A 267,216-nucleotide genomic window follows, 5' to 3' on the forward strand; every position below is an offset into this window, starting at 1 on the left:
TTTACACAATTTTACAGCATTTCCATGTTCATTTCATAGAACATCTGTCTATCATCTCAAAGTTCATCTTTCAGTTTGTCTTTTATTGCCTAAGATAATGAAATTCAAAATTACTTGGTCGTTTTTAGTCACAGAAGACATTTTTTTTTCTTTTCTTTTAGTTAAAATGATTAATGTGGCAAGAATAGTTTAAATTTCATAATTTTCTAAGCATTACATTTATTAAATTAAATAGCACAAAACACTTTTCATTATTTAAAATATTTTTCCAACTGAAATATCGTGTATATCTTTAATGGTTAAAAAATTAGCTATTTGGCTTCGGTAAAGCATGGACATTCTGCATATTAATTTACAAAAAACGTTTTGTCTGATATACAATTCGTTTATATTCTTAATAAATATATTATCCTAAAAGGATCCCATCAGCCATATTTGATAAAATATTATTGACACACCATCATTTCACTATTTCTATCTTCTGTCATTAAAATTGGCCCAGTTATGAAAGTTTTAGATAAATCAAAAATCTCCTAGAGCATCAGTTGATTTTCATATCTTTCCTGACATGGTCATTGAAAGATTGTAAAATTATCTAACATAAGGATATCCAAACGAAATTTTGTGTTTCAATGTTTAGTATTAAATTATTCTCATGAAAAATAAATCGTTTCTTATCTTTAAATATTATTGACTGTCATCGAACCTGATTGAAAATTGAGTTATTTTCTTAAATATAAAGAATAAAGAAAATTGTAGGAAAAAGATGCCAAAGATTAACTTTTATTTTGTGGTAACCTTTTTTCGTGTGTGTATTATTTTTTGAAATAAACAAACGTTTCTGTAAGAAAATCTACTGGATTTTTCCGCGACCTACATGACCTTAAATTTTGTGTTATTTCGCCATCGTTCAATTCCGAATTTGACATGCTTAATACAGAAAATTTCTCGTCTTAAAGAAATTATTAGACAAAATTTAAAAACATTTTTAAAAAATACAAATATTCGTAATCGAAAAGAAATATTTTTCGAAGTCCTTTTTGTATTCCCACCTGCTTTTGTTGGGACTGCCATAAATTTTTATATTATAGGGCAAGACAAGTATTGATTTAAACAATGATGCAAATTCTGTTTTTGGTGGAAAGCCTAAAAAAATGCATTTAAAATACACTTATTTCGTGTAAACCTGGCTTTTACGCTGAATTACAACTAATGCTACGATGTTCGTGTTGCTTACGAATAAAACTTTTATCGCCAAAATATGCGCCATCTATAATCACTATGTTTTGTCACAGCCTTGTAGTATAGATACATTGATAAAAGAAACGCATCACGATGATAAACCAGTACATCTAATAAGATTAGATAGGGATAAGAATAAATTATCTAATGTTATTTATGGTAATCAAAACTTTGTTTGGATTGATGATCTCGAGCGAGTTTTCCTTAAGCTCTTTGCTTAATAGGAATTTGCTACTTATGTGTTATTATCTAGTGCAAGTGCTATTCGTATGAACATGTAGTCTGCCTTTTGCAATTATGCATTCGTTCAGAATAAAGCTTTATTACCCGTTCTTGAGCATATTGGATTTATCTTTCTGTAAGTCAAACGGTTTTGGGATTTTCCCATTAGATAATCAAAGATTTGAGCATTATTATTATATTTTTAATGAGCTTATTTTGAAAATAATAGTAGCAAACATTACAGTATAACACTATTTCTTGCTCATTTTCAAAAAATAATAGTAGCATTTGAATGTTTGAGTTTGAAATTAATATAAATTTGCTGCATAAAAATCTGATATTATAACTCATTTCATTTTACGAAATTATAATTAAATAAAGGAATTTTTTCAATTCATTTCATGATTAATTAATTAAAATATTTAATTAGATAGTCTTCAGAATTTTAAATATAATTAATGAAATATTTATAGAACTGTAAAATAATTCTAATTTAGAAAATAAAATGTTTGTAAAAATATTTAACATTAATTTCACTTAATTTACATTCGCATTTAGATAACTACTTACTCAATATCTTGACATTTAAATTATGTATAGCTAAGCAGAAGACTGAAAGTAAGCAAAATATTCTCAGGAGATCTAATAAAAAGTGCCTTCGAGTGACTAGATTTTTAATGAAAATATAAAGCAGACAGTGTTTTTATTTTTTTTATATTTATAGACTGAGAAAAGAATTATATTCGGAACAATTTTTTCAAATAGGGAAATCAAACCATATCCTCTTAGGACAAAATTTAGGATACTATCCTAAGAGACGGAAAAGAACGCCGTCTCATATCCCAGTATCCGTAACCACTCTGGTCACTAAACGATTTGATGATAATGTTAAGGGAATTATATTAAATACCAAAATCTTTACAGTAGAAAAAACAAAAATAACTATGTACAGAATTTACAAATATATAAGAAATGACAATAAAATGAACTTTGAAAAATCAAAGAAAAACTATTTGGAATAATAATATGCCTAAAGATAAAATGTATGAAAAATCACATGAATTCTGTGTTCACTTCTTATAATGACATAAAAAATTAAGATACAGTTATAAAAATCAAATAGAAAATAATTTGTTTAATGGCAACAAAGAAAAACTCTATTTGATTGGTATTTATTAATGCAAATGTATATGTAGAAACCTGGGGTGCTTTTTTCCCCTTAGTCTTTATGAGTATGATTTTATATCAAACGTGCAATATATATTCAAATGGTTTTAACAAATCACATTCATTTTTCGAAATTTCAATATGATAATACTTTATAATTTACAGAGTTGGAAACCACATATAAATTTCACGAGTAGAAGAAAATATATTAATCCATTATCAACCTAAAATAAGTAGTAAAATTTTTTGCAACACATATTATTAAAGTACCAATAAATTTCATTTTATAAATAATTAATCAATGGAAAACACCACAATTGAAATTTACGTTGAAAAGCACGAATTTGTAACAGAAAAGGCGAATTTATTTAAATTCAGGTACGTGAATTTACATTTCACAGTACTATGTACTCACTCGTTGCATCACCATGTCTCATCCCTTCAATCAACTGTGTTCACAAAAGCATTACTTCAAACAAAGGTCTAGGAAGGTTACATTTGAATGGAATGTAATTATCACTTTACTTTACGGAATTAACGCAGTTCTCGCTTACGTAAATAGTCCACGTTATTAATCCACACAATTGCGACTCTGGAATAATAACATGCCGTTATAAAGTAATGTTTACATTATAGAATAATAATACAAAAGCGAACTTTGCACATCGGAATCTCAACTCCAGCAGTAAATATAATGAACTGTGAATCTTGTAATGTCACAGCGACAACGCAATCACAGATATTATACTGGAGGTTTCAAGAGATACAAAGGATACTAGAATGGAATCTTTCAATATGTGATAGAAAAATGTATGCAATGAAAAATGCTTTTCAGAAAAGCTCATTTTCTGCATTCTATTATCTCATTTTCTACAATAAAATTCCCTTGTGCTATTATTATCATCAAATGCTTACGCAATCAAATCAGTAGGTATCATTTGAAGGGAAATGTATATACACAAAACAGGATCGGATTCATCCGTATTTTGGGTTTTAACTGTAACAAATATAAAAGGGGGTTTATTTTAACAGGAATGATCTATCCTATTTTGACTCATTTGACTCAAAACGACGCTTCCTAAACTATGATATTTTCCCCCAAATAGGATTTTAAATAAATAAATGTTAGGTTCTTAAAAATGCTGCCAATGTATTCTTTTATCAGATTTTTAATTCAAGAAAACGAAAAGCGATAATTATATAAATGGCTAGCGTATAATGATTTAAAATATTTCATTGTAATTGTCTAAATCGCTGTATAAAATCAAAAATTCGTTCTCTTAACGTTCATTTCTCATTCCACATCAAACACAATGAAAAAATATTTAACCAATTAATATTTATCTTCATATATCAAATGAGCATTTCTCTTTCGAATTGCTATACATCCCATTTCTCACAGACAATTCAGAACACCTGCTCATGAGAGCAGACATTCTCTCAGCACATCGCTTCTTTTATTTCATCACTATGTTTATAATTTATGTACGATGCCATTTTTTCTTTTAGTTTTGGACTGAAACAAATACTATATCACTAATCATAAAAATTTATGTTATATATTGCTGAATATTTTTCTCTCCGTGATTATCTCAATCAATATGAATTGGCTTTATTCAGAACCAGTATAATTTCAAAGTCTGTCAAAAGGAACCATAAGTCTTATCCGAAAAAAGAGAAGAGATAATTTGCTACTCTGCTAGAATCACCACTTTAAAAGAGATTTTTGGGACATATGATAAATTTTCAGGCTATTAAGATCTAAAACCTTAATATATTATGACATTGATTCGAATAGAAACAAATACAAATTTTGAAAACTATAAAATTCTTAATTTACTTACACTTTCATTTCAACACTATATTATCGCCTTTATTTAAAAATTCAAGTGCTATGTAAATGGAAGTTACTTCATTCTTTCAAGCTTGTTAAATTGATATTCTGTGATACATGTATCTTCTAACAAAAAGGCAACCAAATACATTAGGAAGAAAGGAAACTTTATTAGCATAAACTACTTTACAATACTCTCACGTTGTTGCTCGATCTTATGAAAACAGTATAATATTGTAAAGATATCATAATTATATTGCAGAGTAGTTTGCCCTAATAGTGTGTATACGTACTTCCGTTTCAAACTAAGATACTTCTTTCCTCTTATGTACAGCCTACTACTACGCCGCATTGAACGAAGGAGTATCGACAGGATTTGTTGCGGCCGACTGCTATCTTTAGTATAATTAGTCTATATTTAGTCCATAAAACCGACCGATTCCCCACACTGACATCCTCTTCGAGTTAGTTAACCCTTAGCCACAAAGTAGTCAATCTCTGACTTTCCTCCTCTTCTTCCTGAACATCTATCATCTTGTTAAACGAGGAGCAGGCCGCTAATTTAAGAAAATCTCTTCAAAATTCACAATACTCCTCCAAATTCTCGTTCCACAATAAAATAAACCCAAGAACTTTAAAACTTCCAAATAGTTGGTAAAAAAAAAACTTGGATACTGGTGGAATTAAGAGAGAGTTTCCTCCGTTTTTCACATCATTAAAAAATTACTTCTGTGGTTCCCTTCAACATCCAAATTGGATTATTATTTGTCATTAAAAATAAATGTGGATTTCAGATATGAGATAATATTGTAGTGGGTTGTTACGAGTGAGGATAGAACCTGGGTCCTTGTGGTTCTCAGCCGAGTAACATGACCACAATACAAAAGCAATTGTCCTTGTAGCATAGCTGTTAACTGGCTTATAAGCTTTTCACCACAGACTCTCCCTCCAGTGAGTCAGTTGTGAGACAAGAGATATGGCTGTAGGATGGTGATGTATTTAGCTGTTGAATCTAATGCGCCTGTACCCATTTGAGTTGGCGAGCGTGTGTGTGAGTGGTTGCTGTTGCGCCAAATGAGTCTAATGACTTTGGTTTGCTGTGGGTAGATGGCGCCACAACAGTTGTACGAAGGTTGAAGATTCATCGTTTGAGGTCACCAATGTAGCGGATTGGGATGAGTGAGGATAGAATCTGGGACCTTGTGGTTCGCAGCTCAGTAAACATGACCACAATACAAAAGCAATTGCCCGTGTAGCGTAGCTGTTAACTGGCTTATAAGCTTTTCACCACAATATCAACGAAAGGCGAAAAGCTGTCTATTTGGACAAAGAATAGAAGATTATTTGTAAAAAGAGAAAAAAATGAAATTTTAATGATTTAATGACGTAAAACTCTTATCAGCTGGAATGCAAAGAAAAATCATAATGATAACCAGTGGGAATGGTCATCTCCAAACTTTCGCGCATACTCTTTAATAAAGGTGTTATATCAGAAAATGCCTTGCATATCGCTGGTGTACAATAATTACAAAATATGAACCTTTGGCGTTAATTTAACATTTTTATTCAATCTATCGTGCCAACGTTTTTTCTTATTAATCTCTGGCATGTGTTAATAGCTTCCTAAAATCAAGTTTGTGTTTTGGGTATGTTTTTCCCAACTGATTAAAACCAAAATTTGAGAAAGAACTAAACTTGTAGTTACAAAATTCCATACCAAATTTGATATATTTCATTGCATTTTCGAGTCATCACTTTTGTATATTTCTGAAAGCATAAACAAACCAATAGTCAACCCTTCATTGGATTTCGTTCAAACTCTGATGGCTATCTACACTATAGATGTTAAATCTGTGTACTGAATCTTATCTACCTATCTATCTTCGTTTTATAGTTATCTTGTTAAATTACACTCGAACAGAAGGACAGACAGATTTCCTCTGAACGAATTTCACACAAAATAGGATAGAAATCTACAAATTTGGTGCAAAGATTGTATATTGTTACAAAAATTTTCTGCTACAAATACCACCAATCAATCGTAATGACACAGCGCATTTAATTGCTAGCGCAGCAGCTTGCTTGCTGTCTAATCCTCTAATATGTTACTTGTCGGCGACTCCGACTACTCTCACACACGACTTCATTGCAGCTTCAGTCTGCCTGTCTTTTATAGTTCCAGGAGGTGGGGCTAGAATCTTCCAGACCAATCAGGGCGTACCTGTGTGTATTTCGGGTCTTAGAGGATGGATCGTGAAAGTTCTCGAACTTAAAACGAACAAATTACTCATCAGTGGCTCGGCAAACTGAACGAAAATAATTCTGTCTTTCAGGAAGAGCTGCTGGCCATTAAGGAAGCATGTAAATGGGCTAGCAAATACGATCACAACGCTAAAATATGGAGTGATAGCGAGTCCAGCTTAAAAGCGATCAGTTCATTCTCCACCTCAAGCCCAATTGTTCAGGAAATTCAAGCCATTCTGCTCCCCCAACCTTCTATTAAGTTAGGATGGGTTAAAGCACATGTGGGCCACAACGGAAACGAGGTTGCAGATTCCCTAGCCAAACAGGCCATTTCTGCAGGTACGCCCGTTCAATACCCAGCTCCTAGAAGCCATCTGAAAAGTATTGTAAATGAATTGAGCCTACAGCGATGGCAAAAAGAATGGGATAATGGCTCAACTGGCAGAAAAATCCATCAAATCATCTCGAAAATGTCCTTTAACCCATCATCTTGGAATAGGATTGACATTATCTTTGCAACTGGCCATGGCCCTTTACTTCATATTTCAAGAGATTCCATATTAAAGGATCTGATCAATGTGGCTGCGGCGAAGTAGGCGATACCCTTCATTATGCCACTAGTTGCCCTCTCACCACATCTTTTCATCTCAAAAAACCCATCCACGACCTAGAAAATATCTGGTGGACCAACGTTATGAGAAACAAGATGTCCAAGGTTAAAATTAGAAATCTTGTGCGGTTCCTACAAGAGAACGAGGAATTGATTTCTCCAGACCCAAGCCCAGTATAAATTTTCGTTTCATTTCTCAACCAAGCTCTTCTCCAGAATATATTACCTTCAATAGATTTCATCTACTCATACTCCCCACCGAACACCTCCCTCATCATTATAATATTGTATATAGTTACTTTTTATGTGTATTGATGATATTTTATGTCTTTTTATGTGTATATTGATATTTTATGTCTTTTTTTGTGTATTTTGATTTTTTTGTCTTTTTATGTGTATTTCTTTTATCTTAATAAAAACTCCCACGTATATCTTTTCAACCGACAGGGAATCTTAGAGATTCCAAGTTCAGGGATATTCTGTGGCGAAAGAAAGAAAGTATTTAGTGGCCAAATTCGTCTCCGAGTAGCCAAGCTCAGCACGCACAGGACAGATCTTACAAAGGTTTAAACGGATTTTCCAGGATGACACTATTTGCGCCGGGTAGCAAAATTACAGATTTGTAACAATATCAAATTTCATCCTTCTAGCTCAAAGAGTTTTTGAGTTAACATTGTCACAGACAGACAGACAGATATTTCCCAAACATGTGTTTTTCGAACTCAGGGAGGTCTAAACCATAACGATTAGTCCAAATCACAAGTTCGATTTTTTTTTTTTTTTTTTTTTTTTTTTTTTGACGATTACTTTACTTTTTCTATATTACGTATACGAGAAAGTAATAAAAATTTTAAAGCTAATTTTGTAGCTTCTAAGTTAAAAAGTTATGATAAAAAACTTTTATAATACAATTTAGTTCCGAAAAGTTATAAGTTATAATGAAATTTATGCAATAATAAGGAACTTTTTAAATCCTAGATATAAACCAGAAATAACATGCAGTGAACAATAAAAGTAATAAAACATTAAAAGAATTCCAGTCAAAAGTTATTCAACATAAATGTGATTGCTATAAAGCTTTCCAGCATGATTGGCACGAATGGATTAAGCTTGTAACAGCACAGAGAATTCTGAAATGTGATTATTCATCGGAGCGGATAGTTTAGACGTAACCCGTTTCACTCCATGCATAATGATCATCCCTGTACGGTGGATCCGATATTTAAAGGGAAAATAGGAAAATGTGAAAGAATTAGAAGAAGTCAAAAATCAATAAACATACGGATAATTATGAAAAAGAAGTAAGATCAACTCATTGTTTCCCAATTTAGTTTCTCAAAAATTTATACACGAATTCTTACTTATTAGAATTACATACTTAAAAAATATTTAGTTAGATCTATCCGCCTCTGCAATCAGTTTTTTCCTCCAGAATGTTGACTTTTCTGTCTCTGAAACCATTAAAAGGAATGATGCATTTATTACCATTTCACCTGTTATTTAACAAGATGCATACATGAATTAAATGAATTTACGGTACGACCGGAGTTTAACCCCTTATTTGGCGCAATTTTCAAAAGCCGCCAACTCGCCAACAACGGTCTTGTGCTGTGTTTTGCGAAATGTTCAAAGGCGAGGGAGCAGATGTTCAATCATAGCTCATAATAAAGGCGAAAAGAAATCGGTTTGCCAGTCTGGAGGTTGCCAGCTTTGGCGCTTTATCACAACTTGGCGAAGAAGGGGGGTTAAACTCCTGTTCACCCGAATTTACTTCTTGATTAAATTAAAATATGTATATGTTACCGTTAAAATGCATAATTCAGTTATGTCATAAACTAGCTTTGACTAGACTAATTAATGAACAGTCTCAAAAGGTTAATAACTTGGAACAGTTTCTGGCCAAATATAATCGTGACATTTTTTTTTTTTTATTGCAATGTTAAGAGCCATGTATTATGATTTCTGGTAACCATCGACGACGGTGAACTTTTGGAAAGTTTTTGACAGCATGATTTTGACATGCTTGGCAAGAAATCATATAATAATCTTAAGTCTTGCCATAACTTATCACATGGTGCGAAATAAAAGATTTCATACTTTAATGATGCGTATCATAGTGATTACTTGTCTGGCGATGGCTAAGCCTAATTTCATTTTGGGTTATACTTCCTGTTTGACGCCAAAATCTTGATTTATTTTACATTTATTTGATCTGACTGAATAAAGGTTTCGGTTATACCCGAACAATTCTATGAGCATTTCTAATAATATTTTGCAGCTCCATTAATTAAGTAAGCGAAGGGTTGAATTAAGTGCATTTGTAAAAGTGTTGTTAAGTAGTTTGAAAATTTCGCACGGTAGTTTGTTTATGATTGATTGTTGCCATTCGACAATTAGTTAAAATTCCTTTCTACTCAGCGCAAATTAGCGTATTATGCATATAGATTCTTTTAAATGATATTTTTAAACAAATGGGTGAGTAGATGGGAAAATACATTATATTATTGACTATATTTTGAAACATAATATATAGAAAATGTATAAGTAATTAAATAAATTTTTTGATATTCTAGTATCCAACATTATTACAGTGCTTTTCATTACAGTATAAATTTTAAAATTTGGTTTTAGTTTGGAATTTTTTTTAAACGTTAATGGCAAAATACAATTGTTTACATTTATTTTTTGATGTGTAAAAAAAATAAAGATTTGAATATTCATTTTAATGATGTTTAATGAAATAAGTTTTCTAATATAAATGAAAAAGAACATTCATGTGATTTTAAATAATTCTAACCATTAAAACTGGATAGTCCTTTAAAGAATTTTTCAAGTTTAATTCGTGTTGAAGTGCAAAATGTATAATTTTAAAGATTAAATCACTCTTATAATTTCTCTTATCGCTCTAAATTAAAATTAATATTCAAAAATGAAATTTAATAAACATAAATTGAAAATAAATTTGAATTATCAATAAAGAGACAAAGCTAATTTTTTAAAGCATATGCTTATTCTAACGATCAACTCTCTCTTATTTGAAAAAAAAATTAATCAAAATAAACAAAAAGAAATTTAATAATGATAACTATTTGGACTTTTCTGTCAATAAAGAAACAAATATCAAACTCTGTGTCTCCACTTTCAAATTTCTAAAAAAAGGGAAATGATTACTTCGATAAACAATATTTTAAACCAAAATAAATTCCCAAAGAAATTTAAAAACATTTCTAAATATGAAGATAGTTATTTGAAGCATATTAATGAAACATTTTTAAACAAAAAAGACAGATGATTTTTATTATTTAAAAAAATTATTTTAAATAAAAGGTAACCTTTTTTGGAAATCTAATTATGACATAAAGTTCTGACATTTGAGCAAAAACTGTAAGTTGAATTTAAATCATCGAGAAAAATGACTCTTAAAATTAATTTCTTCATTTGGGACAAATAAATTCTTCTTTTTCAAATTGTAAAAATCATTAAATGTCTTTTTAAAATATTAGATTTTTTTCTTTGCGAATTTTATTTTCTATGTATTTATAGTTAAAAAATATTTTTTAAAGAAATTGATTTAAAATCTTTATACCTTCAAGTTTTTTGGAACAAACCAACATACAAATAAATTTATAGATTTTGATTTCTTTAATTTTAATAAATCTGATGAGCTAAAAGCAAATAAAATTATATTAAAATGTTATAAATGTTCTAGAGAGTGGGAATATTGTATAAAAAATGTTTTTTATATATATTTCAAATATGGAAGAAAATAAAAGCAATGGCATTTTATCCGTATAAAAATAATGACATTTTATCTATATATATTGTTACGAAATTTCCGGGTTCGTTTGGATAGTGGGAGTTATATGGTGTGGAGAGTGCTCAATCAGCAGTAGAAAATAAAACAACGACGTTTATTTACTCGAAGACACACAGGACAGCACAAAAACGACAACTATATACAGCACAGAAGACGATTATCTTCAGCCGAGACGTGCAGCATACAACAGTCTCTACTGCAGACAGTAGCATACAGCTTAGTTCAGCACTAGCTTCACTCCGTCGCTGCTCCGCTTATCTCTGGAAGGCCAGTTCGTTAATGTCGGTTCCGACTACTCTCCGACTCCACTGGTTCGCAACTCAATTGACCACTGCCCGGCAGTTGCGGGTGCTTCCTTCTATAGGTCTCAGGAGGCGGGGCTAGAAGCCTCTCAACCAATCAGAAACGTTCGAGGCGTATCTCCGTTCCTACTGGATGGATCGGGAAAATTCTCGATGTTTCGGGTATAATCTATTTTGGCGCCAAAGTCGCCAAATGATTGCCAAGTTTGTCGCCAAGCTCCGGGACCTCCTATGGAACCAAATATGCTGGGAAGCAGCATCGCAGGTTCGTAACAATATTTATATTTGTTAACTCAACAATGTTGATTTGCTTGAATTTCCAATATTTATAATCATTGATTCGTTCGATAATGTTTTCATTGTATCTGTTGATAAACATAGAATCATAATTAGGAATGCATTTTTTGATAAATATATCAATGTATTTTATGGATAAATGTAGATCAGTTTAACATAATGATTTTTAATTTAACAATCTGGTATTTTGAATTTTAGTATACAATGCATTTATCGATTAAATAAAAGATTCGTGCCTTGTGACGTACAGTTACGTAAAAGAGGGAGTAAAAAAATGTCCCAATAATAATAATAAAAAATAGTTGTTTTTCAGACAAATGAATTAATTGATTTTTCTCTAATAAAAATTAATTAATTTTGTTATTTACATTCGAAAATTAATATACTTTTTTAACTGATGTGTCTTAGTGCCATTCAATTAGCCCTAAATAATACCTGCTAAACTTAAATGCCTTTTCTTTTTTATTTATTTTTGAGAGTTTATTTTTCTAAGGTTTCTTTATTTTGTTGATGATGATGTTGTTTATTGTTTTTGTAGTCTGAAATCTGTCAGTTATATAATGTCATATGAAAAATAAAAGTTTTGTCTCATAAACTCATAAGTTTAATAAAAATTTTAAATTCAACTTTTTAATTGTGCATGTTTCTAACAATCAAAATGAAAGTGAAAAATTTTGAAGTTTCAAAACATAATAATCAAATCAATCATCGTAAAAATTTTACTTTTTAAAAATTGAAAACGAATTCATTAGAAAAATGGTTGAATTCAAATATTTCAAATTCTTATTTTAGAAAAATTTTCCAGATTATTTATTCTATAAACACAATTTGCCGCCATTTTTAATTATTTTACATAACACTTATAAATGATGTACTTTATTCAAATACAAATAACTAAAGATTGATAAGATGGATGCCAAACAACTGCAAGACGTGCAAATTGCTCTTGTATCTAGAATCAAGAGAAGGACAAATAAATTCTCTTCTCCGTTCGTTCGATTACGAGCATTCTCTTACTGAGCATTTGTATATGTCAAGACATTATGGTCGGCAGCCAGAGTTCGTACTTATTCAGCTCTTCTGCTCAATGAATAGCTATTTCCATCACTGATCTGTCAGTGACAGCGGGGCTTTCTCACCCCTAAGGAAGTTATCTTGAGGTGGTAATAGAGAAATGCTCTGTATTAGCCGAAAACTGCAATCAATTCACAGGCTGGAATGGAAAGGACGATTCGAACATGTGAATAAAAATCTTTTTATGAATCCTAGCAGTATGATCCCTAAAACTGCACAATTTTTTTGTAATTTCGAATGTAATATAAGTATAAAAAAATCATAAGGCGTAAAAATGTACATTATAAGGAAATATGAATTTTTAAAATTTTATTTCATTATATTTTATTCGTCATTTTTTTTTTTCTAATCACAAAGTCAAGTAACGTGAATCTGAGCTTTTCAGTAAGATTTGTACATCCTTTTAAAAGAATGTATTCCATATATTTTTATTATAACACTGTAACGAAACTTGTTTTAACTTGATGTGTACTGAATCTCTCAGTGGTAGAATGCGATGAACTGAAAGCGACAATTCGCATCTCACTACAGGCAAGTTGCCTAAATATAGTTTTGCTATTGATTTATTTTCTGTTATTTCTCGTTTGTTGCAGAATGTTCTTATAATATCTGTATCTTTCTAAATCTAGAAGATTCGAGTTATTTCGTCTTGTGGATAAAAATAGATGTAAGATTTAGTTTCTTGAATAAAGTCTCGAGTTGACATTATCGAATGTTATCTTTGACTTTAGTTAGCACACGGTTTATCTACGCTACATTACTAACAGCGATCAAAATGGGGTTGTTAAAGTTCTCATAACTGAGACCTGAGGTTAATAATTTGAAAATCGCCCGCATTTAAGATCTGCAATGTATATGGTTCCAGAGCGTTCTAAATTTGATATCAAGGATCAAACGACCTTCCGTTATTGCAGTATGGAAGTTTGAATTGGAGGTACCGCCTCAGATGTTGATCTTTTCATCTGGCCAAAATTCAAAATTACAAGTTCCATCACAAAATAGTCCACAAGTTATTTCAAGGCAAAATGTTAATCAAATTAAAATATCATAATCCTTTGAGAAAGATGATTAAAAGCACGCCACTTTTTCAAATAATAAGTTTATGAGAACTGAGAGAAAAATTTGTGATTATATTTCTTTAAATGAAAATTCTGAAGCTTTCCATGGAGAAATTACGGTTTAATACTTTTTATGGAGTGAATTGAATTTTTTATAACAAATCTTTTTATGTTAATAATTTTCTAAGTTATCATTTGTAATTAAACTGATAATACTAAACATTTTTTTAAATTGTGAAATAATGCAAATAAGCGATTTTACCACAATTGGTGAAGAATCAAAGCACTAATACATGAAATAAAATGAAATCAGATTAAAGATATTTTTCATTAATCCAATTTATTGAAAGTATATGAAGGGATTTTTTTAAATACTTCTTAAATCTGAGGCTGAATATCTGACTGAGTGTGAATTTAATTAGATATATTGTTCGTAAAAGTTTTCATTTTTTTTTTGGAGTCATCGACTCCCTGCAATCTCTCTTTGGAATTAATGTACTGAAATACATATGAGAAAAATTGGTATCTCCAAAATTCTTATTATTTCAGTAAATTAATTAAGGTGAATTCATGAGATATTTCTTACAAGTTACAAGTTAATGTCACAACGAATTAACTTCCATATTTTCAAAAAAAAATGTAATGTTTCTTTAATTTTAGATGTTATTACAAAATTTGCTACAAAATTCGGAATTTTTCTAAGAAAGCAAATCTAAACGAAAATAGTTGTTTTGATTTAATTAAATACAGTGAAACCAAGAAAAAAATATTCTGAACTATTTGACAGATTTGTGCAATCAAATTACTATCGTATGTTTTGTTGTTGTAATTTTATCAAATTTAAATAGAAAGAAGGGTTTAAATTTTCAAATCAAAAATAATTGAAACAAAGTAATTTAGATTATTAGATTCATTTTCTTAATTTATAAGTAATAATCTTATCTATTTAAAATTAAATTGATAAAAATATAATAAAATACAAAACCAAAAAAAACTATTCTGAACTATTACACAATTTGGTGCAATCAAATTACTATCGTATGTTTTGTTGTTGTAATTTTATCAAATTAAAATACAAAGAATAGAAAGAAGGGTTGAAATTTTCAAATCAAAAATAATTGAAACAAAGTAATTTAGATTATTAGATTCATTTTCTTAATTTATAAGTAATAATCTTATCTATTTAAAATTAAATTGATAAAAATATAATAAAATACAAAACCAAGAAAAAATATTCTGAACTATTACACAATTTGGTGCAATCAAATTACTATCGTATGTTTTGTTGTTGTAATTTTATCAAATTAAAATACAAAGAATAGAAAGAAGGGTTGAAATTTTCAAATCAAAAATAATTGAAACAAAGTAATTTAGATTATTAGATTCATTTTATTAATTTATAAGTAATAATCTTATCTGTTTAAAATTAAATTGATAAGAATAGTATAAAATACAATTTCTAATAAAAAGCATGACCAAACGTACAATCTGCGAAATAAGGAGTAATGAAAATTCATTATTCTTCTAATTTTGTAAATTTATTTATTTAATGTCTATCAATAAGCTTAATGCCTTGAAATTGTTTCATTTTGTGCTTAAACATTTTCAACTGCAGTCAAACTTGAATATCTTAACTACATCATTATTTTAAAAGTAGTATAGTAGGATCATTAATAGTAATACTTTAATAACAGTGCAATATTTTTAGGTTTGTTCCCTTTAATGCTTGCTGCATTTTGTGATTACTGAATCTAAATTCTTACTAAAATGATTAAGAGATAGTAGAAATGTAATTTAAAACAAGTGCTAACACAAAAGTATCTGTCTCTGAGTGACGGCTGTATCTTTCTTTTTCTTTCAGAACATTTACCACATGTGGAGAAAAAGTAATCAAGATATACAGAAAATGTTCCGACCGAGATCGATTTTCACTATTTCCAATAAAACTGCCATAGTAAGAACAAATATATAGGACATGATCAGAGCATTTTCGCCAATACACGCTACTATTTTTTTTCCATAAAAAATATTATAGGAGATAAACAATAAAATAATTTTATTCTTTTTCTGATCATTCCCTATAAATATCCGAAAGACTGGTTACCATTGGTTAACATGAAATGTTTTCTTACGTATTTTTTCCCTTTTCGGGAACATAATATCATTTCAGACCGAAAATAATCATGAAAAATACTTTATAGGAAGAAGAACAAAATAAGTAATTTAAATTCTTTTATTACTTCATGTTAGCAATCACCTGAATATACATATTTCCATAATAAAAGGTTATATATATTCAGATTCGTGTTTATAAAACCGCAATGGATTAAACATTTAAAAATTCATGCAATTTTAAAAATAATTGAAAAAACTTATATTCCAAACTTCTCTCATCTCTTTGAAAAATGCTTTGAATTAAAATAATGAGCTATACAATTTCACTTCTTCATAGCCACTAATAGAAAAATTTATCATCTACAAAAATTGTCATTTTTTATGTGTGCATAAGACAAAGCGATCTTCCTAAATCACAACCATTCGACCAGAAGTTTTGAAACAAACAAAAACAGGTTTTTATTCCACAGATATAAAATACAAAGTTTCCCTTTTCGGATAATGATGTGAATTAATTACAGAAATTTTAATACTGAAATCTAAAATTAGAATTAGAATATAGAAGAATCTATAGAATTTTGAACCCCAAAATTCTATAGATTCCTATGCTATCTTGTCCTTAACCTTCATATTCGTAATGAAATAAAGATCAAGGTCTACAAAAAGATATGCTGTATAAGTAGGTAAATAAATTTATTTATCAGGGGGTAAAAACTGAAAAGTAAATTTGAAATGCTAATTAAAAATCTGAGTTCGCTAATTATCCGATATATTTCGCACTAAAACTGAAATTAATGAACGACTAAGTAATCTTTTAACGCGATATAATAATCAATTAACATACATGAGTCCCTAGAAAGACAGGTTTTCCTTATGAAGTTATTTTTCCCCCCGTGATTATTTAGATTTTACTTTTTGACCATTGAAAACAATTTCGTGAAGGACCGCTTATGCTGTTTTTTATTAACGCGAATACAAGAACATGCAGACAACAAATATACAATCGAGACGAACACAGACAACAAGCAATAGCCCACAAGTAGTAATCTGTAATAATAACAATCATAGCACACAAAACGGTCAGACAGAATTCAGCAGGAGGGGGGAATCAACATAGTCACTCTGTACGGATTCCCTAAACACCTGCAATTCTCCTCTATCTCCTCGCTTCGACTGTATCCAACTGCCGATTCACTTCTACATGATTGGCTACTCCTCACACGACTCGATGCTGCTTCTACAATAAACACCAGGATTCGGCATACAGAACAATTCAGCAAACGCTTGAGCTCCACACAACGCTTGCACTTCGCCGGATTGATCCAACTATTCCGCCGTCTCTTTCCATGATTCTGTATACGACTGAGTTCGACTTGGCACTGCCGACCTTATACAGTTTCCAGAGGCAGGCAGAGAAGGTTCTATAACAATGAGGCATGTCTCGCTTCCTATTGGCTCAATCGCTATTCGCTCAATATTATCTATTGGCTCAAACGCTCAGTATTATCTATTTTGTTGCCAAATTCATCACAAAGTCGTCAAATGGTCGCCAAGCCCGGCGGTCACTGATCCGGCATTCGATCAGCATCCAATAAAGCTGATAGTAAAATGGTCTTTCTTACGATGGAACTATTCGAGCAGAGAAGCAACATTACCGATTCGTAATAATATAAAGTAAGCAATGCGAAAACTGATTCCATTTAAGCAGACAAGAAAACGGACAAAATCAAGCTCACTGCTTTTAGTTCGGCTAGGTCCTTTCCATAGTTGAATCAATCCAACTGAAGGTCACTACTCTCATGATTCCATTATATCCCGTAGTTCTGCTTTACGTACTCTTACACAAAGGACCTGATCTTCATTTCATTTGTATGCTAGGAATATTTTACCGAATATTTTGAAATCGAAACAGAGGTCAGCCCCAATTAGTATGGATTCATGAGGTTCCACTAAATGGAGCTATTTCCGTAACTCACCTTTCCTCACTTTTTAAAAATGTAAAATTTAAAAAAAAACTATTAGACATTTTAGCAATTAATTTAAAAATGATGAGATATAAGAAATTTATCTTATAAAATGATGCAGTGAAAAATAAGTTTTTTCATATTTATCAACAAATAAAGGATTTGGATTCTCTAATATAAAAGTAAGTATATTAATAAAGGTATATTTATAAAATAAAATTTACAAATAAATGCATGATAACACATAAATGCATGATTAATTTTATTGCAAATTAATTTTGAAGCAATTGTTAAATAAACTTAAATTAATCATTTTGCATATGCGACTTAGTCACACTTTTATTACATTCACTCTTTAATAGCCGCGAATAAATAGATCGTAAATTCAAAGTGTGATTATTAATACGTGGGCGTCTTTCTGTCCATAGCTAAATCTTGGAAATCGATAACAACGAATTCCTCGCAATGTTTATTTGGGCGGAACAAAGGTGAGAAAATTTTATGAGAATGGAAGGTGATAAAGTTCGCTAAGTGCTGGTAAAATATGACTTAGCACATGAAATCAACAGCGTTGTAAAACATAAAATCTCTTAGTCTAAAGAACATATAAAACATTAAGATTTTATGTTAACCCTTTCTAAGGCCGTGGGAAGTATGTTTCCCACCTAATTTATCAATCTTTGTATGAAATTATGTAGGTTGGCATAAGTTCTGACAAATTTTTTTTTTTAGAAAGACAGAAACTTAGATGCTTCAGTTCTTTATCTCACATAAAATGATGTGTCTTGGTTTGCCACTTAATTATTAATTAACCAAATTAATTAATTAATCAAATTAAATTTATATAATAAACTAAATGAATCCCTTTTCTTATTCTAATTACAAGCCTAAAAATATTTAAACATAATATGACTAGAAAAAAATGGCCCTTGAAAGGGTTAATGTACGAAAAAAAATCCATGCGCAACAGATAAAATCTAGCTTGTCGTATTTAATTAAAATAAAATATTACTTTTTAAATTTTTCGGAAACTAATTAATATTTTCTTTCTACATATAAAATATCATCTCAAGAAAATAATATTTACTCCATTTTAACATTCAGTATTTATTCCATGATTATTCCATTTTAAAACTCGTAGATTTTATTCGGTGCGAATTTTTCCCTGATTTCTACGCAAAATTTTTTTAATTCATATTTAATTATCACTACGATAACACGTACAAAAATAAGTGTGCTTAATATATTCATTGGGTGAGTGCGTAAACATAACAATTGAAAGTTCATATAATATTTTCTTTAAACATCAATGGTAACGTTCAGGCAAATAAGAAAAATAGTTAAAAATTGCGTGCAGTTAAATATAAATCATGGATGTTAATCGAAAAGATATTTAAGCTTGAATTTATATTGGTATAAAGAAATAATGACAAATTATTAAAAACCTATTGATTTTTCTTTTAAATTTTACTCTTTAACATCCAAAATGATTTAACCTTACTTAGATGACAGATATTAGATGTCCTATTTTTTCCGTCTATAAAAGAACACTGGGTTATTTCAACCAGTCCAAATATTTTTGTGCTTTAAACTTATTGGAACTTTGATCTAAATTACAGATTTAAAAGGCAAAAATTCTGCAGTGCTATGAAAGTTACAGGCACATAATTGCATAGAGAAATATGAATACAACTTAAATATTCAATACATATTTTAATATTAATATGTATATTAAAGACTATAATAAGGGAAATAATTTTGTACAAACAATCTTTTAAACAATGTATTATTAGTGATGGAAAAAACGCAAATAATACTTCGTTGAAATTAGACAATTTTTTTAAAAAAAATTAAGACGCATTGAATACCATAAAAAAATCCTGGACTTTATTTAATGCTAAAATGTATTGTGAATGTGATTGACCTTCCAATTCACTTAATTCATTTTTAACAAAATCTTGTGCCTTTTGGTGGGTGTTTTTTTTCATACAAATTTTTGTGAAAACAAATAAAGGTTAAATTTTTTTACTATATTTTATGAAAAGAATCAACATATTTATTCTTAAAATAAGAAAAATACTAGTGCAAACAAGAATATTTAATATTCTAATTGAATAATAACTTACAGATTGTAAAGAAATTGCATGATTTATTCTTAGATATTAATAAAATTAATTAAAAGTAATTTCCTTCAAAATGAGATTTTATAAAACCATTTGTAAACTAAAGAATATGAATATAAACTTCATGGAAGACTAATTTTTGTTAGATATAACGCCATGTTGCAACCTCAGGATTGTCGAGCTGAGATCCTGTGCAGGGTTAGACCCTTTATAAGACAAAGCTTCCACCTTCAGCTCCAAGGTATTTTGAAAGAAAAGAAAACAGTTCAATATTTAGTAATTTCTATTTAGTAAACCTATTAATAGAAAAAAATTTAAAAATATAAATAATAAAAAAATTTTAAGAAAAAATTTTCATTAACGTATTAAAAAGAAAAAAAAAAGAGTTTTTTTGGTTCAAAAATACGAATATCAAAATAAAAATTGAAAAAGCATGTGGCGCTGAAAACGATAAGATAAGTTACAATAAATATCAACTCAAATCTAAGAAAAATTCTAAATGGCCAATATATCATTTATAATATGTAATGCGATTGTAATCCATTTAATTTAAAATATTTTTATCTACGCTTTTCTCCTTTGGTTTTTCTCACCGTCCGGAATTTTGATTTTTAAAAAAAAACAATTACTTTTCTTTTTTAGTATCCCGGTAAATAAAGCTTTAAAGTTTTTTTTCTCTTATTTATATCCATCGTCTAGAACGAAAGAAATAATGAAGAAAATAAATATATAATCTATAGAGTCCGGAATTAATTAGGCTTTAAGAATCCTTGTCAAAACACTTATAAACACCGAGAATTTAACTCCATACACTCATGGATATGTCATTATATATGAAGGGATTAATAAACCAAACAGATAAAATTATTTATGTATTAGAAATTTCTATTAAAACAGCATTTGGATTTATGGCTAAACCATTTAGCCCTATTAATCCATACCTTGCATCAAGACATCTGAAACTTTTTCCCATCAGCAACTCTATTTCAACAGATATATTCCGCTACTCTATCTAAGAATCCCAAATTAATTAATGACAGAATAATTAAAATGAATCAGTGTATTCATGTTGTTAGAGAATGTATTTTTGTTAAAGAAAAAAAACATCACCTGTGTTGTAATCATTAAAACCTAAATCATTTAGAACATAATCTCTACAGTTAAAGAAGATGGGCTGAATTTAGTTATTTACATTTGATAATAAGTAAAAAATGGCAGATTACATATCAAAAGCCATAAACTAAATTTAGTTACTTTCATTGCTAAATTACTATAGATAACTAAAGGATTAATATATTTTTTTTTATATCTTGATCAATTAGAAGTAGGAAAAAATGTATCAGTCATAGGATGAAAAAAATGAGATATTCATTCGATTTGAAAATTCTTACAAAAGGTTAATAGTAAAATGGCGTAGACTGATACAATGAAAATTGTAGTATTCTAAAATCGAATTTTATTTGTGTTTTAAATGCGTTTTTCAGATCCGATTGAAACAAAAATTTGGCACAAAACAGTCCTTGTAGTCACAAAATCCTGTACCAAATTTGATATATTTAAATCATTGCGTTTTTGAATTAATGCGTTTACATGTTTTTGAAAGTGAAAGACAGATAGTCCTTAGTTGAATTTGGTCCAAAATTTGACAGTTGCCTACATTATATATGTTAAATTTGTGTAAAATTTTGTCTATCTAGCTGTCTTCATTTTGTAGATATATTCGAACAGCAGGACAGACAGACTTCCTCTGAACAGATTTTAGTCATAATTTGATAGGAATCTGCAAATTTGGTATAAAGGCCGCACACTTAATTTCAACCGTCTAACTCAAAACATTTTTGAGTTATCTTTGTCGCAGATAGACGGACATTTTTCAAAAATTTGTTTTTTAAATTCATGTAGGTCTAAAATGTGAAAATTTATCAAAATCTCGAATTCGAATTTGTTGACGGTTACTATACTTTCTCTATTAATATAGAAAGTAAAAAAAAAAAAGGCTTATTTTAAGTCTTCCAGTTCTTTTCTTCCAAGAAAGTTTGCTCCACAATCTATACTTTAATGATCCTTTGATCAGAATTCGACTTCTTATTTAAGGCGGTGTCAAGATTCTTTCTAACCGCATTTCGTAAAGAATTTAGAAAACGTTTGCCCACAGAAAAAAAAATTATCAAATTCTAAGAGAAAAAGAAATGAAACTTACACAAAATCACACTATGGTCTTAGGTCAAAATTTCGCCTTGTCTACTTTGATTATAGTATTTTCTTTTTCTTTCTTAACTCAACGCTTCGATAAAGTAATTCTTTCTGTAGATTGAAACTTTAAATTGGTACCAATAAAAGATAAATCTATATACTTAAGGAAAGATTTATCACATTCATCTGATTCTGCGTTTTCAGTGAAACATTGAATTGAGGAAACCGTTCAAGAAGCTAAGTAGGTTTCACTTGAATTTGCCGAATAACATTGGATTTCACTTATCATGGTTTGAAATTTTATAATACAGAATTTCTTCGTCGCTGATTTTATGTTCTTGTTTTACTTCAAATGCGCCTTAAGGTTTATTTCCAAAGGATATATCCAGGAGTGGACTTAAGTATTTTTAAACTCTGAACTGTACACAATATTAAAGCCCTCTTTTAACAAATTAGTCGATTTAATTTCACTTTTCAACACATTTTTAGAATGTAAATTATCTGTTTTAATCAATTTTTTATTTTTTATTTTGCTAACATTTTTCAAATGTATTTGTTTGTATTTATCTATTAGACTCAGTATTCTCGTTTTCAAACAGTATTTATGCAGACATACAGTGTTTAGAAATATTCTTATAAGTGAGGGGAAATAATGAAACATAAAAGCACGACTAGTTATAGTTAATTAAGTATTAGTATTATACTGATATTTTATAAACCCTAGAATTTGCATTTTGTATATGCGATTTGGCAACTTGGGGAAAAAAAAAGTTTTTAAATCAATCTTCTTGCCATCGTAAACAGTTGCCAAGTCGAAAATCCACTGTTGAGTCGGTTTATGGTTATGCTTTTAATGCATTCAAGCAGATACTGGAAGCAATTCTTTACTTGCTAAAGGCAATTCTTTGGCATTTGTTTCCAAAAGTAGAACTAATCTTTAATTGTATGATTGATCTCTAAAAAGTAACGTTCATCTTGAACTTGTGTCATATTTATATTCCATTATATGTACAGGGTTAGCAAGAAATAAGTTACCCACTTCAGAGGGCTCTAAATTGCGTTCTATTGGTCCAAATAAGATAAAATTTGAACGACAGACTATTCAGATGATGCGCTTTATATTTATTAATCAAAAAATTAGTACAAAAATTCACCAATAGATGACGCTGTAATACAAATGGATTTATTTGCATATATTGAAAATGTGAAATGTAATTCGCGTTACAGCGCATATCTTTTTTTTTTTTTTGGAAAAAAAGAAAGCGGATTCTGCACGAACATTAGTTTCTTCTCTGTTCTTCATGCCTACGTTACAAGCGTTACTGGTGAAATTGTTCTACCAGAACCAACAAAACTCCGTTGCAGCTCTAAAGGAATTTCGTCGTATGAAGCATACGAAGAGGTCCAATGTTTCCAAGTGCCTTACGCAAGATGATGCAAAAATGTGAAAAAACTGGGCAACTTGGCATTTTTCCAGGTAGAGGAAGAAAAAAAAATTCCTTCTCCCAGCATCGAAAATGTTGCGATGACCGCACTGGTTGAAGCCAGTAGCCAGTAGTCGCATAATAGTGTGAGTTTGCCAGTTGTTTCCCTTGTTCTGAATATGCCATATTCAACTGTACGAAAAATCGTACGAGAGATTTTTCATTTTTAACCATACAAAATCAAGTCTGAGCATCTGTTGCAGGACGGAAACTTAGAAGTCCGTAAAACTTTTGCACTTCAGTTCCTTGCTCGTGTTTGACACAACTTGGCCATGGGACATTCTGTGAATTGATCAGGCCCCCTTTTGCCTCAATGGGCAAGTTAACACCCACAACTGTCGAATATGGGCAAAGGAAAAATTCTCATGTTATCCAGGAACAACCCTTGCATCCTGAAAAAGTGACAGTATGGTCTGGTTTTACAGCTACCTTTATTGGATCGTATTTCTTTGAAGAGATAACTTCAAATGGAATCCAAACCTGTTCCGTCACAGGACAGCGGTACCATGATATGCTGAAGGGTTTTGTAATGCCAACTCTTCTACAGCCTAGATGCCTTCAAGATATCATTTTCATGCAGGATGGTGCATCACCTCATATTGATCGTCGTGTAAAGCGATTATTAATACAGAATTTCATAGAAGCACTTGTTATCAGCCGTCATTTACCAATAGCATGGCATCCTCGCTCGCCGTACATTACTCATTGCGACCTTTGGTTTTCGGGTTATTTGAAGGACAATATATACCGTCAAACGCCATCATCTCTAGCAGATCTGAAGGACAACATTCGGCGCCATATTCTTAATATCCCGGCAGACTCACGCCGGTTATCTATAGAAAATATGGTTATCCTTTTAGAGCGTATTGTTGAAAATGAAGGATGACATATTGAGAAATTTTAATTTTACTTTATTTAACAGTTATAAAACCATATTAAATGGTTTTATGTGTATTACAACGCCATCTAACAGTGAGTTTTTGTATATATTTTTTATTTAATAAATGTTGAATGCATTATCTTAATAATCTGTAGTTCACATTTTATCTCATTTGGATCATTAGAACGCGTTTTAGAGCCGTCTAAAGCGGGTAACTTATTTCTTGCCAACCCTGTAATATATTATGCGACGTATTATCTATTTCTATTATAATCAGACAGTTAAAAAAGCAGTAATAAATATGATTGTTATTATTCTACAAAAAAAAAACTAATTATATAAAAAGTGAGTCATAATATTCATTAGAACTGTTTTTCTGTCAATACAGTCATTGAAGATTATTTTTAAACTAACTAAATGAAAATGTGGGGCAAGATTTTATATTAGGAAGTAAGTCATTAATTATTTTAAAATCAGTTAAATCCAACTCTTTAATAGGAAGAATATTTTGTTAGCCGATAAATAGATTTTATTTTCTGTAACGATCGAACAGTCATTACAGAGTTAATCAGGAAGTGGAATTATATTACCACAAAGGACAAAGTATAATGTGAAACAAATTGAGTAGACATTGAAATCTTTTATGGCACTATGATGTTAAGTGGCTCGATGAAACAGAATAGGTGTAAGGCTATAAAAATAGTGTTTTACAATTTGATGTTTAAAAATATTTTGTTGAAGAAATCATGAATATCAAAATATTCATAAGAGATTTAACTGAAATTAAGTACAATCAATGTTCCCTGCGACCGAGCTAATCTTCAAACATAGTCATTTTAAAAAAGTTTTAAAAATGCATTTATTGATATATAAAAAAATAAAAATTATAATTTTGTCAAAAAAATTAAAGCACAATCGTAAGGACTTAATCAGCTGAAAACCTAAATAGAAGGTTAGATAAGTTTTGAAAAAATATGCATAATGATTTGAAATCCCCATCTTTTGAAGATTTCCTTTTGATCTCCCCATTCTTGAGCGAAAAATTAATTATGTCTACTTATAAAAAAAATTTTCTTAAATTTACTATCTCTCCTATGAAATAAAAATGAAATTAAGATAAATTGATTAAGTGGTTATATTCTGTAATTATCAAAATATATTATTACAGAAAATTTCCAAAATCCGAATCATAGACCTTGAAAAGCATGATATTCATTGTTATTTGTTAATGAACCTGTAAAAAAAGTTCAACTGGTTCAATAACAAATAACGGCGTTTTATTCTGCACAATATACAGGTAACAAAGAGCATTCGAAGCTTTCATACGAACAGCACTTACAACAAATACACAAATCATTAATAAACACCCGATGCCGTTTAAAACGCTCAGTGAAAACTTGCAAGAGAATTAATAAGTCAAAGAGATACTTCGCCCAACTACTCGCTTGAGCTCATCCTAACTACTCTCTATAGACTTCACTGACCAATACTCATTCGAAATTTTATAATTTCCACGAAGGGCAAAGAATCTTCTAGAAGAATATCGCATCTTCGCTCTTAATCTAAATACCGCTAAAATTTCAACAGATTCAGGTATTTTTGTTTTTATATCGAAATTCGTCAAGTCTCCAAATGAATGTCAACGCCAGGAGATCAGTGACCCAACATCCATTCAGCATCTATTTGAGCTATTTGCTACCAGGATTTGCAAGTTTGAAGATCAATATTACAAATCAGCAATACTACGTAGCAATGTTTTCATTTAAACTCAGAGCTATAAAAAATTTTATGATTCTAACACATCAAGAAAGATTGAAAAACGTAACCAATACACAAAAAAATTCAATATTAAAAAATCAAAAAATAAAGTTTTATCAATGCATAAAAAAATGAGTTAAATTAAAGCCTGTAAATTAAGCATAGTACACCCTTTGATAAAAATCAATAATGTCAGAAACAATTCCTGAAAGGCTGAATCGAGCAGTTTTGATAATTTTTAATAGCGTCAGATAATTAAATTAATCAATAATGTTCTTGTTAAAAATTTGTTTTACAGAAAATTGTGAAAAGTATGGTATGTGGCTTTTTTGGGATGATATGAGGAATAATAATTTAATGGCTTAAGACATCCTTTCTGAAAGTATTAATGGGTTTGATTGGAAAGGAGAGACTTCCTTCACATGCTAAATAATAAGATTACAATAATCAGTTTACGAGAAATAGTTAATGCTTGCGAAGGTTTTACACAAAAAGTGAATTAAAGAACATAAATCATTCATTTTCCACTCCATTTAACAAAATACACTTGACTATTTAATTATTTTTAAATTATAGTTACTTTGAAAATAAAATTTAATGCAAGATTAATCTGTGATAAAAAAGTACGTTTTTTATTACTTTCTCGTATACGTAGTAGGCAATCAGAAACTACTGTAATCGTCAAAAAAATGTCTCCGTGTTTTAGACCTCCCCAAATCCGCAAAACACATTTTTAGAATTGCATTTGTCTGTCTATCTGAGATTACAAGAAACTCAAAAACTCTTTGAGCTAGACGTTTAAAATTTATCTATGGTCTTTAAAACAAATTTTTAAATTTCTATCAAATTTTAAACGAAATCCTTTTAGAGGAAGTTTGTTTGGCTATTCGAATTAAAGTAAACACGATACTTCAAAACGAAGAGAACACGATGGACAGAATTTGATATATAGATTCAATATCTACTTTTATTAAATTTTTAAACAAATCTGTTGGCAAATTGATTATCTACCTTCAGTTCTTTCGCATGCTGTAAATGTAAAAATTCAAAACCGCGTTGACTTAACCCTTTAAAGGGCCATTTTTTTCTAGTCATATTATGTTAAAATATTTTTAGGCTTGAAATTAGAATAAGAAAAGGGATTCATTTAGCTTATTAGATAAATTTAATTTGATCAATTAATTAAATTGGTTAATTAATAATTAAGTAACAAATCAAGACACATCATTTTGTGTAACATAAAGAACTAAAGCATCTAAGTTTCTGTCTTTCTAAAAAAATTTGTCAGAACTTATGCCAGCCTACATAAATTCATACAAAGATTGATAAATTTGGTGGGAAACATACTTCCCACGGCCCTAGAAAGGGTTAAATAGATGAAATTCGATATTGGACTTAGTGATTATAAATGTAGTAAAATGCCAAATTATGGTCCTGAAATTATTTATTCTTTTATTTTTATGCAAAATGTTAAGATTAAATTTATTACAGAACCTTAGTAATACAGAATGTAAATATATTGAAGTTCGCTAGCTTCAATAAAAAATATTGAGTTGCTGTTAAAAGTTGAATAGTTTCTTTGAATATAATTCCCAAAAGGATTTTGAGTTAGTCATCTTAGGATTCTTTCTTTTATTTAGATCATCTTCTTACCTTTTATTTTAATTCAAAAAATGATTTCTCACCAAGTACAAATCAATTGTTAATCCAGAAGATCTCGCGATATTTGGCATTTTTCTTTCTTTTACTCATTATTAAAAATTAATTTATTTCATTTTTGTAAAATTGCAGTTTTAAAATAAATTTATTTCAATCACTTCCTGTTATGCTAATGTTTTAAAAATTTTGTATTCTCGATAAAAAAAACGATTTTTTTTAATTTTTCATTCATTCACTGTCAATTCCTTAAATTAATTTAATTTTAATTTCCCTAGGAATGTCACCAACTGGTAATAAATTATAATTTTTAACTTCTATTTTAAGAACAGGTTTTAAATATAAAGCTTAAGAATAACGATCAAGTGTTAATCAATTATTTTCGAGATAATTAATGAAAATTATATTTTTGTGAATTTTACTGCAACATTTTTGACAAAAATTAATAGCAGTGAAGCCATTTTTATGAATATATCCTGGTAACTCAAAAACTGATTAATGTGCATTTTCAAAAGCTATTTTTATCTATTTATTACTCTTAACTTTGAAAATAATTTTTAACTTCTACTTTTGGAACAGGTGTTAAATATAATGTCTAAGAATAAGGATCAAATGTTAATCAATAATTTTCAAGATAATTAAATAAAAATTATATATTTATGAATTTTACTGTAACATTTCTGGCAATAATTAATAGCAATGAATAAATTCTGGTAACTCAAAAAAATATTTACAATATTTTCCTATTCTGGTAATTCGACCATTTTATGTGTCAGAATATATTTCTTAATTACTTCTTCGCAGCATAAGCTTCTTTTGTCAAAATTTCCAAAAACTCTTATAAATATCCATGTTTTAAGAGCAATCACAAAATTATAAAAAAAAAAATGTGTTTAGCCCAAAATGGTGGTATTAAAATGTTTTATTATCGATCAAATAAAACTCGAAAGAATGTTTTGATCTATATTTCACGTCAAAAATTGAAATCAAGAAGTCTTATCGAAAAGGATATTGAAATAAATATGAGAAAATATTAAAGGAAAGATAGAAATGCCGATAAACAATAAAATGCTGAGATAAATAGTTTTTTAATATTATCAGGTTTGAAAGAAGTGAAATAAACTACGAGCGCTTCAAATCACTGTTATTAACTGTCTTGATCTTACACTATCTCTAAATCTGTTTTAAAATCTTCGAAAGAAACATCGAAAACAAAAACTTAAAAATAAAATATTTTGATAATCGTCTGACAGATACTTTCTTGCATTGCAATGCTATTCTTATTATATGTTTTTTCCGTATATATTGCTTTTGCTTTTCAATTGTTTACCAATTTATGACATGTCATTCGAAGGATATGCATAAATTATATAATTGGAAAAAGATATGAAATCGGAACTACAAATCGCTAAGGGACATTTCAGGTTCAGCATATACAAGTTGATCCTAAATATGTTTATTCTTTTATGCAAGCAAAAACGTGCAGATTACCTCTGCATAACAGATATCATAGAAAGCATTATTTAATTTCGGGAAATTTAAAACTGAATTATTTAATGCGATTTAGATTCAAATATATCTCAAAATAAACGTTTTAGAGATGGTTTTCGTTTTTTCCATGACTGCGTCCATTTTTATATTTGTTATTTCATCCCGTAGAAATGTTGTGCTAAACAAATTGAATTGAGAAATGAGAATTTTGAAATAACAAAACGAAAAAATTAGTCTTCAACTTGACTTTATATTCTGGAGAAAAAGGGTTGCATATTTCTTATTTAAATATTATTTCTAGAATACTATATCAATCTCTTTTTCGTTTTATTTGCGTAGTTAGAAATAATAGTCATTAATATTTTTGCTTTCAAACAAAGTAATATAATTGTAACATTTAATCTTACAGCATTTAAAAAAAAAAAACTTATGATACAATTCTATCTATCTTAGGCATATATGTTATCATCTTTAATTATAGTTTAGTTTAGTTATATTAACATCCCACTTAGAAGTAATATTAGGATTAGTTGGGGACTGATCTTGTAATTTTGAACCACGATCAGATGCTGAGGACAACACATGAGATGGTATCGCTCTCTCCAAACTTCTATAACACTCCAGCGGTAGGAGGTTTGACCCTTGATGGATTTAACGTGCACCAAGCCTCTTTACACGACGGTTCGTCGGTGGAATCGGGTCTCGAACCTGAAACCATACCTGCTGGCCACTGCCGCCCATCTTTAATTATGAATAATCGTACTGATAAACGCAATTTATTACAATTACAAGCTAATTATTAATATTATTTTTCATTATTTTGAACGTCTTTTCTAGAATAAAGTAAATTTTGATAATTTTTTAGTAGGATACAGATAATTTTAACCTATTCTTTTCTATAATAATCTTTCATTTGATTCAGAAATAAGCCGATTTTTGTTATCTTTATAAAAAAACAATATGCAATAAGCATAAAATAATGAATTTATGTTCTCTTCTTCTGCTTACTAGACTGATTGCTTTTCTTAGACATTTTTTTCCAACATATATACTGGCTATCTAGTTTATATTACACAATGAAATATTTGAATTGTCCGATGCAGTACCTCTATACAAATTTGATAAAACCACTCACTCTTAAAAGGAATAAAGACAAATTTCTTTGAGAAATGAGCCGAAGGAAACGAATTTTCTTGCTTATAATCTAAGCATTAAAAAAATAATAAATTAGACGATACAATCGCAGCATTCAAAATGAAGATGCAGTTTCCGTTGATAAATGAGTCACAATTTTTTGACAGTTCCTTTTTAAATTTATCATCAAATATCAAAGAAATTATAATATATCCCAGAATTTATACGAAAAAACGATAAATTTTGTTGTGGTTAGAAATGATGCTATAATATTGAAATGTTCGCTACATTTTTTCATCTGCACTTTTCTTGAGTAGCAGGTAATTTTGTCAAAACAGCAATCAAATTCGCATCAACATTTAATGGAAATGCCCTTATTTTCTAACTTCCATAAAGACTGTATACAATGAGTAAAAAGCATTTATATACAGAAGCAGTAGCTCATACAAGAATCAACATAATTTTCTAATGAAGGCCGACAAGACAATAATTTAGTTAACTAGCAGTAATTTTTCTTCTTAATTAGGTGTTTCATAACTACAGTTATTTTGTAAAAGGAAACGCCCTAACTAGCAATTCAAAGCAATGCGGATAGAACTTTAGAAATATTCAAAGCAATAAATATTCACAACTTCATTCGAAAATAATTTTTAAGTTGAAATTAAGAATAAAATCTGCAAAATATAATAATGAATATAAAAATCATATATTACATATTTTTGATCATATATAATGGCTTTAACTATACGGCCTAATTGTTTCCATTTTATGGATCTCTTATTATTGACTCTGTATATTTCGAAAATATATTAAAGTCCAAAAATAATTTTAGCTGTTTTAAGTGTATTTTAAGTATATCTTCTTTTGAGTCAAAGTAGCAAGACAGAGAGGGAGAATTCTCTCCAAATCTCCAACCGAAAATATATCCTGAAATATGCAGAGACTCGCAAATCTAATCAAATTATTTCATATATTTCAATTAGTATTAAGGGAAAAGAAAAATTTAACCCATTTTCATTCTTTTATTGGCAATCTAACGGGAATATTCTTCAATCGACTCTCTCGTATAGATTTTGAGGCCAAGGATGCCTAATGTAGTGATAAGACTTCAGTTTCGGGGCTGATGGGTACCAGGTTGTAAACCCGATGCAATTAAAAAGTCCGTCATGCATGCGGACTGGATGCATGCAAAAACTGAATTCCTTGCTTCAGCTTACTCTATCCGGAATAGACAGAAGTGCCGTCCTGTTTATGTGACAAGACTTTAAGGTAGTAAGTTTCCTCCTCGAAACTCTTGCATTGATTTCAAAGCCATCCTTTCTATTGAACAAATCCAAATTCTGGTAACGAAATCACTAACTTTATTTTACTTTTCTTAGTAGCTGGTCTTGAGTCATTGCATTCACTTTCACCCAAACATACAGACGAACAAATGGTTACTCTTTGACAGATTCGGTCTGAAATCTGATACACATCTATAATTTTGATGATAAATTTGTATACCGTATTTCATCGACATGGTTCTCTCTGCATCGGAACCGAAGGGTTTCAGGTTTGTGACCCGATTCCACCGAAGAACCGTCGTGTAAATGGGTCTGTTGCACGTTAAATCAGTCAGACCAAACGTCCTCCCGCTGGTGTGGTGCGGTGTGGAGAGGTGGGTGCCAGCTCAGGTGTCGTCCTCGTCTTCTGACCGCGGTTCAAAATTACGAGATCCGTCCAAAAATAGCCCTAGTGTTGTTTTAATAAATATTAATATAACTAAATATAACTAACGTTAATATAACTAAACTGCATCTTTGATTACCTTTCTCTGCATATGGGCAGACAGACAGATTTCCCTTCGAAGGAATTCATTCAAATGTTTGCAGAGGTATACAGTTTTGGTTTAAAGCCACATACCAAATTTCATCTATTTCACAGACAGATAGAGTGATAGACAAATATAGTTCTAAAGATATGTTTTTCGGACTCAAGAAATCTGAAACGTTGAGATAGATTTATCAAAACCTTGAGGTCGAGCTTTTTGAGGATTTCAATAGTTTCATATAGCATACTTCGTATATGAGAAAGTGAAAATGTACATTTACGTTAAAAAAAAAAAAAGAATGGAAGAATGGAAGACATAATTTCGGTTACTCTGTACCAATAACTATTTTTTAATGTTCACTCCTGTAAACTGTACTTCATAGTGCATAGTTTGAAGCAACGTTATTTCAACTCCAAACTGTTCAATAAATATAAAAATAACATTATTTTTAGGAGGGGGCTATAGTATGTAAACCTTTTTTCTTTTCTGTAAAGTTTGACCATACGTGCATTTTGAAGATGGTTCCGATTTGAATGAATAATTCAAAGAATAGAACTCGGATATAAACAAAGAAAATTATAGGTAATGAAGAGGAATGTAAAACACTTATTATTATTAAAGTAAAATTATATTATGAAAGACACTATTAAACTATTATCTATTTCTTTTTTTAATGTTATGATAATGTTTATATATTTATTAACACTAAGACTGCAAAACTAAATATTTACTTAAGACTTACATTACCATCTACAGTAAATAACCAAATTAAGTAAATATTTATTAATAAATCCGTATATATTCAATTAATTAGATGTAGACATTTAAAAAATTCCTTAAATCTTTTTAATTTATATCTCCATTTATTTACCTTAACTAGTTATCATTTTTTCGGACATCAGAAATAAAATCTAGATTTAATAATATGCATTTGAAAAGTAGTTTATTAAGATATATATATTCAATATAATCAAGTAAACCAAATGTTTTAAAATTGTTAAACAAATTACGACAGCTGAAACGAAAAAATAACGACAGATGTTCTTAATTTACCTTACAAAAAAATCTAGTAAAACATTGATTACTCTTGTAATCTGATTTACTTAATCTAATAAATAAACACCTGATAATGTCTCTCCTCTCTACTCAAACCCATTAACATTTGAAAACCTACGTCTAAATCCATTAAGTTATAATTTCTCATATCAACTCAGAAAGACCGCACGCCGCATGTTCTTAAAGCTTTTTGTAAAAAAAAAAATAGTATTTTAAGATGAACATTATTGATTAATTTAATTATCTAACGCTATTAAAAATGTGTCGAAATGGTTTCATTTATCGGAATTAAGCAGTCATTTATAAACTCTGGCAGGAATTATAGATTTTTTTAATCAAAAGATGTGTTGCACATAATTTTACATCTGGTTCTCATTTTATTTTATGCTCTAGTAACGACATTTCTTTTTTTTAAATTCATACAGCTCGATATGCAGTTATCTGATTAATAAGTGACATTTAATGCAAAAATATTGGATGAAAACTATTTCTAGATTGTGTATACATTCAATAAACATTATTTAGTTGTTAATATTTATTCTGTTGGAAATCTGAATTTTTTTAACTTCTAAATTTTCTAATATACAAATTTATATAGTAATTTCTTTTCCAGTTTTTAGCCGGATCAATGTGAAGTGTTACAATGACAATAAAATGGTTTTAATCGATATTTTATTTCAATTTTTTAACCATGAAACTATGATTCTTCAGGTTTTATTTAAGGCCATGGTAACCTGGTGATAAAGTCTGTTTTGTGATAGGAAAATCAAATGTTTGAGTACTAATTACTAGCATACTATGTTTATTGTATTTAGATAAATATTTTTACATTAATTCGACGTGGAACTTTTTTTTCATTTTTCGTGGAGCGAATATTTTATGATGTATCACGAAATTGCTGTCGTACCTTTGTAAAAGAAATTTTTGAAGTTGGTGATCATAATGTATTCTTTTTTTCTTCTTTATACCTTTAATCAACTAGATTATAATGGAGTCTAAGTCAAATAAGTGCAACGAAGAAAGACTTAAGTGGTCAAATTTGATTTCAAGAAAATCACAGCTCTAATAAGCCAGCTATTAAAGGATACACTCAAGAGCCAAAACATTATGACCACCCCTATATTTTGCAATGAATTCGCCTGGATGACGTGGAAGTCACGTGATCAGGTGGAAGTGGTATTTAACAGCTGCTGGAGAGTCTGAAGAATCATTCTTTCACTTACTTCTGTGTGTGATGGGAAAGGCTGCGGATCTAAGCGACTTTGATAGAGGGCAGATTGTAATGACTCGAAGGCTCGGAACAAATATTTCCGAAACTGCACGACTCGTGGGCTGTGCGCGATATACAGTTGTTAGTACTTATGCAAAGTGGATGAATGACGGTGAAAGCAGCAGTAGGCGACATGGTGTTGTACGTCCACACGCTATCAAAGAAAAAGGTCGTTGGAGACTGTCTCGCATGGTGAAGCAAACCCGGAGCCAGACAGTAGCTCAGCTGACAGCCCAATACAATGCAGGGTCAAGTAGAATAGTATCGGAGCACACTGTTCAGCTTACACTGTTGGATATGGGGCTACGCAGCAAACGCCCCACTCCTGTGCCTTTGATGACCAAGCGTCATCGCCAACTGCGCCTGCGCTGGGCCCGGGAACATCGTGACTGGTCCATGAATCAGTGGGAGAGAGTTGCCTGGTTAGATGAATCACGGTTTGTCATGCATCACGCCGATGGCCGTGTCAAGATACGCCGTCTTCCAGGCGAACAGTTGCTCCCTCAATGTACAGTAGGTCATACACAGACCGGTGGTGGCGGTATTATGCTTTGGGGGACGTTCTCTTGGGAGTCTCTGGGACCCGTAGTTGTGGTAGAGCGTACCATGAATGCTACAGGGTATCTGAACATCATTGCGAACCCTTACATGGCCTCTGTTTTTCCAGCTGGAAATGGAATGTTCCAACAGGACAACTCCCCGTGTCACAAGGCTAAAATTGTGTTGGAGTGGTTCCAGGAACATGATGCTGAATTCCAGTTAATGTAATGGCCGCCTAACTGACCGGATATCAATCCGATAGAACACCTTTGGGATGACATGGGACAGCAGCTCAGAGTTCAAAGACCACCAATTCGCAATATCTCGGATTTGCGTGATCGTTGCTTAAATATTTGGTACAATCTGTCTCCGGCCATCTACCAAGGACTTGTGGCATCCATGCCAAGGCGGGTTGAAGCTGTGTTGCGCGCCAAAGGTGGGCCAACTCGTTATTGACAGGTGGTCATAATGTTTTGGCTCTTGAGTGTACATCCTCAGAATAGAGTACCGATACATATGATACCTGAAGTTAAGATGAAACGTTTAATATAAAGAGCTTTATCATAAAAAAAAAGTATAGAATATCGCCAAATATTTAATTTTATGCATTGATGCTATAAGAAATAATCAATATTTTAGTATAGAGAGTGTCTTAAAAAGTGAGTGAAACTAATGTAACTGTAACCCAACAAATAAATTAGTTTACTTTGCAAGATATACAGAGTTTAAAAAAGGGTAACCAATTTCAATCGTAATAACGTTGGTTCTACCCGATGCTGAGTCCAAAATAGTGTATAATTTACTTCCAATGTTGTAAGTTGCAGAATATATGAAGCAGTGAAAATTTTGTTGGTAATTCCTTTAAAACTACCCGTTTCTTTAAGAATTTCTGTAACAATTCGATAACAACTTATGACTTATTATTATTTTTTTTTTACTTTCTCATATATGATGTATGCAAAGAGAAAATCTTGTAATCGTCAAAAAATTTCAAACTTGAGATTTTGACTAATCTGCACATTTCTGATCTCTCTGAGTAAAAAAAAAAATTTGGAATTTCTTGTCTGTCTGTGAGCACAATAACTTCACTAAGTCATGGATGTTATACTCTGATAAGGCACCGGCTCACAGCACTTCCTGGCATTAAAATACCAGGTCAAAACATTCGTATTTTGGTATTTATACAACTATGTCAATTCTTCAATCTTACTTGAAGTGTTTGACGTTTTCGTCGGAGAGAAAATTTGCTTAAGGAACAACAATTCTCACATTCAAAAAAGGTATAGACCTTATTAGCATAAGGTATTGTATATCTCCACAATGTTAGGCGATATTCTGAATGCCGGCCAATATCGTAATAATGATGTATTGGAAACTTTGCACTAATAGAAAAAGCATCGAAAAAGGTGAGAAGAGAAGTCTCGAAATTCAGATTCGTTTTTGTATGAAGGATGCCTAAAATGCATAGGGAGCTTTTTTATATTTTAAGGCTCCCAGATTTAGTTGATAATGTTTAGATTATGCCAAGTTGCCAAGCTCCATTGTACGTAGGACAAGATGGTTGGAGACAGTTTGCATTGCTTGGCGATTTATCGTAGAAGCTCATAAAAGTACCATGCATATTTGCAGAATTCGATTAATTCGAAGAAAACGTCAAGCCAACAGATTTGTCTGCATTCATTTTTTAGTAATAAAATAAGTTTGAGGACTTTCTTAACACAGTAGTATGTCTCAAGTTTTTGTAATTACCGGGCATAAGTTTGTTTTGGGACTACGTGTTAAATAAGTCGATCGGGGTGTTTTGAAGAATTTATAGCTGAAAACTTTCAAATAATATTCTTAAAAAAATAGCATTAAAGTACCAAAGAAATAATTTTAAATATTTTACAGAGTTCTTTCACTATAATGTGATATTGACCTTGAGCGACCTTCGTAAAATTTGTCCATTTGCTATGCATCAAAAGCTCATTCACCGAAACTAATCGTGAAGAATTTATACCAGTGGAAATCGCTCTAAGTCTGAAGTGCCGATAATTACTTTTTACCCAGCAGATGCGTACGAAATGCAAATTAAACGAGCCTCCGCCCACCAGTAAAGAGGCTCGCGTGGTTCCTAGCGCCATGCTGATTTCCCTGAAGACGACAAACACACGGAAATGTTTGTCACGAACTTTCACTGAGAGGTGGGGTTCTCATTCTTCTGCTCCAGAATCCGGGAGACTTCGTATATTTTTCTTCAAGTTATTGCATAATAAACATGCAACCAAGTTTAACATGTACAAAAAAGAGTTACAATAATATCTTAGCCAACGTTTCTGAAATATCATTCATTTCTTGCACAGAGGAAATCCTCTTCTTCCTTTAAAGAACAAGTAAGAAAAATATAACAAAAATTAATCGCACTTTATCAATCCTCTTTATAAGAAAGAGGTTGACTAAGAATAATTGTTCTAATTTTAGCTACCTTGTTTAAGATAGGGGAACGCTTATTAATTATTAAGCTGAAGAGGCAGTGGCTATTTTAGAAGTAGGTAAGTGATTGTTCAAAAACTTGTACTTCTGATTATTCTTTCGGGAATAACTGTTATCTAAGGAGGTTAATCACCACCTTCTTGTTGAAACAAAGTTGTTCCTCATCATCTGTGAACAATGCAGAATAGAATAAAATAAGGAATTCTGGGATAAAAAATGCATGTTATGTTGAAGTTGGAATTTCATTCTTATTTACTGTATTTCTAATTTTGATTTTTAAAACAGATTATATTGGCTTATATTTGATTCCATTTGAAAGGCAGTTAAATTTTTAAAAAGTCTCTAATAATGGGTTGATCATATCGTTCCAAACAATGTAAATAATCAGTGGCTAGTAAAGGAAATGAAAGTACTCAAAATTATGAATATATTAAAAATTTGCTTTTGCAATGAGTGAGGAAAGATTCTGACAACTTTTTTGTATGATTGGAAAAATCTTTATAGTATCTGGGATCATTTTTATTTTGAAATAAAAAAATCATTTGCAAGCTGAATATAAAATGTTCTTTACAAGATTTGAAGAGTTGTCACATCTAATAATTATAGATAAAAGAAAAGGAAAGGATATTAAGAATATTTCGCCAATAAAAGGAAAATTTCCTTGATTGTTGCAATAATTGAATTGTGGTAGTTGAACTAATGGATAAATGTTAACGAAGGCATTGATTAAAGGCATTAGTTAAAGTATCGGTCAAATCGATACATGTAGAAGTGCATTTCAAAAGTCAAAGGAAAATATAAAGTTAGAATTCGGAACTTAAAGTTCGCAATGAATTTTAACCCAAGAATGAAAACTTTGAACTTCGAAAACGAAATTCAGTTACTTTAATGGATGCAAAGTTTCAGGATTCATGAAAACCCATATGTTCCATTATGAAAGTACTGATAATTTTCCACTATACAGCCATTCAGACATCAATTTTAAAATTTTACTGTCATAAGGCTTATTAAATAGTATAAGCTGGCACTGAGGCTACTCCTTCATTTGCTGGTAAACACTTTTCTTCTACAGCAATAACTGGAATACAGAAGAGAAAAAACAAAATAATATGTTCCTAGCTAACGTAAATCAGAAAAGTATCGAAGTTTCTATTTTCCGACAAGTGCAAATTTTGAAGGTAAATTAATTTGCGAAACTGTTATTAAGGGAAACCCATTAATTAATGGAAATCGACAATCCTTTGCACTAGGATTTCTTGTGAAGTATTGGAATTTTATTTGACATTCCAAAGAAATGTTGGCTTCTTAAATAATAATGCTCTGAAATATTACATCTCTTTTGAAGATAATTTTAATGAAAGGGAAAAGACATCAACGTCTCTAGGCAATTCGAATAGAATTAGTAAGCCAGAAAAATACTGCAGACAATGTAAATAAATAATTGTATTCAACTCAATAATTAAAGAAGGGTTTTTTTGACAAAAGAATACGATGTTAATGAAACTGAAATGAAATGCTGTTCTGACATAGATTTCTCAGATTTCAAAAATGCAACCACAGAAGAAGTTGAGGAAATCTGAAACATTCTTGAAGATCCGCTGGTGGTTATACCACAAGGCCATCGATCGTTAAAAAAGGAAAAAATTTTATCGAATAAAATGATTGGGAAATAAATATGATAAATATAAAAGATGTACTGATAGAAAAAGCACCAGAAGCCATTGGCTGGGCTTAAGTAATGGCACACCAGTCAGCAATCTTTAATAGAAATAAAAAAATTAAATTTATGACCACAGGAAAGGTTCTTATTTTAAACTAAATCAAATATATCCCATTACTTTTTTTTAAAAAAATGATAATCTTATTTCTTTAGATGTTTCGCACACCTCCACGCTGTCTCTCTCTTATGGTCCGGAATCATAACCAGTAATACCATTTTGTGGATCTGAAAGCCCCAGTAACTAACTCGTTCCTACCACCCATACCTGAGAATAGTATGAGATCTAAGACAATCCAGCCTTTTTCCCAGAAAGATCCCAGAAAGAATGTATGAAGGTGTTATTAAAATTCAAAAAATAGTTGCCCGTACTCAAGTGGAAGTTCAATAAACGTCTACAGCTTTGTTCCTACGTATACACGTCCACTCCAATGTCTATCCATAAGAATCATTTTCTAATTCCAAGACTGTCGTTCCCTAAAGTGAACTTCTCTAAAAACCCAAAGCCTTTTCTAAAACTAAAAAAAATATCCATCTTTAATGTAACCTACACTGTGAGGACGCCTTCAAGCACTTTCTTAAGAAGTATGTAATTACTATAGAGGATTTTTTATTACATTTAAAAAGTGAGAGACAAGTTCTTTTTTTAATGTCCAAATAATAATAAGATGGCGAATGTTTTAACAGTCCTAATGCAATTTTATCAAAATTTTAAACCTTGGCATTATAAAATCTAAATTCTATCTAAAAATATATTAAAATATTAATAAATATTGATTTCAGATATAAAATATAGTTATTGCTTCCTACGGAAATATGCCATCAACAAAAAAAAGTTATAAACGAAAGGGAAAACGTAAAAGATGCCAACATTAAAAAAAAAGATTTTTTTTAAAAAAACTCAAATTTCTTTTCTCGCTATTTCGCATGCTTTTAATAAATCTGATATTAAAATCAAATGATTCCATAACTGAAATACCATCAAGATAGTTTCAGATTCCCAAAATAATATTAAAATGAACAAAATTCTAAGAATTTCTCAGAGATTCTAATGATTATTAATTATTAGAAATGCTGGTAAACATTTCCGAGAACTCCCGCTGTGTTGTTTCAATTCATTTTGAATCCAAAATGAGTTGAAGCCAAACAAAGTGAAAGTGATGCATTTCCCTTTCAGTTATTGTGCAAAAGCTCTTTTGTGCGGCCTGCGGTGGAGTAAGACTCTGTAATAAGAGAAGGGTTGAAATGTCACCTATTAAGCGCACTCCTAATCAAAGCTGAGACACCCACGGTGGCTTCCTCCTAGCACTCTGTGAATGGTTCTCCGCTCTTTCATACATAATGGTAAGGTTCTAAATCAAAACGCTATGAATATGACATTCGTTTTGCATGTGCATTAAATCACTATGTACTTAGAAATAGAATTCTCCCCAAAACAAACCATGATAGGCTAGATTAATGCAATTGTTCACAATGGTAAAACGATACATTAGCAAAATCTAAACTAAAAATTCTTCTAACCTGAACCCTATATAGTTATATAATAAATATGACTGTAATAATATCATCTGACATCTAATAATATGCTGTGCTACGCTGAGTGGTGACGGTATTCTACCTCCCCCCCTTCTCTTCTAGATGTGCAGTAAATTAACTCTACTTTCTTAATCACATCAAAGATAGCTAACTGATTATTTGCTAATTTGAAAATTCGGCATACTAAAACTAAAATTTTAATTGTTATTAAATTTTTCTTATCTTGTTTATCGTATCCATCGTTTTGTTGAAATTTAGCTAGTTTTATTTCGTAATAATATTTTGTAATAATGTGTGTGTGTGTTCATATTAGATTCAAAGATTCATTTTTTTAAATGTATACCATTTCTTATATTAAAATTCCTTTAAACTCTCACAAATGTCATTTTCACTCTCATTCTTCGCAAATTATAAAATACTGTTGAGAAAACTTGCCAAACATAAAATGATTAAAACTGCTATTTGTTATTTGTCAAGATCTCTATAAAAAATATAATTCAAAATAATATTTTTTTTTTCATTAAAACTTCAAACATAAATTTTCGAATTATGCGAAACTCCAGAATGCACTTGGAGTAAATTATCTATTCAATAAATGTACGAATTAAAATTATACAAAAGTAAAAGATTATTTTATCAAATTTAGTTGCTTTATTCCTTTTCGCTTCAAAACAATCCTCATTTGGAGGAATATACTTTTCTCATCTCCGCTTCTAATATTCAAAATATTTTCAATAGTCAGTTTCTTCAAATGCCTCTTGGTATCTAATTTTATCACATTCACATTGTCCCAGTGGCATCCCCTCAGGCATTTTGTTTTACATTTCAGGAACAGAAAGTATCACCTGGTGCTACGTCTGGCGAATAAGGAGTTTAGTCTATAGTAATGATTTGATTGATATAAGAAACTTGTCGGTAGTCACTGCTGATTCCAAATTTCTTTGAAATGTTTTTTGCACGCACATTTTTTTTTTTTTTTAATCTTCTTTGCGATTTGTCGGTAGCGAATGCACAGAAGATGTTTATACCTTCTATTCATCATCAATATTCTGAAAAGTGAACTGATGTTCAGAGAGTGCCAAAAACTACTCACATTAAGCATTTAAAAATTAATTTTTTTTTCATCCGCATTTTTTTTTTTTTTTTTTTTTTTTTTTGTTGAATTATATGCGCATAAGGCTTTTCCCTATATCAATTCTTCATCAATTTATTGGAGAATCAGAAATAGATAAACAGAAAGTGCAAGAAACTCCTAAAATTGAAATTATCATTAACACATGAGATTGAATATCATTATGTCTTTACGTAGTCTTTGCTGCCTTAAAGGTCGTCAATGAAATGTATCATGCATTTGAGAAGTGCTCTCTTCTTCTATTAGTTACATTCATAAGAACATTTCATTCATATTCATTTTTCTCAACATTTCATACTTTTCCAGAGTGTTTCTCCTAAGTTTTGAAAAGAATCTTTGCTTATCAATCGCCATCTCGACATACTAAAAGATGTCACATACAGATTAAAAAAGATACCTAAAAGGGAAGGGAAGGAATATCATTTGAAAACAAATCTACCTGAAGAAAGAAGTCTGACCATCTTTGGTACTCTTGTGAGTTACAAGTAAACAATGCACAAGAATAACCATCATCCCAATCCACCCACCCTTTTCCCAATGACTTTTCGAATATTTGTTGGTCAGAGGATTTTTATACTCATTACAATAAAATATGCTCAATATCGAGAAGAAAACCCTTTATTCTAGTAATATATTTGATACAGACTCATCTTTAATACAATTATAACAACATAAGAGCCAGTGCAGATTATTATCTTTCACAAAAAAAGATACAAAATGGGGAAACTAATTTACAATATGCGCAATAAACCCTATATTTATGCATATAAAATATTGCGGTACATGTCATAGAAATCTCTCATATTACTTATTGCCGAATGGCAATAATCAAACTTAAACAAATCGAAAAAATAGGCTTAACGGTAGCCAAATAGGAAATCGCTATGACTTCCTGATAAAAATTTATATTTTCTTACTAAAGTATTAACTCATAAAAATGATTTTTGCATTATCTTAAAATTGAAAAAAAATACCTTTTTTAAGGATATCGATTTCATTACAATACGTTTTTTTTTTCTTTATTTTTGATAATTTTTTAAATTCAATTTGACACACAATCCACAACAATAAAATTCTAACTCTGAAACTCCAATCACGTACTTTTGCTGATATAAAAATTAAGATAAACAAAATTGCTCTCCTTAACATTAACTTCAATGCATATACATTTTTTTTTTTAATTTGTATGCTCCGTAACTTGTAGTAAACTGAATCAAATAAATTATTTTTTCAGTCATCATTTATTATCATTTATCAATAAATCATTTTATTTTTCATCTGTTGTTTTATAACAGATGAAAAATAAAATGATTTACAAAAAATACATTCCATATCAACAGTTCAACAACCTAAAAAAATTAATAATTTGGTTGAACAAGTTGGTCGCTAAATACAGCTAGAATATGCACATAGATATATACATAAAAACACGCGCGCGCACACACACACACACACACACACACATATATATATATGTAATGATATTTTAAACTCTTAATTTAATTCAAATTAATTTCCAAGATTTTATCTTAATTTAGCCCATCGTAACTTCATTCTAAAATACTTTCTTATTTCGTGATCCAATTCCACTTTCGGTTTAATTAATCCCTTTGCAAAAATAATGTGCCGTCAGTACTACGCATCAAATAAAAGTGATACTTTGTCCTTATCAGAGGTCAAAACATGTATTCCATCGGCGCGTGACCGGAAATCCTATGTTATATAAGACAAGTGATCATTTGTTTCGTCCCTTTTTGCTCTTCTTTACTTTTGTTTTTGTACCGCGCTGCGCCTGCTTGTAAATAAATTGCTTTCCCGAGATGGATATTAAAGAGAGAATAAGACGAAATTAAAAACACAACTTCTCGTCTATGTCTTCAAACCTGCACTCTGTTTCAAACAAAATAATGTTACATGTATATATATATATATATATATATATATATATATATATATATATATATATATATATATGAATTTTTTAAAAGTATTTAATCTGTTAAAATTTATTTCAATGCAAGATATAATTAACTCTTCAAAGCCTATTTCATAGTCAAAGCCATCTACATTTTTTTTTTCATCTTTATTTTTTAAAAACACCAAAAAAAAGTTAAATGTTACAAGTTTTCAATTTTACCTGTAATCGAAATTATGACTCCATAACATTGTTTATGATACCACGTTTCTCTTTAAAATAGAAATTTGGGTTTAGTACTTTTAGTGGGGTTTCGGAATTTCATTATATTTCTGAAGTAAACACGGATGTACAGAGGCATCATCTAGGATATTTACTATCCACCCAAAAAAAAAAATACACTGTTTTAAACATTTAAGCTTCAAGTCAAGAAAGGAGATTTTTTTTAATTATAAAATTCAATTTCAATTAATTGAAAGCCCAAAGTAAAGAACTGCATACTTTTTAACATGATTCATTACAATTCAGCCATTAGTCTACGCTTTAATTTCTTTGATGTTTATCTCTGTTTTTAGTTTTCCGTACAAATGCTTTTAAAATTGCTTTTCAGAATTATTGGTTTCAAAGGCTCTTAGAATATGTAATAAAAAAGTCAATTTTTTTCATTAGCATAGTAATCAGAAGAGTACGTAAAAAATAAATTTTAACTTTTATTAGCTACCTATTTCATTAATCTCTATTTCTATATTAAAGCGAAGAAATTAATTAAATTTTTAGGTCTAGATATCTCATCAAACATACATGCATGTATTAAAAAAAGCATGCGTGTTTGGTACAAACTCCATCAGCATAAAGTATAAGAAAGCAATTTCTCATGTTTTACTCAGATGTATAATATACATGAGATATTCAGAATTAAAATATTTTTATTCTGAATACTCTAATTAAAAACCAGTGACCAAAAGAATATCAAATATCTGTAGTAAGCATTTCAAAAAAGAAAAAGAAAAATGAAAAACGGAAAAAAAATATTAAAAACCTGTTTTATGAAACTCGCTCTTATCAATGCATTAAAAAATAAAAATTATCGTGGTTTATTGCGGTTTTCTAAAGAACTGCCCGGGTTTAAATACACTATTTTTAATTTCCACAAACACAACTACACTGCAAAATTTACAAATACACAGAGAAAATTAGGTTAAAGAAAACAATATGGTGGAACCAGCACCGTTTCCTGCCGAAAGCATTCGGCGTTAGCGCAAGGGTTGCGCATAGGGAAAAAGTCGACCTCAGGATGCAGGTCTGCCATGCAACTGCTTGTCTTCTGTAAAACGCCACAAGAGGGCGCTGTCTGCTCAAGGGGAAAACCAGGTGCTACAAAATAAATATTTATCAAAAATTTGAAAGAGGAAATATTTATAAAAGAAAAATTGTAAAAATATGAGATGTAAATAGAAAGATTTAAGTAAATTGAAATAGTAATCATATTTTATTTTAATTTAATGAAGACGTAGGATATATTGTGGCATTATGACCTTTTTAGAAGTATAGAAAGAGGAAATATTGTAATCTTAAAAAAAAAAAAAAAAATGCGATTTTTTTATTTTGAAATTTTGATGAATTACCTCGTTTCAGATCACTTTGAATTTAAAAAACGTATTTTCACGTAAATTTTGTGTATCGATATGAGACACAATAAATAAATAAAAAATCTTTAAACTAGACGGATGAAATTTGGTACATAATCCCTCCTAGAAATTTTTAGATTTCTATCAAATTTTGAACAGAATCTATTTAGAAGTGTCTGGCTGGCTATTCGAGTATAACTGAACAGGATAACTAGAAAACGAAGGAAACTAGATGGATGAAATCTGGTACACATATTTTATATCTAAAGAGTAGATATATAAGCAATACCCCGACTTAGCCAGAGGTCATGCGGGAAACTTGATGAGGCCGCCGAAGAGCAACTCCACCTAATATGAAGTAATAACGACACTTGATGATATCGGACACTTGCAAACAACAAAGGACCTCTAGAGATAGCGGATATTGGTCTTTTAACATTAGGTGAGAATTAAAGACAAGAGCTTTGACAATATGTCCTTAACAGAAGATTTAACCCTTAACTGGGGACGTGCGGTCTGTGAGACCGCTAGAGATGGATTTTATTTCACCCCCATTCCATTTTTAGCTCAATTGAATGGATTGACGCTGTAGCTTCCTGTTTCGTGACCTTCAATACACGTACACTTTTTCAACCGATTTCAGCAGATGCTTTTTAAAATAATTCAGTTATTTCTTCGAGCGCGGTCTCTAAGACCGCGCCTCCCTGTTAGTGTCCCAGTGATAAACAAGGCTTAGCAGATGACGCTAAAACTTGGGCCCCGAAATATCATCCAGTTTACTGATCCTATTATGAAGCAGTGCTCCAGACACTTTTAAATGAAGCAGAAAATGATTTTAGTGATAAGAATAATTGTACAGAAGAGTTTTTCGATGAAATTTCGCATTGAACTGATTTTGATATGTATGTTCAAACATAATCAATTTTTCTAGTGATAATGTATTTTGAAAAATTTATAAAATATATTAATATACCAAGAGATATATATACAGAATTTATAGGTTGATTTTTATACTAGTTCTTAACTTGTATGCTTAAAATGCCCTAGAAAACCGTGCTATGAAAGTCATACAAGCCGATAAAAAAAGGACCAATTTTACCCATTGTCATTTTTTTTTTCATATAATTGTTGAATTTTACGTTATATTGTCTTCTATATACCTTCATATACTGTAAAAATAAATATGATTTAAGAAGTACAAAGTAATATGCTTTTTCAAGAATATTACTTATTGTAACATGTCATTTGAGAAGAAAATGTATGTTCCAACGCATTTACTTTTTTCAATGACAATATATTTTGAAAAATTTCTAAAACATATCTATATATCAAGAAAAATATCTGCAAAATATATTGGCAATTTTTCATACTAATACATTCATTAGAGAATTTAATCTGAGTCTATATGAAATGCGGTCTCGTTGACCGCACCTCCCCAGTTAAGTCCTAAAATTTCATCTCCCCAGTTAAGGGTTAATGACTGGAATTTTTAAGAGTTCTTCCACATCAAGAGACATCCACTATCTTGGCCATCTCAATCTGTGTTCTCACCATAGTGCACAGGCTTTGGTCATTTGACTTATAGAGCCTTCTTCGGTGCCATATTGACAAGTCGATCTTCTGTCAAAGAAACAGCTTTGATGACAGAAAATACACCAAGTCCAGTATATACTTGGTTAAGACAAAAAGCATCTTGAAAACAAATCTATCATTGCAAACTAATTAGTTCTTTCGCATGCTCATCAACGCGATAATTTAAAAAAGTAACAACTTAGGAATATGAAATTTAGTTCATAGTTTTAGTGTCTACATTGCACAACTTTCTCATATTTTCAAACTACGTTTGGCATTGTATTCATCATCTCTCTGTCTATACTTCCACGAGAATATAAACGAGATCATTCAAAAGCGCAATGACTTAAATATAAGAAATTTGGTATGAGTTCTTGTTATTTCATTGTAGCTCTTTGTCATATTTTAATTTCTATCAGTTGGAAAAATTCCGTAAAAAATACACTTTTGATTTTCTGAAACTTGTATATTAATTACATGTTAGCAATGAATCGCCAAAATTACAATCTAATAATCTCTTTCGTAATTATTCTTCGCCAATAGTGTACGGGTAATAATACATTAGTACATTTATGAGAAAGTATACAAGGAAATTTCGGAGAGATTGCAATTTTGGCGATTAATTGCTAACATGTAATTAATATACAAGTTCAGAAATCAGTAGATTGTAATTTTGGCGATTATTTGCCAATATGTAATTAATATACAAGTTTCAGAAAATCAAAAGTGTATTTTTGACGGAATTTTTCCAACTGATAGAAATTAAAACTTGTATATTAATTACATGTTAGCAATTAATCGCCAAAATTACAATCTAATAATCTCTTCCGTAATTATTCTTCGCCAATAGTGTACGGGTAATAATACATTAGTACATTTATGAGAAAGTATACAAGGAAATTTCGGAGAGACTACTCCAGTTGGTTCTTAATATTTTCTACGCCCCATGCTTTTACCATCTTTGTTTTCACCTCCAAATTTCTAATTTCAAAATTTTATTTTTCCATTTAAATGAGGAGAAAAAAACTATTAATATTTTACATTGATTATTGCCGGCGTTCTGGCATAAGAGTAGCACGTCTTCTGCGTCATCTAGGCTTCCCAATTCGAGCATGGTTGTTCTTCCACCTCTGTGTTCCACCTGTGAGGTGTATGAATGTGCCCCCCCTTGTAAAAAGGGGATGTGCAAGCGAATGGGACGCATAAAGTAGCCATGTCGTATCTTGGCCCTAGATGGCGCTACTGAAAAAACAAGAGACGCTCACTCGGCTTAAATCGCTGACTGATAACTGTCAGCGGACTTGTAAAGTGCCGTAAGTCACAACACAATAACAACACTTATTATTTATTGTTTCTCCTTTTTATTTCTTGTGGCTTGAAATTATGCATAAAAAACATTTTCCCTCCATAGACCTGACTTTAAAAAACACATTTAAAGTATTACTTCTGTCTATCTGTTTATGAACACGATAACTCAAAATTGCTTTGAGCTAGACGGATAAAATTTGGTTCATGGATTTTAGACCAAATTTTCAGATTTCTATCAAATTTTAAGCGAAATCCATTCAGAAATCTGCCTGCCTGGCTTTCGAGTACAAGTGAACGCGACTATAATAAAACGAAAAGAGCTAGATAAACAAAATTTTGTACACAGGTTCAGCATTTAAAATATAGATTCTCATCAAATTTTGAAAAAAAAAAAAAAAAAAAAAAAAAACTGTCAACGAATTGATCATCTGTATATCTGTTCTTTCGTGAGCATGTTAGAACAATAACTCTTAAATGTAATGACTTAAATCAATGAAATTAGGTATGCAGTGTTGTAACTACAACTATAATTTCGGGTCAAATTTTGATTCCAGTTCTTCGGGAAAAAGACACCAAAAAATAGCAGAGATAGATTCCATAAAAATCCTAGATTCCCGCCATAAAAATATATTTCGTAACTATTATCCGCCAGTACTATGTAAGGTATTTGCGATATTGCCCAAGGTCCAGCCAAGGGATAAAGCCTTTATTGGAGAATATGCGAGGAAGTTTCAGAGAGCTTACTCCTGCTGGCTGTTTGGATAAAATTCAAATCACCATCAATTATTTTAGTCTTATTGAAGAAAAAATTGTTAAAACTCTTTTAAAAGACGCAAATACTAGTACTTGTACTTACTTGTCTTGAGTGTTCCATCTTATGTTCTTTACCATTTCACAAAAAATCCTAACATTTTGAATTTTAAAAAGAAATTTAATTTTTTTCCTACTTTAAAGTTTTAAATCCAAATTTCTTAACATTTTTTTAAATTCATTTTCAGATAATTGTTCAAAGAGAATAATTCTCTTTCGAAACAACTAATGTGTAATCTTCAGAAAAAAATGTCTTGCTACAAACTATTACACAGCAAAAGATCCTTCAAGTTATGCTGTAGACGACATTAAATTTTTTGCATTTATTTATGTATTTCAAATGCTTCTTGTTCCTACTTAGTTATTTTTTTAATTTAAAATTTAAATTTTTCCCGCAATCTCTGCTAGTAATGAGCAAGAATGCATGGCTGGTGTGTGTGTGTGTGTGTGTGTGTGTGTGTGTGTGTGTGTGTGTGTGTGTGTGTGTGTGTGTGTGTGTGTGTGTGTGTGTGTGTGTGCGTGTGTGTGTGTGTGTGTGTATGAGTGAGTGTGTGAGTGAGTGTGTGTGTGTGTGTGTGTGTGTGTGAGTGAGTGTGAGTATGTATGAGCGTATAGGGGGGCCTACTATATTTTGGAGTATATAAATGTGCACCTTGGAGCGGCTTTTTCAAAAATTTTAATTAGATTTTAAATTAATTAAGAATTAAACGAAATTTTAACATTTCTCGGCGATGACTTTCGAAAACACAACTGCACACAATTTTTGCACCATTATAAAACTTTAAAAAATTGTCTTTTAAACAATACTAATTTAATTATCACATTTTTTTTTCTGAATTTAGTATTTTGGAAAAATATTTTTAATACAGTTTTTAACAATATAATTCGTTAGGACAATGAAATCACCCACCACTTTCATTATTTCATCAAATATTTAATCGTGCCCTTTTCTTTCATTATTGAAAACTGAGGAATAAAGATTTTGCTTATTATTTGTACAATTAAAATGTAGAAACTGAAAATCAAATTACAGTATACAACAAGACAACGTGCGATTAGGAGATAGATTAATCAAAATGTTTTGTTTTTAATAATACTATGATCTCGTTGAGTTCAACTTCATTACGAATGTTCATTATATAATAAATAGAACACATATGAGAATATTAAAATTACATATCTTTAATATCTGTATCAATTTGATTCTTAAACAAACTTTGCTCGGAAAAATATGAGCAAGTTATGCATGAAATTTAATTGAAATGAAATGTAATCTATATAGTCACCAAAGGCTATATATTCATGAAAATCTTACGCAAAAATAAATTTATTTCTCTTCATAAGAAATGGTTGAAATCCATGATAGTTACTTACCCTATATTGGTATTTCTTAGCAAGATATTTCTATGTTTATATTCATTTCAAATGGTCTAAGTAATTATAGCTATTTATTTATCCAGTTAAAAAATTCTTATCACTTATTAAAATGAAAAATATTGTTTCCAGTTGAAAAATATTGAAATTTTCTATACTACATTTCACTTGGAAACTGAGCATTTCCTTTTTCTCTTTTATCCGAATCAAAAAGATTAGAAATTCTGCTTCTGAGACATTATCTCAAATCGTACTCTGAAGTTTGGATCGAATTTTCTACTTCAACTTATTTATCAGCTTAATGCTCTAAGTGACAAGTTACATGGTATAACCAGATCTTGAAAAGTCATTTTGGTTCAAAAAATGTCAAAACATTGATTTTTAGATCATTGACTTATTCGTTTCTCTTAACCATCTGTTCACAAATTTTTAAATCTGGATCTTTAATACTTCAGAAATTATTTAGACTTTTATTTGCTATGGAACTTTAAATAGAAATTTTAAATGGATATTGCTTCATGTTAAGCCATTTTTTTTTCTTTCACGTTTTAAGGTATGTAACTCAGGTATGTTGCTTAATAAATCACTATGTAAATAAAAATATATCATTTAAACACCAGATTTAAAATATATATATATAAAACATAGTGGGAAGCAGGGGTAGCTTATATATTGGGGCAGATATAAAGCAAAAATCTTCTAGTTCAGAAGTGTCCAAAATCTTGCAGTGTATAATCAAATATATTACCTAGTTCCAGAATTAAAAATCAAATTACGTTTCGATTCAATCGTTAAATATTGGGTTCAACTTAAAAATTGCATGAAAGTTTCTTCGCATGTAAAAGCTGGATCTTAAACTAGAGAACCATTCTAAATAAATAGAATGATTCTCTAGTTTAAGAAATGCAGAACATATCGAGAAAAATTCGAACAAAAAAATATGCATTACAAGTTTTTTTTTGTAAAAAAATTCTTCAGTGTTTCAAATTTTATTTTCTGTACCGTCGAATTTTCTATCAATATAAAAGTAAAATATCATTTGTACATCGAATTTATTTTGCTTAGTTTGAAGACAAAAATACAAATTTAAACAAGACATTTTTTTTAATTTCTAATTATTTCTTTTTATTAGGTAAATACTTTATGTTGGTGCTCTTCATGAATAAATAACTTTTTAAGCCGATAATACCCTCTACGCTTAATTGTGATTCAATGTATCCGATCAACAACACAATAACAATTTTCTGAATTTTCAATTTTTTTTAAAATATACTATGATTACTGTAATAAAATTATTAAAATTTCATCAACTAATATTATTTCCCTTTTTTAATATTTCATAACGTATTTATTCCTTTTATACTTTTCATTGAAATTGTAAATCACTATAACTTAAAAAACATCTTTTTTTTTTGTCGATATTTTATGATTTTTTTCTTATTTGAAATTTTTGAATAAATCTAGTTTCTGAGGCAGTTTTGAAATACTCAAGTTTACTCTTTTAATTATTTTGCATCCTTTGTTTGCAAAAAAAAATTATGTTTTAATAAATTTAAGATAGTTCTGTAAAATATACTTATAAAAATTGGCATTAGATATTCATGATAAATTAAATAAATGGGAAGGGGGAGGAAAAGGTTTTGTTTTGTTTTTTTCCCCAAAAAAAGTGTTCTCTTCTTTTTGTTTAAACATCATAGACATGATAATGAATGGAAATTCGGTTTGAATTAATAACGAAATACGTTTTTTTTATACATGAAAATAATTATTTTTTGATATTTTGTTATATGTCTGAAATAACACAATTTATTTATTTATACAGAATCATTAAAATAATAAAAAAATATAATTTAAATCTGAATTTTATTTTTTTATAAATTTTTTTAAATACAGATTACTTATTTATCATTCTAATATGCCAAAGAATCTTACAAAATGAGTATTTTAAAGGCAAAAGAGTTATTTGTTTACTGAAGAGATACTCATCGTAATAGAATAAATTATTAATATACCAATAAATGCAAAACAGATATTTTAAAATATATATTTTTTTCAACCACGGTTTTTAAAATTTTGCAACACTGATGATGTTTCAGCAAAAAGCGAGGCAGAAGTACTGCTTTCAAATGAGGAATTATAAATTTATTGTTTAACTTGTTTTCTGACATCGTTTACTCTTTCAAGCAAAAGGCCGGCCGCGGTGGCCTGGTGGTAAGGTCTCGACTTGCGAGTCGTAAGGTTTCAGGTTCAAGAATTATATCGAAGAACCGTCGTGTAAGGGGGTCTGTTGCACGTTAAATCCGTCATGCCAAATGTCCTCCCGCTGGTGGGGTGTGGCGTGGAGAAGGGGGTGCAAGCTCAGGTGTCGTCCTCGTCATCTGACCGCGGTTCAAAATTACAAGGTCCGTCCCAAAATAGCCCTAGTGTTCTTTACAACGGGACGTTAATATAACTAAACTCTTTCAAGTAAATTATGTAAGTGAAGAACTTTAGGGTGATGCCATAAATATTGCTGGGACTTTCATTCTTTTTGAAAACTTTATAGTTTGTTACGAAAATACAGAAAAACAATTTTAAAGACGCCCAATGAATTTACTAAAGATCTAGATGCTGAACCTTAATTCAAAACAAGGAATAAATGCATGTTTTTTTTTTTTTTTTTAAAGAATCTTTGACTGCGAAACTACAGATGAACTATTGCTATATTTGTAAAATCTAAAATCTTTCAGAGTGATATGTTCAATGCTGTTATAGATAAAGTACTGTTAACTCTTTAACTATGATTTGAACACATGAAGAGGTATTTATTTGGATTTCTGTACAGTTTTAAATTAATTAGTTATATCTACTTAACCAATTCCAATGCTAATCCAACCCAATTCAAAATTTCTGAAGTAATTGATAATCATTGAAAATATATTACCATTGCTTCTAACTACTTTCTACATAAACATTTTCTTTATTGCGAGCAGATTTCTCCTGAAGTTAGGGAAAGTGAATGGCTTGTCATTTTAGAATTTAATTACAACAGCACACTTTAACTAATGTTTTATATCTCATTTGCTGGAAACGAAATTCAAGAGTATCGATACTAACAAACAAAATTCCCAATTTATTTTTGGACAAAAAGAAAATTAAGTTTTGGTACTTCTAACACATTATTAGTCTTTAATCTGGCCAATTACCAATATTAAAAATGGAAATTTCATGAATGGTTGAAGCGAATGACGGAAAAATGCACAATAACTCAACCCACCAATAAATTAAATTCAGCTTTAAAAAAATAACAGCATTAGATTAATTTTTTGAATACGGACTTATAGGCCTCCATTAACGTGATAAACTGTTCAGGATAACTGCTCTTCCACATTATGAAGAGATATTTCTATTACCATCAAAATATGTCCGTTAGAGGTCGCCTCAAACGTGCAGCGTCAAGTGCGAGATAAGAACCCGGAACTTGAGGTAGAAACAATAACTCACGAACGCTAACATTTACTTTCTTTTTCTTCGTCAATGTTCTATGTGCAGTACTGTGTAGTGTTAATGTATGATTAAAATTCAATATAATGTTTTAACCCAGAACGTGGGCAGCATTATTTTAATTCATAAATGGATTTTTTTTTTTTTTTTTTTTTTCTTTTTCTTGCAGCTAACTAATAGTGAAACAAAAGCCCTACTCCCCGGTATCTTGATATTATATTTCTTGCACAATATGCCTCCTGATTCTGATAAAATAAGAATATAAATTCTTAACAGTAAACTATAATGTGAGAACTTTTGATTCAAAAAAGATTAGGTACATCCAATTTCTGCAAATTAAGACACACTAAGAACTTTATTCAAAAAAACTTTATTCATAATTGCAACTAAACATAAGAAAATGTAAATCCCAAAACTGTCAATGACAAAATATTTAGCTTCAAATAAATTAAATACAGTTTTCCAAATAATATTTTAACAGTCACCAAAAATGTCACTTCTAATCATAAAAAGCAAATACTTGTGGGGGAGAAAACAGAATTCTCAGACTTTCATTTACAATATCTACAAGAATTCACTATCAAATAAAATATCTTACATTCACAAAATACACCCTAAAGGAACAGTGATAAAAAAATATCACTTCATACAAATAAGGTAACAAACATTCAAAATTCACCGCATACTTAAAAAAAACAATAAACAAAAAAACAGCATTTTATTAATTTCATGGATATCTAATTCTTTTAAAATGCATAACGATAAAAGGAAATTTTAATTCGGCAATATCAGTTTAAATCTATGATGACATAATTTCAATATGTAAATCAAATAACATTAATAATTTATGAATAGGAATAAAAATAGAAAACAAATTGTAGAGAAGTAAAAATATTTTCTACTAAATTTCATAATAGTACCCAAATTAAGAAAAATATTAAAAAGTATTTCTTTCATATTAAAAAATTTAATAAAACTAATTAACTTTTTCTGTATTTAATATCTGAACAAAAAAAAGGAAATTTGGTCAATTTATCTGCAATTGTCTTCAATAATTATATCACTAAAAGTCTAAATGTTTTAGTAAAGAAATATTATATATAATTTCAAATATTAAAAAAGCATTACTTCACAATTATTATAGAATAGTCTACAAGATCTTTTATTGACAATACAAAAAGCAAAATATATTTATCACAAGACTCAGATTAACTGAAAGAACAATGAATTAATTGCACTGAATACAAAAAAAAAGTATAACCTATTAATATATTTTTAGGACAAATACTTACAAAAAAAAGTTATTATAAGGTAACTACTTTTAATTACAAATATTTCTCAATCTTTGTCTAAATTTTTCAGACTGCTTTTGAATACTCCTTTTATTAGGTACAATATTTGGTTCATACAATACTATTATTAAGTTTTACAATAAATCAACATTAATCAGAGCTTCTTAAATTATAGATGGCATACTCTTCAATAGGAAATTTGTCTTGTTCTTAAAGACATAGAGAATATTAGTGGCATGGAAAATTTTGTTATTGAAAAAAGCAATAATAGTTTCTTTATCAATCATTATAATTAAATATTACATTCAATTTTTCCAAGATATATTCTATGTGAAGTATTTTTTAAACTTTCATTGCTTTATTTAAAAAGTTAGGGGATAAAAAAATAGTCACCCCCCCATCCACTAAAGCAATTTTGCGTAAATAAAAAAACAATCAATAATCAATAACAATCAATTTAATTGCAATAAAATTCAACCCCCCCCCCAAAAAAAAGACAGCAAATGGAGAAAAAGAAAAACAGAAATAAAAAAACATGATCACTAAAAATATAAGGCACAAAATTACATGGCAAACATCCATTATGAAATTATGAGTATTACAGTTGAATAAATAAAGATTTAATTCGAATAAACAACAGAATATAAATAAATTACAATTTTTAAAAATATATTAAAAATTTCAAGATTTATAAACATTAAACCAGTTTTGTTGCAACTCAATCGAATGAGAAAGATATACAACAAATGATTCTGAAATTTAAAATCAGTGTTCTAAAATATATAAATCACAATTAAATGACATTGTTGTCTTATTTTACTCTTTTTTAGTTGTCTAAAAAAAAGTAAATGCTTTTTTGTTTTTTACTCACAATTTTTTTATAGTAAAATCTGTTGTTATGAACTCAATTTAGAATCATTCCCATTTGCGCTAAGTATTGTATGAAATCTTAACAAATTGTTGACACTCTGAATGCTGCATAATATAATAAGAATATCATATGAATATAGTACAGCATTGTTCTAAATTACTTCAGAAAAAATTTGGGGACATTAAAAAATGGCAACTTTTGAGTCGATAATAAGTTTACTCTGATTACGAATAGCTACAATATATTAACAAGAATCATATACAAATTAATATAAAACAGATATGTTTAGAATCCAAAAAAATTTAACAGATAATTCAAATTATACATAATAGGATGTATAATATAACAATTGGACTATTATATTACATAAATCGAATTCATTTGTCAGGTTAATAAATAAAAACAGATGTGTGAAAGTTCTGAGATAATTTATACCATGAATAATGAAGAAGTATAAAAATCATCTAAGTAACAATTCCTTACATAATATATTATTAACAGAATATTGAAGTATAAAAATCATCTAAGTAACAATTCCTTACATAATATATTATTAACAGAATATAACAGAATATTTTGAAGGAACTAATTCAGTACTGAAATTGAGAATGATTTTTTTAATGAAAACATTTAGCTAGAACTTTTTTTTACCTTCATTATCACTAATAACAAAATTATGTGTCTAAGGCTGATGTTAGACTTTTTTATGGCAAGTACAAGAACTGAAATGGCATAATAACACTCCTTTTTGTACAGAATAGAACAAAACTGAAAGCAAAGTAACTTTTATTTTAATAAATTTGATTTTAAAATTAAAATTTTTTTTTGAGTATTATAGTTAAAAAATGTTTTTATTTATTTTCTAATGCTGATAATCCCTGAAATTTGAATATAATCAGTTAATGCAAAAAAGAAATATCAATTACAACTGCAAATTCACATTTTGATAATTTTGTCTAATCCCTGGATTTCATAAATATTTTTATTATTATTTATTTATTTATTTTGAAATAATAGCACCAGTCAAAAATACTAATATCAAAGGAATCCATCTTCTGCCAAATTTTTAAAATACAAAAGTAAATCATGATAAAAATTAAAAATGTTTAAAACAGAAGTGGATTATTACCCTTTTTGTGAATAACTGCAAAGTAATATAATATATCTTGCTACAAAAGAATTACAATGATATATATTCAAAAGTATGTTGTAATACTTGTATATTTATAAATATATCGGTTTACACATTAAGTATCACAAAGAATACTGATACTCCAGTCACAGATTAGAAAGCCCAACTGGAAGACTATCACAAGAGTCTTATTCATTCAATATGAAGCAAGAACATAAAAGCAAAGATAAAGGGGGAGATATCCTTAAGCGTATGTTTTATTACAATTTCTTCTCTTCCAATTCATTTCTAGTTTTTGTTTGATTTTATTTTAATACATCATTATCAGTTCACAATTAAATAAATTTACCATACACAACATTTTTTTTAATTTTTAAATAAATTCATCACTTTTATAAAAGTGCAAGAAGTTGTAAACTTCCAGAAGAGTGCATACTTTACAGATTTTATTCTATTTCTGGAATAAATGAAGAAAATGATATAAATTGTATCTTTTGAATATCTGTTATGCATTTAAATATTATTTGTTACAAGTACTCAGATACGTTTTAAAGAGTGATATTCTTTTAAGAGTACTCCAGTCTATTCCATCATAATTTTTTACCATCTCCAATTATTTCATCATCATTTTCCAAGTGATTTCATCAGACAGATTTGGTATCTGATTCCAAATTTTGTAAATAGTTCATAAATTAGTATTCAAACAGACTGATTATTAATAATACTAACATAATAAGAAGCATATACACAAATAAGATAAATTCAAAATAATATCCATTCGAATGAAAGTATATAATGTTACAATTAGGCTGATGTCATGCAAACAAAGAAAAAAAAATGAACCAACCACATAAAATTTTTTTTATAATCGCACTCCTAAATTTAAGTGTAAAAAATAATATATAAATATTGCAAATAAGATTGCAAGTGAGAATAACCACTCCAACAAAGCAATATAAGTAAAAATTGAATTTTACCATAAAACTCCAACCAACTAGCTTCAAGAGCAAAGCAATTTTAAAATCAAAAGAAAAGGGACGGGGGGTATTTTAATGAATGCTGCAGCTTTTGTGAAAGAAAATAAAAAGTTTTTTTTAAAAATTGCTCTTTAGTTAACAATACAAACATTCCTTAAGCACTTTGAATAAACATCAAATTAAAGAATAATTATCCAACATAAAAAATGACAATTGCATTTAAAAAAATTAAATACAATAAAAGGGTAAAACTATCTTAGAAATGATAATTTTAGCTTATTACATCTACCAAATATTGATATTTTTAAAGGGTTCACATATTAACCATATATCTATATGTTGTGCAAAACTAAATTATATTAAAAAAATATGAAAAAAATCTATAGCAAGCCGTGTAAGAATAACTATTATTAATACATTACTTACGTGTTTTAGAAGATGTGCAAAGATGAAATATGAAAATAAAAATAAAAAAATATGTTTTTATACTGTTCCTTAGATATATGTAATATCTGAGTTGTTAATGAGCTGCTGATTTATAAACTAAGTTAAAAGATTTTAAAGAAACATTTTTGCCAGAATAAGGCAAATAAAATGTCTAATTCCATTTATATGAATGCCATCTGCATCAAGTACATGAAAAAATTTCAATAAAATATGTTCTGAAGCATTCAAAACAATGGTATTTTCTCACTCCATCCTCCCTCAATTCAAAAACAATTCACCAGTTCTATAATTGGGGACAAATCAATTAAGTCAGAAATAATTATGCATATCATAAAAAATCATAAAACTACAAACATCAATCACATGTCATATAATTAGCAATGAACCAATTAATTTCAAAAATATGAAATAATTATAAGAGAATAAGTACATTATTCATGTAAACATACAAAATTATTCCAACATTTTAATAATAACAGTTTCATAGATATATAAGAATGATGACTAATGACTAGAAATTATTTGTTAACTGCCAATTTTACAATGTAGAAATAAGCATTTTAAAATGCAATTTAACTGTATTTTTTTATTTAATTTAGTTATGTGTTAAAAAGTTAAAATATCACAAGAAAGCAACTTTCAAATACACAAGATTTAATAAATGAAAATATGCGAAAAAATTATTTAAACAGTTCCTCTCCCTCTCTTGTAAGCACTTGTTAGAATAATGAACCAAAATAATTTACTTATTTTCTAAGCTTTTTCAAAAGTTGAAAACTTTATATTTACTATATTTCTCAATACAATTCAATAAATGAAAAATTTAGCATGCAAACTTCAATAATTTTCTAAACATAAATCATTGAAAATTTTGTAAAAGATTTAATTGCTTTTGAATACATGTTCATATGTATCAGGTAGTATTTCATTAAAACTGAGTATGCAGATTAAAACATCACTTGCATAAAAATGCAATAATAAATTTACAAAAGCAGTTGAAGAAAAGTGTTTTTGAATTTGTGAAAAATATACATGATTTTTCATAGAATTCACACAAAAAGAAGTCAATATATATCTACATATAATTCAATTTCAAATAAAGAATTTAAAAGCTATCAATAAAATTTAAAGCCTTTTGAATATGCATTCTACAAACAAAACTTCTATAAACAATGGAATATACTTTTTCAAATAAGTAATGAAAAAGGAAATAAGCCAAAGAAATGGAATAGTGCATCCTCCTAAGCTAAATGAAAATATTTATATTGTACAAAAGTAAATGCTTCCTCCAAAATAAATCATTCTTTTATTAAAAAAAATGAAAATATAGTTATTACACATAGAAATGATATTTACAAGATTCAAATCAATGTTAATTACATGCAAAAACTGCTCATCCATGAGCAAGTATTTAAACAATTGTTCCACATTAATTGATATCAAGTAAACAACAGTTACAGATCAATTTATTTCAATGGAGTATACATATTAGTTCTTTTTTAATCTTTTTCTGCATCTGTCATTAATTCGACGCACTTGACGACGTTTCTTTATTGAAGGTTGCAAATTTGCTTTTACTTCGGTAACTGTGACGGTAGTAGTGTCATCTGAAGTTACTGTCGGAGGTAAAACATCCATAGTGGGAGATACGCCTGTCTTTATTTCAACCAAGTGGTGGACAACTCCTAATTTAAGATCTTGTTCTTTGAGCTTTTCAGTATGAGTAGCTAACAAATTTTGCAACTCAAATACTTTTTTCTCTAATTCAGAATGGCTTTTATTCATTTCCCCAATCTAAAATGTGAAATAGCAGCATTAAAATGTCATAATTATCAGCCTTATGTTTCATGATTCCATAATTTTAAATGTCAATTATGTCATTCCATTAATTCCTATGTTCATATATAATAAATGTAAAGAGACATAAGAAAAGGAATTCAAAAAATTAACTCACTGTTTTTCAAAAAGCAGCAAATTATTTATTAATCTAAATATTGATGAAATGATAACAATATTATATATATGTATGCATGTATATAAACCATGTATTTCTCCAAGCCTTATGAATTATGATGCATGTTTAAACAATTCTAAAAAACAGCTGATATTTAATTGACAAAAATCATTAAATTTTAAACAAGAATTTTTTTACTTTCTTTATATGATCAATTTCACATATAATTAAAGAATTTGTTTGTACTTTAAATCACAAAATTTATGCTACTGCTCTCATATATATTTTATAACAGCAATTAATTTAAAAGACAAAAATTACTTAGTATCAAATCTCAGTATATCAGATGCTTTTTGTGTTTTATAATTAAAACAAATATTCTAATCAAAATGTGTCATCTAACAAGACAATTAAATAAAATTTATATATCACAGAATAAATGTGAATTTCTAATGCATGTTTTGTACAAATTTTTAAACAGAATCCAATACAGACAAAGTAAGCCTCTTTTTAAAAAATATGAAGATATACTTTATTGATACAAAATGATTTCCACGGTAATTCTTTAAATAAAATAAATAATAAAAAAATTGTAAAAGTAAGCATGAGCAAGACTTGCAACTTTCCATTCTTGGAGGGGGGAAGTGGCACAAATAGGCGAAACAAGAATTAGGATTTTTTTTTTTTTTTTTTTTGAAATTATTGGTTTTTATAAATACATGTTTTTATTTACTAAGATTTTTATAAAGCTGTTCTACTAACTACCAATAAATTCATCTCTAGTATCTTTCCTCTAGATAATACCTATCAGGGTATATTATCTTTTCAATACAACAGAATTTTTAATTCTACTGCATTCAATATTTGACGATTTTTTGCTTCAACAAATACCCTGACATTTTTTATGCTTGGCTTCTACTTTGTTGAAACAAACAAAGAAAACAAAAAGTTGCTATTTCAGTATTTTAAAGAGGTTGATGAAGGGAAGGCAAATGAAATTACACCACTTTTACTTTAAAAGTCAATGATAAAATGGATTTCATATGGTAACACACATACAATTAAAAAAATTTAATATATACACAAAGAATAATGATTCCACAGTTAAAAAAGATTAATTCAAAATTACAAATTATCCTGAATGTACAACAAGACATTTCAATACAAAATTCTATATAATATTACATTCTTTAAAATAATTTTTACAACCTATTCATGATTATTGCATCAGATAAAATTGAAAGACATATTGTAAGAATACATGATAAGCAATGTAAAAGGACAGATTCCTAATTTGACTCGAATATGATATCCAACTCTTAACTACTAATTAAACAATATAAAGAAGCTTCTAAATGCAAATCAAATTAATGCTTTGAGAAATGCTTTTTATAAAAAAGGGAACTTGAAAGCATAAAATATAGTAGAAAGTATACATATGCTTCACCTTAAATTCTTATATTCAGCTCTCCCTCCTTAAAAGCTTTAGCAAAGCAATTAGCTTTAAATAAAATTAATTAATTATTACTCTAAAACTCTTGAATAAATGATATGCTTAGCTTCATTAGCATATCACATATCCAATACAATAAAACATACATATATGATTAGGTATATATATGCAAAAATTGCTTGGAGTTGGAAAATTCTAGAATTTTGAAGAATATCTATCTGATTAAGAAAAAAAATGTGAAGCTTTTAGATTGATACTGGCAGCTTTCAGAACTTAAATTTAATTTAAGGGATGAGAAATTTTAAGAAAAGACAACTTAAAAGTTTCTTGGGTCTCAGATACTTAATATTTCCTCCATTTAATACTTGATACAATGTACATTCATAAATTATATTTGTATTTCTGTGCATGTGAAACTATTTTTCATTTTTTTGCAGATTTTATAATCTAGATTCACAATCTTACAAGCAGTGATAATATGGCAGTAACAGCCAATAGAAATATATATATATATATATACTAGTTGACCCGGCAAACATTGTTCTGCCATTTAAATTATTTCTAGTGAATATTTTGGTGGTTAATTAAAAAATAATGAATGTATTGTGTGTGGGGATGGGATCTATGACAGAAAGAGTGGACGCTGTGGACAATGATCGCCGATAAAAACAAAAAAGCCAAACATTCATTTTCACAATACAATGTTTTTCATTAACTTAACGAACATATACATTGCTTGATTTCTTAAAAGTTAAACATAAAGTGAAAAAAGTAATACATTTTCTATTCTAAAGTATAAAAATGAAATAAAGAAAATCAATATTCATTTCAAAGAGCAATTGAGTGTACGATATATTTTGTCAACAACGTCCTTAGCCAATACAAATAAGCTCAATGGTTTGCCCACGCGAGAACATGCCACATATAATTGTCCATGTGAAAAACAAGGTGTGCCCAAATCTAAGCCGCAATCAGACATCATTTGGCCTTGCGACTTATTGATTGTCACTGCGAATGCCAATCTAATAAGAAATTGAAGGCATTTGAATTCAATTGGCACGTCTGTGAGAATCAGTGGAATTCGTGACAGCAAAACATTTTCTGCTTGGAATTTGCCATTCAAAATGGTGGCTTTGATAATGTCTTTCATCAATTTTTCAATGACCAATTGTGTGCTATTGCACAGCCATAGTGGCTTCAAATTCCGAAGTAAAATAACTGACTTTCCAGCTTTCAGTCATAGAAAGTGTGGTGACATGCTGGCAAATCCAGTGAGTTCAAAAACTCTGTTGGATAATTTACAGCTTCGTTAGCATAGCAAAATGTATCGCTCGATTTGTATGATGCCAAGTCGCCTGGTAACGACTGCTGTATCTTGAAATTTAAATCTTTGACATCCACATTTTTTGCTGCCAAAATGGCTCTTTCTGCCAGCCATGCATGATTTATGCATTGTGTGCTTACATCGGGAAATATGCGGTCAATGAGAGCAATTTGCGAAACAACGACAGTGCAGAAATTAATGGGCAATTTTATGCATCCAGTATTTTTATAGACAGCAACTTTTCCATCACCGATATCTAAAAATTGGTCCGAGAATGTGTCAGCAGATGGATCTTGTAGCATTTGGATGTGCATGTTTATTTTTAGCTGGACTTTTTCAACATTACGGCACAGTGGCAATGATTTCAAGCAAGCGTTGATCTCATCAACATACGTTGAACGTGGATAGGGACACCCTAATTACCTAGCATTATGAAATATACTTTACGACCTCTTCTAATACCTACCAAATACACATAAAAAATTTCATACAAATCGGTCGAATCATTTCGGAGGAGTACGAACACAAACACTGTGACACGAGATTTTTTATATATTAGATATTACAAAATTTAAAAAAAAAGTCAAAATTCCATACTTTGTCCCAAGTTAAAAGAAAGTATCCATTAATATATAGTTTTAAAAGTAAGTTTTAAAGCTGATGCAATAAAATATGCAATAATTCGATAAAAAAACTGGCAAACTAATAAATATAACTTAATGAGGTAAATTTAAAAACAATCATTAAAAAGATATAATGTATACCAATAATACATACTAACAACTGAAAAATGTAAAACAAAATTAAGCTGAACAACAAAAGAAATTGCAAAAATTTTAAGTGACTTTTTGAATACCTTTACTATACTTAAATATTAAAAAATACTGATACTACAAAATAAAAGTGAAGTTGCCCACAGAATAAAAACTCTTTAACATGGGCAAAAATACAAAGCATTCAATGTAAATATAAAATATCTTTAATATTTCAACAAAAAAGAAAGTCATCAAAGATTGTTTTTAAATTAATTTTGCAAAATTTAGTAAGATTAGAGAAATAGTTGGAAATAGAAATGAACATAGCCATAAAAAAAAAAAAAAAAAAAACACAAAAGTAACAAGTGATTCTGACAGGCATGTCAGGTATGCAAGAAAACTGTTCACTGCAGACATAGAAATTTTAAAATGATAACATTGATACTCTTTTAGATTTTACTAAGAACTGCAAATCTTTTCTTTGGGAAAAAAAAAAAAAAAAAAAAAAAAAAACTAGCAGATGCTGTTTGAAATCAACTGTTGGTATAAAATTTCAACAAAACAAACAAATATCATGAATTCCATATTCTTTTTATCTGGACAATTTCCCTCATTTCTGAATATTTTTTGAGCAAATAAATTGTCTTTCTCATCCAACAAGTATGATATAATCTCTCTAGAGCTTTAAAACTTATTCATCTTTTGAGAACTTTAATGATCTTTGAATAAGCTCTAAAAATTCTTTATAATCATTTCAGAGCTGGAGTTATTCATGATGAGTTTGGTCAAACTCAATCATATTTAATACACTGTTGACCACTTTTTTATGAATTAACACATCAAATAAGGTGGTATGAAAATTACTTTGTTCAAATGAGCTCCAAAAATTCTTAAATAATTTAAATGTCAGTAAATCAGGTCCTCTATAACAATAACCACATCAAAAATTATTTTATGGGCATGATAATGTCAAGCCATCTAGAGTATTTTTTTTTTTTTTTATCTATAAGGACACATGCTCCTTTTAGTAACGCTGTGTTAACTGAAAGAGTATAAAAACTTAAACATTTTATTTTATCAATAATTTCCCAGTTTGTGAACAATAGTAGCTATTACATTTCCTGTTCCTGATGGAAGTTTTGGTGTTGAAAGTAATTGAGTAATATCTTCTCCTGAAGTAATAATAGTAGATGATCAACGGACACACTACTTACAGTGTCTTAAAATTTTTCCATCCCATTGCACAGTCAAAGGAAAATTCATTGAAAACTTCTTTTTTTTTTAAAAAAAATTTTCAAATCTATTTTTTTTACTTTCTTCATAATCACTGAATACATGATTTATTCACACTGTACTCCAATAGATCACATCCTACTTTAATTTTTAAGTGTTACCAAAATAATAACTGGATTTCTATTACTTATCTTTCTACATCAAGACTTGTAGAGACATGATTGTTCAAAATATTCTTCTTACTTTTTTCCTTCAGTGGTTGATTACAAGATGAAGTTACTGTTCTTTATTTGAACAACTATCACTTTCAGAGAAACTAATTTTCTCTTCATATTCATACAAAGGAATTAATACCTGTTCAGATAGTAATTGTTTATTTCCTTCATGTTCTTATTTTTTTTAATGAATATATATATTTCAACAGACCTTGCTTCTTCAAAAAATTTTATCAACACTTCCCATTTTACAGGCTATCTTTTTGGTTTGAAAAAGTGAAATTTTATTATCATCTCATATTTTGATCACATTAAAAGCACAGGGGCAAGAATGAAGTGTGAAATATCAGAGATCGTGCTGAACCATTTCCCAAACTTTTTTCTTTTTCAAGCTAAATGCTTGACTTAATTTTCTTTGTTCTTTTTAAGATTTTGCCATAACAATATTTATTTATTTTAATCTAATGGAAGCATAAACTTTTGCTTACAAATAGCAGAATTTCAAATGTATAAATGCAACACATTTTTATAATGAGGAAAAAATACACTATTGAAGGACAGCATATTTTTTGCGATGAGAACTTCTCTTTTTGATGATAACTTTGCTATGAAAACATTTGACTGACAAACCAAAAAATTGGTGGTTTTCTTATTAAAACAGACTATTTACTATTTGATACCAATTATAAAAAAATTCAAATGCTAAAATATTAATATTACTTTTATAATACAATTTCAAAATATTGCAATATAATAATACTTAAGTGATTTTTGATTTAGCCTATTGTAATTTAAGAATCAAACATGGAGAAATAATATACAGAAAATATACTAGATACAGTATAATATTTAATTACAAAATTATCTGATCCAAACAGATTCAGATTGGAAATGTGATTGCCAGTAAGCCTGGGTATGAAGATCCTTGTCTCAACACGAAACTGTCAGTGAGTGGAACTCATAATAAAGAAGGAAGAGAAATGAGAACAACAGGAATTGTTCGGTACTTTTGTTGTTGTTGTTGTTGATTAATATTTATATTTTTATTAGTTTGATATGAAGATTAATCAATTTTCTTTCATTCTTTTGTTTTCAAAACTTCCAAGCTTGGTAATGACCTCCCCCCCCCAATACATATTTTTTAAGTCATAAAATTTTTATAGACATATCTTTTAGGTCATAATAAAAGGATAGCCCTATTAAAATTTCAGATACAGATTTTAAAGACTACCAGATATTCCCCTTCAAAAGAAAAGTATGTTTACCTGATACATTAAAATTGCTTTTAGAGTTAAAATATTTAAAACAAAGGGCCATTTAAATTTCATCAAGTCTAAAACAATATTATCTAAATCAATAAGTCAATTATACTGAACACAAAATAAAATAGTCATGGCAAAACAGAATTAAAACTTACTCTTTGTTTCAAAAACTGTATTTCTTTCCTACTTGCAAGTTGTTTCTGAGCCATACTTTTGACTTCTTCTTTCCACTTGTGACTACTTTTATGATCATTACTACTATGACGACTGGTTAATTTAGAATGATGGCTTAGAGAGGCTAAAAAGAATTATCAAAATTCAAAAATTTAAGTAAAACACATTTCAAAATGCAACAAAAAAAATAGATAGTTATAATTAGCAGTTATAAAACACAATTTAACCGATATGATATTCTTATAAAAGGTAAGGCACATTTTATGCAGTCTCAAAAGCTTGCAATTCAACCACACACGTTTCCAAACAGTGATTTTTTTCTCAAAATTCTTGGAGACAATTCCTATTTGTATTATATGTATACATACCTGATCAACAAGATTTAGGTTTTAATGGTTGTGACAAATACTACATAATTAAGCTTAAATGTATTTGACAAAAAATACAGAATTATATAGTTTTAGGAGGAAGAAAATAATTCAGCATTTCCATGTAAATCTAACATACAATTTAGTGACAACTCATTTATATCCACATATATCTGATGTTTTAAATTTCCGTCCCTAAAAAATAATAGAAAAATAAAATTGGCAATACGCACACATATATATATATATATAATAGCAATAAAAATCAAGTTAATAGGAAAAAAAGTACCAAAATTAAACTAAATGAAACAAGAATCCGGCCTGAAGACTTTCTCAAGGGTCACCCAGGGATTCAAGAAAAGGTGTTTTTTTTCTGCGTGGAAATCCAGACTAAAATGTCCAACAGTATTGACTCCTCGTGACCCGAAAATCCCCTGATATTAGGCCTAAGAGATACACCATTTTTACAGAAAAGAAACAAAACAAGTCTTCGGCCTAATTTCAGGGGATTTTCGGGTCACGAGGAGTCAATACTGTTGGACATTTTAGTCTGAGTTTCCTCATAGAAAAAAAAAAAAAACAAATTTTTCTTCTGCCTGAGGGTGACCCTTCAGAAAGACTTCAGGCTGGATTTTTATTTCATTTGGTTTAATTTTGATACTTTTTTTCTTATTAACATGGTTTTTATTACTATTGTCTAGATTCATCTGTGTTTTACTAGTAGCTGCATTTGCACTCTCTAAATACAATGGTACTTTTTCTGTTCTTTTTTTAATTTTTAGTTTGATTCAGAAATTAATTTGTAGTTGCGATTCCGAAATAATTTTAATTTTAGATTGTATATATATTATATATATATATATATTGTTACGATTCTGTAATGTTGCTTCCCAGCACGGTTAGTTTGATCATTAGAAAGACCGTTTTACAATCAGCTGTATTGGATGCTGCTCGGGTACCGAGTGAGTGATCTCAGTTTGGCGACGCTGAAATCATCTTCTGAGCTTGGCGACAAAATAGATATTGCTGGAAACTTCGGGAATTTTAATGATTCATCCAATAAGAACAGAGATACTCCTGATTGGTCCCGAACCTTCTCGGACCGCCTTCCGGGAACTATAAAAGGCCGGCACTCTCACGCTGCAATGAATGGTCGTTGTCAATCGGAGACGTGAATTGGGTCGTCGAGAGGATAAATAAGGAACGGCGGAGTAGTCCAGCGTTCTATGGAGCTCAAGCGAGTGCCGAACTTTGGCTGTATGCCGAGTTCTTGTGTTTATTGTGGAAGCAGCGTTGAGTCCTGTGCGGAGTAGCCAGTCGTGTGGTAGTGAGTTAGCAGTTGGATACAGTTAATATCAGCCGTTTGGAGAGACCGTAGAGTGAAGTTCCGAAGATTCCCTCTCCTGCTGAATTCTGTCTGGCCGGTTTGTGTGCTGTGGTCATTGTTACTACCGAATTACTAAGTGGGTAATGTTTGTTGTAGTGTGCTGCTGTGTGTTCGTCTCGGCTGTACATATTTGTCATCTTTATATTAATGCCTTAGTGTTAAATAAACATCGTCGTTGTTTTCTACTGACGTCTGCTGATTGTTTTCACACCATACATCCTCTACAAACAAAGTAGTGGCTTAGTAGTAGTGGAATCCGTAACAATATATATACAGTGGTGGCCAAATTTGTGGTCACTTTTGAAACTTTTTATATTTTCTAACTTTGTATTTTATAGAAAATGTTATGTTTCACAAAATGCAAACTGTTGCATATCATTTTAAAGAGAATTTAATGTTGATTTCAATAAAAAAAAAGCAAAATTCAAATATTTGCAATACAAAAAAGTTGAGTGACAATAATTATCATGATAGATTAGATACTGATGACTGTAGTGAGTTATAGTAGGATAGCCATTGTTTTTTATTACAGCTTCATGCCGATATTTCATTGAGCTGACGGGAGTTTTAAGCTCTTCCTTTGTTATTGCATGATGCCAGGAAACAATAACAGTCTCAATTAATTACCTTTTATTTGATGAACACTTCATTCAACAAGAGTTTTCACACACTACCATAAGTCAGGGGTGTTTGTGGGACCCCAAAAAATCCCCTGAAACTTTTACGGACTTACTACCGGCATTTTGGAGTTTCGAGAAGGGGGGGGGGGGAGAGAAATGAAAAATTACAATTATGAAGTATTGAATGACCTAATTATAAAAGTTCAATGAATTACTTTTTTTGCAAAATTAATAACCATAAATTTTCAAACATATAAACTACTACATTTTATGCAAATATTTTAAATTACCTGAATTAATTCTTTTAAAAAAATTATCTAATTTCTGCTGCTTTTTTTTTTATTTTCTGATGTTTGTGGGCTTGTCTTTCTTTTGTGGTGAACTTCATAATTGCAGGAAGGTTGACTTTTATTTTCCTCATTTACAGTTGAAGAAATTTCCTCGAGAACTGCACATGCAGAGGTAGAAGCAGTTTGCTTTTCTGCTAATGTAGAAGGTTTTTCAGAGACTTTTATAGGTGACTCATCTGAAATACATGTTTTTAAGTCCTCTTGATATGTTTTCCAACTTCTGTTCATATTCAGTAAGAGATCTTTGTGAATTGGATCAGTCATTGGATTTTTTGAGCCATATTTTTCACATGAGGTTTCTTTAGAAGCCATTAAATCATATTTAATAGTCTGCACTGCATCTAGGGAATCAATCTTAAGAGAGGTTCTATAGTCAGTGACAAGTGTATCCATTAAGTTGAATGCACTTTCCACTAATGGGCCATGGAAGCAGCTAAGGCAGGCTTTGACCAATTTAGCCAATGTAGGATACTTATAATCATTTGTGAAATCATCTTTTAAATTAAAAACTTTAGACCAATATTTATCAATTGTACACTTGACTTGATTTCCACTTTCATCAGATGTGTAGAGCATTTCTTTGGTGATATCAATATCACTCTGGTATAACCTTATTTCAGCTTCTACTTTTGACTTTTCATTATCACTAAAAATATGGGACATAAAAGATGATAATTTTTCAAAAGCTAATATTGTACTGGTTTTACCTCTTAGCTCTGGATCTAATGCTGTAAAACTAATTAGATATGAATTTTTAAGGGGTAATTTCTGTTTCATATGCTGAAATTTCTAAATGAAATTCTCTTGCGTACATAAATAAAAAAATATTTCAATAAGCGAAACGAAAAATTTACACGTGCATCAATAAATGAAACGAAAATTTTACACAGCGAAGAAAAAAAAGTTGCGAAGCGATCAATGACAAATAGCTAATACGGCGAAAAATCCCCCTTCTCTACTTATTGGCGCCACGCCAGTAGAGATAAGATCTTTGAACCCAGAGTCACATTATCGCACATCTGGTCGAACGAAGTCTCCCCCTTTTTTTTCTGCCGCGCCTACTTGCCGAAAAGAATCCAGAAGAGAATGTCCGAGAACCGGGGGAATGAGTCATAACTCGCAATAAGGAAAGAACAAAAAAGAAGTTTTTTCCCCCTTTTCACGCATTATCACTGCCTTTGGAGAAAGAAAGGAAAAGTTTTCACCACACACACTGACCTTGCGTTTTCTGCTTTAAAAGCAAACAAAATTACCCAGATCAAAATAAATAATTCATTATTATTCCTACTTCCTTTTGAACGACGATCCCCGGAAATTCCGGGGATCGAAGTTCAAAATCCCCGGAATTCCGGGGTTTCCCCGGAGCACAAACACCCCTGATAAGTCCTCAATAATTTTGAAGTCAGGACTGTGTTCCTGGCCATGATAACAATTCAATGCTCTATGTACTAAGACACTCTTTTGATATTTTTGCTGTGTGGCAAGGAGCAGAATCCTGCTGAAGAATACATAATGCATTGTTGGGAAAGTGATCATTGATGGAAGGTGTAAGGTTTGGCTCTAGAATAATGTCAATGTATTTTCTTGCATTTAACATCCCATCAATAACATGAAGGAGATCAATACCATCTTCTGATATGCATGACCAAATCATAATACCAAATGAGTTCTTCATAGTTGTCTGAATGCAATCAAGATGTAGCTTTTCATGTATTCTATATCTTACATATTTTTGTCATCATACCAAATAACAATATCTTTGTTTCATCACTCCATATAAGATGTGACCACTGATCATCTGTCCAATTAATGTGTTCCTTTGCCCACGGTAATCTTTTTATACACTGCTGTAAATTGAGATAAGGATTTTTTCATTGAATTCTACCTCTTAATCCAACATCTAATAATCTTCTCCTGATTGTTCTTACACTGACACAAATGCCAGCATCATTCAATTGACTTCTGATGGCCACTGATGACATTCTTCTATATTGGAAACAGTCTTTTCATTCTTCTGTCATCAACAAGTGTGGTACACCTTTTTCAGCCATTTCCTGCTCTTTTTTTTAGTGAATTTGTCACTTGATATAGTAAATAAAACGTTTGGACTCCAACTGTAGTCACTAAACCACCCACCTGCCTTGCAATTTCCACACAGGAAAAACCACATTCATATAAAGACCTTATCACGCGGACAAATACTGTCTACACTTTCGTGGACAGTTTTCCATTTATACCCACAGGCAACCGGTCAAGCAGGATTTTCGTCATCATGGACTGTTTTCAACCGGCTTGAAAGTGTAGACAATAGTGACGGAAAGATTGTTTGCAAACGAAATTCAACCAATCGTGCATGGCTTTGGTAGTGACGTAGTTACCAAAAATGGCGCGATTGACGCAAATAAGAAACTAATTTGTAAACACATTTTCGAATCACTCTTTAAAAGAACGGAAAAAATGTTGTATGGTCGTGTGATAAAAAATGGGTTTTGATCGATTCTATTCATGAAAAGCCGGCTATTTGGAATCCACTGAATATTCATTATTAAAGAAAAATGTTATACGAAGAAATTCATACAATAATTATCAGAATGTGAAGAGATATTGACACCCACAAATAGTCATCAAAACCAAGAAAATTTAGTTTCAGAATTAAAAAAAAAAATTATTAATGTTTATGTGAACTGTCTTCTTTTTGTGAACTGTATTTGAGCAGATTAAATCTTTAATTTTTTTTAATAATGGTGGAATTTTTTGAATTTCTAAAATATGTAATTAATATCTTCTATACAGTTAAAAAATTATTTAATTCCTATGCTGTTGTGAAAGTTAATAAGGATCAATTCATTTTCTTACCGTTGAAATATTGTGCAGCACATTATATAGTACAATTGAGGGATTTGCAAAATATGAATGATTCTGTTATTGTTTAATGTTTTAATTAATAAATAATAGTAAAGTTTTTATTTTTAAAATTAATTGCACATCCAACTCACAAAATCGCTTTTTTAGCATATTTCTGTGTTAAATTTGATTTTCACAATTTAATCTATAAAATACCAATACTGATACATTATGCAATTATTAGATTTTTTTTTTTTACGTAAACCTATCATTATTACTGAAAAATTAACAAAATTGTTATAACAGCAATATAACCAAGGAAATAATGTACGGAATGTATGAACAGGAATCCCATTAATGAAATGAGTAAACCACAGATATTCACCAAACAGAAAAAGTGAATAAAGAGAGATAAATTAGTCATAAAGTACACCTATATTTTAGGTTTACCATACAGCAAATCCCCACGTGACGTCACTACACACATTTTTCTGTGCGCATTTGTCCATGAAAGTATAGACGGTATTTGCCCATGTGATAAGGCCTTAACACAATAATCTTAGTTCTCTTTCTAAGTGTCCGATCTATTCTTTTATTTGAAGCCATTGCTTCTTGAATAAATATTAGAAATACTTACAAAAACTCCAACTAAATATAAAAAGTTTAACAAAATTTCTAACTTGTAATTTGATTACATAAAAAACAGTCTTCCTTCTACAGAAAAAAAGCACAATAATGACTAGTTCCAACTTTACATATGATGGCAGCTTCTGCTAGTAGTTATTAACCTCTGATTGGTTCCCAAAACAAGAATAGTGATTTGTCAGGAATGTTAAAAATTACAACCCACTTCATCACTGTGTTTGTTATTCAGATTAAAGTAAGAATAATTTCTTTTGTACTGCAAATATTTGAATTTTGCTTTTTGTATTGAGATCAGCATTAAATTCTCTTTAAAATAATATATAAGAGTTTGCATTTTGTGAAATGTAACATTTCTATAATCACACAAAGTTAGAAAACATAAAAATTTTCAAAAGTGTCCTCAATTTTGGCCATCACTATACATATATGACAGCAAATTCTGAAAGTTTTTCTATTGAAAAGAAACAGCATAACAAAGAAAAAAATTAATTATCGTAAGTTAATCTTTAATTGATTTAGAATTTTTAATAAATATAAATGTGGATTACAAGTGTAGATATGAATAAGATTGTATATTTCTTTAGAAAATGTATTTAAGAAGGTCTTCATTGCTTTTAATATTTTTTATCCAAAAGTTAGCAGGCATTTGAAATAATAACATAAGTTTTAAACCAAAATAACAAAAATTAATATGCTAGATTTAATGACACATTTTAAAATCTCAAATGAATGCTAATATAAATTCCAACCTTTTTGAAAACGGTGCATGTAAAAATATTTACAGGATGCTAGACTTGATTAAAAAGCTTAATTATATATATAAAAAATGGTACCTAACTAAGAATTAAATTTGTAATATTATACAAAAGAGACTAATATATTCAACTTTAATGACATTCATCTTTCAAATATAATATCACTAACTAATCAGATTAGTTCCAAATACAATATATTTTTTAAACAAAAAAAAAAAGCCCTGTTTGAATATATTTTAAAAAAATACTTTTTCTAAAATGATTTTTATAAAACGTCTAGTACTCAAAGATGACTTCCTTTATTCATATTACACTTATTATATTATTTAAGTAATGAAATTGAATTAAAATTACCATAAAATTTACATACATGTAAAATTTATAATTCCTTTATATTTAACTTGTGTCTACCAGAAAGTTAAAAATAAGAAAGTGCATGATTATTCCTTTTTAAATAACATATATTAACATTCTTTTTATAAATCTTTTTTCTCCTAATTAGGTCAACTGAACTTATAAAGGAAAAAACAGTCATAATGAAATAAATGAAGAATAAAAGCAAAAAATTTTAATATTAACTTACGAGCAAATATGCTTATTCCAGTGACAATTTTAGGACCAGGGTCTTTTCGTTTTCGGAAAGCTGGAGAAATTTTTTCATCAAAATGTTCCATTGCCATAGAAGATAAATCTCTCAATTCTTGTAAAACTTCATGAGCTCGAACTGGGCTTTGTTCATTAGTAACATATCTCAGAACTTTATAAATTTCATCTAGAACCTACGCATATAATAAGTTAAAAAAGTTTAATTACAAAAATAAAGAATACTGCTATTTAAAAATATATATCATTTAATTATTTATTAATGTTCCTCACTGTACTTGATTGATATAATACTGTCTGAAAATATATATATGTGATATTCTGCTCACTTTCTCTTTTAATAATGCATATATTTAATAAGTTCAAGATTATATAAAATTTAATCTAGGGGCAGCAATCCTTAATAATTTTGGTTTAATACATGTAGCTTTTCAATTTTATTATCAATTTTATCATACAAAAAAGGCAAATTTAACCAAATATATCTCAATTTAATTGATACTGACTAAAGAATCTACAACTTACCTTCAATACAATTCATTTTAACTATTATAAATGCTAACAAATGCCCAACACCTGAATGAATTAAAAAGAGTGAAAGATTTTTTTCTTTAAGAAATTTAATTTTAAGAATTTTTTAATCTACCAAACATAAAATTTAAGTAGCAATAAAATTTAACTCAATAAAAATTCCATTAAGTCATAAACTTGAAAAGATAAGAAAATATGTTTTACATCTTAACTCTCAGGGGGAGAAAAAAAATCAGAGCAATACTTCAAAATTGTAAAATTTCCAATCCTAAAAAATTCAAAGGTATATGGTACTTTAAAAGCAGATTAATTTTCTATTTCTGTATTTATTAACATTTTTTTATTATTAGAATGTGCTGGGAATTGCAACGTAAAATTTCAAGAAGGATTGCTAAAAGATTAAAATAAAATGTAGGCAAGTCACTTCAATGAAAAAAGGTTACGAAGCAATGATGAAGCCGATATGTAACTAGTTTATATCAATAAGAAAATAAAATTAAAGCATTTTCCTTAGTAGTGACCTTAACCAGTTAAGTGCATCCAACATGTATATACATCAATACAAATCTTCCTTTTGGTGTAAACAATGTGTAAAAATTTTGTCCCCCTAAAAAGAATTAAAACTTATTTGCTTCTTCTTCTTTTTCTTTTTTCTTTTTTTTTTTTTTTTTTTGCAAAATTTACTATGCAACTATTAGTATTATATTTGACATGAATATGTGTCATCATTTAACTTTAAAAAAAAAATTATGCAGTTAACTGGTTAAATTATCAAAAAGTAAATTACCTAGATGTTAAGTTGAATCTCTGAAACAAAACATATAATCTAAGAAGCAAACTATTAATCAGATACTAAAGGATGTATAGTAATAAGAAGTTGATCACTTATAATGGTTACAATAAAAACATATATAGAAACAAACTATCAATTTTTACATAGTTTTAAAAATTAACAGTATTCAACAATCTATACAGTACAAACTCTTTCATAATGAAATATGCATTGAAAATAAGTTTTTCTATGTATAGTAGAATATTTTACAATGAATATTAAGTTACTTTTACAGAACTAACTTTATAGGAAATCCAACAAGTAGGTTGAAAATATTATTTCATCTTTTAAATTTAGCAAATATATTTCTTGACTATCTCAAAAAATGTTTATTATTTCTAAGATTTTTTGAAATGAAAAATATTTAAATTATAGAAGCTATCATATGTAAGTAAATGATATTTAAAATTTATATAATTATTTTAGAAATGAAGAATTTATGAGCAGGATCAAAAGAAAGAAAACAAATAAAATGCTAATACCAAAAATAAGAAAAAAATATTGCTAATTTTATATTAGAATTTTCTTCGGTTTTAAGTTTCAAATATCTTGAATGTAAAAAGTCCTCATTCTAAAAAAAGATTTTTCAAAAGATATTTCAAAGATTTTTTTCCCCCGAATTTATCTCATATATAGATAAGATATAATTAAGGTGAAAAAAATTACAAAAGCATGTATTAATTTGAAATTACAAATATAACTTATTAATTTGAAGTTAAAATAAATTATACTTCTATTTGATATAAACTTAATTTTTTTATTAATGAAAAATATGTGATGCAAAAAATTCTAGCTAAAATAAAAAAACGAAAGAAATTCAATAATGGTACGTTAATAACAACCCAGGTGTTTATTACAGCAAAACATTATTATCAAGAAAGTCAGCCAAATGTTTCAATGTAAAACTAGAAGTTTCAAAATTAAGTTTAATTTCCCTATTTTCTACATTACAAAAACTAAATGCACTAGATAATATAAGATACACTAGATAATATAATCAAATGGAGTTGTTTTTTTATAATTTTTATAACAGATTTAGGATATCTTTATTAATTCACAGTTAAAATCTCTAAATTTGCTTTCTTGCTGCAACACTTATGATTTAAATATTCCAAAAGCATATCCATTGTTTTAAATTACCATTATTATTTTATTACATACAGGCACTTTTTTTTTTTAAGATTTAGCAGGATATTCTAGTAAAACAAATATGCTTCAAATTAAACCAAATAATATCACAATGCAACTGTAAATTAGATAAAACAAAAATTCTTATAATCAAATGAAAAATCTTTGTTGTCAGAGAAAAAAATAGTTTTTAAAAACTAATTCAAGTTAACCAATAAAAAGAACTTTTTACCTTCCCAGGAATGAAGCAACAAAGATTCATCTCAATGAATTTCATAAATGTCATCCCTAAAAGAGAGAGCCGAGTCTCTACAGCAGTTAAGATGTCACAGTGTCTAGCCAATGGATGTTTCCTGCGCTCTGATTCTCGACGAGGCAGTTGCGATTTAACTTGTCTGAGACACTGAGCATGATATCTTTCTACTTTATGGAATCCTCGATTTAAAACTCGTTTAGACACATAATTAATCCTACGACAAACCTAAAAATACATAATTTTTTATTCTAAAATCTAAACACTTAAAATCAAAAAAATATATATAAAGAGAAATTGCTACATTTTTTCAAAAAAAATGTGTTAATACATTAGATCTGCACATAAGACATAACAAAATATAAAAATATAACACCATCGATTAACCAAATATTTTTTTTAATTTGAAATAAAATATAATTAGTTATGCAGTTAATTTTTAAGAGAAGTTTCTTCATTGAAATTTTACTCTACTTTCAATTTTAATGATTGGTACGTTCATATAAATGTGATTAGAGAATATAATTAATTTCACATGGGATTTCTGGAAGATCTGAATATTTAAATGCAAAATCTCTGAGAATTTTCAATAAGTTACACTTAAAGAGACTTCCAAATTAGTTTCAAATAACAACTTAAATTTTCTGGAAAAAACTATCATAAAAATTATCACATTTAACAATTCTACCAAATGTCATAAGTCATACTTACCAATCTACAACGACTAACTTCATCATAACTTATATAAGATAAGATCTTCTCCAATACATCATCTGGTAAATGTAATAAACTCATTTTTTTTTTTTTTTTACTTATAAATACTTGCACTAATTTTTTGGCATGTCAAATAAATTTAAACAAAGAATTAATTAGTATTTAACCAGAAAGAAAAAAATAATTTAAAATAACATTAACTTTTTTCTAAGTTATTTAAAGGGCGAAAGATCATAATTTAGTAATCGGAATTACAGAGATCAGAGACACAGCAATGCTTCCTACTGAAATATACATCGCATACAATTACAGCTTTCGTTTAGCTTAACCTCAACTCGATGGAATGTTGCCATCAAATATAAGAATAAAACTATAAAGATTTAATAGCTCCTTGTCTCGACGGCTTGTCGAAAAAGCACTGTATAGAAATATCTTTAAAAAGTTAGTGAAATAAACGAAAAGAAAAAAAAACTTCCGCATTAAGATGAACTGAAGCCTATTTCAGTTAGTAACTGCAATTGGATTAACCTAAGAAATATTATGCTAGACATCTCTAGTCTTTAAATTTTGATGTTTCACGTACAAATAATTGCATGGTACATAAAAACGTTGACAACATTTGTTCTGATCTAAATACGTAAAATATAATCTTTTCATTGAGATTATTTTCCACAGAAGGCAGTAATAGATTGAACAGTGCACAGGAAAGGAGTTATCTCCTTCTCTCTGAGGTTAGTCTTCCTTGTTCTATTAAGATTGTATTAGTTATTGTCGTCAATATCATATGAAAACTATGTTTAGATTCATCGAGCATTATTTACAAAATTCTTCATAATATACTTAATTTAGCGATAAATTTCCCTTTTCAGTGATTTTTTTTTTTTTTTTGTCATGTCAAAATTCCTCCAATAAGAAACGCGAGTTCGCAAATTGTACAGACTAAGTCTATGGTAAAGGATACCGACGTGCTCTGATTGGTCGATTTCTTTCGCACAGACTTTCTATGCTGTAGCAACCCTGTTGCATTGTTGTTTAGTTGTACTTTTTTGCCTGCTAATTTACAAAATGGAGAAATTAAATCTTCCAGAGAAATACAATTATAAAATAATTGAGATTGATGAGAATAGAGCTATTTTTCGCATTTCTGATCTTGTAAATAAAGAATCAGCACAGGTAGCAATTTTTCTGTGACGTATTATTAAAATAAGACTTGAAAATCAAGCTTTTATTTTACTGGAAATGATCGGCCAATTTTTTAATTAAATTTTCATGTTAAAATCATTACCATAAAATATTTATATGCAAATAAACTATATTTATTAAGATATTTAGATGACATTAAACAGAATAGAAATCATTATAATTCTTATTGAATATTCATGTAAAATAAAATAACACAAGGAGATATTTATTTTTTAATTTCGTATTCAAATTATTACCATAAGATGTCTATCTGGAAATGTGCTATATTTGTTAAGATATTTAGATTCATATAGTTATTAACAATCTAATTATTAATCTTGATATTTGTTATTAACTTAATATTAAGATTTATAAATATATAAATAGTTTATACATTTCTTTTGAATACTTATTTCTTGCATTTCTGTAACACATATTTTAGGAATGGATTAAAGAATATGAACAAAGATTGGAAACAGTTTGGCGTGTTCAGAGAACACATAAATCAACTGGACGCCTTAATGTTTATAAAGGTGACTTTAGATGCCAGCACAATGTGCAACAGGTAATAACTAATATTTTATATTTTACTGCTTCAAATGCATTACGTGTGTTATTTTAGATACTTTATGTTTTATCATTTATATAATGACAAGGTTAGATTTAAAATTTATTTAGCATGTGGCAAGAGATATATTTATATCTGTTTAGCTACAAATATATTTAATTGTATCAAATTCCATTATAATAAGTATTTATATTATACATGTTTTGTTAAATTGTTTTACTAAGTTTTAGAGCTTCTATACTCTGTACCATGTATTGACATATATTTTTAACTAAGGTGTGATCTAAAAGTTCATTTTGCTTAAGGCAAGACTAATATTTTTGGCTGCCTTGTTACAAAGCACTTAGCAAATATTGCATAGTTTATATGTATTTTCCTAGTATGGAAATATCTGTTCTTTTTATTCTCTTTTCAATCTTCTGACCAGTTTGATAAACGTAGGAAAACTGTTTGTGTGTGTGTGTGATTTGATTTGTGATCTTTATAACACACATTCCATGAATAAGATCGTATTTTATGTTAAGAAAAAAATTTCAGTTCTGGCACTAATTTGACTTGAATTTAAAAGCTGTACTTGATAGGCCAGTTGCACGCAATAAAGAGTTAAGAATTGAAATAAAATATTGATTTCTTTTAATAATTTTAACAAATTTATGATCTTTAAACACATTTTAAATATTGTTCAAATAAAAAATAAAGACTAGATTGGAAAATTATTATTTAAAATTTTTAAAGCAGTACTTCATAGTTTTATAAATAATATTTATTCTCTTCTACTGAAATTCATCGGCACAGTGCTCTCATTATTGATAATTATATAAAAATTATTTTTACAAGTATCAAAACATGTGAAAGAAAGTAAAAATACTGGATGCCCTGCAGTTCTTAAAATTACTATTCAAAGGTAAGTTTTAATTATTTAAATTTGATTAATAATAATAACAAATAATATATATAATAATATATAATCAAATATTTTTATTTAGTGTGATTGTTGGATTTATTTGTCACTTACATACTTACAAAACTAATTTAAAAAATAGATTACATTTTTCTTTATATGTGTCAATACCTAATATCTTCATTTACTTATTTATTTTTCAGTATCAATAATTATTTCTTATATTTTCAATAATAATTTTTTATTTCTAATATTATTATGAATTATCATATTTTGGAAAGCTTAAATTTTCTTTGCTTTTATTTTAGATGTTTAATATATCCATGGTAAAATATTCAAATTATTTTGATTACAGGTATTTTTTACTGCCAAAACACAAAGATCCACTCCCAGAAGTTATAGAGTTTCCTGCATTATGTGAGCTTCTGTACTTGCATAATCATTTGCTTGACAGTGCTGCTGTTAAAAAGTTCAGGCCATTATCAAACCTAACGCAAAAGCGTCTGATAGAATTGTTTGAATTAGGACATACTGCAGCTACTGCAAGACAGATGTTGCAAATGGAATTAGAGCTTCAGAGTAATGAAGATTATGCAGAAGCATGCATGGACAGTTCTAAGCTACCTTCATTATCTGGCGTAAATCACTTGCTAAATAATGAATTTAGGAAAATCTATGGATCTCGAAGAGAAAGCGATATTGACAGGGAAGTTGAAAAATATATTTCCTCATGCAATCAACAGCCATTCTGTAAAGCAATATTTACAGGGAAGTTGAAAAATATATTTCCTCATACAATCAACAGCCATTCTGTAAAGCTGCTTTTTCAAAAGTAAAGAACAGTTTGGCGATTGCTGTAGTGATGCCGATAATGAAGCGAAGTATAGATTTACTTAGCAACGTTCAAGAAATGATAATGCTTGATGCATCTGGCCACATGGACAGATTAAATCGTGTTCATTTTTTTATTTCTCCAGGTGTAGCTGGTGGAATACCTATTGGCAGCATCATCACAAATGCAGAAGAAACTAATATTTTTCGTGAAGGAGTGAAACTTCTTTGTGAGTGTTTCCCTGAGAAATACTGTTTATTGCAGAATGGGCCACTGATTGTTATGACAGATGATGATCTGAAGGAAAGAGAAATTCTGAGTGAAATATGGCCAAATTCTACTTACTTACTCTGTCAGTTTCAGGTGCTAAAAGCAGTGTGGCGATGGCTTATGAACAGTGAAAATAAAATTCTAAAAGAGCACCATCAAGAATTATATTTTTCCTTTAAATCATTGATGTATGCGGAAACTGAAATGCAATTGAAAGAGTTGCTTCAAAATATGTTGGAGAATAGCACAGTCAGGAAATATGACAAGTTCATCATATATTTGAGCAAGTTGTTCTCCAAAAAGCATTTATGGTGCACTTGTCATAGAAAAATGCTTTTAACCACGGGAAACAATACAACAAACTATGTTGAAAGTTTGTTCAAAATTTTAAAAGAGACCATACTTGCACGAGTGAAAGCATTTAGCTTAGTTCAATTATTGGACTTCATTGTCACAAAATTTGAGAAGTATCTACATAGTAGATATTTAGATTTTAGTTTTGGTCGTTCTAACAAAAAACTAGTAAAAAGGTTTTTGCCTGATGATAAAGGAATAATTCAGAACATCAGATCACTAAATAAAGATAACACTTATTTTGAAATTGATCAACATTTTGTTGATTTGGAAAGTTCCATTTGTACTTGCTTTGTTGGCATGAATGGAACGCTTTGCAAGCATTTAAGTGCTGTGATTCTGAAACAAAATAAAAAATCAACATTTGTCTATTCTCTAGAAAGTAGAAAATTAATGTATGAAGTGGCTACTGTGAAAAAATTGGATTCAAATAGCACCCTCTTGCTACCTTTAAGTTTTAACCCATCACACAATTTTCCTTCTTCTCAATCTGATGATGCTCTACAACCACAATTTTCTTCTACGGTACTTCCACATTTATCTAACGATATACTTTCACAATTTAATAATAATACACTTAAACATTCTTCAAATGACATACTTTCACCTAGAGATATTGACACATTTTCACAGCCTTGCAATGATAACAACATGGTTCTACCAACTATAAACACTACTTCACAGCCCATTGCAGCTACATGTCAAAACTCGAACAGTGAAACAGATGATGATGATGGTGATTATTTACAAAAATTTGATGATATAATTAATCGGATTAAATCCGGTTACAAAAATAATCCTGATGTTTTTAAGCCAGCAATAAAAAAAATGGCGAAGAATGTTAACAAGTTTGGAAAAACAGAAACTGGATTGGTGTCTGCCTTGCATAACTTTGGAAGGTACTTTTTTAAACTTATTTTTGTAGGCTTGTTAAGTCTAAATTGGAAAATTCGCAAGATAGAAAATAAGATTTAATGTGTAACAATTTAATGTGTATATTATATTGTAGCAAACTAATTTTATTATTTTTAAAGACTAAACTTTTTAAATCCAGTTTTGAAGTGTGTTTAGCTTTAGATTTCTTAATTGTTTGATGTTTTTCTTTTAATTTTTATTTCTGTAAAAATTGAAACTGAAAGAGTGATCATTTACTAGAGTATACATTCAATACAAGAATCTAAAAATGTATTGTTAAAATTTTAGCTAAACAGTGTATGGGTTTTTATTAATTTTATTTTAATGTTCTCTAAAGTATAATTAATGTTTATGTTATGGGTTAATACTAACAACTTTTTTACACAACATTTAAAGAGTTTAGCAAAAGAAAGTGTCAAATAGCAATTTAAAAACTTATACATTCATCATTTATAATATGGTAGAATATTATTCTATAGAAAATTTAATAAGAGAGTTTCAATATGAAAAGGGGTTTTGTAAGTAGCTTTCTTGTATTTTTATACATTCTAAAGCTAAATTTCTTTAATTTATTAAAATGTCATGCAGGACTTTCTTCCACTAAACTCTTCGGTTGTATGATGAAGTTGGCAGAAATTTACTTAGATTTCTTCTTTTGTTTTCCCCTCCTTTTAGAAACCTTAACTACTCAAGCAGAGTTTTGAAGTGCAGCAGAAGGAGAGGCAATCAAATTCCTGTTCAACCTACAGCAATTGCAAGAAGAAAATCTATTTATTCTGGTAGGAAAACTCAAGTTGGTGGAAGGCCAGTTAAACGAGCATTACCACCTGCCCTAAAAGAACATACTTATGGAATGTTCTCTGAGTTACCGAAAAAACATCAAAAAACAAAATATAGTTTGACGCATTGTGTTGAAAAGAATGTATCTCTTCCAAATTAATTTATATTTATTTTATTACTATCATGCTTAAAAAAAATATGTTCCTTATTTTGTTTTTGTTTTTTTGTACATGCTTTAAAAATGAATTAGAAAATTTTAACACAATTTGTATGGTGTTAAAATAATTAGTATTAATATGATATAAAATTTTAATGCTATTATTGTATTAAATAGCACTTCCATGAAACTGTTGTATGTTAAATATTTTTCAGCTTATTATATATTAAAAATTAAAGAAGTTGAAAAAGTATTTACAAGTTGTTCTGTTGTATATTGAAACATTTTTAGAAAATGAATAAAACATACCTTTGAAACCAAAGAGTCCTGGATTTTTTTATTGATGTTATATGTATTCATATATATCAAACTTTTCATAAAATCAAACTTGAGCTGTTATTTGAAGTAATTGTTTACATGTGCATTCTAAAACTTACTCCTATGCATTGAACTCGTTCACAAACTTACGCATTCTTCTCCTGCACTTTCTTTTCCTTAGTTTTTATTATTTTCTGCAATACTTCAAACTTCTGGAATAAAATGTTTTCAAAGTACATGATTTTAAGCAGTGCATAGAAGAAACAAACAAAAGAAGAAAAAAAGAGACTAATTTTTATCATAAAAAATAGAAGTGGAAAAATTAGTTCCTAGGGATTAAGAAGCACATAGCTTCAAAGGATTGGCATCTTCCTTTCCGGCTGAAAATTGAAGTAGTTATTTACATAAAACATAGTTTGTACTTATTTAAAATATAAAACACTAGATATTTATGATTAAAAATCTATTTAATGTAATTGGTTAGAGTTTTTAAAAAAAATTTTTTATCCATATAATTATATTGACTAGTCATGCCAACGGATGAAAAGTGAAGTGAAGAAGGGATTTAACACAGTGCCTGAACTTAAAAATGATAAGAACATTTTATATTAGAATATTGAGGATATTAATTTTTTTAAAATTTCAAATATAAGAAAAAGAAATATATGATGTTTTTAGTATCTTCTGTAAACCTGTATTTCTATATCATTTATAAATCTATCAATTAAACAAAGAGAGAAAAAGCATTAGGAAAAATGTATTCCTAATCCACAAAATCTTTCATTCTAAGAATTGTAAAAATAATCAGTATTATGCTATTATTATGAGAATATTAAAAAGTAAGTCTACCATCAACATTTTATACATATGAATTATTTTTACTGAAAAATACAAAAAAAAAAAAAAATCATTTTTAAAAACATAAATGGGTACAAAAGTCTTCAAACTATAATGAATGTTTTAATTTATTTGTAAAAAGAGATCATGTCCTAAATAAGTTTTTCATTTTGAGGTTTTTAGATATACTCCATAAATATAGTTCACAAAGGAGGCAAAAATAGACTAAGTATTTAGAATATTCATGTTTAAAGTCAGCATATATTTTTTCAATAAAATAATTTATGTGAACAGTAAAATCTGTACTAAATCTATTTTGTTTTGATAGTTAGTATCTACTATTACTCCAACTGAAATTAATAAATTGCAAAATATAAGAAAATTTCCAATTGAAAAGAGTTTTTAAAAAAGTTCCTAAAAAATAAAAATTTTATTTTTCATTTTAAAGTACATAGCAATGATTTGACATGTAATGCCATTTTTTGTAACTTTATTAAACTTTTCATTGTTGAGGGAATGAAGATATATTATTGGCTATAGATAAAATTCAAACTGTATTCGCTTGTGGAGATAGAAAAAATATTGCAAGAACTTAACTAATATATTAACAAATACTAAAGTCACATGTTTATAAAATTTTAATTGTTTGAATGTTCAAAGAAATTTTTTTCAAATGGAGTTGGGGATATATGACTTTAGTTATTGAAAAATAAATATTAAAACAATTCTTTTTAACATCTCTTAATAAAAATTTTGGAATAATTAATAAAAGTTTTGAAAATTATATTACATTTCTTAATATTATTTATTACTCTGAAATATATTTTTATAAAAATAAATAAAATATGTAAAATTATCCCCCACCCCTATATTTTAAAGGTTTACATGTAATATTAATCTGGAACACACATACAGCTGAAAAGATCAAATCCTGAAACCTAAATTCAAGAAATATAAAAATTACAATTTAATAAATATATTTTCTTAGTATCATTTTGATATAACTAAAAAAATTAGCTATGAAATCACATATTCTGTTAAAGCTTACATATTTATACGTTTTGGGCATTAAGTAATCATCTCCCCATGTGTAGTTGATGGGAAAGTAACAAACGTTCAGCACCAAGTTTCAATGACTGCATAAATTATCTAATAAAGGCACGAAAATCATAGAAAAATAAGAATTATTCAATTGCTGCCTCATATGTTGAGTAATTACGTTCATATAGTTTTTATACTTCTTATAACATTAGTTACTTGTATTACTAGTTACATAAATTAGAAATAGAAACGTTTTTCACGATTGAAATAGTTTTCTATTTGGTTTGAAATAATGTTTCATTAAAAACAAATATTTAGAGAAAACAATTATATTAATAAAAATTAGATCGGGTGATATTCACAAGTATCTTCCATAAAACTAATGAAAGGTACAAGGTGTGAGCCAAATAAGCGATAACTACACTATTATGAGTGCAAAACACTGCCAAAAAAATGCCAAGGCTTAAACCAATCAGAGCACGTCGGTACCCTTTGCCATAGACTTAGTCTGTACAATTTGCGAACTCGCATAAGAAACGAGACCAAGGGCAAATGCTAAACAGCGCCACCTCTCCTTCAAAAAGATAATTATTCAGATTCCGTGAAATTTTATGAAAAAGAGACTAACCTTGAAATGGAATTAAACCTAAATAATATATAAAATCATCTTTAAGTAAAATGATTTAGATATTACAAACTAATTCGCTTTCAATAAATATTTGGTTCACCTATCAAGTTGCTGGAAATTTTTCGTAATATCTATCCCTTTTAATTCACCTACTGAACTTATTTCATCTTCTGCAGGTCAAAAGCATTAATTGCTAAGAAAAAAAAGGGGGGGGGAATATGAAATGCATTAGTATTTCGTTCACAAAATATGAAATTTAACTGTTGGGAATAAATAAGGATAGTTAAGAGAGCAAGTCTTAGTTTTGGTTTTTTTTTGCGAAAGCTTTCATAAAAATCCATTAAAATTCAGATTCGTAACCTGTAGCACTAGCAGTTATAATTACTATACGGGTAAATATTTCTTTAAATACTTAAAAATTATCCTGGACAAAATAAAAAATGAAGACAACTTTATTATTTCTAGTAACAAAGAAGTATTGGATTTTCTTAAAGATAATAACATTAATAAACTTAATACTTTTGATTTCGAAAATTTATACACTAATCTACCTCATGAAAAATTAATAAAGGTCTGCACTTTATATATGACGAATATTTAAATGAAAATATCATTCCTAAAAATAACTGGCTTCAGTTATGTAATTTTAATATTACTGAAAATTACGTATTTAATGGTATTAATTTTTATAAACACGTCAAGGGCATTCCAATGGGAACAGCTTTCTCAAGTGCTTTAGCTAATATTTTCCTGCATTACTATGAGAAAAAAAATAACTAAATATAATTTAATAAACGGGTGGAGATATATTGATGACCTACTTTTGATTAACTTCGAAAATACTAATATTATTACTAATTGCTATCCAAAAGATTTAATTCTAAAAGATACAAATAAAAATCAACTTGAGGCTACCTTTCTGGATTTAAAAATCAAAAATGCTAATGATAAAACAATAATTGGTAGATACAATAAAAGGGATGATTTCAACTTTAAAATAACAAAACTATGTAACTACCATTCCAATCTAAACTCTAAAATTTTCAAAAATCTAATTTTCTCACAAGTTAACAGGATCAAAAGGGTTTGCAATAATAAAAATTCTTATATTGAAGCATCAAACAACCTCCTTAAAAATTTAATTAAAAATGAATTTCCTAGAAATTACTGTAATGTCATTTTTTTAATTAAACAAGGTATGGTTTGGGATTAATCCTTTGGCTTAAATAAAAATAGAACTTTCCTTGCATATTGGATCACTCAATAGATGGCGCTGGGAGCCTACATCTGTTTACATAATTTACCGCTAGTTTTTTAAAAACAGGGAATCACAATCAATAGGTTAAAGTTTCTTTGACTGTTGATGGTATGTACTGGCCTTTTCGTTTTTAATTTTTAATTTTAGTGCTATCTTTTGTTTTTATTGTTATTTTTGTTATTGTATTTTTACTTTGTTGTGGTTAATTTCTTCTTATTTGTTGTTTTATATTTCCTTTCTGTTAAAATGGTATATCTCTTGAGCATAATTTCAGGGGATTTTCGGGTCACGAGGAATCATTATTAGACAATGTCTGTATTTCCTCACAGAAAAAATCCCTTTCTTTGAATCCCTGCCTGAGGGTGACCCTTGAAAAAGTCTTCAGGCCGGATTCTTTTTTTATATTTTTTATAATTTTTTTGGTTTGATTTTTATTTGATTTTTTGTTTTTCTTATTAACTTGATTCTAATACTTTTGTGTATATATATATATATATATATATATATATATATATATATATATATATATATATACAGGCTGTTCATTAATTATTGTCGGAATTTCCGTACCTCATAACTTTCGAATAAAAAATATTACGCAAAAACCCATTACGCATTCGTAAATTACAACTCAAAGAATTTTATTAATGATATTAAAGTGTAAAGCTTGCACAATTTGCGCTTTGTAGGCATTCAGCTGAAAGCGATTATGTATTCGTAAATTACAACTCAAAGAACTCTACTTGGCAACAATGCGATCTTAGCGCATTTGCTTTACACTTTTATATCATTAATAAAATTCTTTGAGTTGTAATTTACGAATACGTAATCGGTTTTTGCGTAATATTTTTTATTCGAAAGTTATGAGGTACGGAAACCCCGACAATAATTAATGAACACCCTGTATATATTAGAGTCAAACATGATTCTAATGTCTATTACAATAATTATATTTATTAAATGGTTGAAAAGTATACATATTTAATCTAATTGTATCATAAAGATTAATTATATGAAATAATAACTTCATGTAATTTAATTCTTTAAATAAGGATAACTGAAACTTCCTAATGAAATGTAGAATTAACAATATCTATAAATTTTGGAAAAATGAAAATCGCTTTAAATAATTCGTGCACATTTAATAAACATCACATGACTATTACAATGGCGGATTTTCAATTAGATAGCTCCTACGAACCTCCGGTCTGAGAAGAGCAGCAAGTAAGTCTTAAAAAATTATTTAGTTTGTTCTCAAATAAATAATTGTAAAAATATATATATATATATACAAATTTTCTGTTATAAAATATTAGGACTATTCACAATGAATTATTAAAAGTATTAAATGAAATATAATTAATAATTCATAATGATTTAGAATATTAATCTTTCATGAATTCTTTAAGTTACATTCCTGTTAGAGGGTTCTACAAATTAATTTTTAAGTTATATCATTTGGTTCCTTATTTTTTAAAAATTATCATAATAATTAAACGTTTTTACTTACAGGAAGAAAAAAATTCATTAACTGTGAAATATGGATTATTTTTCAAACATTTTATCCCGTTAATTCCTTTTGCATGTTATATATATATATATATATATATATATATATATATATATATCAAATAAATAAAAATGTAGCAGTTACATTAACTCTACTATTTCTCTTTTGATCCAAAAGATGGCGTTACTTTATTAATATCAAGGATTATTTCCCATGATCCTTCTTGGGGATCATTTTTAGATTGTACTCACAGAGATGGAGAAGAAGGAAAGAGAAGGAATCTCTTTCTCTGTGATTGTACTCTAGTGAGTGTTGTGTAATTTTTGTGTTCGTGTTTGTTTTGTCTTGTGAAATGTGAAACTTAGAAAATAATTAAATAACTGTTCCTGAAACTCGCCTTATTTTTATCTACCTCATAATGAAATTATAAAGATCCCTCTACAAAATCTATTAAATCGACCATCTACAAAAATCATTTTTCTTATAGTTAGAAAGCAAGAAATTAAACTAACTCATCAGCAAAAAGATTAAAAATATATTGAAATATTATTCTAAATTTACCAAAAATTAAGAAGTCTCATAAAGTGCAATATCTAGGCAGCAGCATGCTTAAATCCACTATTGGGCAAATCTAATTCAAGAAAACAGTTACCGTAAATTTAAAAATCAGAGGAAGAAAATATTATATTCGTCAGCTACAAAATCGCTTACTATGGTTTCATAGATAAAGATTTAAAAAGAAATTCTCAATTAAAGAGAATTGAACTCAATTATAGAGTATGTAATGTTGCTATAAAAAGCAGAAAAGCAATCGATTTAAAGATTTGATAAAATAATGAAATAAATTTGAATTTTGAAATAAAGTTGAATTTTGGAAATAAATAAATTTGAATCCGTTACAAATCATATTTTAAACCTTAACTGGGTACGTGCGGTCTACTTTCCAGAAAATGTCTACCTATTTCGTCCTCCGATTACGACATGATTGCGGCTGATGGATGGTGGACATTTCGAAAATATCGTACTGTGATTTTCATCTATTAAAATATTTCGAAAAGTTGTGATGGGATTTTCAATGATTTCTTTATTTACATATTTATTGTCTGCAGCACCATCTATCGACAACTTTTTGAGCTAAAACTGAAATCATGAAATAAAAAAATTTATGACCTGTCACATGAATTTGCTTGAGGAATGTTTTTTTCTTAAACCTTAATTATTTTCCTGTAAGGCATTTTTAAAAACCATCAGTTTATTTCAGGACACTCTGCAATTTAATCCTTATATAATTTCTTAACTCGGAAAACGTACATCGTATTTTCTGGTAAAAACTGATGGAAATAGTATATATAATGATAAAAAAAAGATTTCCATATTAAAAATATTTATTTACACTCAATAGGTTAAAAATAAGTAGGAAAAGGAAAGAACCAATTCCGCAACCCTATTACAGGTCCGATTTCGTCAGCTTTTATTTCATATAAAAACTCAAGACCCCTCTATAGGATTTTGCTGATTCTAGGTGACTTAATTCGACTTGAAAGGTTTCGAGAGATGTTCATCTGTATCCTAACCTCTGATTTTCATTCTCCATGCGGAAAACAACGACAATGCCCCTATCACAAGCATTGCACTGACTTCGCAAATTCGTATTTCAAATGGAAGCTCATAATTCGAAGTAAATCATCAATTGGTGTCAGTTCCTCTCACCTTCCAATTTCAAACAGTATCGCAAAATAAAACTTTAATAGAGTCCCCAGGTCTAAACAATTAAAGCGATTTTACATAATTTCAGCATTTTGTATCCATGGCTAACCAACCAGAATATTCTATGTTTATTGTACAAGTATACTCTAAATATTCACTTATAATAAAGAGGAAGTGCGTGTGTGTGGGCGGGGGGGGGGGGTTAGACGATCTGCAGTACAGACAGTCTGCCCTAGAATCAAAAGATCCAAACTTGGTACATATAAACTTAGGAAAATGCAAATGTAATCCTGGAGCAATTTTCAGAAATTTTAATTAATGTGATTAAAAACCAAACAAAATTGAAATATTTTACCGTGATAACTTCCAAAAATATAGCAATGCAAAAATGACTTATATCAGCTTAAAATTTTAAAAAATTCAATATCTATTATTTTTACGTTGTTTTTTAATTAATTTTTTAAAAAGACTAAGTATTATTTCTAACAATATATTTCATACAAAATAAAATTTTACTGAGCTGCCACATTATACTTACATGAAAAAAAAAAAAGCTTTAGCAGCGTGTTTCTATCACACTAACTAAAGCTCAAGTTAGAAGGTTAAGAAATCAACTCTCTCTGCAAATTAAAAAAAAAAACATTTTTAGCACGACTTTGTATGAAATAAATATGAAAAGATATTTTCTAGTTTCTGAAAATTAAAGAAATAGGAAATATGATAGAAAAATGGGGAAATGCATAGGATAATGAAAAGAATGGTCTAAGGTTACTAAATTCATCACTCAATTCATACTATTTTAGAAGTTACAAAATTTGATGCTTAAAAATATTTTGCTGAAGAAGCTAAGGATATCCAGTTGCATATAACATTCAATTGAAAATTTTAATCCCGTCAAACCAACTGGTTGCCAAAGGCAATTAGTTTAAAAATAATATCTTCTTTCTTTGTCATAAGATGTAGCTTATCAAAATTGATTGACATGATTAAGTTATTAATATCATAGGCAAAACAATTCGTTGAAGGCATCTAGTCCTATATTTGAAATAAAAAAGGAAATAGAAAAACGGGCCTTCCAGCCATTGATTGGGGCTTATTGCGCCATTTTCTTTTTTTCGTTTGAAGTCTTACAATATACAGATACTTTATTGATGCTCGCTTATTCTCGATTTTCCAAGAGAAATCTCAAAACATTATTCTATTGCATATTATCCATATGAGGAAAGATATCCCAACCCAAACCATTGCACCGATTTTGTCAATTTTTTTGTTTTGTTTAAAATCTCATGACGTCTATCGAGGTAATCAAGTATCATTAGTCTCTTTCCGGAGAAATTTTACGAAACAAATTTTGACATAACCACTCACTCAGTTTCTACAAATAGACCGATTTTGCCATTTTGTGAGCATATTAAATCAATCAGAATGTTCTTAGTTTATCTTAGTAGCAAACTTAAAATAATACTTATTTGGCATGATAAAATACAGTTCCTTAAATTAAATAGTTGGTCATCAAAAGCATGTTATTGATAAGTCAGTTATATATCTTTCCAACTGTGTCATATCTGTGTTTTCAGTTAACCCTTTTTAAGGCCGTGGGAAGTATGCTTCCCACCAAATTTATCAATCTTTGTATGAAATTATGTAAGTTGGCATAAGTTCTGACAAATTTTTTTAGTAAGTCAGAATCTTAGATGCTTCAGTTCTTTATCTCAGACAAAATGATGCATCTTGATTTGTTACTTAATTATAAATTAACCAAATTAATAAAAAAAATTAAATTTATCTAATAAGCTAAATGAATCCCTTTTATTATTCTAATTTCAAGCCTAAAAATATTTAAAATAATATGACTAGAAAAAATGGCCCTTTAAAGGCTTAAGTGCGCATTTATTTTTCAAATAATTTATAGGATTTAATTAACAAGCGGAAATATTAAGATTTTCCTCACTTTAACGTTATAAAAATGTTTTCATTTTTCATTGACTAACTATTTCCTCTGTCCCTTTATCGACACTATATAAACAAATAAAGAATAAACAAATATTGCAAGAATATTTTTTTTTTATTAAAAAGTACAAATATACACACTGCCCAGCAGTCATTTGCTTTACATAGACAATGGAGCTTTGTCAAACACAAACACACATAAAATGCTCTTATAAAGCTACAAATATACAATTACGTAACATACACATCTACATAGATCAATATATATATATATATATTTTACCATTTTAAAATTATAAACTTGTTTTTAACATGTAATAAAAAAATGGATTCGGAAATAATTATGACTAAGTGTACACTTATCAACAGTTATTTGATATGTTTACTTCGACAGAAAAAATGAAGTTTAAAATGAAAATTTGTCTATTATTTCAAATTTAAAGTTTTTTTTTTTATTCTGATGGGTACATTTGAATAAAATAAACAAAGATTAATAACATTTGGAATGGAAGGGGGGGGGGGGAAATCAAAATATTTCACTGGTGTTAAAAACGTATTTTGTAAGTTTCAGTAAATTCGTTTTTTTCATAGTAATGTATTGATTACAAAGATTTAAAAATGTTCTAAATAATTTTTATCATAAAAACAAAATCGATATCAACGCCTAAAATAACCAAACAATAATGCAATAGATTTCCTCATTTTTGTTTCAATAGTCTAAATAAACAAAAAAAAAAAATATATTTTACAAATACCAATAGGAAACAGATTTATCTATGTTAGTAAAGAATCTTTTGTATAAAATGTACGAGTATTTACTTTTAAAAATCAGTTTAAAACAAATTTTCTAATTTTTTAATGTGAGATTTAGTTTAATTGCACTATAAAATTACGAAATATTTCTAAATTTGTATCTACAGCTCAAGCACAGAAAAAAATACACCTCAGAGCGATACGAAAACACGATAAAAATTCATTGCGGATAATACTCATCCACGACAGTTCTAGACGAATATCACTCACGAATATATATATAAAAAATGCATTGAACAGTTGTACATTCAGAAGACTATTAAAAAAAACGAAGTAATTCATATAAAATGCTACGGCGTAAAATACTGCAAGAGCGTTGCTAGCACATCACAATAGTGGTCCCATGCAGTTCTCTGCACGAAATGGTCGTCAGTCGAAAACTAAATAATACTGAAAACAGTTCCCTATCTTCAATCCCTTGGCACAGTATAATTCTGAAGCAAAAGCTTGTATGTTCTGTCGAATCGCAACCCGGATGCAAACCATGTGCAACGATTCAACAACAAACGTCTATGATCCAATAGGAGAGCTGTATCTTCATTGCCACCTAAAGTGGATCAATAAGTTTTAGAAGGATCCTCGCACACCGGAGGACAATGTATTATTTAGATTTAAGACTCATCAGCCTGCGAAGGATTCGCTAACAACGGTATAAGACCTAGAAGATGTGTTGTACGTAGACCAACAGTCCGAACCATGAGACATCGTTAATTCGTTACAACTGAGTTCAGATTTGATGAATCTTTTTTGATTTGAAAATTTAGCCTGAATGTCTTCAAGTCTACGTTCAACCTCTCCCGGTAAAGGCCGTTTTGACGGATCACCGTGCCAGCATTCGCTCATCAGTTCCCAACAGTCTTCGTCGAAATAAGGTAGTCTTTCAGGACGCATACCTGGAAGAAAAAAGAAAAAGGATTTTAAAACACGAAGATGAACTATTTTAGATAAAAGTACAACAGAATTGTTTGTATAAATGGAAATGGTAAAAACGCTTGGGAGAAACTGCATGGAATGCATTTATTCTGCTATGAGATTTTTGCGCTTATCTTTTGTTTCATTGAATACAACTTTATTTGATACATGGAAGAACACTCTGAATTTTAGAAACAGATTACAATCCATCACCCCCTCCATAATCTGCATTTCAAATTCATAAAGAATAAAAATCTTTTATTCAAATAACATAAAAATTGTGTTTTGAGATGATCCTGACCGATTTTGGATGCAGTGGATGCAAGTGAAACAATTCTGAATCAATTCGCACATTTTATATTGGGTCCCTATTATATGCCAAATTTGATTGCCCGCTTAGGGATTTTTTTTTTGAAATGTTAATTAGAATTTTATTTAATTAAAAAATATTCTACATTTTGATATTTTTTTCGTTGCGACTTCCGAAAATGTTCCTGCACAAAGATTTTTCACGCTATTTTAAAATCCAAAAAGTTATTTTCAAACTATGCCAATTTAGTTGATGTTAAAATTCTTTAGATTTAAATAATTTTTAAACATTTAAATGTATTTCACTGTAGTGGATGAAACCGAAATCTTTTGTTTCTTCATCAAATATTTTACTGCGTGATTTTCTACCAATGTTGATGATTAAAGAAGGGTTCTGTTTATTATCTATTTATCTTAAGAAAAAAATGTAATTACAATACCACTAAATTTAGGAAATAGATGAATGGGTCATAATGGATCTATAAACCAGTCTTCCTTAGAAAAGTTTATATGCACAATGTTCAGAACATATACACCATTATTAATATAATACGGCTTTAATGTCCTGCAATGTGACGTACTAGTAATATGAAGTTTTATCTAAATGATTTAATTGAAATTAAATATAACTTATATCTCTGGCGACCCAGCTGGTCGTCATAGTCGACCAATCAATAATAAATACTTCCTTGAAGCATAAGAAATAAAATTGAAATTACAAGTATCCAAGAACAAAAGAGTAATTAGTCGTCAAAAGGCAGATAGTGAAATAAATATCTTGGTTGTAAGAGTTCGAATTTTTCACCTACCTCTTTTAATGAGGGCGAACAGATCCTCTTTGTGTGAGCACTGTTCATAGACGTAGGGCAAACGTGGTTGACCAGAACACAGATACCAGAAGAGAACACCGAAAGCATAGATGTCAACGCTATTGTCGTAATGTCCAGAAAGCAGCTCCGGAGCCATGTGGATAGGTGTGCCCACCACGCTGCCAGACATCATCACTTCAACTTTGCAGAAACCCAGATCTGAAAGTTTCGCCCTTGTATCTTTATCCAACTGCAAAAGAAGCGAAAATTGTGATATTTGGAAGGAAAATCCAAAGACTTAAGTTACAAAAATTGACGTACGTGTATTATTCATTCACGTTCGTCTTGAATTTGATTTAATGTATACATTTTTGCGGATATCGCAGAAATCGAATCGTGTTATAGTGTGCATTCAAGTCAATGATTCTAAAGAAGAGTAAATACAATTCAATATATCAGATGAAATATATCGGAAATCGGTGTGAGGTATTGAGATTGATATGAAGGTAAATAGGTTTGATTCAATCGTTGCCTGTCAAATTAACTACCATTTTCATTTAATACACGAATTCTTGGATAAAAATAGGTTTTAAAATTTGCTTTTCATTATAATCTTTTTTAAAAAAACTTAAATGAATCTATCATACCAATTCCCCGATTTTTGATCAGCACAGATTAGAAATAATTTTCATTTGAGAGTAATTTCTTTAGGGTAAGAAAATTCAAGTTTTAGCTTGTGGGTGGGGGAGGAGAAATAAATGATTTTCCTCAGCTCAATAAAATGAAGGGAAAATATAAATTTTTTTATAGTTTTATAATTTCATTGAAGTTCTCTGAAGAATGCAAAATAGTTTTAGCTAAATAAGAATTCAATTAAGATAGAGTACATTCATAACATTTGATCTTTAGTGAAAAATTATACTTTAAATAAAATTGGAAATTTTTTCAGAAAAATTTGAATTATTCTTCAAGGCAAAACAAAAAACAAATAATTTTTAAATAGTTTATTGTGACATTTAATAAAATTTAATTATTGATAAGTAATCTTGATAGAGTAAACTCTCAGAAACAATTTTAAAAATAATTAAGCATCTCAAAACATGGAAAGTGAAATGAAAAATTCGATGATAAATTTCTTGGAATGTGCGGTACAATTTTCAGGAAATTCTCAAAGAGGCAAAAAGTTTAAGTACATTACTACATTTATAAATTGAAAAAAAGTCAAAAAATTTAAAATAAATAATTGTGTTATTAAAGCTTGAAAAATAAAAGTGTTAAACGGTATCAGTTGATGTGTAAAAATCTATCAACAATGATGGGAAATTTTAAAATCAAAGCACTAGATATTTTAAATTGCCATATAGGAATTGATAAGGAAATCCTGAGATGATGAACACTAGCAATATTTCAATGGTATAGGATATTTATTGGCTGTGAGAGAAGGCCGATGAATTCATGATCTAAATGACCTTTCTTCAGAAACTGATAAAAATCACGTCAACTCCATCGAGGTTGCATTACACCAAGATGAAAATTTAAGATATAGATGCAAAATAAATATTTGAGATACTTTGAAGGTTAAGGTTACAATGGAATTTAGATATATTCAGACGATAGCAGCAAAAGTCATCGCATCGTGATTCAACTCGTTGAAAACTTATTAACAATTAATTTCCCGTAAAGATTTTAGTCATGTGTGAAATTTCTCCCAGATCTGTGCCTCGAATTTAGATGCATGTTTCGAAATCTTTTCCAAACATTCCCTTAAATCATTCAAGGGGAAGTTGAATAAGCTATTAACGAAATTTAAAATTCAACCATTAATCAGGAATGTATATTAATGGCGGGTTTACACTAGGCCAGCGATAAGACTGGTCAGTAGGCAGCGCATGCGTAGAAAGGGATTGATTTACATTTGCCACAATTTCACAAGATAGATTCAGGCATTGCATATGCTTGGCTATAAATTGCCGTTTTAGCGATCTCGAATTCCTTTTTCACCGCGTATCTTATTAAAATGATAGACATTTACACAAAGAAACATGATAAATAAAATAAAGGTCAACATAATTAAGTTTGGAAAAGTATAGGGAAAAAATGGCAAATAAAAAGAAAAAAAAAAAGACACTCACAACTTCGTATCAGAAAGAACAAAGAGCAAAAAATGTCAGAATTAATCTATAATAAATGATAATTTTTTTCAAGCCAAAAAAATGCCGAATTCTACAAACGCATGCACTGTAAGAAAAAAATACAATATAGCGCCATGTCGTTGTATTGTCGGGACAATTACTTTCCATCGACTAAACAGCATTTTTCAGCCTTTCTACGCATGCGCTGCCTACTGGCCGGCTTATAACTGGCCGAGTGTAAACCCAGCATCAGAGAAAATTGAAATGCCCTCATTTTGAATGATTCTTGCATATCATAACTAACTACTTCAATTAAAATTTGAATCCTTTGCAATATATGAAGAAAAAAACGTGATAGACCAATCCGATAATTACTTTGTTTATCACGATTATTTGTACAAGAACCATGGTTTGGTTAAGCTGTACCAGTTATACATCAGATGTTACAGCAATAGAACAGATGCTTCTCCATCTGATATAAATTACTGCAATCGACAATCTCTATAAAAATTATACTGTTCAGATTCAATAATGCGTGCTAAATAATGTGCTCAATATAGGAATACAAAAATTAACAGACGGTTCAATAATAATCTGAAGAAAAACTTACCAGAACATTATGCAATTTAATATCTCGATGAACCAAGCCTTGACTATGCAGATATCTAATTCCTTGTATAACATCGATGGCAATCTGAAAAGAATTTTTTTTTTTATATTTTTATATTTTTTTTTTAATATTTAAGAAGATTATAAAATGTCTCGATATATAATATTCATTTAGAAAAAACTGACCAGATTCAAAAACTGAATAGTATATATTATTATTAGCATTATTATATTAAAGACATAACTTACTTGAAAAATTCTTTGGTCATACGATGAAATATTCCTTTTGATCTAATTGCATCATTACATCTTAAAATTCCTTCAAAATCCTGGTTATTCTAGTTTATTTTTATTATTAAAATTTGGCGAAGTATACACAATCGAACACTAGCCATATTTTTATTGTCATTTGTACCAATAATTGGTATAAATGACAATAAAATGGTCTTAAGCTTACTATACAATATTATTATAAATCCGATTCAATATGTTGGGCAAATCTATTGTGATAAAGAAATGAATAGTTTTGGGTAATTACAGCATTAGATATTTTCAATACAGTTAATCATAAGTAATTAAATCTTAGTCGTAATTAAGGACCAGATGAACAATTCTTTCAGTTATTTAATGCAATTAATTGTTCATGACAATTAATAGATAATAAGGATATATGAATAAAACATTACCTGCAATCTTTGCATCCAAGGAATGCCATTCCAAAGCGCTGAGTATAGATCTCTACTTAATCTTTCCATGATTAACAGAACGGTGGGACGGCGATCATGTTTGTAGTCGACCACAGTGCCACATAAACGAACAATCCTGGGATGCTCTGGAATATTCCTGAGGAGGAAAGAAAATGACTTTGAGAACAAATCATTACGATGGCCACTTGTGTCCCAAAGTCGATCACTGATGTGGTTGAGCTAGCCCTGTTTAATTTAGATGAGATACGCGAAAAAAATATACATATTTTGAATTACTCCCACGAAAAGTGAAATGGTTACTCACGTATAGACTTACACATTGAGGATTGAGCTTCTCGGCCGCATTCAGTGAAGACATTTGAGACACCCTACAGTCAAAAAAGCCAAATTTAGTGAAAAGCCGTAGCGGTGATCTAACTGGATGAAAATTTATTAAACCTCCCCTGATGGTATACTTACTAATTGATTTCAAGTTATAAAGAGGGTGTCTTAGCCGAAATAAAAATAGTAAACACAAAAGTGTGCCACATTTTTACTAAGATTTAAATTAAACATTATAGTAAATTAAAAAAAAAAGATTGAAACATTAAAATATTTTAGAAATATGATATTAAATAGATGGTATTGAAAAAATATACATACAAATTAATGTAGATAACATATTAGGGTGTCCCATAAGTTTCTTCCCTGTTTCTAATGTGAAATTAATACACAATATTTACTGTGCAAGAAATTATTTTGTTATGTAAGAACCCTTTTGCTGTATTACTTTCTTCCATCTCTCAAAAAGCCCCATTATGCCTTCTTTCCAGAATTGTTGTGTTTTGAACAAGAAATAATCTTCGAGGTGCGCTTTTATTTCGCTGGTGGATTTAAAGCGCTTATCGCGAAGAGAGTTTTTTAAGGACAGAAAGAAGTAAAAATCAGATGGAGCGAGATTTGGAAAGTATGCGAGATGCGGTAAAACATCCCAACCAAACTGTAAGAGCTTCTCTCTTACGACAAATGCAATATGTGGGATCGTTATCATGATGATCAACAACGCTTTGTCGGTTCATTAATTCTGGCCGTTTTTTTTTTTTTTGCTGCGACAGCTTTCAATTGATCCAATTGATGACAGTATTTAGTGGAATTTATTGCTTCACCTTAAGGAAGGAGCTCGTAGAAAATTTCGCTTTTCCAATCTCACCCAATGGACAACAGAACTTTTTTGGGGTGTAGTAGAGCTCTGGTACGACTGAAACCGATGACATAGATGGCAAATAGACAAGCCTGCATGTTTGCACAAGCCGGGCCAAATAAGGCCATTCATAGCGCGATGAGAAAGAAACTTTTGGGGCACCTTAATATATAATACAAATGATCAATACAGAAATAAAGTTCTAAAAACTAAACATTTAATGCTAATTTTATACTCAAATTTCTTTGAATTTTATAAGTATCTAAGCAGTAAAATAATGTTCGGTAAAATCCTATATTATATTTATAATTTAATTGAGCATAATTTAATGCTTAGTAAAACCAATTTCTTACAAAATAGGAAAGCAAAAACAAAATCTTACTTGTGATAAAAGAATTCCATGGCTAAACTGTACCAGTGCTTGTCTGTGGGAAGGACAACACTTTTGACTGCTAAGGAACTTTGTCCTGCCCATGATTTACATGAATAAACTATTCCAAAATGCCCTCTACCAAGTTCTTGTCCTAGTGGTGGCATGCCTGTAATTCGGAAGATCAAAATTAATATTTGTAAATTGGCAGAGGAAATATTGGTTTTGATATGATGATTTAACAATGTATCATTTTATATGAATAAAGAATGCTTCATACCATATTGGATCATATCTTTTAAAGAGGAACTTTCAAGAGATAATTTGGCGACTTGAGGTGCATATAGAGTACGAACCTGCAATGAAGAAGAAACAACCATGAAACAATTAGATTTGGCAACTGTATATAATTAGTTTATAAAACGATTGAATGCCATTTAACAAATACCAAATTTTTATTAATAACACTTAGTAAACTTTTAAAGATTAAAATTCGGGTTGCTAATTAAAATTGAAGAAATAATGATTTAATATAAATTCTAAATCACTTGGATGCAATACTCTTTACCTACGAAATTAAATAAAGCATTGAGGTGTTGAGATCGATTACGTTTCTTTAATTATTAAAACAAACTAGTTTCATATGAAACAAACAACAGATCAAAGACATAAGCGTTTCAAATTTTAGATCGCATATCCATTAACAGCTCATCATTTTAGAAAGAACCATAAAACTGAATGCCAGAAAGCAAGTGGGTAAATCTTACAAAAAATCTTCAGTAGTTCTGCAGTTACGAAACGAAACAAGTGAGAACAGCAGAAAATTATACTATTTCCCCTTATACTGAATTTCTCAAAATTTAGAACTAAAGAAGATTTAAAACAGTTCCGACAATCTTTAAAGATAGATCAGACAAAGCAAATCAGTTTTACAATGCTGACAATTTATTAAAAGTCAAGAAATAATAATATTAAATATAAAATTCAATGATTTAGTACATAATTCGATGATTTCTTTCCAATTTGAATTTATTCAAATTATTAACTCTCTCATATTGGGAAATAAACAAAAACATAACCAAAAGTAATAAATAAGCAATAAAAATGAAACTCCATGACTGAAGAAGATGCAATAAGAATTAGAAACACAATTTATTACTTACATTTCGTCTCTCTGCTTCCCTTTGCTCAAGCCTGTCCAGGTGTCTTTCTTCCAGTTGCGTGAGAGAAGCCACGAATCGTTCGTGAGAGGATCGGACTTTCTGTTGCAGTTGGTGACAGATGGACCGAGCCAGATGACCTTCGTTGAGGCTGGACAGCATCCTCAAGGCCACCTCCCTCTTCCACCGAGAATCAATAGACGATGGTAGTTTCCACGGGAGTACCTCAGCAATCTATGAATAATAAGAATATCGGTTAAAGGAAGCTCCAGAAGTTACAGATGATTAACCTTAAGTCATGGCATTATCTGGCTCACACTGAGAATCGGTATGTTTTATTTTAAAAATGTTGCAATTAAAAATATCAAAATACGATTCAAATTACTATTGAAGCCAACATTTGCATTTAAAAAGGTACAGTAATAACAAAAGTAATATAAAAATTATTTTAATCAAAAATAATGGCGTTTGTTATTTTATGATTTTAACAATAAATGCATTGATATTCCAGATTAGCAAAATGGAGAATGCAAATAATGTCACTGTAGATTTGCTACTTGTGAGAAAAAATATGAATTGCTTGAAAGTGAGTAACATTTTAAATTATTTCTGAATATAGTGTACCCTTTATACTGTTTTGTTATATAATGCGCTTAACATTTTCAAAACAAATAAAAAAAAACGCCTTAGAAAGTTTTTATTCTATTTTTTGTAATGTTAATGCATGCTGTGATAAACCTTTTTTTTTTTTGTTATAAAAAAGCGAATATGCAATTAAGAAATATTGTAATTTTTTTTTTTTTTAATTTCCAGAAAAATAAAGATATAAATCTTGCTAAACAAAATAAAAGCCTTTCTTAAAACACTTCTGAAATATTGTTCGGATGACGTCACAATCGCATGTGTCAAACTAAAAATCAAATACCAGTTAACTAAATATAATTTTATATATTCAACATCGTGTTCCTTTTTTCCCTTGTTATAGAAGACAGAGAGTGGATGTAAAATTTTATGTTGCGCTGCGCACTCAAATATGCTACGCGAAGATGAATTAATCCATCACAAAAAATGACCAAAAATAGTTAAAGAATGCGCCTAGTTATAGTAATTTATTAAAGAGGGATAGAAGTTCATTTATACTAATTACATTATGGTTATACTATATTTACATTTTATACTGTCAAAAAGACACTTCAATGAAAAGAAATAAGATAAATTCAATCATTAATACACAATTGGAAACTAATTGTGCAATTGGTTCATCAAATATGAAAATTGAAGGCAAAACACAATAGAAATATGAAAATTGTCCGAAAAAGATTTAAAACAAATACATAATAATTAAGGCAGGGTCAATTTTATGAAGCAATTATGTATTTGATTTGCTTTGAAAATCGAATTTTAGAATGAAAGCCCGCTATCGTATTTTGCGTTACAATGACAGTTTTATAAAATGAGGTATTAATTTAAACATAATGCAAGTCAAATTTAACTCCATCCGATATCTTCAAAGGGAATGCACATTTTAATATAATAAATGCAACATTTTGAATAAAATTTTTTGTATGAAATATTAAACATTTTTTTTCCAGAAAATTCATATATTCAGAATCATTCCCATAACAATTCTATTTCATTATAATGATGTGGATAATAGAAAATTCTAAAAGTATTTCAGAATATTTCCGAAGTTGAAATTTTAATGCCAAATTTTAATTTCAGTGAATACAGATTTAAAATTTTACCTGTTGCATTTTCTGCATGAAAAACCAAAATATAGAAGCGCTGTTTCGGAAAGATACATCAACCTGTAATAAATGAATCCAATAAGATTTGATTATAATCAAGCAAAGAGAACAATATTAATAATAGATCCTATCAAGCCTGATTTTATTCAAGTATATTTTTAAAAATATTTTACCTGATATGCAGCTGTAAGGATATGCCTCAACGCAGCGCTTGCTTGTCTATGTTGTTCATCGTTAACTGAAGGTTCCCCTTGTTGTTCTAGACTTATAAGACATCTCTCTAACGTACCTATTAAATAAAATATTACTAAGCACAATGTATTAAAAGTTCATTCTTTTGAAAATTGTAATAGTATGCAGACCTTCAATTTATCTTAAGGTAAATGACTATGTTGAAAAAACGATTTTTTTCGTGAAAATATCGAAATACTTTGTTCAGAAATTAAGAATTTTGAGTAAAGACTTCAAAACACAAATTTGCTTCCAAATTATTAGGGAAAATAAATTGATTTTTTAAAATGTTCTGTAATAGATTTTAATGCTATTCTACATCTTTAGATGCTAAATTTAGGTAAAATTTTCTTATTGAAAAACCTCTAATTAAAATCTAATCCATATTCTTTGTTCCAATTTTAAATAATTTCTAAACTGAAGAATCAATAATCTGTTCAGTTAGAAATATTCTATAATTGTTTAAATGCTTCAAAATGCGAAAAATGCAAATCTCATTATTTATCAGTCGAATTCCAATATTTAAAGATCGCATAATAAAACAAATTATTTTTAGTTCAGCAACTAAGTAACATTTTAAAGCTATCTGCAAAATTTTGAATCAATCATGTGATAAATTTCTGAACTAGAAAGTTTTTGCTTTATATCTATTTTCTAAAACTTGTTTCTCTATTTTTAAAAAACATTTCGCATTAAGCTGTTATATTTTGATTTCATGGATATTTTTCAATTTAATTTATGCAATAATTTAAAATAATTATTTCACAGAAATTTTTTTAAAAATTCATCCCAAACATGGTCAAATATTTCATTGTAGATATTTGATGATAAATCAAATAGGAAATTCCAATATTTAATAAACTGACATAAAAAAGCTGAAATTTCAAAATATAATATGGGCAGGATATAAAAACCAAGTCAATGAATGAAATTCGTTCACTCTTATGTACAAAATACTTATTTAAATTAATTCATGTATAAAATTCATTGGTTATAACTGAAACATATAAAGCTGCGATTTTTTAAAAAGGCGCACTGAATCTATTTACCAGTTTTTTTTCCAAGTAAAAAAAAGGAATTCATAATTTTTAAAATCATTTTTAATTTTATTTCTAGGTGAATATCTTCTGAATCTTTTTTTTTTTATATTCTTTCGAGTATAACACAAAATTAAATCGATTTAAAATTTCTCACTACATAATTTTTACAATTACGAAAATCCAAAATAAGAAATCAGTGAAACCAATAAATTTTTTTATATTAATCAGAAAATGTTTTAAGAAGTACCGTAACTGATTTATATAAATCAGTGCATCATTTCTATAAATATTTTGTTTAAAATAAATTTGCTATAATCTTATTCTGAAGTTTTGCATAATACAATTTTTTTTTCTTCACTTTTCAAAGGCATAACAATTAAAAGAAACATAAGATGTTATCCAAATATTCCCTCAATGATTTATAGAAAACGGATTCAAATTACAAGTTATTAAAAGGGCAAATATAGTTTACAAATGAATTTCGCGTTTCGTAAAATGAGTATAATCAAATTTTGAAAAAAAAAAAAAAAAAAAAAAGAGGATGTAATGCAAAACCCAGTTATTTGAAACTCAAATCGTAAAATGCAGATCACAAATTAAAAAAAGCATTATGTAAAAAAAAAAACGGCCCTAAAAACCAATTTATTTTGAAAAACTATTTGAAATTGCGATTTTGAGATTATGGGAATTTCATATATGCCTCTCTATGCGTATAACGAATAAAAGGTTTGAAACACTTCTAAAACGCGAATTCCAGGTCTCGTCAGGTCATAGAATTTCTACTGAATAGAACCTCAGAGATATTTTTTATTTATCGCGTTTTGTTGAGCGAAAAAAAAGTACAAGCAGACTTTGAATCCTTAAATAAAAAGGCCCACTTGGTTTACTTGAAAATAGATGAATGCGTCAACAAGTATTTAAATTAACGAGAAGAGCTGGTTTTTCAAAAGTAGAGCAGGATTTAATTAATTCATATGGGCGAATATAAAAGGATACACCTTTGAAAAACAACTCCATAAGGGTTAATGGAATTTCTCAATGTGCGATTAAAATTCTATTTTTGATTCTCACTTTGGATAAATCATTCACAGATTATCAAATAGCGATTCTTAAAGTTGCTGTCTTTCAGGGAAATATTTTAATTCCTTGTCATTAAAAAACCCATTTTCCATAATTTTTCAACTTCAGATTTTTTAAAAAAATAATTCGAATTATTGGATGATAAAGAAGAGAAGCATGATTAGACGATAGTTGAATTTGATTCAAATAAAATAATTCATTTCGTTTTAATTAGTCCCATTTTATATTTTTGAAACTTTTTAATATTTAATTAAATAAAAATAAATTGAACAATTGAGTGTTGAAAAAAACTAGTACTTGAATAGTGTATTTAAATTCATTACCAAGAATAATACAGTTCAAATATAACAAGTTCGAATTAACATTTAAAAACATTACATCATTTGTTTTTAAAAATACAATTTCACAAACAATTTTGAAAAATGTTATTTAATGCAGTTTATTTTAAAAAGATTTCATACCTGTAAACTTTTCGTGCAGCCATTCTATGGAAGATGCTAATTTAGCAGAAACTGCTTTATTTACATGTTCCACAACCATATCCCGAATTTCTGTTGTGCATAGATGAACAATTCTACCGGTTGGCGTTTCTTTTATTAATTCATCAATAACAATACCTGAAATACAACAATTTTTATATTTAGAAAATTCACAGTAAATGAAGGCCATCTTTTCATTATATTATTTTTCTTGTTTTGAAGATATTGAATTTAAAAATTTTATTATGAGCCTTTTGAACTTTGAACAACAAAAACAGGCTAAGAATCCTCCCTCCACTGCAGATTATTTGAAGCATGTGATTTAAGGGGAAAAACTAATATTTTCATTCTTGGTGCCTAATCTGAAACAAAAGCTGTATTTCGAATTCAAACCAATTTTTTCTATCACTTTTTACATTTAATATTTTAATGAGATTGCCGAAAAAAAAAACATTTATAATCAAATCCCGATTTATAATATCAGTAAATTGCAATAGTTTCCTATTTAAGCCAAATAATTAGTGAATGATACATTGAAAATTACTTTTAACAATTTGAAATTTTTATTAAAATATTCATTTTTATCCAATGCAAAGGCATTAAAGTAACCTAAAATTGCCATCTGTTCTAAATATATGCAAATTAAGATTGATTCAGATATAACGATGCTTCAGAAAAAAATTCACAAAAGTAAAAATCAAGCAAATTATAGATTATACCTTCTAAATAATAATCTATCGGCTGAAAATGATATGTTTTAGTATTATAATATACTAGCCGGTTTTGGGATAAATTGGATCCCCAGATTCCGTAGTTTGCTAGAATTTTCAATTAAATATTTTAAGTAATTTTCTCTTAATAATCTCCTCAGCAGAAATTTTAATTTTTGATACTTATCTTATTGTTTTGCCATACTATTTTAGAAGCTTTACATTTTTCTGTTCCTTGTGCTATTGTGTTATACACTTCCGCAATTTTCTATTTATATACTTACAATTATTAGCAGTGTTTATAAATGATTGCACTTTAAAAAAATGTAATTTTGAAGTACAGTAAAATGAAAAAACAAATATATGCCTAATAATGAAATCACTTATTCTACTCTTAACAAAAATGTGAATCAAACAGATATTTAACAAAATTCTTATCCTTTAATTTTCAACAAGGAAATAAAACCCGCGTTATTAAGGATTCGAGGAAATGATTTTGGTTTAATTCACAACAATAAAATGATTGTAAAATATAGTTAAAAAAACTTAATGGAGTCGAGATTATAGAGCTTAATAGCGATTAAATTGGTATCATTAAGAAGAGAATTTTTGAGCTTTAAAAAAGAGTAAAAATCATTTTTGTGCAAAAATAATTTTAAAGGTTGTGAAAAGAAACGCAAAAATCTTGATTAATTAAGTTCTAGTAAAAAATTTTACAAAATCGCTCTGAGGTTCGCATTATTATTCTCTAACGTATATGTACTAAATGCGATTTTATATAGAGCGTCAACACACACACACACCTCTATTATTAATACAGATTACTGGCAATAGCGATTCTAGAGATCGATGGATTATACTATATTGGACACCATTTAGTTCGCCATCTATTCAAATGCCTTATACTCGTTCTTACCTTTGAAATCAAATTCAGAAGCTCTCTGCAGGAGATCATCTCTAATCTCTAACACTGTTTCGGCTATCATATTTTTTATTTCGTTTTGTTTGTTGGACGCTAGATGAAGCAGTGACCTGTACAGAGCTTCTTCCCTCAACCGTGCGTACTGGATTCTTTTTGGTGTAATCATTAAGTCTCTGGAAAGGTCAAATGCTGCCAGAATGAAGTTTTGTAGACTTCTGGCATGCGTATCTTGAAGCAAGGTTGCGGCAAGAAGTAGTTTAGACTGCAACACGTGACTAACAAACATAAGGATACTGAAAAAAAAAACACATTTGCATTAGAGGCATTGATTGCATTAACCTTTAAATATATTCTATGCTGTAATGCTTAATAGATTAATTCACTGTTAAGTATGAAAATATATTTAACAAGGTGACCACCATTGACTATTTAACTCATGTTTGTAGTTCATAACTAATATCTAAATGAATGAGATCTTTTCTACTGAGAATCATTGATTAGATAGGTGTGAATCAAAAGTTAAAGTGAAGACCATGGCAGTAAAAAAAATTCGTTAATATAGTAAATATTTTTTATTTCAAGTAAAATAAGGGGATTGTTCTTTTCATAATAATGAAATTGCATTTTTTTTTTTTTTGTTCTCTTAATAACAGTTATGAAATTAATTCAGTTAAGAAGATTTGCCATGAATATAATCAATGTTCCTTTTCTAAGCCTAATTAATTAATAATTCTATGGCAATAGAAAAAAGACAGTTTCTATACTAATTTAGTGTTAATGAATTGCTACTGCTTCAGGCAAAAACCTTTTAAAATGTGTAAATTTTATTGAATTTTTTTCCCTAAAAATCACCTATTCATAGTTTTCATTGTTTTGCATTTTAAAACTGAAACATTCTAAAAAAATTTTAAAAACTCAACAACCACAGGTCAATATGTTCAATACTTTATTTGCACTTTATTACAACTGCACTTTATTTAAATATTAATGCTTTGCACTTTATTTTTACTATTAGTACTTCATTATAACCCAAACTGCTTGTTAAAAACGTGTGTTCAACTAAGATGTAGCATTTTTTGAAAATATATAAATCGAATTATTATCTAGTTTATTTGATATAGAAGAATAGTGCATGTTGCCACACGCAAGCTTGTACAATACAGTAAAAAAATTAAACTAAGAATATAACTAAAAAAAATTTGCACTTATTTAACTTAACAATATAAATGCCCTATAAAATAGGAAGTTTTCATTATGATTCAAATATCATGTCACATGCAATTTTCTACTTAATCGTATCGAGAATCAAACCTTTGAAAACTCGTATTAAAATCTATCTGTAATAGAATATTTCATTTATAAGAATACATTAGCACAATGTGTAAAATATGAAAAACTAACAATCAAGTTAACTTGGAAAAAAAAACGAAGTAAATTATTTATCTTAAATGGAAGGTACCTTGAAAAACCTATGAAATCCTCCACCAGCTCGTTTCCTACTTCCAGAGATCCTTTGTACTCCGGCCTGGAACCAGGGGGAGAAAGATATCCCAAATTCGATAATTTATTATAGAGCTCAGATACTGGGAACTGTTCTGCATTTTGTACCTCGTTGCAGTGGCGTAGCAGAGACAATTGTTCAAGGGGGTGACGAGAGTATGTATATGGTAAGTTGCGGGGTGGAGATGTTGGCGATGTAGGGGATGGTGGACACGAGTTGGCGGGGGATGAATTGGTGGATGAATTTGCTGATGTTGATGATGCTCTAGCATGCTGTCCAGATTCTGTCAAATCTGACTGCTCTGGATGGCGGACACAGGTGAAGAAAATAGGATGTCTGTTAGGTGTCTGTCGAAGTTCGGATAAATCTGTTATATCCTAGGAAAAGGAAAATCCTATAAATAATTGTAATAAAAAGATATAACAAACTGAAGATATTTGTACATTTAACTAGTACTACTATTAGATTATCCGAGGTTTTCCTTGTCAAAATGATATTTAAAAACTTGCAACATTTTTTAAATGTGTGATTGAACAATGACATTTCAACACTTTTTATATAAAAAAAATGTAAGCTTAGATATCTACTTAAACCATACTTGAGGCTACCTGTAGTAAATGAAAATTGTTCAAAAAAATCTTCATTTAGTTCCATGTCTTTTTTCCCTCCATTCTCATAACAAGAGTTTGTTACGTTGCCCGATTCCACATATAAGCGAGAGTTTATTCAATTTGAAAAAAATGATTAATACATTCTTGAGCAAAGATTTCGTCTTTAAAAATTTCCGACTAAAAATTATCTCCAGCTTATGCAAGTAAATGAACTTGAATCAATAAATTTAGAAATATGTACCTATCAAATGAAGTTTTAAAAATAAACAAATTATGACTATTGGCTCTGGCTGGTAATTAAAGTATTGTTTTAAGTGCTTGTTGAGAATATTTTTTTTTTATTAAAAAAGGTATTCTATGATTAAAACAACGAAATTCTCCCTAAGGAATCATTCAGTAGATCAAGAATTCGATTTTACCTCAGGCAACATTAAGTAATTTCTAGATTACTCATTTAAAAACAGCTTTTAATTCCCCAATTGTGTATTTGACGGTTTGTTTTAAATAGTAACCATTTTCAGCCAGATGTTACTGCCATGGATAGCGCAACATGCTCTAGCAAGATATTCAATAGTGCGCAACATGCTCTAGCAAGATATTCAATACCGCGCAACATGCTCTAGCAAGATATTCAATACCAGTATACAAATGCTGGATGTAAATAGCAATTCGCTTAATCACAATGTGCAAGCACTACGTCCAAACAGAGATTTTTTTTAAATATCCACTTGGAAAGACTAATTTATAAAAAAATCAATATGTAAATTACAAACTTATGTCAATTTCCTTTTTTTTTATGCTATACATATTTATCTGCTATTCATTGACATTTAGTTTTGAAGCTGCAAAACAGTAGTATGAAAAATATATTTGATACAAATGTAATGAAGGTGCTTACTTGTTCCGTGAGAGAGTTTCCGATAGCGTATATGAGAATGGGCGTGACACCTTTGAGCAACTTATGCAGCTCCTGTATGAAAGTCGTTTGGTTCCTTTCAGGAGCCACGAGCACCTGCGCATTGTCATATAGCATCGGGTGTGGTAACGTGATCTCCAACTCGCCTCCTGTTAAACCTGGGTCTTCCGATGGGTCTGCATTGGCTCTTGGCTAAAAAGATATTAATAAGATGAAAAATCACATTAAATCACAATTTAATACTCATTTCTCAAGAAAATCCAATGGTTCAGAGGCGTGGGATAAATACTCCACAAGTCATTATCAGATACTAGAAATAAATGACTTCCATTTATATTTGGGAATTAAAATTGTAGAAAATGCAATTTTTCTGACAAAAAATGTCGCCAATATAACATTTGTTATTCAGTAGTTCAATCGGGTCTGTATATTAATCATGTCTATCTGGCTAATGATATTATGACTATACGAACAGTTTTAATTAACTTTAATTCGCTATAGAAATTTTTAAAAAATGAATCAAACATTACTATTTGCTCAAACAAGTGTTCATTTATGACAAAAATTCCTAAATTACTAGTTACTGCTATTGTTTTCATTTCTAAACTAAAAGATTAAGATGTTGATCAGCTTTAAGGAACAATGCTTTTATTAAAAAATGGTATACATCTACTTCTTTAATTTAGGACAATCTCTCAGTATTAATAATTATATTCCGAATTATAGAAATGAATCGATTGAGATTAAAAAGATCAATTCTTTATATGCTTATTGTAAATATATTATGCAAAAAATCATTTCAAATGTTGTAAATGCAAATGTTTCTTTTAATATTTAACAAAAAACATACAGTTGTGAAATGAATCAGATAAAAATATCAGAATCTTTTGAGAACCTAATCTGTTTCCATTACGGATGTACTTAAAATAGTTTATTTGATTCATAGATAAGAAAAAACTCGTGCTAAACGAAACGTGGGCAATTATTTTGATTTGATAAAAGCTGTGAACATCAAGTGGATAATGAAGATATATTTTTTGTTTACTTCACTATTAGCTAGGAATTTCACTGAAATTTTAAATAAACATGTTAATTGACTAGCCACTCTGGTTCTTAAAATTCAGAAATTAAAGTTCTGCTTTGGGTATTTGGAGTGCTCGAACAAAAATCTTTTGATTTTATACAAACTGTAATTAATGATAAAGTTTCATGTATTTAAGAGATTTTAATAAAATCACTGAAACAAAAAGTCTAATTCTTTTTTTTTGATAAAATACCAACTTTATTTTTTAATAGTTACCTTTAACTCTAAATCTGTGAGAGGGATAGTTGTGAGTTGCGCGTCATTGAATTCCAAGCGTTCTAGAATTTCATAACCACCGGGTAAAATCAGCCTGGCTCTTGCAGATTTGCCATAATTGAATTTCACCTGGACAGAAAAAAGGATATTTAATAATATTTAACACACAGAATATCTACAGAAATTAATTATATCTGAAAAAAATTGAATAAGAATCTTTTCAACATAATTTTCAGGAAATATTTCAATACTCGAGTTTCATTACAGAAAATGAGATAAAGGAAACATTAGAAACTAAAAGAATTATTCACTTTTATGTGTGAATGTTTCTTTTTATTAGTATTAAGCATGGGATATGAAAGTACGCCCTCCCCAATAAAAAAAAAGTAAGATCTATTGACAATAAAAGTATGAACTGTAATATTTTTTCCAAATTAGGTAAGTCTAGGATTTTTCTAGAAGAAAAAATACTTCGATTTTCATTCATTTTAGGTAATATATCATTTCGTAACTACTCGAAAGTTACTTTTGAGATGAGCTCATTGATTTTAAACATGATCAGATGACGTGGATGGCATTTGAATAGCAACTTCCACTTCAATCTTCCACATCAAATTACTCAATGCAAACCAGCCCCATTGATGGAATCTGATCTTGAACTTGAAACCTTTTAGACCTAAAATCAAATTATTATGCCATAAAACTTGTTTAAGTTAAATAGTTAATATGCCTTTAAAAAACGATTCAAAACAATAGAATGGACCAGAAATAAAACAAAATATTATACTAAAAATAAACAATATACATTTTTTTAATAAAAAAATTCTAAAAAAATGCAATTAGAAGTTTGCAATTCAAAAACTATTTTACCGTTCTCCAATGATGGTCATTTTCACCGTAAGGTACGATAGGCAAAATATTTCGGCCCATCAGGGTGTTGGTGACAGTTGCACGTGCCCAACAACAACTTCCGAGAATGACAAATCCCACAGGATGTTCGATTATGTGCCATACTTCTTTCTCGTCTTCAGGCTTCAAAGCGAACTTTTCCAATTGTTCTAAGGAAAAAAAAGGCAAATTATGCTCAGTCCGAATTTATTTGTTTTATAAATATTAAACAACTTTATTGTTAGAATTACATTTATTTTAACATAAGAGCTTTTTTTAACTTGCGTTTTAACCTTTTGAAAGAATCACCGAAAGCTCTGTTAATTTTTTTTTCTTTTAATACTTTAAATCGCCTTACTCCATGCTCCTAAATGTAAAATATTGCGATTTATTTTTCACTCATTTGTTGATACGTTAGTGTTTTACACTATTTTACACCAATATATTCTGCACGGAAGTAAGCTATTTTTTAGTTGCGAGAATTATCAATGGGATAATGATGCCAACTAGTATTCAAGCTAATAAACAGTTTCAAGATTCTACAATATTTGCAATATTACATTATAAAATAAAATTAAAAAACACTAAATAAAATAAAATAAATTACAAGATGGCTATTCTCAGAACTTCGTCATTTTGGATCTAAGTTTGTCGACGAGGATCTGGAATCTGGCCTCGACAGGACTCTTCGATTTCAAAAAAATCGAGCTACATCACCATAGACTCAGCCGTATTTTTAAGAACATTCAAGGCATAAAGATAGGCGAATTTTTTAAACCCTGATATATGGGAAACAAATATCCCATTTTAGGAGATAGACTTTATCATTTAATAACAAAAAATGAGATGCTGGAGTATTAAAAATTATTTAATAATTATTTTCAAAACATATTGATGAATGTTATCATGAATACATCTAAACGATTTCATGGCTTTTTTTGTTCAAGAGTTGCACTAGCTCCGATTAACAAATTATCTTATTAAAACTATTTAGATCGCTTATCGAAGCACATGGGTATGGTCAAGCAATTCATAAATACATACGTAAGAATCGATCAGTTTGCCAGCAGAATCATCCATCTGTCGTCAATCTCTATCCGATTTATGACTTGGCCTACATGAACTTTCATATTCATTCACAGCTTTATGTTTTCTGAAGGTTGAAGGTCATTTCAATGACTTAAGCAGTGCTTCTGTAATATTACATGTTATCGAATAAAAGTGATCGATCCACTTAAACCTTTGAACATTCATTGGCCATTGGGATCGAACCATTATCATAGTAGGTTTTTCGCATCAAGTAGTTTGACAGAGGAGTTTTATTGGAGCAATTTTTGATCTCATTTTACTCTATGAACACGCAAATCCCTCTTTAGTAATCGATATAGTCTCGATTATTTTATCTAATACCAAGGTTTTGAAACGTCAACCAGCTTATTTTGGAATGAAGGTACACATGCTAGGGCGAAAAAGGAAAGCTATATTGTAAAATAATTCTTTATGACTTGAACAAAATTATAGATTTTATTTTTCAAAAACAATACAAATTTGTTAAGTAAATTCAATTTATAGATCATTCTTGAAACTTCATAAAAGAACCCGTCACAAATAAAGATTTTTAAATCAATTATTCTTATAATAGAATTTTGTCGAAATCGAAGCTAATTTAGTTTTCTTTAAACCTTGTTATTTTACAGGTAAAAAGTTCACTGAGCACTATTTAGTAGTGCTCCATTTTTTTTGGAGTACATTACATTTCGCTGTACAAACTAGTACTCTCTGAATAGAAGTGAGCAATTATTACCAAATGTGTTAGAATATTTTTGTGCTATATAAAGTTTATGTGTGCTATATAAAGTTTATTATATTATAAATAAAACTTATTTATGATTTATAATATAATTTTATTATATTAAAAATTTTATTACATTTTTAGCAAGTTTTCTTACGATTTTTATATTTTTAATCCCTTTTTTAGTTTTCAAGTCTTTATAATTTTAAAATTCTTAAAATGGGTGTTTGAGATTCAATACTTACAATTTTAGGATCATTTGATTTACTATTACAACATTGATTTATAAATATTAAGCGTTTAGCATTTAAATTCATTGACCAAGATTCATTTGACCCTCAACATTGTAACTGGAGTATATAGAGGACATTTTCTTTAAAATCAGAAAAAAATTACAGATTGAAAAACATTCTAGATCATATTTTATAGTTTTAAGTAAGAGAAAGTTTGAAAGGTGGATTTTTAAAAATGTTTTTCACAAAATTATTTTTCCAGCTTTTGTTTCATGCAGAATAAAATCAATTCAGTAATGCAATTCCTTTGAATATCATTAATTTCTCTTACGAGCAATTTTATGTTACCAATATTGTTGGCATAAAGTGATCAAACGTCTGGAACTAAGCGGGGCAGTAAGTTTTTTTTCTTAGCCCCAGTTCCTTAATATAAAAAGTGTGGTATATAGCGAGGGTGTTTCACCGATTTAATCGTATCAGCCAATGAGACATAAATGCTATACCATGCCATCATCGTGGAGGAAAAACTAAAAATATTTATCTTTTGACAGAAAAAAAATATTTTATTGCATCGTTGCTCAATATATTAAAACCCAGAGAATCCAAAAATTAATCTCTTTAGTAAAACAAATTTTTACCGAGAATGCCAGTAAATGTGGCTCTATAAAGATACAGTTTCACCAGATTAAGCATATCGCTAGTATAAACCGAATAATTTTTAATGAACATTTAGATTTATTAAAAAACCGAGCAGATTCATTTAATACAAATCATAACTTTTGAAATTTTTTTTCCTTTGCTCGAATTTTAATGCGCTAGAAAAATATTTCTTGTTTTGAAGATAAAAAGGAGCCAAGTATCATTTTTGCATCACATGACCCGTTCCGATTTTAATCGAAGTGTATGTCATCAGAATTATCTAATCCTCCAAGTGCTTTTGACGAGTAAATTGCAACTACAGATTTGTTTAAAGGAAGAATGTAGTACACAGCAATGCATAATAAAAAGAAATGAGTCTTTTTTGCTTTCATTCCGATTATGACAAGTAGACTAACACTTGCCAAATTGCGGAATATTGACCAATTTAGAATCTAAGCTCTCCATGGGCAATATTTTAAACGTCGATTTATTATTCGTTTCTCATATTGAAGAAGTCATTTTTATACCACTTTCACAACATTCAGTTTACGATTAATACAAGATCTCCTTTCTTTTTTCTTTTCTTTATTTGTAATTTTAGCCTGAAAAATATTTTCCAACATTTTCTATTTGAAAAGATATATAGTCTATTTAGACTACATATTTTTTCAAATATGGCGTTATATATGTCTTCGCTCTTCAATGATAAATACTAAACAAATTTTAATAACAGAAAAAGAAAGTAATATTAAGTGAGTATAATAATTAAAAAGGGCGGATTTCGTATATAGCAACATAGAGTCACTTGGCTGATGGGATGGCATAGGCATGTTAGTTAAAAATGTCATTTGCCTAGCTGCCAAATAAATTTGTAAAGCCCAGAAATTCCATAAATTATAAAATATAAAGACAATTAAAGTACTTTATAAAGTGCAATTGTTGAAGTTTATATCCATTTTATTGTGGTCATTTAGTCATTACAGTATTTATATACACTGTGCATCTAATTAACATTGTTTTTCAAAACGTATGTCATAAACTGTATTAAAATAGAAGTGCTTACATTTTTTTACTAAATTACCAAAATAAAAGATTAACCTAAAATATTTAATCAACGTGTTGATTTAAAAATATACAGAGTTATGAAATTAAATTGATTTTAGGGATTTCATAATTCGCATTGCTTATTGTTGAAGTGCCTAAATGAATATACTGAGTAGAAACAATGCAAATTGGTACAACAAAGAGCGCGAAACTTAATGACTAGTCAATTAGTTATTACTTTTTCAATATTTGTCGATAACATTTTATAATTCTTTGTTAGACATAATAAAAATTCTGAAAACTATTTAACAGTAATGTTTTTTGCAATAATTTCTGCAAAATATTTTGCATTAATTCGCAAAAAGCGCCAGATTTTATTAATAATTTTTGCACGACATCAGCACATTTAGAATTATATATGAGGTTATCTAATATTACATTTAAGTACCGTTTAATTATAGTTGAAAAATAATCGATTTGCTTGATTAAATAATTTTTTTTATTATTTATTCTGCTATGTAGGTCTTTAATCATGAAATATCATGACAGAATTTTTAGAATTTCCGATTGAAGATGCGATGAATATTAAGAGAATAATTAGAACACACGCATAAAAGATTAATAATTCATTCATTAAAGTTCAGTTAAAGACAGGTTTATCTTTCTTGTTATAGCAAAAAGTTTCCTTATAGACGAGAAAAAATCAAAAAGATACACCCGACGTAAAAAACACCTTGAAAAAAAAAAAAACGTTTCAGCGTACGCAGATCACTTTGACAGCTAAAAACAGAACAAAAAGCTACAAGAAAACACGCATTATCTTTTGAAGCATTTCCGAGTTCCTACATTAATTTACAATTCATCAAAAAATAGCGAAGGAAAAATCGCATTTCTTGATTGTACGCCCGTAAGAGCCTCTCGATATCAAGGCCAAAGCCTAGCCGGCGTCTGTTTGCTCCGCCTAGGCCTTTTAAACGCAGCTTTCTAGGTTTTCGAACCTAGAACGCGACAACCGCAAAAATACTTCAATAATTACTTTTTGGAATAATTTTCCAACAAATACGCATCGTTTATTCAAATCACACAGCTATACGTCATTTTGACGTCACTGTCGCGTCCAGTGACCTTCAAGTGGATTTTTAAACCTAAAAAGTTATGCGCGGTGTAGTAAAAATAATTGTTAGATATTTAGAGAATCTCACAATCCATTTTTATTCTCCATTTTTATCCATTTCTGATAAATAGCAGAACTTTAAAAAAAAATATGCTTTTTTAAAAGCAGAATAACTTAATTTGGATAAAAACTACTACGAAAAATGGGATGAAGTATTTAAAAACATAGGAGTTTTTAATTTCGGTATATTAGTAAACTTAATTGAATAATCATCATTCAAAAAGATGATATCATATTAAAACACGAATGCATATAATATATTTCCTTTTTAATTGTCTTATATGAAGAAACAATTCACTTTTTTTTCAAAAATATTTTATTGTGAAAAATGGTACTTTATCGTTTGCAAGTTTTTAAAGAATTTTAATTCCATTCAAAATATATAAAGAGAGCAAGATCAATCGCATTTCCCTTAACTTTAAAATATTCCTATAATCTGCAAAAATAAATATTCTTTTATCTATTAAAAATAACATTAACTAACATAAGAATTTGATAGTTAATATATTACTTTTAACAACCACTCAATAATTAAACGGAGTTTAATATATCAATCAATCAATATGTTGCAATGAAAAATGAATTTAGAAAATGTTGAACTAATAAAAAGGTATTGCAGTTCAGTATTAAAATTGATCCTATTTCGTCAAATCTATAAAAGTGATATTTTAAATGTTTTTCTCGAATTTAACTCGTAAGCCGTAAGTTAAACTACAATAACTGGTAATATTCCTTGCTGTGTAACATAATATCAATCGCATATTTAAATTTATTAGCAGAGTAAATCATATTTAAATTTTATAAAGCAATACGAAAATTGCATGAAATCGTAAAACACCGTTTTAAGAATTCTTAATGAGCCAAAATATTTTCAAAACAGAAAGGCCCCTAATGAGATAGTACCCAAAATGAATAACACTGACTAATATGTGGAATTTAAAATATTAAAAAAATCCATAAGTTTGAGTTAGAAAAAAAATGAATCCCGCATTATTTCATCATTAACAATATATGTTTCTCTCCTTAATAATTATCCTTCAACTTTCTGCATACATCTCATAGGCTTAAAGTTTTACGCGCATGTAAATATGTCAGTTTAGAAGAGATTAATAATAGAATTGTCCCCATTTTTGGCATAATAAATGCCTTTAACCATCGAGTGAAAGTAACAATGCCTTTAACCATCGAGTGAAAGTAACAATGCCTTTAACCATCGAGTGAAAGTAACAATGCCTTTAACCATCGAGTGAAAGTAACAATGCCTTTAACCATCGAGTGAAAGTAACAATGCCTTTAACCATCGAGTGAAAGTAACAATGCCTTTAACCATCGAGTGAAAGTAACAATGCCTTTAACCATCGAGTGAAAGTAACAATGCCTTTAACCATCGAGTGAAAGTAACAATGCCTTTAACCATCGAGTGAAAGTAACAATGCCTTTAACCATCGAGTGAAAGTAACAATGCCTTTAACCATCGAGTGAAAGTAACAATGCCTTTAACCATCGAGTGAAAGTAACAATGTCTTTAACCATCGAGTGAAAGTAACAATGCCTGCTGAACCCCACAAGATGCCATCAAGTGAAAGTAACAATGCCTTTAATCATCGAGTGAAAGTAAAAATACCTTCTGAACCACACAAGATGAGACTGAATTGAAAACAAGGAAAAGGCTTTTAATAACGTTGACCCGAGGGCAAGGATTTAAATCACCTGGGAACCAGAACGAGCCGGCTTTATAGGCGCCATTTGTATTTACTTCTCACTTCCAAAAACAAGAAAGTTTCGGTTTGACGCAGTTCTCCAGCTATCTTTGCTCCTATGTTATCTTGACCACTAGCAGGATCTACCTAATTAATTGGACTTTTAGTGGTCAAGATAAGACGGAATCGGATGTATCCAGTCCATCAGATTCTAGGTACCAAACCTCATGACATATCATGATTGACAGGACAGCCTTTCTTATTCACGTTCAGTCAATGAATTACGTTTTCGAACGATAACAAATTCCAATCAGATAAAGTCCGAGATGGGTAATCTAAGACATCTATTTTTAGTTGTTTTGGTGAACAAAATTTTATTATGTCACATAGGGTTCTTGAAAATCAGGAAAAATATTATCGTACTTGCATCCATTCAAAATAGAGTGAAATCAAAGCAAGTCTACTCTGAAAAAACCCCATTTATTTCGTAAATAAAAATAAGTTAGTAGCTACTTGTGTGATGGAATTGTTTGTAAACAAGAGTATGTTATTCATCATTGGTCTGTCAATTTGGTAATTCCCTTTTCTAAATATTTGATTATAAACGAGTTGTTTGAAAATTGAATTCAAGGAAATTCTCCAACAGATTTGCAATATCTTTTTTTATATTTAATGTATAAACATTTATTATAATTTTTGAATTCCTGTTGCAAAATTTTTCTGTAAAAAATTAAAGAAGGAAAAAACAGAACTTTATTTTCATTTACAAGAGATTAAATTCTTTTCGGATCTATAGCTTTTGAATATATTACTAGGGAAACAGAATCAGTATAATATACTAGTGATTGAAAACGGAATATTTGGTATACCGTTATGTTCTAAATGATTATGAACAACCAAAAACAGCTCCTATTGCCAAAATAGTCCAAATCAACCAACCTACTTAATACTGGTGACAGCTTTGTAATTTTTAAATGTAAGCAAATACTTCCCAGGCTTTTATAAAAAGAAAAATGGTCAAAGACCAATTAATTTGAGGATTAGGTCCGAGGCCTATATTTCAACTATATACAATCTGATAATTGTTCTAGATTTGTCTCAAATTTCAGTTAAATAGAAGTCCCAAATTTTAGTTATAAGTACAAGTTTAGTTTTTAAACAACCAACAATAATTTTAATTATAAGCAAACAACCAACAATAACTCTTGTTTGAAATTGAAGATTTCAAACTAGAGTTGATTTTCTGAAAAATTTTTCAATCCAACCTTTACAAAGAATATGGCCTCGTTTCTAATATAAATACGAATCAATTAGCCAGAAAATAAAAACAATTGCATTATGCTTCTTTGCCTTTATTTGAAAAAAATGCATCTTTTTTTGCATCATTAAGTTTCAAACACATTCACATTTTAAATCAGAGATAAAAGCATTTTTTCCCTTTAATTTACAAATCGAGCGAACTTCCCTATAATTTCCCTATATTCTCTAAACTAGAGTAACTTTTACCGTTCAAGACTGACCAACATCGAAAACCTCAAAAAATAACGAATTAGTTAACTAAAATTCCTATATTTCGAAGTATAAAAGCCTGTGAGTGCATATCTCGTGATTTCTTTCAACAATCTGAAGCTTTAAATGTAGTATTTTTAACCAGATTTTTTTGAACAAATTATTTAAAAATGTCTTGATATCATTATAAAAGAAAATTAATTTTTTGGCACATTAAACACTTATATAGGAACAAATAACAGATACCCCCCCCCCTTTTTTTTAAATTTAAGGTGGAAAATCTTCCATTTTCTAAACAGAATTCTATTTTTCTGAAGCAGGCTAGACTTTTGTACACAGTTTGAAAATATTATCAGTTTTCAAATTTTATTAATTTTATCCAACAGCAGGTTCCTGAAATTAAAATGGAAAGATAGAACAAAAAGTTTATCACAGAAAAAGTTATTTAAAAATTGTTCAATTCTTATTTTTTTTTTGTATTATTTATATATGAAATATATAATGCAGTTAAATAACAAAAAGGATAACATTTTCATATTTTAGAAGCCACATGCAAGCACTCTTTCCTTCAAAATTAAACACAGTTCATCGCCCTAAAATTTACTTGAAAATATTTTAATAATACCCCTTTTTACGAATTATAACTATGAATTGACAAATCTCGTTGATAATAATACGCCTTTAAGGAATTTCTGTTAACGCTAAATTGTTTTAATTGTTCTTTTAAATAATAATTAATGGAAAATTTCAAACAATATATAGTCTTTTGCATTCAAATACCGTAGAAAAATAATTTAATAAATTGCTTAAGAAAGCTTTATTAATTGAAGAAACTTTTTGCAAATCCCTTCAATAACATAAGAAAAGAAATGAAAAAATAAATGTAAAATTATGTCTCGTAAATAATAAATATCGGAGAACGATATTTATAAGATTTCTAGAACAAACCGATAAATTATATTATGGAAAGTCGACAGTTTTTCAACCTGAACACTGCAAAAAACATTACAATCCGTCAGCATAAATAACATGTTACTTTGATCACCGCGCTTCGTTACCAAAGATCAGGCGTTCAACCCGAATATCCCGCCGAGAGAACGTCTCGTAAACATATCTGAAATGAATTTGAAGCGTGAATTTGAACCATTTGCCCCTTCAATTCGTTTCGTAGAAATATCCTGAAATGTTAAAACAAGCTGTGTAATGAGCAGTTACTTGATTTCAATTCATGAGCACGTTCAGTCCATTATTTCGCGGATTTACTCTCAGCATGCCGCTTTAGATTGAAATATGTTTCCTAGGCAATTATAATTCAGAAATAACGAGAGCATAATGAGAAATCTTTAGTTTCCTTATTTGTTATATATATAAAAAAATACAGTAATATCAAATCACGGAAGATTAATTTTATTTGGCATAGAGAATATATACCTGATATACATTAATATACCTGAAAGATAAATGAACCAATATGAATGATTTCATACATTTATTTAAATGTGTAAAATGTTGAGAATGAAAAAAGCTGTCCCAATTTAAAAACCTTTTTAAATACCATTAAAACCCTTTAATAAATAATGTAACTCAAATATATGTTAGTAGTTTTCCTGGTGTACTTTAAAGCAAAGGGTTAGGGGGGAATGAAATATTGCCACAAAATATTAATTTTTAATGCTGCATTTAAAATATAGCTTTATTTTGAATTTTATTTCATATTAAATAAAATAATGAATATTTGTGTAATTGGCTGTATTAGTATCAATGAATCTGAATCAGTTCACAAGATTTCTACCTTGGATCATAAGATTATATGCAATGGATCGAGGTTTGACTGAACTGTGTTATTATTGGCGAATATTGGCGAGTTATTAAATCATGGCGGTTCGAGAGTAATCATTAAAAATTAAAGAATCACTTGAAAAGTAATAAATTTTTTCGGTCGCTTTTACAAATAGCTCTTGATAACAAAATGTAAAAATTTCCTTACCATCAAAAGGGAAAACTAAAATGGCGAAAATTCCTAAATGGAATAAAAGGATGCATACAATTTTTAGTCAACAAAACAATGAGCATATTTACTGGAATTTGGCAAAAGACGATCCCCCCCCAAAAAAAAAAAAAAATCCTGAATTGTATATTAAGTACTAATAAAAAAATCAAGCAAGACAAACCAATTAAACATGAAACAAAACATACTCACTGCCCTTCAAAAATCCTAACTAATACAGGCGAAAAAGACTATAGGTGCCAGACGTCTGAATAAAACTTGACCGTGACAAAAAAAAAAAAAAAAAATTCATGAAAACATCCTTGAATATATGCGAATATTTCTATCAAATAAAACAAATCCAACAAAAGACGTCACTTATCAGTATTTACTACAGAAAATAAAAGGGTAAGTATAGTTTCTATGAAAACGAAATTTATTTCCTCGTTGCAAAACAAAACTACTACGCAGATTCCCCCGTCTTTAAATAGTACGTAACACCTCTTTATTCCTTTCCCAAATTGCACCCAATTTGACAGTCAAATCGTCACGAGTCAATCGCAAATTGCACCCCAGTGTTACTTGATCATTGTAATATTTACTAATTAAAAGAGGGTAACTACTGGAGGGAGGTGCCGGTAAAAAAAGGCGCGTGTGTAGAATAAAATTCTAACAAGTTTCCAGGTATATTATTCTGACCGTGGCCTGATTCGGATTGCTTGAGGTTAGAGGTCAGAGAAAAAAACAGCCCAGGGAATGGTTCTTAGAGGAGATACCGAATCTGGATTGAACCGGACTGCACTGCTTTTTATTGGCGACCCCTTGTCGCCAAGTCTGAAGACTTTTTAAAATGCCATCTTGTTGGCAACCTTCGATTCCAGTGTTTTCCACCGTCAACTAAAAGAAAAGGGGGAGGGAATTGCGATCCATCTTTTCCCCCCATCACTACATCATTTACTGTAATTTCTTTCCGTTATAAAAACAGTAAAAAAAAAGTTACAGAAAGATGTGTTTATAGATCGAAGTTATTTTTTATTTTTTTACTATCATTTTATTTTTTTAAATTATTGAAGGGAGGGAAAGTTTAATATAAAAGAAAAAAAAATCAAGAATACGAAAAAATGCGGAAAAGAAACATGACTTTAACATTTTTACAACCAATAATTTTATTGGATAAAATCATTATTAAAATTCGGAACTATACGCAAATCCTTACAGGTTTTATTTAAAAAAAATATAGTAAAGAATGATTTTGTTATTGAATTAATTGCCATAGAATAACTATTTATTATTAACACTTAAATGATAATTTACACCGAGTTGCTGCTGCCTTTTATTAATTTTAAACGCTCCAATTTATTTAATTGTAGGAAAAATGAAATTTGCTATTAGAATTTCAAAATTCTCAATGTCAATAATCCAAATCGACTAATCAGCGAAGACAATTTATGTATATATAAATATTAAATAAAAATTACAAATAACACTTCTAAACTTTTATCGTAGGTAATTTTCATTTAAAAATGAGTTGCTATGTTGTTTATCATATGGTTAAATCATCTAAAATTAACATTTGAGTATTCTAGAATTTAATACTATTCACAATATAAGGTTTTTTTTAAAGAAATTCTAGTTACATTTAAAATTCAATTTACAGAGTTGCTGAAAGGAGTTTTACTTATATTTTGGAAGGTTTATGGATATAAAATTTGTTAACAGAGAGAATAGAAACTTATTTCTATAATTAAATAACCAAGATAACTATGTTATCTAAATAAAAAACAAAGATTAATGCATTTGTATGAGTGTTGCATACAGCTCACATCACTTATAAAACATACAGCTAACAAATTTGAAATTATACCCTAAAAGATAGAAATGTGCGCCTCGAAGCAATTTTTCAAAATTTTAATTAAAAATAAGCTGAATTTTGGCGTTTTTCCACGATAACTTCCGAAAATATTGCACAAAAATGAATTTTGCTCAGTTTTAAAATTTAAATATGGTCTTTAATGATATCAATTTAGTAATCATGCAAATTTTTCTTGAGTTTTTCCAATTGAAAAAATTAAATTTGGCAATTGAATTTTTTTGCCCGATTTTCAACAATAGATTACATTGCTGCCCTGAAATTCAAACTTTTCATCAAACATTTTATAGCGAGATTTTTTGTCACTGTTGAAAGCTAAGAAAGAAGTCTGTATAAACGAAGTAAAAGTTAAAATACCGCGAAATTTTGAAGATGGAAAAACACGCATTTACGTTTTTAATAGCATTTTGACATGTGAATTTATAGAATGAAGACAAACAGAACTTAAAACAAAACAACGTGTCTTTAATATCAGACAGTTTGGTAGAATCATGGACATGACATATCTAAATAACTATCTGAAATCAAATTTAACCAATATTCCTGTCGAACCAGTTGGTCGGCCGAGGCGACTAGTAGGTAGTAAACGCTACAAAAGATTGGCATTTATTCGTTCCTTCTCTGTTCAAAAATACTGCCGCAGCAAGTTTGTTTTAAATGTGAATAGTTTTTTAATACTTTTAAAGAAATTAAAAAAATTTTTGAGACTTTTAGGAAGAAAAACGAGCAAATTATCCAATTATTTCAAATAATTTTATGTTGTAGAACAGTATTATTTCATTAAAACGTATAATTACAGTCGTAAAAAATTCCATTTTCCCCATGTAAATTGCATCCACTATTTCTTCACCATAAAAATTGTCTTGTAAGATGAAACAAAATACGATTTTTTGAGATCGAAAGCAGATATTTTACAATGATATTTAAAAATCCACATGAATCCAACATTCGAATTCCTTCGTAGACTTAATTTGTAATTTACTATAAATCTGGTTCCTAGCTCTCCCCCACCACCACTGCCAACATGGCGTAAATATTCCCTTACTTTATGAAGTAAAAAATAAGAAAAACATAATTTGATGTAATAAAATACAAATACTAATTATGTAATGAGTCTGTTTTCTTTGAAGCTCCAAAATATATTCAAATTGCAAATGAAAGTGACGAAATCTAAGGAAGATTTTATACCAACTACACACCTTCCAAAAAGAAATAGATCTTATAGACAATCTAGTAAATTCTGGATAAAAGCGGACGTTCTTCTCGAAAACACAGTTAAAGTTACAATTAGAACAAATAACTTGTTTGATAAACACGTGGCAAGCCTCTGGGAAGGGTTAAAGAAAATTGCTCCGTTAGTGCGACTGACTTTCTTTTGCCGACCTTCATGAACCTGAGATAAATATTAAGAAAATTAATTGACGAATCGCAATACTCTATCATTAAAGCAATTAAACTTGATACAGGAAATACATAGATTCAATGCCTTCAGTAAGCTTCAAGCAGTTCTGCGTCAATGTACTAAAAAGCGTGAATGAAAAAAAGATTCAGAAAAGAAAATTTGCGAATCTTTGTTTAACCTTTTTCTTTTTCCCCTCCCTCTTTTCACGTTTAGAAAAGGATTCGTATATTAACGAAGTCATTAGCGTTAGAATTCCATCAATCATGCAATTTAAATTTTTCATTGTGACTTCATATACTTTTGCCAAATTTGTCTTGAAGTTCTTCCTTATAAGCTGTCAAGTCAACATCCAAGTAGAAAAGTCCTTGTTTTAAATCCTTCTGCTTAAAATGCATTTAACGTACACATTTAAGATGGCATTTCGCTACACAAATTTAGTGTTCATATCTAAAAGATTTATGCATGTAATTTAAAGAACAATACACAAATCTTCGAAGTTATTTTTATAAGCTGTCTCGACTGTTTTGTTAATAGATAGCTTACAGCATTTGAAAGAATTCTGACAAACATTAAGAGAAAGTTGGATATATCAAGACATTTTACTTTGGAAAACATACAAACAGACTTATTCTGGCGACATAGAAAAAAAAATAGACATTGAACACTATTAAGCTTACTAGTGATAAATCCAGATTTCTACCACCTACCACCTAGCATAATTCATGATAAGGTATGAGACTGCTTGGTAATCTTTCATAATATTAACACACAACTGTTGCTTATTCTAAATATTTATCTGCCATCTTCACATCTCTGTACTTCATTCCACTTTTTCTACCATTATGATTATATTGGTTTGTGTAGCAACTTATTTAAGACCAAATATCGCCTTCTAGTAAGCATAAATGACTTTCTTACTAATTCTCGTGGAAAATTTATTCTTTGTAAGCTTGAGCTACTTTTTTCAGAATTTTAGAATATATAACTGATTCTGGATATTTAGCTAATTAATTAGCTTTTCGTTTAACGAAAAGTTCAAATACCTTTATTAACGTCAAGAACGAAAATCAACAGTATTGTGCTTCATATGAAAATTCCGAGGTACTTTGTCATTTGGAAGATTTTATTACATAATGCAATTACTATTGCTCATTTTTAATAAGTGTAGTTGAATTTAATCTTTCTAAATCTGAGTTTTACATGCAGCCGACTTCAAACGCATTTTTTTTTTTATACTTAGAAGTCCTATTATGCTCGAACGAGTTATATAACTGATATGCCTAGAGTTTTCTTTGGATCATAAAGAAATAGTTCTCTTCACATTTATAAAAACATTTTGAATATTTGTGCAAACTTGTTTTGTTTAATAATAAAACTTATACATTTGGAGGCAAATCGAATGACTTCGCGATTTATAAATCAGTGCGGTTAGACAGAAGTAAATATTTTGTTTATAACTACTTTAAGAAATACATATGTAAATTCATGTTTAAGGCCTTCTCAATATTTTAGTAAAAAAAGCTTTAAATTTCAGAATGAGATTCTAGCTAATAGTTCGCATCATTTAGGAAAAAAAAACAGAATACGTATATTAAAGATGGAAAAGAAGGAAGAAATCAGAGATGTTAAATTAACTACCTTTAATATAAAAAATTGTTTTGATCATAAGACGAACTACAATACCAAAAGATTTTATTTTTGAACCAAGATGAGCGACTAGCAGGCGTCTCGAAAGAAAACCGTAATCAAGAAATACACCAACTAAACAAAATTGGAATTATTTTCCAAAAGGAAGAGACCTGCAAACCTAACTGTTTAACAACAACTTTCCAGAAAATATTTTGCCAATTAATCTGTAAACATAATAATAATTGCGAAACCAACAACTTCAGTTTCCGGTAAAAACCAGTTCAAAATAAAATGCGCTAATTAACTAAATACTTAAGACGCATGTTGATCAAAAATTGCAAAACAGTTAACTGCACGTTTCCTTCCTTAACTCCCATCCACCTTATCCCCTCTTGCACCTCCAACAGGCGCCAAGGAACTGTTGACCAGCTGTCACCAAAAGGGCGGAACTGATGAAACACTGTTGTAAGATTTCGCAGAGTCTCATTCCAGCAACTTTATAAATCTAATCGTGACAAGAGTGTAAAAAAGACTACTTATTCTTTGCACACTTTTTTTAAAAGTGTGGAGGAAAAAGGTGCAATGGTTATTGATGGAAGTGATACTTCCAAGTCTTGAGACACTTTAGTTCTGGGCTAATCCATCAGAGGTTAATGAGCCAAAGGTGCTAATGAGGACGACTGAGACGAATTAAAACTGACAGGAGGAAGTATATTTAACCTATGAAGACAAAATATTATATGGATTTATAAAATAGGGCATTATCTAAACGTAAAAAAATCGTAGATGCGATAGACACCTATATTTTTCTTTGATGCACCGCTAAGGGCCAAAGGAAGTCCATTGACGTAAAGAATATCTTTTGAGCTTATTGATGACGTAAAATTACAGGTCTGACGTAAAATTACAGGTTCAGTTAGTTTTCAAGTAAAGAGGGAGACAGATTAAATAAATTTAAGGAAACTATTTTGAACATTTAATAATGTACTAAAAATGTGGGATTTTCTACTTTTAAGTTAATAATCCGTTGTCACAAATGTTATGAATCTTAAAATCACTTCATTTTTTTTTTCAAATTCAGTATCAACTAGCTCCATTGGTATCGAACCTAAACTTAAATTAACTCATAATTAAATTCTGAAAATGGTCACTAAGAACACGATATATAAAATTTTGGAATTCCCCCTAGAAATGACAAAAATCGATTCGACAATCCCATTCCATTTCATATAAATAAGAAAGTAAATGCGTTAATCCTCCAGCTGCGTATCCCGTGATTTCCGCGGGTTGGAAATCAGTCCATTTTTTTATTGCATCCCGCACTTTTCGTAATTTATAGTGTTTATTTTCACAATTACAGATTTTTATTATCAGTTCGCTTTGTTTGAAAAATATTTGTACTTATTTGCAAACATTACATCTAAATAGTCATTTTAAAAAATTATGCAGTCAGAGGGTTAAATAATTGAAAATTCCTTTCTAAATTCGGATTCAAACGCAAAAATGAGAATGAATAATCTCAAAGTACTATTTTAGTCTTTTAAACTTCGCATATCTAAACTTTTTATATTAGATTTCGAGTTTTTAGTTTATATTACATTTCGAAAAATCCGACACTTATCGTTATTTAGGAAAACCGAATATAAAATAAATAATACAATAATCAAGTTTATGTATTTTTTTTATATTTTTTTTACCGATTGACTTACGTTAACAGCATCTGGTAATCCTTCATGATGGATCAATATATGATCATCGTTTTATGATAGATGGTAATTAATTTAATTTTTCGGATACTTGCGAATTCAAATGTATGATAATAAAATCACTTGGAAAGAATTATTTTTTTTAAATTTCAGACATGACTATCTTGGATTTATGAAACGAAGTGCTTCCTACACATTTTGTAGATACTAAACTTCTTCGATTTCCAAATTTGTCTTTGATGTGGTGCCAAACGTCACAGAAAGATCTTTGGCATAATGAATATCTATGACGCTTATCGATGACGTAAAGTTACAGGCATGAACAAACGTGACGATTGCCTAAAACGTGATGACTGCCTCAAGTATGTGTTTTCAGAAGGTTTCTCTCTCTTAATATAACACTAAGTGCATAAAAATATGACATTGGCAACATCATGTAATATGATGCAACGTCTATGAGGTCAAAATATAAATAAGAAAAGATTTTAATTCATTAATAAACACATTTACTCTTCAAAATTTTTATAAATATACAATTTTTTTGCATTTCTGTTGAACTATTCTTTTAGTTGAAGTTTTAATGAAACTAAGGACATTTCTAAATTCTTAAAAGCGTTTCAATATGAAGTTTGCTCTAATCTTCGAATGGAATGTGGAAATTTTGAAAACACGAAAGCAAAAACAACCATAAAAAACATTATGGAAAACATCTACAATTCATTTAAATGCAGAATTTAATTTTTCTCAAATGCAGAATAACTTTTAACTCGAATTTATTTTCTCTATTCGAGTGCGCTTTTTTTCCAAAGCAACATCTAAATTTCAGATTGCCTCATAAATATGTATTCATACTTATTTTAATACATTAGCATAAATACAAAATGGTACAATGTTGCATAGAACGCCCATGCAACTATCCTAGAAAAAAACTTTAAACGGAATTTTAGAAATAGTTTCAAATGTGTTTTTATAAATATTTAAATGCGAAAATTATTTTCTTCCTTGAAGGTCAATTTATTGTGCATATAAATTTCTATCAAATTGAAATATAAAATAGAATATCAAATTATGAATGATTAAATTACGTTTCTTAGCACTTCAAATTTTAAAACAAATCTCTTTACACGAAGAGACCCTGAGAAGTCAATTTATATACAGGATTTTCCACGCTCCACCCGTATTAATACGCTGTCGAACGTTAACTTCAATCAATTCTTGACATATTTATTCTCGTGAATTTATGTTTCTACTAACGATATGACGAACTTATAAGGAGTGCCCTGTCAAGGATATTCTGTGTATGGAGGGTTAATAATCTAGCTGAAATACGATTTTAATAGTATACAATGCTGTAAATTTATTCATTTTGTTTGGATCAACAGCGCATTTTAAAATAATAATTAATCAACAGAGGTTTAAAAACATTAAAATATAATTAACGACGTAGTTCATTAACATTTCATAGCTGTGCGATTCTTTAGAATTAAAACTCGTTTTCAACAGCTATGCGTAAAAGTTCTGTAAAGATCAAAGAATTTTTTATTAAACGATGTAAAAGCTACTTACTCAATTAAAACAAATAGAAATAAGCTCCACAGAAGAAAATTAAAATCAAAATGCAATATCAGCAAGTGTATGATATTCTGCTATAGGTTTTGAGAACTTCGCCAAACAAAATAAATTAATCTCCAAATATAGCGCCGCTGAATTTCGATGCGATGGCCATTGTTTTTCCTCAAGAACAGCAAAACGTTTCTTGTCTCTGTTTTTCAAGTTTCCACCCATCACGTTATTCTCCCAATCTCTTCTTATCGGGTTCAGGAATGTACTTTTATATACATATTCATAAATATTCAAGGCTATGCATTTTTAGATGAGTATTCTTGAATATTCAAGAAAATATTCTAAATGTTGTCTTTGAAACCATCTACTGAATTGTCTAATACCTTCGAATCGCCATGGCCAATACTTGAAGTAGGCATCACACCATCTGAAATTTCTCTTTCAAAACACTGCGAAGGCACTTTTGTTGAAAACCAGAATCACAGCAGTTTTCGAATTTTCACTTATCTTTTACTCGAAAAGAAAGTGGATATCTAGGTAAGGCTGTGATGAAATAACATTTATCGGTTTTCATTTAGATCGAGTAAAACATTAAATATTGATTCAAATCGGCTGTAGCTCCCTTTCTCTTAACAATAATTGGATAGTTATTTCTTTAAATATCTGGATAAATATCGTCTTCCCACCTTCAGAAAATGTTACTGATAGCTATATTTTAAAACGAATACTAATATTTCATTCTTTAAAATTTATCTAAGGCTCTTATCTGTTTTCTACTTAGAAAACGAATAAACTACAATAGTAAGTTACCTTGAAAATATGAAATTGCCAAGAGAGATGCAATAAAATGAAAATCAAATACATTACACAACCCAAAAAGCAAAAGTTTACAACAAGAGCTATACCTTGTTTCAATCAAAACGAAGTTACTTTTGGATTGACGCTGATTAGCTTTTATAAAAGAAATCATTGAAGCAGTTCTTTAAGAAGTTTTTTTAAACCAAGGACAACACCAATCTGAGCTGTTAGCTCTTCCCACCATTTTATATTGGTAATAAAACATGAAAACATTTTTAATGTATATATGTATGTTGTAGTTAATTTTGAAAAATATTGGCATATTTTTGCGTCTGTTATAAATTTGATTGAAATATTAAAAAACACCTCGGAAAATATTTTGTGGTTTGTGTTTCTTAAATAAATTACAGATTGGAATTTACTTCGTGATAAACTTTGCAAATGTTTTCTTTATTAATCTCAATGTTATAAACATGTTTATATGATAATTAGACTATAATTAATGCTTTTCGCAACGATTATAATTAAAAACTTTTAAAACATTAGAGTCAAAAACAAATTTGGCAAGATGCTTTTTAACTTCATTGATGGAAAAACATGACTTTTTAATAACTGATCTGACTGATACGAGAAAAATAGCACGAATCTTATTTAAGAAGTAGTTTTAACCTTGCTTGATTATACTAATAAGCACGACTTCCTTAAACCATTTAAATTTCTATATAAATAATTTAAGCTTCATGATAAATTTCATGCACACAATCACCTTCGAAATTTATCAATTTCAGTTATCAATTTTATGTTGCATTGTACAGCGAACTAAATTTTTTTTATGGATTAATTTATCTTCTAATGGCTTTATAAAAATCGTCCATTCATACGAATGGAATTAAGTTGTCATTTGCATCGAAATCTTTTACTCCAACACAAGATTGCAAGCGTTTAAAAAAAATTCAGAAAGATTTTAAATTATTCCCATGCCAGAAGAGAGCAATTTAAGATTTCAGTGCATTGTATTTTCTATATTAGAATCGGGTATATCAATTTATGAATAGTCAAATGAACGCGAATTTTTTGCTAATAATGTGAAGTAATTGCTAGTCGTATAAATGTATTGAATGAAAAAGTAAGATATTTGTCCGTCTGCTCCGATTTTATTTCGTAGTTCTAGGACAATAAAAACATTTAATATTTTTCGTACAGCATTTTAATTTTCCGTTCAGTAGTACAGCAATAATCTGAAGTATTTGATAGCAACCTGTTTTCCATTTTACCCATCACAACTCTTTTCGCCAGATTAAATGGAGGGGGAAAACGAATAATTTCAAATCTTTTAAAAGTATTGATAATCAATTCGATGTAAAATGACCTTATTTGTCAAGCAAATAAATGTAAATCATTGATATTTTGTCTATCTTTGAAATAAAAAAACTCAGTATAATTCACGATAAAATCTTTTATAATTCATTAAGCCATTAATATTTAGCCGTCAAAAGTGCTAAATTAGATGCGAAATAATTTTTAATAATTCGATCCCTCATCTGTTTTGTAACGTATACTCATTGTAATGCAAGTGAAATAGCAAATGATTTTTAATAAATTATTTATCAAAAGCAAACTGTTGAAAATCAAGATCTAATAATGATACAAATAATAATTTTCCCTCAAAGATAAAATACCAGATTTATCTGTCTTTCACTTGGGTTTGAAAGGTTATTTTTTCCTTAACTACTTGTGTGTCAGAGAAACTATGTAATTAAGAAACTATGAATTAGAAAAGCTAGGAACCTCAATTATTTTATTTCCTTTGAAGCTTAGTAATCTTAAAAATAACCACAGATTATTAATTGAAATGAATTTGTTTTCTAGTTGATCGTACATAATCAAACAAATTAGTGACGATTTAAATTCATTTAACTGATTTAATTTCTAGCTAGTTCTGTCTTCCTAATATATCTGTGAGAAGCTCTGAATTTTACCAACACTTTGCAAAATATAGGGTTATTCAAAACAACACCTCCGATTATAAATGACTTCATTGTAAATAACGATAGGAAGAAAAATTTTGAACATCATACGGAAAAAACATTTAAGTTTGATTTGCATGCATTATATAACCGTATGTATGACTTCAATTGGTCAAAAGGGCAACTTTTAAGAGAAATTATTTCACAAACCTGCGATGTATTCTCTATGCATACATTCAAATCGTTGTCTGTTGCAAGCAAAGGAGGTATTCAAAACAGAGTCTTACGAGATCTTCGAATGAAATTAAGACACAGGAAGTAATTTCAGAAGATTTAGACAGACGCATGCAAAACTATCGAAATAGCCTCGACTGGGAGTATACATGTCTGACATGAAACAGATTAACTCACGTGTCTTACCCATGTGACCTAGAAAGTCGTATGGACAGTTATTACATACACAATTTTCTTTTGAATTGCTTTCAAATTTCTTTTCCTATTACTTTTTACAAAATAGTTATAACTTTTCATAATGTCTGCAATTTTTCGAAATAACCTTATGTAATATTTTTGACTTATTTAGATTACATGCTTAGCTTATTTTTGACTTATTTATTTTACTTTAGCTTTAATTTCAGCAAAAAACATAGTTAAGCCATACAAATCAAAACATGCATTCAAAATTTAAAAAAGATTCATTACACGTTTCTATCCTTATTCCATTTCTCTTGTATTTCAAAACTTTTTTCATCATTATGCAGTCGACAGGTGGTAAGCAAACAATATGGAACATTTCATCGCCCACAATGCGCATTTAAGTATAAAATAATCATTTAAGTTAATTTAAACCTCTGGAAGCAATGCCGCTGGCCGCACCAGACATCTCACATTCAAGGTTAAAATGAAAAAACCCTACACTCTCGCCTCGCTACCTATCACACACGTGCGCACTACGCGGGGTCAGCGGCCTCGTATTTAAATGCTTTTTAATATCGTCAGAAACGAAACTAATTTCACTTCAGCTGAGTTTTTTTTAAGCAAAACAGTCCATGTAGTATACTCGGATGGATGCATCGATTAACTAACTCGGAATTGAAACAGTAGGCAAATACAGCCATCACTTAACTCGCAAAGAATTGTTTTAAAGTCTGGTAGGAAGAGAGAAAGTGTCAAGAGTTGTTTGATGAGCAATCAGAGACTAATGGTTCCAATTAGTTCAACAGTATCGGTCTTGGGATTGAAGTATCATCGTGGAAGACGTCAGTGCCAAGAGTCTTGTACTAAATGTCTAACCTATTTGGAGTGGTAATGTAAACCGTTGTTAAACAGTTCGAAGTTAAAATGATAAAAATATAAAACAATCGAATTTACATCCGCTTCAGAAATAAGAGCCATCTAAATGTCAATCGTTAGAATATTGATGGGTTTTTTTTTTATCAAGATTAATTTAAATGCTTTTATAGAACAAATTAAAGTACTTCAGTATGTAATAAATTCGATTTGTTAGCGTTTTTAAAATTAATTTTAACCATTTTAAATTCAAACTTAATAATTACTAAACTTGAATGTGTCTTTTGTAGGTTCCTGGCTTTCCCAAGCATCTCAATGTCGATTTTTTACTTTTCATCATTATGCTGCAATCTCATGTGAAAAGTATCCTTCTAAAGTAAATATTTGTTAAAGAATATGTTGGTAATGGTCCCATCCAGACCACACATAATATGAATGTTTTTCTCATGTTATTTCTATATGATATGGCGAGTATGTCACTTTAGTTTCTGGCAATAGTTTAAGAATTTTTGAAAGTTGTTAAAAAGGGATCATTTTGCTTACTAATGAAGAAGAAAATTGTGATTAAGGACACTTATCTCTAACTTATTTATCGAAAAAACACTTCATTTATGTGTAAATTATTGTAAATTGCTGATAACTGAAGTTGTGGGAACTTTTTATTTCAAAATTTCGCGTAAATATTTCTAAGAGCTAAAAAGTAGGAATAAATAATATCTTTTCTAAAATCTGGCTCTTTTAGTTCAAGATAATTTTAGGAGATGAAATATTTTTAGGCAAAATCATTTAATGAATATCTTAAAATAATTTTACCTAAATATGATTTTTTTTAAATGGAAAATAGGGTCATATCGTATTCAGCAAATCTAGAGGCCAGAATGGAAAAAAAACCCGAGGTTTTATGGTGATTGCATTTTTATATGTTTATGAATCTGCATTTTTCTTACCTTGTTAAAGGATAGGCAAACAATTTACCACCATTTTCATCATTAACATTTACGAAAGTGATTACATTTGATATGTGATCTTCAAAGACCGTCCTGGCTTATTTGGAACAAAATAAATTAAAAACAACAGAACTGTTAATCGCGTATTTAAATATCTAATCCTACATATATTCCCGAAAACCTCTTCACATATTAAGACAGATGACAATGATTTGAAGTCACGGCCATTGAAACCTTTTTGGGTTGAGGTCTTACCAACTGTTGCAACCAATGTACGGATAAACAAATGTGGTCGAATGTGTTTTATTGACACACTGATTAATAAAAGAAAGTTAACACTTGCAGTTTGAACCTCCTGCAGGTATCCGACTTTCTAAAAGAAAGGTTAAACTGTTATGACCCGGTTTCCTATGTAAAGTGGAGAGACAAAGAGGCGTCTGAGTATTGTTCTGCAGCAATTCGGTCCGTGTACTATGCAAAGAAGTAATGAAGGTTAGAATTTTTTTTTCTGTAAAAGAATATTTCAACACTGAATTTTCTGAGAACATTCCTTTGGCATTTGAGTCAAGAATATATATTCTCTAAAATATAACACATATATATAAGTGGTAGTATATGTACAAATTCAAATAAGATTGATATATTTCACGTAAAGGAGGTCATATCTGAAAAAGCAATTTTAATTTTATGATAAAATATTGAAATTTTCATCCGAATAGATAGCTTTTTTTCTAGACTGCACGGAAGAGATTTTTAAAATTACTATGAGCCACATACAATTTTATTTGTTGCAGGCAGTGGTTCCATTGCTTTATAAGTAAAATGGGTCTCATCAAAAAGGAAATTGAAACACAGAAAGCGGCGGAAAACTTTCAAGAATATGAAAAAATTCTAAATGTGATTCATGTATAATGAAAAATGTCGAATTCAAGAAATACGATTGCGTCATTTCAATTATAAAAGTAATATGCCATTAGTAATATCTGTGCACAAAATACAACTTTCTGTTCGAACTCTTGACATTGTAGCAAATTATTGGTGGCAAATTTTGGGAACAAATTTATGGTTACTCAAAATTAATATGGATGATTTGATTAAACAAGTTTTTAATCAGATTAAATTATAAAATCTTTCAGAGCTCTATTATTATCTTCATAATTTTCTTTGGAAGTCAGAATGTAAAAGCTTCTAGTCGTACATCAAATATTCTGGCATGTATTTTCATTCTGAAACCGGAAGTTTAACTTGGCAGGTATTCCGGGACGCAAAAATAATTTTTTATACATGCAAGATACAATATTTCATTAAAAATTAAAAATAGGAAGAACCATAATAAATTGACAATTTAATATATTTGCATATGAAAAACTATCTTACTATCATTAACGGCAACAGGTACATAAATATGCTTCAATTCGTTACCAGTTTTCTGTTAAAAATTCTAGTATGTTATATTTCCAAAATAGAAATATATGAAAATAGAATACCATAACGGAATTTTAAACAGTATTTCTAGAATCGTGTATTAAACTAAAAATTAAAAAAAACACTATAAATTTTGAATAGTTTTCAAATTAAAAAATTCACGATCAAAAGTGGAATTGCAAGAGTAACTGGATGCCTACAAAGTCTACTAACGGGTTAATGCGACATGAAAACAATAGAATAGGCTTATAAGAATAAGAACTTTGGTTTTTAAGATAATTACTTTTATTATTGAAAGGCAAGCATCTTAGCAATAAAACCTATTTTCAAATCATATTCTAAATATTTTTATTAATTATTTCCCGTTTATATTTACTGAGTAAATATTATCGTAGAATTACTAAAACGATTCTAATGTTGCTCGCGAAAATTAAATAAGTTTTTTTTTTTATTAAAACAATGGGTTTTTTTTTTACGGAAACCCTTCACAGTTTTTTTTAAACTCAAATAGCGTTTCACTTTGAAAAAATTACATTTGAAAATTTATAGCTTTGTTTCATTACTCAGTTTACCACGCTATTAAATTTCTTTAAGATAAATAAAACACCAAATGTAATTTCATCTTTAAAAAAACAACTATAAGACTGAAAGATAACGGCGAGCGATCAAAAGAAGCCACGTTTGATCCTTAAAACAATATCTCGTAACTAAGAGCCTCTGCACTCAAAAACATCTGATAATTACAAATTGCCTGCTCTTAAAGAAAAGGTTGAAGGTTTAGACCTATAGCATGACAGAAAAAAAGTTTTCTATCGTAAAAAGGGTGTTGACTTGGAGCTTCTTCACGATTTGCAGTACCTAAAGATTTATAAGGAGGCCCTTTCTATTCAAGACGCATATCTATACGTGACACCTGGGTACCAATAAATACGAGATATTGAAACTAGAGCGACAGGAACCTGGAAAAACTTCTTCGTTTGTATTCTTCACATAGCCGGATTGTGCGAAAACACTTTATAGAAAAAATGCGAAATCGAGGAATGGGAACATTCAGCGACAAATTTTTTAAGGGAAATATTAATTTTATTTTAAGTGCATTCCAAATGTGGTCTTAAGAAATAATCAGTAGGTGTAGAATGCTTTGTGGCAAAACCTATATGTGCAAGTTATTTATAAATAACTTTGGACAAAGGAAAATGTTTAGAATTCATCAGAAATTGGATGTGCGTCGAAAGGACAGAATTCTGTCAAAACTGAATTTTTAAAGTGTTATTCAAAGCTTCATGATTCGTTTAATGTTAGTTACAGAAATGAGGATTTTTTTATTTAATATATTTAGTGTATCGAGTATATTTTAATATGAACAATAGGACTAAGGGATTGTCTAAAAATTTAAACAATTTTCAAAAATGGGTTTAATGATTCAAATAGCATGAAACAATCCTTTGTCATTCTAAATATTTATTTTATTGAAAATGTATTACTAACTAATGGTTTAGAAATTAGTTATTGGATCATGATTCCAGCTGTTTAATGAAAAAAGTCAAAATTTGAAAAAAAACTGATGTGCATAATTTCAAATACATGTAGTTATAACATCGAGATCCAAATTCAAAACATATTTTGAAATACAAGTTTTTCTTTATTAAGCATCCATAAAAAAAATTCCACTGTCACATGTTTCAAAAAGGTTTTTGAAATTAATCTGATACGATGCAAATTGGTATTATTGAAATTCTGCATAGCAAAATTCAGACAATGGCTCAATTTACAAGCAAATTCCAGATTCATAACAAATCTAAGTTCCCAACCGCATGATCGCATCCACATAGGTCAAAATTTTAGACAGAAGAATTCAGCTTTGATGAAATGAAATTAGATTTGATAAAATATCACTGAAAGCAAATACTCAACGAACAAAAACACTTCAAAAACTCACATATTCTCCAACTAAATACTCAACGGATTTTTATAACTAAACAAGAAAAATAACTTCCCTTGTTATTTAGCTGTATACATCTAAATAATGTCACAAATTTGTTATTTCCTTTATAATCTGCCAAAATTGTGGTGAAAAAGAAAGAATGGCAAATGATTAAAAATGTTAAAAAATATTAATTATTTCATCTAACTAATTACAGATTTAGATTCATTCATGTACAAGGAAATTAACCGCACAATATATAAATAACTATACAGAAAATTTGATGGCAAATTCTTTTAGAAGCTATTAAATTTTCATTCAATACTTTAACTGTTAAAATGGAGTCTTCGAATTAAATAGGATTTTTTACATCGACCATTCTGCTTAGAGCGAATTGTCCTCAGCTTTATTATGAGTTTTCAATGGGATTAATTCTAGGTTGTTTGGGTATCGCTTCTTTCGATAGGCCTGGAGACTGTAGATAAATATATCAATGGCCGATTTTGATTAAGTCTTGGATTCGAAATGCATTGATATTTCGGTCAATAGCAGGATAAGATGGAAATGGACAATGAACTCCCCACATTGTAGGAAATTGCAATATCGAGGGACGGGAAACGATATTCAAAACGAACAAAACAATGCTTAAGCCAGCTTCAAGTGTTTACATATGCTTGGCACAGCAGAAACTGTACCTCTGGTAGGAAATTCAGCATCTAATGCCCTATTTCAGCATTTCTTCCTCATTGCTTATAGTGGGTCTTAAAGTATTGTTAGAAATGCTTCGAAACTTGCATTATGAGTTCACTTTGAGAGGACGAAAAGGAGTAAAGATAATATACAAAAAAAGATCGATTGTATGGAAATTGCGGTGAAATGAAAAACTCCTTAGTAGACAAATTTACTAGGTCAAAAATTGATGTCATTGAATTTTCTATAATATTCAATGAACTATTAAAAGTAGAATTACAAATAATGTATTTAATGAATCCACAGAATGACTTTATTTAATGACAAATGCGAGTATTTGTCAACAACTATTGTTATTCATCCAATTCGAAATAGGCGATTCTTTTTAAATGGTGTTCAAATAACTAGATATTCATGATTAAAAAAGAAACTATTCCTCTCAAAACATAAAATTAAGCATGTGCATTGTATTATATAGTAAGCAAACAGCTAAAATTCAGAATTATAATTTTTATTACTAGAATTTCAATCTTTATAACAGATAATGATTTCGATGTCATTAATTATTGGAAAATAATTCCGAGACTATGATTGCTTGTTTAATAATAAATTCATTCAAAGTAATTAGAAAAAATTCTTTAAATTTGAAATATAAATATGAATTAACTATATGAATACTATGCATTCAAAAATATATTCACAAAAATTTTTAGGCAGCGAAATTTCTTCGCAATCGTTTATTCAAACAACATTTAAAAAATCTAGATTAAAATATATATTCAAGATCGTATCTATTGACGTCATAATTAATGAAAATTTCCTAGTCAAAAAAGAAAGTAATTATTGATTATTATATAGTACACAATCGAGTATCCGGTTCGCGACCAACAGGCTTCCGCGTATTATCCGGCTTAGTTCTCTTTTATTGTGATTGAATGAGGAAGTCTATTAAGTCCTCTATTAAGGACTTTTGAAAAACCTAAAAATTTTTAACTCTTATCCTTAGGGTTACCTTTTCATATCTGTGTAATCAATTTTCAGTGAAAATTAAAATAATTTTGAGCCAATTTTTTAAAGAATCGGGCCTACGATTCACATTAATGTTTCCTACATTTAAGTTAGACAATACATAATTTATATTAAAATGTGAATAGTTCATATGCGTTAATTTACTTTTTCTCTAATTCCTGAAACGTGCAGTGCAGTGCAGTATATAAACTACCAGTATAGAGCCTTCTGTTTTAACTCGACATGTTACCAGCAACTGCTATGATTCAATGGGCCACGGCTGTGTTCACATTCTGCGTTGCTTAAGATAAATGGAGGGCATAGAACTATCAATAAGAAATGAGAAAATATGTGTTATAACAGAGAGTTTTGCTATAAAAACCTTGTCTTCTGGTATTGAAGGGCAAACAAACAAATTCTTAGAACTTAGGCCTTTTTTTTTTTTTTTTTTTTTTTTTGTTAATCCGGCCAGTCCTTCCGCCACTTTAGGCCGGGTACTCGGGAGTGTACTGTACTTTGTTTCAGCCCAACGCATAAAACTTATTCTCGAAAAAGGACTGAATGCATCAGAATAACAATTGAATTTGAAATGGATACCGAGAATGAAAAATTTAATAATTTAAACAATTTAATAACTTAAGTTCTTTCAATTTTTGTTAGTGTATATAATGCATGGATTTAAATTCCATAATATACTGCCAAGAAATTATAATTGCTTCTTTGAACAGTGTAAGATTGATAATAAATTTTAAAATTCAATTGGGTTATTTTGGCGCATCGGACATATGAGAATTATTCAATACCTTCTACAGCTTACTAGCTATCTTAATCCTTTTATTTTCAATGATGAATTTGATTCGTTCGTCAAATTATCGAGATTAGAACTGAAAGTTGTAATTAAGTCATTAGAAACCATCAATTTAATAAAAAGCAATCGAATGAATATATTGATACGAATTGCCTTAGGCTCTTGTGTAGATCATAATAAATTCTCCAAATAGAATGCAGCATCGACTATGAAGGTAAAAGAATTTCAGTCAACAAACGGTTAAAGTCATTATTTAAGCCTCGAAATAACAGGATAAAGGCAGTGTAGAAGTGAAACATATTTGACATTAGCAAGAATCTTCCCTGGGGATTGTTTATAAAATCAAAAAAGCAGGTCAGAATCACTTTCGGTTTTGTGCTCCAAGCCATTTCGGATAGGTAGTAAGTAGTGGAGAATTGTTCTCCATAGAGGTGCCTCATAAAAACAAAATGTTTTAATTTTTATTTGAGGTTAAAAAGTTAAGACTATTCTTTTATGAAATGCTAGTCATTAACATGCATAATGATATGAAAGTATGGACAATGTTTAAACACAAGTATTTAAATATTGCAGAATACAAATAAAACATTTAAAATTATAACGATAAGATAATTTTGAGTAAATAATTATGCGAGTTTTGAAACAAGTTCATTTTATTATACAGGATGAGTACAAATAACGGACCCGATTTTTAAAAAATCATTATTTCGGAACTACTATATATATTACAATAAATAATAAATGAATTTAAAGAGTAATATACCAAGTTTTTTTCGGTTACAAATGTCCGATGTGTGACCCTCTTGTTACATGGCATACATCCAATCTTTAATCTAGTTCGTTCCAAATATTTTGTAACATAACTCTGTCAATGGTTCCGAATGCTGTACAAATGCGTTCTTTAAGTTCTGGCAGTGTTTTCGGCATTGGTGGTACCTAAACAATGTCTCAATTATTTCTTTTTGTGGGGCCATGTTGAAGATAAGACAAAACAAAATGCTACAAAATGTTTGGAACAAACTGGATTATAGATTGGACGTATGCTGTGTAACAAGAGGGCGACACATCGGACAGTTTTAACTAAAAAACTTGGTATATTTCTCTTTAAATTCATGTATTACTTATTGCAATACGTGCAATAGTTTCAAAAATACGGTTTTTTAAAAATCGGATCCATTATTTGTATTCACCTGGTATAATGATGTGCTAATATTTAAAAAAAAATTTCAGGAAGCATAAAAATCATTTTATTCTTTTGGCTGATTAATTTCAACTTTTCGAATTAATATTCTCGATTGAGACTTGGTCAAAAGTCAATCGCACGTTTACAACAAAGACGACTTTATAAATATAATGGCGATTCATTTGCATAAAATAAATTACTCTATTTCAAGTTCTTTTATATTCTTATAAAAAGCAGAATTTCCTTTTAAGGAAATTTTCTGGAATAAAATTACACATCTAAAATTAAAAAAGATAGTAAAAGATACACGGAAAGAGAATAGAATTAAAATTTTGTAACCTATTTTCGAAATATTTTTTCTCCACATTATAAACTAGACGTAAAATACTTCAATACTATGATTTTTTTTTAAATTAGAACTAATTTATCAAATGAATTACCTTGAGTTTGATGCGATTGCAAATATGAACTTCAATGCAAAGTTCAAATACTGTTTCCCCCAAACCAGTATTTCATTGGGAAGGCAGACAAGAGAAGTAGGTGTTTTTTTTCCCCAAAGGAAAAAACTGAGTTTGATTAACACTTCGCTTATATTCGACTGAATACCGAGAGCTTCAAAAGTCAGACTGATAATTTGAATATTTAATGAACAAAACAAGCAGTATAGTTCAAAATGAAATGGACACATGAAGATTCTGACCAGATGTTAATATCATGGTTTTCAAGAGGCCAATCCTTCGAGAATACAGCGGTGATCGCAAAAGAAACTAAAAAGAATCAGTTCACGGACATTACAGAACACGTTGAGGACATTCTTCAACCTTATTCGTGAGATGAGGAAAAGCAACATTAAAACTATTATCTGTACGCATTTTAGTTTTATCAAACAAGTAGGTTCAATTCATCGCCTTGCCCCGATTGGTTTTTACCTTTGAAAAGAAACAAGATTATTTTTATCTTTTGCTTTATAAATTTAGATATTAACAGCTTCACAAATCATTTTATTTATAGATCTTTTCATTCCTGCATGTAAAGAATCTCGCAGTAATTTTTCATAATCTATGAAATGTTTTGTGTTAAAAATAGTTCTTCAAGAAAACAAATTGTTTTCCATAAATTTTCGGAATTACCTAATAACTACTGGAGCAAAACAACTGCTTTTTTTATGATGCAAATGAAGGCATATTTCAACTATGATCTTCCATATTGTATAGTTTTATTAGTTATATAAAAAAGGGAAACAGTGCATAATTATTCAATCCAACATACAAGATCTGATTGTTTTGAATTTGCTAAGAATATTTATTAGATAACATTAAATTAAAGATATATATCAGAATAACATATTATATAATATTAAATATATTAGATAACATCTGAATGAGAGGAACCCACAAATTAGTTCGAAGACTATTAAGATTGTAGGTCTTATTTTAATTTTTATGAAATCCATTCCTATGTATCGCAAATGGCAATAGATTTTGTAACTGCAAGCAAAATAGCCATTTTGAGTAGCTTATTCATTACTCTCACTATATACAGTTAAAAAATATATACTGCAGAAAAAATGTAATAAAAATATATTCAAAGAGGAATAAAGTTTAAGAATTTATGTCTATGGTCATTACCTATGAGGACATCACAAATGAGATTCAACCAATATTTTACTTCGAGCTTATGATCAAACCCTTTATTGACGAAGCATGCAGCAAGAAACCAATATCTTAAAAAAACATATTGCGCAGAAAAATCACATTTTCATATTCTGAATATCAAAACTAAGAAAAATATTCCAGTTAAAGAAAGATATATATTTTCAAAAGTATATTTCATAGACAAAATCGCATGTAATTGTTTGTTTCAGCTTTTTGAGACGACCACTTTTAGATGGTCTATCTTACTAAGTGGTGAGAAGTGGAAAGATATTCGCATTTCCGGAATTTATTGTTAAAAGTAAACATCTCTTTTCATCTTTCCTCTCGCCCCCTATTTTGTCGAATTAAACCCATCCTAACGCAAGCGCGAAAGCGCGGAGGGTTTTAGAATCCGTTGGTAAACAATATTTCAAAATCAGATATTTATGGAAATAGAACAACTAATTTTCTTTATCTGGGGCAAGTTTAAAAACCGAGACCACAAAGCATTTTAAGTATTACACATTAAGTGTCAAATGCCATCCTAATTAAATCCGATATGAAATTCTAATAGCAAAAGCATGAGCTTTTGACCTTAACTTGTTATTCACAATTTCTTGGTAGCAGCTAACTAATAGTAGTAAAGTTGTTCGACGAACTTTTCTGTCACATTCTTACAGCATTTTAATCATTTAAAGATGATCTGTTTATCCTAATGGGTTTCGTGACACTTCATTTGCATGGTGTTTGAGATATAGCTGACCTAGCCTCGGTGGTACAAGACGTCCTTGTCTATTATTCTTATTGATAGGCTGAGGCGTGAGGTCGGTTCCTGCTACGAGGAACAATAAACCAGAATTGTTAAATGATAATTCTTTAGAATAATTAAAAACAAACGTTATCATTTAGCACAGATCTATACGAGTTCATGAACAGACTAGTCTTGCAATATTTGCCTTTCAGTAATACGATCAGCAATTTTGGAAATATTTATCGTTAATATTATTGCAAGTGATTTTCTTTTAATTATAAATAGGTGCAAAATATATGTATTCCATTAAAATAGATCAAAACAGAAAATTGAAAAACAAAGTTGTTTGTTGAAAATGTTCAACGAAATAATACTAGATTTAAAAAATGACATCAATCTACAATAAAGTTTCAAGATCAAAATGAATATGTATTATTTAAAACAATATTGAATTCAATGGTATAATCTTGATAAGAAAAAAAAATAGTGGATTTTCATTGTAATTCAAAAAACTAATATCAATTTTTGGAAGTAGGGATGTATTTAAATTTCAATATGTCTTTTCATTATTGGTGAAGATATTTATTGAATTCTGTTTATGAGAAGCCCATTCATTGCATTCGATTTTTTTTTATACTTCTTCAATAAAACATAGAAACAAGCGAAAAGCATTGCCATTGAAATACTTTTGACCAAGAGAGGAAATTTTTTCTTTTAACATTTCCAAAAAAAAATGTTATCGAATCCTCGTCCATTGTAGCAAATCTCCAAACAAGACAGAAAAACAGTTTTAAAAATATACTCCGACTAATTAAAAAATGTTTTGAATAAAGAACTGTTGCGGTTGTCTAACATCATTAAACCGTTTTAAATAACACAATCTCGTTCATGTGATTGCTGTGAATGTTAGAAAAACTAAAACACCCAAATTCAGTCAAACTTTAAAAAAGAAAATACAAAACCGGAATGCCTCGTCCTGACACATCTGGAAAACAAGACACTGGAAATAAATAGCAGTATCAAAGATACTTGAAGTGCTAATTGACTGCTTCTTAAAAGTTCTTAAGCATTTTTAAGTGACTGGACCAGGTCAAATCATTCACAGATCGTATTACAGATATCTTGAGCCACATCCTTTGTTTCAATAGGAGATTTACCTCGATTATTTCTGTTTTTCTCACGTATTTTGAGCCTAACTTCAAATCTTTAACCACCGACCATTATTTTCCTTGCTTTAAATAGAAATCGCTTAAATCAAAACGTCCATTTAACTACTTTGCCCGGAGGCAGATTATTTGGCGATTTTTTTTAAACGAATTGGCTGGAAACAATTATCTGATAACCCGGCCCGATTTAAAAATTATTCTAAAATATGTTGCTTCAATTCAAAGTAGATTAATATCTTGAGGCTTTCAGCTTCGGATTTCGTTGAAATTTGGCTAAGTGCGGTTTCCAAAGCTTTACTTTTGTAAAATTGTATTTTAAATTAAATATTGTTTTATGGAGCTAGAGCTAAAGTAAAAGAAAATCCAATGCTCAAATACACATCTTTTGTAAGTTTCATATGGATAATTTAATAACTGCTAACAATTAGAAGCTATATTTATCAAAAAGCTATTTATTGCAAGTTTAATATAATCGAATGTAATCTAAATATAAATCACTTTTTGTAATAAGATTACTGTTAATTTTTATTTTCGATATAGTTAAAAACTTAGTTATAAAATTTCTGCATTTTAAAAGCATGTTATCGGGTATTTTCATATTTTCAAATGCAATTCTGCAATAAGTTTGTTATAAAAATATGAAAAGGTTACTGCAAATAGGTTGAATTAAACTGATTTCTTTTATCATGTATTAACCCTTAAATGCATGATTATTTGTTCTGAATAAAAAAAAATCTATTATAGGAAAATAGTCATCGGTTACGTCAAAAATAAAATAAAAGTCCAGGTAATAATATCGCATTTTTGAAAAAAATTGAATGTAGACTTTTGACTACATACAAGCTAAATTTTTGGAAATACTGTACCTAATATAATTTTCAAATACAGCATCAAATATTGATATTTCTCATCTGTTGTCAGATAAGCTAATTTTAAAATTAGATCGCTCCTTTATAGGGAACTCGATAATAGAAACTATCTCTTCAGGTAACACACTGAACTTCACCATTTATCACATTCAAATGTAAAAAAAACGATATAACTTAACCGCCAAAAGTAATGTTAACTTTTTTTTTTCACACATGGTTATCTACGTGCGCTCAGAAACGGACACACTCATGAGTTTAATAAAATTAAGTGGAACTGGATGTAGACAGTTGGCAACAATATACATTTAAGGGTTAATATCCACTTTTATAATATTTAATACATTTTTTACTCCTATTTCAAGACTGGCGTAGTCTTATCTTCTGCTGTATGGGATTATTTTCTGTTTGCATTTCATGAATTAACACTTGATCCATGGCATAAAGACCGAGAAAACAAACCATCGTTGAAATTTCTAGTTATTTATATTGCTTAACTTGACAGAGAAAGTAGGAACTAACCAAGAATCTTACATTCACATTTTATTCTGTAAATGAATCAATGCTTGAAATAGTTCGCCAAACACTCACTAAAGCACCATTTTCAATGCCAAGAACTAAGTTAAATGTTAAACAACTTCCATAGAAAAAACTTATTTGAAATTTGATACATGTTTAGATAAATTTTTTTTCATATCTAAATTAAACAAGAAACATTAAAAAGTCTCGCGTCTTATAAGAAATTTATAGGATACGCGTTAATTATTTCTTGAAATCCGAAATGCAAAAACTACAAATTTCTAAATCTTCTTACTAAATCGAAAAATTCAGAATAATATTTCGTACACGAATGAATCTTTACACATATTCATATTTATTATAAGCAGAGAAGAATATTTTTATTATACTCAATTATTTTTGAAAAAAAAAACAATTGTTTTATCGCCAAATTATGTTGCATTGCTAAACTTTCAGAAATACAATATAAGTGATTAAATAAAATTGGCTTTGGTGAATTTTAAATAAAAACTGCTTTTGATTTTTTTTTTCATTTTGAAAATTATCTTTAAATGTAAAAAAATGCTGAAAGATTTTTTTTTATAGAAATTATATACATTCTGGTCTTGAAATTTTCCCCCAAAGCTTTAAAAGAACATGAGCCAAAAATAACTTAAAATAATCAAAGACGTAAAATTGTCACTATATAAATACCTAAAAAAAATTTCGAAACCCCTAACGATTTATATAAGTAATTTATTGTATATATTAAATAAACGGGTCGACTTGAAATCTCGCATTTTAATTTCCTTTATGGAACATAATATTGTAGCAATTTTATGACTTCCTTTTTACTTGAGAAGCAACAAGAAAATGAAATTTTAAAAAATGAATGTGATGGGTAACCATAATTAGGATATTTAGGTCCTACGATTTACTGAGATTTCAAAATCAGGAGAAAGATTATAATAACCGTTTGAGAAAATACTAATTCCATACTTTTTTTTCCTTTTCTTTTTCTTTTTTATTGACAGATTTAATTGATTTACAGAAATATCAAAACTGATTTTAAAAGAAAAAAAAATTCCTTCTTAACGAATGGAGAAAATAATACAAAAGCCGCCATGTATTGTCGAAAATTACCTTGACTTCCTACCTAATCTCTTCTACTTGTATTCTTCCTTTGATTAATAGATGACAAATTAGTTAATTTGAATTGAATGTAAAGTTGCTTGTTGCTACAAAATTTCTATTCTCCCATTTGAATATAGAATCAAATGAAAGAAGTATTAACATTCAAGGAAACAAATTTTATTACTTTATTCATAGCATATTTTTTGTTTGCATCTTACTCCGATGAAGGAAATGAAAAGTAAGAAATAGAGAATAAAAAACGCCCAAATTAGAATAGTCCTCAAGCGATTCGTTTCAAGAATTTAAAAATGATGCTTTTAAAGAATCGCTAAAAAATGCAATAGGAATTATTTTTGAATTGCAGATGTTTAGATGAAAAATGAAAACTTTCTTTAGAATAAATTAAAACTGGGAACTTTCAGAAAATAATTTGAAACATTCTTGTATTCTGCATTTAGCTTGCTGCTCTGATCATGATCAAAATTGTTTCATACGATACATCCACTAGTCCAAATTTAGTACATACGAACAAATTAGTTGTTTATTCTTTAGAAAAACTGAAAACCACTTTTAGTTGGACGTATTATCTATCGAAAAGACATTTAATATTATTTGTCTAATATATCTTGTACCAGAATTTTCAGATTTTCTTACATTTATAAACGTTTTGTAATCCTAAAGTTCCGTACATAAACGAATATACTATATTTTGTCGGAGTTGAGCATTCAATTGAACTAGTTAATTATTTAATTGTATTCGGGCTTGAAATATTAAGCAATTATACTTCAATCAGTACCAGGAATTACCGAAAATACTTCACTATTTTAGTTTGAAGATCCATCAAATTTTCAAGTATATTTAACTATTAATATTAACTCAATGACTAGAATCCTAGTTAAAACCGGTTAGGTGCATTAAATCGTAAAACTACAGTTAATCACCGATCTCGTCATACTGTAGTTTATCACCGATTCGTTGCCACTATTTCTGTAAAATTTAGTTTGCACTAATTTAAATTAGAGTCGCATTTCGAATTTCAATTAAAGCGGCATATTTGAAATTTCCGTCATTAACAGTTTTGATCTATAAGGATAAGTAAAATCACTAAATTACATAATAAAAATAACAATTAAAGATGAAATATTTCTTAATTTTTATTTAAAAATAAACTGGAAATAGATGCATATTACGATAAGTACTTCGATAATCAGAGCAGAGTTAATAATACGAGTTAAATGATTAACGGCGCATTCTCTTAAAGAAAAAAAAGTAATCGTAATATGAGATATGTTCGATTAAATTACACAGAGGAGAGATTGTAAAACAAATTTGTTGAAAGTCTAAAAAGGGTACAATTAAGAAACATTCCCGATAAGAAGTGTCTGGATGTTAAATCTATGTCTAGACATTAAAAGACGGATCATGATGGATGTAACAAAAACAAAAGAATTTCAAACTTCAACACACTTCCCAATCAATTATTTCTTTAAACTAAAGTAACTTTTGCTGCTTTCTATAGAAGGCAACTGTATCGATTCATTATCTTAGAAAATAACCCCAGGTGTCCGAAAAGCAGCATCAAAACCCAAACCGGCGTAACAAAGACCAATCTTGACTGGAGCACAAAAAAAAAAAAAAAAAAAAAAATGGCAAGACTTGAAGAAAAGAGTAGGTGCATTAATCCATCGCTGGGAGAAACACAATGGAGAGACGAAGTATTATAAATGCTTGAGCGATAGATAGATAACCTTGCAAAAATGATTTTGGTTATTTTTGACCTAGTAAGAAGCACTCGGGGAGTCCGAAAAGATCATTGTACGAGGAAACCTGATCAAGGCTGTGTCTGTGGGTTTATTCGCTTCCGCTTCGCTGTCTGACGGCGAGTTCTTGTTTCAATAGTGATTATTTTTAATAATTGTACGAGACCGAAACTAAAAGGTGGAGCGTCTTTAGAAATCTTCTTGGGGAAAAAAATGCGGTTCTGATTACCGCTTTTTTTTTATCTCTTCCATGATAAATGGAAGCGGTTTTAAGGTAAATCGAACATCTTGACTGGATGTATATTCGTTTTTTTTTCCTTAGGCAATGATATAAATCCAAGAATATATCTAGTTTATTTAACTGCCTGAAAGTGGGTAATTCTTTAAAGTAGTGTAAATATTCTCGTTTAAATCTGAAATCATTTATGGGTAATAAAAATGAATAAGCATGATGTGGGGCGCATCTTAATGTCTAAATCAAAATTAACACTAATTAATTACATTTTCTAATTTACCTTTTTGCCGTTTTCACCTGTCCTCAAAGATTTCTGTTTCCCCTCTGTTTTTTGCCGCATTAGAACAAACAAAAATAAAAAATAAAAATATTTACAAAGCGTTTTAAACGTTTAAAAGTTGTAAAATGTAGAAGAACGCTGGAAGCGTGTTACGGCCACCCTGCAAAAGTTTCGCTTGAATTCTCTAGAGGTGTTAAGGACTACGAAGAGTTTAAATTATAATTTCAGACACTTCATGATTTTTCAGAAGAATTCAATTTTAAAATGTCATTTGAATTATTCTTATTTAAATTGATGTATAGTATTAATCTTATAATCTTTTCAATAATGGTAAATAGAAGGAAATATGTAAATCATTCGAAACCATTTAATTATAACTTTATCTGGAAGTACCAACAAAAGGTTTGATAAACGTTGAGGAAAGTCAACGATGCGTGCATAAAAGCGCTAAGACTTCGAGAAGGCATCACGGTGCTCCAATAAGACAAATTTTTCATCACTAAAATAGTGATGTCACGTAATTAAATTCATTTTTATGTATTTATTTGAAAGTTAATACGTATTCAGTAATAAGAAAATGTCTCTTACTCACTATGAAGAAGCATTGAGAAGAACTATATAAAACCGCGTTTAGATGACGAAAACACCTATATTGGTACACTTCTCTGAATTTATACACCAGTCCAAACGGAAAATGTTTGACCCTAACTAATTTAACATCCCCATGTCCACCTACATTGTAGATTTTCAACGTTACTGTTTCTCAAATGTATGCCCTTTCGGGTAATAAATCGAAATTCTTCGACCAACATAAAGCGGCTTTTAAAATAAAAGATTTTTTAAATTCTATTTTTTTCTCTCTTTAATACGCAGGAGTTTTTTTTTTTTTTTCATAAATAAGGTGCAAAAAGTAAAAAAACTTGCATCTTACGTATGTACTTATATAATGCATAGATTCTTTTAGCGAAATGGGAAAAAAAGTTTTCTTTGAATAAAAATACCAAAATTTTCGATACTTTCCCCCATTGACGTTTCATTTTATAAAAATAAAAAACAAACGACACTACATTTTATTAGTTGAATTTAAAAAGTAGCAACCAGGTGTAACTTAAATCTTTTCACACAGCAACCAATCAAATATACGATACAGTTTTGAACTTTTAATATTAACTAATTTTGATTTTTTTAATGGCAATATTATGCAACATATTTTTGATTAAAGTGCATTTTTGAAGGTTCAACACTAAATTCTGGCATTATGAAATGATAGCCTTTGTTGTTAAATATCCCAATTTGTCCATTTCAATACTAATAATTCAACTCTAAATACGGACAAAATAAAATTTTAAAGTATTTAATTTCTGTTTAGATTTTGTAATCTATAATAATTTGGAAACTATTATATATGGATTCTCTTTTAGATGATTATCTCATACATATTCATATCCCTTTGTAATAATAATCCTGAATCTCCAAAATTTTGTTAAGAATATTAATTGAAAAAATCGTAAATGCATTCTACAGGCATCGAAATCAATGTCTGAAGTGAAAAAATACAACATATATATTTCGAATAGCATTTCGAATACTAGGTTATTTTGTTTCTGCCTTTTAAGATACAGCTTCACGATATATCGCTGTATTGAACAGAAATACTGATAAAAAATTACATTCATTTTCTTTCCTCGGAAAAATAATTCATAATATTGATAGATAATTAAAAAAAATGTCTCCTTTCGCATTTCATTGATGAAAAAGTATGAATGGCTCACCCGTTTTTTAAAAGGTTAATACCGTCTGCAAGAACATTTTTAGAAGGATCTAAATTCTTTGGAATAAAACTCCAACCATTCACTGAGCGGTTCTAGCCCATTCTTCTTTCCGTCCATTATATGAAATCTGGTTTTAAAAAAATCGTCTGCAAACTTTATTATTTAAATAAAAGAAAACTTTTTTTCAGCTGGCAGATTCCAAACAAGTAAATAAAATTCGAATATGGAAGAGCGGATCCAGAAGTTCGTACAAAACAATGCATGAATATTTTTAAGATTTCTTTTTATTACCAAGAATAAGAAATGAAAATTTGATGAAATGCAGTGCTTCTCACGAATTGTGGCCTTTCTTTTCTCCAAAGAAATAAAGTAACTTGAAGAAATTCTTTTTTGTGTGTCATCGGCGTCGCTCTTAAGGTGCCTACAGGTCAGTGCCATCTTACTACAATCATTAATGTTTGTTCATTTCTCTGTCAGAACGCAAAACCAAGTTTTTGCCTCCCGGCTGCGTGCTTAAAAACACTTTGAGCTGACTTTGATATAGATACCCTTTCGTTAATACCCGGAAATAAGGTTTTGTTGATTTAATGTAATATACCACCCGCAAACCATACAATACACATTCTGGTTAACGAAAAAGAAAAAATATACAACAATAATAAATGACCGTTACATATCTGGATATGGAAATTGAATTTAGATTCAAAATAGGAAAACAAAGATTTCCGAAAAGAATGTTTTCATTCTTTTAGGTAATTAATTTTAAAAGAAATCTCTTCCTATTTTCATTTATTTATCTTTCATTTTAAACCAAAAATTAAAATACTAACTTTGCACCATTAAGCTACCAGTTTTTTCATCTCAAAGAACATTATTTACATTTTTCTATGGTTGTTCAACTCTTTGTAATTTTCAGTTATAGAATGGATTCGAAAACAATTAAAATCTATTTTATAGTTTCTGGGAGACGAAATTTTTTCGATCGAACTTCTTGCAAAGTTTCATCGTTTTTAATTCAATTTTGAGCGTTTTAATTCTCGTTGTTTCATCTATGCGTAAAAGCTCATAAATTTTCGAAATATTTAATACATATTAGATTCAGATTGGTTTTGAAACTATAATTATAATTTGAAACAATCTATTAGAAAAATTTATTATATTTTATACTTATTTTACATTAGCAAAAGAAATAACTACATTAACATTCGCATTTCATATTGCTAACAGTAACGTATAAATTGGTATTATTCGACATGTTTTCTTACTCCATTAAAAATATCAAAATCTATCAAAAGCAAGTTGAAACCTAAAATGTTCACCAATTTATGAATATTTATAAAGTTATTCCACTTTGAAGATATTTCAGTAAATGAAAACGATTTGTAAGTTACCGTGTCTATATAACAATTTAAATATGTAATACTATTTGCAGATTCTGTGACAGGCATGCAAAAAGTGATATAATTTTATAGTTACAATTTAATAATTCTTCAATATTTTTATTATTTATATTCAACAGGGAAAGTAAAAAGTTTAATAATTAAGTAGGATTCAACATCATAGCTTCATTAAAAAATTAAACTAACGAGTTCATTCTAGTAATAATCCCATTAAATACTTTGCAATAAAAGACTAATCTATTATCCCATTTCTAATTTCAACACAAAAAAAAGTTGTTACGTACTTACAAATTGCAATATGAAAATACACTATCTTAAAGATGAATAAATACAAGATTTGAATACAAAATTTCACAGTTATTATTGAAATCAACGATAATCTACGCTAGTGGCATGCAACATACATATACAATTAAAATAAGAAAATTTTTTAATGCAAATTATATAAGAATATAAGTTCAAACCGTACGGATGAAAACGGGGAAAAACCAAAAAATTTAATTGATAACATCTTCTAACTTAATAAAACGTGAACTTCAACTGTGCACAAAAGAAAAAAATTCCATTTAATATAGCTTCAAGAAACCTTGTATAAGCGATTACTGTTGGCAGCCCATTGGATACGAAAAACACCGGCAAGGTTTTTCTGTACAAAACAAGTTATGTATGCAAAAGTGGAAATGATTGATTCAAGTACAAGAAGAAAAACGACAGCATTTAAATGAAGTTTACAATTCAAATGTGATTAATGAAACTGTTTATCAATTTTCGAGCATGATCATTTTATAAGAAGTGATAAAGCAGATAAATCTCGTTTTAATAAGAATAGCATTTATGTTAACTAGATTTGTTATTTTTTAAAACTATCAAGCGAAATTCTCTACAATATCATTAATAGTATGATTTATTGCATTAGTCCTTATGATTAAGATTCCTTCTTATGATTTATATATTATCATTGATTGTCAGTGTAAACAGTTTTGCAGAAAATTTTCGGACGCCTCTTTGCTTCTTTTGAGAACAATTTTTTAGAATTAAAAAATTGCGATTACTCTTTCTATTGTTAAAAATGAAGCTACAGTCGTATTAATGTCACTTATGTTAAAAAAAACAAAGTCGGCTTTAAATGAATTTTCTCAAGAAAAGAATCAGTTAAATGCTAAATATCTAGCATTATCTAGATTAGCATTCAGTTTTGCAACTATCGAGGAATAATAGTTAATTTTGAACTTGGTAAAGGAAGAAGACGGCAAATAAATTAGCAACTCGCTCCCTAAACTTCATATCCCTTATGAAGACTTTTAAACTAACCATTTTAAAGTGCCCAAATACAAGATATACATTCATGGATATTGGTTTCGAATCAATAGTTCTTTATACGTCAAACACAGACTTTACATCCCAATTAATTCTGAAACTTTTAAATCATAATAATTCCAAAATTTTTAAACATAATTCAATGAAAGTTTATCTGCATATTAGTTTATATCAATCAGGATTAATGCGAAACGTCTAGTCTGAATTGGATATCATAACACTGTATTGAATCTAAACAGCGTATATTATTTTCTTTAATTCGAACAACAAGAAAATCTATAAAAGTGTTAAGAAACAAATACGCTTCTGAAATTTCATGATTGTGGTTTTGAGTTTTTATCACTAAATTTATTTCATCAACAAAAATCAGATTTCTTTTACGAAAGTTTTTCGAAAATTTATCGAAAAAGTTTTATCACAAGGAACGTATTTCACAATTTTAATACAATAACATTAAGAAGTAGATACAGCATTTCTTCATATCTCTATAAAATATTGTCAATAATATTTTCTTGAAAAAAAAAGTATGAAAAAAGCATCCTGTAACAGATTGATCAATAATTGGAAAACCTCAAAAATTTCCAAGTTTTTGTTGAAAAAAATCAAATACTAAAGGGATTTTTTTTATTAAAAGAATGAGGCTCCTGTTCTTCTAAAAATGTAATCTTTAAATTACCGATAATTAGATCTAAAGTTAAAAACGAGAGAAAAATATTAGCTTCAACCGATCTGCTTCGATTTTACCCAAATTACATTCACGTAAACAGGCACGTGACGAAATTTCTAGATAGTGCCTTGAGAAAGATGCAACTCCACCCCTTTGCCTCTTCCAGGCAAGCAGCAAGATCTCTGGTTTCATATAAGCACTTTATTTAATATTACAATTTTATCTTTCAAAATATTTTTCAAATTTCCATTACAATATAGAAAATTTACTGTTGAAATGCTGCTTATAAGTTACAAAATTATGCACTTAAGATTTAAGTATTTTATTTTTTTAACTTCAATCTGGTTTTTAGGTTACAATTGGTCAATTTTTCATACTTCACAATAAATTAGCACGCAGTAAGAAAATAATTATTGACATATTTAATAATTTCTAAAAGTGAGATTTATACAAGAAAAATTTCTGTAGAAAAACATTGAATAACCACAAAATCAATTTTTTTAAATTGAAAATATTTTTAATGTCAATTTTTTTTTATCAAATACCATGCACATAAATTCACTGTATTTAGTATTTTAAGATGTTTTGACTACATAAAATTCTTATAGTTTCAAATCTATATTTCTGTTACAATTGAACTAAATATTATTATATTTAAAAATAATGCATATTATATATTATTTAAAATTCAATAACTAAATAATATTTTAAACTTGCTTGATCATCAAAACCGTATTCACATTTTGCAACATTTGAAAATTTATAGAACGAATTGATTTTTGACTGCATCTAAAATCAGCGTTTTATTTTAAAATGAATAAAATTTCTTTTGCAAAATTTAGAAAAGAAAAATACAATAAAATTTTACAAAAATCTTTTGCAAATATATTCTGTAAAAGAATCATTCAAATGAAATAAAACGAAACCAAAACTATACACAGAACAATATTAAAATTCAATATAACTTCTTGTCAATTTAAGTCAAAGACTGAAAAAAAAATAATATCCAAGCTGTCTTACCTTTCCCGTAGCATCCTTTTCTCTTAATACTTTCGTGCACGTTCTTTGTTTCTTTTAAAATTTTTCGCAATTGTTTACCTCCTCTGCGAAAACGCGCTAGTTCACTGGCCAGACTAGTGGCCATAACCGTACGAGCGGACGGCATTTTCACACGCTACTGCTATTCCCAAACATATTTTCCGCCATCCTTATAGCAGCGATCGCCGCGCTACCTGGCGGTGGAAACTCAAAGAAATTTCGATCAGAAGGCATCGGTTTAGTTCTGACCGGAATACTAATAACCTTCGACCCGAATCAAATCGATGATGAAATTTTTTTTTTTTTTCTCTTACCCCACTGTATCAAAGACGAAACTGCTTTTTACTTGTAGAATAAGATGCAGTCGTGTTGAAAATTTTGAAACATGAAAAGTAACTGTTAACTAAAAAGTCTTCGTAAATTGATCATGTGATATGTAAACATGATTTTCTACTTATTGATATTATCTTTTGACTAGGTGTCATGAAAATGTAACAGCTTTTTGGTTGTAGAATGAAAATCTTGCTAGTAATGTAAAGCATGAAACTGTCGTTAAATAATTCTGTACAAAGACGTAGCGCCATTTTGTTTATCATTTCAATTTGATTTTCTGTTTAATGATTTGATTTTTTTAATTCATTATTTGGAAGTGGAGGTAGTATTTTTGCTTGTAAAATGAGACAAAATTGTTCTGGTGTTGTAAAATATTGATAGCAATCACTTTCAAACAACAAATAATATTATTGAATAACTGATATATTACACATCAAAAACTGAAGAGAATTTCTCATCTGTAATTAATTTTTATGCAATAAAATACATTCAAATTAAAAGGTATTTTGCATAGCTCTGTGAGGATTGGCGTATTCCATAGCTGCATATTGCATTAATTTTTATATTGCAAAGCATATAAAAATATTGCATGAATTTTTGTATTGGTATATTGCTTTAATTTTTATGTAATAAAATGCATTTATATTAGAAGGTATTTTGCATAGCTCTGAGTTGTTTAGCTGATTATCGTTTATAATGCAACTTTTCAAAAGTTTTGTTATTATTATTATTTTTATCAATGAAAGGATGCAGAGCGAAAATGCATCGTTTAGTTTACTGTGGCAATATAGCTTTAAATTTGTTAAGAATTTTTAGCTGTTATATTCGTCAATGTCTACTAAGAAATTAATATATTTAGCAAATAATCCTAAAATGTCAGCGAATAAATATATTAATGGTTAAATGGCAAATTTGAAATTATTAGATTTTTTTGTTTGCAAAAATGATTTTGTTGAGTTTAATGCCTCTTATAATAACAGCTTCAAAATCACTTTGAAACAGATCTCGTCATTTTAAAGAGCAGTTAAATTATAAGGATATTATATTTGACCGTCCCTTCTTCATATTTCCGTATATCACAACAGCAAAAAGGTATCTTATCCTTGAATCAAATTCAGTATACATTTGGACTCACTTAAGTGATGGATAGTTTGTGGAAGTGGGTTTCGAACTGGAAACTCTCTAATTTCAATCCAGAGAGCTTGCCACCAGGTCACAACGGCCTATGAAAGAATTTACAGGGTAGAAACTCCATTTTATTCACATTCAAAATAAAATTAGATAACTTTTAAAATGAGAAACCAGAGAGGAATATTAGTGAAGATTTAAAATCAGTTCTCTAAATTAACAAATCTTTGTAATTGTTTTTGTTATTTTTTTCATAATGTTGATTTTTTTATTCATTTCTTCTTTTTTTTAATTCATTTCTCATTTTATGAGAGAAAGAAAGTAAAAAAAAGAGTAACCTAAATTCTTTTTTAATTTTTTTAACAAATCCAACTCTCTCTCATTTGCACTACATTTCAGGAGGATAAAAAAGCAGAATAAATCAAGTGTATATTCATGAAAAATTTTTACCTTTGAATTGATATAAAAAATATTTATCAAGTATTGATAAAATGAATAATTCTTTTATCTGGGATACCCATGAATATTTTTACTCAATTGTAGAAGATCATATATATATATATATATATATGATCTCTCTCTCTCTCTCTCTCTCACTCTATATATATATATATATATATATATATATATATATATATATATATATATATAGAGAGAGAGAGAGAGAGAGAGAGAGAGAGAGATTATATATATATAATCTTTACTCATATATTCTTGTGAAGCAATGTATCAGCCATGAGACATCATCACGCATTTCGCAAGTGTTATAATCGAAATAAAAAAATTATTAATTATTTTCTAAGTGTTTTTAAAAAACTTCTAATTCTAATTTTTTTACTCAAATACAAATTAAATAGGTTGATACCAAGCAAATACATGTTCGTCGATAAAAAAAATTGGAAGATTTTTTAAAAAATTTGCCTCCTTAATTGAGCCTTGGTTATTTGTTCTTTAATAGTTTGAGTGATTCGGCCCAGAGATTTAAATGAATCTCAAAGATTTAGAGCTCTTTTTCGAACCATTTCTGAAATTATGTCTGTTTTTTTATCCAAGTGTACTTAAATGCAATAATTAAAAATATGTTGAGATAAGTTAATGAAATTTGGTATATTGTCAAAACACCAATTATATAAATCTGTATGAAGCAAGCCCAAATCATTTATATGTAGACAGTTTATCTGATTATCGGTGTGAATCTGAACACCATAAGTCAAAAACAAATGTGCTAAACGAATGAAATTTATAATATGGACATTAAATCAAAATTCAATTAATTTTAGTTTTGTATAAAATTTTGGAATAATCCCTTGAGATAAAAATTTCTGATTAGACAAACAAGACAACTGGTTAGAATCCCTAGGATGCATTTCGTTAGACTTAAAAAAATACTATTACCTTAGTTGAAAGGTAATAAATTTGCAATTTTTTTTATGAATTTCAAAATATATAGCAAATACTTTCCTTTGTAATACTATTCCTTTGTTGTTGCTCAACATCCTATTTATTTCATTATATTTATTTATTACAGTATATATAAACACCTGTTTTCTTTTTAAATAATTTTCTATACACATGGTTAAATAATTTTGTGTACATATGTAGATGTCACTTTATCATAAGTCATAATGAATTTATAAATATATAGCTTTTCCACGAATAAAAAGAAAAAAAGAAATCCAAAATAAATAATTAACATAGTTATTAAGTTAAAATCATGTGAAACTAAACTGACCGAAACTGGAACATCATAATATCTACTCAAATCCGCCAATGATCTTTCACGTTCAGTTATATTAATTCCCGTTTTAAAGCTACACTAGGGCTATTTTGAGATATATCTCGTAATTTTGAATCGCGTTCAAATGACGAGAACGACACCGGAGCTGGAAACCCCCTCTCTTTCCACACCACCCTAGCGGGAGGATGCAATGATCTTTCAAGGATATCAGTTTATCTACCGACCCGTGTTTATGGGAATTCTAAAATCTAAACTCCGAGAGTTTCAAGTTCAAAATTCAATTGTAACAATTATTGCCATTTATTGCCTTTGCATGTTGAGGATCAAATGTCCTTTCTCAAGAAGAACAATGAAAGTTTAAGTGACGCCATCAGCATTTAACGTAGATCAGAAATACAAAAACAAATCTAAAATTGATAAATGATATTCGATGTATTATAGCATTAAATCTGGGAAATTGCACCACTTATTGATCTAGTCAATCTACGGGGAAATGTACTATTTCAAAACACATACTTGATTGTTTTCGCTATATGATAAAGCTTTGCAATGTCAGATGCTATAGAAAGAGTAAACTCCACGACACAACCCCATTATCAGCCTTTTTTAGACACAGCGTAATCAACCAGTTGATTCATCTAGAAATACCTTTTGTTGTCTTTTTTTTTTTTTAAAGTATATTTTCTTGAATTTTGTACTTGAACAACGGAAGATCTACGGGTTTATTCATCATGAACCATGACCAATATTTTTCAGAAATATTATCCATTGCTTTATTCATCTGACCTTTATAGTTTAGAGAAGTTATCTTCTACATGTTATCAGTAAATAAATTAACTGATTAAATATCGACGCGTGCCAGATACTATATTTACACAGGAAGTACCGACAGAAAACATACATCATACAAGTCTACGGGGAAGGGGAAGCTTTCATAAAATAACTAAAGAGCAAATGTTTAACATTGCATGAGATATGAATACTATACTTAAAAAAACTATAACCAATTTATGATATACCAATTATTAAAAACTATCTAATGAAGAAGTTTCCAAAATATTGGTTATTTCTTAACTTTGAAAGGAATTGTTATGATCTTATTCAAGTAATTAAAAATTATACATGAATAATTCAGAAGAAAAAAGATGCATTTAACGAAATATTTTGTTATTTTTTTAATGAAAGAATATCTTTATACAATTCTCAAATAAATAAAAGCATCCCAAAATTAACGCAAAATTTGAATTTTCCACCATTTGTGCAATAGTTTTAGCAATCCTGTTAAAAAACATTTGACAGCTGATAGCTTAGGGTAGTAAAAATGGAGAGTTACACGACAGAACAGCATGCCTTCAGTCTTGAACAATATTTCAAAAATAATGAAAGTCTGACTGTCACGATTTGAAAATTGCCTCCCCCCCCTAAATCGTGTGATTTAATACCATTGGATTCCTTTTTATGGGATTATTTGAAAGCAAAGGCCTATGCCAACAAGCTCAGAAGTACTCTTACTTTGAAGAAGGAAATTCAACACTGCATCAGTGAAATGCAGCCACATTTATATAAAATGACGGTGAAAAATTCAGAGAAGAGTACGAATGTGCCAGCAAAGCTGTTGAGACCATTTGCCCTATGTGTTATTCCATACATAGCCCTATCCTGTGTACGTTATGATTCAATAAAAATATAACAATTTAAAGGAAAAACTGTGTTTTTTATCCTACGTTAACACGTTGTTCTATTGCGTAACGCTCCGTTTTAACTAACAATAAATTATCAGCTGTCAAATGTTTTTCTTTTATAATACGGTTGCTAACACTTTACTGCAGGAATGGTGGCAAATTTCTAATCTTGCTTTAATTTTGAAACACCCTTTAATTAATTTTTAAGAAAAACATCTTTTATATATTCAGGAAGTACAGCCAGTGTTTCTGATACGACCATTTGGCAGCATTTCTTTAAACTCTTACCAAAACAACGCTCTTTTTTCTTGTAATAAAAATTAAGAAGTGATGCAGTCGGTTTGAATCAGTCTGATAAGCTATCCTTTGAAAGAGGAAAAGTGCATTTGCTGAGTTTTAAGGTAGTTGTTCTGATCTTGTAAGTTAAAGTTTTCTTACCCAGTTATTAAGTTGAAGGAATGTAATGATCCAATAAATCTGATAAGTCTTTTATTACCCTTCAATAATACGTGATAATTTTCTCAGAACATTTAACAGAACAGCTCTTAAATTAATTGAAGAGATTTCTTAAACCTAACTGTAAAGAAATAAGGTCACTTCTGACAGCAGCGCGTGTATGGTGCTATTCCTTTAAAAATTTCTTCCGCAAATTCTTATTCTGTCTTACCACATTCTGTTTTTTCGCAATATGTTCAATTTTTTTCTAATATTTGAAACTTTTGTAAAGTTTTAATATCTTGGAATTGATTTTATTTACATTTGAATTATAGTAAATAGAAATTATTAAATTTTCTTTATTTAAAAACTGAAGTTGCAATTTTTACTTACTTGAAATGAAACTCGATAAAAAATGCTTTATTGGGACCAATAAGAAATGGATTGAATTACATTTATTGACCCTATCACTTAAAAAAAATTCTAAAATTTATATTTATATCATATAACTTATTTTCGTTCTAAAAATAATTTCTTTTTAATGATTCGAACAGGCTTCACTTTTGAGTTGCGCGAACTCTTATTTTCCGACGTTGATTCTCCACGTGCGGAAAATGAAAATGCTTTCGCTGCAAAATTCCATTCTAAAGCTATAAAATTTCAAAATACTTTGATGGGCCTGTTTTTCCAATATTCTGCCTCCCCTTTCGAACTTTGTAAGTGCTTTGTCAGGATTCTAACGAAGAACTTTTTAAACACATCTTATATACTTATATAGAGAAGGAGAGAGGATATAATTACAATCAATACAACCACGATTATGACAATTTCAAAGTGGGTCGTTTTGATTGCAGATATAACTTTATAGTTCAAAAGATGTTATTTAATGACAAAATGCTAATATCATATTTTACCATCATTTTCTAAATTTGATTAACTTTTCTTTTTATAAAAATAGATAGGAAAATCTGCCGTTGGAAATGTTGTGGGAGATAGTAACAAAATTTTACTTGAAAATTTGAAGTCTGATTATCTTTATGCATATTTCAATTTTCAAAGATGTTGCAAAAGATCTTCAAAATCCATTATCCAAAGAAAGTATTTTACTTTTATATATACGAATGTGTAATGTTGCTCCCCAGCACAGTTAGTTCCACCTTAGGAAAGAGTTTTACGATTTACTCTACAGGATGCCCAGGTTTGGTGATGTATTTGGTGACTTCAAGAATATTGGCGATAGAACCAATAGGAAGCGAATTATGCTTAATTCTTCGAGAACTCTTTTTCCCTTGCACCGGAAACTATAAAAGAGCGGCTGTCTAAACCAAAGTCAATCGTATAGAGAATCGCATAGTTAGTCAGCGACGAATTAATTGGATCAGTCCAGCAAAGCGCAAGCGTTGACTGGAGATCAAGCGATTAGTGGATTGAGATGTGCGGCGAGTCTTGGAGACAAGTTTGAAACAACAATGAGTCGTGTTTTGAGTCGGCAGTTGAGCACAGTTAAAGCGAAGATACAGTGGAGAATAGCAGCGATTAGAAAGACTTTAGTGAATGTTATGTGGATTCTGACTTCCTGCTGAGTTCTGTCTGGCCGCTTTGTGTGCTGTTGTTTGTTTACTATCGATTACTACTTGCGGGCTGCTGTTTGTTGTAATTATTGCTGTTTTCTGCTTGTATAACTCTCGGCTGTGTGTTTGTCGTCTATATATTCATGTCTCTGTGCTAATAAGCGTTGTTATTTGTTATTGAAACCTGTTGGGCAGTTACATCGTAAACCCACTACAGGCGAACCCGCTCGAGTTTAGCGGAATTAATTTCCTTAATTATATGATACCCAGCCAATTCTTAAATGCTTGTAGCAAGTTTAAAGGATAGTATACATATATTCCTTTCCAAGTCCCTAAATTTTGAAAGTGAAACAAATTGTTGATTCAATACACATTAAAAAATTAAAATTTTAAAAAATCGCATTCATAATTATTATGATAAAAGAATGTGAATACCAGATTACTTGAGATGCCAAAAACTGTGACAATATCAGCATTATACATTTCAAAAAAATATTTAAAAAATTATGTATTTAAGAAATTTTAAAAACCTGGACTGAGAACAGATTGGACTTATATAGACTGAAAATATATTGAGAAATTAATAAGCATGTTCTTCTCTTATGTAATATATTTAAGAGCCTCTGAAGATGGAATTCAACTTGAATTTGGACTAAAGTATTTCAAAAATTGGATATAGTCTGAGATTATAACGAAAGCTCTGCACTTAGAACGTTCCATCAAAAAATAAATCTACTATTTTTTAGAGTACTTTGTTCCCGAATTTGATAGAATGCGAAGGGAATAGTATCTATTCAGGGAGGACGCTGGAAAGGAAAAGAAATGTTAAAATGGAACGATACAGAGATAGTATATAGTATGTATCATTAAGCGTAATTATGATCAGATATAAAAAACTGACTAACTTTTGATTTAAAAACTGAATTAAGAGAATCCTCTGGTTGACCACAAGGCCAAATCCGATCACAAAAACGTGCGTGATTTCAGCTTCTTATCGCCAGTTGTTACAAAGTGTTAAAATTTTAGTGTCTTGCATTGTTCTATTAGGATCTTTGATAGTACAAAATAATTACTGAACTTTTTTCCATTTTTTAGACACATCCTTCTGTTGAAGCTCCGAATCCTTATTAATCGCGGCTAGTGTATTGTAGTCATTTGGATGTATAAACCGGTCCCACATTGGGTATTAGTAATATCTTTAGGTATAACTTAAATTTAACCTTTTTTAATTAATTTCGAATTATATAACTATTAATCATCATTAAATAGCAAAAAGGTTTTTAACATAATATAGGCAAGTTTTAACATTTTTTTGAAAAATTTAATCAAAAAGCTTTAAAATAAATGCCTTTGATTATCTTTTTTGCATTTTTTTTAATTTCATTTACAAAGATTTACACAAATGAAGTTGAATAAAAATAAAATTTAAACTTTAAGGCAAAAATAGGTAAGGATGTTACTTCCGTATTTATTTACGAAAGAATTTAACATAATAATTTAAAATTCCTTTTTTTTGTTTAGCAGTTACTATTATCTTTCAAGCCTTATTTATGTATTAAAAACTTATGCTTGGGAAGAAAAATACGGTACAGCAGTAAATATTTTAAACCTTAGACTTATCATTTTTGGAAATTAGAAAAATATTTTAATTGGTGGTCATTCCTTCTTGTCTTTACAAACGATTGAAAATGAAGTTTTTAAATCCTTGTTAGCAGTAGTAAAAATTGGTACTTTTTATTTCTTTTCTGCGATGAGAGATACGGTTATTTTTTTTTTTTTTTCATCTGTCTTTCCCGTGAATGTAAAACAGTTCTCAAAGTCACACTATTACATCACTGATGGATTTAAATAATAGCAGAAAAATTAAATGAAATAAAATAAGTTAAAGATTATATTTATACACCGAATACAGCGGGAGTCTATCGTACGATTATGTATTTCAGACGTCTTTTTTAACGGCCATTTGAAACCAAAATTTGACCCGGAATTACACTTCCACCATATTGATGTGCCGGTGTCCTGGCATAGGGGTAGCATGTCTTCCTCGTGATCTGGGCGTCCCGGGTTTGAGTTCCGGTTCGGGCATTGTTGTTGCTCTGTGTGTGAATGTGCCCCCCTGTGCAAGCGAATGTGACGCATGAAGTAGCTATGTCGTACCTTTGGCCCTAGTTGGCGCTACTAAAAAAACAAGAGACACTCACTCGACTTAATTACTGACAGATAACTGTCGGCGGACTTGTAAAGTGTCATAAGTCAAAATATTGATGTTTATAAATAAAATGCCATTTAAATAAAAATAGCAATATATCGCTTTTTTTCAATGCAATGAAAAAAAAAAAAGGGAGAAAAGAATTGCTTTGTTCAGCACTTTTTATTAATAAACAAAAGATGTATGTTTTAAATCTGATTTTATCAGTATCCATCAGCAACTGGAGTAAACAAAGCTTTTTCGATAGAGCGTGCCGTTTTGTTTCTAACAACTCTTATAAAACAAACAACACTTAAGCCAAATTGCTCACGATACACAAAGTTATCAAATGATAAATTATGATAAAAAATAAGTATTATAAAAAAAGTATTTTGGATAAATAAATGTCCGTGCATCCTTCAGTTCCAGACAAAAGGGGGAGGATGAATGAGATTTTCCAACAGCAATAAAAATTATATATAAAAATGGGGTCAAAAAAATTTCTTGTTCAGACTTAATAGTAAATATTTTCATAATGATTAAATTACCTTTTCATTATATTTTATAAGCTTGTTTAATACAAGCATATAATAAAACACATTTTAATAACGGTATATGATTACAAAAGAAGGGATATAAAATAAGCAAATTATTTGAAAATCTAAGAATTAGAACAAACTTTGACCAGGATATCTTGGATATATAATTTTAGATAATTATCCTTTAAACTTCTTCTATATATTCTCTCTTATTTTCTGATCCATTCCCCACTTTTTATTTAATTAATTCTTCACGCGCTATGTAAAACTGCTGAATTCAGCAGGTGCTCACTCTCCGAGGGAAGAGATAAAAACTCTTAATGTTTACAATATTCCACGACAGATACCTAAATTTCCCTTTTCTAAGTCTATACGTATCAAAGAAATCCCTATCAAAATCTTATCGTAAAATCACTCAAGGGAAAAATTTTTGCCTCTTCGACATGGTTTCTCCTTTTTCATTGTGACACAAGAAAAAATTTTGTGTTAAATTAAGATCGAAATGAGGAAATTAATTAAGACTAAAATTAGTTTAAGAGATATCATTACACACAGATATATATATATATATATATATATATATATATATATATATATATATATATATATATATATATATATATATATATATTATAAAAAGAATTTGAATAGCTTGAAAGATTTTTATTCCTTCACTTGAAGCGCGTAAAAGTGCTGATTAAAGTAGTTTCGCAGAGTTTGTGTAGCATTAATTATATAAAAAAGGTGGAAAACAAGAGAGCATTTTAGAATTAATACGGGCTAAATTAAGACAAACGTTAGATAATTAATTAGGATTTAGGTAAGATTTTAAAATATCATTGCAATGTATATTTAGTCCCATGAAACATGAAAAAGTTTTCTGTTCTCTTATATTACGAACTGCTTCAAACTAATAAAACTAATTTATTTTAATTGCGTTCTACTATTGCTTACACGACAATATCCTTAAAAGTTTATAAAATAAAAATTATTCTTCATGATAAAATCCTCAATATCAAATGTTGTAAACATAATTTTAGAGAATCTAATTTTTTTTATAATTTATAGAATCTAAAATTTAGGGAATCATAATTTTAATAATTTTAGAGAATGTAAAAATTCTAAATTTTTGTGAACTTGAAAGAAAATTTATTTTGACATTAAAAATGGTCAGAAAATTATAGTTGAGTGAGTCATTGCTATTTATAATTTATTTTCAAAAATTATAATGATAATATAATTTGGTGATTTATTTTATAAAATTCACTAATGATGATGATGTCGCGTCCGCGTTACCACGGAAAGGGGGTGCAGTAGTTTCTGAGGGTAAAGACAAACTCACACATTCGCTTGTACAACCCCTTTTTACAGGATGGCACATTCACACACCTTACAGATAGAACACAGATGAAAAACAACCATGCCCGAACCGGGAGTCGAACCAGAGACGCCCAGATCACGGAAGATGCGGCACCCCTATGCAAGGACACCGGCAAAATTTATTAATAAAAATACTATTTAAAATAACATACTTGGGTAAATAAAAGATTATTGAAATTTTTTAAATACGAACTCGTATTGTAAGTAAAAAATGTTGTTTGAATGAGCTCGTTTTTGAGGAATTTTGAGCAGTTTGAGAAAGCGAAAGAAATGAGTTGTGATAATCGCGTTGAGTAATGTTACGATAAAATTTTTCGGAGAAATTAGAACAACATTATCAGTAACCTTGAAATTATCATATTCTGATTTCATTTATATACCACGTTTTGATTTTATGATGTTGTTATTAATTGAGTAAGGGCTTTGAAACAGCCGAATCTATTGCATCCAGATTTCTGTCTTCTTACTCAAACTTACATTATCAAATAGTATTTCAAGAAATTTAATCTTATGAAATCGAATATTGCCTTGTATTGCATCCTAATATACTATTGATAGTAGTTGCTAAAAGTAACGATGGCTTGAAATTTGAATTTAAAAATCATAATGCTATTTGAATTTTTTTAAAAGAAAAAAACATTTATCAAATAATGTACTCTGTAAGAAACTACAAATCCGATGAATTATAAAATATTCGATTATAAATAGTATTAAGATTTTGAAAAAATTATCACACTTCTGTCTGATTCAAGGTTCCATTTAATTACTATAGTATATGTGAACATTAAGCGTTTCCCTAATTAAGAATGTGTTGAACAAGTGTTCCACGCATAAATGAGTTGTAATATTACAAGAAAGTATGCCCCCCACCGAAACTTTCTCAAATACTATCTAATAAAGACTTTCCACCTAAACGTTTCCAGCAGTCTCTCTGCCCGCTTCAAAAGAACGACGCCATTTCACCACTTGTTGTCTACTTATTGCTTCGTCCCTGAACACTTCAACGATTTATCAGTGAATGTCCAATGGGGACACATTCTTTACCCATAGAAATCGTATCACGGCTCACATCACCGTGCGATACCACGTCTCTAGACGTCTTGCCATTATTGTCGCTGTTTCAGGCCTCAGTACTAATACTCTCAGCTCGAACGACCGGTCTAAGACAACTAGTTCCATGTGTCTTCACTCTGGGTAACAATATTCCCACCCACAATTTCTACTTTCCAAATATTGTTGCTTGTGAAATCTTTTTGGATCACACCTCGTAATTGAAAAATGGCTTATCCAGTGAAAAAACCAAATAAGCATCAACAAATACCAAGCCGTTTACTTCTTCTGAAAAAGAAGCCTTCCATCACCTCCAAAGATGATTCAAAACGCTATACCATAGGGGAATGCACAGTTTACATCAGGGTTACCCTGGATAAGCGCTTAACTTTTAAAAAGCACATCAACAAAATTAAAATACTTATAAAAGAATTAAAGCGAATCTTTATTCCGTCCTAAATTACAAGTCGAAACTTTCTCAGAACAAGCTTCTAATCCACAAGACCATACTCCGGCCCTTAATATCATGCGCATCTCCTAATTGAACTAATGCTGCAAAGACCCACATCACAACACTAGAAAGATTTCAAAATGTGACGATTTGGCAAAACAATAACATGACGTGGATTGTTAGAAACGGCGACATCTGTAAAGACCTCATCCTTCAACATTGCAGTTCCACAAGAAACTTTTAACGAGATTGTTAATGAAAATAGATAACAATAACTACATTAAAGAATCGAAACGTACGATCTTATGCTTTCGAAGAATGTCAAGAGATCTCACCATCTCATTCAATCTAAGATCTCGCCTAAGTTTTCATCATAACTATCTTTACTACACCCACTTGACTCTAGATCGATTTTGCTAAAAAAAAAGTAAAATGTTCCCTTCTTTATTTTTTTATGTATTTAATTTGTCCAGAAATGTCAGTTATAATCAATTATTGTTATATGAAAAATATTCACTTAACCCCTTAACTGTTTTGCCCGAGTGCCATACGTGCATCAATTTATCGAATTTTGATAGTTGTAAGCAAAAAAAAAAAAAAAAAACATTCATAAAGATTATAATTCAATATTAAAATTACTTCGAATACATAGATAAGTTAAGTATTCAATGGATTTCCATTTGAATCAAAATAAGAAAATATTCACAAAATAGAAGGTATTGTAATGAAATTTCCGGGTTCGTTTGGATAGTGGAAGTGATATGGTGTGGAGAACGCTCAATCAGCTGGCGGCAGTAGAAAAAAAACAACGACGTTTATTTACACGAAGACAGGACAGCACAAAGACGACGAGAACTATGTACAGCAGAGACGAACACAGTAGACAACAGTAGCACACTTCAGTATTGACAGTGCCTGTCTTTTATAGTTCTGGGGGGGGGTCTAGAATCTTCCAGACCAATCAGGACGTCTCTGGGTGTATCTCGGTTCCTACTGGATGGATCGTGAAACTTCTCGAACTTTCCAGTATGATCCATTTTGCCTGCAAAGTCACCAAATTCTTCGCCAAGTCGCCAAGTTAGTCGCCAAGCTCTGAGTTCATTGATGCTTAACACGCACAGGACAGATCGTACATCCTGTCTTTCTTACGATGACACTAGTCGTACTGGGAAGCAAAATTACAGGTTTGTAACAGTATCATCTTATTAGATAGTAAAGAAAATAAAATAGTTAAGTGATTAATAAAGCACAATCACTTACTAAGTAATCACATCGCCATGTTAATACGATATCACTTGTACAGTTCAGAGATTAAGAAACTTGAGTTCAAGAACTACGTGACACATTCCTCAAATCAGCAAAATTGTTTAAATGTAGACCACTTTATTCAGAAAGCATTCGTTCCTCGAAATTTTTTTATTTGCTGCATTGTTTGTTTCTGTCGTGAAATACACATCAGAGTTGATCCTGTATTTCTTCGCTTTTCTCCAGAGTTCAAGATGCGGTTGAAAAAGCTGAATTTCTTTCATGCTTTTTTCAAAAATCCAGCTCGAAATACAAATACTAATAATGCGTTTAGTTTATACAAAATGAATTCTAAATTGCATTCATGTGAAAACAAAAACTTTAGAACAGATGAATTGTTGCTCAATATAAGTGATTTGAAAATGTTCTTACTTTGTTTAATAATGTGTAGTTCTGGCAAAGGATTGTGGAATTTTTCAAATGCACTTACACATATTAATTCCAAATAACAAAAATCGCCTGATATACCAACAACTTTACTCCTTTCTTATTTTATTTTGTTCTAATTTTTGGATAATTTTTTAAATACTCCTTTCTGACTTAATTTAAATAATCATATATTAAAAATGCAATAATTAAAAAAGTATTTTTTGGGTATTCTGCATTAACCGCTATCTTTATATAAGTTTTGAGAAAAATTTTCATGTTCACTTTGAGGAAAAAACTCGTTTATTTGAGTATACGGTATTGTTTGTATAATTTTTGAAAACTGATAAATATTATTTTTTTGATCCAAAGACAATATTTAAAAAGATATTATTGCGAGAACAATAATATATCTTGTTGCAAAATTTAGTATATCTAGGAATCAATCATTACATTTAATTGCATCAGAGATTTAGAGTAGCATATTATATCAAAACACAGTTGCGTTAGATTTGATATAAAATTTAAGTCAGGTCCATTATTAACATAAAACTAATTTTATATTCTACAAGATCTTTGAACTTATGAAACTACAAATGATAGTTTTTGACTGCAATTTTTTTCTTGAATTTTATGGCATTTACTTAAGTGTCGCGACTCAAATCCTAGAGCATAATTATTTTTTCAACAGACATGCACTAGTCAAAAATGCAAAAAAAAATTTAAAAAATAGTCCACCAGCCAGCATTTCTGTTTGATAAGAGATAAGAAAACAGAGTGAAATATATAACACGAGGAAGAATTATGCAGTGGACCTTGAGAAAACTCGCTTGTGGGACCCTCCAAGGGATAAACAGTTCATTTAAGTAATCATTTTTTTAATATTTGTTCGGGTATCTGCGAGAAGGGAGTTCCACGTGCTCTCAGTTTTGAGCCGTGTCAAATCGGAGCCCTGAAACTTGTTGTTGTCATGATAAAAGTCCGGCAAGAGCCAGATTTTTCACCCCTAGTCTTTTTCCCTACCTTTAACCGCTAATTTCATCATTTCCGTTTTACCAGTTCAGCATTTGATATTTATTTTTACAAAAACGCCTCTTTTTTTTAAGAGCAGAAAGAAAAAAATTATTTGTTTATTTTATACAAGCAACAGTTCAGAGAGAAAGAAAATAAAAGTTTAATTTTTTTTAAAATTTTATTTCGTATTTTTTATTGTTATTATTTTTGTCTATATTGTTGGAATTAGATTTTTTTTTTAATACCAATGCAATGATTCATTGAAATTTATACCATCTGTCAATTATATAGATAGATTAATTTGACATCTATTCAAAGATTAATCCATATTATACGCTCAGAAATTATTTTTACACTCGGAAATTACGGAAAAGCAATTTTTATATATTAAGTTCTTCTCTAAAAATTGAATATAAATATTCATTTGCTTATTTAATGCAAGCAACAGTTCAAAGAGGAAGAAAATAAAAGTTTAATTTTTTTTTAAATTTTATTTCATATTTTTTATTGTTATTATTTTTGTCTATATTGTTGGAATTAGATTTTTTTTAATTCCAATGCAATGATCCATTGGAATTTATACAGATGGATTAATTTTAATCCATCTGTCAATTATACATATAGATTAATTTGACATCTATTCAAAGATTAATCCATATTATACGCTCAGAAATTATTTTTACACTCGGAAATTACGAAAAAGCAATTTTTATATATTAAGTTCTTCTCTAAAAATTGAATATAAATATTTATTTGCTTATTTAATGCAAGCAGCAGTTCAAAGAGAAAGAAAATAAAAGTTTAATTTTTTTTAAAATTTTATTTCATATTTTTAATTGTTATTATTTTTGTCTATATTGTTGGAATTAGATTTTTTTTTAAAATTCCAATGCAATGATCCATTGGAATTTATGCTGATGGATTAATCTTAATCCATCTATCAATTATACAGATAGATTAATTTGATATATATTCAAAGATTAATCCATATTATACGCTCAGAAATTATTTTAACACTCAGAAATTACGAAAAAGAAATTTTCATATATTAAGATCTTCTCTAAAAATTGAATATAAATATTTATTTACTTATTTTATACAGAAAATAGTTCAGAGAAAAAAATAATAAGTTTAATTTTTTTTAAACTGATATTCCGAATTTTTTATTGTTATTATTTTTGTATAAATTGTTAAAACTAGATATTTTTTATTTCAATGCAATGATCCACCATGATATATAACGATCAATTTGACATCTATTCAAAGATTAATTCATATTATGTACTCAGAAATTATTTTAATGCTTAGAAACTGCGAAAAGGCAAATTTATATATGAAGATACTTCCCAAAAATCATATATAAATTTTAATTTATATTAATTGTTAGATTACTGTCCCGATTAATTTTCAACTTGAAAAGAAAACTCATGAATCAGTTATCACACACTGTATTTCTATTTCAGTTTTTTTTTATTACTATTATTATAACCAGTGCGATAACAATTTTTTTAAAAAAAATCTGATCATTCTGACGCATGAGTAGAATTACTCTGGTGATTCGTAACCTGTAGACCGTATACAAATGATGCCCGGTATTCAACAAGCTGAAGGTCTACAGATGGAAAAACTAGGAAAGGAATTGTTCTACTATGGCAAACGCTCGGTAGGAGAAGGAGAGCAGTCACCGTAGCTCCTATTTTACATTCCAGAATTACAGAAAATTACAATTCATTAATGCATCCGGAATTCTAAAGAGGATCATTCTCCTTTAAAGGAAACGAAAAAACAATTTCTATAAAAAGTTTTTAAACTCCTACTATTATAAGTTCCCGGGAAAATAAAAGAATATTATAAATTCTTCTTCAGGTTGACCTAAAAAGAAAGAAAATGACTTTCTTATTTCTTCGCCAAAATCAAATCTTTTGAAGCGATAAGAGACTTTTTCAGTCACAAAATGATTCAAGGCAGCATAAACGTGGGACTGTTGCCGCTTTCCCCGTATTTTCCGTAGTTTTTCCTCGTATAGATTTTGGTGCGGAAATTTTTCTGTCTATATTATATGAAAATTTTACAGTTGATTCAAACGCCACTTTTTTATATAGTGAAATTGCAAATAGAAATGAAATAGAACTTCAGTTCTTGGAACAAATCTTTAAATTATTTGCAGGAAGGAATATGCGAAATGAATAATTATTAAAAATCAACCAGATAATTGCTATCCCAGGAAGACAATATAAAGGAACATCTTATATTAATAAATAGATATTCGAAACATAATCCCATTATAGACTGAAAATTTTATGATAATTTTATCAATAGACTGGAACATGTGGCTGTCTGGAAGGACTATTATCTTATTAACAATATTATCACAGATTAACTAACAAAAGTTGCCGTGGAAAATCTCAAACACATTGGCATGTCCTTAAGAAATAAAAAACAGTTATAATTGTTGTACATCATATATATAAACAATAAATTATCACTACAAATAAATATACATTATATATAATTATATAGTAACAATAAAAGTAAACAATAAATGTTTGGAATTCTATGAATTAAAAATTTTTACAAACTCTCAAATTAAAACTAGTCATTGATAATATATCGAAACAAATAATGACTTACTAACAGAAAAAACTGCATGGCAAAAAGCAAATTAAAAAAATCCGAAAGAAAATAACAGAAATAATTTCCACCTGTCCCATGAAGTGAGATTATAATAAATAGCCCTGCTAAAAATCGAAGATCTCAGGTCACTAATAATTGTTATAACGCAGCATAAAAAAATGTAAATGAAACGTTTTCATGACATCCATAACATTTGCATTCATGCTTTGCTTTTTGCAAAAAATAATCTGTATGAGTTTCTAAACACTAAAGCAAACCGGCGGGGATATTTTTAAGCTCCACTAAGTTTTATAGACGGAGCTGAATTGTGACGGAAAGTTATAATGATTTTTTTTAATTCATCTACAAATATTCTAAACACTAAGGAGGATAATTTGTCATCGACAATTCAGTCGAGAAAACATTAAAAAAAAGTTAATGTTTTAAACTTTTCATATAGTCAAAGTGCAATTTATATTATTTTTTGTATGCAAAAATATTTAATCTAATATCTTTTCAATATAAAATATAAGATTTTAAAACCTTGTAATCGATTTAACCGGTTACGAATCAGACATCGGTTAGATCGAAAAGATTCAGAGGCTCGTTTCTACTCCAAAGCATCGGTATTCAAGGTTGTAAACAAAACGGGATCGCCATGCGCATCTACGAATATTAAAAAATTTTTCAAAACATATAACTGTCAATGAATTGATGCAACTCAGTTTCTCGGCTCCAGCCAGCAATGATCAACTTCGGCACGCGCTGAGCCTTGACACGAGGAGTTAATATAAAAATCCTTATTGACAAATACAAATTCGTATTAAATATTAAAAAAAAGTAATATCCGAAATGCGAAAGGGTCAGTTTGTTTACTCTGTGTCAAAATCCATAATGACATGCCAGGCAATCAATTTGCCGAAATTGCTTCATTTTCTGCCAAAAAAAAAAATCAGTGTTTTTGAACCTGATTTTTTTTTTAATTATAAAATTTAAGAAAATATAAGTAAACAGTTTCCAAAATTATTGTCTGGATTTAGAAATAGCAGTTCGGGTAAAGCATTTCAGCGAAATTGCTGCCTTTAATTAGCATTATCAAATGTGTAATTTATTTTTGATACGCCATGATTTTTGCTTTTTACTTATTTTGTTCCAAATTACTCAACACATTTAGGCCAATGGGGGGGGGGTCTGAACTGTTATGATTTTAACTGCTTTTTTACTTTCTCTTATACGAAGTATAGAGAAGATACAGTAATCATCAGAAAATTCGAACTCGAGATTTAGATGAATCTCCACGTTTTAAATTCCCTGATATCGAAAAACATACTTTTGGAAAAAAAATGTCCGACTGTCTGTGACAAAGATAATTCAAACACTGAGCTATGTGGCTGAAGTTTGGAATACAGGCTAAAAATATAATTTGTAGATTTCTATCACATTTTGAGCAAAATCCGTTCTGAGGAAGGCTGTCAGTCCAGCTGTTTAAATATATGTTAACATGAAATTATAAATCTAGAAAAGAGCTAGATAGATCAAATTCTGTACATGGATTTAGCATCTTTAGTACAGATGCCGATCACATTTTAAGCGAAATACAACAAGAAATTGACCGTCTATCGGTCTGTTCTTTCAGAAACATGTAAACAAAACAATGATTTAAATATATCAAAATTGGTATAGGATTTCGCAATTACAACTGTAGTTTTATGTCATATTTTTGTTTCGATCGATTGGAAAAACGCGTTCAAAATACAAATTGAATTTTCGGATACTATTTACCGCATACCAGGAATTAATCGCCAAATACCTCGCCAAGGAAGACACGCTGGATTCAATAAAAATACTTAATTCCCGTCAAGTTTAATATTTCGTAATTATTGTACGCCGATACCAAATAAGGCGTTCGCTGGGATAACATCTTTATTAGAGAATATGCGAGAAAGATTTGGGAGGCCACTAAAAATTTATATATAATTAGAACCATTGAAGAAACAAAACGTTGTAGTTTAAGATTTTATATGCCAATTAATCTAATCAAAGAAGTCAGTGAAAAACAAATGCATCTGTTTTATTTTATATATTTATCAATTTCAAAAGTTTAGGATTTATGTTCTGATATGTTTTATATTTAGAAAGAGTATTTTTTAAATTATTAATTTTTCGTATGTGTAATTGAATTAGATGTTCAGTTCAGCTATTTGTTTTCCTTTCGAATTTATTTTGAATTCTATCTTTTGCAGCAGCTTTTTACCCTATCCAAAGTGTGGATGTAACGTAATGTTTGTGTTTTCGTTTGTAATTGTATTAATGAAATCGAATCTTCCACCGTCACAATCAATACCTTGTGCCCTCTGGCACACCCTATCCCCAAGGTCAAACAAAAATTAAGCGCAAGCAGAAAATTAATAACAGAATTGCGTTCTTTTATTTAAGTACTAATTCTTTCTTAAAACAATAAGTGTACTGATATTCAGTAATTTTATTTTCTATTAAAAATATAACACTTTTTGAAAGTAGATTTTTTTAAAGAGTTCCAGCTTTTTAGACAATCTAAAAACATCTTAAAATCAACTGACTGAAAATTATAAAAAGAAAGCAGTTAAAGGAATGAAAAAAGCAAGTCCTATCGATAGGAGATCACATTTAAACAACCGAAAAATAAAATATTGCGTAATCATCACGTTTTTGCTGAGCGTCATTAAATAAATATTCTGCATGCGTCTTGTCAAAAACATGTTTGCGTATTTAAAAAAAGAATGTAAGTTCTTTTAAGCTTTAGAAAAATATTTTTATAATAAAGAATAAATATAAAATATAAAGTAAAACTCTGCCCATTTCTTTTAATTGATGTATGTTTTAGGAGCATTTATTTTCTTCACAACGAACTAAAAACAACAGCCTTAAAGTTGGGAGAAAAAAAAGAAAATAGAAGAAAACAATTATAGGAGATATGGCAGAACTGCTTCATTTTAATCGCTTTCTTCAAAACAGAAATCTTTGACCCTAGATTTATGAATTCTTACTCTAATAAAACTGGTAATTATTAGACAAAGTGCTTCATTCACTAATCATTTTCAAATTTTTAGAAATCTGAGATAAAACGCTTTTTAAGGATTTTTAGTCATATACAGGACGCACCAAAAATATACACATACTTCGAATAATTAGCAGTTAATAGCATGCAACAAAGTTCAAATTAATAAAAACGAGTGGAAAAGTTTGTCAGATAAAGGAAGTTACAAGAATTTGATTAATTAACATATTAATTAAAATATAGTTAATTGCTAATTTTACAATATTTAATATAAAAACGAATGTAAAATTTTGTCAGATAGAACAAATTACAAGAATTTGATTAATTAACATATTAATTAAAATGTATTTAATTGCTAATTTTACAATATTTTTATACTAAAATCATGCTTTTTCGCACAAATAATAACTTGTGAAATCGTCTACTACCTGGTCTACTATAGAATCTAACTAGCTACTGATAATATTTTTTTTGATAGTACGTGATGATGAAACGTATCAATGTTAACTATCTAAAGCAGTTATCAGCACGTAGTTTAACTATTGCCTTTTTTCCCCGAAAAATCCGCAATTGGTGTCTGATCCGGGTTTCAAAGTATTCAAGCATTGTTCACAGAAGTTGGAATACGTTCAAGAAATATTTGAGAAAGAAGAATTCTATTCACAACAGGACAAAGCATCTCTAACTTACAAAATGAATGAATGATTTGGTTTTATCTCATTATGCCCCTTACTGAAAAAAGAATAGAATATCTTGAAACTGTTCACGTAATTTAAGTATCTGTGAGAAGACAAGGTTGATATCTGGACTGGTAATAACTGGTGAATAGTAGTTACCGATAGATATAACTTGAACCAGATTCGCTTTTATAATAGTTCTTCGGATTTTGAACTGGGAATCTCCATCCACAAAGCAAGGACCTTAGCACCAGGTCGCGCTGCCCTATAAAAACTAGAGTACCAATCTCGATAGAATGAATAGAACTTTGTGAATAAATGGTTAAGACAATAAGTAGAGGCTTTCCAAATTCATATTAGGTTACCAAAGTGGATTCCTCTACGTCAGTATATAAAATGTTCAATATTTAGATTTTAAATTTAGCTGTAATGAACAAGTTGAGAGTATCTATTGATGGAGAAGGAAAAAAAATACCAATTGATAAATTTAGAACCGTTTATTAGATTATCGTTGAGCATTTCATTCGCCTATTTTATTAGATACCCTAGTGGCAATAATTCAAACTTCTCCAAAAAAAATTCAAAATTTAATATTTATGTAAATTGCAATAACATGAGATATAGTGTCTTTGTAAGATGCCATATGTTAGAAAGTATAGACAACAAAATAAACGAAATTACTTGCGATATGTACATGGGATATTCTGTGATAACACGCAATAAATACTTATTATAATTTGAAATAAAAGAAGAAGCAAATCTAAACAAGTATTTTGCATTAACAAAACGTTTTAACAAATTTGACGTGTGATATTATGATATAACAGTGATTATAAAATTTTGATATGCAAAATCTGTACATTAAAGATATATGCTTTTTAATTAATTATTAAAGATTATTATTAATTATCTATTCAAAATCTGTACATTTTTGGTATACATTATAAATAGACTAGGTCGAAAAAATTATCTTTGTGATATAAGAGTTCTGGATAATTCTCATTTTGCATACATGGTCTGAATAAATTTTGGTAAGTCTTCGTTAGGAAATTATAAATATGTTTCATAAGTCATATCACTGGCTCTCCGACTCGCCCGAAGGCACACGGATAAATAAATAATACTGAATAACCGAACCGTCGCAACAGCAACATTGGCGGGAACTGTGGTTGAGTACTAAGGGCCAACACCGGCCACAGTACAACCCTTCCCGAAGGAAGTACGTCCCGTCATCGATGGGAGAAGCCAGACCCCCCACCTATTTATGTACCCATTAGGGTGGCGAGATCCAACCACCATACCGGAAGCATCTCATCCTCATTTCGATGTGCCCCCCCGGGGGTTAAATCTATTTCATAAATAAAACTATCAGTTTTCTAGACTATTTCTAAGTATGATATTTTTGAGAACTTTTGGATAATCAACAGGGGCCAAAAATTAGTCTATACTTTTACGAATGTATATTAATATTCGAATTTCCACTTTTATTTCTACTAATTTTTTTCGCGTAGTATTGCACTTGTTTTTATTTTCAAAATATTTTTAAACTTTTGCTACTCATTTTTTTTCTATTAAATATTTTGATATATGAATTAGTAATAATTTTTTTACATCCATCGGAAATCGACAGTTATCTAAACACTAGAAACAGAGATATGGCTCGGCGATGTAACTGAGTTGAAACAAGTCAAACAGTCACTTGTCTATGAAATGTGGTTTCAATTCAATAAGGCCAAAACCTACGCAAAAAAAAAAAAAAAAAAAAAAAAAATTTAAGCTAAGAAAAATTTATGGAGCACTTTTTAACAGAAAAGGTAACTTTTGAAGTCTTTCTGCTCAACATTAACATTAGCGACAAATACTGTCAGAAACTTGGTATTTAGGTGTAGTGTAGTATATGGTGAGATTGGTTACAACAACTTACAGAAAACAATAGAACTAGCGTTACTGTCTCAAAAACACTACAAAATATGAGAAAGTCAGTTGCTAAACTGCAGAATGTTTCCGATTTAGTACGAGAATGTATCTTGCGCTTATTGATGATGATGTCGTGTCCGTGTTACCACGGAAAGGGAGTGCTGTGCCTTCTGAGGGTAAAGACCCCTGAGCACCCGAGAGCAGAAGTCTGACTTCTAGCTCATATGAAGATGAAACTCATACATTTGCTTGCACACGCCCTTTTTACAGGGGGGCACATTCATACACCTCACATATAGAATACAGATGAATAACAACCATGCCCGAACCGGGATTCGGACAAGGGACGCCCAGATCACGGGGAAGATGCGCTACCCCTATCTTACGCTCATTAATACTAAGAACAGAAGGTTTAAAATGCGTATTCATTTGTTCATATTTTTCAAATTTGTGACGTCACAAGACATGAACAAAAGCAGAAAATGTTATTTTTCGGATAAAATAATAATTTCAATGTACTTTATTCTTATGGTAAGAACGCAAACGCCAGATTTCCACCATTTTTGTTTGATCTGTTGTTGTTTTTACTTATGGCACTTCATAAGTCCACTGACAGATCTGTCAGCGATTTAAGCCGAGTGAGAGTATCTTGTTTTTTCAGTAGCGCCAATTGGGGCCAAGAGTATGACTTAGGTACTTCATGCGTCACATTAGCTTGCACAACCCCTTTTTACTGGTGGGGGGGGGAGTTACGTTCACACACCTCACAGGCAGAACACAGAAAAAGAACTACCATGCCCGAACCGGGACTCGAGATCACGGGGAAGACGCGTTACCCCTATGCCAGGACTCCGGTTATTGTTTGATATTCTATAGTATATTACAGTTGTTTGTGCTAAAACATCAACCCATATATTCAAATCTGATCGTAGACGACACAGAACAGTTTAGTCACAGAAAATGATTGTATGTTGTGATAAATGCAGAGAAGGAGGTATTTTTGACACGTTTATTGTCTGTAGTATGATTTCTAATGATTGTAGGTGGAAGGGGTGCACCATCAAACAAAGAAAATAATTACCATTTTAAAATCCTGTTAATAACAATATTTTATTTTGTTTGGTCTATAAATATACTTTAAAAATTATGAAATCTATATTTAAGATAGTCTTTTGGTCTTAAGAACTCATATTTTGCTAAATATTCTTGAGACTGTAACTTTTAAATAAGGAAATGAACGTTTCTGTCCTGCTATCAAATCATATTTATTTATGAAATTTTGAATAGAATAGTTTAGAACAATCAACATTTTCATAATTTTAGGCCAAATAGTATTGAGAAACCCTGGCTGTAGAGTATCATCTTTGAGACGATCGATGAAGTGATCTAAAATCGCCCTTTTTATTGAATAGTAATATTCAAATTTTCATAAATCAGTCAGTTTTACTGACAGATTTATTTGATTGGAATGCAACTCTTTTTATTTAAAATATTACTGCCTCAAGAATGTTTTGTTAAATATGATTCACAGAGCTGAGGATTTAGATAACGGCTAAACATTTCGGAATCTACTATAGCATTCATTGGCTCAAAATACATAAAAAATATATATACTATATAATTATTTGCTTCATTTAAACCATTTTAACATATGTATTTCTGTTATTAAAGGTACACAAATTAGCCGCTGGGCCCTGATATTAAAGGATATATATTAAACATGTTTGCTTTTAAAAAACCGATTAGTTGAATTAATACTATAGATATTGTAAAAGATCATAGAAAACTTTGTCTTGCATTTATTTTTTAGAAAATATTACATTGCTTGTTTATTTCATTTCATACAGGCACGTACTAAAAATTACACTTTTCTAGATTTGCCATAATATTTAACTTATTTTTTTTTTAATTTGAGCTTTTTTCAATGTAATGGCAACATTGACTCAAGCTAATTTTTTCCTATGCAGGTTTTCCTATGCACACATTTTATTTTTATTTTGTGCGGAATAAATTGCTGAAAAATATGATTAAATTATTTTTCAAAAAAATCATTAAAAAGGGAAATTAAATTTGTTGGTTAAAATATTAGAATCATTGAAAAGATTATTTTTTGATGTGAAAATTCATTTATGTGCGATAATATTTTCGGAAGTTATCGAGGAAAAAACGCTGAAATTTCGCTTAATTTTTAATTAATTAAAATTTTTACTAAAAATTCAAAAAAATCTCCCTAAGATGCGTATTTTCGACCTCCAAGATATACGTCTGCCAAATTTGGTGGCTCTAGGTCAAACGGTCTGGTCAGTATAGAAGAACTCCAACACACACACACACATACATTGAGCTTTATTACAAATATATAAAGAGGCATTTTTCTAAATGAATGTGTTTATCTTTTAAATATTCTCTAATATTGGCGAAAATTATAAGGATTATTGCTTTTTCCCTTAATAATCTCTCTTTTTTTATTTTTATGCCCATTTTACTTGAAATTAAATTGCATTTCAAATTGTATTAATGCTGTAATAAAATTAAATCAATATTTGAAAGGACACAGTGAACGATTGTGTTTATTTACACTTCTGTCAACTATAAAATTTTGTTTACTTGCTGTCTAACATTGAGACGTGAATTGATGCATCTCTGATTGATTTATATAGCTGTCTTAAAAACAAGCGGCTATATCTTTCGACTCCAGGTTTTCCATCTTGAACGTGATTGTCTGTTCTTTTCATATGATTCACTGACGTTTACTCATTGCAACGGAAAGATTATTTTGTATATATTTTCGAATAATTTTAAATATGATTGCTGTTTGGATTGAAAATATGGATAAAGTGAAGAATAGTGTGCCCCCGAGTTTGTCGCCAATATGATAACCCATCGGAAAACTCTTCTAGTAACCCGAATGCTGTTTTGTATACTACTTTTTGCAATGGTTGAATTGTACATGAACTACAACTACATTATGAAAAATATTACATTAAAAATATTTTAAAAAATCGATTAAAGATTTTAATTTTGTTCTTTATTATAATTAAAAGTTTATTAAATAAAGAAAGTTAAGCTTATAATTAAAAGTTATTTTCTTCTTTCTTTTTTTTTTAATGTGAATAATAACAGAAAATATTTATTCTTCTGCAATTTTGAATTGTCAGTATTTTCTTTAAAAAATCATCTGCATCCTCACTTTAAAAGACAGCTGAAATGGAATTCTTTGCAGTTCACGTAATTCTTTTGGTGTTCTAACGGTTGGTTCCCTTCATAATTTGTTATGTCGGCAATTGTGCAAGAATGGATGTTGGGTAAATAGGATGGAAGACAGTATTTCGAACCTGCAGAATGGATAAAGGGTGAGTGAAAAATATACATATATATAATATAATATAATATAATATAATATAATATAATATAATATAATATTACGAGTTGATGAAGTTGGGAAAGGATGCTTGTTTGAAATTTTGTACGGAGAATGGTTTGATATCGAACCGGCAGAATGGATGAAGGGTGAGTGGACAATACTTATCAGTAAAAAGTTCTAATTATATGGATTATATGGCGGGAAATAGTAACCGTAACTTTTCTACAGAAGTATTTGTTTACTTTGTCCACCATCTTTATTGGCGACTTGGCATTGTTGGCGCATCAAGGGGAACACTAAAATTCATTTTTACCGAAAATATTTTGAATGTGCTTTCGATTATTTACAAGCATAACGGAAATGTGAATGTGTATGATTAATTTAAAAGCAAAAACGATCTGGTGGCATCGTTATTTGTGATTAATCTTAAATATGATTGTAGTTTCTTTTTTGAAATATTTTGAATGGACTTTTGATTATTTTTAAGCATAACAGAAATGCGAATGTATATGATTAATTTAAAATGTGTTATTATTGTGTGTTCATATTCATATTTTATTAATGTATTAAATTCCAGTGACAAAAGACTCATTAACGTAATTTTTTCAGTTATTTATGAATGCAACTATAGTGGGCCTGGAATCGAAGGATATAGCAGCCTGTTTCTAAGATTATCCTGTCGACCTGTCAACACTCGCGAAATGACACCATCATAAAGAAAAGTAATTTGCGGTTACTGACGCAAATCTACCTTTTGGCGATAATATCAGGTTGGCGAAAATGGTCAACAAGATAATCCCAAAGTACCCAATTGTGTATAGTAAATACTAAAGTAATAAAATTAGTTTAATCATGTCAATCAATTTCTACTTGGTTAATAATGCTTCAAATTGAAGAAGTTAATTCTCTGGCGACGAAAAATGGCAGAATTGGTTCAATCTTTGAAGTTAAGGGCACTGCAAAAGTTTTACTTTGGCATATATCTTGAAATGGAGAACAACAGGGTGGCCGACCATTTATGAGTATTTAGATGGCATGAAAAATTTCCGAAATATGCATAAAGGTTGTAACTGGGGAGCTCTACCCGTGATATTTCTTCTCAGAAAATCAACAAACATATAGTGTTTTTTCGATTTCTTCCTAAAATGGAGGCTGCATGAGAAAAAGTAAACCATTGCATAAGCTTCCATATGAAATAAAAGTTCGTGATATCGGATCAGTGATTGGAATTATATAACTGTTTGACTGCTTTTCGTTATTATTTTAAATATGTAAATGTAATTACAATGCTGTCTAATAATAAATTTGGCGAATTATCGAAAAAAATCAAGTTTGGCGATGATATCATGATTTGAGTCTAAGCACTTATTACCATATAATATTTACAATCAAATTATTCACTTTAAAAAATATCTTTAAAAAATAATTAAAGCATCGGAAATCATTGTAGAAGCGTGCATATATTTCATTGAAATCATAAATGAAAAATGTATAATACCTTAATATTTTGTTTAAAATAATTGGAATTAATGGAAATGTTAGAAGAAACTTTAAATTATTGAAGAGTAAATAAAATGTGTTGAAAGATTAATCTCACTGAAAGGAGATTCATCTTGCAAACGTCAGTGAATCACATAATCATAACAGCCAATAAAGTTCAAGATGGATAACCTGGAGTCGAAAGATATAGCCGCTTGTGTTTTAAGCGCTACAGCAAACATTTCCTCTCATTCATTTCTTTCTAAAAAATATCACATTTCTTATTTATTCCTTTTCATATAGAAACGTGCTGAAAATTGGACTTTTCTAGGTTTAATTTGCAGCAATATTTAACATTTTTTAATTTCAGTTTTTGTGAATTTGATGGCAACACGTTGATAAAAACTAATTTTTTTACAATGCACGCTTAATGAGTTCGTGCAACTTTACGCTGCATTGTAAAATTTTATTATATAAAATTTTACTTAAAATTGATTTTTAAAATAAAATTTTATTTTTATTTGTGCAAAATAAATAATAAAAAATATGATTAAATTATTTTTTCAAAAATTCATTAAAAATAGAAATTTAAATTATAGGTTAAAACATTAGTATCAGTGAAAAGATTTTTTTTTGAACTTCAATTTGATGTAAAAATCAGTTTTGTACTGTAATATTTTAGGAAGTTATAGTGAAAAAATACCATAATTTCACTTAATTTTTGATTATTTAAAATTCTAATTAAAAATTTAAAGAAATAGCTCCAAGGTGAACAGGTCTGACCTCCAAGGTATACACGTGCCAAATTTAGTAGCTGTAGGTCAAACGGTCTGTCCTGTAGAGCATCAACACACAGACACACACATTGAGTTTTCTTATAAGTATATATATAGATTTGTTACAATAATACAGAAAGAGTGTCATTGCGTGCCTCTAATTGCCAAATTAGGTTCTCGTTTAATTTTTGAAAACAGATTTGAAGAAAAAAATAATAGAGAGTTAAGATTGAGAATTGGAATCAAACTCCAACACATCAATGGGATAGCTCATTGAAATTTATTTTCTTGGGAAAAGGGGATATCAGAAGCATAAGGTTTAGTTTTCAAGAAATTCTACGATAAATAATTTAACACCAACCATTAAATGAAAATGTTTCCGAAGGCCAAATGACATGCTTAGCACAATTTACAATTCCATCAGCTTTGCAATCAGCAGCAAACTAATTACAATCTAAATTTTCATAGATTAATTTGAATCATGAAACTTAAATGTATCTTTTTAACAATTTATTTACCATCCAAAATTTGTATACAAATTTGGAACAACAGATTGTATAATATTTAATTAATTTAACGATTCTGTGTAAATATTTATCAGAAGTTATGACTCATTCAATTCAATTCAGTATTTTATTTAACTTTTATTTATAAAACTTCAGCAATGTTACACGATCTGATGTTATTGCATTTATTTCTATCAAACTTATCAGGTTTCTTTTTATATTTTTATTCTCGAAATATTTTGAAATATATTAAATGACGGTGTGTTTATTACGTGCAGCTTGAATAAACAAGAAAGAAAACGCACGTGTGATGAGAAATTGTGAAAATAATCTGATAATAATAAGCACATCGAAAACAACCATGTTATTAGTGTCTCAGTACCAGCTATTAAAAATGTGTTTATTGAAGTGACAGAAATTTGATACAGAGCTCTTAATATAACATCCAACTTAACAGTGGCATTTCATGTTTCGTAGCTGTGAAGAGAGGGAGGAGCTGTAACATAATATTCTGCTCTGTGGCACTTTCTGAAATGATTCGAGTTTTACCATTTTTAATGAATTTTTAATAATTTAAGGGCTAATATGTTCTCTGTTAATCAGGGGCTAGAACGTGGTCAACAAAATCGAAAGAGAAATAATAAGCAAACATTCTAGGATTACTAATAATGTATTATTATACATTTGAAAGCATTGAAATATAGAAACTAAGTAGATTATAGACATCTGCCATTGTCTGCCGACAAAAATCACTACGATGACTACAAATTACTACGGTAAATCACTACGGTGTCGATAAAAATTACTATGGTCAAAATATGATCATTGAATGGATTAATAAGAAATAATAATTTAATTCGATATAGATAAATTCCTTAATACCTTATTCGATGTAGATAAATTCCTAAATACCTTATTCGATATAGTTAAATATCTTACTACCTTATTACCTTACTCGATATACCTTATTACCTTACTCGATATAGATAAATTCCTTAATACCTTACTCGATATACCTTATTACCTTACTCGATATAGATAAATTCCTTAATACCTTATTCGATATAGATAAAATCCTTACCTTATTCGATATAGATAAATTCCTGAATACCTTATTCAATGTAGATAAATTCCTAAATATCTTATTCGATATAGTTAAATATCATTATCTATATCAAATATCTGAAAATGAAACAGTAGGACGTCATGAAATGTTAGCTGAATTTGAGAATAAAATTTTAATAATATGTAGCTATCAAAGATGTTAATAAAAGAACTCAAGAGGAAAGCTTGAATTATCTACTTCATTACTTAACTGCTTCAGTTTCATTTTCTTTTTCTCTAATATTTAATTTTTATTCATAAAACAATAGTGTTAAAAGTCTTTCTAACCATGAACTGAAATTTAACATTCATAACTTATATCTCAATCATTTTATAAATTAATATCCCACTTCGAAGCATAAAAATTACATCTCGTTTAAAAAAGTGAATTTTTTCCTATTAGAATAAATTTAAAATTTTCAAACTCATTTTAAATGCAAATTACGAATACCGCATGCAATTTTATTTCTCTCACACTATGACGTAATCGGAAAATACCCCCTACCATGACTTTTCAAGGTAATTTCTTTTCCTCAAATGACCTTCAGTTAAAACCATCCATCAGATTTATTGCCAAATGTTTAATTTTTAGGTTCACACGTAACATGAACGCATTTCGCAACAACTGGAAGACATCATCTGTGAATGAATTTTGCTAACAAAAAAAAAACAACCGAAACAAGTATTTGATTGTTGGCAGGGCAAACATTTATCCTTACAATGGCATCACATTTAGATATATCGTTATAAGAATCCATGATAACATGAAGCAGGAAGATTTCGATTCTTTCAATAATATCAACTCTTTAAGGGAATCCATGGTGTCATGAAGCAGGATGGTTTGGATTCTTTCAACAATATAAACTTTCTAAGACAACTGACACCAATGTTAGTTCTATTAATGCTGAAAGGCTCTACATGTTCATTCAATAAAATTACGGCGGGCACCCGAAACGCCTGCATATCAATAAGAAATGTCCTGCCTCTCTCGTCAATCATGAATGATTAAATGCTGCATTCATGTATGGTGCGTGCTTTGTTCGTTAGAAATGTTAGCCCAGATGGGTTTGGAGACAGTGAGGTTTACTGAGAACTTTCAAAGGATGCCTGAGCATATAATAGTATTGGTTAAACGAGATCCGCTTTTGTATATCAATCCCTCAACAATATGGCTTATTATTGCTGTTTAGAGGGTAGGAAATTATCTTTATCTTTGAAAGAACTCCCGTGTTCCAGTATTCTGAGATATCTTATTAGGAATGAGAGGGTTAAAGCTGAAGGATATTGAAGTCATTAAACTAAATTCAAACCTTTAATATTTGAGTAAATACAAATGTTTATACATGAATATCTGGAAAATTAACTGCAGTTTTTTTGTAAATAAAGTAATGCAAATTGTGTGTGAAAGATATAAATCTTAAAGAAGAATCGAACCATAGTCCGATGCATTATGACATGATAATACTTTAGGATTAAATCCTTTATCTTTGTTTTATTGTTAAATGTTTGTTCTTAATTACAGCAAATATAATGTGTGCAAAAAATGAATGAAAAAACAATAAAAACTACTATTATAAAATTTTCATAAAAATATTGTAACTATTTGTTAAAATTAGAAGGGAAAAACTATAGATATAATTTTAGCATTGCTGCAACACTTATTATTTAAATTTAAATGGTGTAAATTAAGTTTTTGAATCATAATGTGTTCCGAAGTTATTGATATAAAACTTTAAAATAACATTTGAGTTTTTTTTAAATAAAAAAATAGAAATTCTAATTAAAAATATAGAAATTATAGTTAATTAAATGCTGTAAAACCCTTTCTTAGTGAACTCTTACTATCCAAAAAGTAACTACATGCCAAAAGGTAACTCTAAGTCTAACGACCCTGCCCTGTAGAGGATTTTGCACGATTTCTAATAATGCATGTCGCAATGTACGAAAAGTATCTAGCCAAAAAGCATGATCACGTTAATGAAATAAATTCTGAAAATAAGTTCAAGAGCATGTGTCGAGACGAAAATTAATATAAAACTTGGTCCTATTTTCAGCGAAATAAGAAGCAATCACTCTGAGACAATAACAATGTTGACACTTCAATTTCCAACATTCTGTACATCAAAAAAGGTGAAGAAGCATGCACATTTTATATACAGGGTGTTCATTAATTATTGTCGGGGTTTACGTACCTCATAACTTTCGAATAAAAATTATTACACAAAAACCGATTACGTATTCGTAAAGTACAACTCAAAGAATTTTATTAATGATATTAAAGTGTAAAGTTTGCACAATTTGCACTTTGTAGGTATTCAGCTGAAGGCGATTCTTTGAGTTGTACTTTACGAATACATAATTCTTTGAGTTGTGATTTACGTATTCATAATTCTTTGACTTGTAATTTACGAATATATAATTCTTTGACTTGTAATTTACGTATTCATAATTCTTTGACTTGTAATTTACGTATTCATAATTCTTTGAGTTGTAATTTACGAATACATAATCGCCTTCAACTGAATGCCTAGAAAGTGCAAATTGTGCAAGCTTTACACTTTAATATCATTAATAAAATTCTTTGAGTTGTAATTTACTAATACGTAATCGGTTTTTGCGTAATATTTTTTATTCGAAAGTTATGAGGTACGGAAACCCCTACAATAATTAATGAACACCCTGTATATTAATCTTATATCATAATGCATTTTCTGGAAGAATCGAAAGTCACGTCTTTCGTTTATACATTGAAAGCTTAATTACCTGAACATTGCACTGTTTTTTTATAATCAAAACATTTCATAGGTAAACTTTTAGTTTAATGTAATTAGATTTGTTGAATTATCTCTGAATTTAAATGTAGTTAATTGCAGTGTCGGGGTTTTTATATAAAATTAAATGAACGAACTCTTAAAATCTTGATATTTATATCAAAACAAACGGAGCATGTCATTTTTTCTGAATCTTAGGAAGACATTTTTTTAAAAAAAGCAACAATAATAATATGCAATTATAATAACAAATAAGAAACAATACGTAAATAACAGATAAATAATCATTTCTTGAAAATAAATTTGTTATAAGAACTAGTAAAATATTCAATTTTTCTACAAGTTTTTAATTTCCTACTCTTTTGAATTCAATATTTATAAGAATATTGAATAATGATAGATATTTCTATGATTTTCCCCGAAAGAAAACATGCGTTTGTTGAAAATTGTTAGCCTTTGAGAAACCGTTATAAATAGCAGGTTGAAAACAATGGAAAATAACTTGTTATTTATCGAGGTTATTCATATACATCCTTTTTTTTTTTTTTTGCTTTATTATTTTCGTTATAGAAGTTTCTATTTCATTGATGGGAATATAAAATAACAACTTCATTCATAATCTTCTTTATTTATTTATTCCGCCCATATTATAACATCTCCTAGAAGAAAGATTTAATAAAAAATAACATACATGAATAATAAAGTAGTTAAATTGCGTCTTGTGTAACACCTTTTTTTTCTTTTTGCAGTCTACATAGAAATATTTGAACTTTAGAGAGCAATATCTGCGCCAAATCAAATGGCATTAACCCAATTGTTTGAAATAAATACCTTTTATTTTCAAAGCAGAAAGCCGACTGAAGTCCTGCGACCATTTGTTTTCTGCATAAATAATAGTTTGTTCTCTTTTTGTCCTCTTCTTGAGTAGTTATTTTTAACAGGTGACTAGCATTTTTATTATCATTTTATTTATTTTCTTATTTATATTATTTATCACTCCTTAGATAAGATTAAGTTGCTCAACACTGATTTTACAACCAATGATATTTCAGAGGTGTAAGAATAATTTCTAGGTACTGATGTCGAATCTGGTGAAAAATTCGTAAGATTAGTTTCAGTTTTCGATAAAAAGTTATGTTTAAATTTCAACTTTAATATGAACGCACCACTCAAATCGCATTGAAACAATTTCAAATATAAATCGATAACTAAAATAGATCAATGAAATAAATAATCTTAAACCTTAAAGATTTAATCAATATTTTAATCAAAAAATAAATCAATACAGAAATCACATGAAATCTCTGTCAAATGTAAACTAAAAGATAAGATTTAAAATAATATTATTTAACAAAATAATTAAATTTCAATAAATCAAAATAGATCAATAGCAATGATAGATTAAATTAAGAACACATGATGTAGTTTCATAAGTTTAATAAAGTGAAATTAATTAAGGTGATTTAATTAATTCATGGGCAAACATTTGTTATATGAATTACCTCAATGCTCAAAGGAAGTTTCGGGTTGGAAGCTCCAGTGGTGGATTCTTTTATTTTGTAGCCTTAGACAAACACCTTGTATTTCTTTTAATAAGATGATAAATTTAGTTTCATATTTCAGTACATTTTAACATGCTAATGATTTAATTTAGGTTAATGGTTTTTTTATTTTACTAACCTTATAAATATATATTTATCTATCATAGCACAAAATTTGTACATAATATTATTGAAGTAAATGATATTTTTTATAAATATTTAAAATATTTTTGTACTTAATGTTGAAGATTAGGACCTCACCAATTTTATTTGATAAAGTGTTAATTTTATTCTAATGTTTTATCATACAAAAATTTTATTTTTCGCATATTTATTTGGCAACTAGGATAATAATTTTTTAAATTGACCTGCATGTGACACTCTCAGCTTTGCAGCTTTAGGTAGTTAGTTGCCTTGTTTGCCTAGTTGGAAATGCACCTGTAGAAAGCTTTGATAGTAATTTGTTATCATATGTATATGTTTTGATATCTTTATTCAATTACTTTGATTTCCTGATGAAATCTTTCCCTGCTTGTTCCTTATTGAAATGATCCAGATTTTTGAAGATTCGTTCAAATGACTCTGCAAAAAATGCACCTTTGTGCTCATATTTATAAATAATTTTTTAAAACTTTTATTAAACATATTTTGCATTACTGTTCCTCAGTTTTTCGCTTTCTGACTATCGAAAATTTCTTAATAAATGGATGAAATGTGACCGAGAAGAAGAAATATCAGTCATAGATGCTGAAAATATAAAATCTATAACCAATTTAAAGACCATCAAAAATATTTCCTTCCAACTCTTCAATGCTCAGTCCTGAAAACGTTTATATGTATATCTTTAATGACAAATTCATTGCTGAGTGCCTTAATGAAATATTTCATTAGACTAAAGTTTTATATGACAATGGTTAGTAATTATCAGCCAATGATTTTCTAATAATACTCGCTATACCTGTATCAAATTTTCACTGCATCTATTTAAAGGAAGACGTACATTTTACGTTTTCAATAATGTTATCTAATCACCAAATACCTTTGATATATACATTGCCATTAGTGTCATTTAAAATTTTGCAAATCAATTATTGCATTTATTTGCGATCACTAGAAAGGTTGTCAATTCCTGTTGAAACTGAATATTAATTAGCAAACGGATCTTCACGTAACTTAAATATGTATGAAAACGAAAAAAAAAAAAAAAAACATTAGCGACCAGGACTTATAAAGCAAGATTAGCAGCCCCGTATTGAACATAAGATAAATTTAACATATTTATACCGTTTTTGATTTTTTTTCTTTGTTTACAAATGCAAATGTGCTTATCTATAGCTTAAAATAGAACACTGAAGCTAAGTGTTTTTTTAACATAACTTCTCTCTCACAATGTGTGCAATTACTATTCATAAACATACTTGAATTGTAACAAATTTCTCTGAAAATTCATGCCTTATTTATTGTCGAATTTAGATATTTTGTGGCTCTAAACAGTGCACATTGTGAAACCCAAATTTTAAGAAATTCCTCTGTTTGATTTCCCATTTCAATACATTTTTAACATGTTAAAAATGTATTAAAATGTAAAATTTAAACATTTAACATGTTAAAAACATATTAAAATGTGAAATTGAAACTTTTAACATGCTAAAAATATAATGAAATGTAAAATTAAACATTTTTAACATGTTAGAAGTGTAATGTTATTTTAAATTAATCATTTTTTTATTTTATTAACTTCGTGAAAAATGTAGTTGTTTTTATTATCTATTATGACTGCTGTCTGTCCGGCATCTCCGTTTATGCGCAATATTATTAAAGCAGTAGTACGATGTTTATTAATGCTCTAATAACTAAATGAACATAATGAGATAACATAACATTCATAATCTTTTTATATTTTTTTTATTTTATTTTTTTATTTTTTAAGGTGTATGTACACACTTGAAACTTCGAAAATCGTTCAAAATATCGAATATTTTTTATTGCATAATAATGTTCTCTGATCCTTTAGCTTTCAAACGATACCAAGATGTTGTCAATATTCGAAATATTTCTTGAGTTAGAATTATTTTTCTTGATGTGCTTTCATTAAAAACTCTAGTTACGGTTTTTTTAACTCATTTTATGAAGAATGATATTTTTCCACTATGTTGCTTCATTCAAACAATCATAACTCAACAAGAAATTAACCAAATACAATTATTTATATATCAAAATAATCTGTATGAAATAGAGGATGTTTTGCACCTCAATCAAAGTTATATTTATAGAAATACATTTTTAATAGCTATTTAAAAGCTAAAATTACAGAAAAAAATCTCTCTTTTTCTGTTCATCGTTGATGAAAAAATTGTTAAAAAAACTATATATTTTTATAAATTGATTGAGGCAGCCAACATGAAGACTAATATTAGGCATCATTTCCAACTAGAATTGTGTGTCTGTACAAATTAGAATTTAAGATATCATGTTTTTAAAAAAATGCTAATTAGCTCATTAAATATTATTTAATTAATTAATAATTAGTGTAATATGATTTTTTCTCACTGAAATGAGTTTAAACGTATATTAATGACCTACTGTGAAAAAACTGGATTTTTAAAGTTAAAACTAAAAAAAAAAAATCTTCTAGTGTGTACGTACACCTTAAACATTTATTTGGCAATCAGGAAAATGGGTAATTTTAATCTACTGGCCTGTGACCTCCCCATTTAGTCCAGGGGCCCTATGCGTCTGCCTAATCGAAAATCCACCATTGGCCCTATTTAACGTGATTTCTTAGTGCGCATTTATGAGAGTTCATCGTTATTTATTTGTGTACTAGTTCCCGATTCTGAAATAAAGTTAAATCATGTTGTGTCAAATGGAAATTCAAAATTAACGTACATAATTTAAAATCAAATACAACTATGAGTAAATGAAAATCTACTTTGGAATTTTTATTTCAAAGAAAACAGACTTTGATAAACCAAACTTTATTAATAGAAAAGTTAATACGATGAAATTGTTTCATGGAACAATGAGATTACTTTGATTGTCAATTCAACAATGAAAAGTATTGTAGCAAATTTGAAAAATATTTATAAAACCTCTGAAATTTTGGAAAAATTATATGTCCATTTAATTGGTATATCATTATAAAGTTTTTTTTTTTTTTGAAGTTTAGAATAAAATAAAAATAATTTGAACGACAAACTTTTCTGAATCTATCGTGGATAATACCGCGGAATCAGAACAATTTTTCACTGGCGAAAACATACTTGCAAATATTGACACACCTGCAATTGATAGACATTGATTCAAGATTCACTCCCTTTCCCTTGGTTCTCTGTTGTTTCGTTGTGAAAATAATTCTTCTAAAGGTTTGCTGTTATTTTATGAATTATTTTGTTTGCGGTTCTTAAGATGCGCTTTCTAGTACGAATAATATATGAAGCTGCAAAAATTTCTTATTGATTGTACTTACAAGTTTTTAAATATCCATTTCCTTCTCAAACTTCTAATATTTAAAATTTCTCAAGTTTTGAAATACTGGTTTGTTTAATAGAAATTCAGGTAAATTAAATTCAAAGTTTGAATTATTCTTTTAGAAAAAAACATTAAAAAAAACTGCCGAGAAAAGATAGAAAGAGATCCCGTAATATAAAGAAATGAAATAATGCGAATAAAATTGTAATGAATTTCTAAATGCGAAAAGATTTGAGATGAATTGTTTCAAATTTACGATTATCTCCGAATCTCTTTCTTAGGATTGTCTAGTCATTGACTAGACACTGGACACAAAAAATATAAGAAAAGTTTAAATGCACAAATAAATCTAAGAAATAGCTTCAAAAATAATTCTGCCAATATCATAAGCCTTTCGGCGAACGAATCAAATATGACGCAAATCACAATAACGAGATACTGGCAAATAAAAAAAGCATGGCTGATTTTCTGCTACATCATTCATGAAAAGCGCTTCATTGTTTAAATGTCTACAAGAAGTCATCCCAATCAAAACCAGATCAATTCATATTTCTTGAAATGAGGTGATGAAAATAGACCGACTATTTAATATCCCAAACGAGAATTTTCATTCGCTGCCCGTATGCTTTCCATATCGTATCGCGGGTGTGATGACTGACTTTATCGAATCGTACACGATAAATGGCACATGTCTTGGAGCCTCTGGCCCGTGCTGTGGCTACCAGTGCATGCTGTGTGTAAGAGTTGGAACAGAAAGTGTGGAGAATTATTCATATGAAAAACAGATGAGCTCGAAGTCCATCTACGCAGTGCGTAGGGGTGCTGAGTGATGGACTGTCGCCCGGCGAGGAACTGCTTTCATTTTGATAAGTTTTGGAATACAGGAGATAAGAAGTTGGGTGGATTTCACCGAATCTCGAATATTCTAGTTTTAGTTTTTGCCTTCTTGGTTACCAGACAGATATCGAAATGAATATCCTTAACCAGTAAATTAATGAATGATTATTCATTATATTTCATAACTAACCCATCCCAACTCAAATTCAAAACAGAAATGCCTAAAAAAGCATGTTACTCCAATAATGCTAAATGGCATGAGAGACCCTAAAACGGTTAACTATGTTAGGAATGTTCAAATAAATTTATTAAATTGTGTGCCACGAATATTTTTAAATTATGTACCACATTAATAAGAACCAAAATATATGTACCATCGTATATACCAAAAATATATGCCTGCGTATCAAAAAGATCTGCATAATGTAGTATAAAGCTAAATGCTAAACTCTTTTGTGTAAAAGTTGTATTACCAAAAATAATTGGCATTATTGGTGTAATTGCGTAGAAAAGCATATTTCTCCAATAATGCTAAATGGCGTGAAAGACCCGCAAACGATTAACTATACTAGGGATATTCAAAAAAATTTATTAAATCGTGTGCCACGAATATTTTTTTAAATTGTGTACTACATTAATAAGAACTAAAAATACATGCACCATGGTATATACCAAAAAATACGCCTTTGTGTCAAAAGATCTGCATAATGTAGTATCAAGCTAAATGCTAAACTCTTTTAGTTGCTCTCTAAATACTTAACTCTTTAATTCTCTGGTAGTTGTACTACCAAAAATAATTGGCATTATTGGAGTAATTGCGTAGAAAAGCTTGTTACTCCAATAATGTCAAATGGTGTGAGAGACCCACAGACGGCTAACCATATTAGGGGTATTCAAATAAATGTATCAAATTATGTGCCAAAATATTTTTAATTTGTGTACCATATTAATAAGAACCAAAAATATATGTATAACATCAGGTATACCAAAAAAAATATGCCTGCGTATCAAAAAAATCAGCTTAATATAATGCTAAATGCTAATCTCTTTTGTGAAAACGTTATGATACCAAAAATAATATAATTTACCATTAGTGACGTATGACAATAAGGAGAGAAACTTTATGTATAAAGTTTAAAATTCTTGAGATCGATTATTTATATGGAAGTGCTCTTATTATAATTTGTTTATTAAGAAGAAAGAAAAGAAGAAGAGACTTCAAAAGGATTTTTTAGCTATAGATTAATATCAAATTTAGACAAATTGAAACAATATTTACGACAAAGAAGTCGCATTTTTTCCAAAGGGAAACTTACGTGGATTGGTAATTATTTCAATCATCCGCTGCATTCTGCGATTTTCAAAAAGTAAGGTGTTTATCGTTGATTCACACTATATTAATAGAATGTTGCAAATAAATAACAATCTACGATTTCAAACATATTTGAAGCTATCTGTAAGCATTGTATCTATAAAGTAATTTTTTTAGAAAATTCTGCATTTGGGAGACATATGATGACTTTTTAAAAAGTTATTTTTACAATAAAAATTTCTATGTTTTAATCAAACATCTTTCATGTTGGTATTTTGCTTCCTACAATCAAACTCTTCAACAAATTAACTTTTTTATTAATAAACTAATTTTAATGACTGTAAATTAATTAAATGATGTAAATGTATGTAATTTACATCATATTTAAAAAATATTTTGAAGCTGTAAAGAAAATATCTTGTGTCGTAACGAGCTAAATAGTGTTGTGTGAATTAATTCTCGAAATTATTCGATTAATTCTGGAATTAAATCCATATATATATAAAAAATTCATTTAACTGACTAAATTGATCCTACTTCGCCCCAAGGAATCGAAAAAGAAATGAAAATGTCATTATTACCTTTCATTTGGTTAAATAAAGCTGTTTAATATTTCAAACTTAAATTTAATTTTAATAGTTTCGTATGAACTAATTTTGTTTTACATACATGTGTAAGCATATTTTTTAACATAAAAATAATGCTCATTATTTAGGGGAGGGGGGTTCTATTTTTATGCTAAGTTTTTCAGTTTGTCCTGTGTTGACTGGTCTGAACGGATGTGAATCTGGTGTATGTTGATCTCTAGACTGGACTTGGTGTTTCATTTCTACGATATAATATAAAATACATTTAAACGATTTTACGAATATAAAAAGGGAATCATTTTTCGAAGCTTTTATCTTAACTATTGAAGATTGTAATGATTGTTGTATTTCACCTGTTTTCATTTGTATTTTTTATATTATTTGCAAAGTATTTTCATGAAAAATTAAATTAAATCAGTGTATGTGGGATGTAGAGTATCAAAACAATCTCATTTAATTTCCCACACGAGCTGATCCGAATCTAAATTTCGGATTTCAACTAAGATAGACTTGATGAAAAAAATTTCGTATCCGTCTTTATTATAGTAATGCGATAATAATGTTCCTTAAGTTGTATGCGACTTTACATTGTCAGAAATATGTCGCTCTGCGTTTTTGATGCTGATGATTATAGAGTGTTTTACACAATTTCTCAATTTTTGAACTGTCCTTGAGGATTAATATCTTCTCCAAAGATCCGATACTAAATAATAAGACGAAGCATACTGAGCATTCAGATTTTTGGTTGTTTGATTATAATAATTTACACATAACCAAAAAATCACATTACAATTGCGAATGCTTTTCCTTAATATCTTTTCTTTTGACAACATTTCTATCGAAATGGACTAGATTACGTCAGAAATCCATGTGCAAAATTGACAGAAAGTAAAAAATTAAAATAGGACGACTTTAATGTTTGTCATAATTTAAAGCTTAAAAATACTTTATTGGGGGAATGAGTTAAGCATCAGACATTTAATTCAAATTAAAAGGAATGAGATAATAACAATTAATTTAAATAAATTTTATTGAAACTAATAATAAACATCTAGTCGCCTTCGGTGGCTAGTTCATAATAGTTCAAGATACGTGGAATATATATTTTCCTTGAAAAATTATTTCCCAAGTCTGTCTCATTTAACTTACAGAACTATTCTGTATCTTAGTATGCAACACAGTTGTTGAATTGCGAAGCCTCAGTATCAAAATTTTAGAAATTTTCACTGTTCCTATTACTTCAAGAATCCTTTATATGTGCGAATCATGGCTAGGTGTCGCTTTTAGTGTGAGTTAAGGTGCTTTTAATGTTACTATATCCGAGTTAAGGTACTGTAGAGAGATAGGTGCATGATGTTATCCTCGCTATCCGATTAATGCTCATTTCAAACTAATTCTTTCGTCGCTTCAAAACTACTTTAACAAAATTAAGTACTATTTACAATTAGAATTCAAATTACAGGTGTATGCTCTTTTTGTTATGTGAGTGTCTTTTTAATAAAAGTTTATAATAATATGATTTTATTGAACTATTTTACTAAAAAAGAGAACCATGTATAAATTTTAATTAAACGTAAAATAAAATGGGAATGAAAGAACAATGAATTTTAAAAATACAGATATTACAAAATAGGGAATGGATAAATTTAATAATTCATTGATAAGTTCCAAAGTGTTGCGGTTATTATCAATAATACTTTTCACGTTATTTGATCGTTGAAAAAATTATCCACTTTATTAACATTACAGTGTTTCTTTGCTGAAGAGAACAGCATTTTAATTGCAACACAAAAGACAATTATGAGATTAGATTCTTCAAAGTGTCATCTTTTTTATTTTGTGAATATTTTCACATAGTTGGGCGACCTATAGAGATTTTGCATTATAAAATGCATGCACATTAAGTCAATTAAAAACTTTAAAATTTGGGCTTAGTTTTTTTTTCATGTTAAAATGAACTGAACTTCGGAAACACGCACTTCTACATTTTCCGAGTATATCAGATGACGTCATGGCTTTCTATCATGAGCAACCTTCACTGTCACAATAACCTTGATGAAAATAACTTTGAAATGTCTGTAAGAACTTCCAGACGAAATACATTGAAATCAACCAACAAATAATTTCTAACTCTGATGAAACATGTCTGTCTTAAAGCTTTTGTTGGCCAGAGTTCTTTTTATACATAAATATAGGAAATAATATAACATTTGATTAAATGTTATATTCCATTATATTGCAATCCTCATTATATATATATCATGTGTCAAAAATTTTTAGCTAAATAATGAGAGGATTTAAAGTGTTAATATTACTTCTCAGTAAAGATAAGCATCACATACTGAAAAATAACTGCTGTTCTGATAAATTAAATTTCGAATTGCGTACAAACGAGGACAACAAATGCTTTAAGAAAATGTTTTAGTTCGTGTGAGAACACATAATTGAATTAACGCTAAGTGACACTGGATGCAAGATTCATAGATCTGTATTTTAAGTCCTTTGTTGATGCAGCCTTCTCTGATAAATGAACTGGGCAACGTAAGATGCTAAAAAGTTGCTAGAAGTAGCAGAGAACAGACCAGAGTCGAAATCAAAGCAATTAGTGTGAACTTTTGGAGCAAACGAGATTCTTGCGACCGCATATATTTATTAGCAGATCGTTGACTAGGACGCTTGGACAATTGCTATGGCCACTGGATACGTAGGGATTGTTTGCAAACCAATTAAAAGAATTATTTACCAATTAAAAGAATTCTCTGATAATAAATAAATTTGTAAAAAATGCAAATGCTGTAAATATTAAAGTATGGAATTATATTAACATTTTGCTAAGTATAATTGATCAGGATCTTATTTATTTCATTCAATGTAATAAAGTTTGGTCTTGCTATATGTTCAACATATATTTGATTATTGAATAATCATAAGTCATAAAAAATATATAAATAAACATATATATTTTTATAAAGTTATTAAAATAAAAAAATTATAATTTTAAAATTTAACATATTGATTAAGTTAAAAATTGCTAGAAATGCCAAATTAAAATGACCAGTTTTTTAAAGTAAAACCTCTTAATGAATACTGAGAAATGCCTAAATCCGCCTATACGTAATTACCTTTTCTGTTTATTACTTAAGAGATTCCTGTTTTCTGAACAGATTTTCTGGGCTTTTCATTTTTTAAAAATAATTATTACATAACTGTAACCATATATTAAAAAATATGGTTACAGGCAGCAACAGTAATTACCAAGTAGGATATATATATTTTTATAATTATGTATTTACAAATATATTGAAAAATTTTGCAATTAAATTTCCGAAATCTCTTAAATGAATGTCATATAAATGTGTTGTGAATATATAATCTTTGGGTATTCTATTCGAGTTATATATTGTAATAAGAAACCACAAACATTGTGAACAAATATATTAACATTATATTGGGGAAAACGTGAACTTCTGTGATTAAGAAACAAAATTTGACATAGAATTCCAAAGAATGAATTTGGTAAAAATAATTTTTGCCTTCTGTCAATTTGTACTATATTGCTTCTTTTATATCTAGTATGTTTTAATATGAATGGGCAATATGCATAATTCATGTATTCATAAATTCTTTTGTGATATCGGTTCATATACATTTTTATGACTTCAATATAGAATATATTTCCAAACGTTATCATTTTTATGTAAAAAAAGCAAATTCAAATATTTAATGGGAAATTATTAATTAAAAAATGTTTTAAATTTTACCCTTTTTTGAAAGAGATGGAAGGTGATAAAAATATTCGAGAATTTTTTTGAATTCACGTGACATTGACAGATCAACTAATTCAATATTCGTGAAAGTTCCATAACAACTTATCCGTAAATTTTTTGAAGAACTTTCAAGATTCACTGGGAAATTACTCCTTCCACATAAATAATCAGGGATGCCATTTATGGAGATGGCTTAACTGGGAAAGATTGATAGGGATTGAAAAAAAACCGTTTTATATAAAAATGACTTTAAGGTGTCTAGAGGATTAATTGATAAAGAAACCACCGCTGGAGAGACTGCAGATTTACTTATTGAACGTTGCATCGTCGGTCAAAGAATGAAACACAGGAGTTCTGTATTCTTCGAATAATATTCTCCATAAAGTGAAACAATTTAAAATTTTCACAGGCCTTACTGATTGGCAAAAGACTAATTTTAACGTCATTGTCATTAGCATTGGAAATAATTTAACTTACAATTTGCAGTTTTAATTTAAACTTAATTACTTGCATTTTTTTCTTTTGGAACTGCCTGCCTTTTGGTAGTGTTTTTAATTAATTAAAGTTTCCTTTGAAATAAACAAATTATTTGACAGACCAAATTTATTTTATGATAAAAAAAATTCTTATAGTAATATATTTTAGTTAAATGTCAAACACAACATAAAACACAGATCCTGAGTCTGATCTTCAAATTTTTATAGAGACAGGGAGATATTTACAATTCATACGTTACTTGAAAATTCATTCATACAAATACTTAAGTAAAATATGAAATACTAAAGTGTCCTTTTCTTAACTAACCTGTGATTTATTCCCTAAATATTGTGTGGGAGGGAAGGTATAAAGATGGAATTGAATAAAAAATAGAATGTCTGATCACTTTACTTTTGGTATTTTGGATTACACATCGTGGAATTAAATAAGATCAAACAATTCCAAAATAAATGAGCTGCCATAACAGAAATTTGAACGGGAATTTCTACAAAAGTTCAAATTCAAAATTAAATCTAGTTTATTTTCTTTTAACTTTAATCTTTTCTATTTTCCATTAATTATTATTTATGAGTAAAAATCGACAAAATTTGGTGCTTTTTATATTAATCCGGGGAAATTATTCAAACAAGATAAAGTATAAAAATTCAGGATTGTCCCACAAAGACTGGATCATTAAATAACTCCAAAAATAAGAATAATAAAAAAAAATTTCAAGGGAAAGTTTAACTTGAAAAAAAGTCGTTTATTGAAGTGATGAATTTGCAAATGCATTAAGAAAAATAACATGAAATATATGAAATTTTTCCATAGTTAAGCTGAAGACAAAATACGTCGGAAGAAGCATCCTTGAAAGTATTCTCTTCTACGTTAGCTGTTGTTGTAGAGTAGAAACCAGCAAATAGAAGCACCCAAATTACTTTTTATAGAACTATTCGATAAAGTGCACCTCTTAAAAATTAAAAAAAAATTGAAGTTGATGGAAAGTTGTTTGCTGAAAAGAGTTTTTAGTCGAGTTAAAAGTCGAGTTATATATATATATATATATATATATATATATATATATAGAGAGAGAGAGAGAGAGAGAGACAGAGAGCAATTTTTTTTATTTTTTTTCTACAACAAAAATGTAAAATTTAAAATGCTTATATATTATATTCATACCATGTAAAACTCACAACCTCTCCCGCATTAGAAGTAAAGTTGTTAAGGTATATTTGCTGATGATTCCATTTGCCTCTAGTCTACTTTTTAATTAAAAAATATCATAAAAACCCTTCAAATAAAAAATATTCCAAAATTAAAATCTTTACATTAAATCAATTTTTCTTTATTTTATGAAATAAAGTTTATTTTTGGAGTAAAAGAAATACAACTAAATAAAATTTAACAGGAATTTAATTAAAAAAATTACACATTATATTCAATATCCTGAAATATTATATATTTTTATCCCTGTACAAAGCAATTTTATTCCCTGTTTATTCGTGGACTGTTGTAGTTGCAGATGTGAATTTTCATTCCTAACATTAGAAAGTAATTTCTATGCAGCAGTCTTGACCTAATGAACTCGTCTTGTTATGTGAATCGTAATCCCAAACGTATTTAAAAGTTTTTGTATTCTGTTTTACAATTCTTCCTACTGCTTTTGTATGCGAAGGAATTTTTAACCCCTTTATATCTCTAGTCTTGTTACAATCATCAGTTTTAGCTCTTGTTTACTTCAGGTTGTTATGAGAGATGGCTCTGTTACATTTGTGGACTGCTAATTAATAATATCTATATCTTCCTCTGCTTCAAAATTAACTTTTTAGTGGTATTGAAGAGACTCTTTGCTCTTAAATCTGTTTGTCTAATTTCTTGTAACAATTTTTTTGCCAAACAATTATAAATTTTTGATTGGGAAAACATACACAAAAGGAAATTTTGTGAATGCATCAAAACACTTTTCGCAGTAGAGTTAATCGAATAATGAAGTTCAACATCCGCTTAATATAACAGAAACATGCGTTTAAATGTTTTGAAGGATGAGTTTGAATTTCATCAAAACATTGTTGTAGATAGCGTATCAAATTAAATTAAAAAATATTGAAAGTGCAGAAAGAAATTATACAGAAAAAAAAACTAATCAATAAATACACAGATTAAAAAAATAATCAATTATTTTCATAAAATAATAATTTTTAAAAATAGAAACGCCAATTTCTATAGGGAAATCATAGTTATCTTAGCTAACTCTTAACTGATGTGAAAAAATGGGTTATAAAATTAACCAATAGTTGAGAAATACAAACAGATCAAGAGGTAGACAACATATGAAGCCTATTTTCGAGATAAAAACCTTCTGTTTAATGCCTATTTCTATCATCTTGATTTCTTTTACTCTTTTTTTTTTCTTTTTACTAAATAGAAACTTCTGCAGGTATTTTTTTTTAATATTTTAATACTATTGCACAGCTCATTTAATTAGCTGGTTCATTAGATTTGGATTTTGCCATTCGACAAGTACTAATGAATTCTATGCTACACATCTTAGAGTTTTATATAAATAAATATTTAAAATAACTTTTGGACTCTGAAAAGTCAACAGTGACTTTTCTCCTGCTTTAAAGAGCATATAGGTCAAATTTCATCAGGATCGGTCAAAAACTGTAGATGTATTTAATAAACATACAAACAAACATTTATCTTTATATAGACAGATAGACGAATTATCACAAATATTTTCTACCGTTTTGGATAAAATTCGCACTAAAATAAATAGAAAAAATGGAATTAAAATTTTAATTCAAAATTAATAGAGGAATAAAATTATAAATTGAGTTGGAAACATAACCTTTAACTCAGTTTTGTTTTGTTTTCCTGATTTTTTTAACTTCCTGCTTTAAAATTTAAAGGAAACACAAATAAATAAATGAAAATTAAGAATTAGAATTTAATATCGTGAATTTCTTATTAAGATATATTCACGATAAGATATCACATGATGTAAAAACTGACAGACGGAAATTCAGAAAATTCAAACACACTAACTCTCTTCGTTGCTTTATATTATTTTATTCAAAGGGTCGATGACCAGCTTGTTTGACATCTACGATCTTTCTATGATTTATTTTATTATCTGGCATGGGTTTAATGTTCTATAAATGCTTTGATTTATTTCGCCATTAATTAATGCTGCAATCGAATTTTTATCTTGCATTTTTTTATCAATGATAAATAAGATTTTTTAGTTTACATTTTCTTAAATGAGGATGTAACCAGAATAAAAAAATATGTGCTTTAGGATAGAAATTTGAAGGGTTTTGATTTTTCTAATGATCCGCCTTTGGTGTTCTCCTGGTGAAACTTAAAAAGATTCTTAAACCATAAATAAATATTGGATTTGTAAAGAACGTAATTTCAAAGCGATGGAACCCCAATTCACAAATCGTTTTAGTTAAGTTAGTTAGTTCAACTTCCCGTTTTAAAGCAACACTATGGCTATTTTGAGAATTACCTCTTAATTTTGAACAGCGGTCAGATGCCGAGGACGACACTTGAGCTGGCACTCCCTCTCCAAGTTTCCGTGTCACACCAGCAATACGACGTTTGACACCAACGGATTTGCATCACACCCGCTTACACGACGGTTCTTAGATGGAATATGACCTCGAACCCTCTAGTTCCGCAGCCGACACCTTATCGCTAGACCACCGCGGCTCGTCAAACTCATGAAAGCCATATTCAATAATTCTAGTCGTCGCTTACGTCTAATCAATTTTTTATGATTTGCGAATAATTTATCGAAATACTAATTTTTGACTTCCACCATTTATTCGTCGGCATTTATCTTTCCTAAAAGCGGTGAATTTTTGTTATACATTACTTGATACTTTTTTTTAAAATCGTTCCTTTCCTTTTCATAAATTTTTTTCCTTCTATGCTAGGAATGAAATTCTTCAAAGTAAGGTGTACGATTATCAGAAGTCCCATGATATGCATATTATTTCTTAAACATCAATTTAATCAGGTGATTTTCCTCAAACATATTCAGAAGAATTTTGAAACACAAATTAAAGCTTTTTCTTATCTACAAAAGATGCAAAATTCAGGAAATCCTGAATCTGATAAGAATGTCTCATATGATTGGCACAAATATGAATTTCCTTAAGAAAATAACCATTTTTGCGTACTAGTATACTTTACGAAAGTACTTAGAATTATCAATAAAAAATATTATTTTTAAGGGTTATGTGACTTGCAATATTTAATTTTTTTTTATAAGGACGACCCTAAAAATATTACTTGATTATTTATTCCTAGACGATTGATATTTTTTGATTGAATAATTAATTTTTCATTATATTTTATTAAATGAAACGAATGCCTGAGATTTGGAACATAGTTAAAATGAATTAATTCATATTTATCAGAATCGCAACATGTGCGTATTAATTTATATGCATTCATGCAGTTGTTAATTTAATGCATTCATACAATGTATATAATCGTAAAATATGTTTTCATCAAAAAAAATCTTCAAATATCTTATAATGACAAAATTCTTCTGAAACTTCCTTTTCTATCTTTGAGTATAATTAGTTCTTATAACTTTAAATTACTTATTAATTTTTTCTTTTTCATTACTTTAGGATCCGTACATAATTGGTCATCAAATGTTAGGAAGAAAAAAACACTCATATGTTCAAGTAAATATGAATTGCTTCCAGTTCATTTCATTTTTTTTAAATGTTTGTTAAAAATCTGCTTTAAAAAAAGACATTTACTGCTATAAAGAAAAAAGTCCCAGAAAATTTTATTTAACAAATATATATTTCTTAAAACTATCTATTGATTGACAAAACTATAAGTAAAGTAATGTGAAAATTAAGAAGAAATAACTTTATGCAGTCAGGATTTATTAAATTCAGTGTGAAAATTCCGAAATATTGAACTTTGAAAATGCATTCATCGATAACGTATCGCTAAGCTTGTTGAACAATAACTAGTGATCTTCAAAAAAATAGCGCAAAATTTAATTATAATATAGTCAAAAACTACATTGTTAAAACATGCACGTTCTTCAATCAGATTTCGAAATGATAGGGAAAAAAACCCTTAATACTACCATTTTGTAATTTTTTAAAAAAATCTCAATATGCATCAAATAATTGCCTAAATTGTAACGAATTTTTATTTTATTATAAACATGTTTTATGTTTTTACTTCACTCAAAAAGTATGCGTTTTTGAGATTACAAAAATAAAGATCTCATCGGAACGAAATCATAAAAATTTCTTGCTAAAATGATGTCATGAGCGGTAAAAATTATTCGTAATCAAGGAAAATATGATGGAATCTGGAATTCATTTTGTTTATATGACATTTCGAATGCATTTATAATAGGCTAATAAATTGCAAGAACATCCTTAAACCCTTCTCTCGAATCCGGAACTAATAAAAGACTATCAAAAGAATAATACTTATAAAGAGTGTCCCAAAATGAACGCAAGATTTGAATTTGCCAACATTCGTGTAGTAAAGTGTCAGCAACCCTATTAAAAAAACCATTTGACAGCTGATAGTTTAGGGTTAGTAAAAAGGGAGCGTTGCACGTTAGAATAACGTGATAACGCATATTTGAATTGTAACAGTTGCAGTACTCTTATCTTCTCTTTTGGATACTGGATGGCGATGTCTAATCAGGCCGTCCCATAGTGCATTGCGATGGTAATAAGAATGAGATGATATGCTGCTCTGTTAAGCTGCGCGCGTGAATGTTTTATCTTGTCTTTGTGTTTGTTTAATGTGAATATGATTATTAAAGAAATTTTCCCTAAAACATACGTCCTGTTGCTTCCTGGATGGATTCTAATAACAATCCTGGGACAAACGCCAAATTATCCAATATCACATCACCTCGCCGAGACGGTCTTAGGTGGTGTAGGGGGAGTATGTAGCAGTTGCTTTACTCTTATCTTCTCTTTTGGATACTGGATGGCGATGTCTAATCAGGCCATCCCAAAGTGCATTGCGATGGTAATAAGAATGAAATGATATGCTGCTCTGTTAAGCTGCGCGCGTGAATGTTTTATCTTGTCTTTGTGTTTGTTTAATGTGAATATGATTATTAAAGAAATTTTCCCTAAAACATACGTCCTGTTGCTTCCTGGATGGATCCTAATAACAATCCTGGGACAAACGCCAAATTATCCAATATCACATCACCTCGCCGAGACGGTATTAGGTGGTGTAGGGGGAGTATGTAGCAGTTGCTTTACTCTTATCTTCTCTTTTGGATACTGGATGGCGATGTCTAATCAGGCCATCCCAAAGTGCATTGCGATGGTAATAAGAATGAAATGATATGCTGTTCTGTTAAGCTGCGAACATGAATGAATCTTATCTTGTCTTCGTGTTTGTGTTTGTTTAGTGTGTGAATGTGATTATTAAAGAAATATGACCGAAAACATACATCCTATTGGTTCCTACACGGATCCTAATAATTTACATTCCACCACAGAATTAAATAAAAAATGACACTTTTTTTTCCTTTTAATTGTTATATATTTAACGAGTCGTAAAGTTCACAGGATAGGGTTATGTATGGAATTACACATAGGGCAAATGGCCTCCACTGCTTTGCTGGCACATACGCACTCTTTTGTTGAAATTTTCCTTACCATTTTGCATAACTATGAATTTCGTTGATGCAGCGTTGAATTTCCTCCTGCAATGTACATGTGGGCTTGTTGGCATAGACTTTTGACTTCAAATAACTCCATAAAAAGAAATCTAGTGGTGTTAAATCGCATTATCTAGGGGGCCAATTCTGAAATTCTAGAACTATGGCTACCAAAATTTTCTTATTTTTGAAATATTGTTCAACAAGGAAAACACGTTGGTCTATAGTGTAACGCTTCCTTTTTACTAATCATAAGCTATCAGCTGCCAAATATTTTTTTAAAAGAGTTGCCAACACTTTTCTGCTAGAATGGTGGTAAACTGAAATATTGCATTAATTTTAGGACACTCTTTGTAATTGTCTATAATGGGGTCATTTTAAGTTCACCTCAGTGCCTGATTTATTATCGTCAACCTTGTTCATTCAGAATCTAGTTCAGATGCTACGACAAAGCAAGGTTAGCTCTTTTTCGTTTTCTCATGTGCGAAATATACAAAAAAAAAAGTATTGTAATTGTCAAAAAAATTCGCCCATGATATTATGATGATTTTTTCCATTGTAGGCATCTCTGAGTCCGAAAAACTCATTCTTGGATTTGTATCTATCTATGGACATCTTAGAAACACTTTAAGCTAGAGAATATTTTATGTGAAATTCATACATTTCTGTCGAATTTTGGAAGAAATCCATAAAGAAAATATCAGTCTATTTGCCTCTCTTGTATTCACATTCTTCAATCCATTTCTCCATGTGTATGGGAACGTGGTAACTTAAAAACGAAAAGAGCTAGACAGATGAAATTCGGCACATAATTTTACTATCAGAAATGTGAATGTGAATTTCGTATCAGGTCTGTTGAAGAAGTGAATACCTGTTGGTCTTCATATTCTCGTGGATGTGAATATAATAATTCAAAAATTCAATGGTTTTGATAAACGCAATTTCATGGGAGTTTCTTGTGACCAAAACTGAAGACCTGTATCTAGCTGGCTGAAAGTGAAATGCCCAGAATTCTTCCTTATACTAAAAAAATCCGATATATTTCGTTACTGTAATCTGGCATTAGATGGGTTGGTGGGGAAGGACAATCAGACCTGTTTCTAGATTTGCTGTGACATTCAGGGTTTTGCTGCTTATCTTACTAAGCCCGTAATACATTCAAGATATGCACAATCTCATGAGGAAAATAAAAAAGAATGCCATGCAGTCTTATAAAAGAAAGTCGAAGGTGGAATACACGTTTTTTTTTTCTTTAGATGATCAATATTTTTAACCCTTTAACTACTAAAAGTAGTTTTTTTTTTTGGTGGGGTCAGGGTGTATTGGCCATCATGTACTAGCCACGGGGGTTTAAAAACAATTGGAGAAAAAATGGAATAGATTTATCCAATACAGAAGCTATTATCTTCATTTTCTACACGATTGTAGAGAAAGAGATTTTAAAAATTGGTAGTGAAAGGATTAAGTAGATTTTGTTAGAATTTGTTTTTAATATAGAGTTCGGCGTAGGATTATCTCCAGGACATCATGCTCATATTGGAATTTGAACAAAATAAAAAAACTTTTTGAAGGAAGTTACAGAAGGTGTATGCAATACCTTAGCATTACTGTTCAAGTGTATTTATATATTTTTGAATCTTACAAAAATTTAACATGAACAGATACTCAAGTTTAGTTTCTCTTTAATTTCGATTTGGAACTCTCTGTAATGGTTTGGAAAAATGGCCTTGATTTGCCCCAAATTCGAAGTAAATCTTCAAATTATCTTACTTTACCTATGATTAAAAAATTCATGATCAAAAATTTAAACAAAAAATAACAAAGTTTAACATTCTGAATGTTAATTATTAAGGAACTCACATTCCCATTTTTTTTTTTTTTTTTTTTTTATCCTTGGAACACGATTACTCAAATATATAAATAAAAAAGTTTAAATCCAAAAAGTTGTACACTTTAGTTAAAAGTAAGTTAAAACTTTAAAAAAAAATGTCTATCCTTTTGAACAAACTTATATTTCCGAAATGCGAGAGAAGAGAGGAAGTCGGAAAATCTTTTGAAATAAGTACTTGCAATGATCAAAAGCGGAAGTTCAAAAGGGAAAATTAAATTTATCAAGCTTTTGTATTTAAATTTACAGTTTGCTTTTTTAAAAATTTAAAGCTGATTTATGCTTAAAATGACCAGATGACCTGAAACAATCGCTGTTGCTTTTATTATTTTGCTGCAGGTTCCTCCTCCAAATAAAATAACAAAAATAATGCAGTTTTTCATTTACAAAAAGCTTACTTTATAAAAAAAAAACTATATATAAGCTTAAACTATATATAAGTCTAAAAAATTGCTCTTGTGAAGTATAAACCTTTTTTTTTTTTTTTTTTCTTCTTCTTCTTCTCTCTCCCGACTTGATTCCTCTCTAGCGTTACGTGGAATATAATCTTCTTATTTACAACATAGTGAAATTTAGCACTGTAATTTCACTGCTTATTTTAGATTTCCAGTTTGTACGTCTTACCATTAATAAAAATATATAACGACCAAACGTCCTGAATCAAGCAAGAAAACTCCAGTTATTTTATCTTTTGTCCTGTCTTGACCTTCTTCTGCTTAATATTTTAAGCGTCTCAAGCTGTATTTGAAAAAATTTGGCAACCTCAGCAGACCACACATGCATTTGTTACTTTAATAAATTGTTGTTATGTCAAAATTATTAAGGTAACCGACTGGGTTCAAAGGGGATTTTTAAAAAAACAACCCATTTTAATGTTTATATGATTTTTTTATTGATATAAAGATAAAATGATGAATAAAAGTGAAATTAATATAGTTTTGAAGAAAAAGCATGTTTAGATGAAAATTTTAGCATTTATTTACAAAAACTTTAGAGTTTAACTAACTATTATTTAAGAATTATATTCGAAAATAAAATTTTTGTTTGTAATATATGAAATTATCTATGAGATTTTGTAATTTTCTTCACCAATATTTACATTAAATAATCATAAATCCACTTCTAGAGCATTCAGCATTCAATCAATAGTTCATTACATTCTGCATAACATAACGAACACTAATAATAAATTTCATTAGGATATCATAATTTTTTTTTTAGATATGACGATTACTTGTGCAGTAGAATTATGAAAAATTATTTCTTCAGAATATGTATTTAAAGTTTTTAAATGTTTATAAATGAGTTTATATGTCAATAGTTTGTTATAATTTGACTTCTAATTAATATAGAGACAAAATAAAGATATCACTGGAGACAGAAACGTACCTATTTTTTTGAAATTTCAAAATAAATAAATAAAATAAAAATGCGAATTTTTTATCCAAATTCATGTTTTTAACATAATCGGATACTTTAAAAGTAATTTTTAAAAATATTTTTTTATTAGTGTACTAAAAAGAAGAGTTTTTAAAAAAAAATTTCTACATTTCATTCTTTGTTTCAAGTGTCATCTATATCTATATCTATATCTATACTTATAATAAAGCTCAATGTGTGTGTGTGTGTGTTGGCGCTCTACAGGCCAGGTCATTTGACATACAGCTATCAAATTTGGTACATGTATACCTTAGAGGTCGGGAATGTGCACCTGGGGTCCCGTTTTTTGAAATTTTAATTAGAATTTTAATTATTAATTAAAAACTAACTTTCCCGCCAAAAAAATCTTCCATTTTCCCCACCGCCAACTTTTCCGCCAAAAAAATCTTCCATTTTCGCCACCGCCAAATGAGTAAGGCTTCCGGGGTTTTTTTCTCCCAACAGTAATGAGGCTAGGGTTAGTATTTTTCGGCGGATTATTTCAAACGATTCTGTTTATTTTCTTAATGTTTGATGCATTTAAAATTAAACATTGTTAATTAATCGATCCTTCAGATTCATTCTGAAGAACTTTTGAATAAAAATAAAACAGAATAAAGGAAATTAAAAATTTCTAATCCGCATAGCGTTACCCCAACTGGCGTAGAAAAAAAATCACTATTTGCGTTACGTAACTGGCGTTGAAAATTCACGCATGCGCTTTGTGTTCTGAATTTCGCATTGTGTTGACGAATTATTATGAACCGATGCGGACTGAATTTAAATTTTTTTTAGGTTCGTTGCATGTTTTTGTAATTAAAATGTATTTATGTTAGTTATATATTTTTTGTATATGCTTATAGTTTTAAGTGCATCGTTTTTTAAGTAGTTTTTTTTAAACCTGTTTTAAACCGTCTATTTTAAACGATTCGTTTCATTTTCTTAATGTTTGATGCATTTAAAAGTAAACATTGTTAATGAATCGATCTGCTCATGATGAATCTAAGAAAATTTTGTTGACAAATTCTTGGGATAATACGTAAATTGAAAAGGATATTCTTTAGCGCCCATAAAGTTTAAACGCTGAGTGACTCTATTTTCATTAATCAGATTATAAAAAAATTCTTTGTTTCAGTAAAAAATATTATTATATTAATTGCAGATTAATTCTTTCCACTTTAATTTAAAACATAAATTCTACGGGTGTTAACAGAAAATTAGAGAGATACATATTACGTTATGACTGAAGGCCTTTATAATATTATGAGTGAATTATATGACTATCAAAATTTGAAGTTTTAAAATATTTTGATGAAGAAGCTATTAAAGTAGGAATTGCATAAAATATTTAAATATAAAAATTTTAACGAGCATTAAGATTGGCGAACCGGTTGGTCGACAAATTCTTGAGATATTATATCAATTAAGAAAGATATTTTTTAGTTCCCATAAGGTTTAAATGCTCAGTGACTATGTTTTCGTTAATCATGTTATTAAAAAAATTAACATTTATTGACGAACACGAACACACTGATATTCACCGTTACTCTGATTAGATATTATAAAATCTGAATAGATAAACATAAACGTGTAAACAGCTGTGCGCCGGTTTCTATGGCAACACAGCTGGAAAGGGAAAAGAAGTTTCCGAAGAAAATTCACGCATGCGCATTGTTCTGATTGTTGTCATGACAACCACTTTCAACAGACGATTTAAATTATTTTTAGGTGAGTTACATGCTTTTGTAAGTAAATTGTATTTATGTTAGTTATATATTTTTTGTATATGCTTATAGTTTTAATTACATCGTTTTTTAAGTAGTTTTTATAAACCTGTTTTAGACCGATTATTTTAAACGATTCATTTTATTTTCTTAGTGTTTGATGCATTTAAAAGTAAACATTGTTCATTAATCGACCTGTTCATGATGAATCTGCGATAATTTTGTTGACAAATTCTTGAGATATTACATAAATTAAGAAAGATATTCTTTAGTGCCCATAAAGTTTAAACGCTCAGTGACTCTATTATCAGTAATCATATTATTAAAAAAAATGCTTTGTTTCAATAAAAAATATTATTATATTAATTGCAGATGAATCATTTACACTTTAATTTAAAGCATAAATTCTACGAGGGGTAACAGAAAATTAGAGAGATACATATCGCGTTATGACTGAAGGCCTTTATAATATTATGAGTGAATTATATGACTATCAAAATTTGAAGTTTTAAATATTTTGCTGAAGAATCTATTAAAGTTGGAATTGCATAAAATATTTAATTATTAAAATTTTAACGAACATTAAGATTGGCGAACCGGCTGGTCGCCAAAGGCGGCTAGTTTTTTTATAAATATAAAGGAATCTTGAAATCAATATTTGCTAGATTCGTTATTTGATAAGGCACGGAATAAGAATTTGAATTGATATATCAACTGATTGTCAAATTCTGAAAATATTAAAATAGTGTATTGTCATCAAGATTATGCAACTGTGCAGTATTTCAAAATTGTAAGGAAATGAGTGTAAAATCAACTTCAAAATGCTCTCTTTATACACATAAAAGAAATTAAATAAAATAAGTGTGAATAAATAACTAGAAAATCACGTTAATGTTCAAATTTCATATGTTTATTGAGAAATCTTTTTAGAAAGAAAGAGCATTTTAATTCAATTTTTTACAATGATTTCAACATTAAATTATCTTTACAGTCGAGAACAAGTTGTGGTATATGTGTGTATAATGTAAATAACATTCTAAAAATTTGAAAAACAGAAGTTGTAAAACTGAGAATTTCAATGTGCCTACAGTTTTGAAGACTGTTGTATATTATTCAAGATGGATTTAAACACTAAAAGCTGCTTTTCTTCCATTCTTATAAATCTTTCCAGTGTAAGATTTTTCTTTGCATTTCCTTTATTTCCGCACGTGATAGAAGTCACGTTTCACAGTTTTTAGCATCCTTATCTCTTTAAAATAAACTGGAAGTTTGCAAAAATTCGGCCTTTATAAAAGAAGTTTGGACCGAAGTTGTTTAAAGCTTTGAACTTTTACAGGATACTGAGAAGAGATTAAGGTGATTTATTGTATCAGGATTTTTAAAAATTGAAGAATTTTCGCATTATTTTCATTTTTATAAGAGATGTATTTTATACAGAAGTAACCGTTGCTTACAAAAGTTATGAAACATTCTCTAAGCTGAAGCTGATCGATGCCGGATCTTCTAAAAGCGGAATGCAGCGTGAATATTGAAAGCAAAAATATTCTTGTTATAAAGAATACATATCGAGCGCTTTTTTTTTGTTTATTTTTTCTTTTGTGTGTGTGTGTGTGTGTGTGTGTGTGTGTGTGTGTGTGTGTGTGTGTGTGTGTGTGTGTGTGTGTGTGTGTGTGTGCGTGTGTGTGTGTGTGTGTGTTTGGGCTAGATCGTTTGACCTAGAACTACCAAACTTAGCGCATATATACTTTGAAAAGTAGTAATGTGCACTTAGGATTATTTTATTGAAATTTTTATTAAAATTTTGATTAATTAAAAATTATCCAAAATTTGATTGCACTCCAAGATATTAAGAAAAAATAATTTTAAGAAAAATATAATATTACAGCATATTAAAATTAAGAAAAAAAATTAGTTTACAGCACCTTGAAATTCAAACATCTTTACAATGAAACTTTTTCAATGAAAGAACTTTTTGTCATATAAAGTTTTTCCTATTTTTAACAGCTTTTAAAAAATATTTTGAACTTATTTTTTAACAATATATTTCATATAAAAATAAAAAATAAATTAATATTCCCGAGAACATTATGCGCGCATGAGAAAAATTAGTTTTTATCAACGTATCGCCATCAAATTGATAAAAGCTCAAATTAAAAGATTATTTTAATTTTCACTAAAAACTAAGGCCAGACGTCGGGCACTATTTCATAGTTTTAAACTTCCTTTCATTGTCTTTATGTATCTTCTTTATAATCTCGTATTTACAATAATACAGAAAATATAGAACTAGTTCATCAATTCCATACACTGGCCTGATATTGTTAATTTTTCTTTTATAGGAAAATTCGTTACCTCATATGTTATCAGTGCCCACTTGTTCCTATTTTACTCCCAATTTAAGACAGAAATCTTAAAAAGTTTGCTATCTAAAAAGCTGAATCCACTGTTTCACTCTGTTCTTATTATTTTATTGCACTGTATATTTTAATTAATACGAAAGCTTATGTCTCTTTAGATACGTCAGCGAAGACCATTTGCAATTGTCTGCATTACATTATCGAGGAATATCGCAAAATAAAATTTTCAGAGCCAACGTCAACAATTGGATTGATTTCATCAGCTTTTATTTATTTGCCAGTTAATTTCACTCCTTTGCAAGCGTAGCTAACCAGTAAGAATTTTCTATGTCTATTCGGTTGTGATACCTTGTAATTTATTCAGTTTTGTTAACATGGTTAAATTAATATTATTAATATGGTGAGCGAAAAGCTGATCGACGAAGACCAATAGCTATGAAATAGCAGATTTTTTTTGATAATGTACGATTCTATCGCAAGACTTTTTTTCTGTTTCAATTATTTCTAGTGGTGATCTAAAATTACTAAATTCCAGCATTTTTTCTTTCTCGTATACGTAGTATAGAAAAAGTACAATAATCTCCCAAAAACTTCAAATTCTAGATTCTTTTTAGACCTCCCTGGGTTCGAAAAAAGCATTTTTGGAAAATGTCCGTCCTTCTGTCCGACTGTTCGAGTAAAAGTTAACAAGATAAAAAGTTAAAAGTTAACAAAGCTGCCAACATCGGGCCTCTGCTGAGCATATCCTAGACTATTTAGGACTTCTTTGGAGAGAAATTTATTCTTCTTCCTTCCTAGTTTTTGACTTTCTTCTTGTCAACGGATTTTTGGATTTGGTCTGACTAAGTCAGGCCATGGAGATTAGCAACAACAACAACAAGTTAACAAAATGAAATGAGCTAGATAGATAAGATTCGGTGCATAGATTTAACATCTACAGTGTACGTTATATAAAGGGTCGGCTATCTGGGGGGTGCGGTGGATGCAATGCACCGGAGCCTCGCGATTGAGGAGCCCCGCTATGATCAAAAATTAAAATAGTGTTCAGAACAATAATAGCGTTTACACATACAGAAAGTATACGTTTGTTTCCACGTTGTTAGCTGAGCTTCGACTTACGCTGTTATTGGACTGCGATCGCAGTGATATCTATAAAGGCGGGGGGGGGGGCGGAGTTCATTTATGAATAAGGATATCCCATTCAAACATGTTAAGACAGAGCGCGCGACTTCTGGGCTCCCAGAAGTCGAGGATGAGGCTGGGTTGAAATGGACTTGTAAATCATCAATTATCTACTTTTTTTCTACAACTATTGTAATATATTTTATGTGTACATCTGTGCATATTTATTTATATTTAGTTATTGAAACAAAAAGTAAAAAGAAGATAAATTAAACGATCAACTCCTAGCAATGCACACTACATTACTTCTTCACCGGCCATGACCGGAATAAGAAAAATTAAGGAAGAAGTGGACCAGGCGACGGATTTGGAAATATACGAAGTTTACAGTACCTATATATTATAGTCTAGTACAAGTGAGCAAAGATTATTAATATAAGGTAAGTAGATTTACAGTCACTTATCTCACTTACTATGTAATAGCGCATAGTATAGCATATATTAATTTGATAATTCATTCTATATGCTGCTTAATACTGTTAGATATAACCATGTCCATGCCAATGAAATATCGCTGTGGGTGTCAAAAAAGAAAATTATCAGAAGAAAAAAAAAAGAAGGAAACCTAAACTTCAGAAGAAGTCACAAGTATATTAGTTTTCTTGGCTTCGAAATAATTCTGGAAAAGAAATTGCTTTAACTTCAGAAATTAGAATCCAACCTTCAACTGGGGAAGAAATTTCTACTCCATGTCCTCACACATGCCATCACAGTCATGCAATGAAAATGTTGAAAAGGTGAAATTTGTTGAAGAACCGTGTGTTTATACAAATATGACCGAATCAGAAAATAATGACGGAAATTACAATAAAAAATACTAGCAAAAGAGTATAAATGATCCTGGTTTATGACCAAGTATTATAACTGATAAATTTAGAATGTTTTGTGTTAAAGCAGGCTTGTACAACACATGGGAATTTTTGCTAAAAATGCTAAGGTTTTCCACTACGGTTTAAAAAGGTTAAGGTTTTTAAAAATAGTGAAACCCAACTTCGCAGATGGTTGATTTATTCAAAAACGCAAGACTCCGTATTTTGTTTTTGTTGTATATTGTTTTTCAAAAGAAGAAGAAATGACCGAAATGCACGATTTATAGGTGTCTATAATAACTGGAGAAAGCTGTCAACTGTAATTCAAGATCATGAGCTTTCTAGTTGTCATTTTAATTCGTTTATTGCTTAGGAAGAATTACTAAAGCGACTAAATTTACGTTAGACTATTGGTATAACAAATCAAATTAAATGATTCTATTTTTCTAATTTTCCACTTCGAGGAAATCTCGAAATAAAACGATAACCTAATAATGGAAATTTTTTATGTTTGATCGAATTATTAAGTAAATATTACCCTGTGCTAACCGATCATATAAACAAAATAATAAATTCGAAAAATAGAATTGTGAATCATTTAGCACATAGTTCAAAAGAACAAATTATCTCTGCATTAGGAAATGAAGTCCTTAGCAAAATTAAACATGATATAAAAGTAGCTCTGTACTATAGTATTCAAAGGGATTGTACTCCTGATATTTTCCATAAGGAACAAACTTCAATCATTATTAGGTATGTATAATTTGAAGAGAAAAAGTTAACTATAAACGAATCATTTATAGGGTTTTTTGAAGTAACTGATGTGACTGGAGAAGGACTAATAAAAACTCTATTGAAAAGATTTACTGAGCTTGATTTAGATATTATGAATTGTAGAGGGCAAGCATATGACAACGGTAGTAACATGAAAGAGAATTATAAAGCAGTGCAATCTAGAATATTTTCTCTAAATCCGCTTGCAATTTATGTTTCTTGCCTATCACATGCCTTTAATTTATTAATTTGTGATACCGCTTCCAGCAGCATATATAGTAAAAAATTTTTTGGGGATATTTCAAGGTTTATATTGCTTATTTTCTGTAATAAGGAAAAGATGGGAAATTCTGCAAAGCATTTAAACATCACTATTAAACCATTATATGACACTCGTTGGGAAGCCAAAATAGATTAGGTGAAAACAGTGCATATACAGTTTGAAGGAACATGTAATACCCTAGAATAATTTATTGATGTTTAAATTATGTAAGTAACGATAATACAGCAATATCCGAAACTAAAAATTTATTGGGTGCAAGAAATGTTGTTTATTTTATGTTTAATAGTATTGTTTGCAATATTTTCCAAAATTAAAACTATCAACAAACTATTTCAAGCAGAAACAATTGTTTTTGACTCGGTTTTCAATTTAGTCAATAAAATTAAAACTGAAATCTAAAATTTACGAATAAACTTTATCACATTTTTGGACGAATTAAAAGTACTAGCACATAATTTGAACATTTTCCTGAAAAACGAATTAGAAAATGGAAAAGATTATGTTCCGAAGTTATAAAAAAAACCAGTAGAGGAATTTAGATTTTATTTTTTTAACACTGTAATTAGTGCTGTTATTGTACAAATAGAAGATGAGTTTAAAAGTATACCAAATAGTATTTCTTATTTCAAATTAATCACTGATATAACAACTTTAGAAAAATGTGAATTAGAATGAAAATGTTCCAAAAACTTTGTAAAGTTTTATAATACAGATATAGATGAAAACCTAATCCAAGAAATTTGTTTGTTACGGTATTTGATTTTGAAAGAAAGAGATGTAAATAACGCACAAGACATATTGCAATGCATACTAAATAATAATTATAATGAGTTATTTCTAAATGTATTAACTGTGTTAAAACTTTTCTTTGCATTGCCAGTTACTACAGCAAGTGCTGAGTGCTCTTTCAGCAAATTAAAATTAATAATGAATTATCTTCGGTCAAGTATGTGTCAGAACGCTTAAATGCACTTGCTGCATTAAGCATCGAAAAAGAAATTTCAAAAAATTGTAATTTTTCTGAAGTAATTGATGTAGCAGCAAAAAAATAATAATTATAATAAATAAATAAAATTACTCATTAAATAAATATGCGTTAATAATATACATTCAGATTTTTTTTTTTTTTTGCTTTATAAAAAATTAGGGCTTCAAATGACTTCTTGCATCCAGGCCCCTTGGAAAAGAAGGCCGGCTCTGACTATAAGGCCTTTAATCTACTTTGTCATAACTGGTTATAAATATATGGCGATGAATTATGTTATGAATTTTGTAAATTTTTGTCGCTATAATTTTTCAAATTTAAATCGTTATAAGATTCCTCCATCAGATTTATGATGGTCAACGCTGCTGATTTTTTGTATGTGTGAGTTCTACAACAATTCTTTGTCAAAAGCATATTTTAAATTCTTTTTTTATTTTTTTAGGATAAAAAATATATAATTCTTACGTATATCTAAAAAACATTGCAGTTGTTGCTACCATAAATACACGTTCTGCATGTTCTGAATTTGATTCTTGTAATGAAATTTTGTGGCATTAAAACGCAAAATTAAAAATTAGGTGTGTAGTTTTGTCAAACTAAATAAAAAGTTCAATATTTGTTTCATACTTGAGTAGCCTCTTAGCCGATGCAATTCCAAAGAACTGCACCGTTGCCCAGGGAACACCACGTGGAGGTGGGCTACTTTTGTTCCCCGCCCACCCACCCTCCATCGCTGCATCCGAAGACAGTTCTGATCTGAAAACTGCATCGGGCAGCTGACAACAGTTTTGATGTTAAACTGCGTCCTTCTGCGACCGGTATCTCACTGGAATATCCAAGGCTAAGCAGAACTGGTAGATCTCGAAAGATTCTACCACTGGCACTCCGACAGGAGCCATCCGTGCAGGCAAACCCAAAGCAGAACACAGCTTGTAGACCATATAGGATTCTACAACAGGGATATCTGACTTCTGGGTAGCCAGTTTCGCTGGAAGTTCTAAAGCCTGGCAAATCCTAAATACCATGTATGAGCGAACCACTGGGACGGATTCCACTCTTGTCGCAGGTGGATCAGGAGATGTATAAACATCCTGATCCAAATCGGGATCGAAAATCAGATCTCCGATTGAGGGTAAGTGAGGGAACATGTAATATTTCAACAGTTCCAAGATCGTCCAAAAGACGATCCAACCAATGATGGCCGTAGCCTCATTGAAATGTTCAAAAAACGCACTAAGCATAGCTCAGCAAAAAAAGACACACAACGATCAGTTGCAGAAAGAGAAATGATTCCTAACAGAGCAGCAGAAGGTGGATTCATTGTTTCATTTATTATATTGTTTGTATTTTATGCGTTTGTTTAACATTAAGTAGTGATATTTCTGCTAACAACAATAATAAGAGTGATTGTTGAAACCTTCCAGTAACAAGCGAAATATAACTAATGATTATTACTAAGTTAACAATGGAATAAATAATCAAGCATAGAATACTAGAGGGGTAAAGAGGGGAGTTAATATTTAATTAAATTATGTGGGTTTTAATTTATATATTTTTTCGAATATTAACTAGATTTTTCATGAGGGTTTTAAAAAGAATACTATCGATCGAGATCGAAATTGTTTAAAATTTGTAAAAAAAAAAAAAAAATGTGTTGAGTAAAATTTAAGAACAAATTTCCTTTTTACTTAATATGTTAAGAAATAAGTTTCTGCCTTGTGCTGTATTTGAGGTAAAGTGTCATCTCATATTAGTGTAGTAATTAGTTAAACAAAGGAAATGGAAGGTAAAAGAAAAGTGAAAGAAAAATATGCTGAAAGATAAAATTCGCGCGAAATTAATGCAGAAAAAAACATCAAAAAGCGCCAATTTTCAAAATCCCTTACATGAGCGTTTAGTGCTTCGTAGAATAATAAGGAAAACAGGATATGCATTTTGGAAGCTCATTTGTCAACCAAATGAAACTGAAAATACCATACCAAACTATTTTAATGATAAGATAAATTATCAGATTAAGTCGCTGTTACTACGTTTACACGCTTGTGAACGAGCAGATCGACAGACGGTCAATCAAAATTTGAAATACTTTAGATGTTAAATCGCCAGCTCTTGGCCTAGGGGTAGCGTCTTCCCAGTGATATGGACGTCCCGCGTTCGAGTCCTGGTTCGGGCATGGGTGTTCTTCCCCTCGTGTTTTATTTGTGAGGAATGTGAAAGAGCCCCCTTGCAAAAAGGGGTTGTGCACGTGAATGTGTGAGTGCCATCTTCATATGAGCTAGAAGTCAGACTTCTGCCCTCGGGTGCTCAGAAGTCTTTACCCTCAGAAGTTACTCAACCCCTCTTTCCGTTGTAATGCGGACACGACATCATCAGATGTTAAATCTGTACAACAAATTTTACTCATTTAGCGTTCTTCGTTTTGTTGCTATCGTGTTAAATTACTTTCGGACCACCGAATTGACAAATTTCTTCTGAATGCACTTTGTTAAAAATTTGATAGAAATTTAAAAATCTTAAGTAGAGACCATATACAAAATTTCATCCATCAAGCTGAAAACGCTTTTGAATAATTGTGTTCACTCATAGACGTGACTTTATTTTTTTAAAATAAGTTTTGCAGATTCTGGGAGATCTAAAACGTGTTGATTCGTCAAAATATGGAGTTCGAATTTTTTTAAACTATTATAAATGCAAACTATAAAACTATACTTAAACTATTAAGTATAAACTATATTATTTAACTATTATAAGTCCTGGCTAGGCAGACCGTCAACCCATTCTTATTTGATTGACTATTGACGAGTTTTCAGAAAGTTGGCACGATTTTGTCATGTTTTGCAAGTAACTAGACATTAATCTTAACTCTTACCGAACCTTTAATTATTTTTCTTACTATAAAAAGTATCCAGAAACTGAATTGAAGCTTCAAGTTTCACAAATAATGCTCAAAACTTGGAAAGTGAAATGCAGTCATTCATTTTGTTAAAATTTAACTATATGGAATGTATTAAATATAATTAGTATTTTATAGCTTTTTTCATTTTCTGTTAAACATCTTTAATTAGGTATCTGTTTTATACATAAAAAACTTAATATTTTGAAAAATGATGATATAAATAATTTATATACCTTCGTCGACATTTATCCTTTAAGCTTTATACATGATTTCAATCATAAACCCTTAGAAACCACAAAGACGCTAGTAAAATTGAAATTTATTCTAAGTGTGAGATTAAAAGCTATTGAAAGTGTTTGCGCAGCTGTCGCCAGGCTTTGTCACAAGACACAAAATATGAATTAGAGAAATGTTCGACAAACTTTGTAAAGTTTTATAACACATGTAGATGAAAACCTAATCCAAGAAATTTATTTGTTACAGGATTTGATTTTGAATGAAAGAGATGTAAATAACGCACAAGACATATTGCAATGCATACTAAATAATAATTTTAATGAGTTATTTCTAAATGTATTACCTGTGTTAAAACTTTTCTTTACGATGCCAGTTACTACAGCAAGTGCTGAGTACTCTATCAGCAAATTAAAATTAATAACGAATTATCTTCGGTCAAGCATGTGTTCAGAACGCTTAAATGCACTTGCTGTATTAAGGCATCGAAAAAATTTTTCAAAAAGTTGTAATTTTTTTGAAGTAATTGATGTATCAGCAAAAAAAATGCATTAAATTAATATGCATTAATAATATATGTTCAGTTTTTTTTTCTTGCTTTACAAAAAATTAGGGCTCCAAATGACTTCTTGCACCTATGTCCCTTTGAAGAGAAGGCCGGCTCTGGTTATATCACTGATTTTTTGACCCACCCGAAGGCACACGGATAAAAAAATTACTGAATGACCACTACAACAGCACTTGGGGGAACTGTCGTTGAGTCCTAAGTGCCATCTCCGGCCACGGTACAACTCTTTTTTTAGGAAATACGTCCCTTTATCGATGGAAGGAGTGGGACCCCCACCTTTTCATGTACCCTCCAGGGTGGCAAGAACCAACCACCATGCCAGAAACTTCTCATCGTCATTTCGAGATGCCCCCTGGTAGGGGGAGGATGCATCTACAGTGTAGACACCTGTCAGACAAAACCAACAAAGTGTTGACTGTCTGTCGATCTGTACTTTCAGAAACATGTCAACACGATAATTCAAAGAAGAGATGGCTTAAATATATCAAATAAGGAATGGGATTTTGTGACTGCAAGTGCCGTTTTGTACCTAATATTTGTTTCAATTAATTGAGAAAAACGTGTCTAAAACAAAAATTCGATTTTAGGATACTACTATCGCATGCCAGGGATTTATCGCTAAATAACTCTTCAAAGGGTGATACTATAGATTCAATAAAAGTGCTAAATTCACTACAAAAGTTAATTCCTCGTAACTGTTGTACATCAGTGTCATCAAAAGTGTTCTCTTGCATGGCAACTTCATTTGGAGTATGCGAGGAAATTTTGAGTGGACCACTCCCTCTGGTTCCTACCAAATATCAGACTTCATACGAGATTAGTGAGCATAAAAATTCGTATTGAATCAGACAGTTTCATCTTTCTGTAATGTAGACAAGTACAGCAAATATATCGCTCATCTTCTTCACTGCTGTAGTTCAAAATTGCGATATATCTCCAGTTTTCCTAGCATAAATTCATAATGAGATACTAATTAATGAAAAAAAAACCTTACTTTGCTTAAAAATACTCTTATATCAATAGATAATAAGTAATAGGAAAAGAAATGAAACAGTTCAGTAAAGAGGAGGCAAGCAGAAGCATTAAGGAAATTTCACAAATTTATACTTTTATCTTTTGTTACTTTTATCATCATATTTGACAATTAAAGTTTTTAAAAATTTATATTACATATTGTGTCAATGTTAAACTACTCAATCATTTCACTTCCCCTTCTCGTTCCATATTATTAATTTCTTCGTCATCATCAATCAAATAGTTACACCAAATTAGCATTACTAAAAAAGTTTGCTTAAAGAAATCTTTAAAATATTTTTGAATCATTGAAAAAAAAATGATTTATTGTTAAGAAGTCTGAGAAGCAGTTGTTCAAAATATATCATTATTTCTATGCATCGTTTTTTCAAATATAAATGAATTTGTAAATAATAGAAGAACTTAACAAAAACACGTCTGCTTGCCAATATCATTTAGATTACGAAACAGTTAATAGTAATGGGAAACAAACATGAATGATGTGTGGAACTAATATAATTCTATGGTTTTAGCACATGGTAAGACAAAGCAATAGAAACTCTATTTTTTAGATTTTGATCTCAAATTATGAATCAAGACACGTGTTCTCTTCCTTACTATTTCCTACGCCATTAATGATTCATCAATTCAGAAACGAATAGCTCTATAAAATATTTTTTTCAAAGAATAGAATCAAAATATCATTTAAAAAAAACTGCTTAGCGTATAAGTTTTCCAGAATTTTTTATTGCAATCATCCACCGTGTATTTGGAAAGTTATCTAGTACATTTTTATAGTACATTTTCTAGTTTCTAGTACTTTTTTTTGTTGTTGTTGTTGGAAACCAATTTAATGGTTTTCAACAAAAGAAAATGAATAAGTTTTAAACCAAATGCAACTGCATTAAAGGAAAATAAAAATATAACTAAAATATAGCCATAAAAACGGGGGGGGGAAATATCAAGACAGCAAAGGTGAGTCTTGATAGGATGGAGAGGGGGGAGCAGCATCAATTGAAACGCTAAACCAGAGTTACCTGAAATGCAATTTTCACTTTGTTCAAGGGAGAAAACACTTTAAAGCGTTCGATACCATGGATGAATTTTATTTTCAAGGACTATTTGGTTTTCAGTTCCAAATTATGTCTCTCCTGTTTCTTGATTCATTTTCTGTCTTTTTCAGTGTTTACTAATTCAATGCTACCCAATTTTCTTTGATCGTTAAACAATGGGTTTTGTGATAGTGACGAAATCTGATTAAAAATGAAGATATAAATTTATAAACTATTTCGTGCAGTGCTGCAGCTCTACGGCTCAAACGAGCTCAAATCCGAGCCACACTGCTTGACGGATTTGGTTGAAAATTTAATAAATATCTCAAATTAAAACACCATGTATTTCATCCATTCAGTTTGCTACATTTTTTAATTATCGTGTTCAGAGGTAGGTAGGCATAATTTCAAAAAAATAAGCAGGTAGACACTATAAGGTCTGAAAACATGAAAATTCATCAAAATCATAAAGTTAATTTATTTATAGTTGCTATGCTTTCTCTTTCTAGTCTTCATATCACAGAAAGTAAAAAAAGAACCCCTTTACAGTGATCTTGTTAACCTTGTGTGGCAAATAAATATGATTGATTAATTACAATTTTTAGATCTCCATGTGATTAAAAAATTTATTGCAGACATGAAAGTAATTAACCTTTTTGATATTTTGTTAGAGGTTCCTTCATATCATTTAAAATTAATTTTTGTAATCTTTTCAAACAATGGACATTAACTACGAAGAAGCATGAATCTCTTTAGAACAACCTTGTAAATTTATCCACTGCGGTGTTAAAATAGTAAAAACAACCACTACAGAGTCGCCTAAAAGTCAAGGATTTTGTGTTCTTTTAAAAAGAAAAATTTATAAATTATACTTTATTTTATTATTTACCTTTTTTTCGATGGGGTGTTTCATTTAAGAGTTTTGATATTAAATACCTCAGCTTGTGGGGCTCTGAATTTTAATTCAGTATACATGATTCCAAATCTATTTTTATACACTTTTATTTAACATGATTTTTTTTATTGTTTGTAAAAATAGAATTTTGTTGCCAATTTTTAACATATTTCTTGTTGTGCTAAAGTTTTGAGATTATCTACATTTTTGTATTTCCAATCATAATACACTATTTTAATATTAACAGAATTTAATTAACAGGTAATTCAGTAATTTCATAAAACGTTAACATCATGTAAATGGAGCTACCTGGTTATAGGGAAAAAACTGATTTTAATACAGTATTGGTCAATGAAAACGTGCAATCTCCATTTTTTCTCCATTTAAATATGAATATGTTATAAATTTAAATTGAACAAATTACACTGTTGAAAGGGAATCAACTTTATCGGTTTGTAATAGGAACGCATGCTTTCGACATCGTTTTTGCTATTGCATCATCCTTTAAATGAAAACGTCAGCTTCTATCAGATAATGGCAAAATCTAGAAAGTGCGTTTTTATTTACTACAATTGTATGAATAATAATGTATTACAAATTAAAGACTAAAAAGTAGTATCTGATTTAAATAAGGAAAATTTTATGTTTTAATAAAATAAAAAATGTGCGTTTGGAAACTGTTCTTATTAAATTTATTTATATCATTAAATTATTCCAGATAGAAGTCATATATAAGACTATGAAACTATTTATAATGAGGAAATATGTCTTTCCGGAATCAGCGAATATAGATTACATATTCATGATAATCAGACACATTTGTTAAAATCTCCAGCAAACGTTTAAAAACATCTAGCTTCCTGGGCCTAGCTTATAAATAAATTAAATTAACGTAAGAAATATAGATGTATTATTTCTTATATTATATACAAATAAAATTTACAGTAATAAATTTACAAGAGTCTTTTTTTTTCTTTTTGCAAATAAAGCTTAGGTTATAAATTCGCTTTTGGAACTGTTCTCATTAAATTTATATATATATTATTATATTGTTTCAAATAGAAGTCATATATCAAATAATGAAATGTAATATAGAAATATGTCTTGCCGGAACTATATATATATATATATATATATATATATATATTGATAATACAACTGAGGTTACGAATTCGCATCTATGCTATCTCAAAAAGGTCCATTGATAGAGAAAATAAAGAAATGGGACCTTTACTGAACGAAAGATTTAATAGACGGTATTCGACAAAGTAGATGACTCATCTAACTGAAATACATACACGGCTGTTCATTTTCAAGTTAGCTATTAAATAATCTGTCACCGGCACAGGAAGATCAAACCATACAAGGAGCAAATTTTTTGCATGCCATGCCAAGATGTGAAATTTGGAAAACCAACTTCCTCAGGAGGAAGAGTCGAAAGGGAATGGAGAAAGTGGAAAAAATACTTTGTTTTTAATTTCGGAAATTGGTTTTACAGAAATGTATAGGTAAATTCACTTTCGTTATTTAATTATATAAAGAAAATTTATTATTATGTACTCAACCTCATTTTGTTTTAGTTAAAGAATCAGCAATCTCTACATAGATCTAGGGACAAGAAAAAAAATCTGTAACATTTTCAAATCAGGTATGTTTGGGAGTGACATGTCTAACTGTCATTTAGGTGAAAATGTAGACCTGCTTTTCTTAATATATTTGAATCCAATTCCTGTTTTTGTAGTTTTAATCCGATTTCAATAAACCATTAATGTGCTTTATAACATTAATGGTTTTCTAAAAAAGCATAAAATTAAATCTCCTTTTTTTTTAAAGTTGTGTATTTAACTTATGATGCAGTACAACTTGCTGATGCTAATTTCTTGCTAATGTATAAAACTTCCTGAAGTCCTTTTTAAGTCTATAATTGTGATGGATAATATTCGATAAGAAAAAATATTTTTCTTATCGAATTATTTCATTGCAAAAATATTTTGCACGTGAATATATAAAATACTGTAATCTACTTCATAAAGAAGACATATATGCATTAAATTTCTTTGGCTCATAAAAAACTAGAATTTTCTATTTCTAATATTATTTTTTTTTCGTAACTGAGAAAAAAATAAGTGACCTAAAACTAGTACACTAACCACTTTGCAAAAAATCAGCAAAAATTTATGCTAGATATCTCTGTTGCTGGCACGTGGAAGCACCTAGATGCTGACTATAGATCAATCAGTTTAAAATTATATACTATTCAAAATTACGTCAAAAATTTGGTGTCCGTCGGCGTCATCCTTACGTCTATTGGGTCCTAAATTATCATTTTTCCAAGGGCATGGGTCAGCAGACGCAGAAAAAATAGATTAGCAAACAAATGATGATGAATTCAAAGTATAGAGTCCACTCTCGGCCAAACATTGGGCAACATCGTTAAAGATCAAGGACGAAACACTATCGGTTACCCACCCGACCACAAGGTCTCTCTCTATCACAATCAGTTTAGTATTAGATTCCCTTTATAAGGAAGAAAATACACTTTCTACAATATCAATAACACTCGTAGAAAGAAGAGCTGAGCTGTCAAATCTATTTTAAGAAATCAAATCTATTTTAGCATCTTATTTATCAGTCTAAATCATTTCGTACAGTTTTTCAGTACTGACAAAACATAGGTCTGAATACATTGTTTAGAGACAGAATTTAATATGAAGTGCAAGATGGAAAGAGTTCCTTAAAAGTTATTACGGATTTCCTCTGGAAGACATCATCAAACTATATTTTGTTTTCAAATCAACAGACGGTAATCTTTTAGTGCTAATAAACAATACGTATCTCTCAGATAATTTTAGAATTTGTCTAGAGCCATGAATATATGTTTATAAATAGCAACTATTTATTACAATAAATAAAACGTAAAATAAGAAATAGTCAGACCAAAAATTGATGTCATTGGTTTCAACAACTTTGGGCAAAAGGCTTGCATTTCCTGAAAAAAATTCCCATACTTTTTAATTGTTAATTTATTAATAACTTTTAATTTCAAAGTTCTCTTCAAAGTTGGAATCAGTTATTTAACTACTCATTTTACATTTTCTGGAATCTGTATTACAAAGTGATCTCCCTAAAACTTTCTTGCATTCCTCTCCCATAATTTTTTTTATCTTGTAGTGATCGTAGCGCCATCTTTCATTCATGTTATTCTAAAACGCTACCTATCTACTTTCCCTAATACAGTCTTTGTTAATACTTCGCCCGGGGAATCCCCGTTCTATGTATACGTGCGCTAAGTAGTGATGTTCCGATAGTTGTTAGTGAAATAAAGAGTTTATTTTTCTAATAGCGATGAAGTGCTTTATACAACACTCTACATGAACATCACCACAATCTACTCTCTTTAGCTTAAGATTGTAGACCGTGTATGAAGCCGCGAATAACTGACAAGGGATCGAAGAACGATAGCTATGAAATATAGGTATTTGTCTTGAATATAACATTTTTACAGAATCTATCGTGAGAATATGATTTTTGTCGCATTTTTTCCAACTGATTGGCACCAACATTTGCCACGGAACTGCTATTGCAGTCATAAGACAAAATGCAGAATTTCATTGCTTTAAGTTGTTTTATTTCGAGTTATGCCTTTACATGCGTGAGAAAGTACAGACCGATAAACGGTCAACATATTTAATTCAAAATTTGATAATAATCTGTATTTTAGATGTTATATTTTAATCCAAATTTCGTTTACAAAATTTTTTGCTTGTAATAGTTATCGAGTTCGTTTGTACATCAACACTCAGACTTTCTGAGAATTAATTTCATTCAAAATTGGATAGAAATCTGCAAATTTCTACGTTAACTGTCATAACAAATTTCATATGTCTAGTTTAAAGCGTTTTCAATTTATCGTGTTCACACACTAACAGGCATAATGCTCAAAATGCGTTTCTCGAATTCAGAGAGGTTTCAAATGTGGAGATTAGTCAAAATCTCGTTTGAATTTTATGATGACTGCAATACTTTTTCTGCACTTCTATATATGTGAAAGTAAATCAGTGGGGAAAGTATACTCTCTAATAAAGATGTTATCTCAGAGAATTACTTGCATGACACTGGCGTATAGTAGTTAGGAAATAGTAAGAAAATTTAATATTTTTATTGAAGTAATCGCGTGATCCTTGATGAGTTTTTTTTGGCAATTAAACCCTGGCATGTGGTTAATAGTTTCCAAAAACAATACAATACTTTTGTGCTTTCGGCTTATTTTTCACAACCGATTGAAGCCGATATCTGATACACACTAATATTTGATAAAAAAATATTTGACACATGTTGATAAACTATCTTAGCTGAAACTACCTACCTTAGCTGAAACTGATGTGGCGATACTATAACAACAAGAGAGCCAACATGAGAGCCCGAATAGTATAATGTATAAGGTGCTGGCGTTGAATTTACGAGATCCGAGTTTGGTCCTGGGCTAGTATTATTCCTTTCTCCACTGCAACCCCACTCCCTTCTGCAGCAGCATTTCTATTGCACAGTGTTCTCCCACATCCACCTTCACCACACAGAAGCATTGCAACGTCAGATGGGTTCTAGACCTAAGTTCAGCAGGCACAATCCATTTCAGACACTGAAAGCAATGCTTTCCAACAACATCTGCAACTACAAAAAAGGGTTTGCAAATGAAAGAGGGGACTTCTTGAGCACCACAAGAATGAACAAGTATCAAATTGGATTTTGTTTCTTCGAAAGAGATGCTTGTCTTGCTGATGATGAGGCGGTAGCGTTGATAGATGGTACAGAAGAGGAAAGGAAATTTTTTTTATATTATCAATTAGATAGGAGAATGTGACGATTCTTTAGTGGTAAGTGCACTGTTGTGTCAGATAAAGGACTTTTATAATTAAGGATGAAATATACATAGTTAAAAATATCATTACTCCAGCCCATAGCATCACCGAAGCGGAACATCGAACTAGACTATATCGAATTCTTTATTAGAATGATATTGTATCACACATTTGAGGTCGAGGAGACTATCAATCGTGTCCGAAAGCTAATACCAAGTATCTGATATTTTTAGTCTGCATCAGTCTTGTGTATCTGATACAAAGTATCAGGTTGATATACAGGATGTCCTGAAATAGACTGACGATTTTCGGAAATGCATAATAGGAAACCGATTAAGGTTAAAAATAATTCTTGTAGCAAATTCATGCGATAGGAAATAATTCCCCCCCCCCCCAATTTTTGGTGTTAGTTCAAAAAGTTTTCAATAGATGGCCCTTCAAGTCTCTTTTATCGATCTTCCAGCAAACAAACCATCAAAATACGCAACCTCAGTAAGGGTTACTGTTTTGACTATAAAAGAAATGTTATGTGATTTAACTAGTAGCAGAGAATTGAGCAGCAGATTCTGTAGGAAAGTTTGAACAAGACATATTCGTTGGAGGAAGGCATTTTTTTTTTTTTTTTTTTTTTGTATTGGAATTTCGCGACTAGGAGAATAAGAAGCTTTCAGTGCAAATTATAAGTCTCTAAAGATCCACAGCCGAATATAAGAAATCAATTGCATGAAAAATTCAATTAAACGTATGGGAGGAATATTTTGATAACTGTGTAGTTGCTTTAAATTACCCATGCTTCACAGGAAAGATAATACAACCACCGTATTCACCAGACTTAAATTCTTGCGATTTCTTACTTTGAGGTCACTTGAAGGATGTGGTATACCAGACAAATCCCCGAACACATGCAAGAAATAATAAGTGGTGTATGTGCAGCCATTCCATTGGTCACCTTCCAGAAATTGACTATCAATTTCGTCCCCCAATTACGATATGATCGCCACTGATGGTGGACATTTCAAAAATATTGTACTATAATTTTTATTTATTAAAACATTTCAAAAAATTATTTACTGCAGAGCCATTGATCGACAACTTTTTGAATTAAAACTAAAGCTGTGGGAGGAAAAATTTATTTCCTGTCACACAAATTTGCTACAAGAGTTGTTTTTTTTTAACCTTAACAATTTTCCTGTCATGCATTTTTGAAAATCTCTAATCTATTTCAGTACACCTTATATTATCATCCAACATTAACTACGAAACACTGCGAAGAAATGATAGCGCTTTATACCCACATTTGCATAAGCATTGCATATCTGCCGTGGAAACCAGCTGCGACCATGCTCGTCACCAGTGCAAACTGTATAGAATTTGATACTCAAATTTATAGAAACTAGTTACACATTTGGTGTTGAAGATGTAGCAGAAATATACTAGTGGTATGTGAAGATTGCGTTGCAAATTCCGAGGAGTTTCAAGTGGCTTGGGAGTAGCAAAATCTACAATCCGTGAAGTTCTGTTCTCATGTACTCATTTCAGCGAAATCAGATTCTGCAAGTAGATGATCAGCTACTGCAGTTTGCATTGCATTTCGCTAATATTTCCACATCATGAGCTAATAATATTTGGAATTCAATGGGCAAATGAGACAAATCTTTTGTGCTCTAATGGAATTAATTCGTTGGGAAGATTTAAACCTCTATTTGGATTATATGAAAATAAAAGTGCCTGTACGGTGCAGGAGAACAAGCACATTAGTCCCTGGCTCTTATTTTTTTCAGAGATTATTGATCAAAATTTACCATTCTATAGGTAAAAAGATTCTCATGAGGGATCGGGTTTGATCAATTGCACATCATAAACCATTTGCAACAGCAAAATCAATTTGCCGTCGTATGGTGGCCCATTCATATATCGAGTCTTTTATCAAATTTTTGTTACCGTGCACTTTGGTGACAGAATTATCTTGAACCATTTCATGTTCCCACGATTGCCAAATTCTCCTACTAAGTTCTTACTGTAATGAATTTTTGACTGCAGGAATAGAAGAAATTCTAAATACAGGCAACAAATGCCCTTTTCTGTCTGATTTAAAAGGAGCTTTCCGACTGAAATTACCTTTCGCATGGTATGTACTGCAGTGCTATGTATCATTTGTCTCAAGCAAAATGCAATCGTGTGAGAAGAAAGACATGTTAAAAATTTGTGGAACGTAAAATTGTTTGCTTTACTATTGCCTCTCTCTCGTTTACTAACTATATTTGTGACTTCAGCATCATTTTCCGAGCTGAAACCCATTCCAATTTTATATTAAAAGGTTTTTTTTATTAAAATCGCAATACTGTGAAAAAAGACTAGACAATGCCATTCGACAATTTCATAGTTTTTTCATCGTAATCGAAATTGTGAAAATTGTATTATTTATCCGATTATATGAAACCTGTATTGGTATATTACATATATATCGAAAAAAATCCTTTCTCTAAAACGGAATGTGTCCCTTTGTAATTGGACATGCACCAGTAAAGTTTTTTAAAATCATCCTTATTTGAATTATAGAGTAATGTCAATATCAACTGAATAAACAATAATATTTAACACAAAGCTTTTCTACAATATATTACAAATTATTTTCTACTCATGTGTGCAAAACTATGAAAATCAATTTTAAAAAATAGATGTTTATTTCTTTATTCTGTAGGTTGATAAGGGAATGCGATATCATCCTTCATTGGACAATTTTTCTATTTTTTATGAATAAACTTGACTCACTTTCACGAGATAGTTTACAAAAAACTTTGTTCAAAACGCATTTTTCTTCAACGTGACGTATGTTAATTATAACTTACAAGGAGTTGATCTGGGTGAAAATATGGCTGCAGTTTTTCGATTCTTTAATTCTTACATTTACACGAGCTCATACCAAAATTAATTTTCCTTTTGCTAAATTCTGTTCATCTGAGGGGAAAAAATAACATTAAAAAAAATCTGTTTGGTGAATTTACTAGTCATGGAAAAGTTGAACAAGTTGTAATATTCCATTTTAACTATCTTCATATAGTTTCATTCAGTAGAATTCAGGATAGTAGATAAGTGTTTTTTGGTCAGACTGTTCCAAGTATATTATCATAAGTTAATTATAACAAGATAGTTCAAATAGAAGTAAATATTCATTACTCACGTTTATACAGATTATTTTTCCACAGTTATTGAAATCCTTCGGATTTGAATCCTCTTTTGAGAAAAATTCTCATTTTAGGAAAATTAATAAGCAATATCAGATATCTAATAAATGTTCTGATCAATCAGGAATTTTAAATTTTTATACATATTGGTGTTCAAAACTTACACAACATTTTTTTTTTTTTTTTGCCATAAAACTCCACGAGAAATCATCTTAAAGACATGAAATTCAGAAATGAGAGACAGCACTTTGTACTTAAACGATGACGAAAGCATATTTGCCCAAAAATGAATACAATGCATATAGTATCGATCAAACACAAAAGGCTTTTTTGAACTCATGGTATAGTTACACATGATTATCTATCTAAGAGGAAGAACAACAAGCAGATGTTCCTCAGTATGGGATATCTCTCCCCTTACTGCAATGGTTGCTTCACACCATCTCTCCGTCCAGCACCAGATTGTCCAACAGTTCTTAAGGTATGAGTGTCCGTTCCTCAATCAGCATCTGTTTCAGTTGTTGGGTGTTCTCGGAGGATGTCATCGCTCCGGAAGGCATCTCCTCAAAGCATCTCACACATGTTCTATGATATTTAAATCAGGGGAGAACGCTGGTCAATTCATTCGAATGATATCTTCACTTTCCGGGAGATCAACATCAGCAGTCCGGTGTGGCCTTGCATTGCCATCCATAAAAAAGAAATATGGTCCAATAGTACCTCGGAAGAGACGCACATGAAGAAGGATCACCTCCTTACAATAGCAATATCCGGCTACAAAACCTTCCGAAAACGTGGAGCTCAGTCCGCCCGTTAAGCATAATGCCTCCCTAGCCAAGAACCTCAGGACCACCGTAACGGTCTCTTTTCGTGATGTTACTGGGATGAAACCGTGTCTCGACCTCTCTCCAAATCAATTGGGGTTGAGAATCGTTTGTGCCATTGAAATGACTCTTATCCGTAAAGAGGACACGACTCCATTGATGAGATGTCCAGTTTTTGTGCTCTTTATACTATTCTAAATGGTGTCGTCAATGGCCAACTTTCAAAGGGATGCAGCGTTCAGGACGGCGGGCGAATAGGCCACTTTTGTTTGGCGTTTGGCCCCAGTAAGTCACACTTGCCGCTCTGTTGCTGTACACAGTTGCTGAGCAGTGGCGCTTGCTGACTGATATCGGACTCTTCTCGCCTGGAGGATGATATATTGGTCATCCACGGCAGTTGTTTTCATAGGGCGGCCACTACCAACTTTTCTAACAACTGTACCTATGGTTTGGAAGACTTTCCAAGAGCGCGAAACGATACTTGTATTGACTCCGAACTCTTTAGTTACACTGGTCAAACTACACCCTTTCTCCAACTTTCCGATCATTCTTCCACGTTTGAAGTCGTCCAAGTGGTTTCTTCTAGCCATATTTCACGAAAGAACTCACTTGCATTTGCAGTGAATTCTTTAATTGCGCCTCCGTTCTTCCTTTGATTGTAATCTTGAGCTGCGTGCACCGACCGCACGCGTTTTGCTTATGCTCACTTCACTTATGACATTTTGTTCCTCACATTTGCATGCGCATCACCTTTCTACTGAACGGCGTGTTCATTATACTGATCGCAATAACCCCTTTTCTGCAATTTCATGACTATCTGCTTAAAATTTACATCGTTGCTTTAATTTTGCACATCAGTGCAGATCCTCTGTTCAGTGAGTCTTATTTATTAAAACATTCTTGAGGCACTAATATTTTAAATAAAAAAAAGTTCTGCACTTTTGCAGTGAAAACTGATTGAATTATGAAAATTGGAATGTTTCTAGTCTATAAAAACGCGTGATTTTAGGCATTTCTATCGATCATCTTGAAGAATACGTCAATGATTGATAGTCTAAAATAGCGTAACTGTTGAATGTCCTAACATAATGACATTCAAAGCTTTATGACTCTGTAGGGCTGATCGCAAAAGATTGAAACTTTTAAATGTCAAGATAATTTTACTGAACATAATTTATAAAAATCGAAAGACTGCATTAAATTTAGACTTCATAATTGTTTTCAGAAGTACATTTATTGATTGAACTATTTAATATTATTTATTAAATATCATTTAAATATTTTGAAGTTAAAACTGAATTTTATGATGAATCAGGAAAAAAAATTATTGAATAATTCTCGGAAATATTGCATAAATTATTAAACAAAATATTCTGTTGTACACATAAAATGACAGCGCAGCATTATTTCATTTTCTGTAGTCGTGTTTTTAAAAAAATATGTATTTCAGCAAAAAAAATTTTCGTATTTATTGAAGTTTTATCTCGAGCATTTCAAATTTAAATTTAAATCTCATGTCAACTGACATAAAATTAAAAAGATATATAATACAGTGTATTGAATATCGTAAGGCTTTTGTAATGGTATATGACTATCAAATTTGAAGCTTAAAAATATTTTGTTGAAGAAGCTATTAAGAGACCAAAATATATAAATATTTAATTGAAAATTTTTGTTAGTTGACATACTCCTGGTTTAACAGCTGTTCGTCAAAGGTGGCTTGTATATAATAAAATTAGTTTAAACGATCTCAAAAAAAGTTTGTTTTCAATTATGCCAGTTTGGACGCTGAAGGTTTTTCACCTGGTTTCTACAATTTTTAAAATTGTTTTTACAGTATAGTGTCAAAAATTTGCGATCAGTTGAATACTTAACTCGTTATTTATATATTTAATGATTTTTTAATATTGATGAACTAGTAAAGCGAATATTATAAACATCAATAACTACGTATATCTGTGTTAAGTCTCTATTAATAATTAATATGTAAGAGTTTGTGTGTCCATGTGCTGCCCTTCTACTTATCAGACTGTTTGAATTAATATTACCAAATTTAGTATATACGGGGTATTTGAATGTGCATTTCAGAACGTTTTTATTTAATTTTTAAAATTTTAACTAACTAAAAAGTAAGCTAAATTTAACGTTTCGCCGTGGCACCTTCGGAGAGTATTATTAAACAAATATAATTTTACATCGCTTTTAAATTTTGAAAAATTGTCTTCATAATGATACAAATTTCTAGTCAAGCAAATATTTCCTGAATCTTGGTAATTTTGTAAATTTTCTTAGCCTATTTCCAACAATAGATTATATTGTTGCCCTGAAATTCAAACCATTTTCACTGTTTCATCAAATATTTAATTTTTGATTTTCTTCTATTACAGAAAGCTAAAGAAAAGTCTATTTAGACAGCTTGAAAAAGATGAAATTATAATGTCGCAAATTTTATAGTGATAGATAAACCGCACATTTATGTTCTTAATAGTTCTATGATGTTATGAAACTGGTCTCCATTAAAAGATTTATATGCATATAGATCAGAATATACAGAAGTCCATTAAAATGACAATGCTTTAACGCCTGACTATTGTAATCCTGATTATATATCTAATTTAACTAAAATTAAGTATATCCCACATCTTCGGCTAACCAGCTGGTTGCTAAAGACGGATAAATGAAATAGCTAATAATATGAAATTAAATGAAATAGCTAATAATATGAAATATTTTTAATCAACGTAAATGACAACAAGTGTGTAAAAAAAAAATCTATATTAATATATATAATCTATAGCCACTTTTTTTCTAACTTCAGGTAATCTATACTTATGTAAAGCTCAATGTGTGTGTGTGTGTGTGTGTGTGTGTGGGCGCTCTACAGGCCAGATCGTTCGATCTACAGCTACCAAATTTGGCACATGCATACCTTGGAGGTCGGAAATGTGCACCTGGGGTCCCTTTTTTTGAATTTTTAATTAGAATTTTAATTATTAATTGAAAACTAACTTTCCCTCCAAAAAATTTTTTCTTTTCCCCACCGCCAAATGAGTTAGGCTTCAATTTTTTTTTCTTTCTTTTTTCCCCCCATTCTAACGAGGATAGGCTTAATTTATTTTCGACCGATTATTTCAAACGATTCTGATTATTTTTTTAGTGTTTGATGCATTTAAAATTAAACATTGTTAATTAATCAATCTTCCAGATTCATTCTGAAGTACTTTTGAATTAAAATAAAACAGAATAAAGAAAATTAAAAATGTCTAATCTGCGTAGCGTTACCCCAACTGGCGTAGAAAATTTACGCATTTGAGTTACCATAATTGGCGTTGAAAATTCAGGCATGCGCAGTTGTTCTGATTGCTGACAACTCTATTTTCAACGGATACGGACTTGGTTTTGAAGGTTTAACATGTTTCCGACCGATTATTTCAAACGATTCTGTTTATTTTTTTAGAGTTTCATGCATTTAAAACTAAACATTGTTAATTAATCAATCTGCTCATGATCAATCTGAGAAAATTTTGTAGAGAAATTAAATTAATTACTCATACAAATTAAATTAATTACTCATATTAAAAAAATACTTCGTTTCAGTAAAAAATGCTCTTATATTAATTGCAATTTAACCATTTCCACTTTAATTTAAAGCATAAATTCTACCGGAGCTAACAGAAAATTAGTGAGATACAAATTACGTTATGGCTGAAGGCCTTTATAATATTATGAATAAATTATATGACTATTAAAATTTGAAGCTTTAAAAATTTTGATGAAGAAGCTATTAAAATAGAAGTTATATAAAATATTTAATTATTAAAATTTTAACGAGTATTAAGATTGGCGAACCGGCTGGTCGCCAAAGGCGACTAGTAATAAATAAAATTGAATTCATATTTTAGAAGATACCACTTTCCATTCACATTTGTACTAGATATGATATAGATTTACCATTTTAACATAAAGATCTTCTACCAAATTCGATCCATCTGTCTCGCGATATCTTTCATTTATCAAATTTACTCAGAGCAAAACATACTTAATTTCAATTATAATTATGAACTTATGAAACTTGTTATATTTATAAAATATATAAATCACCGAAATTCGCCAAAATTTTGGTGCAGAATAACTTGACATATATAATTTTTTCATTATGTTTACCAAATTGTGAGTAAATATAAATACGCTTAACATTCTGTTTCTTTAGGTATAATTTCACAAATAAATTCTTGTGCACTTTATATCTGGAAAATGTTTTAATATGTTTTTAAAGTAAAGCAACATTATTTCCTAGTATTTACTTTATTTTTTGTTGCTACAAGCATGTAACACACATTCATAAACTTGTGTTAATGATGCTGTTTCTTATATCAAGAGCGTGGTTGTTGAATAATTTTATGAGTTTTAAGACATAAATTGCTTCCGTATCGCAGTTTGCATCTAACTACAAAACAGGTCAGCTGCATCATTGTCGGTGATCTGGACATGATATAAAAGTTTTAATTTAATAACAGTTAATTCCTCATAAAATAGTACAACAACGTACAGTGCCTTGTTTGCTCATAACCATTATATATCTTAAAGTTATTTCAACTTTCGGTTTTAGAAGCAGAGTCTTGTAATTAATTACGCAAGTCTGCAAACACAAAAATTGCATTAACGTTCTTAGTAGTTTCCCACAGAGTTTTGCATTCTATGAAAAGGAAAAATACTTTAAAAAATTCCATCACGTGCTTCGTTTTCTTTGTAAAAATTTATGATGTAATTCGGCATTGCATTGTTTTGTATGTCTCATCATTTTCTTTCATTTAAATTTTGCTCATATTTTTGGAGTTTTATAACTACATAAATTACAAAGTCTCTTAAATAAAATTAATAAGTAAAATATAATTAATCTTATTCACTTGGACTATTTTTAAGAAAATCCAAAAACATTACTTGCTTAATGTTTCAGTAAAATACAAACATGGTTTTTTTTCTTTCTGAGATTTTTATTGGATTAGTATCTCATTAATTAATCCTTATTATATAAAGAGCATTAACTTTTCAATCAGACTGGGCTGAATTATTTGATTGGGGATCTTGGTGTTTCAAAAGATGAGCAGAGCTTTTGGAACAAGTGTGTCTCTCGTAATATCATTTTTATAAGATGGGAAATATTTACTTCAGTTTTTACAACAGAGAAAAATGTTGGTAATTGTATCATGTCCGTGAACTGAAGATATTTATCAGATTTCAATATAGCTTCTTTGAGTAGCGCCTATTTATAGATTCTTGAAGAATTAGTCCCTATTCAGTTTTGATAAGTATTGACATTGAAGTAGCATCAATTCTAATTGAGCATCCCATACATCTTAACGAAAGTCATAACGATTTAGCTTTAAATCTTCAAAAAATAAAATATTACTAGAATGGTCAATAAGTCCAATAGACATGGGACTATCACCATATTTCACTACTCAGCCACGTTTTGTTATTTGTCCCAATTTTTTTTTTTACCTCAACTGATATTTGCTGTCTCAACTATGAGACAACAATGGGAGTTGCCGCACAGTGCTATTGCTATGAGACAATATTACTACACGACCGATTTGTGTAACTAAAAAAATCATTTAGAAGAAAATAAAGTAAACAAAACTGCAAAAAAAATTGAAAATGGAAGAGAAAGAGCTGACGTTTTTTCGTAGATGCTAAATACATTGATGAGAAATCAATATATTTTGCGAATATATATTTTCCATTGCTATCTATAATATAAATCTTGAATGAATATTTTTTTCTAATGTTAGCACAATTATCGGACAAATGAAACAGGTTGTTAGTAAAGAAAACTGAAGCAGTCTTGATCTGTCATTAAAATTTCAAAATGCCTTACGGTTAATTTTATAAATATATAAAAGTAGAAAGGGACATAATTAGGAAAGTAAAATTAACATTAAAATATGAATGAACTAAAAGGGACTAGCCTTGTACCATATGTATTATTCTGCTTACTCATTTTACCAAAAAGATTAAAAAAATATTGATTTTTACCAATATTTAATTCTTTAAATATGAAAAGTATAACACATTTTTATCAGGATAAATAAGCTAAAGTATTACCCAATTCTTTCCCTATTTTATCTAACATGTAAATGTCCCGTATCAATGCTTGGCAATTATGGCAACCCTAAGCATGACAGCCAACACTGGTGATTTCAAAATTCTATCCGCATTGAACTAGCAATCAAGCTACGCAATAAAGTTCTTTGTTGCTTGATTATTGCTTTCTTTGCTTTTAGGTCAATCAAGTAGACTCATTTTCATTGATAAAAAACAAATTAACAATCTCATTATTTCTTACAACTTGTGTAAAAATGTTAATAAACCCTTGATTTCTGGAGTAAAGATTCGATACAACCTCTACAAATCAAATTAGGGCTTACGAAATTGTTTGATTGTCTTTGCCAAAAGAGGGACAAAATATGCCACCATTTAATTGTGCAGTTTCTGTAGGATTATTATAATCAATCGTTGTATAAATTACCATCCAGCATAAATATCATCCAGGAGACGCCAGAATCCCCCCCCCCCAACTCAAGGGAGATGTTATGTTCAAGAAAATCTTGCTCGCTTCATCATCTCTCCCCGATCTCAGATAGAGAATGCTTTACACAATTTTGTCCTGAATCAGAAAATTTCAAATTAAATGGAAGAATATTTGTAGCAATCTACAGTTGAAAACTTTCATTTGTTATTTCATTCGTAGACATTTATAAATGAAGTTATAAAGGAAGACTGGACTAGCTCAAAAGTGTTGTGCATTAAGGGTTGTTTTTTTAGGGAGGGATGATGAATTATCAAAGAATGGAATAACAAAACCGTAGTAAAACAGATGTTAGCAGTATTCAATGAGTCCTATCCAGAATATTTTATAAGAACTTAATTAGCATTTTGTAGAGAACCAGGTAAGAGATTCCAACCAATTAAGGGATATAGGGAAGCATTTCGATGGGAAATGCAATGTCATTATGGCGTCAAAATGCTACTGGATGCTCAAAGACCATACTGTTAGAGATCCAAAGAAATGAGAATACACTAGAAAAAGCATTACAAAGAAGGAAAAACAGTGTCACACAGACTGAAGCTATGAATAATGATCGCCAGTTGAACTTATGATTTAAAGATGATTTTGCATTTATTTATCTTTCATCGAATTATCCTTTTTTTTATGCACTGAAGTATTAATAAAATGCAAAGCAAAATAAGGAAGAGAATTCCCTGCGATGACAGAATAATTATAATGTAAGTACATGGGGGTCAAAAATGGAATGACTAAGTAATAATGAATGAAAATATAAGACATACCCTTTCAAAGTTATATGAGGCTTAGCATTCTATACATCACATTTTAATTCGTTAATAAAGCATTCAACATAGTTTTAGCTGCATTGCTACGAGAGAGAAAATTTAGACCAGTGCTAAGAGTTTCTAAGTTTTCAAGCTTTGAAAGAGAAATACAATATAAATACTGTATTTTTTCTTTCCAAAGAGAATTTTCTGCCGAAATCATGAACGCCTAACATTACTTTTCAGCCAGTGGATCTCATGTGGCTGTATCAGGTATAGGTCAATTTCATTAAATGGATGAATGCATTTAAGAAACTGAGACACTGATATTGACATTTAAACCCTCCCAAACTGACCAATGATCTCCTCAAATATTTCTCGCATACTTTCCAATAAAGATGTTATCCTAGTAAGAGCCTTGCGTGGCATTGGTGTATAACAGTTGCGAAATATTAACTGTTGGCATGAATTTAGCACCCTTGGCGAGTGTTTTGGCGGTTAACTCGGTCATGCGGTCAAAAATATCCCAAAAAATCCAAGAATCAGACATATTCTTCATAGCCAATTGAAAAAAAAATTGTCGTAAAACCGTACTTAAAGCGTCAAAACCATGTATTAAATTTGATATATTCAAATCATTGCGTTTTCGCGTTATCGTGTTTGCATGTTTCTGACAGCGCAGACAGACAAATGGTCACCCCTTCGTTTCATTTCGCTCAAAATTTGATAGGTGCCTACATTATAAATATTAAATTTATATACCAAATTTTATATATTAATCCGCCGGCGTCCAGGCATAGGGGATGCGCGTCTTCCCCGTGGTCTGGGCGTCCAGGGTTCGAGTCCCAGTTCGGGCGTGGTTGTTCTTCATCTGTTCTGTCTCTGAGATGTGTGAATGTGCCCCCCTGTAAAAAGAGGTTGTGCAAGCGAATGAATGATGCGTGAGTAGCAAAGTCGTACTCTTGGCCCTAGTTGGCGCTACTAAAGTAACAAGAGGCGCTCCCTTATCGACTTAAAATCGCTGACTTCGAATCGGCGGACTTGTCCATGTCAAGTGCCGTAAGAAACAACAAAAACACATACTTAGTTCTCTTCATTTTGCTGATATCATGTTAACTTATATTCAAACAGTCAGACATACAGACTTCCTATGAACGGATTTTTCTCAAAATTTGCCAGAAATCTACAAATTTCATTTTAAGCCTGTATACCGAATTTCATTCTTCTAGCTCAAAGCATTTTTGAGTTATCTTTGTCACAGGCATGCAGACAAACGAACGGACATTTTTCAAACATGTTTTTCGAACTCTGGAATGTCTAAAACGCGGAGATCGTCAAAATCTCGAATTCGTATTTTTTGACGAATATACTTCTTTTTTACTTGTATTGCAATTTAAAATTCCATTCAATTTTATTTTAGTGCTTAATACATATATTTTCTTCAACGGTTTTCGAAGATATTTTCATTAAAAAAATTTTAATAATAATAAAATACATTGCATATTTGGCAGCAGATATTATTTTTATGTTTAAGGCAAATGTGTTATTCTATTTTTATTTAGTAATTCATTTTCACACTGTTTATGTAATAAATAGCACAGTTCTTGTTAAAAAAATTTTAGACATGAAAACAAATTTATTCGAAAATGATGAAATAGTTTTATTTACCATTAATATAAATATTTTTTATAATTTATTAACTTGTTCATAAAAGGAACTGAACGCATTTCATACGAATTTTAATTTACTCGAAATACTTCAAGAAATTCATTTTTTTTCCGCATGTCTTTACATTAAATCGAATTCAATTTTTAAGATATAAAATAAAAAAAATTTGAATTAAAATGCTAGCATTTAAGAATGCTGTATTACAAATATCTTTACAAACAGGATGTTTCAAACATAGAACTAGATTCTTGGAAACTGAATTTCAAAATATAAAATTTGTAATCACTTCAAACTCTTTGTTACAAATGTTAACAGTAGTAAATATTAAGAATTCACAATTACATTACAGCAACAGGCCTTAGCAACAATCGATATACATTACTTAGTTATTACATTATTTAAAATGATGCAACATTGCATTTTCTACTTATCACTACGTCAGCAACTTATGTTTTAAACGTATGTAATGCCCATTACGATAAATTTGATATCTCTGACAATTATTATTAATATTAGTTCTCTAAATTTAGAATTCAGAAAAATTAAGTTCGCGAAATATCTTTGTAAGCCATTTTTTGTATATATTATCACATCTTCGTCGAGATTACAGGATTGCATCTGGAAACATCAAGAGTATTGTGAAATAAGTGAATTGTAACAGATTCACGGCAGAAAACACAGCTCAAGGATTCATGAAAAGGGCAGTCGTCTGAGATGAATAATTTTCGTTAACCAATATCAGATGATAAGCCTTTGTTGTTATCAGCAGCTCTCATCAGTTTATTCATTGACCTCAGATTTATTAATTTCAAGCGAATGAACAGTGAAACTGATATTTTTTTTTTCTGAGACCATAAGAAAATGGCAGCCTATATAGCTTTATGACGATGTCTTCTTCATTACCAAATATACTAAAAATGTTCAAAACCATTGTTAATTAGATTTATTGATTTATTTTTAAAAAAATATTAATTTTTTTTCGTTAGCTCTTTTTTTTTTTTCCTCTGGAAGTTTCTTACATTTTGGCTGTTATGTAATAATAGAATAAAATTTTAAAATATGTGACTACTTTCGGGATGAATTTTTGAAAAACGTCCAAAAATAATTATATTTTTGGATATTTGCATTAAATAGATTGAAAAAAAACATATATGGAGCCAAAATATACTAATTAAACAACAAAAGTTTTTTTTTTAATTGTAAGAAAATTTTGGCTAAAAAGAGTTATAGAGCAAAATTCTTCTAGTTATCAAATGATATGTTAAAAATCTTGTAAATAGCTTAAGCAAAAATTTTATCTAGCTCCTGAACTAAAAAATAAACTGTATTTCTATCCATTCTTTAAATATTGAGGTTCGACTGATATATAACACGAAATTTTTTTTTTATATTATGGAGCACTAAAACACTATAAAATATTTCGAAATGAATAGATTACTTATTCTCTAGTTTCAGAAACTGTAGAGCATATTCGAAAATTATTATACCAAATTTGAAAAAAATATATGCATTAGATTTTAATTTATGAGGTTTTTTGTAAGAAAATTCTATCAAAGAATAGAATTTCAGAAAACAGCATCTAAAAATGTAAAATAGAATTAAAACGTATGTAAAGGCAAATATGAAAATCAGTGTAACCTCCCAAAAAATAGACTTGGAAACAAAATTCTAACGTATTTATAAAGAAAGCTGCTCAAGATTCAAAATATTAAATTTAAAAAATTTCATAATTTCGCGAAAAATTGACTTTTTAATGTAGCCAATTCTAATAAATAAAAAAGCCTGTTAGCACAAATAAAATAGCATCAACAAGGAAATATTAAAGATAAGAATTAAAAATTTACTCTTGAAATAGAAATGAATTGATTTATAGAAATTAATGAAATGAATTCACATAACGCCATGATGAAATGAAAATATAAATATGGTGCCATCTGGCATTTTATTTTATGTTACTTTACTCTGCATCAAATTGCACATCTCCACAAAATGCACAATTCATGTCAAAATTAAATTCTCTCTTCACTCTTTCAGTTTTTACTGGAAATAATGTAAAGAACGAATGTTCTATTCAAGTTTAAAATTCCTTATTTCATACCATCTGCAAAGAAAATTAATATAAGATATTTTCAGTTAAGCGAAGTACATCTAGTTTCGTTGTATTATCGTCCCGTTTTAAAGCAATGTTAGGGCTAATTTAGGATGAACCTCGTAAATTTGAACCCTGGTCAGACGACGAGGGTGACATCTGAGCTGGAACCGACCTCTCCAAACTTCCTTTCTACACCAGCGGGAGGAGATTTGACCCTGACGGATTTAACGTGCACCAGGCCCACTTACACAACGGTTCAACAGTGGAATCAGATCTCGAACCTAGGACCCCCGACCCCCGAGACCTTACTACCAGGCCACGGCGGCCAACTAGAAACAGCAAATGATTGTAACAAATTAAAATTGTTTTTACTAATTGTTTTTCGTGATATACTGTTTAGAGACTTCCTGTTTTATAATACTTTTAAACTAGTTCAAATAAATGTCCGACCAGTATTTATATATATATAAAAAAAGTGTTGTTTATTGTAAATAACAGCTTGATTTTATTTTAATGTTTAAAGAGAAAATTATTTGTATTAGAACTGACCTTAATCTGTTCAAAAACTGTAATAATATGGGAGCGGTAAATGGATTTATTGTCCTGAATTAAAATTAATCGACTGCATCAGACAGTCTTTACTTCCTATTAATTTTATTGTGATTATTTAAGGAGAAATTGCAATAAAAAGCAACAAGATTTTAATATGTTAAGTAGGTAGTAAAGAGCAAACATGGTATATAAGAGCTTCTTTAATTCAGAGCTAATAGAGTTAATTCGCTTTATCAAAAAATGCAAATGATGGTGAAGTGGGTTAGATTATCATATCAAGAGGAAATGGTAGTTTCTTAACTAAAAATAGCAGAAATGATTTAATTTCAATAATGCTTGGCAATTTTGATAAGTAATATATCATTAATTAAACTCAATTAATGTACATTAACGAATTTGTTATTATACTTCATTAATCAAACAATGAATTATAATGATAAATAAAATTATTATTGTACTAGTAAAACTTAATAATTTTACAACAGCAATTTCAATAAAGTGAAAATTTGCCATAAGAAATAGTTTATAGCATTTTGAATGTAACCATACACAATTAAGCTACAAAATAATAATATATTTCGCAGGTGAAGTTTTTCGAATTTCTTTTTTTTAAAGTCATGCGTTTTCAATTGCATAAAACTAATTATTTTTACATTTTTAATTTTAATTTCGAATAAACCAAGATAAATTTGAATTATAGATTTTAATACTAACATTTTAATATTTTAACATTAAATTAATAAGAAATTCGAAATAACGTAGGGAAAAATACGAATTACGAACTAATTCGAAGTGAAATGCCATGTATCACCAAAAAATACCAATTATTTTATTAAGTTGGTTTCTGTATGTTATCGAAATCAAGATGTGACTGTATTTTTCCTTCAACTTGATATTAAATAATGCTAAATATCTGCTTATTGCTTATTTGTTTAATTTTATTAATTTTCGAACACATCAATCATCACAAAAACGCATAAAATGTAAAGAGGACTAAATGCTACAAATTTATTCATTGGCGGATTTATTCATTTTGCACCCCCAAGGAAGTGCACTTTATGAAGTCACACTTTTTATAAAATGGTCAATTTATTTTTGAAATCAAATACATTTAAATTTATTTATTAAAAATGTATTATGCTAATTTTTTATCTCATTTCCTTAACTTTAAGAAGATGGCTTGTTCTCTTTTATCTATTAAAATTGAAAACTTTTTTATCATCCATACTTACACAAAATATCACTGAAGCAGTAATTCTGTATTTATAAATAATATAAATAATGCTTATTGAAACGTGTTTAGTTATACTTGATAAATTTTCAATATTATCGTACTATTTTATAATTAATATAATTTTTATCTTTCATAAATTTATTTATTTGGTAGTTGGAAAAAAATAAAGATTTTTAATCGATCTCTCTGTGGCTCCTTTGCAGACCATTAGTCCTAGGTAGCTGCTTATTTTTGTTAGCTGGAAATCCGTCCATGAAATTATTTACGTACTTGTGAGCCTATTGAAATTAGATGGCCAATATCATAAAGTTTTGGAGATTTGAATTATACTGTGTGAAGTGGAAAGAGCATTCGATATTCTTTAGCAAGTTCCTTTCGATAAAAAGAAGAGTCATTCCTCGTTGAATCGCCCATTGTCTTCGAATCAGCAAGATCCGCGGTGGCCTGGTGTTAAGGTCCCGGCTTTGGAACCGAAGCATTTCAGGTTCAAGACCCGATTTGGCCGAAAAACTGTTGTGTGGTCGGGTCACGTGCACGTTAGGTCCGTCGGGGCCGAATGTCCTCCCGGTAGTGTGGGGTGGAAGCTTGGAGAGGAGGGTACCAGTTCAGGCGTCGTCCTCTTCGTTTGATAGTAGTTCAAAATTACGAGGCTCGTCCCAAAACAGCCTTAGTGTTTATTTGAAACGGGTCTTTCTATTAAATGGGTTTCTTAAAACTTTATAACTGAACTAAGCCTAGAATCCTCAGAAACTGAAATGTTTCGTATGTAGGTACATATTTTGCCTGTATCCATCAACTTTTCCATTACGAGGTCCATTTAGTGACAGATTTCCAAATAGGCTGAGTAGGCAGCTGTCTTTGGCCTCTAAGCTGAGAGAAGGCCATAAGTAATTCGATTAAGAAACTTTATTTTTCTAGTTTGTAAAAAACTAAATATGAATTCTATAAATGATAAAATGTTAAAGAAATATTAACATTTTATCAAACATAATTAATCAGGTTCTTATATATTTTATCATATTCACTTAGTTATTAGAATATTTATAAAACTAAATATTTGTTTCACTATTGTACACAAAGGTAAGTGCCAGGCAGTTTAGAGTCATAATAAATTAATAAAAACAAATACATGTTCACAAAATTAGTAAAAAAAAAAAAAGTATTAAGTTTAAAGTAAATCGTAATGTAAAAAGTGTGTTGGAATGTGAAATTATAATGAGCATATTATTTAAAAAAAAGGAAGTCATAATATACATTGCCAATGACCACTTCTGGAACCATCCCAAAATGACCCTGGAGTAGTTTTGAAGCGTAATATATTAAATATATATTTTAACAACATTGAGTTGATATATTTAATATGCAGAAAACTCAGAAATTGAATACGAAATAAAAATTGGTATGCGAAAAGGATACAATAAATATGTCAACAACCTGTTAGTAAATATTTCCTGTTGCATCTCTACATGAATATAAACTTTTATTTGATAGCATAAGATGACAGCAGGATATCACTGCTTAAAAGTAAAAGGTATGTCAATAAACCAGTAGGTATACAAGCCCGTTTTATAATAAAGAAAATAATCTAATTCGGAAAAACTTATAAAAACATTGCTTTCTTTTATCACAAGGAAGTCTAATGTAAAAAGATTTAAAACTTCAGCAACAAATGTTAAAACTCTGTCGAAAGAAGAACGCTGTTGAAAGAAAGGGAAGCAATTTAATCCTTATGACTGACTCTAAGCATCCTCCGAATAGCTAAAACCGGTCTTGGGAAGTTCCTGGATTGGAGGGAAAGTACCGGTTCAAACCGGCGAGAGAAAATAAGAGATTTCTTCATCCTTAGGGCGTGTGTGAGCTCAAATATAACTGTTTGTTTACATTAGTAATTTTTTTAACACTGACAGGAATTGTCGACAATGTAATGTTTAATTCAGGTTTTGTTTAATTGTTGGTTATATAGACGACATTTCGTTGATTATAATCTTTTACGAAAGCCTATAATTCTATTCTTGATAAATTTTCTAGTAATCACAGCTCAACGCATGAAAATGATTACCTAATTCAAAAGAGTGTATGTTTTAGTGTAAGTGACTATGTTCAGTATGAATTTTTTCAAAAACGATCCAAATCTGTTTTATTTTTGAATAATATCTTATAAAAGATTGGAAAATATCTATGGGACCAAAATGTGCCATTAAATACCAAAAGTTTTTTTTAAAAATTGAAAAAATAAGCTTTTTTTGGGGGGGGGCCAAAAAGAAGTATACAACAAAAATCTTCTAGTATAGAGATTTATCAAATGATTTCCTTAAAATTTTGCAAATAGGTTAAGGAATATATTATCTAGCTCCTGAACTAAAAAATAAGATGTATTTCTATCCATTCTTTAAATATTGGCGTTCAACTGATAAATAATAGGAAGTTTTCAATTTTTTTCACATTGCGAAAACAATCAAAAAATATTTTTGAGTATATTATTATATTATGAGAATATTATTATATTATGAGTATATTAAAATATTATGAGTATATTATTATTTATAAATAAATATTAATATACTGAGTTAAAATAATAGATTACTTATTATTCTCTACTTCAGGAACTGCAGGAAATATTGCAAAATTTTTATACCAAATACGAAAAAAAATATAAATCAGATTTTAACTTATGAAGTTTTTCGTAAGAAAATTCTATCATATTCTATGTTTGAGAAAATAGCATCTAAAGATGTAAGACAGCATTAAAACGTATGTAAAGGTAAATATAAAATTAAGGGTAACTTTTCAAAAAATAGACTTCGAAGCAAAATTCTAACGGATTTATAAGGAAATATTAGGAATAGTAAATAAAAGTAAGATTAAGAATAGTTCAAATATTAAGAATAGTAAATAAAAAATCATAAATTCTAAAAAAATCGATTTTTTTTTTAACGTAGTCAGCTACCATAAAAAAATTAGTAACTGTTTAATGCTTTAACTTATTTTTTTTTATGATAAGCAATTGCAGAAGCTTTGGTGATCAGGTGATTCTTTTAGAATTGGAGAGTAGCAGAATGGATAACTTATTCCATCAAATATTTACCGGGTATGTTGGCCTTATTCACGTTAAATTCCTCAAAGGCAAACATCCACTCGTTGGTGTGGTGTGGGATTTATGTAGGAGGGTTGATGGCTTAGATGTCAAAAGACAAGAACGAACGCCTAAAAAATCCCAAGAATTGCATCCAAATAGCTTTTTGTTTAACTTCCGGGTGAAGACTTTATCTAACTAAACTGAATTACATTCATATATTGGAAACATAATAATTGACGGTCTGTTTTTTTTAAAATGCAATGGCGTATTTTAAAAAGGACATATTGTAACTTGTCTATTCTATAAGTAAATTCAGAATGAATTCGAGATACTACTAGCAGAGACGAATGTCAAGTGACACTGCAAATTTTTCTGATGGTTTTTGCGTTGTAACGTTGTGAACAATCATTGAATAATTCTCCTCAACAAGTGCATATTTGCGAATGTCTTCAAAATTCAAAATGTGCCTACTCAAGACTCAAAAGATGCCTACTTTTGCAGCTTCGTCTGTCTCTTTTCTTGCTTTTGTCAAGTTACAGGATATTCTTCCGCAAGAAGCTTGAATATCATTTATTATCAACAATAGCTCTTTTTTAGAATATCATTATAGATTCGTGAAGACATCTTAAAAAGATTATTTTATAGGAATGAAATTTAAAGAAAAAAAATCATACACGGTGAAGTTATGGCTTAAAAATTTAATTTACAATAAAATAGTACTGTGGTGAACCTTATAAGTCAGTTAACAGCTTCGAGACATGAGCATTACTTTTGTCTTGTGATCTTGTTACTCGGCTGCGAAACACAATGTCCCAGGCTCTATCCTCACTCAATTCAATCCGCTACAACATTTTCTGAGATTGGTTCCCTGGGCTTGTTTAACCATGTATCTTCTCGTTTAATAGTAACAACAAAATCTTGGCTAAAAAATCTTGAACATATTTTTAACTCATTGAATTGCTTACCTACTCAAATTTACAATATATCTGACTCATTTATTATACTTATTTGCGACACTAGTTAAAATTTGTTCTTTCCAAATTGTTGTGCAATAAATGCTTTTGGAAATCAGGAAACAGTAAAAAAAAAGATTTTTCCAATAGCATATTTTTAATTAAAAATATTTAATTTGCATTGTCTTTGGGAATATTTTTAATGAATTTTTTCGCTATGGGTAAGTTAATCTATTGCTCATTTCTATGCTTTTTTTATTTATTTAAATCAGTACTAAAATAATATTGGTCGCGATATACTTTTAGCGTTGTATTTGAAGTTTTGATTACTTAAGAGTAGCCATGAGCGAATTAATCGCATGACTCTTTTATATAAATAAACATCCAAAACTTTCAATGAAAATATCTCGTAAAATACAAAACTAATTAATATATAAGACGATTATGATTAAAATTCAACTTTCAGAAAGCTATAAATAACGAATCATTGGTCAGAATTACATAAAATTTGGTTTGAATATAAGTTCACGAAAGGCGACAAAATATTGATGAAGAAAAAATAGTTTTAAATTTGAACAATAGATGGCGCTTTAAGCATCACATATTATGCAAGGATTCGAAATTAGTGACTCAAACTATCGATGCTATATATATTACCAGGATTACAGATCATATTAAATGTGCTGTTGATTCTGCAACTCAACTGTATCGGTCTTTTACTGAAAAGTGCAATGAATAAAACGATGTTATTCGGTAGTTGTGGTATTCTGGGTTGTAAGTCCATTCATCATGATAAGATAGCTCCAAATCAGATAGGAAATATGAAATCTGTTTTTAACTGTGGCAAGACTTGCACAAGAAATATTCAATGTGCTACCCATCATTTCTTGCCACAAATTCAAATCGGGAAAAACAGCATGCTCCACAACAGATCGAATTGTATTTATGCTGATGTTGTAAATATTACTTGTTTCCAATTCGACTAAATTTTTTTTTCCAATTCAGCTTTTTTTTGGACCAACTATACAGAACATATTTAAAATAATACCACAGATAGAAATAACATGACTTAAGATAGTTTAATTTTGAATTATTTGTTGGAAAATAACGGTTGATATTTTCTCTTGACGTGGTGATTGATCTTTCAATTAAAAGCGCCATAACTGCCTAATGGCTTGGGAGTAACTATTTTATTTGATGAATTTTTTTCGTTGAAAAAGCCGCTACAGTCATTCGCATTGAAAAGTATAGTACCTACAATCTATGCAAAGGCCGTCGAATTGCAGTGACATTTGTAACCGAATTCATATACGGTTTATGATCTGTAAAGTGCTAAAACTATTTCAAAATCCATTACTAAGATTTTAAATTAGTTTTTTTTCCTTGTGAGGCATTTATCCCTTTCTTTGCATATATCCAGGTTAAATTTCAGGGCATTTGGACCAGCTGTTCCTTTCTTATAGCTTTCTGAAACTTGAATTTTAATTATGTACACTCTGTGTAATAAAAAAAAACTTTATGCTTAATACATACTTTGACCTAAATGTGTCTGTGTGGGTGGTGCTCTACAGGCCAGACCTAAAATTATGTACATGGAACATATACATACTTTGGAAGGTAAAAATGTGCATTTCGGAGCGATTTTTTAAAATTTTAATTAGAATTTTCATTAATTAAAACTGAAGCGAATTTTTGGCATCTTTCCATTATAATTTTCGAAAATATTACAGTACAAAAATGTTTTTATGACATCGTAAAATTCAAACGATTATCTTTTCATTGATACCAAAATTTTTGCCAAATAAATTTTTTCTATGTTCAATTAGTTTTTTTTTTTTTTTTTTAATATTTTAAGCGTACTTTACAATATTTCATTGTTAAAATCAAATTCTAATTGTTCGCATTGTTATTATAAATACTTGCCTTTTTTACACTATTGTGATCAAAGTATGAAGATTCGGCTTATTTTCCCAAGTGGAATAGATTTCAGTATAAAGTTTGCTTTTAATAAATTCTTTGATATTTTGTTGTACTAAAAATTAAAATTTAAGTCCATCGTCAAGTAATGGTAGGGAACTTTAAAAAACTTCTGGTTTAAAATGCTGTAGTTTCTTTTCCTGTGATATAATCTATACTTATAATAAAGCTCAATGTGTGTGTGTGTGTGTGTGTGTGTGTTGGCGCTCTACAGGCCAGACCGTTTGACATACAGCTACCAAATTTGGTACATGTATACCTTAGAGGTCGGGAATGTGCACCTGGGGTTTCTTTTTTCGAATTTTTAATTAGAATTTTAATTATTAATTAAAAACTAACTTTCCCGCCAAAAAAATCTTCCATTTTCCCCACCGCCAACTTTTCCGCCAAAAAAATATTCTATTATCCCCAGCGCCAAACGAGAAAGGCTTCAGTTTTTTTTTTTTTTCTCCCAACAGTAATGAGGCTAGGGTTAAAATTTTTCGGTGGATTATTTCAATCGGTTCTGTTTATTTTCTTAATGTTTGATGCATTTAAAATTAAACATTGTTAATTAATCAATCTTTCAGATTCATTCTGAAGTACTTTTGAATTAAAATAAAACAGAATAAAGGAAATTAAAAATTTCTAATCCGCATAGCGTTACCCCAACTGGCGTAGAAAAAAATCACGCATTTGCGTTACGTAACCGGCGAAGAAAATTCACGCATGCGCATTCTGTTCTGATTGTTGCCATGACAACGTTATCAATGGATGATTTAAATTATTTTTGAGTTAGTTGCATGCTTTTGTAAGTAAATTGTATTTATGTTAGTTATATATTTTTTGTATATGCTTATAGTTTTAAGTACATCGTTTTTTAAGTAGTTTTTTTAAAACCTGTTTTCAACCGTTTATTTTAAACGATTCGTTTTATTTTCTTAGTGTTTGATGCATTTAAATTTAAACATTGTTAATGAATCGATCTGCTCATAATGAATCTAAGAAAATTTTGTTGACCAACTCTTGAGATATTACATAAATTAAAAAAGATATTCTTTAGTGCCCATAAAGTTTAAACGCTGAGTGACTCTATTTTCAGTAATCAGATTATAAAAAAATGCTTTGTTTCAGTAAAAAATATTATTATATTAATTGAAGATTAATTCTTTCCACTTTAATTTAAAGCATAAATTCTATGGGTGCTAACAGAAAATGAGAGAGATACATATTACGTTATGACTGAAGGCCTTTATAATATTATGAATGAATTATATGATAATCAAAATTTGAAGTTTTAAAATATTTTGCTGAAGAATCTATTAAAGTTGGAATTTCATAAAATATTTAATTATTAAAATTTTAAATAACATTAAGATTGGCGAACCGGCTGGTCGCCAAAGGCGGCTAGTTAGATGTATAAAAATGTAGATCGAAAATTAGAGAAATACAAAGCACAATGAACATTTCTGTATACGGCTTTTGAAATAATGTAAGTTATATGCCTGTCAAGATTTAAGGTTTAAAAATATTTTGCTGCAGAAACAACTGAAATTTTCAGCAACTATTAATCCAATTAACCAACTGGTCCCCAAAGGCGGCTAATATACGAATGAAAAGAGCAAATTTTTAATTGTATACATCATACAGACATCAGATAGATGACATTATTTTCTTGCCTAGGCTTAGTCATAGAAAATAAATTCGTATATTCTATTTATCATTATTATTAGATAATATTTTTAGAAATTTATAGACTTATTAATTATTTATTTTTTTCAAGACACTTTTTTTAAAAATAAGTATTAATATTCAAACATGAGAAAGACAGAGTTCACTTTATTTTGTTTACACTTTTTATAATTCTAATATACTATCAAAAAATACTAGTAGAATGCATTCGTGTATTTTGTATGAATTTTCAGCTAATTTTACAATTTTGATGGTGCCTTTGATTAAATATTATCATATAAAAATATGATAATAATCTTTATTAAATATTATCATATAAACTACATAATTCATATTGGATTGAATTTTTATTTTTGTATAAATAATAAGAATATATTTTGAATTATTTTAGAATTTTTTTAAGCAGTTAAATCTCTTATTATTCCAAAAATAGATTCATTTTAGATTAATAATCTGAAAATAGGGTATTTATGAACAAGGTTTAATAGAAAGTAAGAAATAGGAAATTGATTCAAAGGTCGAGTTGAACTCTATCAGATTTGAGAACCAGTTGAGTCTTGTTTGAGGCTAGTTGCGTTGATTAGATTACTGATGGGTTGGTTCGGATATGAATTCTATGAACTTTTAGAAGGAGATTGAAAAGCAACATTTACTCGTATCATTTCATAAATATGATAATGAACCAACAATGTTTAGTTCATTATCATATTTATGTACCCTCTGAGAAAATATTATGTTACATATTATCGATTCGTAAGAAATAACATAACAAAGCGCACATAACTGGTTGGATTTGTATGTTGACCTTTTTTTTTAACTTACTGACACACACAGAGATGGCGATTGACCAATCTAAACAAAATATTAAACTGAACTGTAGAAAATCAATGAATTGATTTTAAATCAAGATAAAAATAGTAAAAGGATTAAAAACACAAGTAATCAGTTTTAAACATTTAAAAAGGAGTTACCTTTTTAGATGTTTAATAGTTGGTGTCTTGACGCCTTTTACAAGTCATACAAGTTTTATTTATTATATTCGTATATTAAAATCTTATCTAAAGATATCATATATAGTTTTGGTCTTTTCAAAGGCGAAATGAATTTGTGTATTAATCTATTTTAAACATATTCTAAAAATTCAATCATCAGATGGTGCTAAAAAAAGAATTTCTTTGTTATAATTATTTTCTATTTTTAATCGTTACTTTTTAATATACATTATATTATTATTAATAATAATTACTTTATTTAATTATTATAAATATGATGGAATCTTAAAGTCAACTTCTTATATTCACCATCAAGTAGCATCATGAGTATTGATTAAAAATTTAATTACATTAATTGTTCAACTGTTAATTAAATTTCTGAAAACCGTTAAAATTATAAACTGATTATAAAGAATAGATAAATGTAGTAAATGTAGGAAAAATATGTTTCAAATTTTAACAAACAAGCAAGTCAATTAAATTAAAACATAATAAAATCGAGAAATATTGTCGTTACATAATTCTTATGGATTTTCCTTCCTATGTATAAAGAATACATAATATTCAGCAAATCTACTTACTTTTGATTATATTCAAATATCAAAGCAGCAGCTCAGAATAAAAATTTATATTATCTTAATTTTAAATTATCAAAATTTATTTCACCAAAACATTTTTCTTCTCATAAGAGGCATCTCAAATATTTTGGTGTCACCTGTCTGATACAAAAATCTTTGTTCGAGCGACATGGTAAGAGAAATGTGGTCTTTTTTTTCTAATACAACTCCTTTAGACGAAAGGTGGTTAGGCACATAAAAACACTAGAATGGATTGAATTTTCAAGCGACACACAGTACAGCTATTTAAAAATGAGATGAGAAGACTGTTTAGTGCTTGTGGGGAGTATCCCAAAGAGCTATTGTTTCTATAAATAATAAGAATGTTAGTCTTTTCTGGTTGTTTCTAAGTAACCCACTAGCGAAAATGGCGGAATTTCATTACTTTCATATCTGGAAAACTTATAATGGAACATACGTATCAGAAATTTTATTCGATTTAACAAGGATTTTCTAACTAAAATTGTACTGTATGCAGCATTCTGCATCTCTATATTTCCTTTTAGTAATTAGATCAACTCCAGAGATGTGCTGAATGTGCCACGACATAAGATGAAATTCTCAATCATAAATTTGAAAATTCATGGGCATTATACTATAGGCTACTAGCTGGATTGTAGTAGGAAGGAAAACGAATAAATATCTGACTGTAAATACCAGAATTAAGTGCCAGACAAGAGTTATGCTCTTTTCCTTTATATTGTGTTTCGGATGGTTTCGGCGAATGTTGGGACAATCCAGCATCATCATTCATAGAGAGATATTTAAATATACTTTACTTCGGGAAACCCTTTTGACTCTGTTTCTCTTTTCCTCCGTCTTTAAGCGCACCCACCTTCTTGCATATAGACTAGACAATTTCTAGAAGAGAGAAATGGCTACCAAAAAAATCTTTCTCAAGGTTCAGAATACTCTGTAGTAGGTCCCAGTAATTACTGAATAGCGAATTCAATCATTTCTTAAATGTTCTATGAATCCTCTAAAAATTTGAAATTTCAAATGTGTTAATAGATTACTCGATGTCTTTCCGTGTACTTACTTAATATGTGTATTAGAATTGATCCAATCAATTTTAACCTTCTTTTTCTACATGTTTCGAATTCATAAAAAAGGACATTGTTTATATTTTTTTTCTGTCAAGATTATGAGTTTTTGATACTGAGCGTCTTTTTCTTGTTTCCTGCATCACATATTTTTTAATGAATTTTTAGGACATAAATTAATCAATAAACCGAAATGTCATTTCATTCGCGGTTTTTTTCCCCCTTCTTTCACATATTCTGAATTTGTTGAAGTCTTCTGCTAGCTGCAGAATAAAGACATAAATTGATTTCATTTCTACTAATAGAACCATTGATTACAGGTGGCTATAATTTTATTGTAATAGAGAAGGAAGCAGCAAGTTTTGTTAGCACACGTACTAATTCTATACGTGAAATGCCTATCGTGTGATAATTTTCATAAAACATTCTCTACGCTTGTCTTCAGTCCGTACACTGTTACACGTAAAGGAGGTGTGCACATATCATACAGAAATAGAGATGCAAGAAATAACTGCTGACGATTTAGAAAATAGATACATGTTTTTGCAAAAATGTTGTCAAAGCGTGTAGCTATCGAACGTGCATTAATGGCTGCGATCTTCAAAGGGTGTCTCAAGAATTTTTGTGGCTCTAAACTCAATGAGAGGTCATTCTTTTTTTTTTTTATCAATTTAGTTTCTTATTTCTCCAATTATTACTCAATAAATGGTAATTTTTATTTATTTTTTTTATTTTTAAGTTAAGTGCTTATTTCGTTAACTTTGTAAAAGTATATATATTTTTATTTATTTCATTATGACTCATAACTGGATAGCATCTATGGCTATACCTAGTATCAAACAGATATTCAGTGTATAAAAACACTGTATTAACTAAATGAATGTAATGAAACAGATAATGAATTTCAAATTTTGAGTATATTTGATGAAGTCTTAGCAATATTCCTTTTCTTTATATAAATTTCAGAATCATTAGCGTTTTACAAATTTATTTGAAAACCAGATTTATTTTATTTTTTAATCGTTCTACTCGTGACCCCTCATAGATCAGTGAAAAAGGGGTGCAGTAGCTTCTGAGGGTAATGACCCCTTGAGCACCCGAGGGCAGAAGTCTGACTTTAGCTCATATGAAGATGACACTCACACACTCGCTTGCACAACCCCTTTTTACAGGGGCACTCTTTCACACACCTCACAGATAGAACACAGAGTAAAGAACAACCATGCCCTAACCAGGACGCCCAGATCATGGGAAAAATACGCTACCCCTAGGCCAGGACGCTCCGACATTAGTTTTGAACATAAATATATTATGCAATAAATCAATAATTGAAACAAAGATTTTTAATTTCTCGGAGATCTTTCGGTTAACCTAAGACCTCGGTTAGCAGAACCTAGCAGATGGTTCGTTCATACTGCAGAACTACAATACCTATTATAATATTTCAAAAGATTGTTATTTATTTTCATTTTTTTTGTAACATTAGCCTGCTTTTCTTTAAAAATACTTGTGATCCTGTGAGATTAACCTTAATTCATTTTATTTTAAAATCGCAAATTAATTGAGGAAACGTAATGTCCTTTGTAAAATTCAGAATGTTGAAAGGGTTTTCAAACTGTTTCTCGCTGCACCTCAAAATAGCTGAAATCGTGGCTCAAAACTATTTAGTGCACATCTAATTGACAGATGAATAGAACGTAAACTGCATTTCTATGTTTTGGGGAGCTGTAGAGCCCTAAACAGAAGGAAAGTTAAAAATTGGCAATATTCAAATCTTTTTTTTTTTTTCTATTTTTCTAAACTGAGTTTTTTTTATTATTATTATTTATTGATTATTTCGTCTCATTATTCATTTTTAAAAAGCCTCCTTGCTTAATTCGTATTATTAAAATTTTTTTTCTTTATTTCTCTTTTTCAAATCATTATTCAAAGACAATTATTTGTCAGTTAAGTGAATAAATATATTATGGAATGCCATTTTTAAACTAGTATTCTTTTATTAGCATTCACATCTCATGCAAAAACATTACATTCTGGTCATTCAATATTTTTTTTAATGCAGTTAATTAAGATCATATATTTCGCAACCCTGCTCATTGCTAAACTCATGAATTGCTAAGATTTAAGATGACTTGAAACACGTAGTATATCATTCACTATCATTCACTGTTTCTAACTTGAATTTGCTTTTTTATTGAAGTTGATAAACGCTATTGCTTCAAAAAATTGCCTTACTTTTGGCATTTGTGTAGTAATCTCTTTAAAGGAAATCTCGAAATATAAGCGTAAATTTGAATTTCTATAGAACTTGTATTATCTCATCCGCTAATTCCTTAGAACGCAAACAGATTTTAATGAGATTCATCCAAAAATTCCATCCTTTGTGAAGTATTTGCAAATTATTTTTATCAATAATCCTTTAGAAGAGAGTTTATAATCCTTGACCCCGAAATGCTCCTAAGACTCGACAGTGTGTATAAAAGGACTTATCGTATCCCTTCAATATTTTCCTTCCTCTTCATAGATTGTGTTCGCTGTTGCCAGTGGAAGAAAAATGCATATAAATTTGTTACTTGAACCCACAAAAAGAAAAAGAATTAAACATATTTTACCTTATTAAAAATAATGGAAATTATCTTTTGTTTTATGAAATTTTCTCGTGAACATCAAATCGATTTGTAAAATTACATGCATTTGTAATGGATTAGAAATTAACAGAAATACGATTCTGTTCAAAAGATGCTGAAGAACATAATGCTGTGTTATTTTTCTGAATATATTGTTTCATTGAATTGCATAATAATGCTTCTGTGATAATGCAGAAAGTTAACTTCAAAACAGACGATAGAAGATATGAAACCATATCGCCATAGATCCGCATTGTGTACATGGACTTGATGCGCGTAGCGTAGATCCTCTTGCTAATGTGGTGGGGAAGTCATAGAATGAGAGACTTCTTGTCTTCTTGCGTACAGCCGACCACCCCGCCACCACTGAACGTAGCAGTATCGACAGGATTTGTTGTGGCCGACTGCTATCTTGAGTATTGTCCATCCTTTCATTGACCGATTTGTCAAACTGACATTCTCCTCTAGGTAATTGGCCACAAAGTGGTCAATTATTGTCCTTCTGCCTTATCTACAAACTCTCAAATAGTTGGTAAAAAACTGACAATTTTTGACATCATGTCCTTCAGAGTTTTAAGATTACCTGGTACCATTAGTACTGTACTTAAGTCATTATTTATAATTTTCAGATTTTTTCTTAACTCCGAAATTTCAATACATTCCTTTAAATAGTGGTAAACAGTACCGATTCCTCCACAAATGCATTTATTGTCCTGCATTCTTCCAAATCTTTGGAAATATGCAGGAAATCTCCCATGTCCTGATATAATTTGAATTATCAGTGGATGGTATCTTCTTATTTTTATTTCTGGATTAGGAATAAAATCGAAAGTTACTCTTCCGTTCTTGGACATATACCATCTGTCAAACCATTGCAGCTTTATTTCTTCTCTTATTTCCCATTTTAAGACACCATTTGATTTGGGGACAACCATATCAACACCCTCTTTCTGTGCCGCCAACTTTGCATATTGATCCGCCTTTTCATTACCATAGATCCCAATGTGGGCCTTAACCCAATTCAACTCTATCCACTTGTTAGTTTTTACACTTTTTATCTTTTCTTTTATCGTCCATATTTCCTTATTACAATTGTGAGAAGATTGTATGGCTTGTAGGACTGAGAGAGAATCTGAAAAAATTGAGCACTTCTGTCCGTCCTCCACCCTTCCACAATATTCAATGGCCATCTTTAAAGCTTGCACTTCTGCCTGGAAACTTGTGGCATGGTTCGATAATTTCACAAGACTTTTATCGATCTCTTTCCCATAGTAGTATACTACTATTGCAGCTCCTACTTTATTTTCATCTTTTGAACCATCTGTAAAAATTTCTATTCCATCCATATCTGGGATTTTAACTTGAAAACCGTGAATAAACCATTCTGCAGGATGTTGTTCGAATTTGTCAAAATACATCTCATAATCATTTTTGCTGAAGCATTTGTTTCCTATTTTAACTTTATTACTAGAAGTTCTTATTTGAAATTTAGTGAAAATTTCCGTTGCTCTGAGGTCCATTGGCAAAATTCCCGTTATCACTTGAAGGGCTTCTGTAGAAATGGTTCTATAAGCCCCAGACATAATGATGAGAGGGCGACGTTGGATTGAATTTAATGTTTCTCTGATTTTCTTTAGATTTAGCCGATGTCCCCATGCTCCGTGCCCGAAAAGAACAAATGGCTCAATGGCCCCAGTGTAGATTCTTCTTAGATGGTATTTCCTTTTTCCATAAAATTTATCCGCAACTGTCACTAGTTTATATGTTAATACATCCACTTTTTTCTTGACCTTATTAAAATGTGACGTAAATGTTAATTTACTGTCCCATGTAACTCCCAAGTACTTAATTTGATTTGACACATTTATGTTGTTATTGCCTATTTTTATGTTAGGCGGATCTGTTAATTTTAAACGTTCTCCAAATGTAATAGGCATTTGAATTGTTTTCCTTTCATTAAACTCAAGTTTATGAATTTTGCCCCATTTTACTAGCCTATGAATTATTTGTTTTCCTTTAATTTCCAGTTCGTCTTTTGTTCTTCCCGAGATTATTAGTAGCACATCATCGGCATACGCCTGCATAAAGCAGTTCACTGGAAGATTGATTTTAAATGCAGAATTCATAACCAAGTTCCAGAATAACGGTCCGCTGCACGAGCCCTGTGGCACTCCTCTATCCATTATAAATTCCCAATTATTCTCTCCATCTTGGTAAATACATTTCCTTTCATTTAAGTAATCTTTAATCAATTCAAAAAGATTGCTCGGGCAATTCATTTTTATAAGGGCATATAAAATGCTTTTCCTCCATACGGAATCAAATGCTCCAGCTACATCCAAAGATATAACTGTTGTTTTTAGTTTTTGATTCATCGCACCTTTTATTTTACTCCATAGTGCATTTTGTGCTGTTTCACAAGAGTGGTTATATCTAAAACCATGTTGATCATGATGCAGTCTATTTTGTGCCGTTAATAAGTGCTGTACTCTTTGAGTTATCAGTTTATCCAAGATTTTACTTGCTGTGGTTAGCAAACAAATTGGTCTATAGGATTTAGGATCCTCTAAGTCTCTATTAGTTTTAGGAATTAAAATCAGTTTTGCTACCTTCCACTGATTAGGGAACGCACCTAATTCTAGGCACTTGTTGTATAACTCTAAAAGTATGAATGGATTCTTTCTGTTAATTTCAGCAAGCATCTCCATTGGGATGTTGTCTAATCCAGGTGTTTTCTTTTTGGCCATTTTATTAATCGTTGTTCTTATTTCATTTATTGTAAATATTTTATCTTTTTCTTTTGTTTTATATAACTCAATACTTTTCCTCATTTTCTTCTGCTTTTTACTTTCTTGTTGGGATTGTTCCTCTTTGAAAAGGCATCTCACAATAGTTTCTATAGTTTCTTTTGTATTATTGGTTTTTGTACCATCCTGTTTTTTGACACCGTGCAAAACTGTTTTCCTTTTCATTTTATCTGCCGCTAATTTATAAGGTAGCTCAAAAGGGTTCATTCTCGTTATTTCGCTACATAACTTTTCAAAGCATTCAATACTTTTCTTTCTTAACATCCCTCTGTATATTGATTCATTCTTTTTATAAATTTGTCTTCTCTTCATTCTCTCTTCAGTGTTTTTACATCGTTGGTATCTATGCCGCAAGGCTCTTGTCAGTTTTCTTTGTTTCTCCAGTTCAGTGTCCCACCAGGGGACCCTGAGATGATTTGTCTCTTTACTGTTCGATCTTTGGCTAATTCCTTGAATGAATTCTGTAAATTCTTCTACCCATACTTCTAAATCTTTTTTAGTCTTTATCCTTTGCATTGTTTCTCTTATATCAGCATATTTTTCAGCCACTTGAAAACTAATTTTTCGAATTTTCCACTTGCTTAGTTTAAATCTTTCTGCTGAAACAACTTTGTCACCCATATTAATTTGAAAATCCAAAAATCCATGGTCACTGAAAGTACTTTGGATTACCTTCC

At 29.4% G+C, this 267,216-nt stretch overlaps 3 protein-coding genes across 5 annotated transcripts; 1 reads left to right on the forward strand and 2 right to left on the reverse strand.

Annotated features, from left to right (window-relative positions):
* Positions 1 to 54,639: 54,639 nt before the first annotated feature.
* Positions 54,640 to 78,722, reverse strand: LOC129958966 (F-box only protein 28-like). The gene is made up of 5 exons (XM_056071727.1): positions 78,405 to 78,722; positions 77,673 to 77,921; positions 74,930 to 75,125; positions 67,359 to 67,501; positions 54,640 to 60,801 (listed from the first exon to the last, which is right to left on the reverse strand). Exons 1-5 carry the CDS (start codon positions 78,486 to 78,488, stop codon positions 60,496 to 60,498), a joined length of 978 nt encoding a protein of 325 aa, XP_055927702.1. The 5' UTR covers positions 78,489 to 78,722; the 3' UTR covers positions 54,640 to 60,495.
* Positions 78,723 to 79,407: 685 nt separating this feature from the next.
* LOC129962069 (uncharacterized) lies at positions 79,408 to 84,549 on the forward strand. Of its 2 annotated transcripts, XM_056075779.1 has the most exons (5): positions 79,408 to 79,580; positions 80,032 to 80,154; positions 80,995 to 81,061; positions 81,414 to 83,413; positions 84,105 to 84,549. In XM_056075779.1, the coding sequence occupies exons 4-5, from the start codon at positions 81,921 to 81,923 to the stop codon at positions 84,367 to 84,369; spliced, it is 1,758 nt and encodes a 585-aa protein (XP_055931754.1). In that variant the 5' UTR covers positions 79,408 to 79,580; positions 80,032 to 80,154; positions 80,995 to 81,061; positions 81,414 to 81,920; the 3' UTR covers positions 84,370 to 84,549. The 2 variants fall into 2 exon arrangements, with proteins under 2 accessions (XP_055931754.1, XP_055931755.1); XM_056075780.1 differs by lacking the exon at positions 80,995 to 81,061.
* Positions 84,550 to 93,728: 9,179 nt separating this feature from the next.
* Positions 93,729 to 193,186, reverse strand: LOC129961871 (dual serine/threonine and tyrosine protein kinase-like). 2 transcript variants are annotated; one of them, XM_056075487.1, is made up of 16 exons: positions 193,105 to 193,186; positions 114,025 to 114,212; positions 113,155 to 113,283; positions 111,837 to 112,046; positions 110,286 to 110,704; positions 108,821 to 109,119; positions 107,177 to 107,332; positions 104,538 to 104,653; positions 104,362 to 104,424; positions 102,620 to 102,850; positions 101,737 to 101,812; positions 101,469 to 101,625; positions 99,886 to 100,042; positions 99,201 to 99,284; positions 96,459 to 96,708; positions 93,729 to 95,321 (listed from the first exon to the last, which is right to left on the reverse strand). In XM_056075487.1, exons 2-16 carry the CDS (start codon positions 114,082 to 114,084, stop codon positions 95,050 to 95,052), a joined length of 2,679 nt encoding a protein of 892 aa, XP_055931462.1. In that variant the 5' UTR covers positions 114,085 to 114,212; positions 193,105 to 193,186; the 3' UTR covers positions 93,729 to 95,049. The 2 variants fall into 2 exon arrangements, with proteins under 2 accessions (XP_055931462.1, XP_055931461.1); XM_056075486.1 differs by lacking the exon at positions 193,105 to 193,186 and adding an exon at positions 158,832 to 158,983 and having other exon boundaries at positions 93,730 to 95,321.
* Positions 193,187 to 267,216: the final 74,030 nt, after the last annotated feature.

Source organism: Argiope bruennichi, chromosome 2, assembly GCF_947563725.1.
Source record: "Argiope bruennichi chromosome 2, qqArgBrue1.1, whole genome shotgun sequence".
Lineage (NCBI taxonomy): Eukaryota > Metazoa > Arthropoda > Arachnida > Araneae > Araneidae > Argiope > Argiope bruennichi.

What these genes read in the sequence shown, in the direction of transcription:
- LOC129958966 (XM_056071727.1), bottom strand. Translation starts at nt 78,488, where the DNA reads ATGAGTTTATTACATTTACCAGATGATGTATTGGAGAAGATCTTATCT. An exon ending in TGGAATAAGCATATTTGCTC is followed by an intron (nt 67,502 to 74,929) that starts GTAAGTTAATAT and finishes AATTCTTTTTAG; the next exon opens with CCTCTCTAAGCCATCATTCT. An exon ending in TACAGTTTTTGAAACAAAGA is followed by an intron (nt 60,802 to 67,358) that starts GTAAGTTTTAAT and finishes TTCACATTTTAG; the next exon opens with ATTGGGGAAATGAATAAAAG.
- LOC129962069 (XM_056075779.1), top strand. Translation starts at nt 81,921, where the DNA reads ATGCCGATAATGAAGCGAAGTATAGATTTACTTAGCAACGTTCAAGAA. An exon ending in GCCTTGCATAACTTTGGAAG is followed by an intron (nt 83,414 to 84,104) that starts GTACTTTTTTAA and finishes CCCTCCTTTTAG; the next exon opens with AAACCTTAACTACTCAAGCA.
- LOC129961871 (XM_056075486.1), bottom strand. Translation starts at nt 158,976, where the DNA reads ATGCCGTCCGCTCGTACGGTTATGGCCACTAGTCTGGCCAGTGAACTA. An exon ending in AAAAGGATGCTACGGGAAAG is followed by an intron (nt 114,213 to 158,831) that starts GTAAGACAGCTT and finishes TTTTTTCCTTAG; the next exon opens with AACAATTGGAAAAGTTCGCT. An exon ending in ATGACCATCATTGGAGAACG is followed by an intron (nt 113,284 to 114,024) that starts GTAAAATAGTTT and finishes TTTTCTGTCCAG; the next exon opens with GTGAAATTCAATTATGGCAA.